The sequence below is a fragment of the Larus michahellis genome, chromosome 21 (genome assembly GCF_964199755.1).
Source record: "Larus michahellis chromosome 21, bLarMic1.1, whole genome shotgun sequence".
NCBI classification, from domain to species: domain Eukaryota; kingdom Metazoa; phylum Chordata; class Aves; order Charadriiformes; family Laridae; genus Larus; species Larus michahellis.
This window is the reverse complement of record NC_133916.1, coordinates 670,044-894,781: the sequence shown is the minus strand read 5'-3', so window position 1 is coordinate 894,781 and position 224,738 is coordinate 670,044. Positions and strand designations below refer to the sequence as shown.

At 50.2% G+C, this 224,738-nt stretch overlaps 3 protein-coding genes across 3 annotated transcripts; all 3 read right to left on the bottom strand.

Moving 5' to 3' along the window:
* Positions 1-14,266: 14,266 nt before the first annotated feature.
* RABIF (RAB interacting factor) lies at positions 14,267-16,676 on the bottom strand. Its single transcript, XM_074564059.1, has 2 exons — positions 15,966-16,676; positions 14,267-15,795 (listed from the first exon to the last, which is right to left on the bottom strand). Exons 1-2 carry the CDS (start codon positions 16,146-16,148, stop codon positions 15,553-15,555), a joined length of 426 nt encoding a protein of 141 aa, XP_074420160.1. The 5' UTR covers positions 16,149-16,676; the 3' UTR covers positions 14,267-15,552.
* A 4,615-nt stretch (positions 16,677-21,291) lies between these two features.
* KLHL12 (kelch like family member 12) lies at positions 21,292-47,106 on the bottom strand. Its single transcript, XM_074564058.1, is given in 13 exon segments — positions 21,292-22,886; positions 23,249-23,435; positions 26,407-26,505; positions 28,298-28,456; positions 29,676-29,871; positions 30,855-30,961; positions 34,398-34,512; positions 36,240-36,389; positions 39,104-39,321; positions 40,100-40,253; positions 46,571-46,768; positions 47,022-47,063; positions 47,065-47,106. Coding segments are annotated over 13 exon segments (1,794 nt in total). The 3' UTR covers positions 21,292-22,759.
* A 24,317-nt stretch (positions 47,107-71,423) lies between these two features.
* On the bottom strand, positions 71,424-220,476 carry LGR6 (leucine rich repeat containing G protein-coupled receptor 6). The gene is made up of 18 exons (XM_074564168.1): positions 220,118-220,476; positions 167,327-167,398; positions 156,014-156,085; positions 143,355-143,426; positions 118,716-118,931; positions 109,624-109,695; positions 95,506-95,574; positions 93,951-94,022; positions 92,668-92,739; positions 91,479-91,547; positions 90,415-90,486; positions 87,374-87,439; positions 84,889-84,960; positions 83,171-83,242; positions 82,334-82,459; positions 80,051-80,211; positions 74,502-74,582; positions 71,424-72,661 (listed from the first exon to the last, which is right to left on the bottom strand). The coding sequence occupies exons 1-18, from the start codon at positions 220,474-220,476 to the stop codon at positions 71,424-71,426; spliced, it is 3,033 nt and encodes a 1,010-aa protein (XP_074420269.1).
* Between the last annotated feature and the right edge of the window lie 4,262 nt (positions 220,477-224,738).

Sequence of the window (224,738 nt, the reverse complement as noted above, 5' to 3'; positions counted from 1 at the left end):
CTCAAAATTACTGAAAGAAAAGAAAGGCAAAAGTCCTCTGGAAAGCAAGAGTCAGAGGATGGAGAGAGAAGGACACAGATGAAGGGGAAAAAAGCACGTAATATTGATATACTCGTTTTTACAAAGAATGACGCCAAATGTAATGAGTGGCTGAAAAACAGGTAAAAGCATACTAAGCTGTCTGCATTTAGAGAATTTAGCTGTCTCCACAGCAGAGGAAGGTTGAGTAGGGCTTGAGGGATGGTTGGGAGTGATCACACATACAAGTACCTGTACCAAGAAGCAAGCCTCGGCAGGCTCTAGTTCCTCCTGCTCCTGTTCCATAAGCATACTGTGACCATGAAGCAGAAACCTTTTTGAACCACGAGCTGGGTGACTAGGCCAGCTGACATCAGGGGAGTACGTACAGCTTTGCAATTAGTTTTTTAAAAATCTCTCTGCTTTTATGTAATCTAATCGTCAACAAGCACAAACTATTTGCTTAGTGCTATCAAGTTGGTATACGTCTGAAGAATGCAATCAACATTAAACTTCTAGTAAACCCCCATTCCAGCTAACCTCTTGTAATATGCTCCAGTCAGCTCCGAGACCTGAAAGAACTTGTCTTTCTGTTTTTTTGTCTCCTTTGTTTATTACTAATTGTTTTGCCCAGCTTCACTGGGGTATGCTCTTGGCCACAAAGTGCCTGTAGCTCAGACAGTCTTGTTAGCAAAGATATTTGGTAAAGACAACCAGGACAGTTCTAGTTGTCTGAGACAGGCAGAACTGAAATCTGCAGTTGTAGGTGTTCATACCCAGATGGGAGCGATCACACCTGAAGTGATCGTGAGCCATCATAGCAATTACTAATGGAAGAGGAAAGAGGAAAATAGCTACAATATTTTAGTTTCTTTTGTACTTTTCAGAGAAAAAAACCCAACAGTTATGTGTTCTTTTTTCTCCTCTTATAATCTGTTGTGCTCATCTCAGTTGGAAACAAAAATATGAGCACCCGTGACTGATTGGACCTTTGCAAACCCAGCTTTGGGAATCCTTTTCCTGCAGCATAAAAGAGAAAATAGGCCAAACTGGATTTCATTCTTCTACATGTAGTGATTGTATTACAAATATTTCAGAGGTGTTTTTTTTTTTTTTTATTTCTCCTTAAAGCCTCCCATTTTAGGCATCAGGTGAATCTGTGAGAATTTCATGCATTCATTTAAAAAATATGAAAAATATGTTTGGTTCTGCCCTTCAGAATTACTAGAGAGATCTTCAGCTTATGAGAAAAGTTTGACCTAAGCTCTAAAACGTAAGAAAAATAAGTGAAATAAGTGCCCGCAATGATTTTTTTTTAATCTCATTATTTTTAAACCACCACCTCAGGGAGACTTGTTTGTTTTATTGAGATGGACTCTAAGGAGGTTGAAAGATTTGATTCATGCTTTTAAAATGCTCTGCCTTGAAATAACACTCACAATGCTCTAACCATCCTTTCAACTCTGCCAATGCAGTGTAGCAGTGGGTCAGACCCGTCTACTCAACTATCAATGGCACTGCATCACACTGTAGTATTTTATTCTCATCACACTGTAGTATTTTATTCTCCTTTGGAAGTGTTACAGGACCATCAAACTAGAAGGGTCAGACACCTTGCAAAAGCAGAAAATCAAGATGGTAACTTTTTGTGAGTGCAGTGAGTACTTTTTTCAGCTTAGTTGACAAATAAAATCAGAGATTCAGGCCAGGCTGGGGTGTGCCCTGGTCCAGCTTAAACGGAGGTTTTCACACGCTTAACTACTGTACTAATTACCTGGTCTGATTTGTCTTAACAGCTATTGGGAAATGGATTTTTGACATGTACCTCGGCTCTGAAAAGCAGGGTTATGCCTACTAATCTGGATTTACCAGGACTGCTCCAGCTGCATGAAGTATTTGTCAGACTTTGGTGAGAAAATCAGGTTTTGATGCTACTTTGTCAGATTTCATCCAGCCACTTGGGCAGCTGAAATCTCTTCTGCTGTACTGCATCGGCTGCAATAAAGCTTCATTCACTGGGCTTCACTGGGCTTCTCATGGGGCATAAAAGGGGATGTCAAGACAGCGGGACCACGCAGTTGGCACTTCAAGGTGAGATTGCCTCGGTGTGCCTTTTCATAGCTGATGCACTGACAAGAAATAAGCCAGTTTTACGGAAGCTTGTGTGGCTGGATACCCAGAAGAATGTTTATTGCAGACTGAAATGCATTTGATTTAGTCTGACTAAACAGTAAGTCCAAGGAGCTATCATGTATCCAGGTTTTCTTGAACACATTCTCTTTTCCTGCTGGAGATTATTTGTGCTTGCAGTTTGAGGTTTTTTTTTACATTTGTCCAGGATTTCTCTGTGTCTGGTAATGCTATCAAGCCCCAGAGAGCACAGGCTTTGGCTGCATACCATGTATTGAGTGAACATGATACTTTCAGAAAAGGCTGGACTTGCTGACTCTGTGATAAAGTCTCTGTAGCTGCACAGTGGGCCTGGGGATTCTTGGGGGTTTTGGATGAACCTTCTTTAAATGTACAACCATGCAGTTCTTGCTTTCTGTTCTTTCTCAGAAGTGTTGGACAAATAATGCATGCACATGCACATGCACTTGATCTGTGAATTCCTAAAAATGTGATAGCCTTAACCCTGTTATCTGTCTGCTAACTACCTGTCTGTACTGGGTTTGAGGTGACCTGGGATTTCCATGCACCATTTTCCAGCACTCAGATTGACAACAGCAATGTGTTGCATAGATTTCAGTGAGGTCTTGACTCCTCCTCATTCCCAGGCCATGGAAAACTCGTCTGGGTGTGAGAATTGAGGACTGCATGTGTATAGCTGGCATGAAAAATCCAGATTTCACGGCTACGGCAACAATGCTTTAGGGATGAACCTTCATTTTTTCAGTACTGGGGTTCACCTCCTCCTCTCTGACTGCAAATTCATCAGTTTGAAATATCCATCCTCAATCCTGTGTACTTCACCGTAGCTTTACATCTGTCTCCTTCCAGAAGCATACAGCGCCTTTGACTGTTTCATGGGAGAGAGAATTTCCCTCCCAAACGGCTCCTTTATGAAGCCCAGAAAACCAAATCCAGATGTCTGCTTGGAGAATTCCTACATCGCAACAGGGCAGACACAGGGTGAGACCAGACGGGGACTCTGCGTGTCCCTGGGCAGTGCGTTTTTTCCTGCTCTAGTTTAAGTCACGCCCTGTGGCCACCAGCCTCGCACTGTGAGATGTTTCAGGCCAGGGTCAGGAGGGTACCTAATCAGCGCGAGGGCCTTGCTCCTCAGCGACAGGTTTTATTCTGTGGCTCTGAATGGCTCTTCCAGTCTCTAATATAATTGATTTTACTAATTACTTTAAATTCTAGATGCAAGATCTGGAGCTGACCCTGGACATTGGCTGGGAGCTGGTGAAGGGACACAACGTGCTTGCAGCAGCTTACAGCAGGACACAGCACGTTCCAGCAGCTCCATCCTTAACATGGATTTCACCTTCTGATACAGTGAATTGAATAATCCAGGCGAGTGGGGACAGACCCAGTCGCTCCTTTCACCTGTCTCCCATTGCACCAAGACATGGCTGTGGCCAGCTGCAGCCTTTATGGCCACCTGCTCATGACTCCCTGTGTTGTTTGCCATCTAAAATCTTCTTTCTTAGCTCCCAGGCACTCGTGTTACCCATGTACTTTCATTCTTTGCTCCCGTTCTTTCCACATCGCTTTTCCCAGAATGAGCACCTGGGTTTTCTCTGGTCAGGTCAGATTAAACAGCACCAGGAGAACACATGGCTGTGGTCGGGGCAAGGGAAGGTGTAATGCAGTTAATCATTCACAAACATGGCCCCTTCCCTTCCTGGCGCAGGGCCCACCGGGAGGTTATTGATTCATCAGCAGGCTGCGGGGCTCTCTGCTGAGGGCGAGATGGGGTGATGCCTTCCAAAGCAGGGATTGATTGCCTCGACATGCGCGCAGCAAGGGACTTGCTGCAAGCGAGGGCTCAAATCCGTGCTGACCCCGGGTGCATCTGTCAAAGGCTGACACAGGAGCAATTAGTGCTGGGCTGAATGTTTTCACCGTTTTTGCTGGTGTGAGGTCCCTCTTTGCATTGTTAATGCCTCCTGGCTGTTTTGCTGGTGTGGCAGAGAACGAGAGGTTGGGTTTAGATATGTATTTTTTAATCCTGGGGTGACTATACACATGAGGAAATTGCTAAGGACATAAATGTAAGAGTCATCAGACTGGACCAGAGCCACAGCTGTTACTCATACCACCCCTGAGAACAGCTCTCTTGTCTGGTCTTGGAAGCTAAGCAGGGTCAGATATGGTTAGTACTTGGATGGGAAATACCAGGTGCTGTAGTGCAGTAGTTTTTTGCACCTCCAAAGAAGGGCAACAAAGCTGGTGAAGGGTCTAGAGAACAAGTTTTGTGAGGAGTGGCTGAGGGAACTGGGATTCTTTAGTCTGGAGGAAAGGAGGCTGAGGGGAGACCTTATCGCTCACTACAACTACCTGAAAGGAGGTTGTAGCGAGGTGCGGTCAGTCTCTTCTCCCAAGTAACAAGCGATAGGATGAGAGGAAACAGCCTCGAGTTGCACCAGGGGAAGTTTAGATTGGATATTAGGAAAAATTTGTTCACAGAAAGGGTTGTCAAGCGTTGGAACAGGCTGCCCATGGAAGCAGTTGAGTCACCATCCCTGGAGATATTTAAAAGATGGGTAGACATGGTGCTGAGGGACACGGTTTAGTGGTGGTTTTGGCAGTGTTAGGTTAACGGTTGGACTTGATGATTTTAAAGGTCTTTGCCAACCTAAACAATTCTATGATTCTATATACCTTCTGAGCTCAGTATTATTTCTCTTGTGGTGGCCCATAGCAAATGCCTTGGGAATAATACAGAAGAGGGCCTGTCTAATAGCATCACTACCCCAGGATATTCTCCCCGCATTCAGAGATTCCTGTCTGAGAGAATTCCTGAGCCACTAGCCTGTATTTCCTCACCCCAAACTACGATTTGGCTACAGGTTTTTGATCATCTGTTTTATCCCGCCCCATTCCCCACAGGTAGCTGAATGCCTTGCCAGGGCCCATGAAGGTAACACAGAGAGTCTTTCTGGATTTGGGGTCTTCTATTGCTACAGGAACAAGTATTTTTTAGTCATGTCAAGGAATTCCTTCCAAATTGTCTTGACAGGGTTCTTCATGTATTCTTTGTTTTGTTTTAATCTTCCTTTGCAACACTGGGTGCAGTTCACTTGGGATCATCTGATCTGGTCTAATCCTTCTCTAGAAGTCAGACCTGACACCCTGCCAAGGGCTGCTTGCTGTGGAGGTTTATGGGGCCTCCTATTGCACAGCCCCGACCTTTGGCTATTGCAAAATACACTCTCAGCTCTGCAGTGGCTGGAGAGGGACAAGGTTCCTGACACAAGTAAAGCAGCACTTTCGTTAGCCTTTCGGAGAGGTGGAAGGAGATGGGAACCAGGGACTTTGTTCTTTTTTTTTCTCTGTAGACTGGGAAGGGAATGGCAGGTAAGAAAAACTGTGGTATAAAGCCTAGCTAGCATAATGAGGAAAAACAGCACCTTACTGTGTGGTATGATGAGATTTTTAGTTGGTTTAGCACTGGCTGTGGTCACGTACTGCCTAAACTAGCTCATCTGGCCTTTCAGGTCTGGCTGTCACTTACGGACTGCATGTCAGTAGTCCAGAGCTGCATGAGCAGACAGCACTGTGTCCTATTCTGCCTGAATTTATTGATGTGAACTAAATGAATCGTGCAAATCGATAGAATACAACCAGAATGGAACGCTCTGTTTCGCTAGATAGGTTTAAAATCGGAAACCGTTGCAGCTCTCTCTGTAGACCTCTCCCAGCCCCCATGCCCAGGGAATAGAAGGGTCACTCTGGAGCAGAAGGAATGTACACAGCAGATTGCCATTTCCTTGGCAAGTTGAATATCAACATGCCCTGCCCGGAAAGGGAGGTAAACACACCTCTGCCGTCAGGGCGGTGGGGGCAGGGCCCTGCAAAAGAACTGGTTGTGCAAGTGGAGGTGCGCACCTGGGACGCACAGGTCTGAGCAGGACGCTGCAAATCTTGGGACAAACCAGTGCAAATTGCTAGGCTTTGATTGCAGTGCGAGATGTTTGTCCCATCACGCATACCTGTACATTTTATCTCAAGTGCTGCACGCAGCAAATGGAGGAACACTTTAGGGAGAATGCAGAGCAGGTGGAAATGCTTAATCCACTGATCTCAGGCCAAACTTCCATGGGAGGACATGGATTCTCCATGAGGGTTTTGGGAATGTTTGCTCGGTGCCAAGAAATATCTTCCATTTAGAGCTGAAAAGTATCCAACTGACAGGGCTGAATTAATTTCTGACCTAAACACTCCCCGTTCCAGATGGGCTGGAAATCCCTAGATATGGGAATGATGAGTGCGGAAGACAGAGCTAGAGTGGTTCATACAAGGGAAGGAATCGTTCCTCTCCTGAACACTGAACATGTGCAATAGGTCTATCTCTAATTATATGATTATACCTTGTTTATACCTGGTCCTCCCCCTGCAGGGAGTGTCAAAATAAGTCGAAGGATGCGCTTGAGTTGCCAGATTGGAACCCCAAAGGGCTGGGCTCTCGTTTTGTTTTGCGAGATTTCCTATGTGATAGTCAGCAGAATTGCAGCAGAGTGTATGTACACAGGAGATTAACTTTTCACCAGCAAGTTTAATATCAGCATTCTCTACCTTGATCATTTGACTTTGTAACCTTAATGTGCTATTAGCGTGGCTTCTTGTACATAATCCTTAAATAAGATAGTGTTTTTAATGGCCTTAAATACATTCCCTGTTTTTAAATCTTACGTTATTTGCGCTTCCAACTGTTTGAATCCTGCTCCTGCAAGCACGGACTTGGCTACCTGCCCTATTATTTTGTTCTCTGCACGGCCACATTGCAGGGGCTGCTTCCATTCCCTGCTTGTTTCAAACACTACTTCAGTCCTGGCTTTCACACAGTACTACTTCCCTGCCTGCTTCCCTGCTGGTCTGCGGTAACAAACCTCCGCGGACATTTGTCAAAGCTGAAACAGCTTCTCCATCAAGCCCACTTATTTTTTCTTTATTTTACAATTAAAAGGCCTTCTGAATTACTCACCTATTCGCAGTGCCATCTCTGTATTGAGAGTTTTGTGCTGCGGTGCTGGTTGGTACCCCTCCTCCTCAAATGGTGTCAGGTTTTGGTAACTGTACTGGTTAAACTTCTTGGCCCAGGTTCTGTTCATAACCCGAGTAAACTGATTCTAGCCTACAATTTTTGTTGTGTTCTCCATCACCAACTTTTGGTTAAGATACTGAAAATATACCTTGTCCTGCCCTGCTGCAATAATGGGCCTCTTTTTGTGTCAGTAACTAAAATCACCCATTTGACCAGATCTCTCTCACTGTGAAGTTAACCTTCTTCCCCTGGCCAAGCAGTAGCACCGTCTACCAATTTATTCGTATTGCCAGTGTTTGGACATTCCTGTCTGTACTGATTCTTTGCTGCATGGTCCTTTTGACCAAGAAACCAGTTAGCAGATGGTGCAGTTAGTGAATGTGGCAAACAGTTCACATCCTGTACTGGTAGAGGATACGTTTCTTCATAGCAGCTTGTATGGGGCTGGTTTGGATGTGTGCTGACAGGGGGATGTTGTAGCTACTGCTGAGCAGTGCTTACACAGCGACAAGGCCTTTTTGCTCCTTGTGCTGCTCTGCCAGTGGGTGGGCTGGGGGTGCACAAGAAGTTGGGAGGGGACAGAGCTGAGACAGCTGACCCCAACTGACCAAAGGGGTACCCCACAGCATAGGACACCACGATCAGCAATGAAACTGGGGGGCGGAAGACGGCGGGGGCTTGGGGACTGTCTGGGCATCGGTCAGTTGGCGGTGAGCAATTGTTTTCTTTTGTATCACTTGTTTTTCTTGGGTTTTATTTTCCTCTCTGTTGTTTCCCCCCCCATGCTTTTTTAAAATTTCTTTTTAATTATTAAACCCTTCGGTTTTCCTCACTTTAGCCTTCCGATTCTCTGCCCATCCCGCTGGAGGAAGTGAGCAAGTGGCTGTGTGGTGCTTAGTTGCTGTCTGGGGTTAAACCACCATACATCCATAGCCCAGAGATGCCGCTGGCAGGGCTGCATCTATCTGCGATGGTCAGGCAGCATGGATTGGGTAAAGTGGCACAGATCTCAGTCAGTTCTTGCTATCTTAAGTGCATACAGGGTGGTTTTAAAGAGAATGCAATGGATAGTTGACCAATAAAGCCGGTAGGAACATAAACTCCTCTGTGGACTGCCTCAGATTTGAGATCCCCAGTGAACTCGTGGTGAGACTGACCGACTGCGGAGCAGCATGGGAACAGAGCTGAGCACTCATTTCCCCATCAGCCATGAAGAGCTAAATGCACCGTACGTACGGACTCGGCCAAATTGCTTCAGGTGGTACAGTAACCTGCAGAGGGCTGCGTATACAAGGCAGAACGGCTTTCCAGGTGCACAGCAGGACCCCCACTGCAACCAGTGCTCCCAGTTCAGCACGGCACTGGCTTCATGGTGCAACTGCACATGGCAACAACCTCTGATCGCTGACATCTTTGTCAACACCAATTAAACATCAGTTTAGCTGGATCAGCAGCACTGTACATCTGGTCAGAAAGGCAGGGGCTGCCAAGAAGTAGAGTGAGAGGGTCTCAGTAGACAGAAGCTGCACTTCATGCTGCGCTCGGAGTGCGTGCAGCACTGGCACTGTGGCTTCACCTCTCCCAGAAGCAGGAACTGGGTCTCCGGTACAGGCCGGCTGCACGCAGACATTGCCTGTCGGGGCTAGCGTTTCTGTTTCCAACAGACATCCCCAAATCCCAGCAGAGCTCTGGAGGGAAGGGATGGAACCGGATCCCGTGAGCGATGCTGGCATTATGGGGGCCTTGTGGACATCGGCACCAGAGCCAGAGAGAAGGAGCTGTGGCTGCAGCAGGGATCAAGCTGCTGAGGGCACTGAGCCTCCAAACTGTTGCTGACACCCACAGCTACATCTCTCACTCCTGGTTATTCTTTATCAAGGGAGGTTCCTCCTACCGGAGTCTGAAGCTCTGCCTTTCTCCAAGCATCTTCTCCCCAGGAGTTGGGTCCTGCGTCTGCTGAGCCTCGGCACTTCTTTCCTCCCACCCTTTTTGGTGCTGGCCCCTTGGACCTGCCACAGTTTGACACAGAGAGATGAGTCCTTCTGCTGGTTCTGGAGAACAGACTGCTCCCTCACCAGGAAAGCACAAGGCAGCAAGTTCTTGGAGCCACGTCCTCATGCTCCATTGCCAGAGATTCCAAATTAACTGGGGATTCTGCAACAAGCTGCGGTCTGGATGTTTGCCATGGAAAGAGAACACTGTTAATAGCGTTCCAGGCAGCGTGCAAAGCCAGCTGCTCGAAGAGGGGAAGGATACCTGTGCTGACACGGCTTTGCTTATTTTCCTTTGCTCTCAGGGCATCTCTTCCAGCTGGGTTTGAACAAGAGCAGAGGGTGATTCCTGGCAGCACTCAGACAACAACGCTCTGCCTCTACACGCATGGTGATTAAGGCCAGCAACTGTCTCCCTCCCTCTGGGGGGATGCAGAGACTCCTGGAAGATAAGGAAGATGAAAGGGGGAGCAGAAGCACCGCCGAGCATACACACCCTCCCTGCTGCTGCCCCAGCGAGGAGAAGGATGGATAAAAACATCCACGCAGGGCACTCTCCTAGCGCAGCTTCTTGCCCCAGGGACATGTGGCTCCTATCAACGCCGCAAATTGCCCTCAAAGACTTTTCAAGGACAGACTTTGCCTGCAGTTCTGACCTGTCCTGCCAGACTAACACCCACCGGGAAGGCTGGCTGCTGGAAAAAACACAGCTCTGGCTCTTTTGCTTTGGCCTCCTCTGGTGGCTGAACAGCAGCTGCTTTGGGCAGAACATGCCCCACTTTCAGGCCCAACTGCATTTACGAGATTACAGCCTGCCTTGGGCTGTTCCTCTCCACCCCCAGCCTGCACGTCTGATAGAATCGTGCCGAGGAGGGAAGGGTAACCATGGATTTCTCCATGCTGAAGCTGTAGACGAACAGTTCATAGTTTAACCGAAGACAAAAACTGGGGCCTCTAGGAAGTGACCATGTGATGATGAAGGGATATATCCTCTGCCACAAGTTGTCACCACCCGTGTAGCTCTCAGATTCGGACATGCAGTACTTAAAAAGCTGAACTGCAGCAACCCCTAGGTTGGACTGTGCCGTTCTGGATTAAGTTTTAGAAAGATGCAAGAAGCAAGTTTTTCCAGAGCCTGCTTCCTCCTCTCAGGAGATGGAAGCGTTATCTCAGTGACCCAGGAACCTGCTCACTCTTGCTCAGTGATTGCGTTTAGGGAGCAAAGATTTTCCCTCTGTGCACAGTCAGATAATTTTCAGACGCCAGTGCGCTTCCTCTGAAGCACACTGCTGGGAAGACAGCCTTGGCTTCTCTCACACACCCGGGGGTGCAGCCCCACAGCTCTCTAACTCTCACCTGCATTGCTGGGCTCCATCTGCCTCTTCTCTACCCCCACTAACACAAAAAGGTCCAGCTGCACTTGTCAGAAAGCTGCACTTTAAGAACCTGGGTGACTCGCAACTCAGCGTGAAAGTATTCCTGCTGGAATGCAGCACAGAAATTATTGGTTAAAAGGAGCATAAAGCTGGCTTTTATCAAAGCCCTCATTTTCCCTTTCCACTGTTATGGCAAGTTCCACTCATCTGCTGTGGTTTCCTTCCATGTCCCCCAGCAGCTGCAAAATACTTGGTGGGTTTTGGCAAAATACTTGGTGGTTTAGCATCCCTTTGATTCTAGGGTTTGGCCTTTATGAACCTGGCTTTGCAGGAGGCAGGGAAGCATTTCCCTGCACAATTTGTTAAATGACCCCAAAGCTATTTCCTCTCTATTGTTTCCTTTCCTTTCCTCCTACATTTCTTGCTCCTGCCAGGGAGTGTAATGTCAGGCACGTAAAATGACATTCAGAGAATATTCATAATACATTTCAGATATCTCTCTTCTCCCAAACACCCACGTGTTCTAGAAACTGCTGGTGCTGATACGGCGGTATCTGCTCACACAGTGTAATAGTTCTGCTCTGTAGTGCTGGTTTACGGAAATAAGCAAGGCAAGATATGTAGATGTAATGCCAAAAATACCCCTCCTAGCAGAGCTGGCCTTGTTTTTATCAATCCACAACCCTTTTCTGAACTCTGCTGAGCTCCTCGTCTCCATACGCGGTGGCAGTGGGTTCCGCAGCCACACCGAGCTGCAGGTATTGCAGAGGATCAAGCTCTCCTGGCTGCCTACGTGACGACTGGCTGAACGGCAGAGCTCTACCACACAGCAGGGAGGCAAACAGCAAAGCCCTCCTCCAAGCTATTACTTCAAAGTCCATGTTGCCATAACTGCTCTGCCAAAGATTTCTTCTGTTAAGAGATGAGCAGTCACGGAGAGAGACCTTGGGTGTTGTCACACCCAGAAACCAAGACCTTTTTGCTGACTTGCAGAGCTGGGGAAAGAGGGAGCCATGAATTCCAGTACCTGCTCTGAGCACCACTTACTTATTTCACCAAAATGCACTTAATTTAGGGAAGGAAGAGCGTGAAGGCAACCTCTTGGCAGAGGATGACTTGTGGCAGTTACTCAAGACGGCTCCGCTGATCTCACAGCCTTCTGCTGCCAAAAACGCGAAGACCTGCACCCTGCCATTGCCTCCCGAGTGTCTCACGCAGGCTGCAGAGCTCAAACTCCCACGTTTCAACCCAGCAGCCCAAGAAAAGAAGTGGGTCGCTTTAGACCAAGTTGGCAAATGGAACCGTCTCAGCGAAGGGTTCAGCGGCTGGCTTGAGGGAGAGGTTTGGGTGGGAAAGGGAGCAGAGAGGTGAAGCTACGAGGTGTCCATGTCAGCCTAAGCCCAGACCATGGCTGTGGGGCTGTGAATGAGTCTCAATACCTGTGTCAGCGTGGAGCAGGATCTGTTGTTACCCATCCTAAATACATTTATGTTTATGGTATATAAACACCTAACCAATATACCTATGGTATATAAACACCTAACCAATACGAACAGGCATGCCTTAAATCCAGACTGGGAAGCAATTAGACAAAATTGTTATTATTTGTCCCCACCCAAAAGCAGCACCGAGGCAAGGCCCCAAGTGCCGGAGGTTTTGTGTCCTGCCATGCACAGCCCTTGCCCACCTCACTGGCAGGATCGGCTGGCGCGAGGGGTGCAGGTTCATTAGTGTTCCCTCTCTTGGCACCGCTGCAGCTTACCACAGAACGGGTCTTAGGAATAAAGACTATGCAGCTATTTATGCAGAAGAATCAATTTTCAAATTAATTTAAAAGCAACCTGCAGATGGAAATAAGGGTTCCTGGTCTGTCTCGATGATAAAGACGAGTGGCAAGATGAGCATTGACAGGTCCTATGTAAGCGGTTCCTGTACCTGAAGGTTGGCTCTTGTCTACAAGAGCCTTTTCCTACAAGTTCCTGCAGGCAACAGTTTTTCAACATGCTAGATACAAAGCAGTGAAAAAATTATTTTTTATTTGTGAGACTATCCACATTTTCTATTAGCTCTCACTAACACAGAAACTGGTCAGCACTACATTAGATGCTCCCAAACCTGATGTTGCTGTCTGATGCATAAACACAGCAGACCTTTCCCCTGAGGTGAGGTTTGCTGACTGCGGACATTCTTCCTCTAAAGCTCAGTTAACGTCACAGTGGAACTGCCTGGGCTCAAATTCCAGAGTGATGCGGCCTTTTCCCTCTTTTCTTTTTTTTTTTCCTCACTTCAGCTCTCAGGATACGCTCTCACCCCAGAGTTAGCCCAGGTGATGGCTCCTGGCCATCAACAGTCAAACTGCCCTACTGCCCGGCTGTACCTTCACCACCACCATGCCCCTGCCTCTGCTACTTGGCTTCAAGGGGGTATCTCTCGGCTTCTCCAAGCTGCAGGAAGATAAGATCCTACCTGAGGCTGAAAGAGCCCGAGATGTCATGGTACAAAAGCTTCTTCTTGTGAATTCCGAACAGACCGTACATTTCTTCTTAGCATTTCCACAATCTGTGTGATCCTACTTCATATTTAAGAGTCAGCAGGAACCAAGCCTGGATCCTGTGGAGGACGTAGCCATCAGCACATCTCCCCTCTGTCACTGAAGGGCAGGAGGAGCTTTCATTACTTACCGTCACTGAGTAACACCACACTGAAGTGGATCCAAATCGCTGCAGTGCCGATGTGAAGGAGGCCTCTGATGCCAGGTCTCCCATCTCTCCTGGAAGTGCTCTACTGACTGGGAAAAGCTGCCGCCACTACAGCTCTGTCCCAGTGCCACCCACTGAATACTCCCCAATATCAGGAATCCACGTGTACCATTTTTTTGAGAAGCGCCATTTACTCAGCATTAATCAAGCTGATAGCCACAAGCCTGTTCTGCACAGTGGTGTCTTCAAAATGAAACTATTGCACAGCACATTTTATATTTTAGTAACAAGGACTATAATCTAGGTATTACGGGTCAAAACACATTGCCTAACAGGCACCAATCTAAGTGAAAGAGGTGGAATTTAAGTGACATGATCACGCTATTGTTTTGTGCCTGTGCAGAACCCAAGTGAAGTTCTCTTGCCCTTCTAGGCAGACTTCCTTGATGAACCTGTTCAGTCACTGGGCTCAGGGCTAAACAAGAAGGGCAGGAGGAAAGTTTTCATGTCAAACGTGCATTTGACACATTTAGCAAGGACACAGCACGAGACTCACCTCCCACCCAGGTGAGAGCCTTAATCACAGACTACGGAGTTATCGCCTCGCACCCTCCCAGTAATAAATCTGCCCACAGCAGAGGTTTCTGATAGTGCAGGGCCAACAGCTTAATTGTTCTACACTAGGGCAAAGTCTCCAACTCTTAAAAGTGCAGGTGCTCAGGCACTGGAAGAAGAAAGCACTTGTTTCTCCCTCGCCCGCTGTCAGGATGCCTTTTGGAAAACCCACCCGAGGCTGTGCCTGCCCTACTGGCTCCTGCCAGCAAAAGTGGCTCAGTGGAGGAGCAAGGAAAGGTCTCTCCCACAGCCTTGTGGCAGCAACGTTCCTAATCTTTAAGTACAACCGATCCTGATTTTGGTGGCAAATACAACTTAATCGTCCCAGCGCAATGACAGTTGTGCCTTTACAGCTGCATTGGTACCAAAAGTGTTTATTAGCATAGCATACCGACACACCTCCTGCAGTAAGGCATCCCCTGTGACCCACAGCGATCATTGTAAAGCTGCTGTATTATTCATACAGGGGTTTGCAAACAGAGAATGCAAACTGGACCACAATTACCAAAAGATAAATACAGTGAGAACCATGACTGCTGCAGCCTGTTCAATTTTCAATCAGCTTTGTGCCCACCTTTTAAAAGGCAGAGACCAAAACTGGACCCAACATCCCAGCATTGCTCCTACCAGCTGCATTTACAGAAGAGACATTCTTTCCCAACTGCTCATTTAATACACATGGGGCTGTTTTGACATTCTGCAGCACTGAGCCAGTGTTCATGGGACACTGCCTGTCCAATGATTCAAATCCCTTTCAGGTTGGAATCTCTTAATTCTTGCTCCCTCGAAATACTAAGATCTTGCACATTTTCTTTGCCATTCTATCAGCCTATGCTGTCTGCAAACTCTACCTGTATCTTATTTTAGCTAATAAAACTGCATACAGTGTTAGTTAAAATGCCTTACACACACTTTAGGTGACATATACTCTTACAGGTTACAGTTGTCAAGTAGGATGAGGTTTTAGAGAACCTAAATGTTAGGGTTTGGGGCAGGGAACATTTATTCTGAAGATCAACAGAGCATACAGCCTTAAACCCTGTAACTGCTTTGGCTGTCGTTCAGACAATTTAAGCCACCAGGATGATTCAATGCAGCAGTCCTGTCCTGCCCTTGTGCCAGCACCACATTTACACGGCTGTGTCACGCACCGACCAGCCTGAAAGACACTTTAGCATGTCTGAAAAACAGCAGCCGCACGGGGAAGAAGTGGCAGAGAGCAGGCAGGAAGGCCTGGGGCCGCTCCTAGCAGCGGTGGCAGACGAAGCTGTTTGGCAGAACTGTCAGGGTGAGCTGTCCCTGCAGGTCACAGGGGACCCCCCCACCACCGACGTCCCTCCTGTGGGGGCTCAGGCGAGGAGCTGGCTCCGCCGGTGCCGCGCTTCTTGGTGCTGGTCAGGCCGTGGGTCTGGGCTGGGGTCAGTCAAGCCATGGGGTATGCAGGCCGTGGTCAGTCGAGCTGTGGGGCGGCCGGGCCGTGGCTGCCATAGCAAGGCCATGGGGTGGCCGAGCCGCGGTCAGTCGTGGTCCCCGGCTCAGTCCGTCGCTGCGGGCAGGCCGCAGGGCAGGCGGGGCTCCCAGTGGCTGAGCCCAGCTCCCCGAGCGGGTGCCCGGACCATTGCCCCGTCCCCAGCCCGGTGTCACTCGTGGGCCACACGCTCCAGCGCCACGTAGAAGCTGTCCTTGTCATCGAGGCAGTGCCAGCCGATGGGCCCCGCCTCGCAGTCGGCGCACACCAGGAACTTGACGTTGCCCACGTCGCGGGTGAAGCCCACGTTCTCGAAGGAGAACATGTCGCGCACCAGCCAGTGCTCCCGCACCACGTCCCCGCCGCCGCCCGCCGCCGCCGCCGCCGCCTTCTTCCTCATGGCGGGCAGGAGGAGCTGCGGGAGACACGGCGTCACCGCCCGGCCCACAGGGGGCGCCCTTCCTTCCTTCCTTCCTTCCTTCCTTCCTTCCTTCCCTCCCTCCCTCCCTCCCTCCCGCCGCCGCTCCTTCCTCCCTCCCTCCCTCCCTCCCTCCCTCCCCCTCCCCTCCCTTCCCACCGCGGTACCTCACGGCGGGCGAAGGTGGCGGCACCGGGCAGCAGCACCCGCGACCCGCAGCGCTGGCACAGCACCGCCTTCAGGTTCCGGCCCTGCGCGCACACCAGCTCGGCCGAGCCCGGCGCGGCGGCCGGAGGGGGAGAGGGAGGAGGAGGCGCCGCCGGCTCCATCCCGGCGCAGGCCGCCGCCATGGCCGCGCAGGCGCGATGGGGCCGCCGCCGCCCGAGGGGCGGGGCCAGGGCCGTGACGTCAGGCGGCGCCGGGGGGGCGGCATGGCGGTGGCGGCCCGGGACCCGCTGGGGGGAGGGTCTGCCGCCGTGCTGGGAGCCGGCGAGGTTCGAGTGGCCCCTGAGCTCCTGCCAGGCCTCTGGTGTCTGAGGGGGCCGCGGGGGGGGGCGCGGCGGGGGCCCCTGAGGCGAGCGGGGCCGGCGGGGTTCCCCGCCCCCTCTCTGTGGGGCGAGCGACGGCGAGTGCGGGGATCCCCGCGCGGAGCCGGGAGGGTTGGCAGCCACGGGCCGTGTGGCGGCCGGCTGGGCCGTCGGGGGCAGCCACTTCCCGGGCAGGGGAACCCGGAGACGCCTGACTTGGGTTACAGCGGCCGGAGAGAGCAGAGCCCGGGGGCTGCCGGGCGCGGGGGAGCCGCCTCCCTGCGGAGCTGCTGCGTGCGTTGTGCCTGTAGCGATTGCGTCAGCGATGGCGTCAGCGTTTCGGGGGGCCCGGGCCGCGCTGTTCCTGCGGCCCCCGGCGCTCGCTCGGCCGCTGGGTGCAGAGAGCACCCCGCCGTGGGGAGGGGGAGCGCCCTGGAGGGGGCGAGGTGCTGACGTGCGGCACGGAATGTTGTCCGGGAGAGGGAGACAGAGTTCAGGCCGAGGCGGGACAGCCCGGGCCGGTGCTTCGCGCTCAGACGAGGTCCGGGGGCCCGCAGCGACCGCGGGGCTCGCTCGTCCCTGAGCAGCTTTGGGGCGCTGGGGGTTTGTGCTGGTCCGGCACCCGCTGCTGGAGAGGTTGGGACCGGCCTGTTGGTTGTATCCGCTGCTTGTTGGGTAAAACAGATCCCAGGAGAGCCCTGATTCTTGCTTTTCCCTGACCGTTTATTGTAAATACACACCATCCTCCTGCTCCCTTGCTGTGTCCCGACTGGCTGCTCCCAAGAACTCTCAGGAGAAGCCAAAGGTGGGAACTGATACTCAAGGTACTAAATAAAGATGCAGGATTTCATCAGCGATCCAGCTGCTCGCCTCGGGCCCCAGCCTGGGCAATCGCGGTCTTGAGTGCTGCATGGTCGGCCTCGGCTCTGCTCCCGGCCACCAGCTCCAAGGTGAGTGTGGCTGGGAAACGCAAACCCTGCCGTCCTGCGAACCACGCAGGTATTTCTAAGGCAGAAGCAGCGTGTGGGGTGCCGGGGCTCCTGAGTCATCTCTGGGTGCGTACTGGGGAGCCGAGAAGGGAGCGGATGCACAAAGGCTGAAGCTCAGCATCACCCACCGCAACAGCCCTGGGCACCAACCACAGCAAGGCCTTGATTTGCCGGAAAGAAGCAACAGGTTTGGCTGGTGGCCGAGTGGGAGCCGGTGTGTCCCCGTTTGCTGAGGAACTGCGCTGCCGTGGGGACTCTGCACCCACAGCGGCTCAGCAACAGCCCTGTTGTGCTGCGGGCTGAGCCTTGGTCCTGTCCTCACTACGGTACAGCGACCTCTCCTAAAGAGCGGTGACAGGGGGCTGGGCTGTGCTGGAAAGCTGCAGGGAGCAAAGGGGACGCTTGCGCACATCCTCACTTCTGCTGTCTCCAATTCCCACCCTGAGCGGGTTTGTTCAGCTTCCCTCTGCGGAACGCCGGGCGCAGGCAGCAGGTTTATCTGGGGAGGAGGCTGCGCTGCCACGTTTCTGCATCCTCCCTCCCCCAAGATGTGTCCTGCTGCCGCGGGGTTTGGCGCTTCTGGCATCAGAGAGAGGAGAGGGGCTCCTGCAGCTCAGCGGTTCCCCGCTACCACAGTGCGGGAGGTGCCTGCAGAAGCACACGGTGCCCAGCGGCGGCTGGTGACAGGGATTCCAATCCGCTCTGCAGCCAGAGCTCAGGGAAGTCACAGGATCCCCGTGCCTGGAGATACTCTGGGCTCAATGGAACAAGGTCCTGAGAAACCTGATCCAAACTGGATCTCCCCTGAGCAGGATCACAGACCACCAGATTGTTTCTCCCAACTGCAGTTATTCCTTGGGTCTGTGATTTCTGTTCTTCTTGTGTAACTGCAAACACTGCTTTTACAAAAATGACCCGAAGTGAACGTGCCCAGGAGCCCTGGCTCTGTTCCGGCTCGGGCAGCGCGCCGTCCTGGGAGCCAGACGGGCCGTGCTGCCTCAAAGGCACCCGAGCAGGGAGAGTTCGGTTTCCCTTATTCCCCTCCAGAAATCTGGAGCCTCCCAAAGGGTCACTTCTGCCTCCCTTGACCAGCCGAAGGAAGCGCTGCTCCTGCCCATGCGTTTGCCGCGTGCGGGAGGCTCCAGGGCAGGAGGCATGAAGCAAAGTGTTGCCTCCCTGATTGTAGCGTGCCATGAAGCAACGCGTTTGTAGGGCTTCAGCTCAACTGTATTTAGTGTGCACATACTAATTGAGATGGTAACAGGCTAAGTAGGGAGCGAGATCCGGTCAGATGGGGAGCGGAGAGGAAGATCAGCCTTCTGTCTGGCCCTGGTGAAGTCTGAATGGACTTGCAAACCAAAAGCTAACGGTGTTGCATCAACACTTACCTCAAAACCGCCTGCTGGGCAAATTAACTTGAGATGAAGCTTTCCTGGTAAGGTCCACTGCCCAGAGAACTCGGTTGAGCGGCCAACCCTGCGCTGCTGCCCCCCAGCCCCTGGGGCACGACTGCTGCTGGGCAAGGCTGTGCCAAGCTGGGCAGGTTGTTCAGGGCCAGTTGCTGACGTGGGGCTTGTCTTTGCTACAGTCCTCTGGAACTTCTCAAGAAAGAAAGAAAAACCTCCCAGCTCAAAGGGATCTTTAGCCAATTCTTAACATTCTTGGGTGGGAGCTGTCTGGTGTTGAAAATTTATGCTTAATTCTGCATTTTAGCGTTTTCTCCTGGATTATTCATGGAGGAGAGCTTAGCTCTTACTGGTCTGTCGGAATCATCACCAGCTTCTTTCCAAGAAGAACATTTTGACCCTTTGTTTTACCTTCAATAGTAGCCTGTAAGTTCTCTCATCTCCAGCTACGCGCAGATGCAGACCATTTTGAAGGTTTGTATCGTTCATTGGCTAGCTGGAAATGCCAGTTCCTCTTCGAACCCTTCAGTACATCTTGTCCTAGAAAGGCAGCGATGGCGACTGGTGGCCACTGTGGGTAGGGTCATGTCCTGCTGTGACCCAGTTCCGATGCTGGGGCTTCGCTCTGCTCAGCTTCAGCAGAACCGGGCACCAGACACATTTTTTTTCCAGCACAAACCACTTCTGGAGCCGAATCCCCCAAAGCCTTTGCAGGAGAGCAGGGCTGGAAGGGGAAGAGGAGCTGCTGACAGCCCCAGGTTCAGTAGCCTGGAAACTCCCCCTCCCCGTGCCCGTCTCCCCGCTGGTGGCAGAGGTGCAGGGGGTGGGACGGATCCACCTGCGCTATCAGTGAGTGCTTCCTGAGGAGTGCTGCGCTCTCCCAGGTGGGTCACCTTGCCTTTTCGGTTCCTCACATACTTCTCGCTGGCTGAGGGGTGGCAGAGTTGTTCACCCCGAGGGAGACGTGTCAGGAGAGGCTGAAATCTAGAACGTCAGATATTTACTCAGGGAGCAGGCAGTGGGGAGAGCATTCAGTCAGTGTGGAGTAATTACTAAAATGGCCAAAAATACAGCGTTGTTCACACATTGAGGAAAGTTATAAAACCAAAAGGCTTCTAAGGTAGAATACAGCCGCGGCTGGCATGCGAAGAAAGCAACACCTGCGATTCCCTGTACAAGATTGCTTGCGAAGCTACACGAGGGACAGGACGGAATGTGATCATTCCGTGGCCTTGCCTTGTGACGAATAGCGGATACGGGAACGAGATGGTCCTACGGAACTGCTAAGCTGCCTACTCGCTACCCTGAGCCAACATTTCATCAAATTTTGGCGAAACGCTGTCCTTTGCGCGAACTTTGCTCATTATAATGTACCAAAACACACCTCCATCCCAGAGGCTACCCGCCCCTGAGGTGCAACCTCTCCTCGAGTACACCAATCATAACAAAAGTATTTATGACTGGAGTCACTCAAACTCCACCTTGAAGATAAAAAATAGTATAAAAATAGCCCGAGAGTGGGGGGATATCAGGGAAGGCACCATTGCGAACAAGTTGAGGAGAACTCCATCACTGACTTGCGGGATCAGCCGACGGGCTGGGCCTTTCTTACCCCCCACAGGGACGCCTTTGGGTAAGACTTGGATTATACCGAGTGCTTCCTCAGGGAACTCAGAAACCTCCCTAGAGACTCTCTTTCCTACATCTATAGCCAGGCCGTATTGTTTATAACTTTGTCGCGCGTTTAGTATATTTAACAATACCTTTATTTGCACGTGCTTTGCAGACAGTGTATTTATCACCGGCAATCCTAAGAACCTGTATATCTGTTGTTTAAATAAACCGCACTGTTTCAGTAGCTGGTCGTTTCGGTTTCTCACTGAACACGACCAGAGACTCGAGCGTGGCCGTGCTGGTTCATGAGCACGACTAGACTGAAGGTGCAGCCCACTATTAGTGTACCCAAATCGTAACAGTTTAATACATATTAAACACGATTGGACTGACAGTGCTGAATTGGGCATCACTCAGAATTTAAACCCAGCTGCACCTGGCCTCCCATGTCGGTGAGGAGTGTTAGAACGCAAGGGGGTTTATCTTCTGCCAAAACCGCTTTGCCCCTTTTATGCAACAGTCATCGAAGGCTGCTGGGGCAGGACGCTGCAGTTTCCCTTGAAATCAATGGGTTTTGGAGAGGTGTTTTGTAGCTACACCATCGACTGATGAATTAATGCTGGGCTCCCATCATCCCACTTTTCCATGGTGGGCACAGGAGCTTTTACTTTTTGCAACTGCGGGCTCTATCGTAACAGTATCGTCACAGGCTTTTCCTCACCTCTGCCGCCGCACTCTTCTCAGCAGATCTTGCAACAGATTCACCCCCAGGTAGCAAGTCCTCCAGGGTTTTTGGGCCACGGATCTCAGCAGATAGACCGGTTTTTCCAACTACCAGGGTGAAGCTGCCGGGCAGAGGCAGAGCTGCAGGTGGCTGCTTGGTCTGACACGGGGTTGGTACGAACCCTCCACACAGCAGCTACGCAAGCGCCTTGAACGGAGAGTACAGAAGCTAAATTCCCACTGGCTCAGGAAATATTTTATTCTTTATATTTTCATTAAAAAATAAACATAGGAAACAAAACCACAGAACACTTGTGTGATAGAAACAAACGCAGAAGGTCAGAGCGTTGGCTGAAAAGTGCATAATTAAGTCATGCTACCACGTCCCTGATCCCACCCTGTCCCCCAAGCAAGGAGTCAGCAGGAAGCTCAACGAGCAGCACTACACGAAGCCCAGGCGCTGCGGGGGCCAAGCCGACAGCGGAGGAGAGCCCGAGCTCCCCGAAACGCAGCAAGGCAGGAGACATGCTGAGGAGAGAGCGCCCAGGTGAGCCAGCGATGAAGCTCTCACTTGGGCTTGGTGGGGCAGACGGAGGGGAGCTAGTGTACGAGGAGGGGGAGTTAGGAGGCAGGGGAAAAAGCTGAGAACAAAGGGCAAACCAGAAGCCTGGATGTCACCCCAAAGCGGCCTTGGAAGCAGAAAGATCCTAGATAAAAGGAAAATCAACACAATGAACTTGACTGAAAGGCTGACGTGGGCGCGCTGGACAGAGGGCTGTCCAGGGACGAACCCCAGTCGCTCACCAGCAAGATCTACAGGGGTAGTAGCAATTGTGTCCCCACTTTCAGGGCCTCAGCCTCTGCAAGGTGACCTCCCCACAGGGGTGGGGGCAAAGGCACTGCCGCATCGCAGCAAGGCTCCCGCTGCCAGACAACGCAGAGCTTCGCAGTTGGGTCTGTCACACTTTTTGAGGGAAATACGATGCGATGAACCTTGCTGAGCCCCCTGGTGAGAGCACAAATGCTGCAGACTTGCTTCTAAACCAGGCAATATGCTTTCCCCCCACCCCCTGCAGCCTCAGGCTTTTGGGTCTCAGTAGTTGACAGCTTGAATCTGCGACTCCTTTCGTGTGCAGACCTGTGAGGAACCGGCAGACGCAGCGTCGGTGCAGGACCCCCTTCCGCATGCTCCCTCGGTCTGGCTCTGCACTGACGTGCGCTTGAGGAGCATGTTTGAACATTCAGTATGTACAAGATGATTTGAAGCTGGGACATAAGAGCAGCTGGATTCACCCTCACACATCCACGTGGCCGAGAGCAACCAGAGGACCTGCGTGGTCCTGCAGTGGCTGAAGAGACCACCCAGTTGTATGTACACGTCCTTGGAAGCACTCACCAGGCTGGCTGACGCCAAGGCTGGGGGCATCTCTGCTCTGCCGACAGACTCAGCCACAGGAACAGCAGAGAACGCACCTTCTCACTTCACCACCTTCCTCCAGCTTCACACGGAGCCCCCGATTTCAAATGACTGCTGAGATAACACATTTACGCACGTACTCTAGTCAAAAGCAGCACAGAAAGCTGCTGTCCTGGTGCCTATTTCCACAGCATCCACAACTCTCAAGAACAGTCACTGCAAATCACTTGGGACTCTTCCTCTGGCTGAGACTTTTTAGGGTGTTCTTTGTAAGTTCCCTCCAGATCACTTCTCCCGCAGGACGCAGACTCCAGCGTCACAGCGCTGCATCCCCAGGGAGGTTACCACTTCCCAGTTGTCAATGATGGGATCGTAGCATTCAATGCTGCTCAGCAGTGAGTTGCCATCGTATCTGTGAGGACAGAAAGTTACAGGTGAGGGATACCGCTGAAGGAAGAGGTTGAGGCGTTCAGAGCCCTTCCTGGGAGGCTGGACAGCTGCGTACAGCAGGAATGGCCTCAAATAAACCCACGGCATCAGGCTCCCTTTTGCTGTCTGCAGCCGCTCTCCTGCCTGTCTTGGCCCTGGACCATCACGCTGCCTATTTAGGTTGCCCACGGTGACTCTGTGGGCTGTCTCCTCTCATAAAGCTTGAAATACAAACGCGAGGAGAGGCCACCTGAAACAGGGCAACAGGCTGCGTCACCCGAACTCCCTTGTTCGGGCAAGCAGACGTGCAGGGCATCTCCCTCCCCAGCCAGGGCAGCCGCTTACCCAGCGATCGCGTACAGCCTTCCCCGCAGCACGGTGGCGCCCACGTAGCAGCGGGGGGTTGTCATGCTTGTTACAGTTGTCCAGGAATCAGTGCGTATATTATAGGCTTCCACAGAGGAGAGATGTGCCGTCCCATCGAACCCACCAACTACGTAGATATGGTCGTTCAGCAGAGCCACTCCAGCCCCTGGAGAGAGAGAAGGCGGCGCAGTTACACCCATGAGCGACGCCGTCAACACTGTGCCCGGGGCTCGCTGTGACAAGCCTCAACTAGGTCAGTTCCTCCCTCTTCAGAGGAGATATTCGTTGTCTCCAATACGACACCTGAAAACCTGTAACTCTAGGAAATGCTGCTGAGTCTCTGGCCTAAGGGGGACCGAGCAGCGCTGCAGCCGGGGCAGCACTAGCAACAGGAGACATTCGCTTTGGCTGAACGACCCCCCGGCCCCCTGCGCAGAGCAGCTCAGGGCTGGCTCTGCCGGCGGCTGGGATTCTGTCCCCACGCAGCCAGGTTTCTCTGGTGTTTCTGTAGGTACAGCCCCCGTGCTAGGCTCCCTGGTGTCACCCCGCCCCTGCCCGTAGCAAGGAGAATGACACTGCTCCGTGTCACCGGAGAAGGGATTTCTTTGACGTTGCTCCTCTGGGAGGCAGGGAAATGAACACCGGTGTCCACTGCACGGTCACAGAGGTGTAAGTGGCTGAAGCATCTGTCTGAACAGCTCTTCTCGCCCGGCCCAGTAAAAGCAATCAGTAATACACTTGGCCCAACTGGGAATTTACAACAGCAGAAAATAAACCTCCGCCAGCCCCTGTTCCTCATCTGCAGCCCCCTTCAGGTAAAGCACCAAAGGCAGCAGTACGATAACGACCCACTTCGTGGCCTCAGGTGCTCTTGCCAACAGCCGCTGCTGCGTCAAGCTGCGTCCTGAGAGCAGAGCGAACCCTGTCAGGCTGTTACCATCAGCACGCAACTGCTGCGCTGATGAACATCCTGCAGGGAACAGGCCACCCACCCTGCAGCTCTTGGGCCCAATCTGTTTCTTCTATGAGCAGCGTTTAAGAGACTTTCTGTTCCGCTAAACGCAACCTCGCTGTCACTGTCCGTCCTTGCTGAGAGCACCAAAACAGCTGGGAACGGCCAGGCTGCCCCGACGGCCTCGCCAGTAGCTTCACCGAGGACTTTGGCTGAAAAGAGACCAGAGCAAAGCCTAACCAGGGAAGCCGGGTCTAGCAAAGCAGTAGGGCCATGGTTTCGGAGGGGTGGCCTACCTCCAGAACCCATCCTAAGAGATGAAGAGAAACAAGGAGGGGACAATCTCTATGAAAAAAGGCAAAATTACTTTTAGTCCTGGTCGTTCTTGGAATCCAAAAACCCGCATGCAGACAGGTCTAGAGAGAGTGCCAAAGCCTTGGGGCAAAAGAAGTTGTACAGAGTCCAAGGTCACCAGGATGGACAGACTGGGACTGAGAGCAGGACGGAGGTTGCAAGTGCAACTGGTATCTCAGCTACCAGCAGTTCGGGGTGTTAATACCAGAGAGCGGCAGCACGAAAAACCTGGGCTAACAAAACCTTCTTGGGCACAGCCCCGTTTCAGACCTCAGCCCTCCAGGTCACAGCACTGAGGAAGGAACACGGCTTGTTCCTGCTTCCTTGGGGCACTGAGAAGCCCGCTCTGCGAGCCGAGGCACTGCTACCCAAAGCTTACGAGTCTTGCGGGAAGCTAGCACGGACCTGGGAAATGCTTCTTATAAAAGACTTTTCATTTGAACTCTTTCCTTTTGCTCTTTCATCTTCTCTGGTGCCCACAACAGACCCCTCGGGAAAAGCCGTCTCAGCCTTAAGCTTTCTAGAGATCCAGGGACAGGTCTCGCCCGTTGCCTCCGACATAGGAAACCCCACAGATTTTATCATGTCCTTGTCTGCGGCGTCTTCCTGGACGTGGAAAGCGACCAACTTCTAAATCAACCCCATTCTTGGCACACGGGAAATACTTTCCAACCCCCACGTAACAGGAATAGCCCTGTTAACAGGGCTAAGTATTTAAAGCTTGGGGTTCTGGTGAATGCCGCTGCAGGCACAAGAAAGCTTAGATGTTTTTAGAGCAGAAACCAGTTTTAATTGAGTAACCAGCACTCGTCCCTAAACAAGAACACTGCAGCGAGAACAAACAGAAACGATGCTGCCTAGGCTAATTGTAAAGGACGTTTATTGAAGGAACTAGAGAAAAAGCAACTTCCAAAGGGTTTTGAAAGAGGGCCTGTAAGCACAGCAGAACTACTCCACCCAGAATGACAAAGCTGTGGAGGCACCGAGCACCCTGCCCACCCACACCAGGCTGCGCAAGGCCACGGCTCCTCGCTGCCACGGCCACGAAGACCTGGGGCAGGCGGCCTGAGGCACAGCGCGACAGTAGGGGGCCAACACGTGAGCACACAGGAGCTGCGCCAGCAGCCAGCAGCTTCGTGGACAAATGAAGGAGAGCTGAGACAGAAAGGTACTCCAAAAGCAGGATTTAAAACTCTGTTTTTCTTCTAGATACAGCTGCCAAGCCTAAAGCTCAGATAGGGCGCCAAGCAGGAAAGACAAACTAAGAGCTGGTGGGGGATAACTGCGGTGTGACCGCGTCACGTTTCAAGTCACTGGTGTAAGACCCTTGCGGCGTGACGCTGTCTGCGTTACTGCTGCCCCCGGAGCTGGTGCCCAGCGTTGCACAGGGCGCAGGTGAAGGAGGGCCTGCCAGAACACTCCTGCCTTTGCCGTGTCCTGCGCAGGTGATGAGCGCTGACTCAGAAAAACCGTCCCATTGTCTTGCACTATGGTCTGTAGTTTGTCCCTTGCCAGCTTTTCTCCAAGCCGTGCGCTCTTCCCTGTTATGCAAGTCACGCGAGACTTCCTTTCCCTCCCCGTAACCCATACCCTGCTCCCCGCCCCCCATTCCTCTGTACGCATCTTAGCATGGGATGGAGACACCAGGCATGTGGAAAGTAATCCTTCTCTTGGGGAGCTAAGTCAGCATGTCCTAAAATCATCCCTTTTCAACACCAAACCACCCGCTGGGGTGAGTCAGCGTCCTCCAGGGCAGCAGGACAAGCCAGCAGCGACTGCTTCCTCAGTGCAGCCCAAAACATTTTGACTTCAAGGCACTCTGGGCTCTTACCTGAGCGCTTAGTGGCCATTGGGGTGACATTTGTCCAGTGTCCAGTGTGGGGATCATACCTCTCTACAGAATTCAGTATGTTCAGCCCATCGTAGCCACCTGAAACAAAATACACAAGCAAACTGTGGGTCTGACTTCTGGAAAATGTATTCTGTGTAGAAAGCAATAACATGCTTGGTTCGTCCTTAGCACAGCGTTGCACCGCAATCAGCACAACTCGCAGCAGATCTCTGTGGCTCACAACGCCAGACCGGCGCCAGCTCAGAGCGAGCCCTGTCCCTGCACTGCACGGGGGAGAGCATCACCTCCCCAAACCAGTATGGCCACGTTAGCACCCCACTGCCCAAAGCTGCCTCTGAGCGTGCTGATGCCAAGGTCGATGCCATCCTGCTAAAGCAAATGTACAGCTTCCAGAGCTGGTGCTGGCTCAGGGTCTGTGCGCTGCTGCCTGCAGCCGCCAGCTGACGCTAGGAGGCTACACAGTGTAGGCCGGGATGTCTCAGGCACCCGCGTCACCAGAGGATACCAGGAAATCTCGTTGTGTAACTTCAGCAAAGGAGCAGCGTGTGGGCATCTGCCTCGGGGAACAGCATGAGGAAGAGGAATTTGGGAGAGGGAAGGGAGACCCATAAACCAGTGCCCAATATCTGTGACTGCCCCGGAACGGGACTGCAACAGATGTGGATACGGCACTGCGCCTGCCTTTTCTGGGGCCCAGAAGGCGTATCTACAGAACAAGCGTACTGAAGTCTTCGGAGTGATTTGCCCTCTAGCACTCTCACCGTGTTCACAGCCGGTGTGGGTCTCTTAAAATAAAATGGGTGCTACAGAAAGGAGCTGGAACACAAACAGCTCAGGATACATTTCTGGAGCGCTACAGCCAACAGTGCGTCGTGTGGAGCAGACGCACCCTCTATCCTGTGGCTATCTGCTTCGTCTCTAGGGCACTTCAGCCACTGCCCAGTCCCTGCAAACCTCAGCTGGCACAGTTCATCCCCCGCGCTTCAGACGTCCCTCAGATGTAGCCTGATTGTGGCCAATTCGCTTCTGACAGCGTTTACTGTAGTTACGCGGCAGCTCCAGTCTTAGACGATCAAACGATCTCAATTCATGGACCCTCAAGGTTCCTTATTCTTGATGTGGGGAGATTAGGAATTGCCAGTTTCCCTAATTAACGGCTGATACCCTCAGCTCTGAGATCTCCCCGTGTCTAGCACAACGCTCTGCATGGCTTTCGGCCTGAAATAACCCCAGCAGCTTGTGCCGTGTGTGAATAACCTCCGAAAGGTGTTTGCCTTGTAAGCGTGATACACCTTATCAAGGCTCTCGCTTACAAGCCCTAGGGAAGGCGGCCCATTGTGTTGAGAGATTACTGCTGCTTCCATGCAATTTAATATTTTACCATTGCTCCGTCTCATTGACGAGAAGCACCTGGAAGAGGAAAAACCTGGTTGTTTGGGGACACAGAAACAGTGGGCTCAGCCTCCGGCTTTGGGTGACTGTGAATCGCTGCCTTGTGCCAGGCCACGGGGCATTTCCTTCTGAATATCCCAAAAAACCCTCTCCCGGCACTGCTGTCCTAGCAAAGGGAGCGGGTTTAATGCTTTGCACACGTGGCTCCGCGGGGCTGACATGTTTGACTGGAAGGAGCAGTCGCAGCTCCTTCCCGTGGAAAATCCATCTGTTCCCCTGCATTCCCTGGTGCGACGGTAACAGTGCGAACAGGCGGCGTTCGCTGACAGAGCTGTGCGGTGCCCAGCGCAGAGAAATTAGATCTTCTCTTTTAACCTGGACATGACATAATTGGTGCTCCCCACAGACAGCATCTGCACTGTCACATCTGTAAAGAGCAAGTATTTGCAGAATGCCTAGAGGTCCCAAAGGCACCTACCGAGGCAGTAGATAACTCCATTAGCTACAACGAGCCCTGCTCCTTCCCGTGCCGTCTGCATGTCTCCCAGCATACTCCACTGATCAATGTTCGGGTCGTATCGTTCCATACTGGTGTGACGTCGGCTTCCATCAAACCCACCGGAAACATAGATCATGTCTGCAACGATAGACGGAGGCTGGACTCAGCGAGTCAAGTATCAAGCAGGCACACGGAGCGAGCCCGCGACACGGACTGCAAAATACGGAAACAACTGCAGATCTTGGCGCGTTCGGAGCCAAGACAAACCCAGCCTCCTCGCCCCAGCTCATGGCGTTAGCCTGCTCACAGACCCAACAAACTAAACAAACATAAAACCCAGCTGGGCCTTAAATCTCCTTCTGGCTGATGGATGAAAGAGCACACGGACGCCCCAGTTATTTTTTTTTCATGCTGCAGAACCTACTGAAACACCGCCATGCCCAAACCCTGCGTGTCACTAGCGTCCTGTCAGCACCTCCCCACAGTAAATGCCTACAAGGTAGTAAACACACAGGTGGCCGAAGGAAAGCAGGTCCAAAAGACTTGTCTGGATCGTCAGGATCAGTCCCGGTACTGGATAACCTAATTCATGCAGCGCTTTCACAAATCTGTCATCTTCAAAGCAGCTGCATTTTTAAGAGAATTTTCATTAGAAAATCTAATCTTTAGAACAATCTAAATGAATAATATTTAAACAATATTAAATATTAAGAAGATATTCTAATATAAGCATTAAAGCACTGAATATTCATTAGAGTAACTGCTATTTTAGTGGCTAGAAAACTTCCTCTCCTTTCCACACCAGCTCTGCCCTGGCTCCTTTATAACCATTTGATCTTATTTAATTCTTGTAGTGCCCATTTCCTTCTCATGCCAAGTTAAACTCCGAGAGAACAATCACATCCCCTCTTGGCCTTTGTTTCGCCAGCACAAGCAAGCTGAATTGTTCTGGTTTGCTCAGTGATTTTCTTCTTCCAAGTCTGTCCTAAGAATCCTTCTCTACACAGGCTCCAGTTTCAGCCTCTCCCCAGTGCTGGATGGTTATCGCTGTACGTGGTGTCCTGCGCTCAGTAACACGCAACACCGTCACCACCCCAGGAGCTTCCCACTCTATAATCCCTCAGAGCTCCTTTCCCTCGACACACAGAGACGTGCCGTAAGAATGAAGCGGGGGCAGAGCTCCTCTCAGGATACGTGGGCAAGTTTTCCATTTCTCCATCCAAATGATGAGAAACCAGAATTTCAGACTCACCTCCTCCCTCGGAGCCATCCCACTCTGCACACACCAGCTCAGGGCATTTCAGCACAAGAACCAAACAGGCCGTACTGCTCTGTCAGTCCGGTGACCGGGACATACCTCCGAGGGTCGTGGCTCCTGCCAGGCCTCGCCGTACGTTCATTGGCGCCACGGAGTACCAGATACCATCCTCGTCTGACGTATAATCCAAGCACTCCACCGAGCTGAGACGAGAGCGACCGTCGTACCCCCCGATCACATAGATCCGGTCGTGCAGGGACACTGTAGCAACGTAACGCCTCTTACGGGTGATGCTCTAAAACAGTGAAAACAATAAAAAGGTCAAGGAGAGGAAATAACACAGATGCATGAACAGCAGCCAACCGTTGTTCTTCCATCCTCTTTTGCTGCTCTTTTGGAAAATGTCCCACTACTGCAGAGGCAAAGAGCACTCCGGATTTAAAGGACACAGCCCTAGCTAAAACGCTGAACGACTGCGTCTGCTTTCTGCTGCCTGCACTCTCTCTCTGCCATGCCCTCTCCTCACAGCCAGGTCTCTTTGCACTAAAAGATTTTGCATTAAATATAATTTATCTTGTGCTGCTACTGAATCTTTGATGCATCTCGGAGGTTTGTGTGCCTCCCACTGGCTCCCTGCGGGGACCGTTAATGGGAAAACGTGGAGACTCGGGTGAGTCTTTGATGAAAATACCCGAAGCTGTTCTCAAAAGAGAACAGAATTTTGGGACACCAGGTGATACAGGGTCTTATGGGATTAGCAATATTAAAGAAGAGGCAATTCTCCACCACTGCATACAGATAAAGGTGATTTTAAATTTGGGCAGAAATAGTCCTCAGTGCGGGAATTCTCTCTTCCTTGCTATCCCCCGTTATGCTCAAGAACAATGCAACCAGAGAGACCATGCAGCCGCCTGGAAGCAGGACTGATTACACTATTCCTATTGACATTTCAATTCCCATCACTAACCTTAAAGCTTAACACCTCTTCAGTAAGAAACACGATAGCTCTCACTCCCACAACAAAGCTGTGGGTCTCTGTAGGCTCATCTGCTCAGAAATATGACAAACCACCTCTTACACAAAGCTTACTCAGCAAATCTGCAAACGTGGTTTCAGCATTTACTATGTAAAACTGCGCAACTCCACAGAATTCATGTCAGAAATTCTAAGCAGAATGCCAAGGACAGCCCAAAGAGGAATGTTGCACAGCTGATGCTACAGGGTCCATGTTTGATCACAGCCTGTTCAACCCCGTGGTGGTCAAAAACGGTCTCTTACTGGCAAGAAACTCCACTCCTGAGTTTTCGGGTCGTATTTCTCCACAACATCAATAGGCGACTGCTGGCTGCCAAAGCCGCCGATCACAAGCAGGACTTCATTCGCTCCTAGAGCAAAGAGGGAGAGCGAAGTCAAGTTAATCCCTTCACAACCAAAGGGTCACCTCAAGGGAATCACCTGAAGAAACACTGAGCCTTCCTTGGTGCAACAAGCTGCCTCCAAATCCCTGTTTTGATCACTGCTCTGAAGCCGGCACCTAACTTGGGAGCGTCACCCGGGCTCCCTCCGTCCCCAGCGGGAAGGAAGAGAGAGAAACTCTTCCAGGGTGGGTGGCAGCCGGGCTAGCTCAGGTGTCAGGACTGTCTGCTGGGGGGCCGTTCCTCCTACTGGGACTCTGAGAAGACAAGCTGGCAAAGTTAGGTGCTGAAGTTGGCTCGATAATATCTTCTTTTGTATTCTTTCCACATTTTTTTTTTTTTCCAAACCTCTTACCACCCCATGAAAGCTGAAGGAGGACGGCTGCTTCCCTGCACCCTCCTCACAAAACAGGGCCTTCTCCCCTCGTTTGCAAATGACTTCCAGACCAGATGGCACCTTTGTTCACCATTTCACTGAGAAACAAGTGAAAAATTAATGAAATTTTTGCAGAGAAATTGTCTCTTAAATCTTATGTATTTTATTTCAAAGCTGCCTTCCGTCTACTTTCCGTTCTCTGAGATTTTTCTTATTTTCTCCCTGAAGAGTTAAACAGAACTTGTCACCTGGTGAGCTTTAACTTCCCTTGTAATGATTGCCTTGGTGGTAGGTTTCTATCATAGTTTTAAAAATAGATGAGCATCCCCTGAACCATAGAATCATTTAGGTTGGAAAAGACCCTTGGGATCATCGAGTCCAACCATCAGCTCCACTCTACAAAGTTCTCCCCTACACCACATCCCCCAACACCACGTCTAAACGGCTCTTAAACACATTCAGGGATGGTGACTCCACCACCTCCCTGGGCAGCCTATTCCAGTGTCCGACCACTCTTTCTGTGAGGAATTCTTTCCTAATGTCCAGCCTAAACCTATCTTTGGGCCCTTTCTGCAACAGGGAGTTTTACCAGAGTTGAGAGTCCAGCTTTTCCTTGCAGAAGGACTGAACACCGAGCACCAAAGATTCAACAAGACGCTGTCTGTCACAAAGCAAAACAGCTTCCGCATCAGATGGAGAATAATATAAAAAAAATAACTGGGAAGGATTCACAAAAGAGCTCCAACAACAACCTGGAGAGCCTCCTGTACAGTATGACAGCTAAAAGCGCGATCATTTCAATTTATCCTATAGAAAATTAATACACAACTATATCACAGTTTATAAGTGACACAAGATAAGAGCATTGCTGATAGCAGATGGTATTGAATCAATTAAAAGAGGGAGAGCTGAATCCAGATGATGAACCTTAGCAATAAGGTGCACAGCTTTTGCCTGCATAATTAAACAATAAAACAGTTTTGTGATGTCTCCTCTAGCAGGTGAAACGCTTCAACTAAGAACAAAATGAAACGCGTCTTTCTAAAATGACAGGTTGAGCTGAACTGTATGTCACTGAAACCCGTGTAGGACGTTCCCAGAAAAACAGGAGACACGCTGTGGCCTGGACTATACTGGAGGTCAAACCACCTCGTAACAACATTCCCTTCAGGCCAAAGAAATCTAATCAATTTACCCTCTAATCAAATTTACCCTCCTCCTTTAGTGGATAAACTGCTTTCTGTCCCTCAAAAGTGTTAATAACAGGAAATGGCCACGAAGGGTTTTTGAGGGTCCCCTCCCCACTGCACAAGCAGCGGCACCGGAGGACACGCGGGGAGGTTTGCGTGCAGGAAGAGCGGTCAATGCTGGCGCCGACGGCAGCGCCCTGTGAGTGCGCCCGGGACAAAGGCATGGCACAGACAGTCCCGAGTGTCTGAAGATGAGAGAGGGGGTGTCAGGTGAGGAACAGTGACAGTCATGAAGAAGCCAGTAAAATACTTTTCCTTCTTCTGCAGGTCATTCCTAGTGTTTATGTTGCTCTAACACAAACAGCCCCAAGTCAAGCATTTTCTCAAGAATTCAGTGACTGTGCTTGGTAGGAGTTACTGAAATAGAAGAAGAAATCATGATTTGATAACATCCAACTGAGTGACTGAGTGGGGAAGTGGACACTTGGGAAGGGAGAGCCACCCTGCAGGAAGACCTGGACAGGCTGGAAGAGCGGCCTAACAAGAACCTTATGAAGTTCAACTAGGACAAATGTAAGGTCTTGCACCTGGGAAAACATAATCCAGGAGCGCAGCACAGGCTGGGATCTACCCGCTGGGGAGCTGCTCTCTGGAAAGAGACCTGGGGGTCCTGGTGGACAAGCAGCTCAATACGAGTGAACAGAGTGCTGCAGCGGCAAAGAAAGCCAACGGGATGCTGGGCTGCATCACCAAGGGCATCACCAGCAGAGACAGAGTCATTACCCCACTCTACTCAGCGCTGGTCAGGCCACACCTGGAACACGGAGCTCAGTTTTGGTCCCCGCTATGCAAAAAAGATGTGGAAAGCCTGGAGTGGGTCCACAGAAGGGCCACAAAGACGACCAAAGGACTGGAAAGCCTGCCCTATGAGGAAAGGCTGAGAGAACCGGGTTTGTTCAGCCTTGAGAAAAGACGGCTTAGGGTAGACCTTATCACCATGTTCCAGTATTTAAAGGGTGGCTACAAAGAAGATGGAGCCTCTGTTTTTGCAAGGAGTCATGTGGAAAAGATGAGGGGTAACGGGTACAAGTTACTCCTGAAGAGATTCCAATTGGACACAAGAGGAAAATTTTTCACAATGAGAACAATCAGCCGTTGGAATAATCTCCCCAGGGAAGTGGTGGATTCCCCAACATTGGACACTTAGGATTCAGCTGGACGGGGAGCTGGGCCATCTCGTCTAGTCTGTGCTTTTGACAAGAAAGGTTGGACCAGCTGATCCTTGACGTCCCTTCCAAGCTGGTATTCTATGATTCTATGATTTATTTGCCTTAGCAAGGCCAGGGGAGGAAAGTAGCTCTGAAAGGAAAGAGGGACCTCTCCATCTCCCTCGTTGTGTTTTCCCTGTAAGATTCCCTGTTGAAAACTTATGTTCAGTGTAACACAGCTGTCTCACCTTCCAGCTCTTTTTATTTCTGACACTGATACCTGCTTTTTTAGACAGGAAGAAACTCTTCCCATGCTTCTTGGACAGCTGCATACCGAGTCGAACGTATCTGGAGGTACCACCGACTCAGGAAACTGGTTTTATGGTTACAGCAGAGGCCTGGGATTAAAGGCAACCAACTAGTCCCCCGTGCTGCCACTAAGCAATTGTGCTCTGAAAAAAACGTACCTCTGTCCCTTCCTCCAGTCCCCTTTCTGTACCACTGGGGACTGTGGATTGATGAGTTGCTGCTGTGAAGCGCTTCACTGCGATTGCAAGGCACGAGACATGGGGTATAATGCAACGCCTGCCAACGCCCCAGACCTCCTCAGTGTCCCTTCCTTTGCTGCTCACCTAGACGTGCTCTTGTCCTGGGTCCTTGCATCTGACTCCGGAGCTCGGGCCGAAGATGAAATTTCTTCGCTTCATCTACGAGGTCTCTGCACTGCAGACTGCATCGAATAAAAGGCTGAGGAAAAACATGAGTCACTGGTACATGCAATGTATTTTAAGATCCTTCATAAGAACTGTCCTAAAGCCAACTCTTGTCAGTTCAGACAGCATTAAAATGACTTGTGTGCAGGCTGTAGCATGGTGCACGCAAGGAAATGCAAAGTCAACTTAAGACTGGACTGCAGCTGAAAAGATATGGCTCAGTTCTCACGTGAAGTCTGGCACTGCGGGTTCCATAATGAAAATAACTATATTGGAAAACTAAGGAAAAGCCACTTCTGCTACATTTAAGCCCGCAGAAGTATGTCTGACAAGGGGGACTAAAAGTGAAACTACGCATGCACCTGCCATAAAAGAAGGGACAAGGAGCACAACACAACAAAGCAGTTCAGTTGGATCCGTTAGCTCGATCCCTGTGCAAACGGGACACGGAGCTATGAAGAGACTACAGGTCCCCTTTAAAAGAAGCAGGGGGCACTGCTGCCCAAGGACAGCCCCATCTCCTCCTTGCACAATGCCGTGCAATTCCCTTCCCGGGCTGAGGGCCTGGACCAACCTCTCCTGAATGTTCAGTGCTCAGTCCCCTTTGGCTGTTGGGGGCTATATGCTGCTGCAGTAAGTTAAGATTTATTTTTACAAGTCCTTGGTGCTTGTGCAGGAAGGCCAGGGTGTTCAGAGCAGATGATGCCACACAGGGCCAATGCTCTTATCTCCACGCTACCCCGAGATGACGATGTCCCACCACTGTGTGTCACTTCCAGACCAGAGAGGCCATTCTGTGTGCTAAGAAAGCTGAGGCCCGGTACACGCACTGTCTTAGACTGGTCTTGGAACAGATCTAATTGTTTTGGTACCAGTCCCTTTCGCATTAGCTTCAATTTCAGTTTAAGTTGGACCATAACAATCCGACTGTTATAATAACTACCTGTTAGCTGCCCTTATCTAAGAACATCTGTAAAAGGCAGCTGTATCACACTGTAGATGACTGGTGCTAAATCAGCCCTTTCTCTATGTGGAGAGGACAGTCGTTCAACATTCAGCGCCTGTCAGGTGACAAGGGCTAGGAACCACCGATCACCTCACGCCACCATCGAACCAGAATGCTGGTCTGAACTTCTCTGCATTCCTGTCAAACCTTGCCTGGGGTCAGTGGCACTTCCTGTTTGGAATTAAACTTCCATCACAAAAGCTTAATTATCTATCATCATTCACATTTTGGTTTGCCTCCGCAACACCCCAGCCACACAGAGCAGCAGTAGACACGGCTCTGACTTGCGTGCTGGCCCTGGAGCTACACAGCCGCTGTCCCCATTCAAAGGTACATACTTGCCACCTGCACCTAAAACACTTCTGAGGAGCCATCTCCTCTCCAGGATCGCACACCAGCAGCCAGCTGGAGACCTGCTAGCGCTTACGAATGGAAGACAGAAAGCATTTCTTAAAAAACTGTAACAGATGACGACGGAAAGGTGCTACATATATGAATAATTGCACTGGACGGGGTGCGCGCCCAGCTGAAAAGGAGGATGCTGTAACTGCTGGCACAGCAAACTACTTTGAGTAGCTCAGTGGGCACTGCAGCTGAACAGGGACAACTCCATAGCGTCAGCATCGAAAAGCATCAGCAGAGAAAGCAGCTATTAACGTGTTGTGTTAGGACGGCAGGAGTCTAACCAGGGACACAGCAATCACACACAGACAGCTCCCAGCTGTTCCGTGTCCATGGACCCGGGCTGCCGATACCTCGGTGTCGATGACGTCTGTGATGTAGCGGGGGGTGAGGAGCGGCATGCGCACGTACTGCAGCAGTTCTGGCAGCGATGCTTCCCGTTCTTTTTTCGAGTGCTTCACCCAGTTTATAACTGCCTCAAAAACCGGCTCTTCAGAGTCCACCTGGAAAGAGGAGGCACACGCTGGTCAGACCGCAGCATAATATTCCAGCAACTGCTGTGGAACAGACAACTTCCAGGCTGTTGGAAGTTCTGCTTCACAGAGAGCAAGGGAGCAGGACATTCAAAGGAAGAGCCTGTTATGGGAATTCACACGACCTGTATTTACAAGCACTATGAAATTTCCTCATTTTATTTTCCTTAGAACTGCATTTGTTTTTTCTTTACAGCTAAGATCAACAAGTGCCAGGAGAGTGAGCTTTGTGGTAGGCAGCCGGGCCAGGAGCTGGGAGCCCCCCGCTGCGAGGGAGCCCAGTGAGAGGCAGGAACGCGCAGGGCAGCTCCCCCGACTTCTCAGCGCAGCAGGAGTTACCGTCCTGCAAAATGCAAAGCACCATCATAAAGATGATCAGAATCACGTTCTTTTTTTTACGGAGCAGCGTCTCAACCTCTTGCAGCCCTGTGCCCACACGCTGCTCCTTTAACACCCGAGCCATACCAGGTACGTTTAAGGTTTTTTATCTCAATCCACATTTAAGAAACTATAAACAACTGGATTTCAGAGTGGAGAACCAGGTGTGAATTCAGAATTCAGGGTGTGAATGTTACCGTTCTGACTAGTTTATTTCTCTCTCCACCTAGGATCAGTGCATGCCGGTGCTTACACCACTTCCAGAGATTACACTGACTAAACCAGCTAAATTTGATACTTGCAGAGACCCTCAGGTGCTTTAGACAGCTTTACAAATACAGCAGCTCCAGTGCGCACTAAGCACAGACATGCAAATTAGTCTATGATTACCAAAAGTGAAAGAATTGTAAAAAGCCCCATCGTATATTATTTCGGCTTGGTTTTCTTTTTGCACGTCTTCAGATCATCCAATGCAAAAGCAAATCAGAGATGAATTTATTATCATGAGGTCTGTTAACTGTTATTAAATATGAAGATAAAAGGAGCTACTGCAATAAGAGGACTGAGCCTTCCCACTGATACATGACTGGTCCACTTTGAAGTTCAGTTAGAAGCTGTCTGCTGCAGAATGTTCTGAAGCGGGGAGCCACAGAGGTTAATTACGTAAGGCAATCCTTCCAAGCCATTGATTTATATTTGTTACAGTGTAATTTAAAATGGCCTCTTTCTATTTGGATTACAGGGAAGGGACAAATAGAGCTCACAAAAGGAGAGCAGAGTACTGTATTGTTTCCAATTTTCCCCACCTCCTCCTTAGATGCAATAATCCCACATCTTTTTATTCCCTCCTGAACTGACTGTTCTCTCATATATTTAACAGTTTTGCTGTTCATGAAATCGTTTCTGTTTTCCAATAAACAATGAGTAACACTAAACACAGCATCACAGCGAGGACCTGCCATTACACTTCTCCAGCAGCCAGGGGATTTTCCAAGGGTGTTCCCTCCGTGCCCTCCGATACAGCCCATCACCTCCGCGCTAGCACAGCGCCAGATTTGCTCCCTTCCCCTTCTTAAGGTATTCCAGTGAATGCACACCTCACCGTGCGTGTGCAGGGCTAAATCAGCCCTTCCAATCCACAGTGAATTTTAGTTCGCCTGTGTGGATCATCTGATTAGCTTGGCTGGGTCCTTCTCAAGTTCCTCATTATTTCCTCTCTGCTGTCCAGAGGCATTATGTCAGTACTCACCACAACCCACGTAAGCTCAAACCCTCACAGCATTAAAGCCGTGGCCTGTTAAACACCAAACACACTCAGCCTTTCTCCGCTGCTGATCTCAGCCTGTGCCAGGGTCTTTCACTGCTATCTTGCACGTTCTCTGTCCAGCCAACTTATTAACAAGAGGATGTCAGCTTGGCTGAAGGCACTTTCAAGGCAGACTTTTCAAGGCATACATCAAGAATTCTCCCCTGGATTGGCTTTTCAGGAATTCCACCAGAGATATACCTTACATGATTTTGCTTCTAAGAGTTGGTGTTACTGTGAACTCTGAACAGCGATTGCTTCAATCGCTTCTTTTAGACCAGAAGCACGCGTCAACTCTTGACAAAGTCCATCTCAATAAGAAAAAACAAGTTCCCTCCCCATTATCAAGGAACGTTCAACTTATTTCAATTCTCAAGAATGCACATATTCCTAGAAAATTCAGAAAAAAGTATTTGACAGGTTTCAGCCAAATAGTAAATCCTCCAGAAACCAACCTTAAGGGAACAAAATTTGCATATAACTCCCTGAAGAGTCAGACTGCCCTGCACCATCACGAATTCTGCTGCTTGTAAAAGCAGAGGACACCCGAATGCCTGGGATGACACACACATTCCTTGTGCTGCTGAGTAGCATGCAAAGGTCTACAAATAGAAATGAAACTCGCGAGGGCATTTCTGAAATGTAGGCATTGAGAAAACTTGTCTTTGGAGCTCCTCCACAGCTTTGGAGCTCCTCTGTCTCTGAAAGCTCCTCCAGGGAAAGGAGGAGGCAAGGAAACGAGAACTCTGCAGAGGTAACAAACTGCAATTGCCTTACTTGCAGGAAACGCTTGTGTGACAGCAAATTCTTACATAAAAGTTATATACTACTGATCAATTTCAGATTACGTGGCTAAAAAATTAGAATAAGCTTCTTGAAAATTAAATTTCAAATTCAGGAAGTGTGTGAGAAGTCCACCCTAAAAGTATGGACTGATTTCTGACTGGTTTCAACGTTTTACTTCAATGCTTGCACAGTAACGGTACTTTTCAGGTTTTACCTGAATTTCATCACACTTGATGAGCTTTTCAACCTCTTCTTGATTTAAGAGGATAAACTCTTCATGCTGAACCACCTCTGGAAAATGTTTCTGGCTGAAGACCTCTGCAGCTTGCATTAGATCAACACAATTGTGTGTCTCAGCAAAATCCCGAATGCCCAAACAATTTGATGGATCCAGCTGGCTTTCTAGAAACTCACAGCAAGCTTGTTTCACACCTACGGAAAATTGGAGGGGTGAATGAACACTGCATGCTTACTATCAATCCACTGCTTTGGAAAGGGCTTCAGAAAAGAAAGTTCTGAACAACGACGAAAATCCAACTCAAATAACAAGCCCATAAATACTACAGAAACACACACATGCAAATATTTCTTTGGAGGGATGTGAAAACACTAAGCAGTAGACCATGTGTTTGGGCTGTTTTGATCTCTGGCTATTCTATTTAAACACAAAAATTAAATAAACCTGATACTAGGAAAAGTGAATTGTACTCAGCTTCATGGATTATACACAAAAAATGTATATGCTAGTGGATATGGCTACCAGATTTCTAGGTTTTCTCCAATAGTTGCCTGGGATTTGGGATAATTGCCTGGGCTAGCTCCCCAGGTGCACATGCAATGATATGTTTGTTACAACCCAGACACGCTACGATGGCAAGTCAAATGACATCAAGGATTTGCTTATTACTGTAAGTTGACTAAGCTGTAACATTTATGTGCTATGCAGCCCACAGTTCCTCCTGGGAATTCTCACGCGGAAATACAGTAGCCCAAAGCATGGAACAATAATCTGTTTTATCATCTTTTTTTCCACCCAGGTCAGTTCCTCTACCAATGAGATCACAGCGCACAAGACAACAGAAGAAGTCTGACACAAGTACTTATTAAACATCATGCTTCCCACAATCTGTCTTCCATTCACAGAAGGTCAGACAACCCAAATCTCTGAACAGCAGCGATTGTGCAATTTGTGCTGATACCTGGCAATTACCTTTCAGCTGAAGCAGACACGCCGCTGGGAGCAATTCTTGGACGTTTTCTACTGTCACGTGAACAGTTTCTGTATATACAAAGTCTAGCAGGATTTCCATGGTGGAGGCTGTCAGTCCCTGGATATCTACATAGGGTTTATCTTTCTCTGAGAGCTGCAAGTTAGAAGGGAGACAAAGGTTTATTTTTCAATAATGCAATCAAAAAGCCGACGATGCTCAGTACTTTTCCAAAACGTGATCTGTCAGAGAGGTTTCAACAGAGATTTGTCCTTTCTCTTCTTGCGCTCACTGAAAGAATAAGGGGAAGGAGGGAATTTCCCTAGAGAATTCACTTACAGGGTGAGTAAAAGACACAAAGTTCGTTATGGGTCTGGTCAACAGTGAAACTGCATTGTAGAATGAGCCAGCTGAGAATAGAGATAGTGGAAATTACATGCGTCATTTGTGTGGCAACTAAACTCTCCCCTCCATGCAGTAACTCCCAGCTTTACTACAAGGAACAGTCCAGGCGGATCCCCCCCGGGCTGGATGCGTGTGACACGCTGCAGAATTTACGTAGAATCATAGAATGGTTACAGTTGGAACAGAGCTTAAAGATCATCCAGTTCCAATCGCCCCGGGCAGGGACACCTCCCACCAGCCCAGGTTGCTCCAAGCCCCGTCCAACCTGGCCTTGAACCCCTCCAGGGATGGGGCAGCCACAGCTTCTCTGGGCACCCTGGGCCAGGGGCTCACCGCCCTCACAGCAAAGAATTTCTTCCCCAGATCTCATCTAAATCTCCCCTCTTTCAGTTTAAAACCCTTCCCCCTCATCCCATGGCTCCCCTCCCTGCTCCAGAGTCCCTCCCCAGCTTTCCTGGAGCCCCTTTAGGGACTGGAAGGGGCTGGAAGGTCTCCCCGGAGCCTTCTCTTCTCCAGGCTGAACCCCCCCAGCTCTCTCAGCCTGTCCCCACAGCAGAGGGGCTCCAGCCCTCCCAGCAGCTCCGGGGCCTCCTCCGGCCCCGCTCCAACAGCTCCGTGTCCTTCTGCTGTTGGTGCCCCAGCGCTGGAGGCAGCACTGCAGGGGGGTCTCACAGAGCGGGGCAGAGGGGCAGAATCCCCCCCTCGCCCTGCTGCCCACGCTGCTGGGGATGCCGCCCAGGCGGCAGGGGGTTTCTGGGCTCCACGTACACGTTGCTGGCTCGTGTTGAGCTTCTCATCAACCAACACCCCCGAATCCTTCTCAGCAGGGCTGCTCTCCATTCATTCTCCGCCCAGCTTGTATTTGTGCTTGGGATTGCCTCACCTCAACACTCTGCTCTAAAACCAAACCAAACAAAAATCTTTCCTAACTGTCCAATTCCCGATCCATTCTGCAAGCCTATGGTAAAGGTCCCTAAACAAAATGACTATAGGCCAGAAAGTTCAGAGTTAAAACTTACATGTAGGTTTAGCTTAAATATTTGAAAGTAAAATGATAGTACATACAGTGATGGTACTTACACAATCCTGACTTTGTCCCCTTATTACCATTTTATCATCTCCAAGATATATCATTTTGGAATAATTATTTTTTCCAAGGAACGTTACCCTCTCAACATCCGATCTTTGGCAACAGTAAATTCTGCAAATCCACCCAATTTGCACCTCTATATATACAAAACTGAGATTGTATTTCACAAAGCATCAGCTTTATAGTTTAATGCATCCATCACAAAGCTGCTGGCGCAGTATCGGATGATTCTTGAACAATGGGCTCGCAGGTGGACTCACTAATCACGCCCCACACATAGCTGCATGCTCTTGGCAGCATGGAGGGACCTCAACAGAAGGATGTCTCCGTGCAGCATGCTGCAAACCCAACGTTTTTTCCCCCACAGCTTTTGAAGAAGCAGTCGGCATCAGTGCAAGCACGACTCAGATAAAAGCCCTTGACTTTTCTGGCCAAGAATGAGACTGGAGTTGGTTACAGACAGATTGAGCAGAGACTCGGCGAACAAAAAGCAGGATCAAAGCATGATCACTTGGCTTAGAGTCTGCCACTGTTGGGGAGAAAGCAGATGATACACAAGTAGAGAAAATAAGAGCAGTCAAGGATATTCCTACAAAGGCATTTGATGACACAGCAGCAAAAGGGGAGAAATGCCTCTGCTGAGACCGAGCCATTTCTGTGATGCAGAGAGATACACTTCACAGTCGAGAAAGAAGCACAGGAGGTAATGGTGATACTCGAAGGAATCTGAGGCCTTTCAAGTCTGTTGACACAGTGAACAAACTTTATGGCAACCAGAGTCAGAAAGGAACAGCAAATTACCTTGTCTGACCTGCTGTATGACAGGCCACGCAAGGCACTTAGAAGCTAAAATGAGTTCCTAACTTGGGCTAGACAAAACATCCCCAAAACAAGACTAAGCTGTTTGGTACAACAGATAAAGGACACAGATGTCACCAAAGGTCAGAACTGATCAGACAAAATATTCATACATCTCCAACAAGCAAATGGAGATGTAGGCCTTACATACTTAGAAGAAAGAGGATAAGAAGTTATGAACATCTATTGACAGGAGATTACAAAGGCACCAGACCTCCTGGTAATGGATAACACTGCATCAGGTAGAAGCTGTAGACATCTGTTCTTCACAGGTCGGCCTGGAGCTGGTAAAGAAGCTCCTGTCCTCACAACCAATATTCAACAATCAACAATCAGCCGTGCATATGCTCTCTTTACACTGTTGACCAAAACACGAACCGTGGGGACAACACTAACACTACAGAGATGATCACCTCCTGCTTCCCTCCTACTTCCGCTACGCTCCACTACTTAGTTGTTATTTGGCTCACAGTTTACTCACACGCTGAGGTTGCTTGGAAGTAACCCATTTCAAGTAACTTGACACAATGTACGTGACACAGAATAACTTGGGATCCTAGCATCATACCTTAAAGAAGGATCTCAGAGCGGAGACAACGTGATCGTGAACATCCCATGAAGTCTCTGAGCTGCAGCTCCAGCCTGCACGGGCAGCGTTAGAGAACTGTACGCAGTGCTTAGCGCTGTGCTCCTGGGACAGAGAGTCCCTCTTTTATCAATACAGCCACATATTTGGACTCAGAAGCAATGCAAAATTATGGTCAATGCTAATCAACACACAGTACAAGCAGCTTTCCTTTCACAGGTGTTTAGCACTATGAGACAAATCTCTGCATCTCTGCTGTGAGAATTTCAGATTAGTTTCCCCCTTTATTGTTTAATGTCAGAGTTCTGCTAACCAGCACGAAGTAAAGCAATAAGGGATTGATACTCCCTACTACAGGCACATTTCTAACACATCATAAAAAGTATGCACCAGTACGGATCCAGAAATCAACTGGAGCATCCAGGAAAACACACTTCCATAGTTAAGGAGGATCACTTGGAGACATCGGGAGTTTTATCCCAGGATGCCTAAGCTGCTGAAAGCCTTAAGGGAAGGGCTGCAGCTCATAGCTCTGTTGTGAAACATGATGTTGCTGTCTCCCATCCCATCCATAAATCATGCAACTCATGCAGGAAAACGGGCCTAAAATTTTGGAACCACTTTCTTATCCAAGGCCACTTCTCATTTTTGCCTTCACTAACGCAGACACACAAAAGTATATGTAATAAACCCCTCCAATTTCTTCTCACCTACAGTGGAAAAGAAATGCTGGCATGACAGTGCTAATATACGGCTCACTGCGTTCTTGAAGGCATTCACAGTACAGTGACAATAACCATGTAAGAACCTGGAAACAGAAGCTGTTTATTTTCAGAATAAGAAGAATAATTCTCCATGTTCTAAGGGGAAAAACCCCTTCAATTTCTGAAACATACCCTCCAAGAGAAGACAGGCTAGTTTCTTCCTGAGGTGCAGCCAATGATCAGCTTTTAACACATCCTGAGTTATGCTAACTTGTCCAAACTAAGACAGAAATGCCTGTGCAAAACAGGATCCAGGGGAGCATTTGCTAAAACTGCTCTTCAGTTTTCACTGCAAGGAAGAACCCTGCAGGTAGAACTGACGGGCGTTTCAGGTTTCCCACACTACTCAGCACATGGTCAGAGAAAAGTGTTGTCAAAAGCCGGGGCTGAACAAATGATCAGTGGCTGCTCCTCATTCTGGAAAACCAACAGAAAATGGGAAGAAATTAATACTAAATAAGACTGAGCACTTTTTAAGGTAAATGTTAGAAGTGAGAGAAGGAAGGAAACTAGAGACACAGGGATTGGCAAATGCAGTGCTTTGTGATGATAATCTCTGATGACAGTCCCAGTGCTGCACTGGCCAGGCACAGATGTAGCATCACAAATGACAGTGGGCATAACCCAGGGATCAGTTCTGAACAAAGCCCTGCCTAGACTAAATGTGACAACAGCCACGCACTACAGCTAGCCAAGCAGCCCCCACATTCGCAGGAGGCAAGCGATGAAACGCAAAGGAAGCCTGGCCGAGACTGCTAGTCCATTACGCAATCCGGCATTTGGAGTTCCCTCAAGTTACAGCCATGGCCAAAACACGCTGCACCCACAAGTGTTTGGAGAGCAACCAAACGCCGTCCCTTTACGCTCACCAACATACTCGTCACTGGCACACACAGGAAGCAGGTCCACTTTGAGGTTTACCAAGCTGTCATTTCCTGGAAAGAACGCTCTCCCACAAACACTCAGTAACTGTGTGTGCCACTTGGCAGGTTTGTCCTTTTGGGGTTTCCATAAGAAAAAGCAAATTTGGAAAAAATGCAAACTAAGCAAATGAAGAAAAACCCTTAAAGCAGCGGCAATTTTGGAGCATGAAAGATCAAGCAGTCATGTCCACTGGGCACTGTATACACTTATTTTTCTAGGAATTAAGGTCACTACAATGTTACAGTTAAAATGAGAGTATAAGGAAGGAAGGAGAGAGGATCTCAGCTGAGATCCAAGGTATACAAATCCTCAGCTTTTGTCAGTAGCCACAAAGAACGTTCTGTAGCACACAAAGTGATTGGATCTCTCTAGACTGCCTTGATAAAGTCCAGGAAGTCAAAAGCATGACAGGAACGTAGACAGAAACACAAAGAAGCAGAGACAGCCTGCTCTACTGCTGCACACCTTGAAGCTATTGGGAAACACAGAACCTCAGCCTCCAGGGACTGAATTTGCTTTGTGTATTATTTTTTTTAATTACATTTCCTTTGTGCAGAGAAAGAGCATAAAACCGACAAATTTACAAATTTAATGGAGACATGGACAGAAAATACATTGGTATGTCGTCAGTCCACGTACCAGTCTAGTGGTCTGATCCACATCTATTTTTGGTTGCTTTGCACAGGACTATGAAAACTAAGACACCTGCACACCCGACACAGCACTGAAAGAAGCAGGCACACAGACAGCTCTGCCAACAGTGTTCACTGCTGGATAAAACAAAGCAGAAAATTATTATCTCCTGCAAGGACTACTAGGCTAGCAGGGAGGTCTTTAGGACCTTTGAGCTACTTAGTAATTTTTCTCCCTAATGAGGAAGTTGCTAGGATAAGGAAAGCATCTTCTGTAACAAAAAGCCACACAGATTGATTCAAACTTACACAAGACAAAGCCAGGCAAAGCATCTCATATTTAACAATATGACGAGTGCTAGCTTTAGCTCAAACATTACCTTCCAGTGATTTCAAAAAACCAGCCTGCAGGCAGTGAGAGTCAATACAGTACGTACTGTGAGAGCAAAGGTCCTCAGGAGCGAGATTTGCCGAGCACAGCAACCCGGGCTGACAGCCTCCCCCCAGCCCAGTGCCAGAGGTTACATCCTCTGCAAGAGCACAACGCAACACGTACCAGCTGATCAGCCAGCATGCAACAGAGACCAGAACACGAGTTAAATACCCTCCATTTCAGGTTTAAAGGGCTGCCTTAATTCACCACCCGGTCTAAGACACACACCACAACTCGCACAGCTTTGCACCAGGGCTGGTACCCTCGGCAAGAAAGATGCCCAGAAGCATGAAGACCATAAACCACAGCTAGAAAAATCAGTAGATGTATCAGAGCCTTCCTGTTTCCCAGCTCAGCCTGGCAGCTCTCTGGTGCACAGGTTGGTCACGCAGCTGACAATGATTCAGGACCACGGTCCCAACTGCAGCCTCTAACTCCCACCATGCCACGACAAAGGGCTCTGGGGCCACCACAATGAGACCTAGAATCACCGTGAGGGGATCCAGGGCCACCAGGAGAGGATTCAGAGGGCTCCAGGGCCACCATGGGGGGGATCTAGAGCCAGCATGGGAGGATCCAGGGCCACCATGGTGGGGGATCTAGAACCATGTTGGGGAGACCCAGGGCCACCATGAGGGGATCCAGGGACGCCATGGGGGGGATCCAGGGCCAGCTGCTGAGCAGCTTGACAGAGAGCAGCCCAAGCATTGGGCAGCCCTGCCTCCTCCACCCACAGAGCACCCAGGCCCGGCAGCAGCCCGCGGTCTCGGGGCGCACCGACCTCGCTGGTGAACATGGCGCAGAAGTAGTCGCTGCAGGCGGCCAGGACGATGCGGTGGGCCGGGAAGTCCTTGTGCTCCACGCGGAGGGTGACGTCGCAGAGCGTGTTGCTCTTCCGCAGGGCGTTCATGGCGTTGAGGATGGACTTGGCGTGCGAGTTGGTCATGATGTCCTTGGGGGGGGCCATGGCGCCCGGCACCTGCGGGCACAGCCAGCACGGCCACATGTCACGGCCCGCCCGCCGCGCCGCCAGGGGGCGCCCGCCCGCCGCGCCGCCCCTCCCTCCCTCTCTCTCCCCCTCCCTCCCTGCCCCGCCCGGGCCTCTCCCGCCCCGCGCCGCCCCGGCGGCCTCAGGCCGCCCGCAGCCCCGCCGTCCCGCAGCCCCGCCGTCCCGCTTCCCCCCGGCCTCGAAAGGCGGCGGCGCCCGCGCAGGGCGGCCCGGCCGCACTCACCGCCGCGGGGAGAGGGCCCGGCCCGCGCACCTCGCCTCCCCCCCGCCCTTCCCTCTCCCCGCGCGACGCGCTCTGATGACGTCATTGCGCCGCGCCGACGCGCTACCCCGCCCCGGGGGTGCCTCGCGGTTGCCGGGCAACGGGCTCCGGCCGCCGCCTGCGCCTGCGGAGGCCCCGGCGCCCCCCCCCGACCCCGCCGCCGCCGGACACTGCCCGCGCAGAAGCGGTGCCGAGCGTCACCCTGCAGCGGCAGGAGGGGCTGGGGCTGGCTTAGGTCTGGGGGAGCTCGATTAGGCCCATGGTCTCCTGGGGGGCATTAAACAGAGGGTGGGCAGCGGGTGTAGGGAGGTCGTCCGCCCCCACTGCCCTGCTCTGGTGAGGCCACAGCTGGAGCACTGGGTCCAGTTCTGGGCTCCCCAGTTCCAGAAAGATATGGAATTACTGGAGAGAGTCCAGCAGAGGCTACAAAGATGATGAGGGGCCTGGAGCATCTCTGTGCTGAGGAAAGGCTGAGAGCCCTGGGGCTGTTCACTGGAGAAGAGCAGGCTGAGAGGGGATCTCAGCAGCGCTCAGCAATAGCCAACGGGCCGGGGGCAAGAGGATGGGGCCAGGCTCTTCTCAGTGGTGCCCGGGGACAGGACAAGGGGCAACGGGCACAAACTGGGACATTTCACCTCAACACAGGGAAAAACTTCTTTACCCTGAGGGTGGCAGAGCCCTGGCACAGGCTGCCCAGAGAGGTGGGGGAGTCTCCGTCTCTGGAGACATCCCAAACCCGCCTGGACGCGTTCCTGTGCCACCTGCCCTGGGTGACCCTGCTCTGGCAGGGGGTGGGACTGGGTGATCTCCAGAAGTCCCTTCCAACCACCACCATTCTGTGATTATGTGAAATATTACAATTTAATGGATCGTTGTCTTGGTGGGGATGGGCCTGGAGGCACAGGCAGATCCCTCACCAAATGCCGGACATGGGTCATGCTCTGCCTTCCCATTGTGTCACTCCTCAAGGGTAAACACCCTGGAATTGGCTCTGCTGGGACTGCCAGAGCCAAATCGGGAGTGAGGCCGCAGAAGACTGATTTAAAATCGCAGGATTTTTAAGCAAGTGCTATTTTTGAGCTCTTCCCACACACACAACTCAACATCTCCGGCAGATCGCCTCCAGCTGACAACCCTGAGCTCATGGTGGCTGCCGCCTCCGCTCTCCCCCTGCCCTCGAGCTCATTTCCATCCTGCCAGGTGCCTGGGATTGAATTTTAAAACCTGAAGCTATACATATAGTCAGGTAGTCAGTACAGAGCCATTGTTAGTGGCCTGAGATAAATTCTCAGCTAAATGTAGAACAAATTCCTAGTTAAGAAATCTGTACATGGAGATTAAGATATTATCCTGGCCTAGAGGCTGATCATTAATTCATAAGCTTCCTTCTCAGAGGGGTAGGATCAGTCTGTTTTGAGGCTGCATGTGGAACAAGAGTTTGGAGGATTTGTGAGACCTTAGTCGTACTAATCTAGCAAGCAAAGGATTGGTGAGATCCAGCAGCCGGAGATGAGAAATCAGTGTTTAGGCAGGAGGGCAGTTAGCTGCTACCTTCAGAGTTGGCAGATGCTCTGCCATGTAGAATCTTTAAATGAGTATGCAGTGCCTCTTTCTCTAGATCCAGTTCAAGCAGTAATTATTGTGCTGGAGGCAGGTACCCGTAGGTGAAACTTTGTGTTAGACTGCATCATCATACGGTCCTCTTGGAGCTTAAAATCAAGAGGGATGTGTGACACCAGAGTGTCAGAACAGACTGTCAGTCCACGAGAGACGCAGCCTGGAATAACAGAGATAAAAAGCATATGCCTGGACGGTACTTTGCCTTCCTGCTGTGTGCTCCTCATTTCCCAACAGACACATCAAATCAGGCTCTTGCATCCACCTTGTGTTGATTTTCCGGGGATATATATGAAACCTATGACAGTATTGAAGACTGTTAAAAAAAAATCCATGGCTCCCTTTATTTTTTTCAGATGATCTTTTGCATCTGGGGAAAACTAAGGTAAAAATTGCATATTGAAATTAACCTTTATATCACAAATGATGAAAAATACTGCACTGAAAGTACTGTTATACTGTATGTTTATGAAATAGATATGCATTCTTTGTTTTAGAATATTGACAGATACATTGAGTTGCTCTCCACATTACTGTTCTTCATATATTTTTTCCTTTTAAATAATATTTTAAAACAGGAAAAAGGAATTAAAATAGAGAAAATAAAACCCATCGACTTCGTAAATGTATGAACAAGAGCAAGGTACATCATATGGCTCATAAAGAACGTACAAATAAACTTATGACAATAACTGTGGCAAGTAACACGGTGACCAGAATACTGGTACTGAATCTTACGTGTGTCAGACCTGTTCAGGCCAGCTGGGGCCTGGCTCCTCGTGCCCCCAGGACTACCCTGCAGAAGGGCCTGACCGAAACACAGCACTCCCGGTGACTGAGGTGTTCTCCCACCCCTGTGCTAGGACATCAGGGAAGCAATTACCCAGCAGATGCACTGGCTTGACTCACCAGAGCTGCAGCACATCCTATCTCAGTATCTCCTGAATGAGCCATGCTGGGGGAGCTGCTGTTACGCTGCCTCTCATGCTGCAAATCAAATCTGCTTTGCCCCAGAATAAATATAGAGAGACTATCTCCAGGTCATGTAGGCTAAGTACATTGAGACGAGATGCCCATGAAGCCCAACACCTCAGGCTGTTCTCCAGCGCTTCTCACAAATGTAGTCAGTCTTTCTCCTTAGAAAGTCAAGCCATTTCACTTGGGACCAACAGTGCAGAACCCAAATTCAAAGCCTGAGACATTTTGCCTTTACTGTTTCTTGTGGATCATGGTCGAAATCTCTCCTGTCCCTTCCTTCCTGTCCTTCCTGTCCTTCCCTACTGTACCTTACCTCACAGCGATAAAAGTTTTCAGAACTGTCATTGTCCATCAGAGTCATCTGAGAAATGCAACACTTCCACAATTGGCTGTGTATTTTGGGAAAATGACTGATATGGCAGAAACGAGCATAACTCTGTCATAGGGAGGCTCAAGGATTTCAAGGAACAGATAAATGGATTTTTGAAGGGCTGAGAGTGCATCAAAGACAGATAGTACAGGGCCATGCCAGACTTGTCTGCCTTCATATACCCCAAGAGCTCGCAGTGGCAGCGTGAGTCACAGGCACTAGTCTGTGGTGTCGGAGGAGTAAAGACATGCAAGAACTCTAGAGAGACAGATGAGAGATCAACAAGAGCTTTAGCCTAAGTACAGGCAAAAACATTACAAACCAATTTTGATTTGTGAACAAAGTGATTTTATTTTAAATGCTTCTTAAGTTCTAAAAAGTCTTTTTGAGGCTTAAATGCAACAGAGCTAAAATCCTGTTAAACATTAGACTGATGTCTTTCATTGTTCATTCTCAGAGAAAATATTTTATGTTAAACATTCTTTTGATTTCCCACACCCTTTCCAGTTTTGCATACCAGATCTTAAAAAAACCCTAAAAACAAACCCAAAAATGCAGCATTTTTATTCTTAAGAGCTTCCATTTTTTTCTGGACTCTCATACCTTTGGTCCCACACTAGACAAATTCATCGTGCTTGCTGGGCACACAGAATTGTGGTGGTATTATGGGAGGAGGAATGGTTTGGGGAAGGCAGAGGAAGAAATGTTGGAACTGAGTCAACTGTAAGTCACTTTGGTCAAAACTGACAAAAGCCACCACCAGATCTGGGAACATCCTCTAGAGGATGGATCTAGAGGACGTTTATCCTCTAGAGGATAATCCTCTGCCAGCTAGAGGCACTCAGAGGGTACAGCACTCCAAGTGCCCACTGGCTCCAGCTAGGTATTGCATCGAGCTGCTCATTTGAGGACATGTGAGTCCTATTTCAATGCTTGTGTTGCAGTTTCTTGGAGAAAAAGTCTGTTGCTGCATTTCAGCTCTTGTTACAAGCCATGGGTCAAGAAATGTCTTTATTCTTTTTCAGTCCAGCTGCCTGATGGTTGTTCTTCAGTTGAAAACAAGACAAGGTTTGCAGGAAGAGGTGATTTCTTATAGAGCAACTGACGTTCCTGGAAAACGCGAGCAGTGTTTAGGCACTCAAACTCTCCTTCAAGCCCAGAGCAGAAGCAGGCCACTCCAGATTCTTCTTCAGCAGTGGTTTACCAGTTTGGGATGGGCAGATTATTGTGGCTGCGATCATGGAAGAGCCCAGACTCTTTGATCCTCCACTTCATACATGTTGATTTACAATCTGGCTTTACTGTGGAGCAAGCCAACTGGATCCCTGGGTGAGAAACTCATGCTTGCTGTCAGGGGAGTGCGCAAAAAGGGAACCAGGCTGGGATCCATCCTCAAGAGTTAGCAGGGATGAGACTGTCACTGTTGTGGCCCACGTTCACCCCTATCTCTCCTAAAATATTCCACAGTACCTTCCACACTTCCTTTTATGCTCTCTGTGTTTTCCATATCCCTCTACAAAAGTCTGTGAAGAAAACACGACAACCCCACCTCTGATTTTCTGCTTTGCCGGGGAGCAGTTCTGTCGCCATTTCTCAGGTCTGGAAGAGGCTTGCTGGAGCTGTGAAGAGAGCTGGGAGCCATTCGGCTGGTAACACAAGCATGGCAGGTATCAGCATGGCAGCACAAGGTCACTTCCCTGGATATTGGCCAGGCTGGATGCACCTGCGGGCCATGTAAATATAAACAATAATAATAAAAAAAACAGCTTGGAAAGGTTAGTAAGAAGACTGCAACTGTCTCTCTGGGGCAGTATGTCTTTTTATGACTGCTGCGTGAAATCTGTAGAAGGGAGTCTTCCAATGAGCCTCTGGTGGTACTTCGTAAATGTAGAGCCAAGATAGAGGGGGTAAGGAAGAACCTCAGGCATGGACCTTAAAAGTCGTTGGTGCTTTGGACTTGGGAGTCAAACAGGAGCCCTCCTCATAGCCAGAAATAAAGCCTTTGTCAAGGCTGGGATGATTTCCATGATCTGAACTTTTCAAATATCCATAAGGACATGCTCAGGTCTGGGAGGAGTGGTCACTAATGGTGTGTGTGTGGGCACTAATGGCATGAACAGGGAGGGCAGGGGGCAGAGGGCAAGGAAACACAGCTCAGTCTACAGCAGGTATGCTGTTGGAGGTGCTGGCCACTGCAGCTGAGAGAAGGAGTCAGAAGGATGCACGTCCCCTGACCGAGCGGAGATCCCCACACTGTCACCTCAGAGCTTTGCCTTCTCTGGTCAGAGAAGCAACAATTCTGGGCAAGGCTCACTTCTCCTTTTAGGAGGTGCAACCACACAAGACTGGCTAGAGTTTCAGTTTAGTAACATGCTGGGCCGTGGCTGATTTACTGGGTCATGACCAGGTGCATCTCCAAGAGAAGCTGCACCTGACCCATCATGGCTGGCTGTCTTCTAGGGCTACCCCACACATCTGCCTTTGCTGACGTTTTTTTCTGTAGGCAACTGATAGCTGGCAGGGGGTCAGTGTTGGCTTGGCTCACTGATGGACCATCACAGATGATCAGTTTGGGATTGTTGCAGTCTGTAAGCATGGAAAGATTCATAGCAGATTCAATTTTTTTTCCTCTATGAGCTGCAGGGTGATGTTATCTTCAGCTGTCTGCAATATGGCTGTTCTAGCCCTTTCCCTGCAACTGCAGTGGAAATCCCGTGATTATGATTGTCTTCTCTTTGCTCTTTGTGGCATAAAATGGGGGCTGTGGTCCAATAAATGTAGACTTAACAGGGAAAATGCTCGCAAATCCAACATCGCTCAGACAGTTTAAATCAAATCTCTGATCCTCCCCCAAGACACCATTACATAACCATTATTTAAACTGTCTCAAAAAAATCTATGAAATGCGTCTTGTAAAAATACCCCACCTCCATCATGGAGCTATTGTGAAAACACACTGAAGAGACCAAAAATATTGCCAAGGAGCTATCAAGAGGAAGCCCAAATCCCCACAAAGGAGCCATTGTAAATAGGACCATAAAAAATCGAGGGATCATTGTATGAATCCCTTCAAAAGGCCCCCATGAGAATGCTTCCAAAAATCACACAAAAGATTTTTAATAGTGGATGCTTTGTGGGATTTTTTAGTTGTTTTTTTTTTATGGTCCTTTTAATGGAGTGTTTATGGCTATGCTTTGACATTACAGATCACTTCCAAAATGGCTTCTATGTGGTGTTATTTGGGGCAATTTTAGAGTCACCAAGATGTTCACAGTAAATCCATATGGTCTGACTCTAGGGCAGCTTCACAACTGCCTTGACGATTTTCACAATTGTTTCATCAGTAATGCCCTGGGGGCATTTTCTAAATGTCCCTTCAATGGGATCACTGGGACATTTGATAAATTGCTTTGGTGGGGCCTCAGATCTATATATTTTCAAAACTGCCTCTGGCTATGGTTTCTGGTGTCCTGGACCTGTAGTTCAGATTTTTTTCCAGCTTTCAGAGGACTCACAGAATAGTTCCTGGGTTGGGGCTTTGGATGATTTTTCAAATGCTTCTTGGCGTTGTCCCTTAGGAGAGGTCTTTGAGTCAATTTAAAATGGCTTTTGGCTATCAGAGTTCCAGAGTTGGGGAATGTCTTCAGGAATATTGTAAGAAAAGTCTCACAAGTGTGATCTTAGAAGGGCTTTAAAAAGCATCCGATGGTATCTTACGCTCATCTTTAAAACGATGTGTCTCTGGGGTGTGATTTAGATGTTTGTTGGATGTGATCTGTCAGGTACTTTCAGGATGTTCTGTGAGCCCGTGTGCAAACGAGTACAGCACCTTCTACAGACGTTGATAAGGACGATACAGTGATAAGTGATAAGGATATGATACAGTGACAGCCGTAAAGATGCAGCGAGATGCGTTACTGTAGAAGTGTCCACACACCACGCGAGGGCAGAGTAGCTCCAAGTCTGCTCTAGCAGCTCCACACAGAAGGGATCTTCCCAGCACCAGTGTTGTCAGGACTGTATAAACTCTGTGCGTGTGTGTCTGTGTGTGTGTGGCAGTGGTGGAAAGACCCCTGGTATTTCTTCCAAAGCATCCGAGCAGGAGCTAATGGTCCCTCTTAGCTTGTCAGACATCCAGGCAGGGCAGTATCTGAGTTGTCGCGTTGTGTCCAATGCAAGGTTACTCAGCTCTTTACCCAGTCTGGGTCTGAAATGTCAAAGGAAGTGTCATTGTTTTGACATCCGTACATGGGACAACGTATGGCGCACAAGCTACACTGTCAACTCGGCAGGGTGGCTGTGGAAGCATGTCCTTTCTGCTGTATAGCAGGGTGTGCTGTGAGAGTCCTGCGTCCCTGACCTGTCCCCCAAGGTTGAATTCCTGGGCATCAGCACTAGAAAGTGGAGGAGTGGTGATCCCCCAACAGCACCAAGCAGTACTTGTACACCGTTCCAGTGCCTACAGCTTGACATGATGCTCTTGTCACTCACTGAGGAGCCAACCTGCTGGCTGTCAGCATGCCCTGGAGTTGCTGCCACTGGAACCAGCCTCTTTCCACCTGCTGCCACACATTTAACCTCTGTTCCTGTTTCATAACCCATTTTGCCTGACTTTGCTCTCAATGGCCATGCAGTTGTACCTTAGGGGACACCTACTTATGTCTGCACTACTGGTGGTTGGGCACTGAGGGGAGAGCATGCCCTTGATGGCTGGTGAGGAGTTGAGCGTGGGGCCCAGCGTGTCTCGCCTCTCTCTTGCCTTCATCTTTATGAAGTAGGTTTTCAACCAAATCAAGACCCTCGGTTTCACACATAACCTTCAGTCTTTACCTCTTCCCTAGAATACCATGATGTGTGTGTAATCTGTACTCTTTCTCCTGCACGTCCCTTGCTTGTGGGGAGGGCTGGAGTGCCAGACTCAGGTGTCCAAGTGATTATATGGGGGAAGCAATGAAAAGAGAAGGACAATGGTGTACTTAAAAGACTAAAGTAAAAGGACCAGAGTGGGGTTGGTGCACAGAACATCCCTAGCTTGCCCAGCATTCCTTGGAGGGGTCTAGTGCATGCTGCCCAGGAGGTCCCTGTCCCCAGATGGGAGGACATTCAGAGAAGAATTAGATCCTGCAGCTGTGGAGAGCTTTTTGCCCCCCTTCCCCTGCAGCTGAGTTTCATTCTTTTGGTATTAGGGTCAGCCAGTATGATGAGAGCCTCAATGCAGTTGATGCAGAGATTTCATGATTTTGTGAGGCTTTGGGCAGGTATTTCATAGGCCAGAAGATGAGGGGAAAAAAGCAGAAGGAGCCTCAGTATGAGGTCTAATAGTAATTTCATTTTTGATGAAAGTGCTGGGCAGGACAGCTAGGGGAGGTGATGGATCTGCTAGTTATGTGTAAGGAAGAACTGGTTGGGGATGTGATGGTTGATGGCAGCTTTGTCTACTGGAATCATGACTTGTGTATTTGAGGAAAGCGAGGAAGGCAAGCAGCAGAATAACAACTCTGACACCAGGAAATCGGACTTTGGCATATTTAGGGGTTAGGTGAGCAATGGAGGCTGCCCTCGGAGGGCAAAGCTGCCCGGGAAAGCTGCTAAACCTTCAAGGATGATCTCCACCAACAGAAAAAAGGCCCAGCCTGATCTGCAGGCGTGGCAGGAGGCCAGCATGGATGAACAGGGAGCTCATGACTAATCTCAAATAAAAAAAAATTAAGTGCACAGAAAGTGAAAGCAGGGATGGGCTGCCCAGAAGGAACATAGAAACACTGCTTGAGTATGCAGGGGTGGAGTTAGGAAGCATTGGCTGAATGAGTAGTGTGTCCCATTGATAAAAGACATAGAAAAGTCCTCAGGCTTCACTAGCGTGGCCTCCCTGGTCTCCATGCCTAGTGGCAGTGTTTGGGAGACAGAGGTACATTAGAAGAAGTTAAAATTATGGGTTATTTAAGGAAACTGGACATACATGACCCTGTGAGATCTGACACAAGGTACCCGAGGGCACCGAGGCAGCTGGCTGATGTCATGGCAAGGCCATTCCACATCATTGAAAACTCTTGGCAGCTGGGGAAGGATCTTTATGACTGCCATGAAAAAGGCAAGTGTCACACCCATCTTCAAAAAGGGCAAGAAGGAGGATCCAGGAAACGACAGGCCGATCAGCCTCACCTCAGTTCCTGGGAAAGTTTTGGAGCAGGTCCTCCTGGAAACCATGTCCGAGGGCATGAAGGCACACAAAGGACAAGAGGGTGGTTGGGAACAGTCAGTGTGGCTTTTCCTTGATGAGTTTCAGAATGTAACTGGACAAGGTGCTGAGCAACCTGATCTTGCTTTCGGGTTAGTCCTGCTTTGTGTGGGGAGTTAGAATGGAGCCTTCCAGAGGGCTGGTCTGACCAAAATTATTTTAGGTTTCTTTCATCTCTCGGCATACAGGGCTGTATTTAGTTTAATCTGAACATCCTATTGAAGACCATAAAAGCTCCAGCATTTATTTTTTCATTTTTATACGCTATATTGTATTTTTCTTTTATATTTAATCTTTCTCTGTCTAGAAACTCTCCAAGATCTTGTGGACAAGTTGGTTGCTGTTATAACATATCTGGGATAGTAAAAATTATTTCAAAATCATAAATTGACATGACATTTTCTGTTTCGTGGTGTTGTGTTTATGAACATGTCTTCATGTTTTGCTTACAGGCTTTTTTTGTGTAGGGATGGTGCTTGAGAATCTTTATGTAATTCACCAGGTGCAACTTCCTTTAGCTGTGTTTTGCAACTCAGAGTGCTTTACAATGGTGTTTCTAAACCATTCTGTGTTTTGATGTCAGATAACAAGGTCCAGGACATATGGAACTATGTCATTTCACTTTGTATTTGTTCATTAACCAAAAGGTCTAGATGAAAGCGATGGAAAACTGAAAAGGCAGATGCCTCCATGCCTATAGACTGGTGAAAAAGCTGTTGCTTTGAGAATCTTGCCTAGACATCTGCAAAATTTTTTTCTCTAAAGTCTTCTCTGTTGATATTGCATTCTGTACACCTATTTCTTCTAGAATAAAAAGGTAATGCTCACCTATCTCTGGTATAGGTTTAAATATGACAGCCACAAGGCTTTTGCTTTTTGCTGTAATAGTGCAAGAGGGCGGAGTGATGTGGCTGTTGGGGTGAGAAATGGATGAGAGGCCTTCTATACAGGAAAGATTGCTGCCATAATGTGCTTTTAAAGTTTTATAGGGCTATGTTTCTATAAGCCATAATTCGTATCCCTGAAGTTCTGCTAAAATAAGAGATCATGCTGAAGAGGAAAAATGAACCCACCAGAAAATGCAAGTTCCCCAATATTTTGTACTGCCAGAAGTATAATGGAATTTATTTTCTTTTTTTTTTTTAACTCCTCAAGATCCATGACATGTAAGTGTGCACCCAGAGGCCCCACAAAGCTTTGCCAGACAGGTCGAACATGCCTGTCTTTAACGGCTGTCTTGCTCACGGGGTTGGCCTGCAGGTCTGAACCTCTCCTGTCTGATGCAACGTAGTGAGAAAAGCTGTAGAAGGCTCAGACTCCTTCCAGAAAGGTTATTGTCACCTTGAAAGTTACCTGTGCTCATGGGTGCCACTGTGGCCATAAACTTGGAAGTGATCCATGAAACGTGGCAGTGTAATCTGGGAAGGGTCATGCCATACGCTTTGCACTGCTATCAACTGTGCTAGACACAAGAATTACTTCTGCTGGCAGGATGGACAATCTGGGGCACAGAACTTGACTCGCAGTGGCCCCATGGTGCAATTTGAGGCTTTTCTGGTTGGGGAGAGACAGAACCACGCTGAGAGGACAGACAGTAGTTGCACCGAGCTTGCTGGGAAGAGTGTGTGCACCCAGCGGGAACTACCTGGGTGCCTTGACTTAGCCGAGGTCCAATTTTTTTTTTTTCTTTCCCTTTCAAATCTGGAAACTGTCCAGCCCACACTAAAATGGCCCAGACTCACTAAGTCTCAGAAGATGAATCTCATCCAGCTCAGCAGCCATTATTTAACCTCTTCTTTCCCTGTTTCTGACTGTGCTATAACCTCTGGTAGGATCTATTTTTTTTTTTTTTTTTTGTCTTTAAGAAATTTTCACTGGAGCAAAAGTGTCATTGAAAAAGGGCATTTTCAGCTTGGAAGGATTTGTTTCGGGAAGGTGAATTGCATCTCACCCTATGGCATGCACATGGTGAGACAGCTGTAATTTCTGCCTTCCTTTTAAGCATGTGGGAGGCATTAGGAGGTGAGGGTGGTTCCCTGGACACAGTGTTTGGAATACAGACCGTCGGTGTAGGATGAAGAACTTTGTGTGCTGAATTTTTTCCTCTTTTTCACTTTGTTGATACAATTCATTTCACTATAAACTCCCCAAGGCTTTGTTAACAGTAGTTATTAAGGACTGCTACGAAGGAGGAAACTTCTTTGAGGATGTATCTTTACTCGTGATCACAGCTGAGACAATGGCATACCAGATATTTCAGGCAGAGGAAGCTGCTGCTTAGCGCTGGCAAAAAGATGTCTAGTGATGGGAAATCTTAGAAGCCAACAGCAGGCATATGGGGGAGGTAAGTGGGTAAGGGGGAGTAAGTTTGGCTTTACTCAAGTTAGAGATGGAAATACTTCCTGCCAGAGCTGCTGTGTAGAGAGCTAAGATCCTGTGAGTGACCTGGGGACAGGATTTAGCATCTGTTACTTGTGATCTGGCGCGCAGACCTCACGGGGTCTGCTTCTCAAACACCTCTTCCTACGAGGTCCCTCTCCAGGCTTTGCTCTTTGCCCCCCTCTCCTGGTACTGACTGCTAAAGATATCTGTAGGCTGCCTGCAGATAAGGGAGATTAGGAGATACCCAATTGCCAACTGTCTGTGCAGTACAACTTCTCTGATGCAAAACCTTTCTACTGTTTATTGCTCACGTGGGAGTATGAAGAAAGCAGCAGTGCAGCACGTACCGATGTCTGACTGTGGCTTCTTGCCTTTGTGTTTCACTGTTCTTTGAAGGCTGGGGTTTTCAGATAGACCTGAGGGAGAAGGTGTTCTCCAAAGATCCTAGCCTCAATGCACTGGTTCAGCGGAGGTCTGGAGGATGGATGGGGGCTCCTGCTGTCCACTGTGTGGTGGGAGTAAAAGCCAAAGGACCATTGCTCCACTTCAGCCACAGGAACAGCCGGCACTGCAGGTGACGGGGCCACCTCAGCCTCTGTTTGACGGGCATCTGCCCCCCTGGCAGTCACAGGTTCTCCTCGTGTTGGCCGAGGTGGAGCCTTGTCAGCATTTCCCCATCATTGCTCGCCCTCCCTGCAAAGCATGCAGGGCCTCGGCCTGACTGTCCTTGGGGCACGGATCTCCTCGGCCCGTTCCAGTAACGCTTCTGCCTCAGACAGGCTCTGGCAGGACAAACCGCACAGTTAGATCAAGATCCTTGTCCCCCACAGGCCTGAGGGGCTCTGGGATGTTCCTTATTTACCAGCATTTGCCTAAGGAGAGCACTGGACTCTTCCAGGCTTTGCTTGCTTGACTTACGCCTGGCAGCTTCAGATATGCAGCACAGTTTTATTTCTGTTTTCTTATTTTATTTTGCATGGGGTGGTGAAAAGGTGTACGTAGCAGGAACTGGTTAACAGAAAGAAGACCGAGATGAAACAGGCAGAGACGAAGAGGTGCAGGGAAGTGGAGATAGAGAGGTGGGGGTGGGTGAAGGATTTGAACAACCCGCCATTCACAGCAAGGCAGAGAAAGGCCAGCCAGGCTGTAGAAACTGAACTGGAAACTGCTTTGCCTTCTTGTTTTTTTTTTTTTTCCCCTTTGCCTTTAATGTAACTGAACACGTGTGTGTCCAGGGTGAAATTCCCTTCACTGTGTTCCTCAGATGTCTTCAGTGTGGTGGCAAAAGGAAATGTGATTTTCTGGCTGTGCAACTTTTCCAAACCAGAAGTTTAAAAAAAAGTAGAGAGAAGAAAAACAAAGATCTGAATGTGAGAGTGGGAGAAGAAGAAAGAGAAGAGGTGGGTTGGAGGAGGTGGGAGAGGAAAATAATCCAGTTATTTTAATTGATTGATTCAATTGGCAAAAAAATGCAGGAGAAAACCAAAAAATTAAAAACATAAAAGGCTTTTTCCTGAGGTCTTGGAGCTAGAACAACTGCAGAATTTTTGGTGCAGTTGTTTTTCTGTTTGTTAACTGGGTCTGTTATTGTGGACCAGCAAAGAAAAGAAGAGGAAGAGCCTGGCTGTGAAGCACCGTGTAGGAGCAAGGACTCCTTTTGGGCACCTCTTTAACCTCAATGGCAAATTTGGACACAACTTCACATCTGCTTTTGCCTTGAGGATTTAGCTGTGTTGCTGAAGTCTGTAGTTTCCTTAACAGCATTGCCACAAAACAACTCATCTGGCTCCATCCTCCTCTCTTTCTCTGGTTCAGGAAATCGTCCATAATGAAACTACCCTTCTTTTTTTATTTAGAATTAACATCGAACAATTCCTAGGTGGTGTGGAGCAGCTGCCGGATTTTATCCCTAGACCGGCAGCAATGCAGGATCAGTTCTTCCCACACACCATGGTCTAAACATGGATGTAGGATGATGTTTTTGAGAGGAGGAGTGAGTTTTTGCCTCTATTCACAAAGTTCCTGGCCCCTTGCTCTCTCCTACATCTTGTCTGGGAGAGCGGTAGTAATAAGTTTTAAAAAATATGTTTGGTTATATGCAAACAAGAGGGGCCCCAGTGTTTGTGGTCAAGTTATGTTAGGATGAGACCAACTGTGCATCTCCCCCTGCTTCCCTCCTGTCCCTCTGCAATGTGATAGGAAAACCTGGACGTGCAGGCTGGGAGCATGCTGTGGTGCATACGGATGTCCCTGAGCTGGACAATGGGAGAATCAGGACGATGGGTTGTGTCTTACAGGCTAGAAGTTTTCTTTGTCTCTAAGGCTATCCCAGGCTGCTGGATAAGGAAGGAAGACAATACCTCAAAGAACACAGTCTCTCCCCAAGCAAAGAAAATGCTGTCATCAGGAAGAGGGGAAAATGGGTGTTTAGTTTGTAGAGGGCTTTGGTGTCAACTTGATTTACACTTCAGGAAGATCAGCTAATCGGTTTAAAGAAATAGATCTTATAATGTTTATGTGTGATGCTGACTTGTTGGCCAGTCTCCTCTCATTTTAGGTTTTTGTCTTTGATGTGGTGTTAGTCATTACCTTCAAACAGAGTGCTTTATTTTTTGTGAAGAATGTGTCTCCCATGTCCCCTGATGGGTCTTGCTTTTTATTTTATATTTTATTTTACTTCAGAACACTTTGAAAAGGAATAAATAAAAAATGGATTCTGATTGTCCTGATTGTCGCAGTCCATTCGTGATGATAGTCGTAAATGAATGAGCAGTTGCTTAATACTGTCAAAGGAAGTACTTTGGCAGCCTGGAATTTCTGCCCTTTTATTTTTGGGTGATGGAAACTGCAATGAGTAATGAAAGAGCATGTTTGATTTTTATGGGGAAAAGATGTCCCATTACTGTCCATGTTTTGGACACCAATATGCCTGTCTAGAGCACGCCTTGTTTCCCTTCTTGGAGTTATGACATTGTACAATATTAGCAGTAGCTCAACGTAGGTAACACTCACTGCATGATATACGTGAAGAGCACTGCTGTGTCCCAGCCTTTATCCAGCCATTGCCACACTGTGCAATCAATAATGAAGTTGTAAATCCAAAGAAGATTATTTCATCATGTTGAGTAAATATCTTAATTGCTTGCCATTAAGTCCCAGAAGAGCCTGGAAGGAGACTTCTTGCCATAGACTTGGTTCCTTTTAGTGAGAACAGCAGAACCGGCACCTTTCTGCTGTTAACTGAAGCTTTACGTGTCCCTCAGCTTATCACATGCTCCTCCATAAACATCAGATCTGACTTTGGACACCGAATGCAAGAGTATCTATGGCTCTCTTGTGTCTCAAAGAAAAAGAAAAGGATGAGGACTACGGGCAAAATGCTATCAGGTGAATCAGTTCAGGATCTGTAATTTAAATTAAGCCATTTTATTTCTTATTTCTTATGGTTTCCTAACACTGAGGTTCCACCAATATAGCTCCCTTCTTTACAAGTTAATGCATACTTGTAAATAAGATTGCCGTCACCGGATTTTGATACTTCACAGCGCTGAGATACCATTCATGGCAAGTGGAACCATGCTTGTTGAACTGCTGTGGATGCCAGAAAAAGTCCAGCATTTTTGGCAAAAGAAAGACACGTGTCATGGGTTGTCCTGGGAGGTGAGAACCACAGTTCTGGAAAGAACATGAGAGAAGATTGCCATGGTAATCCAGTTTTGTGTCCTCTCTCTAACAGACAGTGTTGGATGCTGCAGAGAAATCCCTAATCCCCTTCGTTCTGTGCTGAGAAGGCTTGGTTACTGCTCTGCACTGAGGCCGTGAATAAGCCCAGCTCTACACACCACAGCAGAGAATAATTTTCTTCCTTTCTCAGGATGATGCACAAGGCAGTTTCGGATGGGAGCTGCAGGACTTTGGGGTGAGGTAAGGTGTTTTTATATAGAAATAAGTGAATAATGTGCACATATTCATGGTTACTGGATATTTGTGTCTGTGTGTGTGCGTGCACATGTCTGAAAATCAAACATATAGACAATAGCATTTACAGAGTATAGAAAGACAGAGGCGCCCATGTAGAGTCTTTTCTTGACCATGCATAGGCTTAAGTAGGAAGAGAAATAATTCCGTTCATCAGTACAAGCTGGAGGCTGACTGGCTGGAAAGCAGGTCTACAGAGAAGGACCTGGGGGTCTGGGTGGGCAACAAGCTGACCGTGAGCCAGCAATGCACCCTTGTGGGGAGGAGGCCACTAGCTTCCTGGGCTGCATGTGGAAAAGCCTTCCCAGTGGATAGAGGGAGGTGATCCTTCCCTTCTACTCACTGTTGATGAGTGCCGTCACACATGTCAACAACACAGTCTGGTGTGTTGTGTCCATTTCTGGACTCCCCAGTACAAGAAAGGCATGAACTTACTGGAAAGAGTCCAGTGAAGGGCCGCAAAAATTATTAAAGGCCTGGGGCATCTCTCGTATGAAAAGAAGCTCAGGAGCTGGGAGGTTTAGCCTGGAGAACAGAAGGCTAAGGGGGATCTTGTCAATGTGTATAAATACCTGATGGGATGGAATGAGGAAGAGCGAGTCAGACTCTTCTCAGCGGTGACAGGACAAGAGGTAATGGGCACAACTCGAAGCACAGAAAGTTCCATCTGAGACTGTAATGGTGGTCAAACACTGTAATAGATTGTCCAAAGGGATCGTTGAATCTCCCTTTATGGAGTTATTCAAAATCTGACTAGGCACAGCCCTAGGCAACTTACTGTAGCTGACCCTGCTTGAATAGGGAGGTTGGACTGGATGATCTTGAGAAGTCCCTTTTGTCTTCAGTGATTCCTATTCTGTGATTTTGTGATTATTCTTGATGTAGATTTGGAATATTGTGGAGTTACTCTTAAGAATAAATTATAAGAATGATATAAATTATCTTTAAAAGCAGACTATGCCTGATAGGTTCTTACCCACCACTAGAATAACTAAGATAAAGAAGTACGATATTTAGTGAGTGATATTATTAAAATTTAGGAGAAGACAAATGACAGGTGCCCTTTCAGCAGGCAGAAGCAGCTTATCTGGAGTATAAGGAGGAAGAGGAGAATGTTCCCCTAGCTTGCAGTTCAGCACAGCGTATGGTCTTGGCTCTGGCTGGGCCAGTCAAGAGATCGGTGCTTTACTCTTCCCCTCAGGCTGTTCAAGGAAGCACTTGAGCAGTTTTCATCCCCTGTGGAGGGAACGAGACATCGTCTGCTGCTTCTGAGCAACACTTGCCACAGGTAGCTAATGCGATGCACTCTGCATTCTTGTTGTGCCTGAGAACCAGATGAAGGCTGAGAGGTGGGAACTCTTAGGGATGCACTTACTCCTAACTTCCACCAAGTGGCCAGCATTTCAAGAGCATTTCAAGAGCTCTGTGACTCTGGCATGGGGAAGATGGCTAGCCTACGTGCAGGGACGTACTACTTGCTCTGTGTCTCAAGTCACCTGCATCCAGTATTTAAAGGGCACTTAAATTAAAGGGTATATCAGGGAAATATCAGGAAAGAAAGAAGCCAGTTACAGCATTCCGCAGCTCCCTCCATTGTTCACTCCACATTGAGACCTTATTAGCAGTCATACAGCTCCTAGATGTCTGTTTCTAATCATAAGTAAATACCAAAGTTCTTCATGAAAAACGTATTTCTGCATCTTTAAGCACCTGTGCATTGTTAAAATCTGTCCCTTAGGTGCCCTTTAGGATAGGAGATAGTGACCATTACTTAAAGCATCTAAAGATCCTTAATTCTTTAAGCCCTGTGGGTCTCAGGGGAGGTGCCACAGAAGAGATCAAGGTGTTTGACTTGGTTTATGACTGGCCAGTACTTAAGCGTGATTCTTCTTCCTCACTAATTGCAAGGAAGTTACTCCAGTTTTGAGACATTCAGGAAGCGGAAGCTTTTTTCCTTTTCCACGTTGGGAACTCAGCTTTTCCTGTGATTTTTTCCAAGGGTCAAATTGACAGTTGCTTGTACAATGACGTCCTAGATATGTCTGTAGAGAAGACAACGAACAAGGATCTCGAGTTTACTGGTATTCCTTGAAACATAACTGGAGAGACTTTGCACATACTTCGTTTTCATCCAAAGCTTAAGAAATCTCCTAGAAGAATACTTCCCAGAATACTTCTGCTTCCCAGAAGAATACTTCCCAGCATAGCAGTGGGAGAGTGTACTGGCATTCCCAGAGGAATCAGAATAAACTCTTAACTCCTCAGCCCCTTGCAAGCCTGCCTGCTCTGCACCATGTTGCTGCCTATCACCTTGCAAAGTGGTGCCTCTCCCTCCTCTGGGTGTGGGAAGCATACAGCTGGAAGCAAGGTAGATTTCAGACAGATCTGTGGCTTTGACTGCGTCCCTAGAACACCCAGTTACCAGACTCATGCCTGAAGGCTCTAAGTGCACAGGACAGCTAGCGCTCTGCTGCGTGAAAGCAGCGTGGCCTCTACACAGCAGAGAAGGCGTGAAGTGTGCTGTGCCATTTCCTTGGCAACACGGGATGCCACGGGGTGGTTGCTCCCTGCTCTGCCCTGGCTCCCTGCTCTGCTTGGGCTCACACCCAGTGTGTCTTGTGGTTAAAAGTACTTTGTGAGCTTATTCATCAGATCTCACTTTTTTCTGTGCCAGTCTGCCCGTCTTTGACTGCTCTATCCCAAAACTCTGACAGAGACCACAGAATGCAGCAGATACAAGCCAAACCTACACCATGGCCAGTGGAGACTGAAGATCACAAGGTCTTTCACTTTGAAAATGAAAGCCAATATGTTTGGTTCCCCCTATGGTCCATCTCTGGACTGTCTGTTCCTATACCAGCCAATATGCTCTTGCTGGGGTCTGTGATGGAAGGAAGAGGTGAGTGGGGATGCAGGGTTGGGAGTGCAGTGTCCATACGGAGAAATGTTGGGGCTGGATGGCAGGGGAGAGACCCCAGCAGGAATTACAGTTAACAAAATATTCACAGACAAAAAGTTGAGATGGAATGCCTTGTTTTTGCTTCCAGGAGCAAACCAGCAAATCTTGTGGGAATGAAGCAGCCTGAAAGTTCACAATCTGGTCTTGAACAATAATGGTCCTTGGAGCACGTTTGGAAGAAATTTTCTGAAAATATGAATATGGTTTTGTGTCACTGGACAGCAGGGAAAAAGCATGAACCTTTTGGTAGCTCAGGGTATAACCTGGAACTGCTGAGGTCAGCTGCCAGACTTGACTTGTGGTCTATTTCAGTCACAAAGATGGGCTCGCATTCTGCAAAATGTCTCTGTTTTTTTCTGGCCTACAAGGAGGTTAGTATCAGACATTGCAATCCCATGCAGAGCTTGCTTCTCATCATCTGCACTCCTGTGGCCGTGGCAGTGCTGCCATCCCAAAAGTTCCAAATCATGGCCCAGGCTTATAGAAATCACAAAATTGTTGGAAAAAACAATGAGATTGAAAAAATAATACCATAGGGTGCTTGCTTCACTGTTTGTTTCAGAGGAGTTGCACATCTACAGCCATGAGGACTGGACAAGTGAAAAATCAACATCTGAGAGTGCCTACAAACTGCCTCTGCATTGTCCCGTTAGACAATGCTTCCGGGTCCCTCAGGGCCAAAATCCTCCCAAAATGCTGTCTCTCCCCTTCAGGGTGTCCTGACAGTGCCTTGCTGACGTGCAGGGGAAACCTCAAAGGTGCCCAGCCCTGACAATGGCTTCCAGAGCAGCTCAGTGTGTCATCCAGCTACCCAGAGGACCTCTGCCTGGAATACGGCACATCAGCCGAAATGTAACCCACAAGGCAGTGTGGCCTCATTCTTCTTCCTTTCAACACGTCCCACCACCTCTGTGCCCTCTTGCTCACTCAGGCTGTTGCAGGCAGCACCTGCAAAGCGTGCCACCATCAGCTCCTGGAAACCTCTGGTGTGTCAGAGGGGGCCCAGGACCACCAGCTGAGTGGGGGGGGGGGGTTGCCAACCCAGTCTATCACACTGACAGAGCTGCAGCCTTACTGTGTTGGGACTCATAGATCAGCTCCACTTGTCCAACCGTGAGATGCAGCTCACTATCTGCTATCCAAGGCTGTTTGACAGCCAGATCTCTTCCAACCAGGAGCAGTCTTGCTACGGGGAGGGGGACCAGACAAAGTTCTCCTTCACTCTCTTAGCTGCATACATCCCCTTCCAAAGGCTGCAATCCAGGAGAGCCTTGTCTCCAATGAAAAGAGCTCATGATGCCTCAAGAACCTCTGGTTGCTCTTTCGAGGCCCATGCTAACATTTGGTGGCCTTGAAGAGGATCATCTGAAAGGGAAGTATCCAGACAGCGTTGCGTCTCACTGCCAAAGCTTAGTCCAAAAGGCATAAGAGCAGCCTCGTGAGTTCTTGCTGGTGGAGGATGGGGAACAAGAACTTCCCTCTGTCCTGGGCTTGCTGAAGTTGTTTTACACCTCTGTTGGTTGACCAACAGTGGCTTATGTAGTCCAAGCTGACTCCTAATTGCCTACGGGACTGGGTAATCCAGGCTGGTTGTGTTGCCTGTGGAGCAGCAGGGTTACCCTCGGGTACCTAATGACTGGCAGAGGGCTGAGCTGCCTGAAAGTGCTCAGCCTGGCACCAGAAGGGCCAAACCAGCTGCTAAGAAGGGAGATAGAGTGGTGTAGGATTGCTTTTACTTTTGTTTTTAATAATTATTGAATTTAGTGTTCGGTAGGGTGAAAAGCGCACTTAGAGATGTGATGAAAGGCACTTTAATGAGAATTTTCCAGAGTTCATACCCTGGGTTTATGGCCTGCAATAGCAGAAAGGAGGATGCTGGTTTTTGTTTCCTGCTCCTCTGCAGATCCATAAGCTCGCAGTTTCTCAGGTACCTCTGTGGGCCAGGACAGAACATGCTCTGTGTTTATGCTCCCTCCTTTCCTCTTACTAGTCTTGCCAGGGCCACAGCTCAGAGAGGGCTTCAGGGTGCTTTTGCTTTAAATGGGCTCTGAGGGGCTCCACGTGGCCCTGGGGAAGCAGAGGGAACAGGTCCCATCCCTGATCCGTGACGTGCTTATACTCAGTTACGCAAGGGGACTGGCCTGTGCAGAAGTACCGTGAGGAAGGGCTCTGAGCCTGGTGGGAGCTGGCTTTGTGGGGTAGAAGAGAGGGCGCTGGCTGGTGCATTGCGCAGGATCTGTACCTGGTGGTTTTGTTCTCTCTGGGGTAGGCAGTTCCTGGGTTGCCACGAGATGGGCACTAGCTTTGAGGGGCGACTATTTCACAGAGTTTCCTTGGAGGCAGCCTATGGACCCTTGTTGGGAAGAGGTTTCACACTCAATGGCACTGAAGTGCTTCTGTGCTTTACAGTGCGTCTGCTTTCTGGGCTCAAAACCCTTTGGGGCGGCCTGGTGCTCTCTCAGTCCCTCCTTGACCAGAGGCGCCCTGCAGTCTTCCTTGGCATAGGCAATGTCCTTCTCGCAGGGCACAGCCTCCAGGCACGCGCCTGAAGACACAAGTGAGGTCGAAGACAGGGTGAAGCAGGGATTATGGGTGAGCAGGGGCTAATGGTCAGGATGTATGTGAGCAGCATCTACTGTGGATGCCCTGAGGGATGGAGTGAGGTGCTGTAGGGCTCAGCTGGACTGCGCTGTGCTCTGCTCTAGCAGACAGGACCAGCAGGGCTGCTGGCCATTGCTTGTCTGTGAGAGAGGGGGTGGGAAGTCCCGCATCGACTACTGGGGGCCCACGTACTCCGGGGAGGGCTTTTACCCAGACCTGCAGTGAAGTTTTTCCACAGCTTGCTGAGGAAATATTATTGCTCTTGGGAAGGACAGCGTGCCTCCATCAACCCTGTCATTATCTCTTCCTTGGTTGGGCACTCTCCAGTGCTCTTCGTCCTCTTCAGCCAGCTCCAGAGGTGATGAGCGCGAGCCCTGGACAGCTGGCTGTGCCAGACTCCTGCCAGTCTTGAACTCAGACTCACTTGTTCCTCTGTGTTGAGTACCACAAAGGATGTCTGTAATGGTGTTTGCTAGTTGGTCTACCCTGTGGTGGTCACCACCTGAGACACGTAAGACAACACAGCGGGATGTGCCCAGCCAAGCTGATCTGTATAAGGGACAGGCAGGTTGGATGAGGACTGTAATTCATGTAATCCCAACAGGAAGGTGTTGGCTCTACACCGCAGTTTCTCCAGTCATGGCAGCCTGTCCGTGCACACTGATGTGTGTGTAGGAAGTGTGCATAACATCCGTTCATTTTGGGAACCCTACCTACCAGCTGGGACAACTGGGGACTCAATTTCTGCTACACTGACCATGTAGCATCCTGCTTTTGTTGCCCCAAGCGCTGCTCAGCTCTTGCTGTGTGACTGTTCCCTGATGGCCCAGTGCTCACACGCTCTGTCCATTGGGGAGAGACGATTGTCAAGTGTTCGTTTGGGTACCTGAATGCCCACTAGCATGGCATGAATATTCCTGGCAGCAGTGCAGTGCAGGAGATTTCAGGCAAGCGAGTGTTGCAGTTAGTCTTTGACTTGTAATGGTGCTCATTTTGTCAACGTCAGTGGGTTTATTTTGGGGTGTTTTGTAATTAGGGATTTCCTTATGGAGTTAGGGTACGTGCTGGGGAATTTGGGTTTATGCTGGGGATGTATAATCCCAGTTCTGAAGGAGCATTTCATTTCTGCAAATGAAACTAGCTATGAGTTACATAGTCACAGTTACATGCGTGAGCAGCCCTAAGGAAATGGAAGAAAATGCCTCAGTGTTTTTAATGAACCAAGCATGAGAACTGATTTTGAGCATCTGTAGGATATCAGAAGTCTAGATCAGAATTCAAGTATGACAACAGGGCTTATTTTTTGTAGTTCCTACCCAGACTGCATAGCAGACCTTTGGATTTGTCGCTAAATTTGGGGTTCCCATCCTCTCTCTAATCTTTGAATCTCATTCCTCTGATTTCCTGACGATGTCTCAAGTTTTTCTTGAGATAAGACTACGGGGCTTATGTGAAGAGAAGGGAAGCGGACCTAGGCTCTGGCTGGGAGTCTGTCTTTGTGTGGGAGACCCTGTTATATGATGTCCCTAAACTTTAATGCAGCAGACTCTGTCCTACTCATGAACCCAGACACTAGATGCAGCTGAGCAGCAGATCAGGGGTGCCACCAGCTGGGTCTGGTCCATGGGGTCTGGAGAGGGACAGTGGTGATGTAATTCTGCTGCATAAAGGCAGGCAGTTTGGCTCTTACCTGTGAAGAAGAGGTGGGGAGGATACTGCCAGCTCTTGTGCACACAATGCAATTTCCCAGTCCTCGCTCAGGCAATACAGACGACATGCAAGCAGGAGCAGCCTGGTTTGGCTGAGAGAGGCAGCCAGACAGCCACTGAATGAACCAACAAGGTGCTTTTCGCGTGCAAGAGGACAGACGCCAGCCACTGGTCAGCAACGGGGCTCATTTATTATCTCACAAGAACGAACAACTTATACATCTGCAGTAATGTCAGCAGAACCAAAGCTTTGCCCAGGGCCTATGGGCTCCCTGCTGCGTTGGGTGGCAGTGGGAGGGTTTGTGATGGAGAAGATGGATTTGGGAGATCCCTGAGCTGCAGGGAGTGAATTTGAGACTGTTCCCAGTGGCCTGTGTCCTCCTGATGCCATCATCCCACAAGGCTGATTTCTGTTCCCTCCTTCTATATGAGTTGCCCTTAAAATAGGGGAGGGCAAATGCAGCCCCTAAAGTGGCTATTCTGTGTGGAGGATGTGTACCCAAGAACCAACAGCCTCTTCCAGGAGTGAGATTTGGGGGCAGTGAGGGAGCCAGACCCCATTTCCAGTGCGCCTGACCAGGAGCCCGGTGGGTATAGGCAGGAGTGCCCTGGGTGTGCTGCAGCGTGCGAAGGTGGCAGGAGAAATGAAAGTGGAGGGTGCCCGGAGTTCCCTTGGGTGGCTTGGCCAGGTGCTACCGAGTGATCCCAGGCAAGGCACGTACATTTCTCCAGGGAGGTGCTTGGATTTGGGTTTCTCTGCTTTAGGGTTCAGAGACCCCTTGCTAGACACTGTGGGCCAGATTGAAAGAGGGGCTGAGCATCCCCATCTCCTGGTATCATCTGAAAGTGGGGGTCCTGCCCAACCCATGAGGCTCCCAGTGGATGAAATGAAGCCTCCCAAAACGGAGGCAGTCCAAACCTCAGGTGCACACATAGATACACTGCTTTTAACCCACTTCCTCTGCTCTTCCAGTCGATGGCGTGGGGCAGACACAAGCCCATTGCCAGAGGCCTGTGGGACCTGCGGAGGACCCTGGAGGACAAGGCCTGAGGTCCTGATGGTTGGCCACGTCATTGCAGTCAGCCATTTCCATGTGTTCCTGCCACAGAGCAATGGCTTTTTCTTGCTAAGACGTCTCTGCCTTGAGAAGACATGCTTGGCTTTGCTGGAGGCTCCTCCTGGCTTGCGATGCTGTAGGATGACGAGGAGGAGGGTCTCCCTGACCCATCTCCTGAGCTGGTGGGGCTCTCTCCCAGGAAGTCCCTAGCAAGGGAAACACTTGCACAGGTAGTTTGTCTCCTCCCATGGCCAGCCCTGAGTATCTGGAGCTCAGTCTGAGCCCTTCCAGGCAAGTGGCAGCTGGCAGAGCGGTGCCGGTTGCCCAGGCAGATATGATGGGGGGTGTGGGTAGATGGGTTGTACTGGTGCTTTACATGGAGCAGCCTGCTGTCACCTTGCTGGCCACCTGGCACTGGGGCTGGCCCTCAGTGTGTGGTGTGGGGCTGTTCGGCATGGCTACTCAGAGGAGATTTATAAGTGAGACGTGTAGGGCGGCGTGGGCGGGGAGGGGAAGAAGGCTATCCGGAGGCTGCTGCCAGCTGGATCTCGGCTCTCTGAAGCGATCAGCACCTCACTGTCATTGAGGCAGGGACAATGCTCAGAGAAGCCCCTCTCCTTCCTACTGGTGCCCACCCTTTGCTGGCAGGGGACGAGCGTCATGGAGGGGAAGCTGTAGCTGTCAAGAATGGGATGCACTCCCAGGGAATCAGGTGTCTCGAATATGTGGTCAATGTCAGAGAAGCTCACCAGAGCCTGGGTGGAGTCATAGGAGCTTTTCTCCATGTCATCGACCCCACAGGACTGGGGGTATCTCCCCTTGTCCTGGCCCTTCTGCCTCAGCAGGCGGAGGTCATCTCTGAAGTGGGGGTTGAAGAGCAGGTACAGCAAGGGATTCAGGCAAGCGGGCAGGGGCAGGACCACAAGAAGGACAGATTTGATGACCTCTGGGGTGATGAGGAAGAGGCTGAGTGTGGAGGAGAAGGTGAGGAAGGCCACTGGGCAGTAGAGGAGGCAGTTGGTGAAGATCAGCCAGGCCACGTGCTTGACCATGGCACAGTCCCAGACAGCGCTGAACTCCCCCTTCAGCAGGTTGCAGTAGAGTCGGATGTAGGTGCCCGTGATAGTCAGGAAGCAGAGCATGTTTGTCATCACCAAGGCCACAGTGAAGCCCAGGGTGGCAGGCTTCCCATCCGGGATGGGATATGGGAGGCAGAGAGGGGATGCTCCGTATTCCCCAATGGAGAAGAGAGGCAGAACGGCAGCCACAGAGGACAGCAACAGGCAGCAAAAGGCAGCAGCCTTGACCTTGCCTAAGGAGGGTGACTTTCCATAGCCCCGCACACAGGAGACTGAAATGCTGCACTGCACGGCAGCCAATGTCAGCAGAAAGATGGCAGCCTCGGAAGCAAACACTGACAGGAACCCTGTCACCCTGCAGCCTGCGCCAGTCTCCCACCTGGCACCGTATTTGGCGAACTGGCCGTAGGTCAGGGCGTCGACGAGGGCCAGCGTACTGCAGTAAATGCCGGTCAGCATGTTGGCTCCAGCTATGGAGCCGATGATGAACTTAAGTGGAGAGAGGTAGCTGGGAGAGGCAAAGACAGCCACAATGACCAGTCCGTTGCAGAGCACCGAGACCAAAACGATGACCCAGACTCCCAGGCGGATGATCCAGCTCTCAAACAAGTGATCGCAAGGCTTGAAGGGACCTGGAAGAAAACAAAACCTGAAGTTAAACGCAGAATATACTGCTCTGGTCTAGTGGTGCTACTCGGAGCCGTGTCCAGGTCATAGCCCTCTCCTGGCCCCACCAGCCAGGAGAATGCCGAGGGCTGGAAAGGAGCATACAACATTGTCTGCCCTCTCCTGCAGCAGGATGGCAGCAGTGCCACCTCTTGGCTCTGAAACAACTCCCCTGTGCTCCTGTCCCCACACTGGGGTGCCTCTGGCATGCTGACCAGGTCCTCCACTCAGATCTTGCCCAGGGCAGAAACGAGGTGCAGGGAGAGGTTGCACGGGAAATGTGAGAAATGGCAAACTCATCAGAGCTCCTAAAATATAAAAAGGTCGGGGTCTGGCAAAACCTTTTTGCTCTCATGTCCCACACCTGCCCTGCAATGAATCCTGTTCAATGGGGTAGAGTCTGAGCTCCAAGTGGGCCTTTGTCCAGAGGAACTCATGACCATAAAGCCCCACGTTTCTGTGGGACTACGGACCCACTCACAGTCCTGGTGTCAGCCTGGCATTTGGGCCCCTCTGCCATTAGCTGCTCCTTCTCATTGTACCCCCTGGGATCTTGGAGTTAGGGGTGTGGAGACATGCGAGAGATGGCCAGATGCTGCATCCAGCTCTGACGATTGCCAACCTCTGCCCTTGTACTCAAGACCTTGGCTAAGTGGTGTCGTATTGTTTCTGCATGAATGACCTCTGCACGGAGGGGATGGCCAAGATGAGATGAAGTGTTAGAGCAGGAGGGAGAAAGAGCTTGCCGGGAGGAGGAGGAGGAGAGAGCTGGGGTGGCAGGGAAGGGAGAGAGGGGCCTGGGCAAGGAGAATGTGGAGAAATGTCAGGAGAAAGAATGGTGGAGGATGGACATGGGGAGAAGGGGGAGGTCATAACGGGGTAAAAAAGGGACTGGTGTGGATGCTGTTTGCCAAAGGAAAAAGAAGAGAGCAGGGAGAGACCGTGCAATGAGAGAGAGTTGCCTCTGGGAGGGATTTGGATGTTACAGTGAGAGGCTCAGGGCGGGAGCTCAGCAAAACCAGAAACAGGACGGCCCAAGTTTTAGGTGGTAGAGAGCAAAAGAAATTAGAAGAAACGGAGAAATCTTGTTCAGCTCAAAGCGGGTGGAGGTCTTTAGCTGGTTTTCCTCAGAGAGCCAGCACCTCTCTACCCAGGCAGCTAAGACCTTATTCCTTCTTGTCTCTTTTGCAGCTAACTCAGTGGGACAACTGGCAAAAACTCTGCTGGTGTCTTACAGCTGCCTGGATAGAGCCAGGCCTCTCCAGCTTCCAGCTTTGCTTGTGTAGGACACCACCGAGCTGTGAATGGGGACAAAATCAGAAGGCAGCTTCCTCATGTCCCAGCCAGCCTGTACCTGCTGGCATCTCCCTTCACTCCCTTTCTCAAGAAACAGAGCAAAGTACCCCTGCTGTCTGCAGTGCTGCAAGAATGATCAGGAGATCAAGGACAAAGTCTTGTCATGCAATATTCTGGGCTGGCTAGGACAAAGCACAGTCTATGTCTTGCAAGGGAACAGGAACTTCTTGAGAGCCAGAGTCTGACTGCGGGCAGGTTGGTGGGTGCTGGAGGAGCTGGTGATACCTGGGATTTCTGGTGAGGGGTACCTCTCCTCTCCTTATAGGAGGGCAGCTACCTCTGAGTGTGAGCTGTCCTCACTTGTCCTCAGAATGGCCAGAGCCCAACCACTGAGGCTTCTGATCTATATGTCTGTGAGACGCTGCAGGAAGGCTCATGGGATCCTGGGGCTTTCGAGAAGCTCAAAGGATCGCAGCTGTATTCAAAGCAAAGGTTTCCCTGGCTGCTCACCGGGGCTTGGCGTGCACTGAATAGTGGGGTGCAGCTTTGATTCCTCAAGGTCCAGCTGGAGGTCATCTGCATCTAGGTCATCTGGGGAGAAAACAACAGAGAAATGGTGCTCAAAAAAGACCAAGCAGGGCCATCAGGGCTAGCTGGGCCAGAAGCTTTTCCCACTGCCTGTCCTCAACACAGACCTTCCCAGCCGGTTCCCAGCTCACAAGTTCAAAGTAGCTGCCGGTTCAGTTTGTCCCCTGCAGTCACTGCTGTAGAGGGAGAAAGTCTTGTAGATGGTGGTGGGTTGCAATGCACTGCAAAACCTCTCAGGTTTTAGGTTACTCCCAATATTTGAAGTGTAAGAGCCCCAGATCCCAGAGTTGTGTGACTGCAGATGCCTCCTCCCAGCATGTTTTATTAAAAATAAAGAAATATTCTAGCCTATGTGGTTACAGAAAACAAAGCCTTCAAATGCATCTTCTGAATGGAAGCTTTCTTGGCAGGCCTTGTCCAATCTTAGTTCATCAACAAGGACTTAAGAGCTTTGTTCAAAGAGAGCCATTAGCCTCAACTTGCAGCACAAATTCTTCATCAGCAGCCACCACCACCACCACCACCAAACAGCTCAGAAGCAAAAAGACAAGAGAACCCAACAGTTATTACTTTATTTTATGTCCTATGATTTCTTGGGACTGCGATGCCTTGTTTTTACCCCTGCAGGTTCCCAGCCCTGGATGTGCTTAAGGGCAGACTGATGGCCCATGCCTGCAGACTTTGGATCCGTGGGGTTTGTGCGACCAGACTGCACTGCCCTCAGAGCCCAGCCTGCTGGGCCGGCATTTCCATCATGCTGGCAGCTGCACCCTGGGCCAGGCTTGGGCTCTCTGGTGGTCAGGCAGAGAATCCCTGGCTGAAGGAGAAGCTGTTGGAAGAGAAAGGGGCTGAGACCTCAGCTGTGTTTTCCATGACCTGTAGGTGTAGGTCATCACCAAGGAGAATGGCATCCTCTTAATCTAATCCAAGACATGCTTTTCTGCTTTGTTCCTTGTTCCTCTTCGTGAACTACCGCTGATTCGCAGCGCTGGGACACAGTGAGGACAGCTGCTGTCCTGCTGCACCATCCCCACCCATGGCACCAGCACGGCCTTCTGCTCCCAGTGGAGGTCTCTGGAGGGTTTGCTGCAGGCAGCAGGAAGAGGAACGGATGTGTTTTGAGTTTGCTACAGCCTGATAGCCAGGCAGCTGGACCTGTGGCTGTGGGATGAACTCTCCCTTGGATGGTATGGATGGATGCTGGTGCCCCGGTGTGCACCTGGCAGCTCAGACGCTGGCCAGGAAAGCCAGTTTTCACAGTGCTGAAGATATGGCTAACTTAAGTGGGATTTAGTTGCCTAATCTGTTTAGAAATGGTGCCTCTCAAGAGATTTGCTCTCTGCCTGTGTTTGAAAATACAATTGGGATTATTCGATTAAAGAATGATGACAAATAACGTGCTATCTTTAGTGCCTCCTGACAAGCAGTGTGGCTTTCTCGGCTTCAGTGAGGTTTGGGAAAAAAATGCCATTTTTTAAATCTGTCTGTATAAGAGTTGAAATATTACTGCTGTTTTGGAGTCTGGCAAGAAAACACTCACAGTGGGATGGAAAAATTTTTCCTGCTTGTATTTTATAGTCTTACAAATCTCCAGTGTCCTTTCCATCCACAATGCGGAGGCTGTGATGTGCAGTCACGACACCCAAATCAACGCAGAGACTTGCACTTTCTGTGCCCTCCTGCCACCCCCAACCCATGGAAATGTTGAATTGTAACCTGCCCCCATCGCTTTTCTCTCCAAAGGGCCAGAATGCACCAAGGCTGGTTTTAAGCATAGGTTAAATATTTGCATGCAGTGAAGGAGCGCTCTTTTGTTTTGCCTGGACTACTGAGCTGTGAATTGCAGAGCAATCCCTGGCCAGCACAGTGGGATTCAAAGCAGAAAATGTACCTCTCTCTGCTGGAAATCAGTACTTCTCCCAGCCTGGGAACGGCAGAGATAAGAAAATGGCTGTTGTGTTCTAGCAAGGCAGACTGCATTGTTTTCGAAATAGCCCTTATTTAGTTAAATTTTGCTAAGGCACCTCCACTTTTTGAGGCCTTCTGGAAAAAACTCACTTTGCTAGTAGTGACCTTTCCATGGAAAATGGTTCCCACATGGCCATACCAACACCAAAGTAGGAGGAAGAGGAGAATTGGTGGAGAAGGGGTAGAACAAAAAAGATGGAGCTGGATGCTTCTTCCACTTTTGTATTGTCTGCCTTAGCCAGGGCAGTGCCCACGCGGGGTTGGCAGGTAATTGCTCTCTCCCTGAGAGTTAGGGCAAGGTGTCTGGGCAGGTGCTTTTTGGGGGACTTGAGTAGCCTTCTTGAATGACAGAAGTAGGAGAAGTGTCGCTCTAAGGAGCCTCCAGGGTTTGCTGGATGGTCGCAAATGTTAATTAGTCAGCTTTACAAGCTAATGGAGGTGCTGGACTGGGTAAAGCGGTGTCCTATTGTCAAGGATAACTGTACAAGTGTGTTCTCTTCTCACTTTCTATAGCTTTGTTCCATTATTCCAAACATATGCTTGTAAGTAAATACATCCCCTTCTGTCCTCAAACCGGTGGTCCCCAGGGGGGTGCTGGGTCTGTGATGGAAGTGCCCTGTGGCAGCGGCAGTACTTGCATTTTGCCTGTCCTCCCTCTGCAGCCGGTTTGGGAGGGTGGCAGGAGTGAGCTGCCGGGGAGCCCTGGGTGGATGTCCTGTGTGACAAGCCCCTGAGCCACCTCTGGGCTGCTGCCTAGCCACCCGGACAGGCTTGGGGCAGGGGTTGCTGCTAAACACCGCTGATTATAATCCAAAGAGGCATATCCCAAGCACCAAAAATTTTGGAAATGTGACAAGGTGACAGGGTGATGAGACATGCACTAGCCACTCTCCTTTGGGCCTCAGGTGGCCGTTACTCTGATGTCAATGAACACACCTGGGTGGTGTCCAGGGGGTTCCCACGGGGGCCCTGGGAGTATGGGAAAGAGCTGAGCTGGCCTCGGGGTCTGTGGCACCACATGCACCCTGTGGCTGGAGCCAGACGGTCCCTTGGGTGCTGGGCTCAGCTGAGGGATGGCTGCTGGGTGCAGGTGTGGGAGGCAGCACTGTCTGGCTGCTGGAGCAGGGCTGTGCCACCCAGGATCCATTTCTCTCCCCTACGCGGCTGCCTGGGACAAGTCACCTTTCAGCACCCAGCGGTGAGGTTCTGCGGGCTGGTTAAGGGCTTCTCAGTTCCCTGCTGGAAGCACTACGCAGGGCTGAGAGGACATGGCTGTTTGGAAGCATTCCCCATCCCACTCGCAAGTTCGCCCGCAGCATCCAAGCACCCTGACGAGCCTGGCTGTACACGGCAGGGACAGAGCCCCGAGTTATTTTCTCTTAATGAGACCACTTCATCTCTTACATAAAAGGAATGTTTGGGAGCTTTTTTCCTCTTTAATGAGGAAGTGTTACAAGGTCCGTATAACACAGCTGAATACCACTGGTGGCCATCAGAAAGGAAGCACTGGGGACAGAAATAAAGCAACAATTAATTAAGTAAAATAGCAATATTGCAAAACCCTCATGGTCAAGACTAGACCAGGCATTGCTGAATGGTGTGAGAGTCATCTGCAAAAGCTGCACATAGTAACGAAGGACATTCTTGTGCATTTCACGTTTGCGCCCCTGTGGTTTGATATTTCAAGACAAACCTTTAACATCCGAAAATGTGAGCCTTTATGAGCTGCCAATAGTCTCATCTGGCACATCTTAGAATCAGTCAGCATTCCCCTCTGGTCCTAATATCTCATGAATACACACAGGGCTGAGACTGGCTTGGAGGCCTGGGAGCCTGCGGTAGGGATTGGTCTGGGAGGGCCAGGAGAGAGTGTCCTTTGAGACACCAAATGCTTTGGTGCCCGGCAAGTGCAGTCTGTAAGCAGTACTATGGGCCCTGGCTGCGAGCAGGTCTCTTCACAGGATGCTGTAATTTGCCGGGCAAACACCCCAACTTTATGCACAAGGACTATTAAAACATTGGCTGCATTAATGATGGAAAAACTGACCCAGCTGAGAAGAAATTCCTGCAGCAATGACCGTAACATATGGCTTCTCTGCACTGTCTGCCCAGTGTAACCAACAAGTCTACCATGCTTCCAGGAGCCACATCATGCTGGTAGGAATCACACTTGCTAGCCTCTGGCTGGACTTTGTACGCTGCTAAAGTTTATTCTCAGTCTGTGAAGGATCGGGGCAGGGCAAATGGCAGGAGCAGGGACGCAGGGCTCGTGACTCACTCGCTGGCTGTGTCATAAAGTCTCTGGGTCATCCCGGCTCCCATCACTGCTGCGACACAGAGAATCCAGCTGCGCTGGGTCAGTATCTGTCTCCAGATGTCGTCCTGCCTGCTTAGGATGCAGGAGGAGGTTCTGCAGAGCCCCTGGTTATGGCTCGCTGCTCCTGGGAGCAAGTGAGTCAAGTGCTCCCCAGGGACTCAGCCCTCTCCCATCTCCCGCAGGCACACAGCACGGTGCGGTTTTGCCTACGGGGCATTTCAGACCTCGGAAGTATATGTGGCCTCTGTATTTAACACAGCATCCAAGCTGTGTCCTGAAATGCTATTTCCACTCTCCAGCAGTTACAGAGGAAGCAAAGGGGCTCATGCTTTTCTTCACATTATTCTGAGATTCCCTTGCAAAGGGATCACACCAGCTTTCCGCCTGGAGCTGCTGTTGTGCTGTGAGTCTGCGGGTGCAAGAGTTGCGCTTTGCACGCTCCTCTGCTGGCCTCGTGCAACAGATTTCATGGAGGTCCATGCACAAGCACATTTTGGAGCACAGAATAAATTAAGTCTTGAACAGAAAGCGCTTCTCGTCTTCAACTGTGGAGCCACTTCTGCCTTGCGTAGGCTAACCCCTGTGCTGAGCTCATCATAGTCCCCAAAGGTGTCCTTTCGGTCATACCCAACCTCGACCTTTGCTGTAGCATGAAGGTACAAGTGTAGCACAGACACAGGTCTCTGTCTCCAGCCAGCTGCACATACCAGTTCTTTGAGTTCATGCTCTTATTCAGATTAGTCCTGGGGTCCATCCTCTGTGTATTGTAGCAACAAAGACTGATGTCCTACCAAAGGCTCCATACTGCCCAGAAGTCTAGTGACCAAGCCCAGAAGCTGTCCAATGTAACCTCAGCCACCTTTCAGCGGCTTGGGTAGCCTCCCTCTACAGTCAGCAAGGCCAAATTAGCAGATGTGTCCATGCTGTCGAGGACTGCCAGATCTTTCTGTTAGGTTGTGGAGGTCTGGATGCGTCAGATCAGGTCTCTCTCCAGTGCAGTGACACTAATTGAAGCCCGTTCACAGCAACTGGCCACCGTAGCTGGAGAAGGATCAACCCGCCTTCCCCGAGGCAGGTGTAACTCCATGGCTAGCACTGGGACCACTCCTGCAAATGCAGGATCGCATCCTAGCTCGCAGCATGGCCCCGCCCACGGATCGATCACCGTTCAGCCCAGTTTACTTACAGTGATTGTCAGCATGACCTGCAAACAATTCCATGGTCCTCTTGTGGGCATCTTCCTCCTCAGGGCTCATGTCTTCTGCCTCCCATTGGTTGGACATCTTGAAGAAGCTGTTGCAGCTTCCATAGGCACAGCACTGGTAGGCGTAAGGTACCTCAAGGACTCTGTAAAGGGGGAAAGCAGAACTTTTAGGTGTGTCACCTCCATGACCTGACTCTCCGTTGTTTTGCACTTTTTGCTTAATTTGCACGTGTGATAAAAGCCCATCTATCATGTGATGGTTACACAGGAGCAGGACTTTGGTGAAAAGGATTCCACGTAGGACAGAGCATGGGCCTAAGTCACCCCTCGGTGTCTCGGCACTGCCCCACTTTTGGTGCTTAAGACACCGTCTATCAAGAGGATGTTGTCAAACACCAGGTTTGGAAACTGCACTAAAGTTCCTGGATAGTTCCTAAAAAACTTTCTGCAGTTCTCCCTAGACTGAGTTAACCTCTCTTTCCTGTGCCTTCTGCCAATACGCCATGTGCGTGTAGAGTCTTCATCTTTTACCCAAAGGCCACTTTTTGCTGGGCATCCTTTCTTTTGTTCAAGGTGAGAAGCTTCCTGAGCGCTCAAGGAAGTGCAAGGTCCCCCTTGCTTGTCGCTGGAGGTCAGAGAGGCACCTCCAAACTCTGGTTCCGTGAGCCCAGCTCACCCCTGCCAGCTCAGGCAGGGAAATCTCAGGTCTCTCGGGTGCAGCGAGTTACTTTAATATGTCTGATTTCTACTTGAAAGTAGAATTGTTAGTTGTTAATTATAGCATGCATTACAAGGTTAATTAAACACCAGCTGAACATCATCTGGATGAAATACCAGGCTATCAGTCAGCAGCTGCATTTTCTTCAAAGACAGCAAACTCCTGCTTCTTTGCTGGAAGTCAGGAAGACTGCTGATGAAGGTAAAGGGACCTCAGGTTTTCCAGACAATTAAGGTCTTCGGACAAGATGGTGAAACTCTATATTCTAAAAATATGCTTTTGTTTTAAGTTCCCAAACATTTCTGGCTGAGCCCCGGGAGGCTACGGAAACTCTGTATACAAGCTTGCTTCCTGTTACGAGCTCCAAATTAAATACTATTATTGAAAGGTGGTAGGGAGGTACAGATCCTCCCAGGATGGCCAAGAACTGTTCTCAGATGATTCCTCCAGACACATGCCCCAAGAATAAGACTACTTAATGGCAGTACCCCAAAATTTAGGAAATATTACTGGGTTTATGACCTGGTGTGGTTCAACGAACAACTCCTGCAGACTTGGTGCCTCTGCTACAAATCCAAACCAGTTCTGCAGATGTTAATGGAATTAATTTAGAGGAGGAACATCCCTGAAAAGTGTTGAACTTGACCTGCTTTGCACAAGAGACTGCCGTCTTGGGTGTGGAAAACCCTCCAAAAGCTTCTGGGATCACCTGCTGTTTGGCAACCAGTCAGACAGCAGATCCCAGCTATGATGAGTCAAAAAAGTCAGAAGAGAAAGCCCTGCAGGCACCACTGCTGAGGCAGACCGAAGTGAGAGCTCCACGCTTTTCATCGGACCTGAGCTCTTAAGCCCAATGTTGGTGCAGTGGCCTCTGAACCCAGCAGGGGGTGTATGAATTTGAGAAGCTCCGGCCTTGAGATACGGTACTAGATGAATGGGAGCATCGGCTCATGCATCCTTGGCTCCAAGGAAACTACCTGGGAGACCCAACCAAAAGATGGCTTCACCTCAGGGGAATTTGAGTCATGGGGACCATGGGCCCATCAGCCTGAGGGAAGATGCCACGCTGGAGACCCACCACAACGGGAGGGTCAGAAGAGCCAGAACCTGCCACGCGGCACCGTGCTCCGAGCCTTTTGCAGCCTCGTCTTGCTCAGTTTGACCCCTTCAGGCTCCTCATTAATCCATAGCAGACAAGACACGGCCACACAAACAGAGTTTACTGAAGGAAAGCTGGATGTCATTAGCTAGGACTGGCTTCTGGGAATGTTTTCCATTGAGAGGAGCCCTGAGCTGGGCCTGCTCCATGCTTTCCACTTGTGTGTGTGTTTGGGGTGGGGGTGGTGGTCCTGTGAGCGTATCACCACTCTCCCATGGAAGACTTTAAAAGATGAGGCGTGTTAGCAGCAGATGAAGCTTCCTCAACCTATTGGCCTGAAAGGATGGAGGAAAGCATGAGATAAACAAGGAAAGCAGGAGGCTGATTGCTATAAGCAAACACAGGCTGTGCTGAGAGCCAGGAGGGAAAGAGCCCACACCACCAGTACCTCATTTTGGGGAAGCTCTCCTTGGTGAAGGGCTCAGAGAGAGCCGGGTTGCCTTGGAGTTTCAGATGGGTCAGTCCACCCAAACCATCCAGAGGCAGCGTGACCAGTCGGTTATCGGTCAAGTCCCTGATGAAGGGAAAGCAGAGAGGGAGACCGTGGTCAGGGTTTTGCTGCTAGTGGTATCTCAGTCAGGCAGAGGCTTGGAGAGCCGTGCTGCCTGCCTTGCTTGATCCCTCAAATGTGATGCTGATATGGGGCTGGGTGCTGCACAGGGACCAGGCTCCTCTGGAGATAAATGGATTGATACTTCAATTCCTGGGGAATGTGAGGGGCAGGAGTTAATACCCACAGTGAAAACTCTCTGTGGTATCTACCTCTCTCTGCCCCATGCCTCTCTTCCCCCACCACTTCACCCATAATAGGTCAGGTGTGACCGCAGGTCCCAGCCCATAAAATACCCCAGAGCCTTAGGGAGGTGGTGGGGACTGGGAACCTCTCCAGAGCCAGCAAAGATTGTCTGCAATGACTCTTGCTGACATGGTGTATCGTGTTGATCTTTCATAAAGCATCTAAGGCGGATATGAAAGCATCAGAAAGTGGAGGCTTAAGGTTCAGGGTGAGACCATCTCAACGATGGCCACTTCTGCACTTTCATCATCCCTTTAATACTGATGGGAAACCTTGGTCTGCCCACGTCAGTGCTGAGACATGCACCTCAGCGCTGCAGCCTTCTGATATCTAAATGCCAGGTGTTCTGGCAGCCTGGGGAGTCAGTCTGAGGTCCTCAGATACCTGCTGTCCATGGCCCACTGTGAAAGAAATATCACTGCAACTTACAGCTTGGTGAGTGAGTGCAGGGTCACAAAGGCTTCAGGGTGAATAAACTGGATGTAATTCCAGCTCAGGTCTCTGCAAGGCAAGGACATGCCAGTTAGAGGGGTGCAGAGCAGGGCAGTGGAGCTGCTGACACTGGCCTGGTCAAGGGCTTCGCTGTGAGCAAATGTGGGATCTGTAGCCCCTTGGTTGGCAGCAAGTTCTGCCTCACTGCAGCTCCCTGGAGACTCAAAACACATTTAAGTCTATATTTGGGTAGATTCTAAGGGAGGGCAGAATAGTTTGCCTTGCAGGAGCTTCTTTACTGAGACCAATAGGAAAGGTTCCTTTTTGGGTTAATTTCTGTAAATTTGGAGCTTTTGTGCTAACATGCCAAACCTTAGAGCAGTAGACAGGTTATGCCTTAGTGCCAGAGCATCCCTGATGAGATCACACTGCTGGGTGCCTGGACCAGGGCAGATAGGGTCAGGAACTGTGTGGAAGGCAAACCAAGGTCATCTTAGAGTGTCTCCTGTCATGTGCAGTTGGCTTGGCACGGGGAGGATTCACGGAGGCTCCTCAATACGCTCTGCCTCCCTCTGAGCTAGAGGGCTCATCTCCCTCTGGCATCAGCAGAGGAACCAGCGTAGCAAGCAGCATTTCGGCTCCTAAGACTGACTTCGCGAGCAGTCTCCTACATATATCTACATCTATCCCGCCCTGAATGGAGCTGGGGGTGCCTGCCCAGACGTGTGCATCTCACTGCAGAAGGATAATGTTGGGTGAGATGAGTCCTTCCCACAGGGATCCAGGACATACCCAAAGGCAAATGCTAGAGCTTACACGCTCATCTGTACGTTTGTGTGACTACAGTGCGGCAGCGGCATGCTCGTGTTCGCATGCTTGTCTGCAGTGTTACACATGATACGTGAGCGTTCCTGCGCAGTTATAAACATGGTGTACGTGGCGCTTGTGGGATCTCCAGGAATGCTGGCCTATTAAATGACACTCCAATTGCTGCACCATGGGAAAAAACTTTTATGCGATTCAGTTCACTTCCTAACAGAACAGTAAATAAAGACCATCAGCACTTGGAGGGCTCTTCCCACACATCACAGGGAGAATCATGCCCTGTGGAGCTTTAATAGCTTCTCAAAGGTGCCAAGCACTTCAGTGAATTGTCTATTGCAAGGTCACTATGCATGTATGATATGTGCACGCTTGTGCGCACTTAAGATGTCTAACAGATGCTTTTGTGTTACGGGGAGACAGTTCCAAACCAAATGGGATGTTCTGCACAGACGTAGGAGTGCAGGGCCCAGGATCGCCACGTGTAGGGAAAGGGGTGCTAGAGCTCACGCACAGCGTGGTGAGTCCCTGCCACCAGTCCCTGTCTGCATGGGCATCTAGGAGGCAGGTGTCCGTAACGTGTGCTGTGCAACATAGGAGTCGCAGTGTGTTGTGAGAGCACGTTGGTGCGGAGTGTCGGCGTGTGTAAGCCTGGCAGGTTATGAGTTTATTTACAGGTGGTGTCCGCATGCAGAAGGAAAGGCAGGGGGAAGGTTTGTGCCCTGTTCTTTTGTAAGGTGGAGTGGAAGAGGGACTGGACAGCAAAGCCTCCCAGCAGAGGCAGAGGGAGTGGGGTTGGGAAACTCCACATCAGCCTGGCTGGGTGCTCGCAGTTACCCTTCCCCCAGCAAAAAGCCCAAGCGACCCCCCCACCCCGGCCAGACAATACTTACACGGAGCGCAGGGCCATCAGCTGCACAAAGGTGTCTGCTCTGATTTCATGGATCCTGTTGTGCTGGAGACCACTGAAAAAGCAGAAACGGGTTTGAGAAAATAGCTGAAGGCAGCGTTCACACTTAGTAGGATCTTTGTCCCATGGCAGCGATGCAAACTGTCACAGTGGAAATTTTCATTCAAGCTTGGGAGGCCTACTCTTATTTCAAGGGGTAAACAGGATGAGCAACAAAACAGCTCCGGGGCTCAGACAGCCTCTCCTTTTGGTGCCATCGTGGTATAGTAAAGTGCCATTGATGTGCAGTGGTTAAAGGTGCCCCATTATCTCCAAAGCCATGCTGGTCTCCCACTCTGCTCCACCCTAAGCCTGCAAACTGCTTGGTCCAGAGCAGAAGAGGAGAGCGTGGAGCCAGTGAGTCAGCAAAGCAGCCTGTGTGACCCTTCAGGAAGGACTAAAGGTGCTGCCCTTTGCTGTAATGATGATGAAGAGGTTTTGAGGACTGAAGGCATCTTAGCTTTTCATGAAGAAAAATCTGGATGTCTTGCTGAACCCACCACGCACAACCTCCATGGGTGTTTTCATAAAGTGCCTCAGGCCCTGTATGTGTCCCTTCCAGCAGCCTCCTGCGCTCCCTGGGGTGGGGAGGGAGCCGGGTAAGAGCTGGCCACGGTGTCTGCTGACTGACCTGTGCACTCCCCACACCCCTCGAGAGACAGCTAGAACTGATCCAAGCATCCACTTTGTGGGAAACATTCCGAGTTTTTCAGTTTTCTCTTCCCCAGTGTGGAGCCATGGTGAACATTTTTTAAAATTCCTGCAAAATGCCCGTCGCGAATTCCCAGCCCTGCAGAAGCCACCTCCTCGTGTCTGACCTTCTGCAAGGGGAGGCAGCCACTGCCTAGTGCTCTACCTACAACTGCTCCCTCGGTTTGTTGGGTATCTGACCTGCTTTCGGACTCAGAAATGACCTTGACTCATCTCCCACAAGGACCAGCCAGTGATGGCTGTCATGTCTCAGACGGTATTTGGCCGCACGTTCATGTCCCAGAGGCAGGGGCTTGAGCGTCTCACATCTGCTCTGCTGCTGGTTTCTCAGTGCCCCTGTAGCCAAGAAGGCATTCCTTGTACTCCTAGTTAAGATTTCCAGTGAGGGCCACTGGGAGGTCTGTGCACAAATTGAGGGGTCTCAGGTAGGGGAGCACTGAGTGGGAAAGCACTGATTGGAGCAAGCTAGTGAAAAAGAATTCAGGGATGTTTAGCTGCGAGGGACCACCTGTGTGTTGCAGGTGAAAACCTGCCCATTGGCAGTTACAGCAGAGCGACTGGCAGATGCAAGTTGTTTGCGTGCCAGCCCGTACCACTGTGCACCACCAGACTTGTTTAGAACGTATTTCCCAGCAGGAATGTTGATGCCTGGTGGGGGTGGAGCTTACAAGATGGTAACTTTGGGCTTAAGGGACCAAATACTCATTTTGTAAGAAAATGTTAGTTTAAGACACAGTCTGTCTGACTTAAGTAGTCTGAAAGAAGGATTCACTGTGCTTTTATAGTAATGATAAGTCTGAATTTGGCATATTATAAAATATTGTAAGAAGAAATTAGGACACAATGTGTGAAACTACAGGTTTGGAATTGTGAAAGTTTGTCCTTTTTTTCCAAACATTTTCCTGGGGGTACTTTAGGTAAAAATATGTCCAGCTCTAATTTTGTCCTCAGAGCTCCCGTGATTTCACACAGTGTCCTAATGTCCGGTTTTGGTAAGGCTGGATGAAATGGTCTGCCCATCCAGGCTGGGGTGCTGCTGAGAGAGGGACGACCTCTCCAGTGTATTTTTTCTGGGGATGCTGCTCCCACACATCTGTTCTTCCAGGTTTCAGAATTCTATAAAAAGCCATGACATCTATTATTTTCGTATTTTTTTTTCCCAAAAAGGCCAAGAGCTTCTGTTAGATTTGAAATGTGGGGCCTGATCTACAGACACTTTGAACTGAATTTGAATAACTCTCAGAGCAACGGAGGTGCCTCCCAGGGCCCAGAGGAGCCCCAGTTCAAGTGCTACAAGTGAGGAAGGCATCAGTCTTCTCTACGGAGGGGAGAGCTGCTTTCTGCCCGTGGCATGGGACCCCTCCTTGAAGCAGAAGACATTTATGCTAGAGGTAAACGCCATTCTTGATTAGCTCATACTGGGACTTGAGTTAGTGAAATGAAATTCAGTGCTGTCATGTCCTACTTCTGTTTGCTGTGGCTGGGACCTCTGAAAAGACCTGAGTTAATTACACTCTCATGCACAGCGGATGTATTTTTATTGTGTATTTGTGCAAGGGCAAAGCATGGAGCTCTGGTCCACTTGCAATCTAAATAGTGATTTATAACGCTCAGCTCTCCCAGTGCTTGGTGAAGGCTGAGTTTTGTGTTTGGGAGCTACCTCTATCCCCAAACCATCCCCTTCCCCCCCGAGCAAGTGAGAGCATCTCTTTACTCACAGCTCCTCCAGCCGCTGACACCGGTGGAAACTGGGCAGATCTTCGATTTGGTTGTGTGACAGTTCTCTGCAGGGAAAGGACCAGCACAGAGACGTTAGAGGAGACTGAAAGCGAGTGCCGCTGAGCCCTCCCTTGGAAAGCAGATATTGCTGGAGAGGGGCATGACCTGATTTCCATTTTGCACAGCTGCAGAGAGCGATAACCCCAGGCGAGGGGGATCTCCGCTCTGCACACACCTGATGCTTGCTCTGTGCATCTTTGTGCCAGGCAAGGATTGCTCGGTGCTTTACCTACTCATCCAGCCCCAGCCCAGCTCCCTCCAGAACAAGCTGTGGACTGACAGAACTGCTTCTACAGCTGGGGTGGGCTTTTCCTCCCCAGCCCCAAGTCAGCTGTGAAATGCACCCGTGCCAACGTCTGCCATGCACAGCCCTGCTTTTCTGTGGGCAAAGCAAAGAGATGTTCATGCCAGAGCTCCCATCCTGCTCTTGCGGATGGGGGAGCTCACCAAAGCTGCAGATGTGCTTGCGGAGCCTGGGGAGGTTTTGGCCAGCGGAGCAGCCAGCCAGCTGCCTTCCTCCTTCCTGGCCCAGCAAACCCAACTGCCCATCGCCTGCTCTCCATCCAGCCTTTCCTGGCTCCTCCCCATGGTTAGGGAAGGGGTTGTGGCACGGGCAGGGATTTGGCACAGGACGTTACAGACTGTGAAAATCCCTGGTCCTCATTCTTTCAAGTGCTGCCACTTGAAAGCGATTCCCAGCAAATCCCTGTCCCCACTGCTCCACCGCCCAGTGGCATGTCAATGTCCAGGGTGGAGTGACTTGGTAGTCAGAGGAAAACCTATCCTGGCACATCTTGATGTGAATTTATTAAAACTGAAATGCGCTGGATAAGGAGTAATGCTTAAAATCAGCTTTCCCCCCCCACCAGCAGAGGCTGGGTTTGTGGCTGTTCAAGGGAAATTTGCCCCAGAGTAAAGTTTTGTATGTATGTGGCCTCTCCGCTGACTTTCCAAATTCAGTTTCCATCTTTCTGCCAATAAGTTGCTGCTAAAACATTTCAATTATTTTATTTTTTTTTTTGCCAGACCCCTCTCCACCAGTTTTCCATGGCGGGGAGGAAGAGGGATGAAAAAGGAAGCAAAGGTTTTGTGCTGGGCTCTGGAGACATATGTGGTTCTTTCTCCATACTCTCCAGTATGGAGAAAGAACCACAGCTTCAGTCACTTTTCCCCGGACCCTTGGTCACTGAAGTTGTGTTGTGGATACATCAGAATGAAGGTACTGGTGGCATCAAGGGACTTTAGCTCTGCTCAGGGAAGCTTCAGCTATTTCTGCTGGAAAGGAAAGAAAAATCTGTGCCCTGAGCTACAAAAGCTCTAGACAAAAGCAGCAGGACGATGTCAGGTTGACGCTGAGGTCAAGCTCGGCCAGGCTGCCCTGCCTGGGTGTGCTGGGCTCAGTGGCCATGCACAGACTGGCGTCCCAGCACCGCCGCCAGCCTTGTGCCCCTGTGGTGGCTCTTACAGCCCCATACGAGGTCTCTGCAGAAAATCTGCAGATGATGTGAGCGGTAGGAGGCTAGAAGTGTGGCGTTGATTGTATCATCTGTGTCCAGACATGTCACACTCGTAATGTCAACCTGACGAACTGCCAAGGGGAAGGCAGCGAGAACAGCCACTGGCTCTGTGGGGACAGAAGGCCAACGCATTTCAAAGGCAAGAGATGTAAACATGCACAAACATTGGCCCACATACCCTCTCTCCAAACTCTGAAAGCAATGCAATTAATGTCAGTAAAATTAACTGGGAAAGAGGAACAAGGAACAAGGTGGGGTGTCCCAATAAAACTCTCCCACAAGGAGGGGGCCGGCATGAGGAACAGGCTCTGCTGCAAAGGTTTACAGTCTGATAACGTGCAAACATAAACAGAGCACTTGGGACTCTACAGCCCAGGCCATTCCAAAGGCTACATACACTTTGGTGGCAAGATGTCCATTGAATTGGTCCAGATGTCTAAAGATGAGAGATCTTCCCTCCAGGGACAGCTGGAGCCAAAATGTTGTCATCTGCTAAGTTACAAATTATGTTCTTTTATTTTTATGTTTTTCTCCTGTTTCCAATTTCTGCGATCAAGAATTCACTCCTGTTGCTTTCCTGGAACAAACTTGTTTTCATTTTCAGATTGCTTGTATAAAGACTGATGAGAGGCAAGCCTCCTGCTTGCCCTAAGGCTGCAAACTTATATAAATCTGGCTCATGACTCACTTCCTGAGGATGTCTTCGACTGCAGACAAGGTTGGGGATCTCAGGAATGAGGGGTGTGATTCCTGAGAAGATGCAGGAGTCTTTCTGAGATGCTGATTTCATCATGTACCAAGTTAAAAAAGCACATCCCCGCACTCAGCATCATTCAGTGCTTGCCAAGCAGGTAGAGCCAAAGCAACTCAGAGAGTCTGAGCGAAACCCTGACCTGCCACTGCTGCACCATGTGAGGGGCCGTGGCCATGTGGCCTTGCAGGTGTCCATCAGGTCAGGCCTGTCCCCTCCTGGAGTGTAAACAGGATCGTTCCTCCAGATGACGGCACTTGATGGAGCTCCGACTGCAGTAAGCCGACATTGTGGCAGAGCATTGTGTGAAATGTGATTCACCCCTGGCTTTTGTGCTGTATATACATGGGAGCTCTGAAGTGATGCTGCTGTTCTTGCCCACCGCCCTTTGCACCCTCTCTACCCTCCTTGCATGGGGCAAACAGTTCCCACTGGTGCAGAGCAAGGAGGAGGCAAATGTGGATGTGCCTTGTTGCTTACGGCCCCGGGTCCAGAGCATCACCCTGGGATGAAGCAAGCAAGTTCAAGAACATGCAGAAGTCAAGGTAGTGCCTAACAAGGTGGTGTTTTCTGCACAGAAAAGATAATGGGCACAAGAACCACAGGATGGTCTTCCATAGCTGGTCCCCTCCCTGAGCTAGATAAGAAGAAACCTTGGTTTTTGATGGCACTTTTCTAAAGACCAGAGAGGAGAGAGAAATGTGTTACTCACAGGACTCGGAGGCTGGGCAGCTGCTGGCACATCCCTCTGGGCAGTAAACGGATGCCTGCCCGGGTCAGGGTCCTGGAGGAGTGGAAGAGAGAGAAGAAATGGTGTTACTGAGAGCCAGCGCACAGACCACAACTCACAAGCCCAGCTACTTGTCCCCAGTGGTGGCAGAAGAGACAGTGCCAAGGGGATAATGAAATCCCTGGAGAGAAACAAAAACTGACTTGGAAATGGGCACCGCTGCTGGACCTTGTAAAGGTGAATAAGGCGCCTATAAGAAATTCTGGGATGTTGCTGAGTACTGAATTCACTGCTGTCTTTGGCCACGTGGAGGGCAGGTGGCAGTGCCCTCCGTGGCATGCTCTGTCACCCCAGTTCCCCATTGTCCACACTGGTGATCTGCCTGGAGCCACGACTGCCTCAGAAACCCATGTGTTGGGGATGGATGGTGTGTCCCTGGGTTCCTGAGGCAAGGCATGGCCAGATCACACTCTTGGGCTGGAAAGTTCATCTGTGCTCCCAGTTTGGGCACAGCGTGTGGACTACTGCCCTAGAGAGGAGCACCATGGGTGGCCAGAGACAGCATGTCCTCCAGGCTCCTGGTCTCCTGGGTCTGGTGGTGTGACGATGGGAGCAGACCAGTTCCAAGAGCCCCCAGCCTGGGTAGCAGATGTGTGATGAACACAGCAGTTGTTTCCTGTGCTGCACTACCAGTGCTGGTCCCAAGATGGGCAGAGGCACTGGGTCTCAGCAGACCATACTGAAGTGCTGCACCCAAAGGCTCATTGCTTCACAGACGCAGAAGGGAAGGAAGGAAGAAAAAAAACAAAACAAAAAAAGATTGGAGCAGACTCAACAGTACCAAGGAGCAACTCACAGAGAGGAAAGATGCTTTCAGGAGCCACAGGGGTGAAACGAAGCAGAGAGGTGAGTGACCAGGGAGAGGCAGAGCTGAAGACAACCAATTGCGCAGCATTGCAAAAGTTGTCCTTGCTGAAACAGACTGGACCACCTTGAAGGAGGAAGAGCACAAATAGCAGGGTAAAAGGGAGAGAGTTGCCACTCACAAAACTTCTAGGCTGGTGGTGCCTTTAAGGTCTGGGAATTCTTGGATGTCCGTTGCACCATTGAGTGACCTGCAGAGAAATGAGGGTGAGGCGAGGTGGAGAGAGGACCCAGAAGAAAGTGCAACTGCGCTAGGTCCCAGACTCATCAGCCATGGTGGCAAATCTGCCTCCTCACACCCAAATGGGGTGATCAGAGGCCAAGACCCAAAGGTGTCCCTGTCATCAGTGTGCCACTGCCGGCTGGGCGGTGGAGCAGATGTTCCACGCAGCGCAGATACACATTTCTATGCACGGAAGCTTGGCAAGCTCAGACCCTCCCCCAACCACTGACATTCTTGGCATGATCTCTACCCAAATTAAATAAAAAATCCCAAACCATGGGGAATGTAAGCAGGGCATCCCACCCAAGCTGCCCGGAGTCTATGCATTTGGAGCTAAAGAATGCACGGGTATTTGAAGGATTTACTTTATTTGCCTGAGTGTGTGTTCCTGCAGCGAGAGGCTGGGTAAGGCTTATAAATAGAGATTTTGAGGTTGCCTCTGCCTCGATATTTAGTGCTGTGCCACAACAGGTTAGCTGAACAGCCAGCCAGTCCAGGCCAGCCAATGTGGAGCAGCCATTCTGGTCCAGATGGTGCTCACCACGTGGCGGTGGCCCTGGAGCAGGCTTAGGGCCATTCATCTGAAGGAAGCACTGTCACCACTGGCTGCCCAGTAAGTGTGCCATGGTGTTGGTGTTATGGGACATGTGTCCCTCCACTTCTCCATCTTGTGGAGTAAGGCAGATGCCTTCAGAGGCCTTGTGTTTGGGTAACCACACAACAGTGCAGGGCTTGCTTGAGCAGCATGCAGCAAATGTAATGGACCTTGTGAGTGTGGTCTTTCCTGGTGCTGACACAGCTGTAGAGACCCTAGAAGACTCCAGTGCCTGTCAGCTAGGTGGGCAGGAGGAATAAATTGTTCTCTCCAGAATGCCCTTCTCAAAATTATTCTTCCTTGGTAGAAAACTTCTGCAGTGTCTACTCCTTGGCTCACTGCTTTTGGGTCTGGCCAGAAGAGTGGCATCATGGCCTTCTATTGACACAAGGGGTCTAGAAACGAGGAAGGGGGAAGGCCACTAAGGTGTCCAGCTCACAGGGCTCGGAGCTTGGATGTGTTACCTCTCTGAGGATGTACTTGGTGAACTTACAGAGTGTGGAGCTTTGGCAAGTACTGGAAAGCAGATTGTCCAACAAACTGGATGGGATTGTCATAAAAATGGCTGCAAAGGAAATGAATAACTGGTCAGATTTTGCTGCACATGAAGAGAAGATGCTATTACAGGTCAAGAGCCTTTGGAGCAACTAGTACTAAGCTATGTAAGAGGTGCTGGTTATCCTCTGAGGAACCCTTGTTTTCCAAATAACCCCAGGTTCTACCACTAGCCTGTTCTGGCTGAATAACGGTACAAATGAGGTCTCCTGCTGCTGTGAAAGGGCCCTTTAGGGTCCTGCTGGATGAGGCAGGCTAGAAAGATGCAAAGCCCTCCTTCAACCTTGCTATAATGCTGTAAATCTGCTGGGAAACACCTTGCACTTGATGACACCTCCTCTGATCTTACATTTTCCCAGCATCAGCATCTTTCCTACTTGTCACAGTCAGTGGAGAGAAGTCAACTCTTCTAGGATCCAACTAGCTTTAGGAGGAGCTGAATCACATCCTACAAGAAGCACTTTCCCCCCAACAAATGTGAAAGACTTTAGATGAGCAGGTCCAATGGAGATATTAGTGTTCTGGATGTGTCCCACTCCCACATCACTCCAAGGATTGTGTCCAAGGAAGATGGGGATGGGGCTGGTTTGTTTTGACTGGAGCAGTGACTGTTTTCGCCCAGTGTCACCATGGCTTTCCAGATGTTGGTATAACTTAAGTCCCAGACCGGCCAAGTAGAGCTTCTGTCACTTGCCATGATTTCCAATATCAGTGTGGTTCAGGGAAGAACTGCCCAAAAATCAGCCCTGTGTCTGAGTGAGAGGGAAAATGAGCTGACAACTGGGTGTTGCAGAACTTTGTGTCCATGAGTCTGGGGTAGACACGCAATCTGGTGTCCCGGCTCCCCGACACATACAGCTACTACTGTAGCTGGCTAGCATCTTGTCTAAACACAAGGAATAAACACAGGCAGATGTCATCCAGGTCTTAGAAAATCCTGTTATGCACAGCAAGATTTCCATGCAGACCACCCATATATTGTTCCTTCGTTGTTATCCACAAGTCCTGCAGCAAAGTTCATCTGTGGGGAAAGGAGAACCCATGGCAAAAAACATGAGGTGCAGCTGGGAAGGTGCTAATTCCAGCTTGGGTTGGCCCGCATACAACAAATGTCAAATTGAGGTCATACTGGCAACTGTAAGAAATCTCAACCAAAGACACCACAAAATGCTCCTTTTTGGGGGATGTAAGGATTTAGGAAACATTGTTTAATTTTCTTACATTGTTTGGAGGAGGGGATTCCCAACAAATGCGTTCTCTGGAATAGCTTTGATGTTGTTGTTATGAAAACCGCTGTTGGGAGAAACAAATATCTTGATATTAATGGATGAGAAAGGCTTGGAGACACCTTCTTTCCTCAACACTTTTGAAGGCAGAGAGCCTTCAAAACACACATAAAACAGGAGGCGAGTTCCCAGCAAGTGAACAAGGTCTGTCCTTTGGCAGGACAAAGACCTCATTCTGCTGCGTTTACTCTGTGTATTGCTTGGTGCTCCACTGAATTTATCAGGGATACAAGGGCTTAAGGTTTAACACTTTACAGGTCAGGAAACAGGAGCAAACAGAACACACTTATTTTATATCCTCCGGGAATTACAATTTTTATGGATTGTCTCCATTATAGGTCCGCAGCTGTCAACCAAAGTGCAGCCTACCATGAATTATTGGTCCATGTGACTTCAAAGTAGTTGTAGATCTAGCTGTGATATTTTTCGTTAAGCTTGAGAAAATTGTTATCAGCAAAGTTTTGCAGCAGAAGAGAGCTCTGTGGCCACGGTCTGATCTCCTGTACGTCAAAGGCAGCCACGGGATCCTGTGTCCAGGACCAAGACTGGCTGTGGGTGATGCCCAGGTTGTTCAATCCCAGAGGAGTCTACATGAGTGATTAGTGGGATTGCTGTTTGAAATTCGCCTCTTACTTAGTGACAGGCATTTCAAAAGCCATCTCTAAGTGGATTAAGGATCTTATTCTCATTTTGAATGTCAGAGTAGTGATGATATCTGGTCTGATCTGAGAACTCTCCTTGACAAGAAATTCTTCCAGTAAAAGAAAAAAGTAGTGTCAGATTTTTACTCCAATCCTCCCAGAAGCACCAAAGCAATTGCTTTTGCCCCACACCAGTTTGTGACCAGTATGACACAATCTTAGGGCCCACAGGAACTGCGGATCCACATCAACCCCACTTGACCCCATCTTGGGGCTTTTGCCTTCGTGGGTGTTAAGTGGGATGGTTTCCCAGTTTTAGTGCCTCACAGGCCGACTGATTAGAGGAGAGAGCGCTAGCCACTAAAACAGTCATAAACTTTTGTAGTTCCCTATTATAAATTTGTCCTAAGGGAGACCAAACAGTTTCCGCATGCCAGAGGAGTTGTCACAGGGCCTGCAGAAGCCATGGCCTTACAATAACACAGATAACTCCATGGTTGCGGTCCCAAGCTGGGGAATGGACATTAGAAGTAGCTGGAGATCAGGTGAACTTTGAACTCATCAGATGCCACATGAGAATGAAGAACTGCAGGAGGAACCTGCTCCAAGCCTGATGGGGGATCTCCCACTCCCCTCCACCAGCCATAGTGTAGAGGCTGATGGTGAAGTGATTAGAGCTGATGGAAACTGAGGGAATAGACTGGTTTTATGTGCATGATGGAGAGGGCTGGGAAATATAAAAGAAAGGCTTGAACTGAGTGGTCGCCCCAAGTCAGAGCACACGCGATGCTTTATTGGTCTCTCTCCATCGGGGAATGCTTTTGAAAAGAAATAAATAGAAAATCTCACAGCTCCTGCAGTCGGCCCAGCGTCCTGATAGCCCCAGGGAATTCCAGCAGCTCATTGTAGTTTAGATCTCTGAAAGACAGAGAAGGGAAAAACATTCATTAATATGGCTGTAGGAACTCAACTGAGTGTATCTGTGCTTTGAAGGCATGGAAACTTGGTTGTTATGCATGGGAGGCAGGTTTTTCCTACTGTGCTGATCCAGCCACTGCCTGGAAACAAAATCTCACACATTCCTGCAGTAGAAATATTCCCTGCTAGGAGCACTGTCAGGCGCAAGCGAGTCCAAGTCATGGCTGCTGCCACCTGGACTCCTTCCCCCCAAGTCCCGCCGTGCCCGGCGCTGGACCGTGCTGCTGCTTTGCATCTCCAGAATGCCCCAGCTCCCTCTCCCAGGACTCACCCCCAGGGGCTTTGGCTGTGAGTCATTTTTCCTGCACCTCCAGGTCCAAATGGGATGTTATAAAGGACAAGAAATACAACAGCAGCTTCATTGGTGTGGGCCCATGGAAGGGCTTTCTCTGAGCCCCCTCACCATGTGGTGCAGAGGGGATCAGGGGACCATTCCCCTGGTGCTTGTCCTGGGGATGCCAGAGCTCCCTGACACTAGGACGTGCTGTGACTGGGACCGATAGGAAGACTGGGCTATGGGAAGGCCTAAATCTTCTTCCGATGGCTGGGGTGAAGCCCACATTTGAAACTGTGAGCCAAAGGTATTGACACTGCCGAGGGTTAAGTTTAATTTTCAGTATAATAAAATAAGTAAAGTATACGTTGATCATAATAACAAGTGTAGAGTTTTACCTGCCCTGACAACCTGGCAACCAGAGGAGACATAGGAGCCTGAATTAAACCTCATGGGCTGTATTTGTTCTCCAAGGATGGGCTGGCACCTCCAGAAAAGGATTTATTTGAGCTTTGGGGCACTGCTGGCATCCCAGGAGGAACAGCTCTCTGAAGGTACCAATCCTGCTGTTGACTGAATGATGCCCATGGAGGCTGACTGGGATTTAGTTGTGTACCACTCCTCCTCTAGCATTCCCAACGCTCTCCTTTGAAAGGCAGTTCCAGCTGAAAAGGTGTCAATTTACCCCGTCCTGGCCATCCCACAGACCAAGACGCTGTCAAGTCTGAAAACCATGCGGCTCCTTCCTACCTGCATGAAACTCACTGAGTTTTAAGTGGTAGATACTTTGGAACATGAGGGTAATTGCTGGCTCCTGGAGATTACTGTATAATTACACTTAATGGACCTCAAAGTAATTACCATGTAACCTGGATTGTGGTTTATGGAACAGAAATAACCATGCATTTACACAGCAATGAGTTGCTGCCCAATTACCTTGTAATTCTCATCCTCTGGGCCCAGGCATGGTAATTACATTATGATCTCTCTTGGCCCCCCTCTCTCTTTCATAGTCTTCTTTACCGGTGTCCCTGCCTGGGAATTACTTCTCGGCACTGTCTCAGCCTTGCCCTGTAGGTATTTACACAGTAAATCACCCCAGAGTCTCTCCAAAATTGGTTTTCCCTTGTGCCTTCCAGGACTCCAGGCTTATATGACTTATTCCGTATCTTTCTTCTGATTTTGACCCCTGTCCTGTAGTTCCCTAGGACGTGAGGTTGGCCTGGGTGCAGCCCTGAAAAGCTTCATATCGGATCTTGTTGCTGGATTCCCTTTGCCGTGCAGGGGATGCAGCAGGTCCTGCTGTGGCAAGGTTTGCCACCTCACACCACGGGCTGTTTTCTCTTCTCCAGTCACAGAGGGAGTCTGCTGCACAAACGAATCCTGCTCCTGTAGGACCTACACCTCGAGGTCTGGAAAGTGTTCACGTAGTTCAATAATCATCAGTCAGCCAGAGAGGAGCGCACGGCTGGTGACAAGGCCACAAGCTCTGCCTCCCCGCCACCTCCAACCTGCAACGCAGCGGCAGAGTCCCAGCACGTACGAAGCCGTTGCGTGAGTCCCCAGGAGCCGTGAGCGAGACAGGAGCGATGTGTCCCCTCCTCCCACCAGCTCACATCTATTAGCTATGAGAGCTCTGCATCTCCTAAAGAGCTTGCTCTGACACACTCAGTTCTCATCTGGGTCCAAGCAGATCGGTGATTTTTGCCAGTCTTCTCTGCTTGAGCCCAAAATGATCTGTCCAAGAATAAACAGCCCAACACGTGACTGCTCATGCATCTCACTCTTTGCAAAGCGCGTGCGTAGCTCGTTTTCAGCAGCTTGGATGCTTTTAGCCAGTTTCTCTCAGGGATACCTGTCAGACATCCACCCCTGTCACGGCTGAGTGCCCCGCGTTATAGAGGCTGTTACTGGGGGAAGACAGGGCAGGACTTTTACAATGCGCATCCCTTCACGGAAGCTCAGAGAAGCACAGGAGTGGATTTCCAAAGAGAATGAGTGATTAGAAATGGAGACAGGACACTGCTGGGTGTTTTGAAAGCATCAGTCAAATCCCATTAACCTTAAGATCACTGCACTGAATGAAATCAGAGGGCATTAGCAGCCTAAGCTGACTGACAGTCCCAAATCTCTATCTGTGCGTAAGGTGCTTAATGCCTTTACAAGTCTCACCCTGCAGTGACTTCCCAAGGTTACAGTGAGGTTTCGCAGCAGCGCAGAGGCTGCAGAGGTGACTCAAGGCCGGTTGTCTGCCTGCGTCGCTTCCCGCCCTTGTCCCACAGACCCAGGGGCTGGGGTCAGCCTGCGTGACGCCGGGGGACGACCCTGCGGGAGAGGCTGTGTGAGCCTTGTCCCCGGATGACACTCAGCCCACTGCCATCATGTCACCGACGCTGGGGCAAGCTCTGTGCGATGGCGCAGGGTTGAGTCTCTCCCCAGCGATACCTGACATGTCCGTGAGCAGCGAGCACGGAAAATATTGCCCAACAGAGAGGAGACTTGGCTCACCTGTGATTCACTAACAGAAAAAGCGAGCTTAGATCTGTAACCAACGTTATTTACAAGGAATAATTCAGTGTGCTGTAATATTTGCTCCACTCTTTCTCTAAAAAGGCATTTCCTTTCCAGCCCGTGTCTCTTCCAGGCAGGCTGGTCTTTCATCAGCAGATGAACATTTTGTTTGTACCTCCGTGTGTGTGCAAGTACGTACAGGACCAGTTCTTCCTGAGCGAACACACACCTTTCCCAGCCCTGGCAGCACCCCGGTGCCTCCCTCCCTCCTGCACTTGACAGATACAAAGAGCATTGTGTTCAGCAGTTCCCTCTGGGTAAAAAAGCCATCTCTGAATTCTGGCATATACCGAGCTTGTTGGAAAGTGGAAATGCAACCAGGTGTAGTCATGCTGCTCCAGCCTGGCTGCCGGCAACCCCGGTCTCTTCAGGAGAGACAATGTGCCCGTGCTCGCTCCTGACGGTGCTTCCTGGTTTTTGGTGAGGTGAGCCTCCCTCCCGCAAAACAAACCCAATTGTGCTCGTTAACAGCTCCCCCGAGTGATGCTCGCAGCCGACTGCTCTTCATCTGTGTGCCGCTCGCACACCACCCTGACTTGCCTCCAGCGCTGCCCTGTGCCAAGCTCTGCCCATTGCCGGGGGTTCAGCTGGTTGGAGGAGGCTGGAAGAAGCCGGTACCTGAGATGGTCCCCAGGTGTCATCTCTTTCCTGCAGTGGGGCAGCTCTCCCTGAAGCCCAGACCCAAACCAGGACACGAGGGTGGCTTCTCTCTCCCTTATCCTTCCTTCCCAGAGCTTGAGTTGGGCTGTGGCTCAAGCAACAACCCAGAAACTGTCTCCAACCTTCACTGAAGCGGAGGCCATGGGTGTTCGTGGCAGTGGGAAAGTTTCTGCTCATTTAGTGAAATTCAGTCCTCGGGTCTTTCCACAGATGTCTGATATCAGCAGGGCTACATCCATCCCGGACATTGCTCCTCTCTGCCTGCTCTCCCATACTGAATTTGGCCCAGGCTGTGCAGCTGGTGGTGGGTCTCCAGAGCTTCTTTCCTGGCAGAGGGTCAATGCAGATGGGAAGGAGTCTGGGCTCAGTGGGTCAGGGAGGATTTTGCATTTGGACTTCAGCGGCAATAAAATCTCCTCCATTGAGCATGTCAGTGAACTGTACATAATTTCCAAACCCTTTCCAGTGTGTGGGTGGATATAGAAAAAGGACGTGCCATAGAAAATGCCTCCAAGTGTCCCCTTTCTCTCCCTGCCTTATCTGAGCTGCTTGGGTAATGCTTTGCTGGTCCCAGCTCCACGCTCTGACACTTTCCCACATCTTCTAGCTTTGTCAAAGCTGCAAAAAGCCAAACTTGCCGTCAGGTAACACTATCCCTACTGCTCTGCTGTGGCACATGGGCCGGGGTGGCCATGGGGCTGGCCAGGGAGGCCCCTTGGCCCAGGGGAGCTGGACTTGGCACTGCAGGTCTCAGCTGCCCTGGCTCTGGGGTCTGCCCCAAGGCTTTGCACGCCACGTATGAGGTCCCTCAGCTGTGGGGTGCTGCCCTTTTTGGCACACCTGGAAAAGTGGACCCAATGGCAGCGTTACCTGGTGGAAAGATGCCAACGCACCACGGCCATGGCTATGCCAAAACAAGATAAGCCTTGTAACAAAAAAAGTAATAATGGGCATAGCATAAAGAAGAGAGGTTTGCCCATTTTTAAGGGCTTTTGGAAGCAAAATCACCCAGCCAAGAGGTTCAGAAATGATGTGCAAGAGAAATGACTATAAAAAAATCACTTTCCTTAGTTGGGCTCCAAGTTAACAGCTTCAGGCATCACAATGGGATGTCGGAAGGAGCCTTGTCTGTTCTTCTAGTTAAAATGAAAACCTCTTAAAGGTCACCCGCTCTGCCCAAGACACAATGAACTGGCTGGCTTTCCACTGTTGTTATTTCTAGAGTGAGCCTATAGCTTCATATTTGGAAGATCTTAACCAACACTCTTGTTTATTTAGAAATAAAAGTAAATTGACATCAAAGGCTCAGTTATTTTGGGCTTTAACTGCCAGGGTGATTTGAAGTTGACAACATGCAGCCTGGAACTATTAATATCTTCAATCAGGCCAAAAGGAGAGAAGGAGGGGAAAGAGTCTCAGGTCAATTTTCTGCCTGTTAGGGACTATTAGTGGTTCCACACAGGAAGCCAAAAAAAATTATATAGTACTATAAATTCTTCCATAAGCCACAAAATACCACAAATTTGCAGCTAATAAACCTGAAGATGCAGTAAGATTAGAAGCTGGAGATGGGACATTTGCTGACTATTTCAGTCCCAGTGCAGTGCGAGACGTTACTGCGGTGCCCTGGGGGGAGACTTCGTGCAGCCTCCGATAAGGACTTGCATTTCCACCTGTCCTGTGCTGGCGTCGCACCAAGCTGCCAGTAACTGTAATTACAGCTGCTGCTAGTCGTGCTGGTTACTGTGGCCAAATCAAGCACTGGAAATGATTTAATTGGTAGTCTGAAAGCCCAAGGGGGCCGTCGTGACCATTTAGTTTGACCTCTTGCCCGGCACCAGCCAGACTGCTTTACCCAGGTGCCTTGTAGCAGGCTCATGGCTTGGAGTTGAGCTTGGGCTGGGAAGAGCTGCCTGATTAGTCCAGCGCGTGAAAAGTAGCTGCACCATTAGGTGCCGTATTTCTGTTGGGTAGCATCAGCATCAACCCTGCTCTGCTGGTAGTGACTGACACGTGCGGTGAGCGTGTGCCCTTCCCCAGCGCACGGTCTGGGTGATGAGATGCAGCAAGTGCCTGTAATAAATGAAAGGAGGGGAGGGGGACGGGAAAGGACCCAGAGCACATTTCTGACTCCAGCCAGCCTGGAGCCATGTGCCCATCCCCTAAATGAGACACACAGGAAGGGGATGCTCAAGTGTGCACAGAAGGGGGAAATGACCTATCATGGGATCCATCTGCTAGGGTCAGGTTTTTAATTTGGGAAAATCAGCAGGTCCTAGGAAGGCCCATTTTTGGCAAATTATAAGGAGAAGCCAGGCTGCGCTGGAGTGGGGCAGAGTTTATGGGTGTCCCAAAGGAGCAGAGATGGGCTCCCACAGCATGGGAAGGTTGTCAGGTACTAACGGTACCGGATTTCTGGCGGGAGCAAGCAGCAACCTCTGCGCAAGGATTCATTCTGACAGCCTGTCCTGGAAACATCCCAACCTCTCACTTACACGGTGCTGCACCATGTTACGGGGTTTATGTGGTCTGTTGCTGCGGCGGGGGGGACCTGTAGGTCCTGCCTCGTGCGCCTGCAGCCGCCGCTCCTTCCTCGCACAGCTCTGTTCTCCATTTAAAAATGCAGCGGTGCCCAGAATGTGTCTGTTCCAACCAGTATTTCTGTCTGTTCTCTAACTGACGAAGGTACCGGCTTAAATGTGTTTTCAATTCCATTAGATTTATTTAACAAAGTTGAAATAGGCCTTTGAGAGCGGGATCTCGTGGGGGGTCCTGGGAGCACAGGCGCTGCCATGCACATATCATTTACAAGACACAAAAGGAGCTGACCGCAAACCGGAGCAGTGGGGACCTCGGTCGCTGGGATGCACAGACAATAACCATGGAGCTGATGACTCAGGCAGGGGAGGCACGGAGAAGGCTGCTGCGCTCTGCCAAGCCGGGGAAGGAAGCAGGCTCGAGGAAGCATGGCCTACAGCAGAGCGTTTCCGAATGGCGGGAAGGAAGCTGGGGACCTACCCACCCCCCCAGGTGCGCAAGCTCCTGATGATGTCCCCCCCCGCAGCACGCTGCTGCTGGAAGGAGGGACTGTGGGGTGGGGGCTGAGCTTCTGTGCATCAGCATGTCCGCGGGGAAATTGCCTCTGCTGCCGCCGGTGCTGCCTGCCGTGTCTGTTCCTCCTTCTCACGGGCAACCAATTCCCTCTCCCACGTCTCTGGAGGCAGAGGCTCCCCTCCTCAGGCGCGGGCAGCTGCTCTTGCTCAGCTGCTCTGTGAAAGGGCTCCATGTCCGGGGAGAAGGCTTCCAGCCAGAAGCCCGAGGAGCCAGAGGAGCCCTGACAAGCCACAGCAAGCGTGTCTGGAGACCCGAGGGTTGGAGGTTTGGGGAGACTCGGTGCTGTCTGTCACTGCAAGATCAGTGGCTCCAGGGAGCCAGGCTGGAGGGCTGGCAGGGTGCAAGGGGGGTAGCGTGAGGATTCGGTGGGGAAAGAGAGAATAGGCAGAGTCCTGGGAAGGGGGTGAGCCTTACTGCGGAGCCATTACCCATGGGAAAATGCAGTGTCTCCAGAACTACCTTTTCACCTGGGCTGGCTTCACTCTCTGTCGTTTCGCTTCGTAATTTTCCAAAACACCATGTCTGCTTGGGGTCATGTTCAGCTAAAGCTCAGAGACCAGCTGGAGAGCACCTGACTGGTTCAGAGCCTGAGCTGCATCAGCGAGGACACATTTCTGTCAGTCCAGGCTTCTGACCTTGGGAGAGAAGATACAGCAAACTGGGACCTGTCGGTCCAAGGAGACCTCAGAAGGGAAGCGTCTGGTCCCCATGCTCCCAGGCAGTGCTTAGTGCATTTGCCAATTCAGTTTTACAGGTGGCTTTCTCTGTTTGGAAATGCTACTTTCGATCAGAGCAGGCAGTGTACTTTATAGCTCTGTTCTTGGACCAGACACAGGGACCCATGCAGTCAGGGCCCTGAGCTGTGGTCCCTCTCTCCAAAAAGCCACCTGCCCCCTTCCTTTCTCTGTCCCCTCAGTCTGGGTACCCAAACCTCTGCTGAAGTCGCCTCCCTCCTCTGGCAGGGCAGGGTGGTACCACGGAGCCAAGGCACCTCTGATGGGCTGCGGGGGGACCCAGGCTGACACACAGCAGGGTTGGTGGGGCACCAGGATGCTGAGGAGGGAGCAGAGCAGCTCAGGGCAGCAAAAAGGACACCTTGGGAGGAGTCAAAATTGTCAGCTGGCTTTGGGAATTGCGCTGACTGGGATTAGCATCAAGATCCTGCACAAAAGGTTTCAAACTAAACATCCCGATGAAGCCAAATGCCACTTGAGCAGCAAGGTAGCACTTGGCAGACAGTGTTCCAGGAGAATAGCAAGACCGGGAGAATAATGTGGCCATAAAAGGGTTAAAAAAACCTTGTACGAGCTGTGGTGGAGATATTTCACATTTCCTCCTTCCTGCCTTCATCGCCTGAGGTGGGCTTTATATTATTATTTTTTTTTTTCTACCGTAGAAAATCCAACTCTCTGGAGGAGTCGGTAGGTTCCAGCTCTGCTCCACATTTACAGACTCGACTAATTACCCGGATAATAGGGCAGCGCGCTGCGAAAGCCTGTGGTAAGGGCATTTCCTGTGAGGCAAGGTTAGGCAGATAAAACGCCTGGAGCCAGAGGGTTTTGGATTCAGCTCTTCTGGGAGACGTTTTTAATTTATTAGCGCTATTTTTTAAAAATAAATTAAAAGGCTTTTAAATGAATGGAGTTTTGCTCTTTCCAAGTGATTTATCTCCTTTGTCTGATGCGCGGAGGAGCTGGCAGGGATGTGGATGGGGAGGGAGCAGCCAGGGAGGTAGGAAGAGGCAGGGTCATCCCAGGCGGAGGGGACGGGTGAGGGCTGCGGGGGTCTCTCGGAGCCGCTTCCCCATCACGTCTGTGTCAGAGACGGGCTGGTGATGCCTGAACAATCAGAGGAGCGGTACTTTTGGGGCAGATCATTGCTATTTTGGCCATAGCCCAGAGGCCTTCAGCATTTTGGGCTGGTCCTGGGGAGCAGCCGTTTGTTCCCCCTCCCCGCCTCTCCAGCCACCTCAGCCCCGCTGCGGGGTGGGGAGACGGGACCCTGCCAGGACGCCTTTCACTCTGCCAGCGTCTGGGTCTTGTCTGGCTGCATGTGCCAGGGCAGGGAGGGGTCCTGCCCCCTGTTTTCGGCTCAGCCCACGCTCCATGTATGTAGGGGACCCGGCCATGTCCATGGACAGGTCCACTGCGGGGGCCACAGCTCTTGCTTTCGCATTTCTCCCTTTGCCTTTGCCTCAGCAGCTCAAAATCGAGACCGGCAGGCGTTGGGGGACACGTGGTGGCCTTTGTGATGGGGGACTCTGCATGTACCCATGCCGGGGTGCTGCTGGGCGCTGCCAGCCCATCCGCGCCCGAGCGCCATGTGGGAGCGTGGACCTGCCTACCCCGTGTCAGAGGCCCCAGGGACTTGCCTCGACGGGTTCCCTCTCCACACGCGTGTGGCAGCCGGCGCTCAGGGCCGCACCACCTCCCTTCTCTGCTTGGGCAAAACAGTCCCGATGGGAGAAAAAACACTTTCTCCTCTTCATCAAAGCGGAGCTCCCAGCCCAGCGGCGTTTTCAGTGAAGCACTACTGTTTCGGCGGAAGACATGGGAAGATCCATGCAGGAACCCCTCCACCCCTTCAGCTGCCCTCTCTGCTTGCTGTCTGGGGTCTGTCCCGCTTTCACATGGGGACACCGGCAAGGCTGAGGGCTCCCTAACAGCAGTCAAGTGAGGAAATGCTAAATGATGGTTTATGCGTGCTGGTGTTTAGAACTAGGAACTGGGGGCCAGCTCTGAAATTCAGCTTCCATCATTAGGTGCTCTAGCCATGGCTGTCTGTGAAGTGCTATATACAGACACACACACACACACCCTGCCCCCACACACACCTGTATCTAGTTGGCTGCATAGTTTCAGGTATCCCACCCCTTCCATCCCGTCACCCTGCAAAGAGCAGTGACTTGGGGCTTGGCCATCTGGAGGTACTTCATGTGTTCACCTTCCGCTCTAAGTCTGATCCTTGAAACATTTATATTCCAGGGAAGAAAAGGGCTAAGTTCAGCGTTGTCACAACCTATCTAATAAGGTGAAAGTCAAGCACTACGAGGCATGAGACAATTATTTATCAGCCTTTAGATTGCATTCAGACCAGCTGTAAAACTCAAGGACCTCAGGACGCTGGTCAGCTTTCCAGCTGAAGGTGGTAAGGAGGAAACGTGGCCACAAGACCAGCGTCACTGTGGAAATTCATGTCACAGGGATCCCGCCGTGAGAAATACTGTCCTCACGCAGCAGTGGGGAACCTGGCTCCTGTATTAGCACCGTGCAAGCCTTTGGATGTCATTTTTTCCTTGCTGTTCCTCTGAAAACACAGCCCTGCCTCCCCTAGCACCGTGCCCCCAGCCCCGAGTACAAGATCTGAATGTCTCCAAGAATCAACCTCTGTCATTGCAGTGATGGTCCTTGCTGCAGTTGAATTCTCTTCACATTAACTTTTCCATAAACATCCCTACTTACCAGGCTTATGCTACAGAACAGGTGTAATCTTATCTCCCTCATGTTCCCCCTGCGTTGTTAAAGACTGGGACATTAAGTCCAACATAATCAGGAAATGTAGAAGTTAAGATCCTTCCATCCAAAGGGCAGGAAGCTAGTTATACTGCCCGATGTTTTACAGCATGCCCTAAATGTCCTAAAGAGCAGTACACTACAGTGCAGGTTTTACAAGGTAAGGCAGGAGCAGCAAAGCAACGTGAAGAGCAGCGCGGCTGGAGTCTCAGCTTTTGGCATGTCTCACCCCTACTTTTAGCAGAAGACGGTGCGTCCCCTTGGCTTTTCTCTCTCATTTCACCTCCCCACTCCTCACGTGAAGCCCTTGCGGGGTTCCCCCACCCCACTGCACCAGGCCATTTGCTGTGGTCCAGGCGGTCCCCTTGGCCAGAGGTGTCCCCCTCTGGGCATGCCTTTGGGGTATGGTTGTCCTTTCCTGCGTATTTAAAGTCTCTGTGCCCAGCTGTCCCTGCTCTGTGACCCCTGGGCTTACACCCTATTTAAAGGATCTAGTCCATTATCCAAAGGGGCTACAGGAAGAACATGTCATATAAGGTCATTTACATTCTCATTTACTCTGTGTTTTTTGGAGAAGGATAAAAAATGTCAGGTATCGCCCACTTTGACCATCTAAATACCTGGTTTTGTGGCTCAGACACGCTTGGGGTTTCTTCCCACAGCCCTCTAGGGTTGCACTGTGTCATCTCTCAGGTTTATGGGAACTGGTGAGGGAATCTCACTAGGCTTCAAGGCTATTTCGAAACCCTGTTGGGAATCTGGCCAGAGCAGCTCTGACTTGCTTCCAGCCCGCCTGCCCAGGTTTCCTTCCCGGGGGGGAGGCTGGGGGGGCTGGGGAGCAGCCAGATCCTGGCCTGACAGAAGATTTTCTTGGAGCTGCTTTATCCAGCTACATGCTGCTGTTTGACCAGCTGAGACCTAGTGGGTGTTGCACATTCAGCTCCATCTACCTGCCCCTCAGCACCAAAAACACAGAGGTGCTCTTGCTCCGTACCTGGCAGAGCTGACTCGTGCATGGCAACTGCAGGTCGATGCAGGGGAAAGATGAAGTCATTCATCTGACTTTGCTTTACCTCATTCTAGATCTGCCACCCTCCTAAAATATCAAGGCCAAGCCATCTCCAAGAGCAGAGGTGCTCCACTGGGATCTGGTTTTGCAGAAATGGGAGGACCTGGGGCAGGTGTCCGGTGTGGTTTTGCACAGGCAGCTTGCACCCTGCTGAGACCTGCACGGAGCTGTGCCTCGTAAAGTTGTGGCTGCATTTGATAAAAATAGAAGTTCCTCTGTCTACCTGGGTATGAGAAGACACATTTAGCTTAGCAGAAACAGAGGTTTCTGCACCTAAAACTTCCTAGCCTTTTGTGAAAACCCCGAAAAAATTTTTTTCCTCTCAACTTTTACAGTTCAGCTATTGTACCTGGATTATAATCAGCATCTGGCCACAAATACTCATTTTAGGAACCCTGGGGAAGTTTCTGTCTTCACCAACTCTTACCATCCTGCTGCCTTCCAGGAGGTAATGCCCACGGGGTAACAGAGAGCACAGTTTGGTCTCCACAAGCCAAGAAAATGTGCTAAGTGCTGTCAACAGAATGTAATCATAATTTGAGTTAAAGGGTATATGTGGAGACTGTAATAGTCGCCGCATACACGGGAGCTGAGAGGTGGTAGGCAGCTGCAGGTCTAACAGCTTGGCTGAGCCGTTGCAGCCAAATGCTTCGCTGTTTCTTGCCCCAGAGCTTGGCCAGCTTTGGTCAGTGGGGCAAATGAGTGCTGGGGGCTAACACGAGGGGGGTGGCTCCACTTGAGAAACACGTTCCTCAAAGATCAGTGACTTGAAATACTTGCTGGCCCAGAGGTCGGAGTTAGGTGCTCAGTCAAGAGGAGCAAAAGCCAGTTCGCCCTCTCTTGAGTGCGCTCCTTCCGTGTGACCAGATGTGGAGGCGAGATCTCGCCCACAGCACTGTCCTTGCAGCTTGTGGAGGACGGGGGCTGTGCGATACTCACACGCACAGGTCCGGGCCATCAGAGCCTGGGCACAGGAGTGGTCAGGAACAGCCCTGCTCCGGGGGGACAGCCCCTGGAGGGCACATACTCCCAGGGCTGCCTGGTCAGCAGGGACAGGACTCCCCCTGCCGCGGTCCCGCAGAGACCCCCGTCCCCGCGGCGCTGGGCAGTCCTGAGAGCAAGAGAGGGAGACGCTGAGCTCCCCTGAATGCTGAGTGGCATCTCGGGTGAGCAACAAATGGCAAAGAAAGTTCTAGAGCAGGAGCAGAAGGGAAGAGAGGGAAAACGGGCTTTCGGCACAAGTGTCTATGGAAACGGAATAATCTCCCAGGGCAATGGAAGCCCTTTAGTCTTTCCCACAGTAAATAAGGGGCCAGCTTCTTCTCTGCAGCCCTGTCCTGCTTGGAGTGGGCAGCAGGGTGCCTCTGACCACATTGGCTGCAGAATAAGGTTGCCCTGGTGTAGGTTGTGCTGTTGCTGCACGGTCTGTCTGGATGATAGCCCAAACAGGCTTCCATCAGCAAGGCTTCCACTCTCTCCTGCAACCCGCCTGCCTTTGTGCTGCCTGGATGCCATGACTCTCCCCCACATATTTGTCTGTGCCCACCACAAATGGCTGGGGGGAAAGCCAAGCTGGCACAGTGGTGGGGAGATCCATGGAGGCCATCCGGCCTCCCTTCCTGCACCATCCCTGGCAGGGTTCAGCCTCTCCCCAGCTGAGCCCATCTGGGTGGCCCCGGGATGTGCCAGTCTGAAAGTAAGAGACAATGCCTGTCATGGTCCTGCTCCGAGGAGCGTGTCTAGGGACGAGGGCTTGCCTGACGCTCTGCCACTTCCACTCTCGCCCGATGGCTGCTGCTGGCACCGTGCTGGGCACAGAGGGGTCCTGTCTTTTTGAATGGCACTTGAATGCTGGGAAGTGTCACCTCTTTTTGCCATGACCCAGACCCCCTTGTTCTCCCTGGCAAGGAACGAGGGGCTGACTCTGACCCCAAGGCCTGCATGGAGGGAGACCTTTCTGCACAATTAAGGCAACAGGCACCTCTTCCAGTCTTTCAGAGCCTTGATTTATTTTCTTGCTTGTTTATGTTTCCTCCGGCCAATGAGACCCGGGCAATTCATACTGCCATCAAAGGTGCTGTGTGCACGAGGCAAAGCCGTAAGATTTAACTCTCTCCGAGTTCAGGGTGACCTGTCTGCTGCTAATGAAGATGTGTCCTGGAGGAGAGTTCATTCCTGCTTCCCATCTTCCCTCATGGTCTCCTGACGTTGCCTACCCAGCCACGCCAAGAACATGGTGCAAGATGAAGTCAGCTGGCTATGGGTGATGCCAGGAGACATGAGACCATCTCAAAGAGATTCCACAGATCCCCAGGGATTTTACCGGCCTTGAACTCAACTCAGCCCCCCATTTCGGTGGAGTCAGGTGTTTAGGAGGCTTTGGGACCATGTGCATGTGGTGAGGAGATGGGGACACTCCCTGAGCAGGGCACATGTGCAAACTCTTTGGATGGCAACCAGGACTAGATTTGTGTCCAGGGCCTCAGACCCCCCTCCCAGCCACTCTTCCCACATGCACAGACTCCTCTGCAGCATCAGCACAGCCAGAACAGCTTGCACAGATGCAGGGAGAAAGTCCAGTCTGCCACCACCCCAGGAAGCATCATGCCCTGGGCATCTACTAGCTGGGCTGGTGCCCAGAGCCAGCCCTGCTGCTGCCCTCAGCGCTTGGTGACGAGTGAACGTGCAGTGGGGCTGACCCAGAGACACCAGCCCTTTCCTGCAGGCTGTGCTGGAGGGGATGAATGCACACGAGCTCTTAAAGACAGAGAAGAAAACAGGTGACTCACAGGGTTTCCAAGCTGTGCAGCCCATCAAAGCCGTTGGCTCCCAAGCTTTGGATCCGGTTGTTGTGCAGGTGCCTGTGGACAAACAGAGATGGTCAGTGGAGGTGCAAGCTGACCTTTTCCTGCCAGTCTGAGCCATGGCCCAGGGATATCCTGCAAGCTAAGCACAGCCTGGGCTGGGATGACGAGGAGCGTTGCCGCTCTTGCCCCATGAGACACATGCAAGGTGCAATAGTGTTTGCAGAGCAGCTACAGAGCTCCCATTTCTCCCAGGAAATGGAGACTGATGTAGGAGTTTCCCTGAGATCTCCACTTTCACAGCTGCTGGGTGACTTTGGATGAACATGCTTAAACAAGAAGCTTCAAGAAACACCCTAGGTCTCACCTTACACTGGGCCCAACCCTACGAAGTGCCATGTGGCTTCAACAGTTGTTCATGGGCACAGGGTGCTATCTAAGGACACAGTCATATTTGGACACCTCAGAGTCTTAGTAGCAGCAAGAAGGCTTTGAGTTCAAAATCATCCTGTTAGTCACAGTTTATTAACTCTACTTGCAAAAAAATGAAAATGCTGCCAGTTCCTGGATTAGCTCTAGTTTGATTGCGATGAAAGTTGTCTTCAGTTTAATGCTTCAGAGTGTCTGGCTGAAGTTCAGGGGCCAGGCAACAGGCACATTCTCTGCACTAAGGCAACAATTTTTTTCCCTGTTCCCATTCATTCGGGTGCTACATACCACGAACATCTAGTACTTAAGAGCTTTGGAGCTCCCAGCCTTAATGTTGGTGCTGGAGGCCTGTGTGCTGGGGACCCCTGCAACGCCACCTGGGGTATTTTTGCCTTGGAAGCTCCATAGGTGATGAGTTCCTGGAATCCCATCTGCTGGGTTCTCTGTTTCCGTGGGCCCTTTACTCCCATGTCTCAGTTTTTTGGCAAACCCAAGACGTAAATTCCTGGATTCTTCCTCTCCGATTGTCAGAGTCTCTGTATGTGTGCACACATCTGAGTGTTTTTGCCATCTAGCTTTCTTTACAGCTGGTGGGAGCCACGTGGCTAATGGCACATCTCCCTCTGAAATCCCACTCGAGGGCACCTTGAAGTCCATATAGAGACATCTTGTTAGCAGTCTGAGGAAAGTGTGCTGAAAACCAGGAGAAGACAACCCAATGCTGCCCAGCCTGCACTTCTACCAGCCTGTGCTTAAGCACATTACTGATGTCCGTGCTTTCAGTGGGATGGTCTGTGTGGAGAAATGCCCACCGAGGAGGTACGGTCCTCTGGAGCAGGATACCCTCTGTCAGGGCAGGTTTCCCCATCAGTTTGTTTCACAGTTCAGGTTCTCCTTTAACACAGAGTGCCGTGTGATTAATCTGCTGCCACTCCACTTGCCTTTGGGGACCTTCCTTGCCTTGCCTGCGCTCAGGGATGCACCAGCCTTTGTCCAACGCTGCTGCCGCCTTCCAAGAGCCTGGGGGAGACTCCAGGCTGGCAGGTGGATCAATTGCTTTTTCATTATTTGCTGCTTGATCTAAATCTGTCTCAGCTTGAAAAATCTCTCACTCCACCTGGATTCAAGTGTGAGCTGCTTGGCTGAGCACAGGCAGCTCCCACTGCCAAATATTCTAGTGTAAAACAAGAGGGAGCTGGGAGTGGAGGAACAGCCAGGCTCTAGGGCAGTTTGGTAGGGGCTTGCAAAATAGAATCCAGCCCAAGATGGATGTTTGTCATTGGGATGAGAACATACAAACATTTCAGAGGAAGGGGAAGGGAGGGGAAAGATGTGTGATAAAATATGTTTGCTCCTTTGAGCAAATGGGAAAAAAAGAGAAGGACGTTGCCCGCAAGAAAACTTGGTTTGATTGTGACTCTTAGGACAGAAAAGAAGCTGAGATCAAAATCAGAATCTTACAGGAGGAATTTCTCCTTGTCACAAGAAGAGAAATTCAAGTCCAGATGGTCTCCTCTATCAAATGTTATGGGACAGCTTCAGATCATGTTGCCCTTCCTTCACTTGGCACTTCCAGTGCAAGATGGTGCCAACAATTTTGGTTCCCTTTGGCAAATCGAGGGTTTGGATCTGGAGTCACTCTGTAATTGCAGCAAGAGGTCCCACAGGAAACCCTTGTCCCGTACCTCTGTCTGCTGCGAGGGCACAGCGTGGGGAGAGAGGAAATGCTGGATGCTCGGGAAGATGTGAGCTCCCTGGAGCTTTGTCGGGGGTTACGACAGGACACCTTGTCTCAGCTCGGACATGCTGAGCAGTTGACCACTATCACCCAAGTCAGGCGAGGAGGCAGAATAGAAAAGCAATCACCTGCTGTGTTTATATTTGGCTCTATAGTGCTTTGTTTGGAGGCAGAGTGATAAAAATCATCAGAAGGAAGTTCTTTGTTGGTGAGAAAATTACGAGCAACCGAAAAAGAGAGTTATAAAAAAATTTGCTGTCCAAGCTGAACTCTAGAGTTGTTACCCAACCACATGGCAATAATAGAAACAAGAGAGTTGGAAAGGTAAACACTTGAAAAGACATTCCTTTCTTCCATCCTGCCTTTTTTTTTTTTTTTTTTCTCTCCTGGTAAACAAATTTTAACAAGTGGAATTGCAACATCTCCAGTGTTTGTCAATTTGAGCTCAGCCCACACGACGTTATATTCTGCCCTGTAAATTACAGCTGGTTTGATAGCAGCTCGAGATATTTGGTTCCGGGCTATAAACAACCCTCTTGTCGTGCAAAAACACAAGAAATCTTTAAGCCCTTCCCATTCCCATTGGAGCTGGTATCCACCGCTGTCCTCAGTAAGAGCAACGAGCTCTGAGATCGCTGTATCTCCCTTTGCAGGTCAGTACCATGGAGCGAGGCTGGTTTTGGGCAATCGTCCATGAGAGTGGCTTTGCCCAGGAAGGAGCAGGACAGTCATTGCTTTCTTGTGGGCTGGCATGCAGGCTGTTTGTCAGTTATGCACCTCCATGAGAAAACAGTGGTCTTTTTGCAAAAGCAGTAGTCACGACTGACCTGTGGCAGGGTGGCAGGCACTTTGCCCCGCGTGCTCCTCCAGCAGCACCAGTGCCACCACCTGCAATGGGACAGGCTAGCTCTGCTGTGCCGGCGGACCCACACTGTGTCTTGCTGAGGGGCGACATAAATGGCAGTGGCTGTGGAATACCAAACGGCCACGATCCCCCAGACAGGCCAGGGAGGGATGCTTCATCTTAGTTTGCGTCTCAGGTGATGAGACTTTAGAAGTACACCAGACAAAAACCCAACCCTACAAGTGTCATTTGTGCCCCACAAGAAAAAGCACAACAGTTTCTAGAAGGAAGATTTTCTGTCCACGCCAACGATTTCTTCTCACAAATTGGGCATAAATGTGATTTTTTCCAAATCATCCCCGCAGCACTCCTAGTAGAATTCATTTCATTTTCATTTCACTTCCTTTTCTATATATTTTCCCAGGGGATTAAAAGATCCTGTAGAACGGTCTTGCACCGGGCTGAGAGACAGCACAGGCATTAGCACTGTGAGCTCCAGCCCTGGAAACGCCACCCCCGAGGGGACAGGGCACCTCTGTCATTTGTCTTACGCACAAGGGAAAGCGGGTTGAGCTAATGTGCTAAATACTGGTCAATAAAGGTCCTTGTCTGCATGAATAAGGGAGTAGACAGTAAGCTGTGAGGAAAGGGAAATTATGTTACATCTGCATTGCACGTTGGTGAAACCGGCTCTGGAAGACTAAATGTATTTCTGGTACCCACATTGTTAACTGAATGTTGATAATTTGGAATGGGTGCAGAGAAGAGCAATAAAAATGATCCGAGGGCTGGAAAAAACTAGGTTTGAGACTTAGAGAACTCAATCTGTTTAGCTTATTAAAAATAAGATCAAGGGCATGAGTGCAGTGTAACATATAGGATTTTTCCTCGTTAGAAAATGGGTACTAAAATGGTTCTGTGATTTAGTGGAGAAAAGAATAATAAGAACAAATGTCTGAAGTCAAAGCCAAAGAAAATTCAAATGGGAAATATGAGCTTTTTTTTTTTTTTTTTTGTTAACACTAAGGATGATTAACCACTGGAACAAACTACAAAGGGAAGTGGTGGATTCTCCGTCTCTTTCATTTCTAATGACTTCATTTTTTTCTTCTCAAAAAGAACAAATGTAAACATTTTCCATCGGTTATTTGCATTAGATGATTTGAACCAAGTTCAAATCTGACATGATATGAATTGTCCTACTGGGCCAGGCATTGCCATGATGAATTTCCAGCCCTATTGTGGCAAAATTGTCCTTTTTCTCAACTTGGCCGTGGCTAAGTAGAGAAACCTAAATCATAAAACCTAAACCATGGATTATTTCCGGCAGTGAAGGACCAGCATGAGACTTGTCTGGTGAAAAATAAAGCTTGATCAGAAGTGACATTCTCAGGGGTTCATTGGAGTGCTATTTGCTTCTTCCTCAAGCGCCGGAGTGGGAAATTCACTTTTGCCAAGGCAGCATGCTCGGTCCTCAGAGAGAAAAGGCACTTTTCCAAATTGAAAGGCCCATGAATGGGACCCAGATGTTCCAGGCAATATTGTTCTTAGTAATAATGAATTGCACATGACTGGCACTCCCCGCCAACACCAACGTTACCAATAGCTTCTCAGAGAGGGACTTGTCTACTCCCTTGTACAGGTGAAGGTAGCGATGCACGGGCTCATCCTGACACCCTGATCTACCAGACTGGGTTTGGTGTGCTGGGAGGCGCTAAGAGCCACAGGCGTCAGCTGAAACTGCTGGTGCTCAGCTCCCCTGGAAAGCAGGGGCGAGATTCCTGTGCAACCTGCTCTGGGTGACCCTGCTGTGGAAGGGGGTTGGACTGGATGATCTCCAGAGGTCCCTTCCAGCCCTACGATTCTGTGATTCTGTGATTCTGTTTGCTCTCAGGCAGGGACAACACTGAAAATCAGTGGCCCCTTTTGAAAGTTTTGGCCAGAGTAACACCAGAAAAAGGACCAAAATGGGAATGGGAACCCAGGAGTCTTGGAAACTAATTTTGTCCTCTAGTCACTAAACCGTGCTGTCAGAGAGAGCTGCATCATGTCCTACGTGATAAAAACTGTAAGAAAATAAATTCTATAAATCTCTTTCATCTACTGTCTTCAGTTCTCCACACATTTAGTTGTAAGGTCTTGCTGGGTGACCTAGGAGGGAAACACCTGCAGATGAGTGGCTTGTCCTCAACAATAAAACATCAGCTGAAATTCAAATGCCTGAATGCAAAGTGATGTAAAGGGGGGAAAAACGAGTGATATATGAGCATATGCAGTAACAGGCTCTTAGACATCTACAGGAAGGAACTCTTGAGGTTTAGTAGCTGTCAAAAAAGCAAATCAAATGATAGGAATGACTACAGAAGAGAAAATGGGCTACAGAATGGCATTATGCCATTGTGTAAACTCATTGTTCATTTTTGGTTTTGCTACAGTGTGCGGTTCTGGTCTTTCCACCTCAAAGGTGCGGAGGAACAAACAAGCATCATATGTAAACAAACTTCTGATTGTAAACCAGCTGACTGGGTGGGAATGGAAAAGCTGCGACGAGGGAAGGGTATGACAGACAGTAATAAATACAGAGATGGCACAGACCAGGTAGAGACAGAGTGCAAGAATTAGGGGACTTTAAGCAAAACTAACTGGCAGTGGCATGAAAACAGCTTTCCCAGAGTCCTTGTTTTCGAAAGACTTGTGTGCAGGCAGACAAGGGTCAGGGCCAGATAAGAGGAGCGGAGCATCTTTTTGTGCATTATGGGGCCAAGTTAACTCAGTGGCTCCAAGCTCACCGCACGTTGGGCAGCAAATGCTGGGTCCTTTCGACAGCAGGATGTTCAGCACGGCAGGAATGTTTGAGTCAGTGGGGTTTCCAGGAGCTAACACTCCCTGTGGACCCAAACAGAGAAGCATCTGGGTTTTGACATCATTTGCTCTATCTTAAGGGATTCCCTGCCATGTGATGAAAGTAAAACTACTCACAGGCTTTCCCTAGCCCAGGTCCATCATTCCAGGGCTCCAGAGAAGCTTTCCACTGGCCTGCCTAGAAGAGGGCACCCTGCCTCCGTGTCCCGTCCACCTCCCGGCATCTCTGCTGAGAGCGCTCACAGCTCCTTTGGCGACACCAGGAAAGAAGGGAACTGCAGCCCATTTCAGAGGTGCGTCAGCAAGGACGTGTCTGTGGCGCTGGGGGAATTCCTGGCTACGGTTCCCAAATTCGCCCATGTGAGATTTTACCGGAGGCGTAATGGACCCCGCTGGGGGCGAAAGAGGTGCTGTGATTCCTAGTTTGGGAGTTGACTTTCTGCTGAATTCAGCTGACAGAGGAGATGAGGGACGCTAACGAGAACTGCTGTCACGCACTTTATCAGCCTGTCAGCACAGCAGCATGGGGGTTTCAAATGCTCACTTGTAAATGAAAAATCTTTTGTGCCTGAGAAGATGCTTTTTGTAAAAAAGGATCTTTTGCTTCATACAAATCATTAGCTGAAAAATATTCCGGATTATTTCTGCTTGTAGATGCTAAAACACATTCTGTCAGACCGGGAGTGAAGATCTTCAGTATCCTATTCCCATGAGCCACCCTGATCAAACAAGCCATCTACCTCCTACCATCAGCAGCCCAGTGCCAACATCACAGCACACGAGGCCCTTGTTATCAAAGCTGGGGAAAGGATGGCGCCAATTAGCGAGACTCATAGATTTCATGATGAGTGATTTACACGAGGCTCTGCTTGCTGAACACCCTGGAGCCCTAGTTAGAAACCTGCAGCAGCAATAGATGGGAATAAGATCAGGGAATTCCTCAACAGAGGTGTAATTTATTAGCAGAGACTGAACCCCTTAACTTCTTCCAGATTGAGGCATGTACGTTCTGATGTTGGTGTTTGTGTCCGAGCGGGATGATCAGCCGCGTCTCTCCCAAAGGCCCAAGGTGTGCGGAGGAGGAAAAGCACATCTCTGCACCTGGGAAGGTCATGCCCTCAGCTGTGGTCAGCTGCGTCCATGAGTATTAATCAGGCTGTATATGAGAGACTCCCCCGTGCTCCTCACATCTGCCCTCGGCTCTCCTCCCCCAGGTGCTCATTTTAATACCTCGCAGGCTAGAAGTTTCCCGACGTTTCTGGTAGCAGCCAGCTCTTCTCAATCTACGTGCAAATTCCGACGCTTGCAGAGGAATGCACATATGGATCATCTGCGTCCCGGTAGGGAAAGTCTCCTGGCAAACTTTACTGCCTAGCTTGGCTGGCTTTCGGGAGCATTTGCTGCTCGGCTTGGTGGGTGACTCCGAAGCAGGGAAACATCCCTGGTAGGGGCACAGGAAGAACGCTGGGTGACTTTCCACTGGCTGGGCGCTGACAAGGGTATGCATAGAAGCATGGGAGAGATTTATGGGGCCAGTTCTGCCAAACACTTGTGATCCCACAAAAATTTAGCATCGTGTCCCACAGCGCCTGGCAGGATCACACATGTGTTCCCTTCCAATTGTCTGTGGTGGGACATTATTCTCTCCCTTGTGACCTAATGGTCAATGACTTTTATTTCTTGAGCTTGCCTGTTTAATTAAGGAGTTGCTTCTCACCCAAAGTATGGGATAAGCCAGAATGAAAGCAGCATGCCTTTGAGACTGAAATAAAATCCCAAATGTCAGCTCACCCTCCGTGCTAGCTATTAAAGCTGAATGAAGTGGTTGCATTATGATGGTCATGGGATGCCCTGTAGAATGAGCACTATTGTGGGTGAAAACTACTTATTTGACATTTCTCAAGTTGCTTTTAGCATTTCTCCTAAATAAGCCTTTATGCTTTGTCTAAACAGCTGAAGTTGGTGCTTAATAAAACTCCGGACTGTCCTTTGTCCAAGCACTTTCTATGCTAGATGGCTTCAGTAAACACTTTAAATTTTGAAAGCGAAATAATTGCTAAACTTTCACTAAGGCACCACATGCTGAGGTTACTTAACACCCTGGTATCAATATGTATTACCAAACCAAAAGGCAGCATTTCATGTAGATACAGGAGCTCTAAAGTAATTGGCAATCACACCTGAACTGGCTAATCAACACCAAAAAAGTAACGACTAGCTAATTTGCACATGTAAACTTCCTTTTGAAAGCTCAATAATATACAAGCCTCTGTAGATAGGAAGGACGCGCCTCCTGATGTAACTGCAAAGACGCCAGTTTTCTTTCTGATTACGGGCTGCAGAGGGCTTTAGCGCGTCCCACTGCCCGTGGAGGAAACATTGTCCTCCTGGACCAGGTCTCTTCTGAGAGCGACACTGCTCTCTACACTGCTCCGAACGCTGTCAGTAACATGTTTGTAATGCAAACCGGACAAGAGCATGCACCACGGGGCTGTGATCACTGCAAAGGGCAGCTGATCTGCATATATAACACAGCCAGGCAAATAAGCGTGCACAGGCTTGGACAAGGTGTTGACGTCAGACCTCTTGTGTGAAATCGTATTTGGTCAAAAAGTTTTCTCAGTATATTTTCCAAGGGGAAAAAAAAAAAAAAAAAGAAAAATTTTGACCTGACTGCAAGTTGTTGCAGGTTTTTGGTGGTTTTTTTTTGGTTTGTTTTGTTTTTTTTTCCTTTATTTTTGTTTGTTTGGTTTTGTTTTGTTTGTTTTTCATGTTGATAGAAATTCCTGTAGTTTTAACACAGGGATTGGAGGGGGGAGTAGAAATTAGAAGCTTTTTATTGCTTGAATCTTCAGCGGGGAAAAAAAATCTGCTTTTTGTTTCCAGATACTGATTTTTAATATTTTTTTTTTAATGCAAATAATTTTTTGAAAGGCATCAGGGAGCTTTTTGGCTCTTCAGCGAAAAGGACAGAAAACATGAAAAGCATCAGAAGTGGCAATTTTGGCACTTCATATCGAATAGCAGGGATTCCTTGACTCTCGTGAACAAAACCTGCCGCCCTTGCAGCAAAAAGCTGCTCCTGGGGAGCGACCGGCAGGTCTTCCCACGGGAGGAGGGTCCCTTTTGCCAGGCACGGTCAGCACCTTGTCCCAGCCAGAGGATGCCACGGCTGCGAGGGAGTAACAAGCGGAGAAGGCTTACAGCACCACGAGGCTGCTGAGGTTCTGGAAGGCGTAATCAGGAATGTGCCAGATCTGGTTGAGAGCCAGGGTCATGGCTTGCAGCGCTGGCAGGTGGTTCAGAGCTCGGACAGGGATCTCCGTCAGGGCATTATCATCCAGCCACAGGTGACGCAAGGAGAGCAGCCCCTCAAAGCTCTTCTCGGGCACCACAGAGATAAGGTTTGCATCCAGGCGTCTGAGTGGGAAAGAAACAGGGTGGGGATAAGTGAGAGACGGATCTAGCATTGCTTTACGTGCCCGCAGTGTTATGCAAAGGGAGTTTTGATGCTGAGGCGGGATGGATTGATGGCCAGGGAGATTGAATTAGGCTGTAAATAGTGATTAGCATAAGGAGGTCTCAGTGCAAGGCTCCTGCCTGTGCTTGGAGATGTTTGACCACTGCCAGTTCCCTTCTTGATGGCCATTTAGTGCTGCCGACTGATGGCAGCTTCTTAAACAAAGTGGTTGGGGTAAGGCCTTTCACACGGACCCACCAGACGGACACTGGCCAGATGTGGCTTGCAGGCACCCCCCTTAAAAATGAGCATCAAAGCTGCATCCCCTGGGGCCGGGCTTGCTGTGGATCGGCCTGAGCCGAGTTACGGAGGCACAAGCTCATTTGGGGTACCCCACCGCCCACCCAGACCCATGGCTGCGGGACGTGCAGGACAGCCAAACCGTGTGGCCAAAGCCCCATTCCGGGAGAAAAGGATTTGTCTGGAAACGTGAAATATGTGGCAGCTCTGCTTGGGGTCCCGTGTTTGATCTGAACAGTCAGAACTACCTGCAAAAGCACCGCGAACGAGTCAGACCATGTGTCATGGCGCAGGAATTAAAGCCTGTGCTCTCTGTATCGCACATGTTCAGGCCTTTCTTTCTCCTTGGTTTGCCAATTCCTTTTTTTTTTTAATTATCATGGAAACCTTAAGGCAGTTGAATTTAAGGTTTAATTTGGTGAGAAACTTTAATTTTTAAGACTTGTTTTTGTTCCAAAAGAGAATGAGAAGCCAAAAAATATTAAGCTTATTATGAAAAAAAAAAAAAGGTTAAAAAACCAGGTTTGGGAATCATCTGTCTTAAAGTCTCTTATTTAAACAATAGTGAGCAGGATGTGTATAATACAATGTGTTATCTGTAGATTTTAAAATCAAAATATAAGAGCAATACACTTCAAATTTGGATGAAATACCAGGAACCAATTATTCCAAGAAGAAAGGAAATTCTGATTTCCATCCACAGCCAACAGTGCTTAATTTATTTTTCCAAGCTATCTAAGAGAAAGATCTCTGAATTCAAATTGCAAGGAGAAAGCCCTTTGCCTCTTATCAAAGCACGAGAGAAGGAAGTTCTAACAGAACTGTCATGGCCCAGCCCTCAAATCAACGATCCTCCGTAAGGTAATGTGGTATAGAAATTAGTATTTTTGAGTTCATAAAGTAATATTTTTGATGAAAGTTGAACACTGGAGCTGATCCCCAGACACTGTTCCCCCCTGGCACCAGACCGGTGTCTGAAGAGCACAGATAACATTTCCTAGTTCACAAACCTGTACTTCCAAACCAAACCTTGTACCCGTACTTCCTAATACCCTCCAATAAACTTCTAGTCTGCAGGAGGAGACCAAATGCCCCATCAGATGCACGGAGCAGGGAAGACCCCAGGTGCAAGCGGAGCTGTGGGGAAAGGGTGGTGTTCCTGGGTGAAATTCTTGGATGGTCCTGGAAAACAAACCTTTTCCTGTGCCACAGAGAAAAGCATTTTCTGCACTGGTTGTTCTGACCTGGATGGACAAAGATGGAGCTCTGTAATGTTGAGCAGTGCAGTCAAACCTTCCTGAGATCTCCCTTGGACAACTGTCCTTTAAATGCAGTGCACAAGTCTTGCTACATCACTTCAAACAGAAATGACACCCCAAGGTGGATTAAATAACTATTTCATTACTCCCATTTTGCCACATTAATGTATTTTTCCAAAGTGCAATACGCTTTCATTGCTGCAAAGTGGCGTTTTTTGGTGCAAGGCTGCTCAGCTGAGAGTTTTTAAGATAAAGAGCAGAAAAACAAATCCTGCAGCAGCCCTGGGTAAGATTAAAGACTCTATTTGAAAATTTTCATCAAAATGTTTTGGGACAAACAAGAACTTTTTGACCAAAATTAAAACTTGTGTGGGAAATGTCAATCTTTGCTTAATTTTTCCATTCCTTCTTCAGCATAAGAATTCTGTTAGTTTTTGGCATCATAATCTGTTTTTCAAAAAAAAAAAAAAAAGTACTGCTTACTTTTCTCAGAGACATTCTTTCATCCAAATCCCTATATGTTTACTGAAAATTGTTTTAAAGTGAATGCTCTGTTTCAAGTTTAATTAATTAAAGAACAGACAATGAAAATATCCGCTGAGAATAATTATCATTTTTCAAAACCAAATTAAGCTTTCAGAAATGGAGATGCTAAAACAGAGCCAAGGGCTGGTACACCAGGCTGACCTGCCCAAGACAGGGATGGTTTGTGGCAAGGGAGCGAGGTGGACCCGGGCCCTGTGACTGTCTGAGCTTTGTGTCCCACTCTGTTCATGAACTTGTGGTGAAGCCACAGACGTGAGCCACGACGGTGTTTGGCCTCAGCGTGATGGTGCCCCGGTTAGAATTATAGAATGCGTTGGGTTGGAAGGGACCTTTAAAGGCCACCTAGTCCAACCCCCCTGCAGTGAGCAGGGACATCTTCAACTAGATCAGGTTGAATGGGAAACCATTAATGCTGGTGGATTTGCTCCATGGCTATTTAGCATATGGTCAGGAAAGGCACTTTTTTACATCCATGGTCCATAGGTATGGGAGAAGTGCCAGTGAGTAGCATGGGTCCTTGGTGGATTTTTTTTGAGGTACTCGGACACCTCCCTGTCTTTGTGAATCCCTATGGTTAGTACAGGGGCAAGAGTTGAGATTCATCTGAGTTTGTTAATGCTCCTGTGTGGCTTTGGACATGCTGCAGCTCCAAGCCAGGCTCTGCCCCATGTCTCCACACCCTGCCGTCAACGAGGGGTCACCTCTGCGAGACTAAAATGAACCCCAAGTCTTCTCTCCCCTCGCCTCCGCAGGGGCTGCCCAGTGGCAGTGTGGCATGTTGTGATGAGTGTGGTCAATGTCCATGAGACACTGGAGAGCAGCGTGCTCGGGGAGTGTTGGTGAGCTCCAGCCACGTAATTGCTGCCTTAATCTGCTCCAGAGCGTGACAACCAGACCCCAGCCAGATTCCTCCGTAGAGTGAAAGGGAGACTTTCTGCTGGGTACCACAAGCTGGACAAGGGCCTGAGCAACCCTGGAAACAGCAGCCTGCTTGGACCACGGCACAGCAATATGCACCTATCTGGAGCCAGTATAGTCAAAATTAGGAGCAAGGAAGTGTCCAGGCGAAGGCATTTCACACGCAGCGTGACAGGCAGGATTCCTTATGTGCCTTTGCAGCATTGACAAAGGAACAGGGAATATGGACTAAGTGATGGCTGCGTTCCTGGTACCAAATGGTCTCCGGGTTGTTTAATTTCTCCTCAGGGAGCTGCCGGCTCTTTCTGGAATAGAGGTGCATTCTTTCTAATAAAAGCTGTGCATGTGGGGATTGCTAATTGCTATGGCTTTCAGACAGCTCTGCACTCTCTTCTGGAAGGAGAAACGCTGAAGTTCTTGGCACGGAGTTGTTAGCAATTATATCAATTATACTAAACAAAAACCAACCCAACAGTTCTCTCCTTTCTTCAGTGTGTGACTCTGGCTCCGTAAGTGTTTTGTGTTATGATTTATACCTAAGATAATTGGGCTGATTAGTGGGTAAATGGGACGGTGCAGGCTGGGGCTGGCTCCTCACCTTCCATGGAGATGTTTTAATCTTTATTTCACCAAATCACTCAGTTAGTTTTTCTTAAAAGCATTAACCTATTTATTGCTTACAGAGGAAGATGCCTCTTTCATGGAGCTGCTGGGTGGCTTAGGAGCGGGACTTCATCTCACACCTGCCGTCAAGCAGTGCTGTAGGTCTGGAGAGCGGATAAGACTCACAGTGGTCTCCAGATGTCTGCACGGACAAGATTTCTAAGTGACTTCACAGGCTCAAGCAAGACACCGCAGAGCATCATCCAGTCTGTTGCAGGCAAAAGGAGCTGACTTTAAGTGGGGGATTCAAGAATGCATATGAAAGTCACCAGCTGCTTGAAGGTCTCAGCTTCTGGCTTTAGATCTGCATCTACTGCTGATGGCTATGGGGCTTTTATATGACTTCAACATGACACTTAGCCAACAGTCCTAAAAGTGCCTGGAATCACCTCAGATTTTACTGCGTTTTCTGCTTTAAGGACTACAGGGATGGGGAGAGAGGGACCTGCCTGGGAAGAGCATCAAAAGTCCCTTGGCTTTTGTTCTGAGGCATTGCCTATGTCATCTTTGTTCCCTGAGCAGATGTCCATGCCTCAGCTGAGCCGTGGTGAGAGGAGCAAGTCAGCATCAAATGCAAGATTGTCTGAGCCCCACCAGCTGGTGCCTTTGGTGCTGCTGTAGCCAGTGGCAGCTCTGGGGAGCCAAAGGAACCTGTGTGGGGTGGGAAAGGGAAGCCTTTCCTTGGGCGGGGCAGTGTCAGGTTTTGTGTGGGTGCAGGGTTAGGAGCCCAGGGTGCCTTTGAAGAACCACTTCATTGCTTTGGGCATTGTCTGTTGGGAGGAACTGCCTGCCTTCTTGCAGGATGCTAGGTTCAAAAACATTCCTAGAAGGAACCAAGCAGGGAGGAAGTCCTTTTCTAATGAGAAAAGGCCAAAAGTGGGAGATTACTCCTTCACAGTGTGCGGAAGACAAGCCAATGCAATCAATACAGCCACTCGGGACGTCCAGGTGGTGGTGGGGCTATGAGCAGTTGCCAGTGCAGCAAGCCTGTCATAAATTTTGTATTAATTCTGACAGATCAAGCTATAATCCGAGATCTTTGATTTCCTGTGCCACAGACCCAGCAGTTTCTAAGAACTGTCTTGTTCCAAGAACTGCGTCAGAGCATTTCAGAGGATGTACAAGTGTGTTTCCTAGACATCTGTAAGTACATGCATCCTGCTGTCTGTAACATGACTGGCAGAAGTGTGCAGCAGTGGCTAACCAGAAACAGTCTCTCTGTTCCCTAACAGATGTGGTGCAAATCTCAGGCTGTGACCAGCAGAAGCAACTTTACCCGTATCTTTCCAGGTCCGTCTGGCTAGGGAGTATTTACAAGGGGAGCTGCAGCCTGGAAACCAATAAAAAGCACAGTGCCATGCTGTCAGGAAACATCCTGTCTTTTGCTGCTGTTCTCCCTCCCTTGCACCCAGAGCCAATAATAGCTGGCTGTCTGGATGCCTTAGACAAACTACATGCAGTAGCTGGCCTGCAGTATGGACTCTGTGATGTTCCCCCACTGGCCCCACCCCAGTCACAACAGGACACTGGGCTATTATTTGCCTTGATAAAGTTGGAGAAAACTTGCCACCAAAGATCGTAGGCAGCATCGAGTGGTACTGGGCTGGGTTGTTCTCTCTTCAAACCAGGGAGCTCCCCTGCATCTTGACCATCTGCCAGCAGCAGAATATGGGGCATAAAGAAAGGACAGTCTGGAGAGCGCGCTGTGACCCTCGAAGGAGTGACGACTGACTGACCTGGCAGCAGTGGGAGGAAGAGCTGGTTACCCACCCCTCCCTGAGACTACCCCATCCTCGGGGAGAGATGCTTGCTGTCTTCCCCGGCCCCAGCGTGCATGTGTGTCGGCTGCGCAGAGGTGATCTCACCAGAAACATCTAATTGGTGCCTTCGGGCAATCATGTCTCTCTTCCTGTCTGAGTTTATCTTGAAAGGCTCGATTGAGTTACCTCCTATCCCATAATAGGATCTAAGTTCCTTGTAGTAACATAAGAAGGAGATGATGTCACTGCAGCTAAACTCCTCCAATAACTTACTAATGACTGGGGCCAACACCTCAGCTCCTTTGTCAGGCAAGACTCCCAGACGCACTGAGTCAGTACCTGGCTTGTGAGCTCCCGGGGAACTCGCCGTGCAAGGAGCTGAGGGCACAGCGAGGGAGGATGGCTCTGGAGATGTGCAAAACATCCTGCTTGAAGGCACTCCATGCCAGCCTGGCTCTCCCTCTGCCACACTGCCCCACAAGCCAGCTCCACACGTGCTGCTCTTTCTGCTGGGCACAGCACCCAATGGGGCTTGGACACACAGGGGCAGGAGGTTCTGGGTCCCTGAGCCTGCCCAAATTCACCCAGGCGAGGAGCAAGGGCTTCTTCCATCAACTGTTACCAAACGGGACAGGAGAAAGGCAGCTGCGGACTTCAGTGCTGACCTCGAAAGTGGGAAATGGTTCAATTTCTACTCTGCCTATCATGTCCTTGTGGTCATAACGTACTGCACATACAGTGGGAGAGTTGACCTGTTGGAGCAGGTCCAGAGGAGGCCACAAAGATGCTCAGATGGCTGGAGCACCTCTGCTATGAGGACAGGATGACTGACTTGGGGTTGTTCAGCCTGGAGAAGAGAAGGCTGCAGGGAGACCTTATCACAGCCTTTCAGTACTTAGAGGGGGCTTATAAGAAAGATGGGGACAGACCTTTTAGCAGGGCCTGTAGCAATAGGACAAGGGGTAGTGGTTTTAAATTAAAAGAGGGTAGATTTAGACTACAAGAAGAAAATTTTATGATGAGGGTAGTGAGACAGTTGTACAGGTTGCCCAGAGAGGTAGGAGATGCCCCATGCCTGGAAACATTTAAGGTCAGGTTGGATGAGGCTCTGAGCAACCTGATCTAGTTGAAGATATTCCTGCTTATTGCAGGCGTTTGGACTAGATGGACTTTAAAGGTCCCTTCCAACCCAAACTATTCTATGATTCTATGAATGACACATTATTGAATAGGTAAAACATTGCCTTGTAGACCTGCTCCAACACCCGGTCTGCCTGCCCCTGCCACAGAAGAGTTCACAGCCCTCAAACAGGACTTGCCAGAGTTCCCTAGCTCCATTTCCAGACTGAAAACTCTTGTGAAAACCATCCCCGACAGTCAATGAAGACACAAACGTGTTCCCAGTCCCTTGGCTGTGGAACAGGACCTGCTGGAAAAGTTTGCAGGGCTCTGTTTGGACTCCAATGAGTCTTCACTTCTGACTTAATGGGACGTGTACCTCTGGGAAGCCCTCCATGAGGGATGCTCAGGAAATGAAATCAGAGCAATACCTAGACTCCACACAAAGTGCCTTTGCTACAAACAAGAGGGCTTTGTTATCCCCAGTTGCAGACACCTCCAAAACCCCTCAGGTAAGAACCGTGCAAGAAGGATTGCCAAAATCTCTGTGCAGCTACAGAAACTGCTGACAGTTGGGCAGCTGCACTCCACCGCTGCGCCGACTCCCCGACCAGCCCTCTCCTTGGCCGCCTGGCATTGCCCCCCCTTGCCCATGGTGCCAGGCACAGGGAAATGGCGAAGGTACAAAAAGCAGCCAGAGGCTAAGCAGAGTGGCTCAAAGGCCCACCAAGCAGTGTGGGTCCTGAGTATTTGCTGGGAAACATGGTGTTTGTCAAGCACACAAGCTAGCTGGGAAAGAGAAGGGAGAGCAGCTCTTGGGGACATAAGGGACAGGGCACACTGCTCTCTGGGGATAGAGGCTCTGAACAGGTCATGGCACCTCGACAGATCCTGTGGGCCAAGCATGTACTGGGACATAACTGCCAGCTCACACCTTGACTGCACAGGGACCAGGGCCAGGCCAGGTGCATCGCAAAGTCCCTGTCTGGTAGTGGGGACATGCAGGGGTGTCACAACGGGGTTCATGCCTGCCTTGCTCCATCCACTCTCCACTCGTGAGCTGACATGGAGATAGGGCTCCAGATGTCCAATCTGTGGCGTTTAACTCAGGCAGTCACTGCTAGACTGGTGGTTATTTTGTTTTGGTGGACGCTTGGGTGGGAGCCTCCTCCTTTTGAGGTGCTGGACTGTACCCTGGTGTGTTCGATTGCCTCCCTGTGCTGGGTGAGCACCCATAGGATTCCCCGTGACCTTCAGTGCAGCCAGCTTTGGTTTAGAAATTAAATGACCCTCACCCTTATAGCTCGTAGACTATACTGGGGAGAAACACTGGCCTTTGCTGAGAGCCTTGAGCCTTGATGATCATGCATGTGGTGCGTCACTTCTCACTAAACATGTGTGACCCACAGCTGGACAGATGTTGTCCTGGAGAGGAGTCCACAACAGCTCTCCATCTCACCAGGGTCTGAGGCCCTCTGGCTTGGTCCCTCCACAAGTTACTAGGCTGTTTTAAACAGCATGGCAGCCACGACTTCCCCCTGAGCCAACACAGGGATCTGGGGGACCCTCCCCTGGCCCCTCTCTGGCTAAGGGGCTCCTTCATTGGCCAGACACAGTAGTTTTTGAGCCACACCACAGCTGCAGGGCACTGGAAAGCTCTTCTGCTCTACCTGGCAGCAGGGGCTGCCTTGGAGGTGTAACACTGAGTCATGAAAGCAGGACATGGTCTGTCTGGCTGTATTTGGAGCTAGCTGTCCAGTGCCCCTACTCTGCCACGGGCTCAGTGTGGCCCTGGAGAAGTTGCTTGGCTTTCCTTTGCCTCCTCCTTCCTCTGTATGAAGGGAAGAGTAGCCTTGCCTGGCATTGCAAGGGGCTGTGAAGGGAGCTGCCTCCCCTCGAGGGCAGTTAGCGCTGCAGATGGCTGTTAGGGGACAGATTGCTTGGACCATCTACAGCCTGGCCTAGCAGGTACCTCACAGATCACGACGTTGAGCTTCTACTGCCAAAGACACCATGTCTGATAGAGCCTGTCGTGCATGGGGCTGGCTCCTGATGCTCCTAAAATTTTGTTTATGTGTACCACATCACTTGGCTAAAAATTAACTTGATGTTTATCCTACCAACAGAGCCAGTGATTCCTCTGCCTTACTTCATAAAGGGAGACAGTTCTACACTTTTGAACCCTGAGTCTTGCTAGACTGACTGTGCTTCCATCTACCTTGCCATGGGAGAAGCTCCTTGAAGTCCACAGGGTTATGATAGAGGCAGAGAGTTACAGATGAGAGCAGATTAAGGGCCGTGGCTGTGTCTTGCGTAGAGGACTAAATGCTGCATAGTTGGGTGCCAGTTTAAATACGTTGTTCATTTCTTACTTGCGTTCCTGTCTCCAGGTTACCTGAAGCTTCTCTGTGGTTCACCAGGAGTGCTTACACATTCAATGCATGTAACATCTGGGACCCATCTTCCTTTTGCACTGACACATCTACTGTATGTAACATCTGGGCCCCATCTTCCCTGCTGTGTGGCTGTATCTACTGTACGTAACATCTGGGGCCCATTGTCCATCTTCTCTATTGAGTCGTCACTAGGGAAATGCAGCATGCCCTGGATACTTGTGTGTATAAGCGAGTGAGTTAAGGTTCATGAGTCCCCATAATAAAGGTCAATGGAAAACACATTGGAACTTAATATATGACTCATATGCAAGTGTGTGTGTGTGTGGATTGTGGATGTGAGCTGTGATTATTACTTCTTTAGTGTCTACAATGTTCTAGGCACTAGAAGGGCAGTCAAGATAGCGTGTGTCTCCTCCTGAAAGCTGTTACAGCCTGAGCTGGGAACTGAAAGTGCGTATGGGAGGGATATGAAGATGGAATTAAGTTTCTGTGTTTGTCAGTCTCTTTTGAGGGACATTTGCTCATTGAAAGGTGGGTACTGCAATCATTGCTGTGTGGGCAGAGAAAGGCAGGAACAATATAGATAAGCGACCACTAGTTTCAGCTTGATGTGAATGATCTCTTGAATGTTTATCCAAATGGAATTCCTGGTTGCCACACTGGATTGCTAGCAGTCAATATAGAAAAGTCCGGAGGTGGCTACAGTACATGATGGGTACAGCCACGTAGGTATAACCTCTGCCAAGCTGCTGAAATACAGCTCAAGCCATCCATCCTGTGCTATGACCTCGTCACTCGGGAGCTCAACTGGTGAATGCTGGAGGTGCTGGGGCATAGCAAGGGTGTCACTCACCATCACCCCCTTCTAAGTGGTGCCTACCACTCAATGAATGTGAAAATTAGAAGGTGAAGTGTCAAGAGAGGAATTGACTCAGGGGATCATCATGAACATGATGGCCCAACTCAAAATCACTGGGAGCTGAAGAGCCTACTCTCTACACGTTTCAGGAAAGAATTTCAAAAGCTGTAAAGGTATGAAACTGCTGCTTTTTACACACGGTGTACACAGATGAGGCAGCTGACTCAGTCAGGGGTAGTTTCAATATCTGCTGACACCATTCTTGGGAGAATATAGTAATTTATGCAGACACCTATTCTTCTGTATTATTTGCCAGTTCAGCCACACAATAAAATAAGTTAGAGTGACTGAAGTTTGCTAAACGTTTAGCTGTTAGTCTGATAAACAACATGACACACTCATCTTCCTGGGACATGAATCCAGGGATCCTTCACAACATGGACACTCATAAGCATGAGCCATATGGAAATTTCCCCTACATAAACCTCACAACATCTCAGTGCTCAAAGCCGTGGAGCAGTGGATGAAGGACAAATGGAGGCAGGGATTTAGTGGGTCACTGCTAAAGAGAACTGTTCCTTGAGGAAGACACATTCAACAGCTTGTGTGTGGTCTTTAAATTTTCCTCTCAATGAAAGCTATTGAGGTCATCGCGGTGGGATAACCACATTGCATTTCATGCTTTTTTAGTGCTAAGCAGAAAAGGCTCTAATCTGACCATCTGAGTTCCTCCCACCAACAGGAAAAAAAATCATGTCTGTGATGTACAGAATATCCATGTCAGAAGCCTTTCTCGTTTCTGACTTGTCCCCAGAACAATGGTTACAAATCCAAATCCCTCCAGCTCTGGAGTGCAGAGAAATTCCTCTCTGGTTAATGGGTAAGCTGCTCCTTGCACTTGTATTTTTGTGCAGGATGATCTCCTCTGATAGCTTTCTCTGAGGGCTACACAAGTGTGGGCTGGGTTCTGTGCACGGGGCCATGGGGGAGGAGAGGTGTGCAGCTCTGCTTTGGTACCCAAGCTCTGATGATGTGTGTTAGCTTGGTGATGTGTTTTCACCAGATAAAAGTGGGGGGTGGGGAGAGGGGTAGGAAAAACACATCTCACCCAACCTTATTCACACAGAACTTGAAATAGGGCCTTTCCATAGCCAGAGGAGAAAACCAGAGTCCTCCAGGGAGCGACTCATCCCCCCAGACAGGGCTCTGAGATAACAGAGATTATTCACCCTCTGGAGATGCTCATCATTTTCCACTGCTGACTAGCTGAGATGAGTAATACCTAGATGGCTACAGTTAGAGAAGACAAATCCACCTGGTCTACCCGAGGGAGATGTGGCCACAGCAGAAACTTACCTGAAGGGAAGGAAGGTTGTGTAGTGAGGCCATGGAGGGTGACTCAGCATTTGATTTCCTTCCCGGTGGTATCTTAGGATCTCCCACCATGAGGGAAGGATCTAGCACTCCTGTTATAGCAGAAGCACGGAGACACCAGCCTCCTGGTCCCAGCCACTCAACTTCCCAACTTCAAACCTGGCCCAGGCTGCTCTGTTGTAATGCCAAATGCCAGTGCGGCTGATCCCGCTGCTGCTCTTTGACGGCTGCAACAGGGAGGCAGTGAAGCTGCTTGCTGGGGGCTACCAAGAACACAGTGACCAAGCCATGGTTTTCACCCCTGTAGAAGAGGGTGATACATTTTCTGCTAAGTGGATTTGCCAATGGCTTTTAAAAATGTATTATTGCTCATCATTGCAGTAAAAATGCTAGTTCTCTTCAAAGGTACCACGGAACACTCCATAAAGAACACGGGGAGACAAGCTGAATGGCAGAGAAAACTGTGGAAGGTCCAGCCAGGCACTTTGTTTTCCAGTCTGGGATACTCTTGAACCCAGACTGGGGATTTTGATCAGGCCAGTGTAAGCAGAGGAACAAGTCCAGAATCTGAATCTTGGATTTGTATTTTAATGCCGCTTTTTCTTCTGAAACCTGGTCTGATATTGCCAAGCTATTGCTGCCAGTCCTGGTGACAAGCACAGACCTTCAGTGACAGCTCAGATTGGGTCAAATGGAGAAGAGAGCTAGCAAGTGGCAGGTTGGATGACAGTCTGTGGTACATGGAACCAGAAAAATCTTGTCTGCTCAAAATCTATGCCAAAAAAGCAGTAACTCCTCTGAATTTGTTTTTTCATTCATGAACCAAATTATGAGATGTGGCCATAGAGGAGGAGAGCCTCAGTCCCTTCCAGGGACATCAGCCCATCTGAATCCGAAGAAAGGAAATGCAGCTGTAACATTTCCTCACTGTCTGTGCACTGGCTCAACTATACAACTACCGCTTGCCATTTTTCAGGTGAATCTCAGCTTGTGCACAGTACACCTGGGAGGAAGGGTCATGGCATGTGGAGCCAGAGATGCTCCTGCTTCCATACAGCCAGCGAGGAACACTAAGAGCAGCCAAACTTCAGCAAGGACTCACCACACCATGGCTACATCCCTGCATGAAATTACCTGCAGTACAGCCAGACGTGTGGCATGCCTGACTGCAGTGTTCACTTGGATGTGGTAGATATCTACTCTTGGCCCCTCCTAGATTTTCTTCTTTGTAGAAATGCCATTAAACACTTGAAATGCCAAAATGAAGACCTAACTTTGGGAAACAAGAATGGGGACAAAACTCCTCTGACTTAGCTGTGCTCCTCTCCAGAGCTGCCTGCTGAGAAGAGGTTCCTCAGGGAAAAGAGAGGATTTCAGAGATGAGGCAGGAAGGTTTTGAGCAGCAAGTGTCCTCTAGAGTGGAAGGGACTTCTTTAGCATGCTGCCTGCGCTGTGAAACTTGTTCTGGGCTTTCTTTCCTGCCACAGACATGCTTTCTGCTGCAAAGCGGTCTGTAACAGGTGAAATTCAATGTCCTGTGCTCTCGGCAGCAGCAATAACCAAGAAAGTACTTGCGGTTGCTTTCTTTCAGTCTAACCTCAGATTCGCCATTAAGAATGACCTCACAGCTCTTCCTGACCTCTTCTTCATTGTGCTCCAGAACAATAAATCATCTTACGGGACTGAGGTGGTCTTGCCACAAGACAAGTTCTAAGCCAACCGATTGTAAGTCACTGCTATATTATGTTGACTTTATAAATCTCTGTTTTTTTCCATAGCTTTTATCCTCTAAACACCCAATGGAAACAACACTGTTCTTACACCTTACTGCACCACATGTGATTTATAGAGAAGAATATTGCTGTTAACAGCAAACTGTCAAATCTCAAATAGATCAAAGAAGTGAAATGAGGAATGAATTGACTGAGCTCTTCAGGCCATGCTGATTCCAAAGTAATTTTTTTCTCCCTTCTGTCATAAGAATTTATAAGTTTGTTAGAATCTGATCAGGTGGGAAGAGCTTTCCTCCTTTGTCTACATCAAAGTCCACATGTTCTCAAGTTGCTATAAGTCATTCTTTGCATTTTAATCTCCGGCCATATGTATGAAAATAATTACCTGCCTTGAGGGACAGAGGATGAAATAGTCTTTATTGCATTTCCATAAGACTCCAAAAGGTTCCTGCTAAGGATGTCAGAGAAGTGAACCAATGGGTTGGAGGAACCGGATTATTTTAGTTAGAGGTAAAACTAACCTGCGTGCAGGGAGTGTACATGTCAGGCTGATTTAGTGCTTAGAGATTATGAGTCAAGTAAAGCTGAAGTGAAAACAAATTATAATGGGAAATGATATTTGTAAAAACCATGAAAATGCTTGCAATGTGTTTAAGAACAATGTGTATGATACAGTTTGTCCTCTAGGTTGCATCCCGCCAGCTTATGAAGGCATCAAATCCTTCTGCAGGACAGATGAAAAAAGGACAGACACAGCTGTCATATAAGCACCTGAAAAGGGAAGATGATGTTAGCAGGACCAGTGCTGGTGGGACTGGAGTCCTCCTCAGGGAGACTGTTGCTGATTTCTGCAGAGAACCACAGATTTGTGGCAAAGTAGCAAGAGGGATGCAGTGAACAAAGGCTGTGAGGGAGAAAGGAGAACTAAAATGAGAGCAAGGACAGGATCCCAGGGAGTGAGACCTATTGTGCTGTTGCCCACCGCCTGGGTGTAGTTGCAGTGGTGATGGCTAACTGTGTACCGAGTGCATTAGCCACCAGGTAGCAGGAAATGGTTTGCTCTAGGTGACTGACACATGCTGACGTGGAGGGAAAGTCTCTTGCTTATCTGCAGTTGTTTCTCTGACGTGCTGCACACAGGAGGAGTCACCAAGAGACAGAAGTCAGATGGAGACACAGTCACAGGGTTTTTTTCCTGGACCCTTTTGCTTTAGCGAACATACCATCAAGCCCAACAGCAAGAGAATCGATCCTTTTGGGATACAGGGCTAACAAACTGCCCACAAGGACTGAAGCCAGTGCTTGCTAGCATTATGGTACATCTTGCCCAGGAGACAAGAGAAAACTCAAAGTGCATTGAGGAAAGGAGGGAAGAAGAGCCCGACCTCGTGGTGCAAGATCTTGAGGCTTCACTTTGACAAAAAGTGGCCAGGAACCATTCTCCAAGTCTCATGCCACAATTGGTTTCTGTGCTTGCAAATGCAAGGGTGAAACGGGGTATGGGCTCAGCGTGCTAGAGGCTGCTGGGCAGCAACAGCTGTGGGGAAATCCCATGGTCAAGGATGGTGCAAGGCAGATTGGATGAGGCAGAAATATCTGGAAATTACTTTATTCAACTGAATGCAGCCCTGAGAAGAAGGACTTGGGGGTGTTGGTTCATGAGAAGCTCAACAGGAGCTGGCAATGTGCGCTCACAGCCCAGAAAGCCCCCCACACCCTGGGCTGCATCCCCAGCAGGGTGAGGGGGGGGATTCTGCAGTGCTGCCTCCAGCTCTGGGGGCACCAACATCAGAAGGGCGTGGACCTGTTGGAGCAGGTCCAGAGGAGGTCACAAAGATGACCAGAGGGCTGGAGCCCCTCTGCTGTGAGGACAGGCTGAGAGAGTTGGAGGTGTTCAGCCTGGAGAAGAGAAGGCTCCAGGGAGGCCTTATCAGAGACTTCCAGTACTTGAAGGGGCTCCAGGAAAGCTGGGGAGGGACCCTGGATCAGGGAGTGTAGTGATAGGACGAGGGGTAACAATTTTAAACTGAAAGAGGGGAGATTTAGATTGGATATGGGGAAGAAATTCTTGGCTGTGAGGGGGGTGGGCCCCTGGCCCAGGTTGCCCAGAGAAGCTGTGGCTGCCCCATCCCTGGAGGGGTTCAAGGCCAGGTTGGACGGGGCTTGGAGCAACCTGGGCTGGCAGGAGGTGTCCCTGCCCAGGGCAGGGGGTGGCACCGGGTGGGCTTTAAGGTCCCTTCCAATGTAAACCATTCTGTGCTTCTATGAATGGACTTTGCAGACCTTTAGCCAAGACACCAGACTTCTAATTCCCTCTTATCCCAAATATTAGTATTGAAGGACTATGATTTACATGCTCTCTCTTCTGTGGAGCAGGGTTACCAGTTGTTTAGAGGTTTCTGGGCAAATCCCTGCACATGCAGGCACAGATGGACTAGAGCTGCGGTTAACACCCTGATTCACATGCCATGATCCAGCTACCAAGGACGTAAAGAGGACATCAAGTTTGATACACAGGTGAGCATCACAGCTCATCCCAACTAGATTCAGATGCCTCCTTTCAAACCGTATGTTCCTCTCCAGCTGTGAATGGAGAGGACCAAGCAGCGCTGTGAGTGATCCATCTCCGAAGGCAAGTGTCTACTTCCAGGAGATTATTTTCTCCCCCAGTGCATCTCTCTCTCTCTCGACTAAACGGTGCTGCTCGGACACATGGAAGTGAGCTCAGCTGGAGACTCCCACATTGCTGGTGTCCCACTGTGGGGCGTTAGATGACATTATGTGTGTTAGCGTCTCTGTGCCAGCTATGTCCATACTCTTGGGGCCTGGGGTCTGCATAGGGTGACATGCATCCATAAGGCTCTATGGGAGGAGAAGTGAGCTACAACAGGGTGGGAGATAAATGAGTGGATGCCTTTATCCAGCAGAGAGAAATATGACTCTGGAAGCTTTGTGCCTACGCTGCTGTGTCTTACGGGGTCCGAAAACCTGCTACTATCTCAGGGAGGCCCAAAGTCTCTCAGGTCACAGTAAGTAGCTATTAAGACAGTTCCTCCCCAGTCTGGAGGAGGTAACCCCAAGGAAACGCACAGAGCTCTGGGATTCATGCCCATAGGCTACAAATCAGATCAGCATGCTGAAAGCACAGGCTGGTATTGTGGAGCTGAACTACGGTGGTAACTTTGGGAAAGCAGTACTGGGCCACTTAGAAATCTTATTCTCCTGGAGCCCCTCACCTCAAAGCCGGGTGAGAAAAGCTGTAATTATTGTCCTGTGGCCACCATATAGCCACCCATACTGGAAAAACTCTGACGATCTTCTGGCTGGCACTAATCCCCGCTTCCACCTCCAAACTGCTGTGTGCAACACCCACCCAGATGAGCCAGACACACGCCAAGCACTTTCCCAAAGTGCTGATCTGCGAGAAACTCCAGAAAGAGCCAGCCATTTTCATCACTTTCCATAAGTATTTGAAAAAGAAAAACCAAGAGTTTATCTTGATCTCTTAATCCATCAGTTTTCTTTTCTCTTTGCTTTGCAAGCCTGGTAATTATAATTTATAGCACCTGCTCACTTTGAAATACCTTGGACTCCTTCTGCCTGGCAGAGGAACAGACACAGTGCCCATCTGCTTTAGGTAAGTGCTCACAAACCACAAAGTCGTTAATTAGACTGACACACGACTCTTCCAGAATACACATGGTATGTTGTATTACTGCACCTATAAACCACTGGTAACCAGATACTCTGCCAGGGGATCACAACTGGATCAGAGCATTACGTAAAGCCTTGGCACCCCTTGCAGGGCTCAGAGCATTGCCATCAGGTGTGCGTGTTCTCTCTAATCCTCCCCACTGGGCTTCCCAACATGCTTCCCAGATAAAGCAAGCCTGCTGGGAAGCAGCTCCCTCACACTTGGTAGGAGGCTCAGTCTCCAGAGCTTTGTATTCTCTTATTTTGAAATCCAAATTTCTCTTTGTATTCATCTAGTGATCCTTGCCAAGGTCTTCTTCCCGACAGCTCAGGCTCCAGGCAGTGATGCCTCCACATCCTGTAGCTGACAGGGAGCAGGGCAGGTCTGATTCTGGCCCCACGGGCATGGCTGCAGCTTCAGAGGACCTGTGATGAGGGGTGTTTGTAAGGACAGGTGTGTCTGATGTGGATGGGGGTATTTGGGTGGATTTGACACTTGCCTCCTCAGGCTGGCTGGCATCCATGGGGCAGAGTGAGTCATGAACAACTCTGATCAGGAAATGCCGAATCCCTGTAGTGAATGCCTCCTTGTGGAGGAGTGGCCCAGACCATATGAAGTCCCTGATGAGTGATATTCAGTGATTTGCAGCAACCCGACCCGGAGCAGCCAAGCTTTGGGTCAGTGCATGAAGTGACAGGGAATGGCTGCCCTAGACCTACGAATGCCCTTGGCACAGAGTTATGTTGAATGACTGGAAACCTCCACCTGGTCTGCCAGTCTTCCCAGCCCCTGTGTTAGAGTTTGCGGGAGGAACCCTTGTTAGTGTGTTTGAAATATTATTTGCCAAAACTCAGGACTGCATCTTCACAGAATCACAGAATGGTTCGGGTTGGAAGGGACCTTAAAGATCATCTAGTTCCAACCCGCCCCCGCACTGTGGGCAGGGACACCTCCCACCGGACCAGGCTGCTCAAAGCCTCATCCAGCCTGGCCTTGAACACCTCCAGGGATGGGGCATTGACAACTTCTCTGGGCAACCTGTTCCAGTGCCTCACCACCCTCGTAGTAAAGAATCTCTTCCTGATATCCAATCTAAATCTCCCCTCTTTCAGTTTGAGGCTGTTACCCCTCGTCCTATCATTACACTCCCTGACAAAGAATCCCTCTGCATCCTACCTGTAGGCCCCCTTTAGGGACTGGAAGGATGCTATAAGGTCTCCTTGGAGCCTTCTCAAGGTTTAGGGGGGATCACATAGGGCAATGGCAACAACCTCTTGGAGATTACCCACAGGGGAACACCCTGACCCTCCCATCTCACCTAAACTTCCCTGAATCTAGTCGTTTTTTTGTGTGCTGTCTGTCCTGTGAAGGACTGGAACTTCAGTAACTTAGGTTTCCTGAGAGCCAGTATGTCTCATCCAGGTTAGTTAAAATTAGTGTCCTCCCATTGCTAGTTCCTGCACCACCACATGTCTTTTGTGGGTGACACCACCCCTGCCGTGGAAAATCCTGCATGCCTGAAGTTCATGGGTTGGCAGGTTTGAGAAGGCTCCTTGCCTGAAGACAGAGCCTCACCTTATCCAGATCAGAAGGGAAGAGCAGGGGAGGCCCACAGAAGGGGAGCAGTGTAAGCATGGTCTTTGTGACCCCTGGCCAGTGTTTCTCCTTCCTTGTTTCTGGTTTTCTAGAGACAGATGTGAGAGCAGGCCATGTTAACAGAGAGCTGCTGCTTCCTCTCCCTGGAGGTGTAATCCTTTGTTCAGGCTGCCACAAAAAAAGCTGTGTGGGAAGGGATGCTGGATGCTTGTGCAGTGCAAGAGGGCTCCAATGTGGAACAGGCTTTCCTGGGGGCAAGGTACTCTGGAGGGTTCGTGCCCTGACTGTGCCACGGACTCTCTGATCATTCTGGCCAGGAGACTCCTACTTCCCTTTGCATCATCCCCCAGTAAAAAGGAGGAATAACTTTCCCTCTTTCTCCGAGTGACAACGTGTATTGGAGTTTCTTTCTGCCTGGACTTTCCTCCCCTGGAGCGTGTACGTACAAGTTGATGTCCTGCTGTTAGAGACTCCTAAACTTGCTGCAAACTTCCCAGCCGGTACCATGTCCGCACAGCACGCATCTTGCAGAGCCTGAGGAGTGTCTGGCTGCCTGCATTCTCCGGCATCCTCAGCAGAGGGACTTCAGTACAGCTCTGAACATGCCACATGCCTGGGACCCCAGCTTGGACCCCAGCGGCGCAACAAAAGGACCCAGCAGTGCAATTCCAAGTGCTACCAAGGCTTGGGTGCGTGCATCCTATCTCTCCAATGCTCAAAAGGCAAGACAGCTGCCACCTCTGGAGACAACTGGAGTTTATTAATCACTGTTTTTTGCTTCCTATTTCAGAGACTCCCCTGAATCCACGCATCAGGTTTTTTGCTACATTTCATCTCTAACTTGGTGCTGTGCAGCCACTAAATACCAACCTCTCTCTGTCCACAGCGGCTAGAAGCATCCCCTTCTGTCCCTCTTGTTTGGCCAACTCATTCCTTGAATTGCATGGTAAGTCCTGCTGCTAGAGCTACACTCAAACAATTGTTCTCAGCTTCTACTTAGTTTGGCTGCTTCTGTTGTAAGTCTCAGAAAAGACTTGCGTATTGAGGAGTCTGCTTTTCCTCTCCTGTGTCATCTTGTCTTAAGAGATATATACTTTCCCTTCAAATCCTGCCTGAATCCCAGAATGACGAACATGGACATCAAATGCAAATATCTGAAAGAGCAAGAAAATAACCAGCACACAATCCCCTTCTGTCTAGTACAGCTGTCTGTTCCACCCCACTCCTGTTGGCTCCCATTTTCACCCCCCTTTTCAGCTGTCCTGCCTGCTTAGCATGTGTTGCCAACTTGCAAAGCAGATAGTTAATATCCCACGAAGTGCCATACAAATCCGGTAACTCATGAACTGTCATGATGTGCCATAAACCCACTTCCCCTTCTGACTGGAAAAAAATAGTCTCTGGCACCACGAGTACACTGGGTCTCAGATGACCTGACCAGTAATGCTTGGAAACCATGCTGTGGGTGACCTATGGGTGTTCCAGGCTGGCTAATTTTTTGGCAACGAATACACAAGAGTCTCATAAACTTGTGGAAAATGACTCAGATATTTGAAAAAGAGGAAAAAAAATCTCTCTCAAACGCAGACCTCTGGGCCTGAGGTTAGTAACTACATTTGGAGAAGTTGTGGTAGCACCAGTGAAAACCATCTTAGCTCTTTATCTTAAGACATAGAGACTGTCCACACTGTGCCACTCCTGTTTTCCAAATCAGGTCTCATTTATCTTTATGGACCTTTTCCCTGCTTGAGTAGAGAGAGAGGGTGGCTACAGAAGAGCACCTCTTAACATGAGCTAGAAGGAGAATTGTAAGAGTCTGCAAGCACTGGCTTCTCCCTTGAGGGAGCAGCACAGCTTGGAGACCCAGGATGAAAGCAGGTCACGCTTTCACCAGTGTGAGACACAGCAGTGGTACAGTCTCATAAGACACACTGTGTGTCTTCAGAAATGTCCCCCTCCACTCAGGAGACAGGGCTGTGCCTCACAGCCGTGCTGGGCTTAGTTACCAGTAGTGGTTCTTGGGCCTTCACCGTGCCCAAGGGTTCTCCGCTGTACAGTTTCTGTATAAAGAGGAGAAAGTGCAAATCATCATCTTTTTTTGCACGTGTCCTCCACACTTTTGAGTGCCCAAGCTAGAGATACAGACAGGGCTTGGTGCAGTGCTGACGTGAATCAGAGCTGGCTTGTGCCTGTCCTCTTGGAGAATAGCTCTCTGCAGAGAATAACTACCTCGGGGAATAACCACCTCCTGTCCCCTCCATCTGAGGGCCCATTTTAATGCAGCCTGTTGATGATCTGTGATCAGGGTCATTCTGAGAGGTACCCTGTGCCTGTCCTTTAACCAGGTAGCTCAAACAAGGAAGAGGTCTCCATCGCATGGGATGCTTCTGAAACTTTTGCTTCCAGAGACTGCGGCCCCTGGTTTGCAGAGTTGGACCCAGCCTTAGGGGCACAACATGGAAAAGCGACAGTAGGGGACCTTGATTGATCCGTTATGGCTGTACTCTGAATTCTTGTAAGCACAGAAAGAACAGGATGGGTGAGGTGGGTTCACTGATGTGACACCTACAGAAGATACTGTGGTTTTGCTGCTTGCTTTTTGTTATAGAAACCTCTCTCCTGGAGCTTTTCATCTTGCACACAGTCTGTCCCAAATACTTCACCTCCTGGTGACTGGTGCTTCCACGTACCGGTGGTGCCATTGCAGAGCCCTGAATGAGGTATGGAAACACCTTAATGTGGCAAGCGGAGTCAGGACGCCTAGGTCCTTTGCTAGGACTTTGCTGTTACCCTAGGGAAGATGACTTTGCCTTCCCATGCTGGTGTTGTTCTTGCCAGTGCAGTGCAAGCACTGATAGTGAGTGAACTCTCTGGAAAGCACTTCTGAGCGTGCAGCTAGAGATGACTCTGTGCAGGTGTTATTATCCTAATGGGGAAAGATCCACAGCATCTTGCCCCACCGTTTGCTGTGTCTACCAGTTCCCACTAATTTGCTGCCTGTGGCTTAGCTAATCCTTTTCCAGTTTCTCTGATCAGGTGAGATGTGATGAAGCCCAACCGCAGCTGGTCCCACCTTCCTGAGCTGGCGAGCGGGATACCCATCTGGCTCAGGGGGAGAGGTGTTGCCAACACAGATCTGCCACAAGGGATTGTGCTGTTTTCCCAATGCACATCTCTTATTTTCTGATACTCTCTGCCAGTTCTCAAAGTTGGGCCTCCCAAAAAGCCTGTTTAATTAAAGTCATCTGTGTAAAGATGGTCCAGAAGCCCTAGGCAGTCTGTGACCATGAGAATGTGTATCCAGGCTCCCTTGGCTGGAGGGGCACTTTAAGCTCCATCCCATGAAATGCTTATTTTCCCAGCAGCAGCCTTCCTTTGAACGTATTTACTCTCACTGTGCCTGGCGGATGGCAGATAAGCTGTGGGTTTGGCTGGTGTAGTCAGGAGCATTGGATGGAGGAGTCCTACAGGTCAGAAATTGTTTCCCCCTCTCCAATCCTGAACCCAGGTCTTATCAGATCTAGCAGGTTTTTGCTTTTTTTTAAGAAAGAGACAGGAGTGGTAGGCCACTGTCTTGGTCCCTCCTGTACACAGTTTGTGTCTGGGACAGGAATTTGGGTCCGATGAGAGGCTGGGAAGGGAACCTGAGCCTCAGAGGTGGATCTGGGGAAGGCTCAGAAAAGGGGCCCTGCTCCAGGGGGATGAGGGCAGGTATCCTAAAAACAGCTGGTGAGGGAGAAGAGGAGTGAAGGAGCCAAGACTGGGCATGGGTGCACTGCTGGGAAGAAAGACCTGTCTGAACTACCAGGGGCTGAGGGGGGCTCTGAGAGGGGAATAACAGCCCAGAGAGGTTGTTCCAAAGGGCCAAGGCTGCTGGGGAAAGGCAGGAGGTCTCTGCTTAGTCACCTTGGACCCTGGATGGGAGCCTACGGGCTGGGCAACCATGCTCAGGGGGCAAATGGAACACAACTGGCTACAGCAGCCTCTCTTGCCCCTGCTGCGGTGGCTCTTGAAACCAGTCCTAATACGACAGGCATTAGGCATGTCCCAACCAGACATGCCCTGATACTCAGCCCTCTGATTTTATTCAAAGCCTAGCGTCCCTCGGGTTGTCTGAAACAGCTTATTTCTTACTAAAATTTGCTCTTACTGTTCAGTTTCTGCAGGAAGAACATGAGATCCCAGCCGGCCCACGCTCTCCCTCCTCACCCAACTTTGGAGACACCTGGGGGGCCTCACAGTGCACTAAGAGCAGATACCTCTGTGTCGATTCAACACAGATAAAGCAGATAAATCATCCTGCCATCCTGAGCCTTATACGAAGCCCAAGAGTTCTGTGAGCAACTTCTTGGAGCATTTTGCATTTCTCATGTGCCATATGGTATTTCACTGGGAGTTGTTGGCCGAGGGGGTGGGGCTTGTGGACCTTTCAGCACTGTCTGAGGTGGCCCCAGGCCAGGTGGCCCAAGCAGCAGTGGTGCTTGCAGGCAGCTGAACCTTCAGAAGCAAAGGTTGGGTCTATGCAACCAAGGGCTCTGGTGGCACTGGTTTTCACACACTCTTCGTGGGCATAAGAGACTCAGGCTGAGGCGGGGGAAGGGCATTCCCGGAGCAGACCCATTGTGGTGACCTTCCATGTCATGTTTCCCTTGAACCGGTAGTCACTTGGAAAACTTTGGACATTAGATTAATCTCCAAATCCCCTCAGAAGAGGGTCTTGACTCTGGCACTGGTGGTGATGTCAACATGTTCTATTAACACCCACAACCATGTGCCGGTGATGTTTCAGCAACAAACGTTTCAAACCTCTCCTGGCAGAAAGAACATTCATATCCTGCAGCCAACACCCCCATTGCAAATTAATATTTAAATTAATATTTACAGAAGCTCATAGTTGGTGTTGGGAGACAGGTACATCGGTGTACATGGAGAACTGTGCCCAGTTTGGGGCTGCCCAGTATAAGAAGGATGAAGAGGAACCAAACGGGTCCAGTGGAGGGCTGACAACTGAGTCACGGTCCAGAACACTTGCCCCATGAGTAGAGGTGGAAGGAGCTGGGCTGGTTTCACCTAGCAGAGAAGATGATGGAGCCAAAGATGATGGAGCCAAAGATGATGGAGCCAAGCTCTGCTGGGTGGTTCCAAGTGATCAAACAAAGGGTAATGACCACAAATTGCACTCCAGGAGTTTTAAGTTGGACTTGAGGAAAAGCTTCTTCCTCAGGAAGAACAGCCCCAGGCCAGGTCACCAGCGAGGGGGGGAACTTCCTGCTTGGAGGGTTCCTACCTTTGCAGACAAAGCTGCAACTGCCCCACCTAGTATTGGTGATAGTCCAGCTCCAAGCAGGAGGCTGGCCTGGAGACCCCCAGAAACAGCATCCAGCCAAAATTTCTATGATAAAGAGACACGGTAAGAGTGGGACTGAAGTTACGGATTAGGGTTAAGGGTAGTTTTTCAGTGGTTCAGCCCAATTCAGAATGCTTTTACAAGCCTCATCAGTGCTGCTGACACCAGATGGGTGATTACCCAGACCTTCCCTAAATTCAGTGACACTACCAGGATCTGATTGCGACTGTGTCCATACTCAGGAAAACTGCAAATATTTCAGTGATGCGTGATTTTTAGTGGATAGAGGAGCACAAACCTGCTGTGGATATAGTTACTTTAAAGGAAAAGCACAATCGCAGCCTCAGCTGCTTCTCCTGGCTGAATCACTAAAAATGTTTTAAAGCATTTCTACCCTAACACAACTACCCTCTATTTGGGTAAAATAGCCCAGCTCGCATGTTGACAGACCAGAGTGTCCTCTGTGCTCCCTGGCAGGTCCCTTCCCCACTGTGGTCCACAGTGGAGAGGACAGAGCCCCTTCTGGGTCGATATTTTCCAGTGTTCCTTGAAATCCGCATTGGCGCTGGTGGCCTTTTCATCACGACGCACACATAGGGAGCTGTAATTTCAACATCCTTTACCAAGACAGTGTTCCTTCCTTGAAAACTGCACTCCCCTCCCTTCTACGCTAAGTGACAGTAATCTTTGCTTTAATTGGGAAAGAAAAGGAAGAAGGGACAGAACATCCTTGACAAAGGAACTAATGACTCAAATGCTGGGAAGCCCAGGGCCCCCAAGGGACTGTGCAGCTCGCAGCGTTGATTTTTAATGACTTACAGAGATTGGAGGTTTGGAAGATCTCTCAGTGCCTCTGCAGGGATGCGACTCAGCTGATTGTTCTGCAACATCCTATAATTAGAAAAAAGAAAACTTTATTTAAAAAAAAAAAAGAAAGTCTGACACAAAATGGAGGATGTTGCTGCTTGTTTCTGAAGCTGTCCTGAACTCTTGTTGGAAAGCCAGAGGGGTTGGAAAGCACCACGTTGGTCACCCAGGGATCTTAAGCACGCTTGCAGGCAGGTGGGCTGCAGTCCAGGCTGGCCCAGGATCCTGCAGCAGAAGATCCCAGGGAAGGCCAAAGAAGCTGGTGAGGGGTCTGGAGAAAAAGTCTTATGAGGAGCAGCTGAAGGAACTGGGTTTTTTTAGTCTGGAGAAAAGCAGGCTTATCACTCTCTGCAACTACCTGGAAGGAGGGTGTAGAGAGGTGGGGGTCGGTCTCTTCTCCCAGGTAACAGGCTATCACCTATGGGACAAGAGGAAATGGCCTCAAGTTGCACCAGGAGAGGTTTAGATTGGATATTAGGAAAAATTTCTTTGCAGAAAGGGTTATCAAACATTGGAACAGGCTGCCCAGGGAAGTGGTTGAGGCACCGTCCCTGGAGGTGTTGAAAAGACGGGTAGACGCGGTGCTGTGGGACATGGTTTAGTGGTGGTTTTGGCAGTGTTAATGGTTGTCAATGATCTTAAAGGTCTTTTCTAACCTGAATGATTCTATGATTCTATCCACCAGGGAGATGTGATCATAAAGTAGCCTCTCCACTGCTTACGTGCATCTGTTAGTCCAGAGTGATAACCAGTGCTTTCAGCTGAGTTGTCCCACATTTATACTTGTGTAAGACATCCTTCTCCCAGTGTGTGTCAGTGGTGGTTACCTTGTAGGGCCTATGGAAACTAGCCTGTGGGCAGGTTTCTTATTCAATTTGTGGGACAGTTGCAAACACAATGGATGAGGAGCCGCTCTGCAGCGGTTTGCTAAGGGCCTTCGCAGCATTGGCACAACTTGCAGCAGTAACTGGAGCTGTTGTGGAAAACAACCAAACCAGCCCAGGGCCTTCAGAGAGAGCAGGTGGCTGGGTCTGTTGTGCTGAATAGGCAGGACCCAGGGGGAATTCGTAACATAGAATCATAGAATCATTTCTGAATTCTCAGAAATGGAAGTGAGCATAGGGCGTGGAGAAGAGCCATGGACACTGAGGTAACTACAGAAGTGACCGGAGAGGAGGAGACACTGGGTGTCAGTGCTCCTGCCCCAGGGCCAGGTGTCTGACTGGCTCTAGCGATTCAGGCAGGCTCAGAACCAGACCCCAGGAGTATTTCTGACCTCGTCAGCCGCTATCCTCTCTCGCTGGCCTCCCGGAGCACCATGGATGTGAGTTTACTGGATATACTATCTCTGTATCTCTGCAAAGGCTAAGTTTTTGACTCTGGACCAGCCTCTGTCCTGAACCTACTTGTTCCTTCCAGAATTGGGACATCATGGGCACATGCTCCCCTGGAAAGCAGAGACATCCCAGTGTAGTAGCTGGGCTGGGGAAAGTGCCTAAAGTAAGGATTGTTTTACATATCTGAGGTTTCTATTTCGAAAACCTTCAAGGAGTGGTTGCATACGATGTGAAAAGGAAAATGGTGCTTAGGGGGCTGTTGTAATTACTACCAGTGTCAAAGGGACGCAGCACAACCTTAGTAGAGAGGGGCAGCCCAAAGAGTACTGATGCAAGCAGGAAACTTTCCCATTGCTGTGACTGCTAGCTTTACTGTGGAGGATTCGGAGGTCTGTCATGAAAGGACAGTTTGAAAAAGACCATTGTACAGACAATCTTTGAAAAAGGAAAGCTATAGGCCACACAACTCTTCAATTTCTGGAAGAAAATGGGGACTTATGATTAAATTATTTATAGGCACACAGAAGAAAAAGCAGGGAAACAAGCAACTGTCAGTAGTGGCTAGCGAAAAATGAATTGTGCCAAGGCGATCTAATTTTTTTCTATACAGGGTGCAAGGCTATGAGAATGGAGAGGCGAGCATTGACATCATCTACCATGACTTCAACTTTACCTTAGTAAGATGTTAAATGCTGGCAGCAATGCAGGAGAGAAGACACTTTGTATGTGGTTTAAAAAGGCAGCAGAGAGGGCATACTCAAATTAATAAATGGTTCCCTCTCAAATGAAGAGCCTGTTTAAGGGTGTACAGCTTCTCTCCTGGAGATGACACTCAGCACTATTGCTAAGGACCCAGATGATAACTGGGAAAGGAAGGTTTTTACTTCTGTTGACAATACAGGGCTGCACAAGGCACCTTCCACATACGAGGAGGGGAGCAGAGATTGGCTAGTGTGGGAGAGCAGCCCTAAAATGCAGGATGCTGCAGGGAGACCAAGAGAAAGGCTCTGTGGATTGACAGGGGTAACCTGCTGCACAAATACAGCTGGGAATGGGCATGCAGCCCTGCCGAAACTGCCTGGGGCTGGTGGAGATCCCAGGAGACCTGAGGCAAGACAGACTTGCTATTGGGAGAGACCCTATGGGGCTACATGGGGCTGTGAGGAGCAGGACACCAGCTGTGATCCTTCTGCACCTCTTGATGCTGGGCAGGCTTTGGCCAGGCCACGCTGTCCCATCTGGGACCTGCCCTGCAGGACATGGGGTATCAGGAGACCAGCCAGAGGACAATGGGCAGAAGGATGAGGAAATGCCAGATTCCTGCCCGTTGGGAATCTAGAATAGAAATTACAGGGGTGGGAGAAGAATGGAATTGGGATAATTCGGTCTAGAAGAGAAAAGGCTCAGGAGGCAGCATGGGAATGTCAGGCACGGAGATGTGCAGGGTGCCCACACACCCCTCCTCACCGGTGGGGCTGGGTGTGTTTGAGGTGGCTCCGTCTGGCCATGCCCTCCTCCTGCATCTCCTCCGCAAAGCTGGTCACGGGCAGCACAAGTGGCCCCAAGTGTCCTGGTGCCTGCAAGGGGCAGTGCGAGAGTCCAAGCCTTCAACGCTCTGGCAGCCTCACTTCTCTGCTCCATCAGCTCCTAATTTTCCTCTAATCACCCTGTGGTACCCGATTCCCACCATCCCGCCGTTCTCAAAATACTTCCCATGTTCACTTTCCCGGGTGATCTTCTCACCGCCTGCTCGGCGTGGCCATTGGCCAAGTGCAGGGATCACCAAGCACCACGAGCTTCCTCGGTGCTGCCCCCAGATCCAGTTCCCGCAGGGGGCATGCTGCAAGGCTGGTGGGACCCCTCTGAAATGAGTGTCACCCATGGAGGACATGGGGCTGGTGGCTGCTGGCAGAGTGTGAGCTGTGTCCTGGCAAGTCCATAGTCATCAGCCCTGCTTCTCCTTCCACACTTGTGAAAGGGGAGTGTAAACCCCAGTGATCGATCCCTTGGGTGCTCTCTGCAGCCCGCTGGGATGGGGGAGCTCATCCAGGCCATCAGCTGTCACGCAAGGACCAACATAACTCCTGGGGCTCCTGGTCCTGCATACAGGTTTGTTTCTGCACCCCAGGTGTGCTGGAGGCATAAAACACTGAGTCCTGCAGCCCAGTGAAGAAGTACAACAATTCAAGTCTGTTAAAAATCAAGAAGATGCACAGCTGAATACAGAGTGATAGAGACTGGGGCTTTAGGAAGCGCTGTTGGAGTGTTGGTGGGATGCTCATTGGATCTCAGTGGCTTTGTGATACCTGAGCTCAGTGTTCAGAGCTGATCAGTGGAAGTGACTGGAGTCAATATTAAAGCAAAACCTATTGTCATACTACTGCTGGATCCTGCTGCCTCCCATCTGTTACAAGTCCCTCCTCCAACCAATAACACACACTGAGAGACTTTCCAGACCACCATCAGTATGGGCTCATTCCAAAATGAAGCCATTTTGGCACAGACAAATGATATTTAAAGAAGATGCTCCAGAGATCTCTGAAACCACTAGAGTGCTGGACAGTGCTATTTTTCATGGTAGCAGGACAGCTAGGGAAGTTTTTGGATGCTGGGACTGGGACAAGAAGCAGTGCTTCTTCACATGCCACATAATCACTCCAATAGCTCATCACCAAAGCATGATACAGAGAGGCCAAAAAATAGTTCCAAACAGGGTTAGATAATTTTCTAGGGACAGGGCCACCCTGTTATTAAACAAGTTCTTCATTCAGCCTCAAGCTTAGGAAAACCCCAGCTCTGCTCACTGGGAGCTCAGGTTTGAGCAGGAAAAGACATGCCGCATCTACCACTGGCTGTCTCAGCATGGCTTTTCTTACAGTCTGGTATTAGGGACAACCCCTGTCAGGCCCCTGGTCACTGCAGTAAATCCTTACATGTCATGTTAAACCATTCTTGCATATTTATTTTTTTTTCCACGAAGGGCCCTTTCAACAATAAGACATGACATGATTCTAGTAAGAGCTTGAATAATTGTACCGAAACCTGGGGGATGATGTCAAGGAGGTCCGTACACACTAGCAGGATCACATCTCCTTGCTGTGGCATCTGGTTCCTTGGGCTGCCCTTTACTGGGGTACTGCCCTAAGTACCTGTCTACGTGGTGGCATTTCCCCTTTTGGGATGCTGGTCTTGTACAAGATGGAGGAGGCCAGTGCTGTAGCTCTCTGAGGAGAGCACCCACAGCAGGAGTCCTGGGCTCCAGGCCACCTCCAAGGACGGCTGATATATTCTGCACTAAGGGGTCACTGCGTGACTTATGTGAACAGCATTGCAAAGAGGGAACAACTCTGCAAACCAGTCATCTCCTAACTTCATCTCCCTGAAAGCCTCAGGCATGCCCTGTCCCCTCCCTGCATTCATGCTCCCCCAGGAAAGGAAGCTGCGTTCCAGAGTGTGCGCAGGGATCTGCATTGGGATCCTTGGTATGCCGCACGGTGACTGACTGAGGCACAGACATGGTCTGTGAACCTGGACCTCCACCCACAAGATCACAGCAACCCTGAGATCTCAGGTCGCATTGGCCTCAGCCTTTCTCCATCAGCATCTGTCTTTGCTCCTGCCTCTCCAACAGCTCCTGGCTCCAATTCAAACAAAATTCCTGGACTTCATTACTTTCCTACTGGAAGCTGCTCTGAAGCAGCAGCCTGGAGACAACCTTAGTCAGAGCTTGACTTCTTGTGCCTATGGCGCCATCTCACCACCTACCCAGCCCTATGCCCACTCTGGTTGGTGCAGTTTCTCAATTGCTTGAGAAAATTTTCTGTCTTCAAGCAGCTGTATCAATGAGTAAAGTCCAACAAGACTGCGCTGGTTGATGAGCCACTATCAAATGCAGCAGCACCAGGCCTTCTGGACAAGCTGAGGACACTGATGAACATCACAAGCAAAGACCGTTCAGGCCATTCAGACCATTCAAAACCAAGTCTGGATAGTGCACTGTCACCTGGGGTTGGCACTGTTCAGGTGACCGTACTGGAACTGGCAGACACTGGGAGACGTGGACACACAACCTGCTATCCACAGCAGTCTGACTGGAACCAGCATAAATCACAAATCTTCAGAGGTCAGGTTTTATTTTCAAAAGTAGGAGGATTGTTTGTTGGCAGAGACCGCACCTGAATGACCAGAAAAATGCTGGGATCAGGTTCCATCACTCCAGGATCCTTGCACAAGACAGTCTCAGCACTCTTCCAGCCCTCAGAGGTACAGGCCTGTGCATGATAAAATGTCCCCATCTTGGGAGGCTGAAGTGACTCAGCCAACACAGTCAAAGGGCTGTTACTGCTTGAGGCAACTGTGCCTGGAGCCCGTGCATAGGGATTAAAGACATTCCAACCTCTGCACGTTCCTCTTCCCTCCCCATGGGAGTGTCTCTTGGATGTGCCACACCATTCCCTTTGTCTCAAAGCCATTTCTGTTCTGCACAGGCTTGGGGTTGTCGAAGAGGTAGGGTCTGTCTGGGGATCCCTGAAGTGTCCCGAGCCACCTGCAAACCTGCCATCCTGGGGCAACATGGCATTTTTCGTGATGGTTTTTGATGTGTGTTCACAGCCAGGCTAGTCAGTGCCTGTTCTGGACCACATGAGATGCTGTGATTGCAGCTCGGAAGGGGGAAGAGAAGGAGGCACCAGCGGGGGTGGCCATTGGATAGGGTCCATCCAGCCAGAAGATGTGGCATGTGCAGAGCAAGGCCACTCTTGTCAGGCTCAATCCAGCCTACCTGTGGATGGAGACCAGCCATAGGCAGCACTGGGGCAGTGCGTGGGTGGGAGCATCTGCAGGTCAACACGCATGTGCAGGCAGGCGCTGGGCAGCACTCACGCCTCCGTCTGAGCAGGCAGGCTGTGGGCAGCGCCGGGTCCGCGCGCTCATGCAGGCTGGTTGAGGCTTGTCGAGAAACGGAGCAACGGGGTGGGCCACCCCAGCTGGTGCGGGGTCTGCAGCCAAGAGGATGCACCCAGGCATTTTGCCCTCCGCATTTTGGGGTGAGGCAGGCCCAGTTGTGGTTGTACTTGGAGTCTTTCCCTGTGGAGTTTGGTGTGGGATTCCTTCTTGGCTGGTACGCACTGCTGCTGCTGCTGCAGCATGTTCAGCCAGGAAAGTAAGAGCCTGGCAATCCTGCTTGTGCGGCAGAGCATTTGATGAGGGATACATGTGCGAGGGTGGGATGTGGTATGAAGCCATGCAGCGCAAGCTCAACCACATGGCCAGTTAGGGTGGTTGCTTCCTGGTTAATGGAGCTCCAGCCAGGGCGTTCGGAAGTGAGGGGCATCCAGGCAGCTCACGAGGAGGTCTGGAAGGATGGGGAAATTTCCCGTTTTCCAGAGACTCTGATTTAGCAGCATATTCTGCCACTCCACTTGAAAGCTCCAAGACTGGGATAGCATGGACTATGGAGTTAACTTTGCAAGGGAAGGACCTCGGCAGAGGAAAACAGCTTATGGAGCTGGTTTCTAATGATCCTAGGACTGAAGCACAGACCCAGGATCATCAGCCTCCACGGGGAGGGTGTGGGTTGGCCGTGCTGTAGAGCAGAACCCCTGGGAGAGGTGCACTTGCAAAGTCTCTTCTCAATCCATCAGTTGAGAAGACCTCAGAGCACCAGCTGCCACTGCTGAGCGTCCGTGCTGTCAGTCTGCGCTCTTCTGAGGAGTGACAAAGAGGCCACATCTCTCCTTGCCTTTGCCTGGGGCTGGCTCAAGGCTTGGTGCCTGAAGGTCTCAGCATGTTCCCCTGTCTCATGATGTTTTGTTGGTAGTGGGGCAGCCTGGCTTTTCATTAGCTCTCTTCCAAGTCTCCACACACCTGCTTCCCCGGCTGTACCCCTGCATGGTTTCTGCACAGGCCTATCTTCATGGCCACTTTCCAGGTGGTTTTTGTGCAGTGCGGCAGCCGGAGGAGGCTGAGCCAAGAATCCGGTCCTGCTTCCAGTAGCTCTGGGATTCACTCCGAGGGCAGGGAGAGGACCATCTGCACGGGCAGGTTTACGGAGGAATTCCCAGGGTGTTTCCCACCCTTTTTTAAACATAAACTAATTCTCTGGAAAGACTGGGAAAGCACCAGGCCCCTTGTCAGCCCAAGATGTATGTGAGAGTTTACTTGTGGACATGCATATGACCGCAATTACCCCTAAAGCCCTATCACATTAAAATTAAATTATGAAAATTGTTACACTCCCCAGCTACCACCTCTCTCCTCGGGGGACACCTCTGTCGCCAGAGGTAAGATGTCTGATCCTGCTGTGAGTCAGCTCCTGAATACCTATAGGCTTCAGCTTGTCACGTTTGGGGCAGCCATTCCCAACTCCAGCCATGCCTGTCACTTGACAAATCCCAGCCATCCTGTGACACAGCACCCACATCTGTAGATGCAATGTGTCCTGAATATCCCTAGTGCCAAATGCTCTGAAACCTGCTAGTCCTGTCTTCAGATATGGAGAATACTAATTTTCTTCCTTATTGCAGCAGCGGCTTGTCTTTAAGGGTTTATGTCCATCCTCATTCATGTCCCCTTCAGGTAAAGTAACCTCAGTTGACTCCTTTAGTTCATCACCAGACTCCTGATCCTTCTCACTGTTTTTAAATAAAGGAACTTGTTTTTCTGTTTCACTGGGCTGCAGGACTCAGTGTTTTATGCCTCCAGCACACCTGGGGTGCAGAAACAAACCTGTATGCAGGACCAGGAGCCCCAGGAGTTATGTTGGTCCTTGCGTGACAGCTGATGGCCTGGATGAGCTCCCCCATCCCAGCGGGCTGCAGAGAGCACCCAAGGGATCGATCACTGGGGTTTACACTCCCCTTTCACAAGTGTGGAAGGAGAAGCAGGGCTGATGACTATGGACTTGCCAGGACACAGCTCACACTCTGCCAGCAGCCACCAGCCCCATGTCCTCCATGGGTGACACTCATTTCAGAGGGGTCCCACCAGCCTTGCAGCATGCCCCCTGCGGGAACTGGATCTGGGGGCAGCACCGAGGAAGCTCGTGGTGCTTGGTGATCCCTGCACTTGGCCAATGGCCACGCCGAGCAGGCGGTGAGAAGATCACCCGGGAAAGTGAACATGGGAAGTATTTTGAGAACGGCGGGATGGTGGGAATCGGGTACCACAGGGTGATTAGAGGAAAATTAGGAGCTGATGGAGCAGAGAAGTGAGGCTGCCAGAGCGTTGAAGGCTTGGACTCTCGCACTGCCCCTTGCAGGCACCAGGACACTTGGGGCCACTTGTGCTGCCCGTGACCAGCTTTGCGGAGGAGATGCAGGAGGAGGGCATGGCCAGACGGAGCCACCTCAAACACACCCAGCCCCACCGGTGAGGAGGGGTGTGTGGGCACCCTGCACATCTCCGTGCCTGACATTCCCATGCTGCCTCCTGAGCCTTTTCTCTTCTAGACCGAATTATCCCAATTCCATTCTTCTCCCACCCCTGTAATTTCTATTCTAGATTCCCAACGGGCAGGAATCTGGCATTTCCTCATCCTTCTGCCCATTGTCCTCTGGCTGGTCTCCTGATACCCCATGTCCTGCAGGGCAGGTCCCAGATGGGACAGCGTGGCCTGGCCAAAGCCTGCCCAGCATCAAGAGGTGCAGAAGGATCACAGCTGGTGTCTGCGTGCCGGGCTGTGTCCAGCCCAGCAGCCTGGCCCTGAGCCTTTGCTGGCTGTCAGAGGCCAACACTCCCAGGGAAGCCTGAAGGGTGACTTGCCCTCCCTTAGTCTTCTCCTCTCCTGATTTTCAACAAAGTCAGAATGGTTAAGCATAAGCTTGATGCTTTGCCTCTATTTGAAGCGAGGAGGCAGGACTTTCCTCCCCGTTCCTGTCTTTTAATACCTGTCATCCCAGCATTTCTCTGATCTTTCCTGCCTTATGGGCTCTTCAGATTCCCTATCCAGATATCTCCTTCAAGATCTGTGGGTTTTTTGTGCAGACTGAAGTTCAGAGAAAAGCACATGACTGTAGGAGTGGTTATACTGGTCCTAAGGGAGCAAGGATCTGATCTGGACGGGGACCAGTGTGGTGAGCAGCTTGTGTCACCATGAAAAGCAGTGCTCTGTACAGTGTAGTTTCATGGCAGCCCCACAGAACATGAACATAAATGGGGCAAAAACTGATGCACCCCAGTTACCCAACAGACTTCTGTATGCTGCATGAGACACACCAGTTTACACCAATTTACAGCTGGTTACACCCCCCATATTTGTGTCATATCCATGGTATCCATAATGACAGTATCCTGTAAATCACAGCAGTTCCCCATTAGCCCCAAATGCCTCCCGCAGTCATCTGGGTTGAAGCTGCTCTTCTCAGTTTCAAAGTGCCAGGCTGCGTGAAGATCCCGTAGCAGCTGGCTTGCCAGGGGAGTCTTGCCCTCAGCAGGCTTGGATGGGAGCAGAGAAGGGCATCAAGGGAAGAGGGAACTGAGACATGTCTTGGGGAGAGAGCCAGGATTTTTGGTCATTCCCAGGGCACAAGGAGCAGGGCGAGACAGACCTTAGGTCTCTCTCTGGGCTCTGCTCTCCACCCCTGACCCCAACCAGACTCTGAGGGAAGGTGCAAGGTGCGCTGCAATGGGCTGGGAAAGGACACCCTGCTCCCATGCTCAGTTCCTGCCTTGTTTTTTCTAGATAGCAAAATGGTAATAATATCACCTTTCCCTACAGGAGGTTTTGGTGATTCTATTGCTCTGCCAATAAGGTTGTGGTGCTGCTCTGCACTCCCACTCCTGTCCTGAGGAGGTCAGAGGAAAGGCAGAGTGGCCCTTGACTCTTCAGCAAGCCAGTGCCGGGAAGGACACATCTCCCCCTGGTCCCCGGGGAGATGGAGCAGATCCTGCTGAGCTGCTGTGGAGTCACCAGCCCCAACCAGGTCCCTGCTGCAGTGACCTGAAGGACCTGAATCATAACATGAAGGAAACGCGTGGTGGCCTTCACCTGTCTTCCTCAGCACCCTCTGCTTTTCCTCACTCCTTTCTCAGTAGAGGAAATCAGTGAGAGTCCCCATCCTTGTCAAGAACCCTTCTAATGTGATTAAGCTTCATGGGCCTAAAGCCTGCTCTGGCAAAATTTCTAGTTCTGTTCCAGCAGATTCCCAGGGACCAACTTATCTTTTCCATATCCCTCACTGCTGGTCTCACTCTCATGGTGACAGAGAAATAGATGAGGGTGAATGATTGCTGTTGCTGAAGGGCACAGGCACCCACAACTGCATCCACCAATGACCTCACTCCTGTCGAGCCCGTGGTATCATCAGAGCTTCTCCTGTAGTAAGAGCACAGGACAGCACAACGTACCCTGCAAACCTGGCCAGGAAAGCATCAGAGTCTTTGGAAAGGGAAATGTTCCCAGTGATATGAGGGCTGGCAGTTCCCTTGCTTTTAGGAAGCAGGAACTTCTTTAAATAAGAGGCCCATGGCAGGGCCTGGATGGGCCAGTCACTGTGTGCGTCAACCCTTCCTTCTCTGGCCTTGCAGCCGGGCTAGTCTTTTGCATACCTCCATGGGGAAGGTCGGGGGGTCAGAGTAAATTAAAAGCAGCCCTGCAGCCAGGGGGCTTGGTATGACAGCCCAAGTGCCACCCTGTGCCACTGGGCACAGTCTGGCTGAGAGCAAGGCAGGTTGTCCTGAAGCACGGGGACACCAGCTTCAGCTCTCACAGAAGAGCCTGGAGCAAGCTTCTCCATGCAACCATTTCCCAGATGGAAATGCTCTTTCCTTCAAGCCTCTCCTTACAATCGGGTCACTCGTGAACGTGTCCCACCCAGTGCTGCCCCGTGGTGGAGCACGCCGTGTGCCCGTGAGCCCGTTGGCACACGGGCAGCGGGGCAGAGAGAGCAGCCTCCTCTCCTTGCTGCCACCCACGGGGAGCTGGCTGGCTCCGGAAGGGAGGCATCGCTCTTGTGCTCTGCATCAGTAGTTACCTGGGCCTGACACAAATAGAAATTGATCAAAAGCGGCTTTAAAAGCTCCCGCGTTCCCGGAGTAGAAAGTTCCTCTTGTTGAAATTGGGTGGGAGAGCTGCGGTTTTTCCTCAGTTCCTTTGATTTGTTGCCTAATGCAGGGGATGGATAAATCTCTAAGCCCTGAGATTTAGGGCAGGATTCATACTTTACATCTTCAGAAGACGTAGTAAACAGCCCTATACTGTAATCCTGGGAGCAGGTTTGTACCTGCTCGCTCTGTATAAACTGGACCGGCTACAACAATTTCACATTGCGGCTGAGTTCAAAACATCCCCTTGGGGATGAAATGTTTATTGCAGGAGATTTTTAAGATGGTTCCTGAAAGGGAGAAAGGGACTCCCACCTCAATACCCTGCACAGAGGCTGCTGGACTGGCACACAGATGCAAAAAGCGATGTGACTGCATGAGCAGTTAGACACCCTGGACCATAGGAAAATACCCCGGGGAGGAACTGGCTGGTAACCTTCATCACTCAGACCGTCCCCACTGGACAGACAGAGGCGGGTGGCCTGCCCACAGTGACAAGGAAGCCTCTGTTTATCAGGGCTGGTGGCTCCCAGGCATGGCCTGATGTCTTCAGTGCTCCTGGACTCAGCTGCATGTGTCCCCATCACCCCCGTGGGCAGGCTGGGCTTGGGCTGAAGTCAGACTGCCCAAGGATCCCACCCTTCCCAGGGACAGGTCACTCCAGAGTCTTGCAGAAGCCTCCTGGGCCATGCAGAGGTTTGCAGCAAGGGCAGGTTGGTTGCAAAGAGGCACTTGAGCTGGGCAGAGCACAGGAGATTTTCAGAGAGCCTGCCAACGTGCAGATATCTGGACCTTTGCATTGCTCCAACACAGCCCCAAGATGCTGCAGCAGAGCAGATGGGGACCAGTTTGGGGTCTGGTGGACAGCACCTCTGGGCGACACCACATCAGGGCATTTGGTGGGTTTTATGCAAAATGTGAACCTCGGCAGATCCTCCAGTGGTGTGCTTTCACACAGCATGGAGGGCTGTGGCCTGGAGGTGAACTGCTCGTGGTTTGCTGCAGCAGAAGTGAGGAAGCAGCGCAGGGCGGCGGGTGGTTCTTGGGGTGGGACACAGGTCCTTGCTCACCATGGGGCACGTTGCCCAGTGTGGGTTTACGAACTGACACCATACTGCCTTGTAACTTTGCATCCCGCTCTGGATGGCTGCAAGTCCCTGTGCATGGCCAGTGCTGAGGGGCTAGGGGAGGCGGGGGCGGTGGTGGCTCTGCAGAGGGGAGCGAGTTACTTACAGAATCTTCAGGCTGTAGAGGCCAGAGAAAGCTTCTCCTGGGATCACGGAGATCTGGTTTCCAGAGAGGCGTCTGCAGTGAAAAGAAGAGCCAGTAATGTGTCAACATCCTTGTAATGACAGTCCCTTGTCTGCTTAACGATTCGTGCACCCTGCCACAGTCCCCTTGGGGAGGAGGCTGCGACACCTGAAAGCTGAGCCATGGTTGTGCGCTTGGGCAACCTTTGCATGTGATCCCCTCTTACAGCTTGAGGAACAGGCAAAGCAAATAATGGCTTGTTGCTCCCACGAGACCTGAATCCACTGTTTTTAGCATCTGGTGACAGCTCATGGCTCGAGTCACGCCCTGGATACCCACAGGGGACCCGGCTCCATAGAAATTACAGCACAGGCAGCCTGGGAGAGGGGCCTCGGCTCAAGGGCAGTGACCAACCTACAGACCCTGTTCCACGCTGGATGCCTGGCAGTGAGGGTGGAGCAGGGGGAGAGCTGTTTTCTATTCATGCATGGATCCTGGGAGGACTATCCCTAAATCATGGATCCTTATCTGTCCCTTTGTCTGTGTGTGGTCTGTTTCTGCATCCTGCAGGTTCCCCTTTGTCCTGTCCATCAAAGCTCGATGACACCTGATTTACCTCCACTCCTTTATTCCCAGCCCTGCTTTGACATGTGTGATCACAGCTAAGGCCCAGTTCCTTCAACAGGGAGTTTGGTATTGCTGCTGTGAGGGGAGACAGGAACAGGCTGGAGAAGGGCAGTACCATGCAGAAGTCACAATAGAGACAGCTCATCTGAATATGGTCTCCAAAACCAGGACAGAAAAGTCAGAAGTGGTTCTTGGATGATCTATGGCTGGAGAAAACCATAGGAGGGAAGATGAGGATAGGGAGAATGCAGCCTGGGAAGGCTGATGAATGAAGATGAATATGAAGAGATGGGAGAAGAAGACAAAGTGAAAAGCAGCATCACAAAGGAAAGCAGCACCATCGGGGACACAGAGCAAAGAGCAGGGGACAATATTCAGAACTGACTGAAAGAATTTATCCAAGGAAGTCTGTGGGATTCATCATTGTACAGCATCATCTGATCAGAGCGCTCCAATTTTAGCAAGGCCCAGAGCAGGCTGGGGCATTAACAGATATTTGGGTTTTTCACTGACATTGGAAACTGCATCAGTGTTACCATCACTTTCACTGTCGAGGACAGCAGCCCTGAGAGACCATGATGGGACCCTGTGGTGGAGCCAGGAGTAAAGTCCAGGACTCTGGAGTCTAGGCTTGACCTAAGGAGAATCTTCTCCTCCTCCTCCTGTTTCTCCCATGAAGACAAATGTGGACCAAGTCCCAGTGCCCATCAGCCAGAAACCATGAAGACAGGTTCAACAACCTGATTAAGGGTCCAAATTACTACTGCATATGTGCTATACCTTCTGATCCCCAAGTGGTTAAACAGAGGTCAAGGTTGGACTTCTCCACAGTCACAGGGTAAGAAACTTGTTGTCCACCTGATGGAGTGGAATATTGCATCTCCCAAAAGGAGACAGCGAACACCATTTGTGACGAGGCTCATCTTCACTCTCTCAGAAACTCTAAGCCAGGCCCAAGAGGTCGGGCACAGATGTTGGCAAGCTGGTTGTATTCATTTAGCGTTGACAAAACCCATTTCTTTTTAGATGTTTTGGCTGCAAAGGAGACAGGTGTCAAGGATGAGCAGCGTAATCCAAGCTGGAAGCAGAGTGCATTGCAGTGAGGACTCTGCAAAGGTCATGGAGAGAATCTGGGCTGTTCTGGGGAGCCACACTCACTGGTGGCGGAGCAGGCATGTGCGGGTGCCTGAGCTCTCTCCCTCTCTGTCTCTCCCCTCGGGAATCTAGAGAAAATTGCTCTCATAATTAGGCCTCCAACAGCATAAACAGCACAGGGTCGTCTCTTTAATGTGTGTGAGCAGGTTGTAACCTGCCTCTCTGCAGTATGCAAACCGCCTGGCAGGCTGGGCTATTTGTCACTTGGGGGCTGTGATTTGGGGTAATTGCTCCTTTTGATTGCTGATTTCCACATGGGAGGGAGTGTTGTCCAGGAGACTGGAGTGCTCGCCTGGAGGGGAGGTGCTCCTGCACGGCATCCTCAGCCCGCTCCCAGCATCCATCCTACCAGGCTGTTTGCTCTGCGGGGGGCTGTCTGTCCTCAACTCCCTCAGCTCCTGTCTGCCCCCATGCCTTCGCTGGCAGCAGTCCACATGTATTCATGGTTAAATGTGCCTCTCAACTTGTTTCCTGGCGGCTCTGCACCTTTATGTTCACTTTCCTGGGTGTGTTTGAGTGTTTGCCAGGTCCATAAATCTGGGACCTCCAGGATTAGCAGGAGAGGAGTGTGGAGGATGAATGGGACCTAGGCTGGGGCTCCTTGCCTTAGAACAGGCTGGTAGGGAGCCCCGCTTGTTGGTGAGACATATGCTGGGCCAGCTCATGGCTTCTCAGTACCAAGGGCAAAACAGAACATGAGGGGAAACCAGCTCTGTGGGACATGTCCTGGTTTCACTGGGCACCATCTCTGCATGAATCTAGAGGCACAAAGCATCCCCCAGACTCAGGAAATGCAGCCGTGTCCCCCTGTTGCTGCTACTTCTGTCCTTGTCCCTGCCACACTGAGACCGTGCCATGTCCATCGCTCACCTCTGGCATCTGTCTCCTCTCTCTCTAGCTTTACCTCCTCCCCACTGCCAGGGCACTCTAGCTCCTCTCCCCAAGGTGTAGAGCTCCCTGCCAAGCCAAGGAGCAGACAGAGCGCGGGGCACCAGCCACAACCAGTTTACTCAATCCACCTCCCAAGGCAATTGACAGTGCCGTTAGGGTCCAAGATGGGCTCTGCTTGCTGGTATGCATGCAGACTGGGAGGTGCAAGATGGCTGTGTTGATGCACGCAGGCTGAGGTTTTGCTTTCCTAGACAGGTACACGGCCCAGATGTGCACACAGGGTCTGGAGGCATGGACTCTGGGGTTTGCTGTGCCTCCCAGGACAGGAGCTGTGTGATGCTGTGAGTGTCAGGTGCCAGGTGCCCCAGGCAAGGGGGCACGGCTGCCCCATCTCTCCTAGAGCAGGCCAGAAATGGGATGTCCTCTCCAGCTGGAGGAGTGGCCACTGGGCAGAGATGCCTGCTCCCATGTCATTAGCTACTGTGCTAGTTTGCGTAAGAGACCCAAGACACAAGACTCCTTGTGTTTGACCCTTCCTCTGTCCATAGTCAGTTGGCAGTCTCCCTAGTGCTTGGTTCCTTCTGTCCCTCTCACTCAAAGTCTCCAGAAATCTCCCAGCCAGGCAGAGAGGCACCTGTTGAACACATCTCCAGAAGCCTGATCCCACAGGAATGGTTCCTTCCTTTCTATTTAAAAGTGAATAATACCATTTGAAGTGATGCTGCCTGTGAGACTTCTCCCGAGACGTCTCTTCATTTGCTTCTGTGGAGAAGACTGAAGCAAATAACCCCACCAAGAAGGACTGAGAGGTGGAATTCCCTCGTGCCCTAAGCACACAGAGGGAAGAGGAGCTGCTCTTGCAGCTGGTCCACAGCACATGAGCTCTGCTCCAAGCCTGCTCAGGTCTCTTTTCAGGACAGGCAGACTTGATTCATCTGTACAGCCTGCCATCCTGGAGCTTACACTGTGAGGTAGGGTTGGGAGAAAGGGAAAGCTCTGGATTTAAAGTGACTGATGGAAGAGGGAGAGAAGGGGCAGGTGGAAGAGGAGGGTGGGACCCGCAGTTGGCTGGCTTGCTTTGGAAAGCTCTTGTGTTAGGTGGATTTTAGATTCTGCTCCCCCCTGGCCTACCCCACTCCCGTGATTTCTGGGAACGTTCCTCCAGGCTTTGATCTGCATTCTCAATACACTCCAAGTTGGAACAAACTCATGGTTTACCACCTCATGGGTGCTGCAGTTCAGTTACCACAGGCTCCCACCCCCTCCTGTATCTTGGGCTTCTTGGTCATGCTACAATTTCCATGGCACACCCAAAGGCTGTTTGTTGGGCATGATCGCTCATGTCATGTGCTCAGGCAACATGATGATGCCCTTATCATTCACATTAGGAGGCAGGAACATTGCCCATTGGCAGGACAGGACAAACATGTGTGTCCATATCCCAGTGGAATTTTCCCCTTGCCAGATGTTTATTGAGCATGTCAGCCTTCCCCTTTGATCTCCTGCTCTGGTTCATTTCTCAAACGCTAACACTGTCAAGGCAGAATCTGTGCCCAGATCAACTCTCTGCGCTCCTGTCTAAACAGTGTCATCACACCAAGACCACGCCATTCCCTGGGTGCACGGGGGACCAAGGGCTCCATGTATTGTTTGAGTTTGTTCTCATGCTGGTGCAAAGCAAGAATGATGCCAATTAAATCATGCAAGTGAAAACATGGTACATTCAAGAAAAGAGTTAGGCTTGGACTCTCCCTTCCCACACAGGAGTCTGCAGCTGGTCCTAGTCTCGTATCACCTGGAGGTGTCTCTAACGTGGTCTTTATTGCCTTGTTCCATCCCTGAGGAGGAGACTATGCGGGCCTGTTTCTAACTTTGCTTTCCATGCCCCCACCAAATACCTGTTCCAACTCGATAGATTGATGGCATTCGTTTCTTTTGTTTATGGTCCTCAAGCCAGTTTTCAACCCACACGAATGTTCATATGCAAGCTAGTTTGGATTCATTTGCCAAGTAAGATTTAATAAGACACAGCTCCTTAATGAACCACCCAGTACAGGACACTGAATGCTTTCAATCCATCCCCTTATATTGTAAATTGTCAAGGTTTTCAGGGCAGATTTGTTACCTCCAAGCCTTCAGAGCAGTTTTGACTTTTGACTCTACTCTGGGTGCCCCACTTTGGGTACCCCAGAACAGAGCTCGTAATTCGGAAGGCAGTTTTCAGGAAAATTGGGGCCAGCTATCCTCACTCGTAAGGACTTTTCAAATGCTAACACTATCCCCAGCCTAACTGCAGTAGAAAAAGAATTGAAATCTCTAAATTTTCACAACATTTTTAATTTGACTTGGGCTCCTTCAATACCTTGGCTTCATTTTTCAACGCACAAGACGGAAAATCCCCTAGAAGCCTTCCTTCCTTGTCCCCACCTGTACCTTGGCCAGCATCTGTTCTTGTACTATGCCAGATTGCACAGGGGTGGCCTTTGGAAGGCTTCATCAGAAGACTTGTCCTTTAACGCTCTCTCTCTGCTGTTGTCCACCCACTGAATCAACAACCAGTGTTGTCCTCTGCCACGGAACAATGTCAACTAGGAGGACAGAAAGTCCTGGCTGAAGCAGGACTTAACAAGTTGCAGAAAAGCCACAGCAGTGTGCTCCATCACAGCATCCTGGTACCTTCTCAGACACAGGAGCTTGGCAGTGTCCTGGGGGAACCACGGCACCCAGACATTCAGAGGAGCCACAGCTCCTCACCTACAGCCATCTGGAAAAAGAGAGCTGTGTCAGGCAAGGTGGGTACTAAAGAAGCAGTGACGCTGCCTCCAAATCTCAACATGGCAAAGCAAGGTCATGGCCCTACAAGCATTTGTCTCACTGCAAGAGACCTCTGCAGCCTGCTTTGTCATGGAAACCCACCAAAGCTGCTGTCCTGGGAGTACCCTACTCCAGACATGTTACTGCACTGCTCCAGGAAATGCTTTTCACCATGGTGCCAGCACACTTGAACATTGCCCAGAAATGTCAACACCCCTTTACACAGCAGAGATATCACTCCAGAAGGAGTCATGCCCCAAAGCCAGCACTACTGCAGTGCTGCCTCTTGCAAGAACGAGGTTGCCTTGGAATGAGACCCTGCGCTGGACAATACCCCCAAAGATGGGTGTTTCAGATGTGTGGGAGCTGCTGTGGGTGGTGGTGGGTGCTGCAGCAGCAGGCAGGGGCACACTGCAGCAGCGCTGGTGCTCCGTGACCCTCGATGGCTCCACCAGTCCTTGCACCCATGTGGGAAGAGGAGTGGGAAGAGGGAGGTGCAGGGGAGAAGCAGAGGGCTGACGTGGTCACATTCCCAGTATACGTGATTGCTTTTTATTTTGTTTTGCTTTTATGCTGCTACTCGGCCTCCAGTCCCTTGAGCTGCAAGAGCTGCCCGGGAAAGGGAACAGCCTGCAAGGGGAGGCCACGGTGTGGGTCCTGAGCCCGCTGTGCCTGCATCGATGCAGAGGCACTCCCCGTGACGCTGAGTCCCTCTGCCCTCGGGGCCTGAGAAGAGGCAGGTGAAAGAGCCAGTGGCTGGGAAGGGGTCTGATCTTGCCGCTGTGCCCTGAAGCAAGAGGTGAATGGCAATGAACACCTGCCTTTGGCTGCAGTTTCTCTTCTTGGCACCAAGTGCTCGTGTTTGGATTCAAAGTGCGGTAACAAAGCCCTTGCCGGCGAACACATTTCAACATGTTATTATTCCCAGGCTGGCTTTCAAGATCCTCTTTCTATTCCTTCTGTACTGATTGCTCTTGTTTCTCTTGGCTCCCAGCTCTGGCTTTTCAGGCTTCATTAACTGGAATTTATTAGCAACTTTAAACATTCTTCCTGCTGCCAAAAAGAGAGAAAGAAAGAAAGAAAGAAAAGAAGGAAAAAAAAAAAAAAGAAACAAAGAGGAGACACACTAAACTCCGGGCTGCTCCCTGCCTGTGTGAGGCCCAGGTCTGAACACCTCTGTCACAGGAGGCTTTCTTTGGAGGGAAGAAAGGTGAGTGCCTGGGCTGGGACCGTGTCTGATCCTGGGCTGGGACCCTGTCTGTCTGATCCTGGCGCAGCGGCTCCGGTCCCTGCGATGTTTCGCTGCTGGAGCTGGAAGCTGGTGGTGGCAGAGGAGAGCACAGACTGATGGAGCGCCGTTGGAGAGCAGTCCTTGGTGGCATTGCCTCTTCAAAGCTGGCTGAGACTGGAGAATCTGGTCTCTTGGCAGTCTCTGAGCATGAGTTTTAATTGCCTCTGCAACACCTTCCTGAGCAGCTCGCAGTAAAACCTAATGACTAACAGGTCCCGGCACACCTGAGAGACCTGTTCTTGTCACCGGATGGATGGGTAAATAGAGACACTGGCAGGGAAAATTGCTTCACCGGGACCACACAGTAAGCTGGAGCAGTCCTGGTGCCCTCACCTGTGCCCTAACCACAGCGTTGCCTCCGATCCCTTGTGTGACACAGCCGTTTGGTCTCTGGAGGGGAGCTGAGCCAATGCAGAAATGCCCTGTGGGACACAGCCCGGCTGGACATCATGGTGTGTCCTGTGTGATTGCTTCACTGTTCTCAAGACCCTCAAGTGCCACCCTGCTCTCACTTGTTCCCTGCATGCCCCCACCCGGCATGGGTACCTGCGGAGAACTAACATACTCAGTGCTCAGGTGGATCCAGCCACCTGGATTCGCAGTGCTCCACAGCAGCCTGAAGGCTGTGCAACATGGCACATTTGTCCTCAGTGTCCATGTCACACACACGCTTCATCTACCCCTTTTTGCAGCTTGCTTTCCCCTTCCTATTATTCCTGTTCCTCGGTTGAAGCCCAGCTCCATGCATGAGTTGAGCCTTGAGTCCAGCTGATCTCTGACCATCACGAAACACTCCACCTTCATGGGGAGCCCAAGAAGGTGCAAAAATAGAGGCACAAAAAGAGAAGGAATCATAAAAGGTGTGAAACTCCAGCTCTTCTCCAAGCCGCTGTGACCCTGGGCTACTGGGACTAGATCTAATGAGAGAATGTTGGCAGCAGCAGCACAGCAGGAGAGAGGAACTATAAGGAGCTCACGGAGGAGGCAGAGGAACATGGACTTTCTCTGACTGCCAGAGAGGATGAGGATTACAAGTCATACTCATATGTATTCAAAGGCCAGGGGTGTCAGGAGTTTCTAGGATGTTTCTGAGCCTTAGACCAAGGTAAAAATGTCCTTAACACAAAAGAGTTTCCAGGGGACTGTGTTGAATTTGGCAAATATTTTTGGCTGAGGAACCTGAGATTTTTTTCCAGAATGTTCAAGCATCTTATTTAAGGCATCTTTGCAATAAAGAAAATACCATTTGAAATACCATTTTCTTTTCAAGTTTGACCCAAAGTAAAAGACTAAAGGTTAAGAAGTAATATGGAAATCAAAACTTTCTGTTTCGGGTAGGGAACTCTCTTGGGTTGACCAAAGCCCCAGAACATCAATTTTGGTTCACCCTGAGCTGAATTTCGACAGTTTCATCTTCAGTTGCTCCATCCTCCAGCCTGTTACTCACCCAGTTTATCAAGGATGTAACAGGGACCACAGGGTACGAGGCAGGTTGGGGCTGTAAGGTCACCCAAAATCCCTGGAGATGAGAAGCCTACTGAAAGGTTTCCATCTGACTGAAGACAGTCACTTACATCAAGGATGGGCTGCAGCAGAGCCCTCTTCTGTCTTGTCAGCCCTTCTCTGACGGCAGGTCAGGCAGGCAGGTCTTCCTCCTCCCCAAGAGGCACTAACACTGAGACACCGTGATTGCCCCTCATTGCTCAGCAGGGTTTTCTGGTCTTCACCGACTCAGCATAGAATCATAGAACCATAGAATCTGTTGGGTTGGAAGGGACCTTGAAAGGCCATCTAGTCCAACCCCCCTGCAGAAGCAGGGACATCTTCAACTAGATCAGGTTGCTCAGAGCTTCATCAAGCCTGGCCTTGAATGTCTCCAGGGATGGAGCCTCCACCACCTCTCTGGGCAACCTCGTCCCAGCCTTGCTCTCTGGGCAAGCATGCTCCAGCATGGGCAGTTCTTCCATGAGGAGACTAGCGAGAAGGCTTGGTCTCATGTGCTACATGTCACCCCAGTAGACCCAAGGGAATATGCTCAGGGTAGATGAAATCTGCAGAGATTTGGGCTGTGAAACCTGAACAAACTTCTATTGAGGACATGTAAACAGGCAGGATTTGTTTGCTTGGTTCTTGTGTATGTCCCAGCACAGAGGATGATCCCATCCCAAATGTAATAGTCCTGATGTAATGTTTTGGGATGAAAGTTTGATAAAGATATAAATGAAAAGAGCAGTAGAAGTGTCAGGCAATTGTATTACTGGTCATTGACAGCTCTGTGAATAACCATAGAACCGTAGAATCGTTTATGTCTGAAAAGACCTTTAAGATCACTGAGCTCAACTGTTAATGTATATGCACACACTGTCCCTGTCTAGATGCTGTTCTTGAAACAATCAATTTAGATTTCTGATAATATATAAAAATCCTTTCATTTTTGATTTCCATAAATAAACTTACTGTATTACTGCTACCAAATTCAAGCATGAACTTGGGTACGCATAGCTATACAATGCTACAGTTCACAATTCTTCTCCTAACTGTGAAGTTTTTCCTAGTCAAAATACTTTCACTTTCCGAATGAGGGCTCGTGGCATGTTGAACCTCTAGTAAAATGTTCTCTAACAACTTTCAATTATTTTTCAGATTTTCCTGTTTAAATTTTTCCTCTTCATCTGCTTCATTCATGATTATTTTTGGCTCTGGGAAGCTGGCTCTTTTGGAGCCTATGAATACTTATTCATTGCCGGTTGAGACTGTTCCGTTTGTACATGACACGTAATCAGGACACAATTGCTTGCAGCAAGACAACTGTTAATTGCATACAACAGAGTATGGTCTCTGCATGCAAAGAGCTCTACTATCCCCAGTGAATGCTTTGGGTGTCCACACTTCAACACAAACGTTGACAAAATCGAAAGAGAAAGGCTGCAAGATGGATGCAAGGTCTTGAAGAACCCACCGCCTATGAGTAGCTCGAGCTCCAAAGCTCAAGAAGGATAAAAAATGACTCCTGCTCCGTCTGTAAATGCCTACGGGGGAGGGGAGTTTGGGCAGCGAGGGTCCTTACAAGTCTAATGAATAGAAACTACAGGCAGATGAAGCGACATCTGAAGTCAAAAGCCTATGGTACGATTTGATAGTTATGCGATCTGACCTGTTATGGGAATAATGAGCATCGGTATCTGGTCTGGTCTCTTCAGTCAAGACTAAATGTTCAGAGAAGATTGTCTTTGCATATGTGTGTCCACCTAAGTGCGTACGCTCGGCTGCAAACTCTTTTCTAAGGGCACAGACAGGACTTTCTGCTTGTGGCAGCGGTGCCTGGGCGCTGCATGCAGCCACACAGCGCAGAGGCTCCAGTCAGTGAGGGGTCAGGCAGGTCGGCTCCACAACCCGCACACATCATTGGCGTCACACTGCACTACTGGGTGCGGAGGATACAGCGTCGCTCCACTGTAGAACACGTGGGATAGTACATCTGGGAGATGAAAATGCCTCCTTTCAGGGTACTGAAAATACCTTCTCTGTAGGAATTTCTGACATTTTGGAAACTAACATTTTTGAAATGTCAATGTTGTGTGTGGCGGTGGCCGCAAGAGCTGATTCAGGAAAATCAAAGTGTTTCATTTAGACAGAATAAGCTGTAATAAGTGTTATATATCCAGTAAGTTTACAACACATACATCAAATGCAGCATTAATATTAGTATTTCATGCAATGTACTAATAGTGTTTTGAAGAAACTGCGTTTTCCAACAGTAACTATTGTGTTGAAAGGAGCAACAGCATGAGAATAACACCTGGAGGTATTTCTCATGGTCAAGTGGAATAAGACCATCAGGTGCAATTTACCCATGCAGAAATGGCCAACCTCAATCCTCTGCCCCCCAGGCTCCCATTTTTGGGACTCCTAAGGGATTCCAGTGGTTTCTAATGCTGGTGGTTAGTTTACACACTTTCAGAAGTGGAGCCACTCCTTCACTGACACACAGCCACATGCCGATCCCTGGGGATTGCGATTGCCGCCGTGTCTGAGTGTGCCTGCTCAGACCGTGGCACACACTGGTGCATGACGGGACACCCCAGCCTCCGGGGCAAATTTTTTGGACTTCAGTTGCTCAGGCTCATTGCCATCTGAACTGCAAAGTGCCCAGGAGCTAAGGTGTCTCTGGACGGCAGGAGGCTGTGAGAGGGACCCTGTATGCAGAAGGGTGAATGAAGCTCCCTGTTTGCTGGCTCTGCTCCAGGGTACAGAGCTGGTTTTTGCATAATGGATTGGGTCCTCTTTAATTTTGGCTTTTGGCACGTGCACCATTTCAGCCTAAAGGTAATGACCTCAGTCAAGCTCCTAAGCTAGAGTAGCAAATAAATGATATACCAGCGTGCAGCCTCCTTCCATCTCAGCCTGTAGCCCCAGTGACAACACTGGAGGTGGCTACCAGAGCCACAGATGCCATCTGCAGTGTCCCCACCACCCCCCTGACCGTGCTCTGCCCGGTGCAGCTGCTCCATACTTACAGCTCCTCCAGGAAGCGCAGGTGACGGAGAGTGCTGGGCTGCAGCTGGCTGATGTTGTTCATGCTCAGATCTCTGGTGGGGAAGAAAGAGAGAAGTCTCCGATCAGTCACACTGTGGTTTGCACAGATTAACCCCCAATGCCAGGCTCTGTGTCCCCTTTCTACCAAGAGGGAAAATGAGAAGCTCCTGAGAAATATTTCAGCATGAGCATCTTAAGACAGCCCAGGTTCTGCCTGCAAAGGGATGGAGAGGAGTAACCAGAGAGAGACACTTGCTCCTTCAGGGGGGTCTGCCTGAGCTTCTCCAGGTTATGGAGCAAGTTAGGACATTTCCTAACAGCACAAGTAGTGTTAGTGTCTTAGAATTTTTGGAGAGTGATCATGAAGCCCAGTGACGCTGTAGTAGGACAGTACGTCCTTGGGCCCAAGAGTATCTTTCTGTGACCACTGGTCATGCCAGCCACCACAGGGAGCTTTTCCAGTGCATGGATAGACAGCTGATTTTGAGGAGAGAGAGCAAGCCATGGAATCATAAAATCATAGAATCATAGAATTGTTTGGGTTGGAAGGGACCTTAAAGATCATCTAGTTTCAGCCCCCCTGCCATGGGCAGGGACACCTCCCACTAGATGAGGTTGCTCAGAGGCCCGTCCAGCCTGGCCTTAAAAACTTCCAGGGGTGGGGCTTCCACCACCTCTCTGGGCAACCTGTTCCGGTGTCTCACCACCCTCATGGTGAAGGACTTCTTCCTAACGTCCACTCTGAATTGACCCATCTCAAGTTTTAATCCATTCCCTCTAGTCCTACCATTACCCGACATCCTAAAAAGTCCCTCACCAGCTTTCTTGTAGGCCCCCTTAAGATACTGGTAGGCCATTATAAGGTCTCCTCAGAGCCTTCTTTTCTCCAGACTGAACAACCGCAACTCCCTCAGTCTGTCCTCATAGGAGAGGTGCTCCAGCCCTCAGATCATCTGTGTGGCCCTTCTCTGGACACGTTCCAGCACATCCATATCTTTCTTGTAGGAGGGGCTCCAGAATTGGAGGCAGTACTCCAGGTGGGGTCTCACGAGAGTGGAGTAGAGGGGGAGAATCACCTCCCTTGACCTGCTGGCCACGCTTCTCCTGATGCAGCCCAGGATACGATTGGCTTTCTGGGCTGCTACTGCACACTGACAGCTCATGTGGAACCTCTCACCAGCACCCCCAAGTCCTTTTCTTCAGGGCTGCTCTCAAGCCAGTCACCACCAGAAGGTGTACATTCTATTGGACAAGCCTGCTCTAAACCAGAAAAAATAGAGAACAACGCCAGGAACGAGGGCTGGAGGTCATCTCCGTGGGTGATGAAGTCTGAGTTTGCGGGGTGGGAGGAATCTGATTGTGTTTATCTCAGTCTTTGTAATTTCCAGCTAAAGGCTCACCTCCTATCTGCTTAGGGTCTGACAGACCCTCACAGAAGAGACTCTGCCACAGCCCAAGGGGTCCAGGGGGTCTGATGAGTCTTAAGCCCTTAGCACGATACAGAGTCACTGTGAGCTGCCCACTGCAGAGCTGTCGTCGTCTTAGGATGTAAGAGTAGCAAAGTCTGCAGCAAACAGTGCATTAGACCAGCTGGTAGTCGGTAAAAACAAGGATGCGTCTGGATTCTGGGGCTCTCCGGGAGGTCTGATACTGGATAGCTGCAGCCCTGCCCTCATGAGCAGCTGCACATGAAGAAAACTGTGCTTGTGACCCAAGTCTAGAGCAAGCTGTGTCCAGGCGACTGCAAGAGAGCACTGAGCTTTAGAACTACAAGGAAAAATGAGGCTGAATCAAAAGCTGGCGTGGTTGGGAATGAAAGGGCTATGATCCCTGCCAAGCAAAGCAATCCCAGTCAAATGCCATCAGAGGCGCTGGGTAGGCTCGTGTGAGGGCAGAAGGGGCTAGTTTTGATCATTGTGTACAGACAGGACACCACTTGGCTCCTTCAGACTGCCTAGACTAAATGGCAGACAGATGTCTCCCTTCTAATGTGAGAATAAGGAGGTACAACATGAAAATAAAGGCATTTTGCTTTACTCTTTCCTGCAGTAGATATCACGGACTCATGAGCCTAAGGAAGGATGTAACCCCCCCAATATCAGTGGGAATCTGTCTTGGTGTTGCACAGATGCGTGGAGGAAGGAGGCTGGTGCCAAGGACAAGGACTGAAGCATGACGGGGAAAAGTCCCTCAGCAAACCCCAGCCACTCAAGAGGGACCTCTCTGAGCTGTCTGCTGTCTGCACAGCACACCCACGTGAACTGAGATCCGGCAGACCTGCAGGTCACATATCAAACGCCCTGGAGCACCACGGGCTGGATTTGGGCTCTGGATAGGAAATTGCTTCAATGAAAAATAGGTTTATTGAAAAAATTACTCTAATTCCTTTGTATTCTTCAGTGAGAAAATTCCAGAGTTCTACTAGTAAAGAGGCTTAAAGAGTTTGAGGATGTGGGTTTCTTCATTTTGCACCATTTTCCACAAAAAAAAATCCAAACCACTTTCTGACCAGATCTATTTGGCACTGGTGGCAGCAGGTTACACCTAGGGAGGATCTGAAGCCTGCCTTTGCAGTTTCTCTGGAGGTGTGTCCTGTGACAAGACTGTGCAGTTTCATGAGCCGTATTTGAAGATAGTCCTAGCAAAGTTTGGTTTTTTCGATTTGTAACTCTCTGCCCTCCAAAGAAGTGGCAACCAGATCCCCAAAAGGCCTATGAGAATTCAAAATTCTGTTTTCAGAATGAATGCAAAAATAAAGTTATTGTCTGCATTGTTCTGTGTGCAACAATTCATTCTATACTTGGATAATCCTGTGATACAATAGAAGGGTTAAAATATTATTTTGTGCTGCTTCTATTTTTATTTTTAAATCCCTAAGGGCGGTTGCTACTTAGCACCCATTAAAACATCTTTTTTTCCTACATCAAAGTGTCTCCTGTTTATGTTGTAATGAATCGGCTTGATGTTTTGACATGTTGTGAAACAATGTAAAAATAACGAAAAATAATGTAAAATGAAAGGCTATGAAACAAAACACAGATCTGAAACATCCAAGATCTTGAAATTCCAAGGCATATTCCTTAAGTTGCCTTCTGCTGGCAGCGTGGGGAATACTCCTTACTTGCCGCAGGAGACACTTTTCAAATCTCATTGAACTGCATTTCGGGTGCCCAGCCCTTTCCTAGGCACGCTGGGGACAGCCACATGTCCCACACCCCTGGGCAGGTGGCCAGGGGCTGCAGGGATGTGCAGACCCCATCAGTCCTACCCAGCAGCACGTCAGTATGTGGCTGGTGGTAATCGGGAGGCCAAAGATGTTTTGACCCCTTCTTTCTCCACCTTGATCCATACCCTGAAGAGGAACAAAATACACTGGTTTCTGAAGAAATCTTCCAACAGGCAGAAGAGAAATACCATTAGCCCATCACCCCGACAGCCTCACAGCTCCACATTGCACGACTTTTCGTTAAATGCTCCCCTCCGTCACCCTCTTGCACCCCTGGGGCTCCTGGCCACGTACAGGTCTGAGGGAAGCAGCTCTCTCCCACCATCTCCTGGGGCGGTGAAGAAAAATCCAACCCTGATTTCCAAGGCTATTGCATGGGGAACATTTTGGGTCATTTTGTTTAAAGCTCACTGATGTTTTGGGTGTTTGACTGGTCTGGTGCAACATGTTTACACTCACAGTACTGAAAAGATGAGGCACATAGTGCAAAACCCCTGGTAGTGATCTGCTAGCTAATGAGCAGCGAGGCAAATATGGTGCCAATGACTCCGCTCTAGGACTGTGTTTACCATTAACTCTCCAGCGTGATCTCCCATGGGGGCCACACACCAGCTTCTCTAGAGCAGTGGACATCACACCTGGCTTGGTGTGGTGGAGTTCCTGGACACACTCCATGGTGTGAGGACAGCACGGAGAGGGTGGTGCGAGGACAGATGGTGTGAAGGAAGAACGAGTTCCTCCAAGGGTTGGAAATGAACTTCCTGAGCAGAGTCCAAGGCTCAGGGATTTTGCTAGCCACAAAAGTACGAGATGTTTCTCCACAGGCTGTCCATGCTTGTGTGAAAGCTGAGGCACAGGATTCTTGCCTGAAGTGTTGTGGGAGTAAATATTTGACTTATTACTCATGTAAAGATGTTGTTGACTTGTTGCTGTGTTTTCCCAAGCTCATGCTATTCCTCTTAGTAAGGTTTCTTCTGTTATGTACATCCCCAGTGCATGCAAGAGTGGAAACGCTTCCTGTCAGGGTAATCAGGGACACTATTTATCTTTTCAAGTGTTTGAGGTTGGTTACTTCAGCTAGCCACATTTAGTTAATTTTAAAAGGAACCCAAGGTATTGGAACTTCGTTAGTTTTTTTTTTTTTTCAGCAACATCTGGCAGAAGGATTAGAGATTCGTGGACTAAATGGATTAGGGACTTCTCTGACTTTTCTCAGCGCTGTCATTGATTTTGACTTTCCAAAATAGCTCTCTCTTTTGAGTGACTAGCCTCCAGCGTCACATCCAGGAGTCAAACAAGTGTTGGGTCACTCATATCTATATATGGCTATTGTCATTTGCACTGAAGAAACCACTACAAAGATGAGGGACCATACCACTGCAGGCATTATAGAAATGTACACAGAACATAATTCAGATCCCAAAGCCCCTTAAACTCTAAAAAAAATCAGAAAGGTAGGAGAGGAAATGGGGTGCTACAGCTTCACCCAGGCTTGCAATGTGGGACCAGCAAAGGAACTGTCTGGATTCTTGCCTTTGAGTTCATGAGACCTCACTGCACTGGGACAAGCCATCCCTCTCCTGTCCCAGAGCTCCTGTGTTCCTCCTTCCCCAGCGACTCGCCTGTCCTCTCTGCAAGCTACCAAATAAAAGCAGGAAAATTTTTGCTGTCAAATCATTTTGTGTGGATACGGCCTGAAATGCTGAGAGTAAAGTGAACTACTCTAGTACTCCTGGAACCGAAACTCTTCTGGTATCACCCCCATTTACCCATGAAGCAATGTCTTTTAAGGCCTTTTGCATTAGGTGTTGAAATCACCTACGCTTTCCAATGGCGCTGCACCAAAGCCATCATGGCTATAATTAGTGTGATTTAACATCCCCCCCTTCCCCAACTAATTCTAAACTTTTATCGTAAGCATTTCTAACTTGTACCTGCAGGAAAACTGAGACACAGTTCATGGAAACTTAGCTCATGTGATTCAGCCTCAGACCTTACAACTACTCTGGCCCTCGAGGGGTTCCTTAAATTATTCGCTTTGATGTCGCCTTCTTTCATGAACAACCTTTGATTATTCACTGATTAGCTGATCTTCCTTACCAAAAAATGATGTGACACATACCATGCTTTGGGTACTCCAGTAGGACTGTCTGCCATGCTATTTAATAGCGCTAGGAGCTGGTTACCACATTGTTTTAGTTGAGGGATGATATGAGCTTTAAAGATCAAAGGAATTTATCTTTGGCATAATTGCTTAGGCCGGTAGGATGCAGGCAGTGGTGCTGGTGCTCTGAGACCTGGAGCCACGGATGTTCCTGTGTGGAGCAGCACAATCCCAGCAGACTCTGCCCAGCTCTGGTGAAGGCACCTGCGGGACCTTGTAGAAGTGTATGTTCTTAGGCCAAAAGGTAGTTTTTTTACACTTCAATACTGAAGCGTAGGTCTGCATGAAGGGCACCCTGTGATACTTGCCCAAGGTAGGCCTAAGCAACGTCCCCAGGATGTATCTCTAGGGACAGCAGGACTGATGTGTCTCACACAAACTCAAGGTGCCTTTAGAACTGCTCACAAAACTGGGGAGAGATGAACCCTGCCCATCACCGCAGAACTCCTGATACACCTCTTCCCAGACCATAGGCAGACTGTAAGTGTTTCCCCAGGGTGCACTCTAATGTGCATTAACACAAGCAGAAGTCAACAGACCTAAAGCAATACAGGTTGAAGCCACACTGGAGTAACACAAGGTTGTGGCTGTTCCGCCAGGGAGGTTTGAAGGTGAAATCTGCAGCGACGTGGTCTTGGCGGAGGCCAAGCGCATAACTGCCAGAGACAGATGTGCATCTGGGTCAAGATCTGCCAAGTGCACATACTGGCAGAGAGATGGTGCTCTCCTGGAAGCCATCACAGGGGTAGGACATTTCCTAGAGAAAGAGCAGCTCCTGGCTATGGCTGGGAGAAGACATTCCCCCGCCATCTCTGTACTCCAAAGGGGCAGAAAGTCTGGTCACTAGCCTCAGTCCCCTGAGGTGCTCTCCATGGGTCCCTCTGTCACTCAGCATGATGAGAAGCCTGTGTCCTCCTGCCATGAAAGCAGGGGGAAGTATCTGCCTTCAAGCAATTCTTTGATCTACAAATATTCTGCAAGCTCAGGGTGTGGTTCAAGGGGCAGACCTTCAGCGAGTCAGCAGTGGGGTGCTCCATGGGCTCCTGGCTTCTTTCATACCTCAGTGAAATCCCATGCATGTGGCAACAGCTGGAAGTGATGACAGACATTGCTCAAGCCACTGGACAGGATTTTCAGTATTTAGGGAAATGGACCTTGTGCTCCTCCTTTGTAAGGCGGCAAGGTGGTCCCAAATCACATGTCTGACTGCTATCCTCAGGTTTTGAGCCTACAGGAAGCTACTAAGAATCCCAAGCAGTGACTATCTTCTCAAGCCCTAAATTGCCCCACTATATGAATATCTTTGCGTTTTTCAAGATTTTCAGGATATTAATATGCTCTCTTCCCAGCACGGACTCAATCAAGCTCCCCTCAGTGTTGATGCTGAACACATAGGTCCCTGGACCGTAAAAAAGGCATTCCTTACACTCAGGCAGTTGAGCAGAAATTTTTATGATTGTGGGGAGAAGCTAATGACTTGGTATCCTCTTGATTAATTAATTGCACAATTACAGCATTAAGGCCTCTCAGTTCTGATCCAGCATTCTGATTTCTGGGGGAGCTGTACAAACCAGACCCAAATTCCCATCCTTATCCTGGAAAGGTCCAACACTAGACCTGTTCTTGCAAGGCATGAAAGACTCTTGTCTCTGAAATCACTAGGAGATGAGCAATGTCTCTACCTATCTTCTGGCCAGTCTCATTAGCACCCAGTGAAAAACGCACAATTACACCACCTTTAGAAAAGAAGCCCAAAGGCAATAAATGATGGTTTTAGAAATTCTTCAGATTATACTAGAGTGATTCATAAAGGTTCTTGTTATCTCCTTTCCTCTTTATCTTGAAATCTCCGAGGTCACCACAAAATGCCTGAATTGCTCGGGGTAAAGCTGTGGCTGATGATAGAATGGTACTTGGAGCCATAGAGCCAGCTGAAATTTTTCCTAAAAGCCTGCAGGTTGAAAGCTACGCTAAAGGTAGTCTCCATAAAGAAAAGGAGAAAGGGAAGATAAAGAGATCAAAGCAGTGAGAGCTCATTTGCATTACACCATATCTGGAGGCACCAGCCCTGCTTCAATCCCATATCACTGCAATAGGCAAGAGCAGAACGTGTTTCTACTCCCACCTCTCCATGTTTGAAAATAGATCAGTCATCTTAGATCATCCCTCATGTGTAGGCCCTATCCGAGATCTCCACAGTGTTTCAATAATAAAGACTCAGCCAAGGCCAGTTTGCCAGGGTGAGATTAAGCCCATCCCTACACCAGCAGCTCTTCAGACGTCTGGTCTGTGCAGTGCATGGCAGTGACCTATGGCAAGCCCAACTCTCACGCCACTCTGGCTACTCCAATTCCCGCTCCCCCCGAAGCTGCCCTGGCTCTGCACCGTGTTATGCCTCCTCCATGCATGAGAGCAGAAAGGGGCTGAGCAAGGAGTTTCTGCCCCTGGGAATGGCTGCCGTGAGAACAAGAAGAAATAACTTTTAGAAACCATCTGCCAGGCCAGGGCTGTCGGTGAATACCATCTCATCCCGGGGCCCACAGGGTCTGCCAGGGCAAGGGCTCTCCCTCGACCGCAGAGGAGAAAGGAAGAAGGTGTGGGGTGCAAGGCCAAGGGCAGGAGAAGGGCAGAGCACTTGGCAGAATAGACTGCAGCCACACGGAGGAGACAAGGCTGAGAAGCATCGAGGAGCTGCCTCCAGAAGGCACCGTGCCGTGGGACAGAGATGAGTCTTGGAGCAGAATATAAGGGCATTTTTTCCAAAAAGGCAAAATGTGAATCTCTCTGAGTGTGCTCCTAGAGATGCTTCTCATGGGCTCTGTCTCCTGGCTGCAACGGTCCTAGTTGCCAGAGGAAAAGCCGCATGGCAATAAAGGGAAAAGCACTTGTGCTATGACAAGGCAGGGAGAAAATAGCTTCTCTTGCTGGATAAAGCTCTTGTGAACATGATGGGCATTGACATCCTCTGGCCTACAGGTGTACAAGTGCCCCGGTGCTGTCAGTGCCCATTAGCACGGAGCTGCTTCAACTGGAGAAGGAGAGTCTCAGACCAAAGCTGGGGAGAGGCTGGTGGAGCCTCCTCCCGGCCCCTCTCCTTCCACCTTCCAGACAGAGCAGGCAGTGCAGCAGGCTGCTTCGGGCTGGACGTTGGGCAAGGACCCTATCTTCCACTTCTGATACCGTTCTGCAAGTTCATGTTTTTGGTAATTCCCATGAAACAGAAGTCCAGAAAGAATTGTTTTGCGTTGATCAAAATAACAAAAAATGTGTTGTGGTTTCCACCCCCCCCCCCCCCCTCCAATTTTGACATGTAAAAAATCATCCAAGAAAAGACATTCTAAACCAAAAGTAATTTGAAAGGAAAAATGCTTTCTGTCCTGGAAGTGTCCAAGTAGGACTTCTCAGCCTCTTTAAAACTCTTTTTATGTTTTTGCCTCACAGAATGGGATTCAGAGTTGGCTAACGCTGTAGCTAGGTCAAAATGAACTTTTTCCTTAGTGTGAGCACATCAAAACCAAAAAAACCTCTAAACTAAAAAGAAATATTGGGGCATGAATGAGAGCAAGGAAGGTTTTTTTTTAAAGCAAGAAAAATGAGATTACAAGCAAATGTCCTTTCTGCCCATTGTGTCCTTTGGAGCAGCCACAGCCCAGCAATGTCCTGACTTTTAGCAACCAGATGGTCTCCCTTGGAAAGAGCCTCACATGCCCTTGTGTCCTGAGTCGGGGTTTGTTCCCTGCCCTTCTCCAGGTCCCTGCTGGGCTCCAGCTCCCCACTCGCTGGGTTCTTTGGGAACCAACCTAGTCACTCTCACGGAAGGTGAAACCTCTCACCCTGCCGCAGCAGGTGTCCTCTTAACACCCAGAACACCTACCAGGGAAAGGTAAATCCAGGAGCACCTTCCTCTTTGCTGCCCAGCCAAAGCCTTTCAAAAGAGATAATGAGTAGTAAACAGCAAACAAATGCAATTGCTGCATCTGCCACATTCCCCACGCAAATGTCCTTGAAATCAACTGAGTCATGGAAATCCCGTGCTTTCAAGTTGGCATCTTCTACTTTGATTGAGGCAGGATATTCATGAAGATGAATGTTGTGTTGAGAAACTCGTACCCAGGTCTGCTCTGGGACACTAACCATACTCGCCTGAGAGCTGGCTGTGGGGCACCGTGCCGTGCCCCAGGAAGAGCAATGCAGAAGGGCAGAAAGCGGGTCAAGGCAAGCCGAGGATGGTTGTAAGCCACAAGGCTGGCCTAGGGAGCCTGCGACTCCATGGCAGAGGCACTTGTCAGCAGACTGGGGCTGTTCTGCAGTGCCTGAGAAGGTAGCTTCCTCACTACCGTCTGCCCTGCCTGCTCCAGGCTCCTACTCGGCACCTCCAAGCAGACCTCCGTGGGCAGGTTATGCTGCAATAAGCGGTGTGCACAGGACCAGCTTTTCTTCAGGGCAGTAGAGGGCTTTGCAGCCCCCCTGTGCCCCTGGAACAGTTAGCCTGGGAGGACGCAGTGGGAGCACAATGGTCGAAGGCCTGATGGAGCCCACATGGTGGGAACAAAAGTGAATTGCTACAGAGATATTCCTGGGAGAGCAAAATGATCCACCTGCTAAACATGGCTTGTTGGACTGTACCAAAAACCAGACACTGAAGGAGCAGACAGATCATAGGAGACGGAACAGGGTGTAAGGAACTGAGTCAGTGTAGAGGTGAAGGTACCAGGACTCCTCTACTTGGCAAAGAGATGTGTGAGGACAGCTGTGACAGAGAAGATGACACTGGTTTGTTGCACTAGGAGGATTTACTTTTTAGCTACAAATTGCTGGTAAGGAATTTTGTAGAGTACCCCTATAAAGACACAAGACAAAAATACAGGACAAATTAAGGGAGGATAGATCTACCTGTGACTATTCAGGGGGATTGTCTAATGCTGCATCTGGCTCAAGGGTCCCTAAACCACTAATGCCTAGGACCTGGGGCGTGGGGGTCCAGCCAGGTTGAGAGCAACGCAGAAGAAGTTCTTGAAAGTCTTCTGCTTGCTCCCAGTGGCTCTTGGTGAGTTTTCATGAGCAAACATCTGAGACCGACCGCCTGGCTGTGCTGGGTGCCAGCTTCAGCTGGCCAGCTTTCCTTTTGGGCCAGTATGTGCAGAAACTCCTATGGACCAAGTGCTTCCCCAGTAAGTCCTTGACTGGGACTGGCTTTTGGGCTACCAGCTTGGTACCCATGCCTGATTCAGAGCACTTGCTGCGAGCTCTTGTTCTCCCTTAAGGAGTAGGCTAGGATGAAGTTAGCGTGGTCTGCACACACATGCCATAGACATGCTTTCAACCGCATACCAGGGGCACATGAACCACTGTCATCCACGTCCTTCCTTTGATTGCGCAAAGTCTGCACAATGTACGTTTGGCCCCGCATATCCCAGTCTGAGGAGAGGCAGTATTTGAATTAGGGAGAAAAGCTCTCTGAATACTGAATTCCACCTCTGCTTGAGAGCCGAAAGCCCTGCTGGACTCTTTCTAAGGTGCTCACAGGTAATTTGTGCACATGGGAGACCCCTGCACATCTGGCCCAGGGCAGCCACCTCTACCCTGTTTCTCTTCATTGCACACATCCTCCCTTCACTGTCAACTTCTGACCGCCACAGGGCTGTTCAGGAATCCCCGACAGCTGATGCCCATCGTCTCCAGCCCCACTCCATTTACTTCCAGACCCACTGAAAGGAGATGGCGGAGCCCAAGGCTGGCGGGCGGGAAACTGAGAGCCCGTAATTGACCAGAAGTGCCTGTAAACATGCTGGTTTCTTTCACGTTGAGAGGATCTGGCAGCACGCGGTTACTCCTGTTAGTGCTCTGGCTGGCAAGAAATTGGAGAAAGGATCTGGCAGGGTGTACGGTCACAGACGGTGTGTGACTTCTACCTGAGCGGGGGGCAAAAGCTCTGAGATAGGGAGGAACCAGGGCAAGGCACTACTGGAAGAGCTCTGAGCCAGACGGCCTCTCCCCTTGCAAGTCATACCTCGGGGTGTTACACCAGCTCACGTATGGGGAAGAATCCGATATCAAAGTCCTGAGACTAGCAAATAAACAATACACGTAAACTAGAGAGTTGGAGGAGATGCTCTACTGAATCTCTCTGATTTTTGTCTGTCACTAACCGGAAGAAACAGGCAAAGTTTGGAAATATTTTACAGGGGACAAATTCTGATCTATATTTTAGTAGGAAAACGTCAGAACGGCTGATTGGAGTGCTTTATGCTGACATCAAAACATTTCATTCACTAAAAGCCAAAACATGACAATGCAACATTTAATGACAGACAGTACCTGCACATGTTAACCTGAGGCTGAATTTGGAAAAATCAGAAGTAAAATGAAACCCCAATTGAAACAAAATCCCTCACTTTGGATTCAAACGTCTCCAACATGTTTTCATTCAAAAATTTCAGCGACATCTGTGTGTTGCCTGGAAACTTTTGCATTTGACGAAGAGCAGGTTTTGCTCCAGGAAACTGTTTCTCGGAGAAAAACCTGTTTTCCCTGCACATTGTAAGCAGATCCTTTTGCTGCTCATGAGCAAGCTACCAGCATGGGACCCCTCAGGGTGCGGGTTGCCAGGCACTGCCACTGCGGAAAAGGTCTATGTCCCCCTGGGAACCCTGGTCTTGGTGCTAGGCTGTGCTTAGACGCATAGTTCTTCACTGCCTGAACAACCGTTCCCCATCTCCCCCTGACAGAAAGATACTGAGTTTCTGTATTCCACTGGCACACTGCTTTGAAGCTGTCTGTGTTATCCCCAGGGCTGTGAGTGCCCCCGATCTGAAAACCCACGCGCCAGGATGGAGAGGTGGCTCGAGTGTCAGGGAGAGACCAACGCACGAACAAAGAGCTGGCAGAGGGACTAGGGCTTGGCATTCAGAGACCTTCACATGGGCTTCCTCTCCTTGCATGTGAGCTCCTGGACTTGCCAGAAGTTGATGTCAGTGCTGCAGCTGTGCATCATTCTCTCAAAGAACAGGATCCAGTTACCAGGCTGGGGAGGCTTGTACCTGATTTGGCACTTCTGGACAGATCCTCTAAAGTTCCTGGAAAAGCACACGAGGTTTGCTGGCAAGAAATAATAGGAAAAACTTCGATGAGAAGCCTGTGTCTTTCTGCCTCTGATTCCTAGGAGCAGACTGTTACCTCCCGTGATAATTGATTTCTCTTACCCAGAAGGTGAAAAAAGACCTTAGGGCAGAGGAAAATGAGCACTTATTGTGCCAGGTGCAAGCTGATGACTTTACGCCTAAATCCTTGACCTCATGAAAAGGGAGAGCTTCTCTAACACTTGTTAGAAAGCTCGGTGAAGACAAAGCACGGCGATCTCCAAGAGTTAAGGTACCACGTGGGATTTATCCAGGGAAGAGGACAGAGGCTCTCCAACTAGCACAGCCTGGCCAAGAGATGAGGAGAAGCCCCATCTCCATCTTGGTTGTGTGCAGCACCATGTCCTACTCCGGCATCCTCGCACTGTCGTGGAGCCAACCCTGAACGCCCGCTGTGCCCAAGGTCGTGTGGCTGCTGTGGTCTGCTGAACGCAGCCAGGCTGCTCCCCAGACCCAGCTCTCCCAAAAGACCCTTTGTACCTTGTTCTGCTTTAAGTGCTACTTGCACCTGTGTAGTTTCCCGCTACCCTCATGACTGCTTTGCCCTGGAGTGGTCAGGATTACAGCTCAGGTCCCGGGAAGGTCTGGACTGCTACAAAGAGCTTGACAGGGCTGTAAGCGCGGAGCACAAGTGAGGCATAGGTATGAACTTGCAACAAGCTGTGGAGAATGCGTGCAGCACATCTGCACTGAGAAACAACAGTCAACCTGTGAACAGACACAGCACTGATGAGCATGTTCCTCTGGTCTCTAAACTGCTGCTCGAAGGCTAGGAGCCGTATCAGCTTGCGAGCCAGACGGAGGGACCAAGGGAGGCGGTGCTCTGTCTTGGGAAACAGCCCCCAGGAACACTCGAGTGTTGGCCCTTCCCATGTTTGGTTTGGAAAGACTTTGTGCTGCAGAAGCCTGTGTTTAAATGGCACTTTCTAAACACTCCCAGCCACCATAACCAACCAGCAAAGACAACTCAGTGTCATAAACAACCAAGACAGCCAAGGCTGAGTTCTCATGCCTGGAACGGGTGGAAGGCTCCAAGAGTTCTGGAGTCTCTGACACTGCTCTAGCCAGTTCTGGTGGCAGTTGTGCTGCAAAGCTGGCCAGCAGATACGAGAAGGCGGGCTGCTGTGAATATTCCCGCTTGGTTGGTGGCGCGCTGTGAGGCAAAGTTTCTCCTCCAGCATCACGGCCCTGCTCTTACAAGTGCTGCTTTCAGAGACACCCTGTGAACCCGAGCTTGGGCTTGCCCCTGGAGAGCGGCAACACCAGGGGAGCTGGGATCAGCCCTGATACCAGGGTGCTGATTTAGCGTCAGCACTCTACCTTTCCTGGCTACCCTGGTTTTCAAGCAGAACAAGTGATAGCTTTTCTTTTTGACCAATGTGACTCATATTATGTGGGCATCAGCCTCCTCCCAACAAGGACACAGCTCTCATACTGCCTGGCTTGGAATCAAAATGGGTTTAAAAATCTCTTAATCCAGCTACAAATCTGGATGTGAAGCATTGGGATGGCTCTCACTGTAGTTTTTTTCACAGGCACCAGTCGCCGGGGTGCAGTGAGCGCAACCCTTGCCCAGTACAGCAAGTGCATTCCAACGCGAGCAGTGCTGGAGAAAGGAGTCTCCTTCTCATCCTCTGGCTTTGCCCCAGCTGAGGCTGTGCGTGCCCAGCGTTTGCTGCTGTCAGGTCATGATAGCATTGGGGATGGTGTGCCTGTCCCTGCCCTGTCCCTGGAGCAGACAACCCTAAGAAGCTGAGGGATGTGGGAGCTGGACTCTTGTGCTTCCCTGGTGCTCAGCTCCCGGTTGGCTCCTGCGATGGGCTGCTGGGGCAGCAGGCAGAAGTGTTTTCAGTCATGCGACCACTGACAGAGAAAAGCACTGCTTTAGCTGTTTGTTACCCCCAGATTTTCACCTGTGCCTTCAAAGCTGGGGTCCAGCCACCGGCACTGCGGTGCTGTGAGGTGGTCTGACAGTCGGGGTGGAGTCTGTCTGTCCAGGCTCAGCCCCCCACCAGGGCAGGGTCCAAACAGCAGCTTCTTCATCCAGACAGCTCGGACTTCGTCTGCACTGACCCGCAGACATCTAAACAGGGGCTCTGCAGCACCCTCGCATTCACCTTGGCTTCCAGACACCATGCTAGGGATCTCCCGTGGGTCTTGTGTTGTGACTGCCCTCCACGGGGATGTCTGAGATACCACAGGCTATTTCAGATTGCACTTAAAGCCCCTGTGTGGGGAACTGCATCCAGCCCGAAAAGACTTTGGCAAATCTTTGGCCAAACAAAGACTAACAATTATGTTCAGCCCCGAACTGTCAGAGTGACCTGTCTGAGTTGTCTCTCTTGTCTTTCATATGCTTTGGACAGGTCAGCAGGGTCCTCCTTCAAGCAGAATGAGAGTGGGGATGCAGAGTTGTGGGGGAATAACAACCCTGTGCCTGTGCATTTTATCACAGATTCAGGTGCCCTGTTACACTGTGAAGGCTTGTTTGCCAGCAGAGAGGCAGTTGCAAAGATACAGGATGCTTCCAGTTGCCTGCCCTGCTCCCAGAACAGAGCTGCCCATTGTTACGTGGGGCAACAGAATCTCCCTGAAGGAGGAGATTTTTTTAAGCTGGTTTGTGGCAGTACTTTAGCCACAACCGTGCGAAGCTGTTGTCGAGATAGAGGGCTACCTGTGCAGGCTGGGATTTTCATAGAAACTTAAATAAGGCCCTGAAAATTGCAAACAGCAATAATACAACATCTGCAGAGCGGCTGCCTCAAGAGGGGAAAATCATGTCATAACCTAACACCTGCTTAGCAATGAGACAGTGTCCAGGCTTTGCTTTTCAGCTCACTCATTGTGGAGATGGTGTGCTCCGTGCCAAAACAAGTAAGAGAAGGAACAATCACGTCATGACAAGGCTGAATACATTTAATGTGCTCAAGCAAGAATGGAAGGCAATAATTCACTCAAGAGCAGGATGAGCTTGGGATGGTCTGGCACTGCAAATGATTTATATTTAGAGTTGGGCTTGGCAGGTGCTTTTATGGAACAGAAATTTGATTTTCTATTGTATTCAACCTGTCCCAGAAATAGTGTAAACCATTCTGCTTTGTGGCATGGCCAACTATTAACTAACTCAGCTGGGAAAGAAGCTCATGGAATTGCCCTCTTCTGTTTCTTGGGAGGTGGGTACTGCTAGGTGCTGCTGGAGACATGATACTGGTGCTGATCAGAGGTGACCAGCCTCTTCAACATCCTGTGCCCAAGTATCTGGGTGGATTGGCAGAAACACTGGGGCCTGAGAGAGGATCTTCCTCCTCTCCTGCTCCAGCCCCGTCTCCAACTCCCCAGCTCCCTGTGGAGTGATGCTGGCGTGTGGGCTGAGAATTAAAAGACCATCTGAGACTACATGCTCCCAGCTGTGGTGGGAGAGCAGACATGGGCTCTGTCTGTCGGCCTTCCCCCACCACCCAGGCAGCAGAGCTTTTGGGGTGCACAGACTAAGGTTGGGGTTATGCATGTGCCCAGCATGTTCCCCACCCTGATGCCCCCACCCTGTCTCTGGGCGGTGGTGTGGCGGTGTGCTCTCCCCTTTTCCCCCCAGGCTCCTGCTCAAGCCATGGCCATAAGCGGGAGTTGTTATGAGTTGCACTTAAACTCTGGGGGATGGCTGGCAACACAGTCAAAACACTGTCTGGAGTGGGGACCTAGATATAGTGTTTCTTTGTGAATACGACTATAGGTCAATTATCTTATTCTCTAAATAGTGGACGGCCCAAGAGCCCTTGGAGCTCTCCTGCACGGCAGCGGGCTGCACGTCAGCATCTCCCTGTGAGTGGGCACGCTCACTTAGGGTTCTGCGCCTCGAGGTTTAGAGATGCCTTGCCACAACAGATTCTCGGTAAGTGACTAATAGCATGCTAAACTTTGAAATCTTAGCTAAGTGATATAAAGGATTGATTGCGCATACATAATCCTCTAGACGTAAACCGTTGACCAAGTCTGGGACTAGGATTGGATCCAGCCGCACCCAGACTCCTCTCTGAGAAGGAGTTTAGAAAGCCAGGGGGTCCTTTCTGAACCTCGTGACTCAACAGGAGGGTCTCCCTGAGAGCTCGTCTGACCCTGGCCTCTATGCAGTAAATAATCGAGTGTACCCCATCATTGAATCTCATAAAACACTGTCGTATTCACTGCTAACTTTGTTAAATCACTGTTTTATGTTAATAAATATTTCACTACTTCTCTCTTACAAGTGAAGTTAATCACTCCGCCCGCGACAGGTGGGAGATGCAATTTCCATAGCGCAGGGAGTGGGCCGCTGCCCAGATAGTCTACCTGGCTGTCTGCACCTGAGAGCCTGTTGGCAATGGCTGTGCAAGGAGAGTGCTAAAGGCCCCCTCAAAACAGGTAAACTTGAAGCTTCTTAGTTTTCTGACCAGCTCACTTACACAATGACTTAAGCGCGTCCAAGGACATAACCTCAGCTAGCTGGGAAACCCAGCAATCCAGAGCCATCAAGAGAGGACGGGACAAAGTTGTGCAGCTGCAACCAGTGGTCTCATATCGGGTTAAACCAACCATTTACTGAAGACGTAGCACCTGCCTGGAGCAGTCAAGACTCAAAGCAATGTGGCAGCCTGAAGTTGCCACAAAATGGCCTTTCACAGCAAAAAGGATGATAAAGTGTGAGCACAGCTAGCGCAGCATTTCCTGATCCGTGCCTGCTACACCCACATCAAGAAGGGATTGCAAAAACGCCATGTGGGCAGTTGCAAATTGCGAAAGTGTTTCTTCCAGCTGAAAATGGGCACCTTCTCAACCTCACACAGCCCACAGGACCTCATCTTTTGCACTGACTTTCCGCTGGCCTCACTGTGCACCCACACGCTTGTATGATCTGGCGTGGGATGCTGCCTGTCCGTGTTCTAATGCACTATCAAAGGCATCAGGGAGACGTTTTTATTCTTACTGTTGGGGTAAATGAAAAAGGGTTGGGACATTTTTATGCTCTGAATAAGGGGGAGGGGGGCCAGCAACCAGACATGGTTGAGAAACCTGGCAAAAGACGTGTCAAAGCAGGTGGGGCAAGCTGCACCCAGAGGCAGAAAACAGTCACAGCCCAAGGATTCAGGTTCTGGCTCAGGTCTGTGAGTGGAGCTGGCGCTCTGGAGGCAAATCTTGCCTGTCTCAAGCACACGGCGCTCGGGACCCTCCCAATCTCCGCTTTGCTGACAAGGCAGGACAATGGAGGCAGTTCCTGAAGCAAAGAAAGTTCAGATTCCTCCAGCCAATTACCTCATGGCAATAAATCTTCCACCTCTCTTTCCCAGTCATTGGTGAAGCCTGCCTATTGTCTGGGGAGCCCGTCTGTCTGCCCCAGCACAAAAGGGAGAACAATCAGTGGGCTTGAGTAACATCCGATGTATTAAAAGAGGGAAGAATAAAGCAGGGAAAGGGCCAAGGAGAGCTGGGTGGGGAGATCTCCAAGAGGCTGCTCCGATGTGTGGGTGTCTGGCATGCAGAGGCATCCGGCCTTGCCTGCCTGGTGCAGGTGGCATTCAGGCTGGATGCTGGTTAGGGTGGTGCTGGGGACGACTGGGGACCCCTCTGTGTGGAGGTTTTCAGAGAGGGGGGGTGCTGCTGGCCTGGGCAGGCATTGCTGCCTGCAGTGTTGCCCAAATCCTGTCCATGCACCCCAGAGCTTTCTTCCCCGTGAGGTCAGGCTGCCTAGTCTTCTGGGAGCAGAGTGACAAACAGCCCCTGCGTGCTGGTACATCAGCGTGGGGAGCACCTCCTGGTTCCTTCTGCTGCATCTCTGTGCTCCCAGGCACTGCTCTTCATCAGGAAGGAAATGTCCTGTGCTGCTGAGCTCCAGGCTGCTGGAGAACAATGTCTCTACGTTATTGCCATCAGCTCTGATGGTCCTTAGAAGGGCGTGAAGCCTGCGTGTTCCCTGGTTGATTAGGGGTCCACAGATGTCAAGGAGGTGCCCTCTCCAGCCTTGCTGCTTGGTGCCCTCTCCTGACTTGCTGGAGCCAGACATGAGCAGCCTCACCCTTCCTTCAGACAGCCCAAAGCACTGCTCTTCCTGGGAGAGACCAAGGTCCTGGTGGATCGAATATGAATCCAGTCCATGCTTAATCGACAGGACACTGTTGGCCTGCTGAATCCTGCACAACATCTGTGCAAGAAATGAGAAGCAGCTGCAGTGAGGTCTGCTCTCCGAGGCTTTTTCAGTAGTCTGGAAGAACCAGGAGCTGCACCTGTGAACTGCTGAAGCTGAACTGCTTCATGGTTTTAGTCCCTCCATCTGCAGTCCTCTCTCTCTGTAGCCAAGTTATGGCCAGACTGCCAATCCCAGTCTTGCTAGATAAAATTGCTGAAAGTAGGAGAAAGAAGACCGAAGGAAAAAGAAAGATTTCCTTAAAGTAACATGCAAACTCTGATGAAACAAGAGACAGATAGCCCAGAGCTGGGCAAATCGTGAGGAGACTGGGGATAGCCAAGTGAGACGCAGACATCAGGCTTGTTGGCAGTCCTGGTGCTGGAGGCCATCCCATCTGGCTGATGTCTGACCACCACCTCTTCCTGCCACTGCTGCTCCGCCAGATCTGCTCTGACGACCACCAGATGTGTCGCAAGTGCAGTGAGGGCTGAGCGCGGCGGGAGGATGGCTGCAGCGTGCGCTGGAGAGCCTCTCTGTGTGCAAGAGGGGGAGGCTGGATGCAAGACCATGAGGCAGTTGGAAAGCAATCCGCCGGTGTCAGGACACCACAGCACGCTTCCCTGATTTGTCTCCCAGCTTTGCTGAAATCTCCTCTCTGCTCCATGCTTTGGGCAGCCTGTTGGCTGCAGTGGGCACCTGTCTTTTGCAGCCCCACTGCAATATCATGATACCTTTTTTTCTGTTTCCTCTGGGACAGAGAAGTAATTTCCTGACTGATGTTAGCAGGCATTTTTTGTACAGCCTGGGATAGAGGGGTTTTTGCCTATAGCCCAGCAGGAGAGTGGAGAAAGGAGTAGCAGAGAGGAGCTGGATGCTGTTATGTGGAGACACAGAAAAACTCTGGTTGTGTGCTCAGCCTCAGGTGACTCCTCTGCCCTGTTTCAGTGGAGCTGACCTTGGACACAGAGATTGAGGCATTTGTGTGGGTAATCTAGGGAATACTTTGGGTTTTGACTGCCTTCCCACTCAGGATGTGGCCATGCTCCTTGGGGTATGGGCAGACACCTTTCCATGGTTGGAATGGTTGCTGGTAACCTGATCGTGCATAAACCATCTTCAGAGCTATGGCCTGCCTTCTCCAGGTGCCTGTGGTTCTTGCTCTGCGTGTAGGCTGGAAGGAGGCATCTCTGGATGGCAGTGAGACAAGAAAGATCCTCCTATAGCCCTGGTGGTCTAGTACTCCTGTCCAACTCCAGTTTGATCTTGCTTTTATGCAGTTCTATTGCACAAGATAAGAGAGCAGCCCTGAGGAGAAGGACTCCGGGGTGCTGGTGGATGGGAAGCTCAACACAAGCCGGCAGTGTGCGCTTGTAGCCCAGAAAGCCAACCGCATCCTGGGCTGCATCAAAAGAAGCATGGCCAGCAGGTCGAGGGAGGTGATTCTGCCCCTCTAATCTGCTCTGGTGGGACCCCACCTGGAGTGCTGTGTCCAGCTCTGGAGTCCTCAGCACAAGAAGGACATGGACCTATTGGAACGGGTCCAGCAGAGGCCACGAGGATGATCAGAGGGCTGGAGCCCCTCTGCTGTGAGGACAGGCTGGGAGAGCTGGGGGGGTTCAGCCTGGAGAAGAGAAGGCTCCGAGGAGACCTTATAGCAGCCTTCCAGTACCTGAAGGGGGCCTACAGGAAGGATGGGGACTCTGGATCAGCGAGTGTAATGACAAGACACGGGGTAACATCTTCAAACTGAAAGAGGGTAGATTTAGATTGGATATCAGGAAGAAATTCTTTGCTGTGAGGGTGGTGAGCCCCTGGTCCAGATTTCCCACAGAAGCTGTGGCTGCCCCATCCCTGGAGGTGTTCGAGGGCAGTCTGTGTGAGGCTTGGAGCAACCTGGTCTGGTGGGGGGTGTCCCTGCCCAGGGCAGGGGGTTGGAACTACATGATCTTTAAGGTCCCTTCCAACCCAAAGCATTCCGTGATTCTGTGTGATTCCGTAATTGTGCAAAATGTTTCTGGAGGAAATCAGTGATTGAGTCATTTGGTCCCCTGCATTTTGGACTCAGCTTTGGGATCAGTAATCTTTCATTGCTCTGACAGACTGAGGCACAGAGACAGAGTCTTCATCTACACTGTGCATTAGAGTTGGCACAACTCCCATGACCCACCACCGATCTGTTGAACATTGTGGAGAAATCTGAAACCACCATCACAGCCACAAAGTGATGTGCTAACCCAGACTATTGTGGGGAATGATGGATGGATGATAGCTGACAGAGGAAGGGAGACCTCACTCTCCTTAGCAGACTTCACAGGTGCTATGCAGATGTCCTCTTCCGAGCCAGCTGTGCCCATTCATTATCTTGAGCTGCTCCTCATTGCCACAAACCAAAGGTCAGCCATCCTGCAGAATCCTCTGAGTCGTGCCCACAGTGCTTCTGGCAGTCAGCAGGGCTGGGTCAAGCTGCCTTTGATGGATTTTTTTTTGTGAAGTGGGGCTGGGAGTCTGCCACAGCCTCTCCATTTGTCAGTGCCCCAGCAGAAGAGGGGTGCAGAGGTGGGTTCCGGTGTCCCCACCTGGTGCTGCTCATTGCAGCAAGAACATCTCTTTGCTTCTCAATGCTTGAAAAGTGAGGTGCAGCCTGGTCTGGAGATGGGAATCTGGCAGCAGACTTAGGCAATCCATGACATCCAGGCATCATGACCCCTGAGCAGTTGCTGAGCTTCCAGCATGGAAACTAGTGTCATGCCCAGAGGACAGCAGAGACACGGACTGTCAGATGCCAGATGGAATTTTTGAAACCTTGTCTCTGTTGGAGAACTGCAGCCCTGCACCTGCTCCGGTCCCTGATTGCAGTTGCAGTCCCTGCTGTTGGAAACTGAGCTCCACCATCATGGGACGTCCTCACAGCTGTCCTAGAGCCGAGGTGGTGGCAGGCCAGGGAGAGGACACAAACTCCTGCACAGGCTGATGGGAGGTGTGGTCCCCAGCCATGTACGAATGTTGTTGTAAAGCTCTTTTACAAAGTTAATCACATTATTTAGTAGGTTTATATATCTGAAACAGAAGCAGTAAAGCACGGAAGAAAGAAAGAACATCCTCAATGCAGTTACTAGGCCCCGGCTGCTACAGATAACTCCAAGAAGAGCATGGACAATGGTGCCCACCGCACAGAAGGTGCGTGGGAGGAATTGCAGTGTGATGTGTTGTGACCACAGCTTGGCAGCTGTGAGTGATCACAGGGTAATGTCTTTACACACCTTTGCTTACAACTGTCAGGGGTCCGGGCACCATTTTTAAGGGGTCGTCTGCCTGGAAAGGCAAAGGAAAACCACAAGGCACTGAGCATGATGAGCCTTGAATCACCCTGAGACTACAGAGCTGAGATTTGTAGTGCAGATTTGCCTGTTCAGCCTCTGAAAAAAAACCTGGAATATCTCTGCTAACGTAATATCTCAATAACACCTGGACGCCTGACAGTGTCCATCAAATAGTACATTCCTGCCTTCTTGTTATATCCACCTGCATCAGTGCATTCCTGTCACAATAGTGCAAGCAATTCCAGTCTTGCTTTCAACACCAGAGATGTCCATCTCCAGCTTTCAACTTGCAGAATGATGCAAATATTAATTTATGTTAAGGAGACATCAGATTTTCAAGGCAACCACCTCAGTGCACTCCAATTCCATTCCAGCAATGGCTGCACTGCAGATTCCAAATACATACATCCAATCTCCAAAAGTCAACCCAATTTTAACAACCAGATTTAAAAACCAGCATCCTGATAGTTGGTACCCACTCCCACAGAGGAACCTCAGACCAAAAGCTGTGTGGGTGCAGGATTTGCAGTATCAGGTCCTGGACTCAGGCTGCAAGTGATGGATCTTGGTCTGGGGAGAAGCTGCGCAGTGACAAGGCTTCCTGGGCACAGAGGGGCAGGTGTGGGATTTCTGCGCAAGGCTGGTGGTGTTTGTTCTGCAGTGCACAGGAGAACAGGCCCCAGCATGTGTTCTTGGTAAATAAATGAGATTATATCAAGAATACACCCAACTCCTATAATTTACTTTTCATCCTAACAAAACCAGCCCTTCATGACTCTGGATATTCTCTACTTGCTTGGGCAAAAGGGTTAACAATGAAGAATATTGGGTTTCTTTTATTTCCCTTCTGAATTTTGAACTTTGAATTTTGAGGCCTGGGAAATGCCTTTTTCAAAGGAAAGATCCTCACTTCATGTGATTCCAGGAGCTGGTGTTTGCTGCAAGCTTTAAGAAGTGCAAAGGTTTGACATCGTCACCAGTCATGTGTGTGCTGCCTTCCGTGCTCCCGTCACCAACACCTGCCCGGTTCCTTGATGACCTATCTTCCAAAAAGTGACCTGGGACACTGATATTTGGCTTCATGGAGACAATCACCTCACCTCCTGGTGAGGATGGGAGGTGGGAAGTCAACACCTAGGGCTGCTGCTGTGGTACCCCCAGATCAAACAGAGGCCGCTCTTTGATGTCTGACACATCTCTTCCTTCCCTCCTCACCAGCGTGCCATCCTTCAGCCATGCTGCGGGTAATATTTCTCAAAGCCAGGGAGCTCCTTGGGACCAATAAACATAAATACAAACAGTCCCCGTGCTTGTTGCTCAGAACTTGCGCACAGAGTGTGTGCTTTTTCGCTGTTATTAAATGAAAAGCCCTAAGAAAAGCACCACTGACTTCCCTGCTGTCACAGGCAAGACTCAGGCAGCTCTTAGAGATGCTGCCTGTGGACCCCAATGACTGTGTCCTACCACGTGGAGGGTGTGCCTACATCTACTGCGGTATGTGTCCGCATGTCGCACAGGCAGGTGGACTGGTGAGAGCTGGCACCAGGGAGGGAGGTTTGGAAGTGGTTGACCACCCTGATTCCAGCTGTTCCACTGTCTCTCCATGGGACACTGAAATGGCTTCTTTCCCTTCACTGGGCCCTTGAGACCCCTGGAAAACAAGGAAAACTGAGCTTTACCTTCACTTGCAAAGGCCTGGGAGCTGAATCACAAAACCAACCAAATAGTAAAATGCTATGATGACAGCACATCACTGAATGCTGCCCAATCACCTCTAGCATGTGCACATCAGCTGGGAAGCTTCTTGACCCTGACCACAAGTGTTCTGGCCCTTGGACGGGGCAGTCAGTGCAGTGGTTTCAGCAGAAACTGCCTTTTCTCCGAAAGCCGCAGACCCTGGTGCTGCAGGGCTTTAGGCTGCTGTCCCGGCTGGGGCCGGAGGAAGGTTGTGAGGGCTTGGCTGCAGGGGCGCATGCAGGTCCCAGCCATGCCAGACCATCCTTCCGTTCAGTTTCTGTCTTCAAAGGACTCGGCTCTAGCAATATTGCTGCTTTCCCTACCACAAGCTGTAAATCCTCTTGATGGCAGGGGAGAAGAAAGCACCAAGCCTGGATCTGTTACACATGGAGTGATGCTCCCTGCGGCCGCTCTGACGAGAGAGGCTCCACAGGCAGAGGCACACAGCAGCTCCCCTTCCTGCCGGTGCTTGCAGGACGGCCTCGCATGCCTGCAGCTGGCACCACAGCTTAGCCCACGGCTGCTTCTACTCTCAGCCCACACTGTCCTATTTCCAATTTCTGTTCCGATGCCAGTGCATGGGTGTCATATCTCCTTATTTCCCCCTCCAGACTTGTCCCCGTGTCCAGGCTCGCCCCATCTGCACAACTGGCTGTTAATGGTTGGAGAGGATCATCTGCTGGGCAGCTTACAGACTGCATTCTCCCACACGAAACAAGCATTTTGTTTCTCTACTTACACTCACTAGACAAAAATGCAGCCTTTTCCATGTTTGCTCTTGAGCTTCCAGCAGGGCCCTGCAAAAACACCATTGCCCCAACCAGAGCACCTCTTGGCATCCACCACTTGTCACCAGGAGTGACTGTTATTGATGTTGGATTGCACAGCAAGCTTTCCATATAGACAAAAAAAGTCTGAGGAGGAGCAAAATGAAAATGTCGCCCTTGGTTTGCTGGTGAGGACTTGCTCTGTGTTAAGATCTCAGCAGATATCTTAAGACATGGCAAATTTGTGGCAAGTTACGCAGATTGTCTCTGTCCTACCCCATGTTCAGAGCAACATTCACAAGGCAGGAGTTCAGCCCTGTTCACTGTGCTGGGCAGTCATTGCCTCCTGCACTGCTCGCTTTTTGCTCTGCTGGGGTACTTGGCCAGCAGAAAATGTAACAAAGCAACGAAATTATTGAGGAGATGAGGAAAAGGCTTTGACTAACATTTGCTTTGCCAAATACGCTCATGGAATGACAATGCAAGACTTGGCAAATGAGTGTCAGGTTTTCCAATTATTTGTGGAGGCAAAGGCTGCAAAACTTTGAAAGTATTAAAATGCTCTGTTTTCACAAAGTCCCTTGGAACACATTATTGTTCATCTAAACTGACACAGTTCAATAGATTGAATTACTTGAAATCAGTTAGGACAAAACATTGTCTTCAAATGAGAATAAATGCTCCTGTTTTTCAACTTGTGAGAACAGTTGGAGTATTTTCTTCTAGGACTTTTTTTCTTGTTTCCTACGGTGTGTCCATTTCCACCTACAAAGACCACCAGCCAGGAATCAGAAAGGACGTGGTGAAAGGCCAGCTAATCTGATCAAGGCTGCCTGAAATATTCCCAATATATTTTTCAGAACAAAAGCAAAGCTTGAAAGACAATATTTGCTTTCCTTAAATATCTGTTTTCCATATGGAAAACAAATTTCCAGCATTAATTTCTTTATCACACCACAGTCAGCCTGGGGACCCAATTAGGAAAACTGTTAACAGGATTGTCTGAGCTACAGGTCCAAGCAGGTGCCTCCCATTATACAGTTCAGTGTCGCTGTGAAGTCAAATATGGTTTTGTTTGACCCAGCCAAGTGCTTTGACTGAGCGTTGGAGGATGCCAGTCAGTTCATCATGATTCAACTTTCTCAGTGGAAACTTGAGATGTTCTGGCAAACATCACTATGTTCTGAAGGAAACATTCAATTTGAGGACAAAATGCCTTTTGCCATTAAAAAAAACCCCACCTAAACAAGAAACTTCCCTCTCCCATTAATCAGGTCCTATGCAGAAGTCAGAGTCCGGCACTTGCCTGGGAAAACCACGCCGAGAGCTGCTAGTTTTGGACCCAGATTTTCAGAAGAGTTTAGTTTCCTTGTAGGCACTTCAGTACGGTCCGAATTTCATAGGAAACCAGCACCAGCAGCACCTGTCGACACAATGGCTCAGTTTTTGAGTACCCCAGCACCAAATATAATGAACACTTAAAAACTGACCTAGATGGAGGTCCTTCAGAGGAACCTGGGTCTCTCTAGCCCAGGAAGAAGGAATCAGGAGACATGTTTCCCGTGAAGTTATTGTTATTTTGGCAAGACAAGAAGAGGGAAGTGGTAGTAGAAGCTGACGTATCTACTCTGTGTCATTTTCATGATGGGGCCAGTGACCATGGTTTTATAATCATTTCACTAGTGGTTCCCACATAGAGAGAGCACATTGCACCCACAACAGGCCTAAAAACCCCTTCTGAAGTCGCGTTTTTCCACAGAAGTGCTTCACAGCGTGGGAACTGCTCTGAGCAGAGGCAGGAGGAAAAGCCTGGCAAAATGAACATTTTCCTAAGCTCCCAAGTCAAAGGCATCTGAAACTGGCTGGGGCAGTAAAGCAGGACTTGCAGGAGCAACCAGGAGAAGCAAGGATGCAAGACCGATGCAAAGAACTGATTCACGGATATTACAGATCTGCTTTCTCTTTCTTTTGCTGTCTCTTTTCTAAGCTCCGGATCCTGAACCTTTGAGACTATGTACTTCATTGCAATTTGGGAAGAAGGTAGTCCCAACCTCTGGTCATCCCTTTTGACTTCAGTGGGCCTACCACATAGTTTTAGAGACTGGATCTGGTGCAGCTTCCTTCCCATTCCTGACGGCTGCCCAACAAACAATTGCCTTTTGGATTGCCCTGAGGACCAATCTGACACCCTCCTCAATCTGCCTGCACTGCCTCCATGAACTTTTTCTCATATGGTTGTAACATCCATGCAGCCCACTGGCGTGTGCACACAAGTAGTAATTTGTGCCTGGGTTTCTCTAAACCAAATTTTGCCTGTTTCGTTCTCCGGGCAAAGCTCTATCATCTGGCAGAGGCAAAGTTCCTGTGACTCTCTCCCGCTCCTCAGTTCTCCCCGAATTCTGCACTGAAAGATGCGCAATGAGCCTTAATTCATTTCCTTTCTCCTAACCAGTTATCAGTCCATATCAACTGAATTTCTTTAAGAGAATTTGGTGGGGGCTCATCTTGGAGACTTTCTGGAAACTCCAGAACTAATTTCTGTTGGACCAGATGCTTGTTGGCAACTTAAATAAATGTCTTCCTCTTCTCAGACACTCCTCTTTTCATCATTTTATCTGCTATTTCTGTTCCCTACTTCTAGCTTCACTCCATCTGATGGGCTTAAGGGTCTGCGATTCCCTGGATTGCCCCTTGAAGGCTTCTCAAAAGTTGGTGTTGCATTTTTCCCCCTGCATTTTTCAGACAGCAGAACTGGTTTAAACAATGGGCTGAGCAGAATGGTTAGCAGGTCAGTAATCTCAAATTTGGATGCTTTTAGAAGCTCTGCAAGTATCAGCTGGTTCTGACAATTTTTGTTATTCATCTTATCCATTTGTTCTCAGATTTGTCCACATTAAAAATGCCTTTGAGGGAAGCACCCGCAGCCTGTTCTCAGGGAACAACAAAGAACATTATTTAATTTTATGGTGATGGCCTTATGTTTGCGCAGCTCTTCCCATCTCTGCCACCTTTTGGCCTCTCAGATTGCCTGCTTCTCGTGTGTTGGAAATAGTTTATATTATTATTAGTGGATGCTGTTACATTGCAAAAATAATTAGCTGTTAAATTTTGTCTGGCTCACTCACCCCCTTTCCCAGTTATGTGAGGGGGGATGAGGGATTGGCTCTCCTTGCACAATCTTTAGCTCTTTGGAATGAGGGGATAACATTACTCATTTCTGGTTTTTGTCTCCATCAATATGTCATCAGAAGTAGTGTCATCCCAGTCATGATCTCCGGAGGAAAGGCCATTGGCATTACACCAGCCTTGCCTGAGTTAGAGAACAAGTACTTGTTGTGCCAATACGACACAGCTCTGGAGACACAATGCTGCTCCCCTCCACCCTCCCTTTGGGCAGATGACCGCCCTGGCCCTGGGAGCCAGATTTGGGTTCCTTTATCCATTGTCAGAGCCAGCATGAAAGCACTTGGAGAACACCTCTGAAAGCCAGCCAGAGGTGTCCTCACGTTCTTTTTGTGTGGAAGTAGGATGGCTTATTTCCATCATACATCAAGGTTTTGGAAATCGGGTAAGACAGTTGTGAGAAAAGACATCCATTACTCTTGATCTTGAAAATTAGATTGCAGAGAATGTCTTCACAAAACTGCAACTCAGGAACATCTGAAGTTTGGCAAGAGAACTCTCAGAAGATAAAATAAAAATGATCTTTTGGACCAGAGACAGACACTTTGAGTATTTGGTCGTGCCCTTTAGCCTATCTAATGCTGCAGTTGCCTTGCAAAATTTTTAATTATGTTTTTTAGAGATTTACTAGATTCCTTTATAATAATACTCTTGGACAACAGCATTATTTTTTTCACAGGGCATGAACCAACCTGAGCAGCTTGTAAAATCAGTCCCAGAGTATTCGAGTTGTCACAAACTCATATGCCAAATGAGAGAGATGAAATTCTGAAAGGTCTACCATGGAATTCCCGGGCTGCTTCACCTCCCCAGAGGCAATGGAAATGAACTCTGAGAAATCACAGACTTGGCCCCGCCAAAGACAGTTACTAGGTTTCGGTGCTTTCTTAGCTTCTTTAGCTTTTATCACCAATTAATTAAAGACTTCACCAAATGATCTTCCCATTTTGAACTTATTAAAGAGGGTGATGTTTGAATCTCACCACCTCTGTTTAGATGCCTACAACACACATATCTATGTCTGAACTAGACTTCAGATTCCCTTTATAGTGCCTTGAAAAGAAACAAGTCCTTTTACTGTGTGATTCATACAGCCTATTTGAGGTATGCATTTTAGGTGGAGATAAATCACACCCTGGCTGCTGAGGAAATATGTGGTAGTTTTAAACAGGTTTTTATAATTGTCCCATTCATAATACACACAGACCCTTCCCATCAGTTTGTTGTTAAAGCACATGTTTCTCATTGTGCTGGAAGAGTAGTGGTAGCTCAGTTAAAGACCTTTCAACCATAGCTTCCTCCCTACACAAGCTATTTTTAGTGACTGATGCTAGTTGAATTCAAGAGAAGCAGTTGCTATTGATGAGCTACCAGCAGCAGAGCCACTCCTGCCCATCCGGGCCAGGAACACTGAGGAGGCTAAACCACCGTGACGGCAAGACTCAACTGCTGTTAACCCACTTTGTTTCCTGATTATCATCTTTCCCTTCACCATCTTGCGTTTTGGACTGTTGGGAAGATGGGGAAAGCAGGCCTTGTACTAAGAGCACAAGCTAGCCAGCTCTGGTCTGCAGTCCTGGAGATCAGTTTTAAAAGCACCTGGATTTTGCCAGTGTAACCTCTTTAGGTCCTTCAGCCACCCTAGAGATGATTTTGCCTACTCACGGCTCACAGTCTTCAACCAAAGCAAGGTACCTGCGTAACATGCAAACGAGAGATTGCTTCCTCTGGGAGGAGACATAAGGGGCTGTTTGGTTCGAGGTCTGAGAAAGCCATGTTTCTGACACAGTAGGTTGTTCAGGGATTATAAGCTCCTTACCATATTCTTTTTGACTGGCCTACCATGCCTGGGGACACCCGGGAGTGTATTACATATGCTGAACCCTGCAAATATATCAGTATAGAGCTAGTGATGCCCCTGCACCTTTATTTGCACGAGCCTTTTCTTTAGCTTACACATTTTTGATGTAAACTTACATTTCCTACCTCCAGGGAATCAGAACAGCTTTTTTTGCCTTATTTAATGAGCTTAATTAAGAAAATATACCTCCTACCCTGCACCTACCCTCCTACTATTATGAATCAGCTCAGCTTTTCTTAACTTGGAGACTTGCTGCCTACAGTGATTTCTGATTGAAAGCCTCAGATTTCATCCACGTTTCGGAAAGAACTTCTTATCCTATTGGGAACAAGAGAGTTATTCACTGCTGCATATTCCCTTTAAGGCAATAGATAAATAAAGAAAATAAACTAAACTCTGGGCTGATGGTTAGGCTTGTACTGTCTGGGTGACCAGGTATCTTTTATCCTGCTTGCACAATTTCCATAGCATTCCTCCATTCATTTATCCGTACAGCTGTCTGGACTGACAAGTTGAGGTCTATCAATGATTTCACTCTCAGCTGCACTAAATTACAAAGGACCAGATTTCTCAGATAGGCCAGACTATGTGCTGGGATTACAGTTCTTTCCGGAAAAATCAAAGGAAGTCTTTAAAGCCCAGCCAGATTTTCATTGTTGGGAGTCTCCAACTCCATCAAAAGGAGAGACAGTCTAGACAAAACACCTACAAACTTCACTCCCATCTAAAAATTTTACTGTTGTTTTTGTGGGGAGCCTTTCACAATTTCTGCTCAGATTAACCCAATAAATTACATCTTTGCTACTTTGAGTTCTTCCACTGTTTCATGAATCCCCATGAAGAGACATTTGAGAAGGCATTCCCCTCCCTCTAATCTAGGCTGGTAACCCTCCAGAGCGTAAAATCCAAGAGATACTGGATTCTGTTGTCATAGACAACATTTTTTTTGGTTCGGGAGTTATCGACATTGGAGAACTCCTGGAGAGACACTGAAATCTCATGGAAATCCTCCATCCAGCAGACATTGAGAAATCTAGGCCACACCATGATACATAGGTACGGTGTCTCCATGCCCTGGGAAACCCCTCTCCAATAATGTTATACCTACATGATAAATAATGAGAGCCATTCCAAAACTTTCCTATAATCAGCTGTCAACAGCTCCTCAAAATCTGCCTATGCATCCCTTAACGCTTCCTGCTTTGAACACCAACCCAGTCTTTTCCTACCCCATAGACCTTATTTCTTTCCAGCAAAAATATTCTTTTTCCATTTTCTTCTGGTTTCACTGGTTGTTTCAGTGAAAAGGCTCAAACCCTAGAGACCCCCAATAGTGGAGACCCACAGAACAGTCCGAAAGTGTCAGGTGGGTTCTTGTAGGTTTTTTTCCCTTTCCAGCTTCTTGTAAAGATGAACAGACTAGAGATATTTAAAACAGTTGGAAATGAGGAAGATGAACTGCCGGCTGCCTACATGAGCAGTCTCTGCTAGCAAAGCTGGTCCTTAGCCATGCCTTTCAGAGGACAGGCACCAGGCCACCTTTGTGGGGGCCATGAGCTCCTGCACATAGACAGACTTAATAAAATCATGGTGTCACCTTCTGCCCTGACCACAAGCATTAACCAGGGAGCCATGCTCTATAGTCAGAATGAGTGGAACATTAGCAAAAGAGGTAAGTTCCAAAGATAAAATCACATGTGAGGAATAGCCCTGACACAATCACAGTCCACGGAGGAAATCACAGCAGTGACTCATTCTGTTGTCTCTGGGATAAATCTGGGAATTGAGATGGGAATACAGTGCTGAGGCAGATCCACCCGATCTTGAGGCTGCCAAAATGCCGTGGTCCCTGTGGTTGACAGGTCTCTAGCCTCCATGCTGGGCTGGCCTACTACATCCATGGTTTCCAGGGCTTGCACCTTCCTTACCAGAGAGCAAGCCAGACAGGCAAGTCGCAGCTCTGTATGGGATGGGTGCGGAATGGCATGAGAGCAGAACTCCCTTTCCACCGGATGCACACTGTTAATAGGTGACCTTGCTCTGTCCCGGGCACGGTGCCCTCCAGGTGGAGAAAAGAAAGTTATTCGTGGGACACAGCTCTCTGCTTTGGTCACAGGTTGGTGTTCTGCCTTCCCTCCGGTAAACCCTGCTCCAGACCCACAGGTCTGTGTCATCCACCAGCTCACCCAGGTCTGTCCGTCTCTGTCTGCCAGTGCTGACACTGGGGCAGCGCTTCCCTCCATCCCACCAGATTCACAATGGTGCCACTCTGGGAACTTACTCCCAGGTGGGTGCGAGAAAGGCAATTGAATTTTACTGAGAAAACTCACAGACAGCATTAAGTCACTGATAATATCGGGGGAAAACACAAACTTTTGACCAGAGAAATTAGTTTGACTGTTCACAGTTGGCGGAAGTTTGAAAGTTCGTGTTTTGACATCCCTGCTGGTTGCTGTGGTGTGAACAGTGAAGTGACCCTCAAGCAGATTGTTTCTAATTCCCTTTTTTTTTTTTTTCTGACAGATGCGATCCAGTGCAAATCCACTTGGCTGCAGTACCTGGAAGCTGGTGGATGTGGAGGATTAAGAAGCAGGTAAATGCCAAAGAGCTGGAGAACATTACCTGGAATTAGTAAATCACCAAAGACAATGCAGATGAGACGGGTTCATCTGTTCAGATGAGTCTCCACATTCTTGTAGGAGGCAGCAGAGCAAGAGGAATGCAGAGCCTGCACACATCAGTAATAATGAATTGTTCCATTGTGACGCTTAATGGGAAGGTTCATTAATTACAAGGAGTTTTTAAACTGTGGGGGTTTACCCTGGCAATGGCCAAGCTCTGTGGGCAGGCCCAACATTCCCTGATGTTCTCCCAGATTGGGAAATCAGAAGCAGAGCTTGTGCAAACTTCCCATCTCTGGCTGCCGTATGCTGGACCAACACCTGAGTGCTCAGTGCTGTTTTTACTCATCTCTTCTCAGTGCTGGTGGCTTGAGCAGCAGATGGGACTCCCACCCTGCCCCTTCCCTGGTCCTGCTAGAGGGCAAGCTGTGTGGGACAGCACAGGGGGCAGAACAGGGCGGGAGGCAGGACGCTGGTGTGAGGTAGCCTGTGCCTAATCCATACCCTGACCTGGAGAAGGGACTGGGACCTCCTTGCTGGGGCTGTGGTAATGTGTCCTCATATGCATAATGCCACGTGCATCTGGTCTGTGTCTCCAGACTCCCGGCCGTCATCTGCCCAGTGCTTGAGGGACACTGCCACCAAGTACAGCCAGCAGGAGGGGACCTACAGGGGGCTCTGAGCTGGAGGCAGCTGCCAAGGACACTCCCTACTGCAGGATCAGGCTGCTCCCGCTGTTTGCTCTCTCTTCCCTGGATTTCCAGATAGGGAGCTGACCCAGATGTTGCTGCACATGAAGGAGAGAGGACCCCCCAGCAGCCAGTCTTGCTCCCAGCTCCCTGGCAGCTGCAGGATGTGGGAACCTTTGCCTGCTGCCAATGGATGCTGCTCCAGCGGAAGCCAGTGCTGCCCTGAGTGCCAGCCCTGCTCCCTCCCTTCTCAGATACAGATTGAGGAAGGGATGACCCCAACACCTGTGGCCCGGTCTCCTGGGAGAAAGGCAGTGAAGTGCGTGGGCCACGTCTGGAAATCAGATGCCCTGTGGGTGACTCAGTGGCACTCCCTCTGCTCCTGCACCGAAGTATCATCTGTCCTGTCCAGACAAGTTGCACCAGCATGAGCAACAACTGAAAGCCGGCAATATCCCAAGATGACAATATCTGAGAGCCCGGTGCTGCCAGGATCCATCTGCAGGAAACAGCCCTTTCTCAGGGAACGTGTGGTGGGCACTGTTTAAGGAATTCAGCGTGCTCAGTGAAACACCTGCCCTGGCATGGAGAAGACAGTGAAGGGGAGGTACAGGGATTGTGGCAGGATCCAGGCTGATGAAGGCTACACTTTCTCCAGCCCCACCACTCCAAAGTCCACAGGGCAAACAGAGATCTGTTCGTACCTGCTGTATGCGAAGTGGGGAAGTCCCAGGCAGCACCAGGCCAAGGGAAGGTTAAATGCCAGGCACACAGCACCTCCATCACTGCAGGCACCAAGCAGCCGGATGAGACGAGGAGGGAGGGCACTCTGCTGTTCCCTGTACCTTCTCTCCCCATGAGCTCCTGCTACCTTGGCCACAGTTACCCCACTGGGTAATGACTCCTGTGGCCATCACCCAGCCCTGACCTCCATGGAGGTTCCTTTTCCAACAGCTTGGCATCTGCGTTTGAGGACGATGCTGAGCAGTTGGCTTTCCTGGTCTCCATTCCCTGAGCGGGAAGTGAATGTGCCTGGTATCTCTAACAGCTCTACGGTGCGAGACCTTTGCCAAGCTCTGACTCTCCTCTGGGGAAGGGCTTCTGACAGACAGCTTATGGCTCTCAATGTGACCTGTCAAATATGGCCATCATGGTTTGATCCTCCATCAGGCCCAGCTGTGACAAGACTGACCTCAGCTGCTCTGAAAATGTGCAGTTTGTATCTGCTTGAGGTTTGGGGCACCTCCAGTGCCTAACATAGGAATGTCCATGCTACTCCAGGGCAAAGACATGTGTCCTCTCACGTCTGCTTGATGATGCATGGCTTAGGTGTATAGCAACGTATCTGCCAGTGCTCTCTCCTGAAGGTCTTAATCTCACAATAAAGCAACCTGGAGCTCTGCTTCAGGCTACAGAGACCAGCGGTCCCAGCCCTGGAGGTCGGTGGCTTATCCAAGACCTGGCCTGGCCAAGAAGGAATGGTTGGCTTTGAAACAAGCAGGATTGTGACAGAAATAATGGGTAACGGGGTAGCAAAGCTCCTCCAGTACAGCTGTAGGACTCCCCCATGTGCTGAGGGAGTAGGATTCCAGCATGTGCTGGTCTGTCCAAAGTCATAGGATAACCAAAAGTCCTTCTAGGTCTAATAATGAATCTGGTGAGTCTGGTGAAAGCTCAAACTGTAGCAGATAACAGGAGCATCTAGGGCTGCGCAAGGCACCTTTGAAACCTTCTGATGTCACCAAGTCTGACCTCAGACACAAAACTTCCCAGACATTCCCTCACATCTGTCAGGCAGAAGAATATGATAACTAGCCCTTAATTATTATCTGGACCTTTAGAAAAATCATGGTACAGGTGGGCCCTGCCCTAAAAGGCTTGTGCTGTAACTAGTTGTGTGGGACTGTGGGAAAGACTGTGGGGCTGGAGCTGCAGGATGTAAATATTGCCTTCCTGCCTCTAAAGAGTGGTGAGTAACATGGTCAGGAGAGGTCACATAGCTGATGAACAACATTACAGAAATAACTGTATTTAAAGTGAATAAATTGGATTGATCTGTCAGGATTGGATTGATTTATCAAGATTTAGCAGAATCCTGCCCAAAACAGCAACAATGATCAAGAAGATCAAGACAAACGATGGGATTAAATAAAGGATGATGCTAATCTGGCTGTGGCCGTGAACTCATACAGTGATAACAGGATCTGGGAACAGCGCCTTGACCTCCACACCAGCCTGCAAAAACCTGCCGGAGAGACGTACAAGCGGGTGGATACTGGAGTCTGGCAAATCAGTGGAGGTGTGAAAAGGTTCTGGCTGGGCTGGAGTTAATTTTCTTTGTAGTAGCCTGCGCGGTGCTGTGTTTTGGATCTGTGACTATGTTGATAACACAGCAGTGCTCTGGCTATTGCTGAAGAGTGCTTGAACAGCATCTTTTCCCCCCTCTGCCCCCTCCTAGGAGTAGGGAGGGCAATGCAAGAAGCTGGGAGGGAATACAGCCAGGACAGCTGACCTGAACCCATCAAAAGGTTCCGTATGCCATCCTGATCAGCAGTAAAAGCAATGGGGAAAGGAGAAGGAAGCGGGGGGACATTCATGGTTGTGACATTTGTCTTCCCAAGTAACCATCACGTGTGATGAAGCCCTGCTTTCCTGGAAGTGGCTCAGCACCTGCCTGGCGATGGGAAGCAGTGAGCGACGTCCTTGTTTTGCTTCACTTGCACGCCCGGCTTTGCTTTACCTATTGAACTGTCTTTATCTTGACCCATGAGGTTTCTCACTCTTGCCCTTCCGATTCTCTCCTCCACCTCACGGGGGGAATGGGCGAGCGGCTGGGTGTGTACGGAGCCGCGCGTCGGGGTCAGCCACCGTGAGCTGTGGCGCAGGGAGGCTCTCTGGGGCAAGGCACAGTCAGGCCTGATATTTATCGCAGCCCATTCAGTCTCTTGCACTTTTCTCCAGATGGCAGCACTGCAGCCGGGGTGGGAACCATGTCATACTGTTTTCTGATTGCCTCTTCTGAGAAGTCCCAGACCATGCCACCTCTTCTTTTTCTTGAACTGTAGCACTGTGATCCTTGAGGAACCACTCAACCAGCCTGGTCTGCCTTTTTTTCTGGGACGACCTTATCAGCCTGCTGTTAAAGGTCTAATCCTGGGCTGCTTGCAAGGAAAGAGCCCAGGACATAGTCAGAGGGAGAGACTCTGCTCCCATCTGCTTCATCAGGCAGTATTTCCTGCTCCTACAGTCTCACAGATAGATGTGGGCTCTATTGCTGCCCCGAAACACTTGATTTTCCCACCTAATTTGTTACCATCTCCCAGCTAGGGCTTTATTAGCCAGCACCATTCTGAGTTGTGGTTTAAGCTGAATCTTAGTGTGGAGCAAACCACCAGCCAGTGAGCTCAATAAATAATGTTCCCGTCCACACACCACCCAGACCCCTGGGCCGGAGGCAGCGTTCTGCATCTTGTTGGAGGTAACAGAAGTGGTCCCTGGAGAAGGCAGGGGTTGGGTGAGAGAGATGGATAAACTGTTGGGATCCCAGGGGGGATATGCCTGGAGACATTTGTTTCCCCTTGCAGGAAACTGTAATGAACAAGGAGCAAAAAACAACAGTTGTTGACACTGTCAAATGGAGAATAGCATTTTTATCGGAATTGAAAATTGCTGGTGGTTTTCAGCCATTTTTGGCTGAAAATTATCTAGGTTCAGACCAAAGACTTCCCAAAATGAAACATTATGGCTGAAAGCTTTTGAAAAATGCCTTTTGGACTTCTGGCCTTTTCATGAGGGAATTTCGAAGACAGCAGCCATGAAATCTCAGCCAGCAGAAACTGAGGATCCGACCCAAGGGATCCATCTTGATTACGGGGACACATGGCAGACAGGATCCTGTTGGTCTTTCCTTCTACTGACGCAGCCCGTGCAGGCAGACTTCCCTTGTGGCACCAGCGCTGGAGCGAATGATACAATCCCTTCATTTCTGAACCTTTTCCCAGGGAACTACTGATCCAGACAGCATCTTCCCTGCCATAAACCAGAAAAGCCTGGGTCTCTGTGGCTAATAAGCATCCAAGCCCTGCCTCCAAAGACAGTGCATGATTTCTAGATGAAGAGTCTCTGAGCATTTAGGACAGCAGAGAGCTTCTGCATGCTGTTAATAGCATCTTGGCTTCTTGGCTGAAACTCACAGCCCAAGGTAAAAGATGAATACCAGCTGCGCTCCTCACCACGCTCACCGCCTTCTACGGGCAACGAGATGCCTGCAGCTATTTGGGCTGAGGTGCTCTTCGGCCGAGCACAGCAACGGCCTGGCAGGGGTTTGGGAGCTCCTCTGGGGAGACAGGCTGTGTTTCAGAGATGCCAAGAGTTGGCTCGTCTCAGAGTGATCCCTGCTGCCCTGAGTAACTAGCAGGTTTCCATTAACTGCAGCAGACTCTATGGTGTCACCAGGAAGCCACAAGACATTAGAGCGTGACGGATCTTGCCTTGTCTCATTCTCTGGTGGGTGGTCCCTGCGCACCAAGAAAAGCCTTTCTTCTGCTGTCAAGTGGGTAACAAGAGTCTTCCTGTCTCCAGCACACATTGCCGCTGGAGTTCCTGGCTGCATGGTTCACACTGAAGTGGTGGTGAGTCACCATTGCTCCTGACTCTGCTGGGAAAAAAGCTCCACTTATCAGTGTAATTGGGAAAGAGTGGGGCAGGGCTGGGGAGCTGAACCCTCCTGCCCAGGAGCCAGACCTCGCTTGCGTGAGTTTAGCAACGGACAAACTGGACAAGCTGCTGTGGCTGGACCTGACTCATCACCCCCGATGTGAGCCAGCCCTTGCTCCGCGGCCTCTGTGGTTCAGGTAGATGCCCTGCTCCTGGTTCTGCACACCTGATTTCACAAGGCACGTGGAGTAACAAGGCAGGGGCAATATCTGACCAGAGGAGTACAACAATTCCCACGAAGCCAGCACGTGTGGGATGTCTTGGTCAGAAAGCTTTGGCCGTGGGGCAAACTGACAGGAAGAGGAGTGGATGAAGAAGTGGATGAAGAAGGAGCACAACAGCCTACGACACAGGGAAGCCTGAGTCCCAGAGCTCAGCATCCACAGAGCGGAGCAGAGACCTGCCCAGGGATGCACAGAACAGTCCCTGGAGCTCCTGTTTGCCAGACTGGGGCGCAGCAACTGGCTCAGGCCGCTCACAAGACACACGTCTGTGGTTTACAGCACTTTCAAAGAATTTTGGCACACATCTTATCAGGGGAAATGTTTTTATGTCTGGATATTTAGATGCCTGGGATGATCCCTTGCTCCAGGGGCACCTCTGGTAGTTCAGGGCTGTTGGAAATCTGCCTGTCTGTACTTAGCGGGGAGTTTTGCTTGACCATGCTCAGCCATGCGGCTGTCCCCAAGTCCCAGTGTCAAGGCTCTACTCTCCAAGCAGCATCTGCTCTGCAGGTGAGGTCTGGTTTGATGTGAATGTAGCATCTAGCATAAGCTTCTGGATATCTCTTGAGAAAGATTTTTTTGTAAGGCTCTCAAGCTGATTCTGGAGTCAAATTGACTCTGGCTGGCATTCCAGATCCTCCTCTGCTCCTTCCAAGACCACCAGGCTTCATTATAACACTAAGGCTTTATGAAGCCTTCCTTGCAGGGGTTTTGAATTCCCCCTCTTTGTACCTGCCAGAAACATCATCAGGTGGGAAGGAAGCTCCTTTGCAAAAGTGCTGTAGCCAGTGGCACCCCAGAGGGCAACCAGCACGTGGCTGTTTCCTGCACATCCATCTCTGGCAGTTGTTCCACACCCTCATGGGAAGAGTCTGTCCTGCTGCACGTCGTGCTGGGCACTGAAGTGCTGCCACAGAAACAGCAGAGAGAGTTTAAGGAGTGGGTGAAGCACCCTGTGTGCACGCTAGCCTTGTGTTATTCACCATCCCATCTCATAGCCACAGTTGAAATGAAAGCGCTTCCAGGCTGAAGCATGAAGCTGCCTACTGGTTCATGCAATGCTGCGGGAGAACGGAGGCCTGGCTACTTGAAGGGAGTCTCTGGGTGCATCGATGCAGTCAGTTCGATCTGCCCGTGGCTTGCTCCAGGGACCAGGTCCAACAGGGTAGGTTTGGTTCCCTCTGGAGCTCATCAGCTAGATCCCAGTGCCACATCAAATCTAGCCTGTGCCAGCCAGAGCCAGCATTGGTACCCAGGGCAGAAGAAAGCCTCCTTCAGGGAGAGGATCCAGTTCTAGCAAAACAGTCCTTCCCACCTCCACTGCCCTCCCGTGCTTCTGGTTCAGCAAGGCCAGCTGAGTGCAGACCTTCCTCTGCACTCTCGTAGGTGACAGCCCCTGAAGCAGGAGAGACAAGGCCTTTGCCCAAAATCTTTTAAGTCAGTGGAAAAACTCAAGCTGATTTTGCTTAGGTTTTCAAAGCTGCTGGAAATCAGAGCAGATTAAATCCTCCCCCCCCCGCTTCCCCGGGAGAGGCAGCTGGAGCTGCACGCTGGGGTGAAACCTGATGCTGTGCAGAGCCTGGGACACAGGAGAAAATCACCACGGGTGCTGTCACGGGGACTCCCTCTTCAGCGCCTGGCTTTGCTTAAGTCCCCCCTTGTTAATGAGAGGTGAGTGCAGAACGGGGCAGGAGAAACAGCTTTGAGGCTGATGGCAAAGACTGTGCAGAGCCACAGGCCCTCTGAAGGATCAAAGCTGATCCCTGTCTTCCTTCATGCTTTGCTCCCAGGCTGCTGAGGGGGGATGTGATTGATGGCTGGAAAGAGGATGCTGGGCTCAGGATGCTGGATCTGGCCCTGGCCCCGTCTCTGCTGGAGCGCAGGAGGACCAACGCGCCTACGAGCTCTCTCTGCTGCTCAGCGACACGGGGGGTTTGCTCCAGACTCACCCCTGCTGAGAGCCACCAGTTCCTGCACTTCTCATGCCGGATGGCTCAAGCACCAGGGACTTATTTTGTGACGGCTACAGTCTGCCTGGCAGCAATCAGAGTGTCTCAGAAAGAAAGGTGAAAACGTCTGACGTCATTTTTTCTGCAAAAACTGCTCTGGAATAGCTCCTCCTGGAGACACCCTTCTGAGAGTCAGAGCAACTTGAATTTGGGAATCATGCCTGCATACAGGACTTCTTTCCATAAAAGCCCCAGAGCTGTCAGTGCAGGGGAGACAGCCGGTTTTGCTTCCCCCGTGTATACAAAACCTAATTCCAGGCTGAAATTTCCTTAAGACACATCTCATATTTCAGGATCTTTTGGTGCTACTTTCATCTCCAATCCACATATTGCAGCCCTATGATAATAATAATAGCAATAATAATAGCAATAATAATAGCAATAATAATAATACCTTTTGTATGTACATAGCACCTTTCATCCAAGGATCTAAGTCACAATTACAGCCCCACACATTCCTGTATATTACAGCCCTATAATTCTAAGACTGCTCAAGTATCCAGACTTCAAAGGGAATGTGGATTTCCCCTCCAGCCCAGTCACGGTGCCCAACATGCTGGAGACATTTCAAAGGTGTTTCGAAGGTGCCTTGGCAGTAGCCAGAGATAGTCAGAAGAGCCAGAGGAGCTCTGTGAAGCCAAAAGAAGCCTTCGTGGATTCTTTCCTCCCCTCTCCCGGACACTTTCTAGTCTCCCTGGAAAGTCAGCACAGCCCTGGGTGAGGACGGTGCTCCCATGAGACCCGCATGTCTGTACAGTGGGAGAGGAAAAGGTGGAAACGATGTTGAAAGGCAAAACAAGTGACGGCACAAGCTCAGGCGGGTGACTTCCCAGGTCAGGCAGAACCCACAGCGTTCTCATCAGAAGTAAACTCACAACAAAATTATGCTCCACTGAAAAAAGAAGTGGGGGAGTGGGGGGTGGCGAAGCATTTCATTGCAAGCTCTTTTTTTTTTTTTTTTTAAAGGGTGTAAAGATTTTCAAGTAACTCAAACACAAAACAAAGTATTCCTTTTTGGGTCAAAGCAAAATGTTTCAGGGATACCCAGAGCAAATGTGGTTTGGTTTGGTTTTAATTGCATGGGAAACCTGAAAAAAAAAATCTGTTTGTTTAACCCCAGCCAATCTTTCCCCTCCTTTTTTTGGTTTAGCCAAAGAGCTATTATTTACCCCCATACGTCCAGGAAGCAGTATGCTAAAAGCAAGGTAGCTTCCTATAGAAAACAGATTAGATTAAAGAATCGGGGTTTCCAGAAGCTCTGGCCAAGCTGCAGTTTACCAGCTGGGTTCACTTCCTCTACGGAGTTTGCCAGTGCTGCCCACGAGCTTTTAAACAGCTGCTGGATGCGGCTCCCGAGGAGTATTTCAGCAGCTGCACTGACTTGTGGCTGCATCCGTAAGCGAGGCGTGAGGAGGTCAGGGGACATGAAAGCCAGGCTACAAATCTGAGAGCTTAGTGTTGTTTTCCTTCATGTTGTGGCTGAAGAAATGCAAAGCTCAAGAATTTTTTAATAAACTTTTAAAAGGTATTTTAACTCGAGAGGTTCAGACATGCGGCTGAAAAATGCCGAGAGTTTCCAACTCTTCTGTGGCACTTTTTTAATCAGTCCATCTCAAAGCGCATTAGAGAAGGGTTAATTATTAGTATTTTAAAGATAGGGAAACCGAGGCACAGGAAAATTAGAGGACTTATGTGGGGTAAACTATGAGGCTGTGGCAGAGCTAGAAAACAGTCCAGGTTTGTCGTGCTGCACTCCAGTCCTCTGTACCTCCCACTTCCACTATGCAAGGGAGCCAAAGCTCATGGGGCACCTGTCTGTTCCCAAAATTCTGAGTCTTTGTGTCCCTCCATCTAGGAGAAGCCCCTTCCGCAGAGCATCGGCAAGGTGGTCAGTGGAAAGTCGTCCCCTGCCCGGCTGGAAAAGGAGTGGGTCTACCCCATGGTATCCCCAGATGAGCCAGAGCACCTCATGGAGGAGCAGGGCAGTTTTCACAGTGTGTGCTACCTCATCTCGGACACGCCGTGCTCGCCAGCATGGGCTGCACACGTTTCCTCCCCCTCTTCTTCAATAAATCAAGGCTTCCAGCATTCATGTTTTTTTGTCATTAATAAATCTTGCGCTGTCTTACACCACATGAAAGCGCAAAACCACCTTAACCGACAGGCACTTCCCGGTGCAGGACTGCAGCTGCAAACACAACCTGCAGCACAAGAACCTGCTGGTTTGGCCCCGAGCTGAAGAGAAGCTGGAGGCAGCAGACATGGCAAGGCTGCCCCTGCGCCCAGTAAAGCCCCGCGTGCCGCTGCCAGAGCCCATGTCAAACCGCTCCGTGCAGCAGGCACCTCATTAACCTGTGGAACTTGTTGCCGCAGGAAATTAGTGCAACAACAAAAGTCTTACCTGCGCCTACAGTCAAGGTCCTGCCTTGGTTGCGATACCGTTGGTTCTGCAAATACAACACACCTGACCCTAAAGGTATGTCCTTTGGTACCCAGGGCACATGCTGCTCAGGCAGATGACCTCACAGTCTTGGGACATTATGTGGGACAACAGCTCGGGGCAATATCTGACAACTCCCGTGTTCCTACGTAGAGGGACAAGAAAGCCTGACAGCGCAGCTAAGTGACTCTGCACCTCATTTTCCCTTTGGGAGATGCTGGCTGCGCAGCAGCAGAAACACTGTTTTCACCTCCACAGTCAGGCTGACTCAGAGCGCTGCCTGGGAAGCCAGCGGTACGCTCACGCAGCTCTTGCCTTTCTCAGCTCCCAGGTACCGGGAAGCCGCTGGGGACGCTGCCAGCTGTGCAGCGGCTGCCGCTGGGAGCAGCTGCAGAAACAGGGGTAAAGCAAAATTGCAGAGACCATTCCCTGCAATGAGAATTTCTTCCCATGCTCTCTAGTAAAGAGAAGATGAATTTCTGTCTAAACGTGTAAATGCCCTTCCTGGAGGTTTCATGCATGCAAAAATGAAAATTTGCTTTACTAAGCTTAAGAAATGCCCACAATTGGGAATTCTGTTAAACTTGCAAGATGCAATTACACCCAGAGTCATCTCTGCACCAGATAACCTCCTCGGGAAGGTGACTTCTGCCTTCACATCCTGCAGGCCCCTAAGATCCCTCGTGCTTGGCCACACCATCGCAGCAGCCGCTGTGTCCTTGGCTCAGCTCATTGCTCCATGCACAAGGCACTGCTGGCACTGGGAGGTGGCACCGGGCAGGGGAATGTCCCAGGGGCTGGTGGTCTGCAGGGCACCGTGTCACGTTACACGTGTGGGGCGTCCTCCCAACAGCCCTCCCTGCTGCCATGCAAACACCCCCCTGCTCTCCCACCCCAGCAGAGGAGACCACATTTCCACTCCCCTTCCACCTCTGCGGTTCTCCCCATAGCACGCACAGCCCTGACGGGATGATGTGGTGCTTGGGTTTCACCTTCCCTTTGAATGAAAGGGAACGTTATTAATTGGTGCCCCACAGGGGTGTTCAGTGCTGGAAACTGTCCTGTCTCCCTGGGGTCTCTTTGTAGTGGGACTTGTGGCTGCTCACAAGAAAAGGCAGCAGGTCCCTTGAGCAGGTCCTACCCTTACAGGTGTGTCTGACGCGCCCCACTCCCATGGGGGCTGCTTTTCATTTCCAAATCCTTCAAAGAGGTTTAAACAGGAAGGACTGCAAACACGGCAAATGGAGACGGAGAGCTGCTGATACCTCAGGAGACTCCTCTGTGGTCCCATGGAGGGGAGGAGGCTGGAGAGCTGCCCTCCTTCATCACTGTCAGCAAAGCCTGTCCTGGCAGATCTGGGAAAGGTTTTGCATTACCCCTTCCTGGATCCTTGACGCCTTCCTGCAAGACTGGAGGCACCATGTGAGCTTCACCATGTCCTCCCCTTGCTCCCCACCACTGGCACAACTCCTGCCTCCGCTCGAGCTGGAGCCTGGCTCTGTTTTGACTTGGCTGCAACACTAGATGCCTGTGCTTGGTCCTGCTCTTCTTTGTGAAGGCTCTTTCTGATCTCTGTTCAGCTCCTGCCAAACTCAAGTCCTTCTTGAAGACCTCAGGCTCCTCCCAGCCCTGACAGTTCTTCCCTATCCCTTCCCACCACTTTTCAGAGCACTGCTGTGGTAATCCCTGTCCCATCCTTGGCTCCCTGGCAGCCTCTCCTGGCTCCCTGGCACCCAAGCAGGACCCTGTGCTGCCTGCGGGGAGCTCAGGGCTGTCGTTGATGCCCCTTTCCCCACGCAGAGCTATTTCCCTGTGGTGCCTGAAGGTGGCTCATGTTCCCGTTTCAAGGTCCCCAGGGAGCCTGGCCCATGTTGGATGCCTTCTGAGCTGTCTCAGAGCAGCCAAGAGGAGGAGCATCCGTCTGTCCGTGGGCAGCCAGCTCACTGACACCCAGCCCAGCTCCTCCAAAGATGGACCTAGGGGAGCAGCTAGTTCCACAGCACTGGAGGCGTTTTGGTACCCATTTGGCACCCGGCTGAAGTGCCTGGGCTCAAAAGCAGCAGCACCCCCTGCCCTGCTGCTGTCAGAGGGTGCTCCCCCCTGAGGGGGTGATGGGGGACCCTCAGCCCCCACTGCAGGGATCTGGGAAGTGCCGCGTTTCCCTTTCCCTCCTCCACCCTGCTGCTGCTCCCTGACCCAGGCAGGTGCAGAGGGGGAGAGGCATTTGCAGCTCCATTGCTGCCTTTTGGCACCAGAGCTTCTGCCAGAATCAAAGAGCTTTTCAAAGAAAACCCTAAACTCCTTTAATCGCCAGCTAGAGCTCCTCCCGCACAGATCTAAGGGCCATGAGCTCAGTGTTTTCATTGCCCTAGGCAGATTTATGAGCTTATTCTTCAAGGAAGGGAGGGAGAGAGGGGAGGCTGTGGCATATTACTTAGCCTGGGGGGCGGGCAGGGAGGAGAGGGGGGAGGATGGAGGAAGGCATTTGCAGTGGAAGTGCACGACTTGCAGAAAGGCCGGCTCTGCTGCAGCCAGCGCTCTCAGGCATGGTGGAAAGGCACGGCGAGATCGGATGTGAGCGAGGACCCGCCTGCTGCGGCTGTGGAGGGTGAGCAGCAGCTGCCTCCCATCACACGCTGCCTGCGCAGCAGTGCCAGCCAGGGAGCGTGTGAGCACGGCATGCCTGCTGCCGCCCGGCCGCGCTCACTCCGACGGACAAGACCGGGAGTGGGGTATCCAACGGACGAGACCAGGAGTGGGGCGTCCCTCACAGTGTGAGCAGGAGGGACTGGTCACCCCCAGCCCCAACCGAGCTGCCCTGGTTGCAGTTTGCAGAGGCGGTCCCACATGGCTGCCACCCCGGAGACAGCCCCATCCCCGCGCAGGTTTGCTCTCACCGCTCCACTGCGCTGCTTTCCCCACCGCGCTCCTCGTCCGTACACCTGCTCCCTTCTTGCCAGAGAAGGCAGCGCTCGCTGCCAGCTGTGAGGCAAGTGCAGTAAAGGCCTGGCTGCGCCTTCTCCCACAGAGAGACCTGGGCTTTAGGGTGGGGTAGATCCTGTGCCTCGCCTCCTGCGGCCCGACTCAGACGATGCCCCACCAAGAAGTGGACATCTTCTCACATCCAGCGCCCCAGACACCCTGCTGCCACTTCCGAACAGCCCTGCAAAGGATGCCTCTCTCAATTTGAACTCAAATCTTGGGAAGGTCTCGGCCATGACCTGTGGTACTAAAGCCGCAGCCCAGCCCTCTGCCTCTTCACCCGCAGCACCCTCCGTTGTAGCTGGAAGAATTCAGGGGCTGCAACCCTTGTTGTGGACCAGCTGCTCTCTGGAGAGCACAGTGTCCCGTGAGTCCCAGCAGTGCCCACACTGGGATAACAGCAGCCAAGCAAAGCAAAACACAGCTGGACCCAAAGCTCACAATATCAAGAGGTAAATGGGAGCAGAGCTTATGGCGGAGAAGGGGGCTGGGAGGTGATGCAGCAGGAGGAAACAGGAAAAGCTGCCATGAACCTGAAAGTGTCATGGCATTGGAAATACAGAGACTTCAAAATTTCCTTTCCCTCGAACCCAGACCAAAGACCCAACATGTCAATATTTAGTCTAGATCAAAAAAAATCAATATATTGTGTTTTAGAACCATCAAGATGCTTTGATAGTTTTGGAGTCCTACAGTGTGAATATTAAATCGCCTACAGGTAAATGCAACACCAACAGGTGAAAATATGTAAATGGAAACTTTTTTTAAGAGAAGCCACCCTGAAGTGAAAACATTGAAATAAACTCTCCTGGTTCAGCTGGTTACTATGTTTCTGCCATGCACAGTCCCATGAACACAGATGTTTTTTCATTGATATTTTCCTTTTCAGTGAAATAAGGTATCGCTGGGTAGACCATCCCCCCGAATGTGCTCTTCAGGCGGCTCTATCACCGACCTCACTATTCACGGTGCTGTAGTTGTGGCTTTGCTCTGAGTGCTGCTAATCCCCCCGGGACACTGGCTCCCTCACCACTCCTTTTTCTGCTCGCCGAGGGGCTCGTCACGTTCCTGCTGCTCTGCCCTGAGCCTCGAGCCCAGGCACACCGCCGTGCAGCATCTGATGTCATCCCTGACCTTTTAGGGGTTAAAAAAAAAAAAAGTGCCTCAAAGCTGTTAATGGTGCATGTAAACCCATGTGTGTCAGAGCCCAGCTCTTCTAATGCCTCTCACCAGCCTTATCTCCCACATCTGGGACCCCAAGCTCACCAATGTTTCTCCCTGCTCCTGCTATGGCTGCCGTTCTCCCAGGCATGCTGGGCATTTCCAAGAGCAAGACTGTGGACTTCTGGCTGTAAGGGGTAGGAGCGGCATTTCACATTAGCCTTCCAGGAGGGAAGAAGATCAAGCAGAGAGGCAGCCCTTAGTGCATCAGTCTGGCCACCAGGACATGGGGGTGGCTTTGGAAATCCTGTGCTCTATCGTGGTTTGAGAAGTGGAAGGGTCTGGGAGCTCTTTGGGGTGAGTCTCCACCTTTGTGGTGTGTTTGGATGAGTCCTGGTTCAATGTTTGGGCTCCTGTGGTGACCATGACATGAGGAAGAGGCTGTGGATGAGCCCTGGCACTGGGCAAGCATCAGCCACAGGATGGCGACTCACTGCGCTTTGCAACAAAAACAGGGGCAGGAGAGCAGCGATGCCCCCCAGGAAGGACTTAATTTACACCTTGCATTGGGATTTGGTGCTTTCTGCATTTTTGGCTGCTCCCTCTGTCTCCCCAGTGTGCGTGACTGTCATCTAAAACACAAAGGTCCCTGTCATGCCTGCAGGAGATCCCATTTCCTTGTCACCCCGCTGCAAGCCCAGATGTCCCTTCAGCCCCAACACACCTCCCTGCAGCTGCGATGCCTGTGGGCTCCTACCAGTCAGCCACCAGTCCACCAGTCCTGTCCCTCTACTGGTGCCCCAGCTCCTCTGGCAGCTCTTGGGGTGCTTCCCATCGTAGGGTGGCCATGGTGGGGTCTGTCCTCCTTTTTCCCAAGGTGGGGGCTGCAGGGGGCAGAGTCTGGGGCAGACAATTAGGGAGGGTTTAGGGCTGAGGGGAGCTGCCTTCAGCATTGCGATGTGTCTTGCTCCAGGAGTCAGCTGCGGCTCTGGGGTCAGCCTTCAAACCCTGCTGCCTCAGAGGTATGTGGGTGCTTAGAAAATGCAAATATCAAGAAAGAGGCATCTTCCACTCACTCTTTCCCTGCACCAGTTGCAGCATTGCGTGACCAGGGAAGTGTCTGCCCAGCTTCATGTCAGAGCATCCCTGCCTCCTGCGGATCCTTATCACAGGCCCATGTGGCACCTGATGCCAGAGGGTAGCTCAGGGGAGAGCATGGCTGATGTGGAGCCCTGGCCTCAGACTCGCAGTGGGATGTTAAATTTCAGGCAACGGCTCAAAATGCCTCTGCAAGGTGAAAGCAGCCCTGAGAGCTCCTGATCCCATTCACCTCAACGGAAACTGCATGGGGAACAAGAAACTTTCTGTCTGGGCAGCCTCTTGAGATGCCTGGTGATACTCAGAAGCAGCCAGACTCTCTGCTGTTCTTTCTTCTCCCAAATTCTGCTGTGACAACAACAACCCAACGACCTCATCAGCTGTCTCATGCCCCAGCTCTTTGCCGGCTTTCCAGGACAGAGCAGCAGCATTGCATGCAGTGAGCTGTGCGGTGTCTGTCTGGCTTCACTGGGGGGCTTCACAATGCTTCTGGGGACGGGGCACAGAGCAGGGGTAAAGCCTGACCCCTCCATGGTGCTCTGGGGACCTGGGACCCTGGGGAAGGGGAAGAAGGCTCCTCCAGCTGAGCTGTGAGCCATGGTGCTACTGATGTCTCATATCCTACAGGTTTGTGTCCTTCCTCCTGGTCACTTCCACCGCTGTGCCCCCCGTACCCTGCATGCTCCCCTCTCTCACATCACAGCACTCCCTGCTCCGCCCCTGTCCCATGCACTGCTCGTACGAGTGGGTTTGATCAGTCTTCACAAGAGAAGGTGAAATGGAGGAATGTTACTGCTGTCTTTAACTACCAACCGGGAGGGTGAAGACGGAGCCAAACTCTTCTTGGAGTTGTGTAGGGGAGGGATGAGAGGTAACGGGCACAAGCTGGAACATGGGAAACTGCAATCAGATATTAAGAAAAACATTTCCCATGAAGATGGTCGAGAATGGGAAAAGAGTGAGGGAATCTTAGAGACACTCAAAACCGTACTGGACAAGATCCTGACCAATCTCACAGAGCTGGACCTGTTTTGAGCAGGAGCATGGATCAGAGACCTCCAGAGGTGTCTTCCTTCCTAAAATATTTTTGATTCTGGGCAATTGTCCCAGTTCCTCCTTGTGTCCCCTTAGTCCAGGCTGGGGATAAGGCATGACGCATTGTTTCTAACCTCTACGTGTGCAGGTTGGCCAGGGAGGGTGTGTGCTGTCTGTCCAGCTGACCTGAATGCATGACCATGATACTACTGCTGTCACCTTGCCACCTTTGGGTACTACTGAGGGTGTCCTCTGCTGAGTGCAGGCACTCCATTTCTTTGAGCCCCCTATTTCCTGCCAGCCATGGTTGGACAGGCCAGCCTAGAAGGGACCTGTCAGGCACCAGCAACACGGTGTCATTTTTTTGGTGAAACAGGAGCAGCAAATTGAGAGTATCCCTTCATCCCCCAACTTTACCCCCAGTCCCCCTTGCCAGGGGCTGGTAACCAGACGCAGGGGGGCCAAGGGGGATCAGGATGCCACCCTGGGGCAGAGGGCTGCACTGAGCACCTGCACCCAACCACAGCCCTGTTCCCAGTGCTCAGGCAGCAGGTGGCGGGTATGGGGACAGCCGGGGACTGAACTCCCCCAGCCCATGCAGTGGCACTTCCATATCCTGGGGAATCTGAGGTGGGGTTGCTCAACCAGGTCACACGCAGGGTTTGCAGTAGTGCCAGGGGTTGAAGCTAAGCTAGTGCTCTGAGTACCAAGCGTCTCTTCCCATTTTCCCGCCCTCCTCTGTGCCCCCTTGTGCAGTCTCCTGTCTGCGGCACAGGAGCCTTCCCCTTTGCAGCTCCAGTCTCCTGCACTCTCGGCTTGATGCCGTCCTCTCCAGAGACTCCCCATCAGCTCCAGTCCGTTCTTGTTGCCAGACCCAAAAGCAACTCTCCGTGGAAGACAGAGACGTGATATTTGACACACTGCTGTCAGGACTTACTGGCATATCAGCTAAAGGTTAAATCTGCTCCCTGAATAGCTCAGCTCTTTCAGGTTGATATAGGCCCTAGGGCCGTTGGACCTAGCTGAGCAGGAGAGGGTGTGCTGACCTTTAGGGTTTCATGGCCGGACTCTGAGGCCAGGCTGAGACACAGTTCAAATATGTCATGCACTAAGAAGCTCTTTGCCAGCACCGGTGAACCAGGCAGGATGCATCAGCATTTCTGTGCTGCTCCAGAGAGATGGGCTGTTAGACCCAACATGAGCCCCGATCGAGTTCAGGCTGCCTGCAGGAGAGGTGCAAACAGCAGGGACCTGTCACCTAACATGGACAACCCCAGCGCTGGCTGCCTGCTCTCTCCGGGGCTGCCAAGGAGACACCAGCGTGTTGTCTAAGTGCCTACCGGAGACGTGCCCCTGGGAAGAGGTGACTTGCTCCTCTCCCGTCTCCCTGACCACAGCTGCAATCTCACCAATGGTGCCTCCATTGGAGAAGCTTGGTTTTGGATGGGTGGGATCGGGTTCAAGTTCAGGGAGGTGCAAGAGTGAGCAAGGACAGTGTTCTTGGAGACAGGCATGGCAGAGGCACAGCACTGTCAGGATGGGGCTTGACTGTGAGCTCATTAGTGGTGAGGCAATGTCTAATCAGAGGTTATTACGAGGATCCTTTATTTCGCACCTGAGGGAGTCCTGCTCTTTACAGGAGTACCAGTAATTTGCTTAGAAGACAGGGCATGGAGCGAAGGAGATGGAAAGTTTTGGGAGCTGCTGCCCTTCAGCTCCATGCTCCATGTTGCCATTACAGGGCTTGCTTTTCAGCACTTGCAGCTCTCCAAAAAAAAGATCTAGGCATTTCTTTACATATCTGAACGTGGATTTAAAGCCTGAATTTACATCAAGAGCTTAGATCGCTCAAATATCCATACTTTCTACAAAATTTATGCTGATGTGCTTTGAAAAACCAGCCCTGACTGCACACCTTATAACTGAGGAACTAACCTTACGTGACCTACTGAAGGTAGCCCAAGAAGGCAGTGACAGAAACAGGGCTCTCTGGTCCTCCTCCAATAATTCCCAGCTGATCCTGCCTTCCTACCCCTGTTGCATCTGATTTGTTCATTCACAGGCAGCGTTTAACATATAAGCAGCAAAAGCGTTTTTCCCCACAGAGGTCCGGCCCTAAGGGCAGGAGGAAAACTCCGGACCCTCCAACGCCTCCCTGGCTCGACCCCATGGATTTTGCAGCCGGGGCGTCCCTGCAGCCCGGCGGGGTGACGGGCTGGGAGGTGGCGTTGCCGGTGTCTCTCCGGCAAACGGCTGTCGCTGGCGCCACCGTGTGAGTGCCGCGGGCCGGCGGAGCAGCGCCCGGAGCAGCCGAGCCTGGCCCAAGGGATGGACGGCTGCCTCAGGGCTGTCCTGAGGACCAGCCCCAGGGAAAACCAGACCTCTGCCCGGAGCAGCCGCGGAATCACCTGCTGCACCGGGCCGAGGGCATCTTTATGCACTCGCCTGCTGGGATCCACGCACAAAGGGCGCGTAGCCCGGGGCTCTGCGTCCCTGCTCCGACCGCCACGGTCAGGGTGGCGATGAGAACCATTTAACATCAAGATGTCCCTTTGGTCGTGCAGTGGAGCTCTCTGCAGCTCCCAGCCCAAGGGACAGCTCTGCAGAGATGGTGGGCAGCGTGTTCTCTGCAGGGTGGGAGCCGCGGGTGCCCTGTCTTGCCATGACTGCAGAGGTGGAGTGTGTCCCTGACAGGGCTGCCACTTGTCCTCGCAGGGGCACCAGTGCTGCAAAGCTCTGCAGCCTCCCACGCTAACAGCCCACATGTTTTTAACCGCCTCCATCGAGACATGCTCAAGAGCTGTAGTGACTTTTCACTCAGGCAGCTGGCTCCAAACTTAGCCCCAGGGTGTGCGCAGGGGCGACAGCTCTATGCACAGCACACCTCATGCGACAAGTGCTCCGTGGTTCCCTCTCCCGAGGAAATACAGCTTGCATTGCACATTTTTCTCCTCTTTCATGCTCTCCAGTAAAAATCGTCCATTGCTGTCACATTTCTTTCTCAGCTGACCCACTAGAGCTCAGGGCATCCAATGGTTGGCACAAGACAAAGCAACGTGTTCCTCAGACGAGCAGGATGAGCAGGGAAGCTCTTACCCGGCTGTGGCAGCTTCAACCTGGCTTTGCAAAGCCCTTCGTGAGTGGGTTAGGGTGCTTAGCTTTAACAGCTGAGTAACTGCATCTCAGGACAATCCAGCAACACCAGAAAACCAGCCAAGCAGTCTGTATGCCACCCCTGACGTAAGCCCTCTTTCAGCATGATGAGCACAAAACGAATGTCCCCAGCACTGCCTGGGAGCTGCCAGTTGTCCGCAACGACTGTGGTACACGCGGCTTCCCTCGGCAGCGCCTCGGCTGCATCCCTAGCTGGGAAAGCCGAGGCCCTCACCAGCCTACCTGCCACGCAGCTGAGGTTGGCGGCTGCAGCGCTTTCTGTGAATTAACTGAGCAAGCATCCTCCCCAGCGCACACCAGGGCCAACCCCTCTCCCTGAGAGAGGTGTTTGTGCTCCTGGTCAAACTGAGAGATCCTTCCACAGAGTCCCCTGCTCACCCTGGGGACGTCCTCAGTCACCACTACTCAAATGGCCCCACTGAGACCATCTTTGGGTGGGGCTAGAAACAAACCCACCAGTGCCTGTGGTAGTTTAACCCTTTGGGTTTTAAGACCAGAAAGGAAGGGAAACATTCAGATAATTAAGAACTTTTATTAAAAAAAAAAAACAAAACACAACAAACCACAAAACCCTACCAAAGCCCTCACACCTCTTAAAAGGCTTTAATATTCATTTTAAAGAGGCAGCTTGGGCACTGCTGGTGGCCAGCTCAACCCAAAGCCCCGAAAGCCATGAGTTATCACAGCTATTGAAATGTTTGACAGAAGGATCCCAGAGCAGTTTGCACTAATTGCTCAGTATAAATACTCCATTATGTTCTCAGACAATCAGAATCTACCCAGCAAATCAGCTCCTCTGATCCACTGTAATCAAGAAGCAAAGCATGCATAACATCGCAATATAAACAGCGTTTGCAGAGGGGCGCAGGGAGGAGGGGGAGCTGGCTTAGCTTGGCAGGTCCTGCAGTAATAGCTGCCTTTTCTGTCGTTGTTTTGTTTTGTTTCTAATTTCCAGAGGAAATTTAATTTCAGGAAAATGTGGCACAAACTTCCAAGCTGGAGGAAAGCTGCAGCTGACGAAGGGGTCCGGAGAAAGCGTTGCGAAAGAAACAGCAAAGGCTGTACTTACAGGTAAGCTGTTAGAGGGCTCAGGTTGGCAGGGACCTCCGAAAGCCCCAGCTCGGAGCAATCCACCGAGAGCATGATGCCATCCTCTTCGCAGTGGCACTGGGGTGGACAGGGGGGCGCAGCACCTTGCTCGGCGCGCACCGCCTGGAAGCGGGCAGAGGAGGCCAGCAGAATGCCCCAGAAGAAGAGCTTGTCCATCCTCGCCTTGGCTGTGGCCGCTGGGACGGCGCGAGGTGCCGCCAGCCGGCTCCGACCCCGGGGCTCAGCTGGATGGAGGGGAGCGACCCCGCTGCCTGGCAGGGCAGGGTAGGTCCTGCAGGTTGGAGTGTGGTAAGGATGCAGCCAGGGAAGGGAAGGCATTGTCGAATGATCTTGGTTATTGGATTTCAAGGGCTGGGCAGGGGCGTGAGACACTCCAATGGGAGGAGTTAAACTTTCTACTCTTTCCCTCTCTCTCTCTCTCTTAGAGCTGGCAGGAATTTCATTCAAAGGGAAGAAAGGAGTCGCGGGGGGGGGGGGGCGGAAAGAAACCTCAACAAATAAAGACCTGTTCATAGCTCCGGGACCTGTGCTTGTTTTGTAACAACGTTTTTGTGAGATAGCAGGGCAGGGGAAGGCAAAGCTGGCTCTGTCAGGGCAGAGGAGTATAAATAGGGAGGCAGGAGCACCCAAGCAGCGCTTCAAGGGCTCCAGACTTTGGGACGCTGAAATACAACCCCAGATAAAGGACTCTGTGTGTCTGTGCTGGCTGCTCAGCCCAGCTGCAACTGGAAAGTCAGGGTGTAGCTGGGGAGAAGGGCGCGAGGAGCTCACAAGGAGCTGTTTGCTGGCAGTGACCGTGCCCAGGGCTGCAGGTCCCTCTGTCCTGTGGTCCAGCCCTCGCTCACATGCAGCCCCATTGCTGTCCCCACGCACGGGGCAGGGCCTGGCTGGGAGAGGCAGGAGGATGGAGCAGCAGTGTCATGGGGCTGAGTTCGGTGGGGACCTCTCCAGTGTAGATTCACCCCCCACATCTCCAGTGGGGACCTCTCCGGTGGGACACGGTACTTTTGCAGCTGCGCTGCTGGCTATCGTTTTGCCCAGATACAGGTCGGGTGCACGTGGGAGCTGTGTTTGCCGGAGCTGCGCTGCACTGATGCCAGGAGGAGGCGGCTGGTTTGCTCCAAGAGCTCCCTCTGACCTTGGATAAAGTGGTCAAAGTTGAGGAATAGTCTGTTGAGTGGGGGCTTGAAGCCATGTTGTCTGGAGCTCCATCATGCAGAAGGGAGCAGGTCTGGCTTAGCAGGGGGCGTACTGCCTGTGCCAGCCCAGCCCAGGGCCTCGGGGTGTCCTGAAACATGTGGGATGTGCATCAGAACAGGATTTCTGGCTGCTTGGGTGTCACAGAGCTACTGAGTTCTGCGGCATCAGAAAAGGGCCCTGGATCTACAATGGGAGAAGGCTGCAAAGGCCAGCTCTGGGTGGCCTCTCTGCTGCGCGATGCCCCTGTCTGGGGTCACTGCTGCCCTCCCATGGCAGTGGGTTTGGTGATGGGGGCTGCGTCTGGCCCCACAGCTTGGACCATACTGCGTCTCTCTCTACAGCGCCACGCATCTTGTCTGTAATGGGGCTGGCAGCTGAACACGGCTCTCATGCTGAAGACAGCTGACCACTGGGCTTGAGGTGGATCTGAACCCCCATCAGAGCTGGTGTGCTCCTCCCTCTAGCCACGGCTGGACGAAGGGGACGGGGCAGAGAAAGAAAGGCCCAGGTCTGGGTGGCTGCAAAGCGCACCCACCAAGTCACCCCTCTGGCTGTGGCCATGCCATGGTAAGATGCCACATGGCTGAAGCACAGACCGGGAGGTGGTTTTCATGGCCTTTCTTCCTCTGAATGTGCTTTTCCTTCTGGCAAAAGAGTTTCCTAATTGATACCCCATTACCTCAGGATAAAAGAGATAGCAGAGTTATCTGGGGTCAGGAAGGTTAGCCTGCAAAGTGGGACACTTAAAAAGCTCCAGCTAGCCCAGGGCTAGGGTGCCTTGAGGCCTTTGAGTCAGAGCAGGTATCTCCTCTGAAAAAAACTGTTCGAGATGGAGCTCAGGGCTCGGGGCTGATGCACAGACTCTGGCTGACAGCTCCTGGCCTAGGTAATGCAGGATCTGAAATTATTTCCTATGCAAAGTCCATTCAGATCCTGCAGTTTCAGGACTGAAACCCTGTCACTGCTGGAGTCAGTGGAAGCTTTGTCACTGAGTGCAGAGGCGTGGGGATTTTGGTCTAGGAGCAGGAACTGATTTAATTGGAATTAAGCCCCTTCCATCATAAGCAATTCTGGAGATGTCATTAATTAAATATTTGCAATGTGTTTTGGCAGCTCCAAATGTAAAACACTGTTTGGTGGGGAGACGGGAAGCCCTCCTCGGGGCGAGGGTTCCTTGACAAGCTTCCCCTCCAGCCCTGGTGTGGGGCTTCAGCATGGCCTGAAATGGCCGGATTTTCTCCGACAGCAGCCAGGAATTTGGTGTCAGTCTGGAGAAAGTGTCAGGCCTATCGCTCTGCTCCTGGCTGCAACAGCAGCTTTTATCTACGATTTCCCCGTCCCTCTCTCTCCAACCCAAGCAGCCAGACACCAACCACATTGCGCACGCCTGACAATTTCTCGCTCAGTGAATTCTCCTTGGGGATCCAGAGCTCTGGCTGAGCACACTATTAATAGAGCTCTTAAAAAAATCACACCGAAGAGATTCCTATTGAAAACTGCCATTCTGACGAAATAAAGCCATTTCCTCAGGAAGGCATTGACTGCAATGACATTTTTCACGTTGTTTTTGGAGCAACACAGCCTGAAGTTGGAGGACTTTGCTCTGCATCTCTCACTTTGCTTTGACTTTTCTGTTTGCTTTTTATTCTAGCTTGGCTGTGGTGTTTCATTTCCATGTTTCATTTTTTTTGAGACCTGATAATAGGCATTAATATTCAAAGTGTTCAGTTATTCCAGAGTGTCGCCCAGCTCCTGGCAAAACCGAGTCTGGACATCAAGTTGTTTGGACCAGAGAGCTTTGATGTTTCCATGGTAAACCTGGAATTTCTGAATAAGTCCCTCTGGGGTGGAAGTGTCACTTTTCAGCCAGCTCTCACTGAAACTGCAGTTTGCTGCGAGTAGTGTGGGCTGCACCGTGCCCTTATTAAAGGCACCGGGAGCTCCAGATCCAGCTCACTCCTATTAACCCAAGTGGATGTTTTTCTGCAAGGCTCACATGTGTTTGTGTGTTGTCCTCTAGCGGCAGGCTGCGGTCTGGGGAGATGAGAAGAGCCCTGCTCCACAGCAAGCTGAGCAGCACCGTCTGCTCACCTCAGCTGCTTCTGTGCTGCGGCTGCACCAGCTCCCCGAGGCGCTCTGTGCACCCTCGGTTCACGGGAAGGGGCTTTGAAAGGATGGAGCTGAGACACTGGCATCGAACACTGGGGCTTTGTGGATGAGCGTGACACCTTAGTGTGTGGTACCTCTGGATGGCAGGTGACATCCCGGGTGATATTTCTCCTGCTGCCTCCACACAGCATGGCTAACAAGTCTTCCTAGAGCTTCCTTAAAAGCAAGTTAAAAAAATTGGGAAAATTTAGAGTACATCCTAAGTGGGGAAAAAGGTCCAGCTCGTGTGAGCTACTGCAAGCACAGTTATTGTCTTGTCTCGTCCGGGGCACAGAGAGGCAGGGGTGGTGGGAAAGGGCTGCGTTATTCACGCCAGCACGACGTGCTCAAGATAGTCTGGCTCCGGATCTCAGCCTTGGACTTGAGGAGAGCTGGGACTCCAGCTACCAGCACTGTCCAGATCCTCTCTGTGGACCAGAAAGAAATGCCAAACAAGCTTTGGGTTGTGGACTGTGGCTGTCAAGGATTTTTAGAGCTGTTGGAGTTTAAAGGCTAACAAAGTTGTTGTGGAGCTCTAGCTAGGGCAGGGCTGCAGCTAAACCCTTACAACAGGCACTGATGTCCCCTCCCGCAGAGCCAAAATGACTCTGGGGGCCTGGTCGGGACAACTTGCTGGACTTTACCTTGTCACTCGGCAATGCTCTTGCTGCAGAGCCCGGGGAGGTGATGGGCTGCTTGCTCCTCCCAAGGTGCTGCCAATGCCGTGGACATCCAGCCAGGGACCTTCCGAAGCTGGAAGACGGGTTGTGCTAGCTGAGCCAGAGGGATGGAGGCTGTTTATTTCCATCCTCAGCATGTGCCAGGCCCCCCAGTGTGTGTCTTCTGCCCTGCTCCCATCGGACAACTGTTTGTGCCCTCTTTTTATTCCCTTCTGAAATTTAGAGGGTTCAGGATCACCCCAGTAGAATGCCAGTTTGGCTGTTCATCTCCAAGGACAACCAGTCCCTACTGCAGACCAGGAGGACACTGGCTGTTTTGCACTGCCAATGTCACGGCATGGCAGGAACTGAGACCCCACCGTGCCGCACAATGGAGAGGACGCCAGAGAGGCAGTCCCTCCAGAAGGGCTTGCAGGGGAAGGAGGAGATGCAGAGAACCCCAGGAAGTCTCACAAAGCACAGGAACACTGGAGAACAAAAGGCATCACCAGGACTGGTCCATTTGTGCCAGGGCATGCACTCAACCACCTCATCTATGACACCTCTGTGGAG

What these genes read in the sequence shown, in the direction of transcription:
- RABIF (XM_074564059.1), bottom strand. Translation starts at nt 16,148, where the DNA reads ATGGCGGCGGCCTGCGCCGGGATGGAGCCGGCGGCGCCTCCTCCTCCC. An exon ending in CCACCTTCGCCCGCCGTGAG is followed by an intron (nt 15,796 to 15,965) that starts GTACCGCGGTGG and finishes TGTCTCCCGCAG; the next exon opens with CTCCTCCTGCCCGCCATGAG.
- LGR6 (XM_074564168.1), bottom strand. Translation starts at nt 220,476, where the DNA reads ATGCCTTCCCTTCCCTGGCTGCATCCTTACCACACTCCAACCTGCAGG. An exon ending in CTCTACAGCCTGAAGATTCT is followed by an intron (nt 143,427 to 156,013) that starts GTAAGTAACTCG and finishes TTCTAATTATAG; the next exon opens with GATGTTGCAGAACAATCAGC. An exon ending in TGTCAGCGGCTGGAGGAGCT is followed by an intron (nt 84,961 to 87,373) that starts GTGAGTAAAGAG and finishes CTGCTTTTTCAG; the next exon opens with TGGTCTCCAGCACAACAGGA.